A 285,040-nucleotide genomic window follows, 5' to 3' on the forward strand; every position below is an offset into this window, starting at 1 on the left:
ACCTTGGCCGTGGCACCCTGACGGGGAGTCCTGGCAGCCGCAGCGGCCCCCACAGTGGGTGGAGCTCTGACCCCACTTTATTAGTGGGACCCAACCCAGCCAGGGCTCGCCAGGCTCTCCAGGTCTCTCTGTTGCCTGCCTTGGGATTTCTGCCAGTGTTCCACGAGTCACAGCAGATGAGGTGTTCCAGTTATCCACCGCTCTAAGAAATCACCACAAAACACAGTGGCTTAAAGCACCGAGATTTTATTCGCTCTCACGGCTTCTGTGGACAGGAATTTGGGACACACCCAGCTGGAAGGGCCTAGCCTGGGACCTCAGATGGTTGCAGTCAGACATGCCTAGAACTGGAACAGTGGGGCTGAAGCCTCTTTTCTTATAGCCTCTCCTCTTCCCAAAGCCAGAGGAGGAGCCACAGAGGGTTGCTAAGTTGCCTTCATACCAGGGGAGGAAATTTTAAAAAATAAGGACCCACCATCCGTTCTCCCCATCACTTCATAAAAGAATGGATGTGCCGGGTGCAGTGACTCATGGTTGTAATCCCAGCATTTTGGGAGGCCAAGGCAGGAGGATCGCTTGAGCCCAGGAGCTTGAGACCAGCCAGGGCAATATAGAAAGACCCTGTCTCTACCAAAAATTTAAAAAAGTAGCTGGGCATAGTGGCATGCTTCTACAGTCCCGCCTACTTGAGGTGGGAGGATTGCTTGAGCATGGGGGTCAAGTCCTCAGTGAGCTGTGATCATGCCGTCATGCTATTGCACTCCAGACTGGACAACAGAGTGAGATCTTATCACTTTAAAAAAATGGATGTAGTTATACATCTGAGTGCAAAGGTCAGTTATTTACTGACATATTTGCTTTAGAAAAAACTCACCCCACAGATATTGTTCTCCTTTTGTTCCAGACCAGCAAAAACTTGATCCCAGAGGCACATCCCTGGCCCTGGACTCCCCTTTCACAGGGTTGGAGCAGGACTCCAAGGTCAAGGTTACTAAACAGCATGGCCCGACCCCAGGCAGCCCCTGTACACTTCCTCCTGTCTGCAGGACAGAGAGCTCTGGCCCCTCAAGGCCACAGATTTCAATAGAAAACCCATTAAGAGCTGCTTGCCTATCTATGGGGGAGGGAAAATGCTGAGGGCAAGGCGCACACTGGCCGGGAATCTGCCCCCGCGCCCTGCTACCCTGTGAGAACAGAGGCACTTAGTGTCCTCCAGGATTCACTCTTTTGTCTCCCAGGATCCCTCCCCTTAGAGCTTGCCTTCTTAGAGGCCCTCGCTCTGAGTCACTGCCTGGCTCCTCACCGGCTGCAGGAAGCCCGTCCTTTTCCTTGGAGCTGAGCACTTCTTGCCCCTTAATTGAATGACCCCATACTGTGGTTTGTCCCCTCATCTTCCATTTGCAGGAAGCGTTTCTTTTCTGTCTCCTCTTCCAAAAGGTCATTTAAAATCAGATCTCAGCTGTGGGGCACAGGCTTTGAGACTTTTGTTTTGACAGCCTGGAAGCTTCCTTCTTGTTCTGTTCTGTTCCAACTAGGAGAGGTCGCGCCCAGGGGCCTCATGGGTGATGGACAGTTAGAGCCAGCTCCATGGCTCCCGAGAGCCTGGAATTCCATGGGAGGAATGGTGCAAGCTGGTTGTTAAAATGCGGTCGCTTGGCCGGAGTATTTATACCATGGAAATGGGAACCATCCCACGCAGTGGTGGACCCCACTTAGCGAGAGGGGTTCGGCCCCGGCTCGCACTGCAATGTCGGGGAGGCCTTTATGTCAGGTGCCTGGGTCCCGCCACAAACTAATCAAATCGAAGTCCCTGGGAGTGAGGCGGGTGCGCTGGCATTTTAAATTCCCCTGGTGATTTCAATGCACAGCCAAGGTTGAGACCAGGGTGAGGGACTCCTGTGTAGAGATGTTTGCCCCAGGAGACACGATTGGCCTGGGCCCACTGCTCACTGCCCAGAGCAGGGCTAGGGGTTGTCTGGGAGTAGGGGAAGACTTCTCCTTCATTGGAAAAAGCTGGTCTATGTCCCAGACCAGCACCTGATTCCAAGGCCAGTTATTTACCCGGTTATTTAACTGAGCTCTTTATCTTCTTGGTCAATAAAAAGCACCAGGAAAGCTCTGACATCAGGGAGGGGTGGCCAAGCACACCTTTCCTGGGAAGCACAAATACACCGTGTTTATTAAGGTGCTTGGCGACCTGGGGCGAGTCCCCGCCCCACCCGGAGCATCTGTCTCCAGGTGTAAATGCGCATGTTTTGCTGAGAGATGGCAAGGCCTCGCCAGCGCTGCCACCTCAGACTGCCCAGGCTGAAACCATGGCCTTTTTTCTTTTAAACACAGGGACTCAGAAGGGAGGAGCTCAGCCCAGGGCCCCAGGGAGGGGAGCTGGGCCGGGCTGCCACTGAGGTACGGGCTGTAGGTGCCCTGTCTCAGATGGCTCTGCAAAGAAGCTCCGAGACTGGGCCTCCAGGGCCTGAGGGGAAGTGTGAATGGGGGAGGGTGGGGGGCTCCACAGGGGGTGGGGGGCTGGAGGATGGTGCGGAGCAAGCCAGGAACCCACCGTTTCAGGATGTCTTCACTCTTGTTGGCAGCAGGCTCAAAAGCTGAATGGAGCCACCTTCATCATCCTCTTCTAAATGATCTGATTAAAGTGAGGCCTTGCTGGGGAAACTGAGGCCCAGCCACCAACAGCAATCACGATGCTCCTGTAGCTCCCTTCCCCCAGTTTGCTCCCAGAAAGGACTATATTGTCAACAGCCGTAGGCTGACCCTCATTCCCACGTCCAGGCCCTGGCCAAGGCCATTGCTGGAGCCCAATGGCCTTGGTGCTTCTGCTGTGCCCCACCTGGGAGCCGTGCCCCCATCCGTCCTCCCTGCAGCACCCACTGACTTGCCTGGCCCCGGGGCCTGGGCCCTCACTGTTGCAGTGCTTCCCATTCTGTTCCGTTTCATTTGGAATTGTTCTTCTTCTAGTGTTTAGAGTGTTCCTAGAAAGGGACTGTAAGCTCCATCAAAAGAAAGGTCATTTGATATCCTGTCCTGATTACCAATTCAGGCAGCATGGAGAGAAGGGAAGTGAGTGGGACTTGGGCTCAGAGAGTCCTGAGTCCAAATCCTGATCTAGTCCATTAGCAGCCTGAGCCTCTTATTCACCCACAGAGTGGATGATCCCTCCCTGTAGGAGAGGCTGCAAGTTCTTCCCCAGATATCCATTTCCTTGTCTTTCCAGGTACACTCTGCATCCCTTTTTTTTTTTTTTTTTTTTTTATAGACTAGGTCTTGCTCTATTGCCCAGGCTGGAGTGCAGTGGATCAATTTTGGCTCACTGTAGCCTCAAACTCCCAGGCTCAAGGGATCCTCCCACCTCAGCCTCTGGAGTAGCTGGGACTACAGGAGTGTGCCACCACACCCAGCTCATTTTCTTGCTATTTTGTAGAGATGAGGTCTCACTATGTTGCCCAGGCTGGTCTAGAACTTTTGGACTCAAGCAATCTGCCTGCCTCTGCCTCCCAAAGTGCTGGGATTACAGTGTGAGCCACCACACCTGGCCTCCAGGAGCACTTCCCATCCTCCCAACAGCTTCAGTTAGTGTGAGTGAGCTTCAGCCAACTGAAGGCAAGTGGAGCAAGGCATGCAATTCCTGTGTCAAGGATGTTATTATAGAAATAGCTGGGTCCCCTCCAAGCTCTGCCAAGCTTTTCCCAGCTGAAAGCAGGGGAGATTGAGGCCCTCGTGGCTGGTGACCCTGGGATGGAAGGAGCCTGGGTCTCTGTGTGGTCACTGCACAGAGGAGAGCTTCTGCTGGCCAGGGACATCTACCTTGACTGGGTGTGAATGTTGTTGTCAAGCCGGTATACATTTTGGGTCTATTTGTCACAGCAGCTAGAGGTATCTAAACTAATACGCTGCCTCACAGCTTTGTTGGGAAGATGAAACAAAGTATGTGAAAGGCCTGGCACAGTGCCTGGGACACAGAAAGTGGGGCACTTATAGATTTTAGTTTCTTTCTTTTCTAATTAATTGTTCCCTAGCACACAGGTAGACATGGCCTCAGTCCTTTTTTATGACTCTGAATTGAAGGCTTAGCTTTAAATAATATTATTAGTTAATAGAAATGACATGCATCATAGTAAGTATTTTATAATTAGTAGAAGCTTAGACTTTCTCAGGAATCCAGTCTTTAAGGTGCCACTGGCAAAGCTTCACCAATCAAGAGCTTTGGGCTGCAAGCAGCAGAAATTCATTTGAAACTGGCTTAAGCAGGCGGGCATGGTGGCTCATGCCTTTAATCCCAGCCCTTTGGGAGGCTGAGGCGGGCAGATCATTTGAGGCCAGGAGTTTGAGACCAGCCTGGTCAACATGGTAAAACCTTGTTTTTACTAAAAATACAAAAATTAGCCTGGCATGGTGGCGGGCACCTGTAATTCCAGCTACTCAGGAGGGTGAGGCAGAAGAATTGCTTGAACTCAGGACGCAGAGGTTGCAGTGAGCCGAGATTGCACCACTGCACTCCAGCCTGGGTAACAGAATGAGTGAGACTCCATCTCAAAAGCAAAATAAAATGAAACAAAACAACAAATAAAAGATACTGGCTTAAGTAAAACAAACGATTGAATGATAGGTAAATCCACACATAGCAACGGATAGGCTTGTGATGTGTCATCAGGTATGGTTGTATCCCGGCACTTAGATGGAGTTTCCAGAACTCTCTCCCCACCTCTTGGCTCTTGTAGCTTATTCTGCAAAAAGATTCTCATGTGAGGTGGGCAGGATGGTCCCAAGAAGCCGTATAGCCACACCCTCTCATGATAATAATAAAACTGGCTGATGACGGTGGTTTCAGATTTGAAATGAAGTGGGTTTGCCACCACTTCACCCCTAAGCTAGGCTGAACTGCCTGCCAGCCCTGGCACTGCTGGACAAACACAGGCCTCCCTGAAAGCAGGGATGGGGCAGCCCAGACCCAGCCTGGCTCAAAGGGGAGGAAGGCCTGGGAGGGATGGAGCCTCGAGCTCAGACCCTTCTGGAAACACCTGTCAGAGGTGCTTCTTCTCCCTCTGCCCCTCATGTTTGTGTTTCAAAAAGAGATTTCAGTTTCGAGTAACACATTCGGCTGCAGATTGAGCCCTGTCATCAGCAGTTATCAGACAGACTTACTGAAACCTCCAGGTCCTCTTCCTAAAAACCCAAAGCAGAAACACCTGCTTCTTGTCCCTACGGCTAGTTGGATGGAAAACGAGGTCTTGGGGAATAAGCGGAAGGAAGTGGGAATGTTCTGGGCGGGAGCAGTGACGCTTGTGGAGGTCATGAGGGCCGTCCTCAACCTCCCTGTGCTGTGCAGCTCTGGAAGGGGACCTGGGATGGATACAAAGAAGCTGATTTTGCTCAAACTAAGGAAGCGCTTTTTGGAAGTCAGGGCACCCAGCGCTGGAAGGGCTCCTCCGGAGGCACCGAGGGCCCCATCAGGGCCCCATCAGCGGCGGTGAGAGGAGGAGTTGGGAACGTCGGGTGGAATCTGAATCCAAGTTCTGAGTGTGCAGGGCAGGCCAGCCCAACCCCCAAGGCCATGTGCTCATCTGTGCGGAAAGGAGAATGTCGTCCTCACAGGGAGATCAAATGAGGATAATTGGGGTGGTGCTTTGCAAACAGCAACATGCTAAGCAAATATTACCATCCTCAACCCAGGAGACTTCAAGGGCTAAAGGCAACAGGAGCTTCAGGGTCAAGGTGGGGGTGCACCGGCAGGTGGAGTCAGGCTGCCCATGGGGTGCCCATGGGGTGCTGTTGGCCAGAGCTCTGCAGGTCCCTACAAAATGCCAGGGCTGGCCCCTGGCCCCAAAGGGAGCTCACATCCTAGTGTGGAGGGGAACAGAGATTGAACAAGGACGTAATAATGAGTGAGTTGTGTCGTGAGAGAGAAGGCCGGCAGTGCAACAATGGCCCAGGTTTATTTCTTTAAAAAACAACAAAAGGCCGGGTGCGGTGGCTCACGCCTGCAATCCCAGCACTTTGAGAGGCTGAGGCAGGAGACAGAGACCATCCTGGCCAACATGGTGAAATTCCATCTCTACTGAAAATACAAAAAAAAAAAAAATAGCTGGGCGTGGTGCGTGTGCCTGTAGTCCCAGCTACTTGGGAGGCTGAGGCAGGAGAATGGCGTGAAACCGGGAGGTGGAGGTTGCAGTGAGCCGAGATTGTGCCACTGCACTCCAGCCTTAAGTGTGAGTGGATGTGAGGGTGCATGAGTGTATGTGGTGAGTGTGAGTGGGCATGAGTGTGCACAAGTGCATGTGGTGTGAGTGGGTGTGAGTGAGTGTGCATGAGTGTATGTGGTGAGTGTGAGTGGACGTGAGTGTGCATGAGTGTATGTGGTGGGTGTGAGTGTGCATGAGTGTATGTGGTGAGTGTGAGTGGGTGTGAGTGTGCATGAGTGCATGTGGTATGAGTGGATGTGCATGAGCGCATGTGGTGAGTGTGAATGGATGTGCATGAGTGCATGTGGTGAGTGTGAGTGAATGTGCATGAGTGCATGTGGTGTGAGTGAATGTGAGTGTGCATGAGTGCACGTGGCAAGTAAGTGGGTGTGAGTGTGCATGAGGGTATGGTGAGTGTGAGTGGGCGTGAGTGTGCATGAGTGTGTGTGGTGAGTGTGAGTGAATGGGCATGAGTGCATGTGGTGTGAGTGAATGTGAGTGTGCATGAGTGTATGTGGTGAGTGTGAGTGGGCGTGAGTCTGCATGAGTGTATGTGGGTGAGTGTGCATGAGTGTGTGTCGGGGGAGGCTGCAGTACTACATCCAGGCCTCAAGAAGAAGCTGGGGTTTCAGTGGGAAGTGGAGGACTGGAGAGAGAGAGCTGGGGTGAAAAGCCCCAGTTGGAGCCGGCCATCCTGGGGCGCCCCACTTCCACTCTAGCCACCTCCTCTACTGCAAGCTGAGCTCAGGAGCCTGGCAAGAGCAGTGGTAGGGCCAGGAGGTGGGGGACAGGTGCCAAGGCCAAGCTATGCCAAGTGGAGGGACGTCTTTCCCATGGTCTCCAGGGAACCTTCACGTCCCTGTAGTGAGGGCCCTGCAAAGAGGTAGTTGCAGCTCTTACCTGCATGGGGCACCCTGAATTGGAGCCCCACATCCGCCCTCACCCCTCGGCCCTCCCCCCAATTCCCAGCAGTGAGGGAGCCGAGCAAAGCCCAGGGAGCACCCAGGGAGCCCCAGGTGGCCAGCTGCCTGAAGGGGCCTGGCTTGCGCCATGGCTGTGGGCGGGGAGTAGTTTCCTAAAAAAGGAGGGCACTGGGCTGAGGGGTGTGAAGGAACAGCCCTGGGAGTTGGGTGGGGAACAGGGATCAAGGCCAGTGGGGCTTCTCCTGGATACCCCCAGCATCGTTCCCCTGCCCTGCTGCCCTGTGGCTTTGCAGCTGGGAAGACGCAAGACTCACCTGCTCAGTGTCCTCCCTGTGGCTGGAGCGGTTTGCCTTCCCCAGTGCTGGAGGATGGTCACCAGCAGGGGAGGAGGCCACACAGTGGCCGCAGCTTGGAAGGCCCCAGGTTCGAGGGAAAACTGCCCCCATGGTGGGTCTGTGGGCCTCCCAGTCTCAGGAGGGAACCAGGTCGTTCCAGGTCACCACAGGAAGTGTTGGATTCTCCACCCAGCAGGGCCTGCGGTCTTCGTTTTATCAAACTCTCTGGAGGCACAAATCCATGTGGGTGTCCTTCTGGCTGCTCCTATCAGCTGGGCTCTAGGCCAGACCCTCCCTACTTTCCTGGAGACGTCCTAGGGGGAGGCGGTGGGCTATAGAGCCAGGAGCTAGCCAGTAGGGCAGAGGAGGGTTCTAATCCCCCTGCACCCTGGCACTGGGGAGTTAACTTTGGGGGTCTTCACTTCCTTCTCTGAAAATGGGGAGCACAGATACCTCCTTCTAGGGTGGGGATCCAATGGGACCATAAAGAAGGCCTTTGGCCCAGTGCCGGTTTGAGGAATTGCTCAGTAATTGCAGGCATCTGGGGATGTGGGCTGAGGGCTTAAGCCTTGGACTGGGCTGCAGAGGTCTGGATTCTGGTCCCAGCCCCGCCACTAATAAGCTGTGGGGTGGCAGGCAAGCCTTTCAACATCTTGGGGACTGAGTTTTCTCATCTGTGCCCGAGAGGTGCTATGCCAATTCCATGGAGAAGAACCTTTGGGACTGTCCTGGGATAGCAGTTAGGAAGGGCTTCCTGGGTGAACGTGAGGCGTGACCGGGCATCTCTACTCGGCTACCTGCTGGAGGTTTCCAAGGGGCTCCTCACTAGCTCATTGCCCCCAAAAACGTCCTCCTCTTTCATCCCGGACCATCCCCGAAGGGGTAGGTGGTGCCGTCTGTCATGAGGCCCATGGCAGTGCCTTGTGGCTTCCGATGCGTGCCCTGCGGTTTACAGGCAGATCCACAGCTGTTCTTTCTTTGCCTTGCACTTCCTGTGGGCTATGCATGCTGCACCCATTTCACCAAGAGAAGACTGAGGTCCATAGGGCGTGGGTGTGTGCGGGGGTGCGCGCTGCTGAGTGCGGAGCCAGGGCTAGGCTAGGTCTCCGGTATGTGTCCTGTGTCCTGGACAGTTCTGGTGGGCATATGCCGCCCAGGACAGTGGAGAGAGCCTTCTGCCTCTCAAGGTGCCTTGCTCAAATGCTTGATTCCAGGGCCTAAAACAAAGTCCACTGCAGTTTCCACCACCTGCCACCTGATTCGGTGGGGCTCCACCCAAACCAGGAATCACCATATTTCCCAACGAATTGGGATTGGGAAGCAGGGAGAGGTGCCTGTTCCCAGTGGGCGCTGTCCCCTGCCTTCTGCCTCAGGCAGATTTTTCTCAGCTTGACCTTTGCCAGTCCCAGGGGGTGACACCCTTCCCACCCTCCTCCCTCTTCTCCATCCTCTTCAGGGCTCCCTGCAGCCCCAGCCATCTGTGCCTCCCCAGCTACCCAGAGGCCACAGGCAGGACCTCAGGAAAAGGCACCCATCTGTATCCACTACCATCCTCACCGTGGAGGACCCGCCTTCATTCCCACCCCCATTCTTCCCATTGAGGGGCCCATCTTCCACTGACCCGCACCAGTCCTCACATGAGGGGCCTATCTGCATCCATATGCAGGGCCCCAGGACCCCAACGAAGTCAGCCGGACATCACCAGGTGCCACCTCCTCCTCCTTTCCAGCTATGTCCAGCTAACTCGTGGTTCCCATGGCACCAATGGACCATCAGAGAAATGTTCTAGATGGGGGGGTAGGAGGTATCCCCTCAATTCACATCCAAGCCTGTTGAGGGTGTGATGGAGCCCAGGGCCTGTCTCTTGTGGAGGGTGGCTCCCAAACCCGGTGGCGCTTAGAGGCATCAGAAGGGTCCTGTGAAGTTCACGGCTTCTTGGCTGCGCTCAGGTACCAGGCCGCCGTGGATGCGGGGCAGTCATGCCCTGCTCTGGAATGGTTCCCCAGGGGCTCCATGCTGGGCGCCTCCTGGAAAAGTACAAAGCCATTACTTACAGGGCAGCATGATGCCAGCTTTCCTTGCCGTTGTGGTTGGTTGTGCTGCTGCAGCTGCATACATTTCTGAAAATGCCTCCAGTGGTGAGAAATCAAGTGCTTTCTAGTTTTATTTCCCAAATACACAGCCAATTCTCTTTGTAGGTCATGTTGCCAGCCCGCCTGGGTCTGTGCGGCTGGGTGATTTGGTTGGAGAAGAGGCGATATCTCCCATCAGCAGAGGGAAAGGTGGCAACAGGGCTGGGGAACTTGCTGATGTGAAAGCAGGTCCAGCCATTTCCTCACGCTGTCGCCTTTTCTAAGAGTGGCAGGGAGGAGGTGACGGGGTGGGACTGGAAGGTCCTAGCCCTTTTAGTCTTGTGCACACACAGATGCTGGGAAAATACCCAGGCCACCTCTTGCCTCCCTGCAGGCTGCTCCTGTGCCCTGGGCACCATGGCTCAGCATTGGCTGGGAGGAGTTAGAATGTGTGGGCAGCAACTGCCCTGGCCTAAAATGCTGATAACTGAAGGGAGCTCCGCCATGGGCCAGCCACTTGCCTCTGCACAGCAGCAGAAGAGAGCTCAGCCCTGTGACCCCATGCCGGTGCACCTCCCGTTTGCCACCTGTTTGAAGAAGAGTTGGCTAAGGAGGATGTCCTGGAGCCCCCTGGCACCTGCCCTGGGCTCTGGGGGCTAAGAAGGACATGCTGGAGCCCGCTCTGGCCTCTGAGGGCTAAGAAGGATGTGCTGGAGCCTGCTGCAGCTCCCCTGGGCTCAGGGCGCACTCCCTGCGGCTGCCGCAGCAGTGCTGACCGCACTCCTATTGCATACTCAGCTTTACACAGCTGCCCCATTTACCCCTTAGAGGCAGAATTTGGTCTCCTCCCATTTTATGGGCAAGAATACAGTGTTTCCTTCCAAGGTCACCCATCTGGTGTTGGTCAGAGCTGGGGTTCCATCCTGCCTCCACCCCCAGCACTCGACCTTAACATTGTGACGCCTGCTCTTCCTCTGGGCACACCCTGGCCGAGCTTCTCCCAGGGCTGACCCTGCCTCTCAGGACACACTGGGGAAGCCCTTGGCAGAACCTCTGGGATGGAGGAAATAAACTTGAGACTCAGCCTCACTCCTGACCTTCGGGAAGTTGCTCCCCTTCCTCTATAGGAAGGGCATGGAGAGGCTGAAATGGTCTGCAGGTCCCTCCTGCCTTCACTCGAAGCTGTAGGGCCTTTGACTGTTCTGGGACAGGTGGGAGGCCAGTCCTTTGGAGGACGGTTCCTTCAGGCAGCCCCTAAGTTACGGCAACAGCAGTTCTCTAGCCATGCGGACAGCACTGGGTGTTGGCAGAGCCGGTCTGAAAGTCCCCTCTGATTTACTGGCGGCTCCTCGCCTGCGACCCCGAGCCTCACAGGAGGCACAGCCACACCTGGGAGTCAGGGGAGGCGGTGAAGGCCAACGTGAGGACTGTGTCCACACGCCTCCCAGAAGGGAAAGCCCTTTCTCCAGCCTCTGCCTCTATATCAATACAGCATGGAAGAGGGGGCTGTGGAATCTCAGGTGGTTGAGGTCACCTAATTCCAGCCCATCTCTCTGGGTAAGAAATTGAGGCTCAAGGTGGGCTTGCGACTTGCCCAGGGTCGTGTGACATTGGTGGCAGAGCCGTCCAGCAGTCCTGCTGTTTGCACGGGTCTCTGCTGCTCACGTGTATGTCTGAGGCTGGGTCAATCATGGCAACGTGTCTCTGGCCTGGACCTCCTCACCTCCTCCTTGCAGACCCTCTGGTTGGCGCTGATGGTCCTGCCATCCTGACATCCTGCCATCCTGCTACCATGGACTACTACATCGTTGGCCTTGGTGTTTGTTTGTTTGTTTTGAGACAGGGTCTCACTCTGTTGCCCAGGCTGGAGTGCAGTGGCACGACCACAGCTCACTGCAGCCTCAACCTCCTGGGCTCAAGGGATCCTCCTACCTCAACCTCCAGAGTAGCTGAGACTATAGGGGCATGTTACCATGCCTAGCTGATTTTTAAACTGTAGAGATGGAATTCTGCCATGTTGCCCAGGCTGGTCTCGAATTCCTGGACTCAAGCGATCCTCCCACCTGGGTCTCCCAAAGTGCTGGGATTACAGGCATGAGCTACGGCGCCTAGCTGACCTTGGTGTTTCTAGGGCAGCACTTGGCCCCCTCTTGCTTGTTAGTCCTGAGCCCAAGTGGGGTCATGTGTCTGTGTTTCCTTGCAGGCCCTCTGTGGCAGCCCCTTCTCACTCCCTGTCTTGCAGAGGAGGGTCCAGGGCTGTGCTTGGGTCCTCTGAGCCCTGAAGCCAGGCAAGGTAGGGCTCTCAGGGTGGGCCCTGCATCTAGGCTTTGGGGCCAGGTCTCTCTAGAGCCCACCCATCATGGGGTGAGCTGGCCAGTGAGACATCTGGGTCCCCAAAATGAGCTGTCCTCTTTGGTTGGTTCCCATAAAGTACCTTCCTCCACGCTCCCAGCTCTGTGCAGGGTCTTCAGGCTTCACATGCAGCAGAGGGGCCTCCTCGGGGTCCCTCCAGAGGTTGGCCGTGCTGGCCGGGGTGGCCGGGGTGGGGGCACCCTCCTCTGTAGGCTTCCATCCCACTCCCACCCCAAGGTCCGCAGGCAGCATGTCCACACCTACTTAATTCTCTTTTAAATGGAAGGGAAAAAATAGCAAAGAAAAGTCCCAGGTGCTCTAAAAGGCTTTCACAGGCTCCGAGCAATTAGGAGGCTGGGCTGTGGGAAGCTCTGAGTACTGGGAGGTTACTCAGGGAGGCAAAGTCACAGGCAGAATTTTCCATTTCGCCCTCCTCCAATAACAGCATGTCCATGTGAGGGACCCAGGGGAGTTCACACTGCCCTCCCTGATGGTGTCCGGGGGCGTGCAGGCAATGGCCCCTCCCGAAAGGAGAAGCACCGGCACTGCCTGTCCTTGGGAGCCCTTCGGGGCTTCTTTCTAATTCCTTCAGCCCCTACTGTTTGTGCTGCCCCTGCTGGCGAGGCTGGCCCCCAGCGCAGACAAGGCCTCAGAGGTAGCTGCACTCAGGGTGCTGTTGGGGAGCAAGGCACTAGCACTCTACACCTTATCCCAGCCCAGAGTCATAGGCCCTACTACGTGCAAGACCCCAGGGAAGCGCAGGGCTTCAGAGGGACTTAGCATGGTCCCCCTTATGATCCTGGACTTTCATGGGGGGATGGTTAGAAGGAGGCAGAGAGCCCACTCTTGAGGAGTACCTTCCACCAGATGCCCTTTGCCTCTTCCCCAATAGCCTCACAGTGCAGGGTCTCAGCCTGCGGACAGCTCAAGGGACCTGGCGGTGCTGGGCCTGACTGAGAACAACACACGCTACATGGAGCAACATGCACCCCACTCACACCCCCACGAGAACCACCTAGTGCTTGCAGCTGCACCAACCCAGGGTCCTCTGCAGGTGTCCTAACATCCCTGAGCCTCCGCACCCTTGGGGGTCAGAGGGCAGAAGCCTGGGGACCTCCGCAGGCATCTTCACTTCCCTGAGCCTCCTTGTGGGTCGAACAAGGCCAGCCACGTTGACCTCCCTCGGAAGTACCATCTTACCAGGCGTGGCCCCAGAGGCCGGCCTAGCACAGAAGGGGCTGGAAAGGGCCGCCGCTGCCATCACACGCGCACAGCACACACACACATGCACATTAACGACCCTGCCTCAGGGGAGCAGAGGGCTGAGCCGAGGGTCTGCAGGGAAACCTTGGGAGGGGGAGGGAGGAAACTGAGGCATGCACGGGGCCTGGTTCAGCATCTCCAGGTGGAAGGGATGAGGCTGAGGACTGGGGGGGACTGGGTGCAGGGGGTAGGGGGGTGCTGGAGAGAGGGGGTTTCACACTCCTGCCCTCCCCACAGAGGAACTGCTTGGGTAGGCTGAGGCTGTACCACCTCAGGCCTTCCTCTTAGCCTATTCCCGCTTGCCTGTCCCTGTCCCCTGATCTGTCCTAGAGCATCCACCCTCCTCTTGTGTCCAAGCAACTAGAATCAGACCTGAAAGAAGGAGGTTCCGTAAGGCAGTGTTTGAGAAAAGACCAGCCAGGGCTGGCATAGAAGATGCTTTTACCCTAACCCTAGCCCTGACCCTTCCTATGGGGAGCTCAGCCTTTGGCCCTGCCCGCTGGTCCCCTAGGCCACCCTCTTGGGTCCCGGGCCTGGGAGCATGTGCCCTGTGTCCCAGGGAACCCAGGAGTGTCCCTCCCCTGCAGGCCTAGGGGAAGGGCCCTGCACCGAGCATGGGGTGAGGGGCGGCAACAAACCTCTCCAGAGGGAGACCCAGAGCTTCCTCCCTTCAGCCACGTCTCCCATGAGCAAAAGCCCCAGCCCATGGCCACAGCCGGCATTACCCAGAGCCCAGATGCGGAGATTACTTAGCAGGAGCAAACACCGTCAGCCCCGTGGCACATGGCAAACAGGAGGAGTGAGGCCCAGCCTGGGGACTGTGGGCAGAGGCCACCGGAGGATGGCTTCGGTCAGCAGGCCCCAGCAGGCTGGCCACTGCCACTAAAGGTGCCACAAAACAAGGCTGGGAGGAGTAGCCTGGAGCTTTGGTGCCTGGAGTGGTTCATCCTCACACCCACCGGGGGGCAGGGCTCACAGAGGGGGCCGGAGATGGGGAGCCTGGACTGTCCATTTCATGAAACTGGTACTCTCAAAATGCCCACTCCCTTGGCCAAACCGCCACCCCCGGCCCCTGCCTCGCCACATCCTTTCAAGCGGCTTCTTCTTTTTGGCCCAGGGACTTTTGTAAACCAGGTCAACCAAAGGTACTTCTGACTCAACCTTGTATTTCTAATAATACTCAGATTCATGGGCAGTGCTCACCAATGGTGGATTGGCCCCATGCCTACTGCTGAACACGCGAATCACTGCTTTCCATCTGCCTCCAGGCCAGGCCCATCTTGAGCCAGTCATTGGTCTGAAGCATGATCGAGGAGGTTGCCTCATTTCCCCGTTGTTGGGCGGGGAGCTTATTGGCTGTGATGCAGGGCATGCCCGATGCCACAGCATGTACAGAGAGGGACTCCCACTTCCTTCCTCATTCTTGTTGCCAAATCATGGAGCTGAGCTTCAGATCTTAGCTGGATCTTGGCCTGGTTATCCAATTCCTTCTCTGCCTCAGTTTCTCCAAGTAAAAGTGAGAAGGTTGCAGCGGGCACCACTAAGCCCTCTGGGAGCCTTGGGCCCATATCTGGTGAACTCAGGGCCTTTCTGAGGGACACCAAGGCCAGCATCCCCAGCCAGGTTCCATGTGGCCAGTTGGCTAAGCCACGTCCCGACCAGATATAGAGATGCTCACTTTCAGCCTCCACCCTAAACCCAGGTGCCCCCTCCCCAGAGCCGAGAACTGAGATAGCTTGAAGCACCCTGTTGCTCCCTCTTTCTGCAGAGGTGGGCACAGGGAAAAGAGGTGACCCCAAGAAACTGCTTTTGACCTTCGCTAAAATTAGGTTCCAAGCCCCAATGGGCAATTGAAATGAGGATGAAATGAGAAAACAAATTGAGGGCATTGGCGGATGTTAAAAATACGTGACTATATTAATGGAAGCAATGGAAATGAGGACTCCCGTAAGCAAGCAAAGCACATGCAGCTGTCATTATTTCCGATGCAGAATCATGGAGCCCCCAGTTCCTCCAGGTCCCTCATCCTACAGAGACAGGGAACTGAGGCCTGCAGGCAGTGGCGACGCCCAAGGCCTTCACACAGAGCAATACCAGAGCCAGGCCAATCAGGCGGGTACCATCCCTCCCTCCAGGAGCTTCCTCTGGTCTAGGAAGTCAACAGCTGGGGAGGTCCCCTTGGAGCCTGGAGTGCACCCCTTGCTGCTCTCTGAAGGAACTGGGCTCCACGGGGGGCCGGGAGACTCCTCAGGGCCCCACGGGCTGTGAGGAGCTTATACCAAGTAATGACAACAATGAGCTTCTGGCAGTGCCTGGCATACAATAGGTGCCTAATAAACCTCGGTTATTATCTTCATGATTAATATTGATCGGTGGAGTGGAGTGACGTGAGAACAATATTTACAGGAAATTATTTCTCCCCTGCAGACACAGTAGGAAGAGTGATGCCCCGGCTGGCCCGGCTCCGGGAGGCCTCAAACACTGTGGGAGCCAGTGTGTGGGCAAGGCGGGGTCTCTGTGGGGGATTCGCACGCGGCTAGGACGGCCCCTTCCCCCACCCCAGCCTGGAGTGATTAAAGCCGGGCTGGGTCCTGAGCTCTGAGGAGAAACCCCGTGGCTCCGAGAAAACACAAGAAGCACTGGCCCTGCCAGGTGCCCTGGGGAGTCAATTCTCGCTGGCGACAACACAGGAACTCGACTCCACTGTGTTCCCTCCACTGTGACCTGGGGAGAGGGGCTGACGAGCAGAGATGCTGGCAGGACACCTGCCTATGTGTCAATCCCACAGCATAAATGGCGCCCGCTGGATGTCGGACTCCGGGTTGGGCACTGGGGAGAGGCTAGAGAGAGACAGGCCCGGGCCGGGAGTCGCAGCCTGGTGGGAAAGGCGAGCTCAGAGCCATGACCCAAGGCAGAGCAGTGGGACGGGTGGTGTCTGTGCTCCGGTGTCCAGAGAGGGAGGCCACACCAGGAGGGGAGGGCCCGAGGGCTTCTCAGAGGAGGCAGCCCAGGCCTGGCCACCCTGCCCATAAAGTGTGACCCTACCAGTGAGCCTGTGGCATAGGCAGGACAGAGGTCAGTGACCCATTAGGTTCAGAGAGGTCGTGTGGCTTCCACAACACCACATGGGCAGAGCAGGGCTGGAGTAGGAGCGTACCCCCAAGACACGGATGCTATGCCCCACACTCTATCACTCCTCAAACCCACAGTCAGTCCCTGAGGCATGCTGGGTCCACAGCTTCTCTGATCCCCTGGCCTCTCCCCCAACTCAAACCCTGTCCCTTCTCACTGCAATGCCCACCCGAGGCCCCACATGGCCTCCTCGCTTCCACTCTTGTCTCTCTAAGAGCTATAATTCCTCCAGCAGCCCGTGTGCTGCTTCAGAATCCTAAATTGTATTCCTCCTCTGCTTAAACTCTCCAGGGGCTTCCAACACAGCTAAAAACCACTCTTTATAGGGTCTTGCCAGCCGGGTCTGGTGGCCTCTGTCCCTGCACCTTGGTCACTCTCCGGGCTTCTTGTGCTCCCTGAACGCCCTGACTTGCCTCCTTCCAGGCTCTGGCGCGGTCATCCTCTCGGCCAGCAGCGCTCTTTCCTCCGAGCGGCAGAAGTCTGGTTTTTCCTGTGGCTCAGGCCTCAACTTCGTATCACCTCTACAGAGAGGCTCTCCGTGGTAGGAGACAGAGTGCTGGGGTGTGACGTTCGGGGCGATGGTGGGGAACTGGGAGAAATACAGCTGTGAAGAAGAGATGTACGAGAAAGTCTCCTGGGCATGTCCCTACCTACTGAGGCTTCCCCCGTTGTAACGTCTCACGTGACTGTAGCACAATACCGAAACCAAGACACTAGCACTGGTGCGATTCACAGATGTTACCGGTTACACGTGCACTCCTGCGTGTCTGTGTGTGTGGCTCTATGCAATCTGATCGCACACGCAGCCCTGCAGAATCCCCACCAGAATTAAAAGCTGCCCTGCTGTGCCATGCTGGGCCCCTTGGTTTAGTCCTTCACAGCTACACCTGTCCCTTCCTCGCCCAACCCTAATCCCTGGCAAACACGAATCTGTTCCCCATTGCTATGATCACATCATTTCATGAGTGTTACATAAACGGAACCATACATGATGTATCTTCTCAAGCTTGGCCTTTTCTAATCAGCATCCTTCCCTTGCATTTCATCCAAGTTGTTGCGTATTAGTAGTTTGTTTCTTTGTACCGCTGAGCAGTATTCCATGGTATGGATATGACCGAGTTCATTTAATCATTCACCTGTTGAAGAATATTGAATAGTTCCCGGTTTCAGGCTACCACGAATAAAAGAAGCTTAAAAAAAAATCCTATAGGCTACTGTATAGAGAATGGATTAGAATGGAGCAAAAAATGGAAGCAGAGAGAAGTATGCTTTGACCGTGGCCCAGGCGAAAAATGATGGTGGATTGAAGCAGGCTGCTGTTGGAAGAGATGGGAGAAAGGGGCCACATTCAGGTCATGCTTTGGAGGTGGAGTCAATAGGACCAATTGATGCTCCCGAGGAGGTGGGGAAGAGGGAAGAGGTGGATGGGGGTGGGCACAGGAGTTGAGTTGTGGTAGACTTGTAGAAAAGCTTATTTTTTCCCCAGGGGAGAGGCGCTCGAGTTTCGCTTGGGCCCTGGCAAGCCTGAGGCACCTGTCGGTACTCTCAGTACTCTCGTGGAGGTGGTTTTCTGAGAAAAGCCCAGGGCTGAGATACAGATGAGAAAGACTGGAGTCTTAAGATCCAGCAGGGTCGCCTGGGCATCGCCGGCTGAGCCATCAGCAGGAGGAGACAGAGAAGAGCAGGCAGCCAGAGGGGGCCGTGTGGGTGGCTGCAGAGGGAAGAGAAGGAAGTGTCCCTGAAGGAGTGTGTTGTCATCAGCACTGAATGCCCTGGGAGCTCAGGGAAGATAATGACGAAGAAGTGACCATTTGACTTGATGCAGGAAGTCGCTGGTGACCTTGTCCAGATCAGTCTCAGAGGATGCTGGGGAGAGCCTGCTTGAAGGGGTGGAGGAGAAAACCAGGGGGAGGATGTTGGGCAGTAACTAAAGACAATGCTTTTAGAAAGTTCTTCTGGGAAAAGGGGTGGGGGGCTTAAGGGGTGCAGCCCAAGAAGGGGCTTTTGTTTCCCGTGATAGAGACAGCACCCCACCTCTGCGCACCAAAGGAATGATGCCCGAGGGAGAGCAGGACAGAGGAATCTAAGAAGTGGGTGCACTGAGACCTAGAACACAGGTGGGAGCCTGGCCTTGTCAGGGAGCGGGGATGTGGCCTCTGTGGTGACAGGAGGGGAGCAGTAAGCTCAGCCCAGATGCCTGAGGCTGGTAGCCTCAGAGACGCGGCCATAGGAGCACAGCAGGGGTTGCTTTTTACTCCTCAATTACAGGGCAGAATCATCCACTGGTGACGTGCAGGAGGGACGGCAGTGGTAGGTTTGGAGAGGAGGAGGTGTGATATTATTTGTGACACATTTGAGTGGGGAAAAGAACATAGTTGAGAAGGGCAACACTGAGAGCCCATTGATATTGAGCCTTGAAATTTCTGGCCATGTCTTTGGCCTGTGACCATTCAGAGGGTTCTCTGTCTCCAAGAATGTTGATCTTCTCAGGTAGAGACAGAGAGCTTTAACTGGTACTGGGGCCTGGGCCATGGAGTGCGATGAAGAGAGGAAGAGCTGAGGAACCTAAGTGAGTTGGCGATGCAGGGATGATGAGGAGGAGCCAGGGAGTTACAGTGGGTAAAGAGGGAAGTGTAGACATGAAGGTGACTGATAGTGAGGAGGATGAATTGTCAGTAGTTGGGGCTGTAGGTGAGGTTCAAGAATTGATTAGTGGCCCGGCTCACACTTGCAATCCCAGCCCTTTGGGAGGCTGAGGAAGGTGGATCGCTTGAGCCCAGGAGTTTGAGACCAGCAGACCAGTCTGGACATAATAGTGAGACCCCATCTCTATGAAAAAATGCAAAAATTAGTCTGGCATGGTAGCACACAACTGTAGTCACAGCTACTTGGGAGGCTGAGGTGGGAGGATTGCTTGAGCCTGGAAGGAGGAGGTTGCAGTGAGCACAGGTCACACCACTCAGCCTGGGCAACAGAGCAAGACTACAGAGCAAAGTACCCAGGAAGGGCCCTTCCACTACCATACTGATGGATTCTGGAAAAATTACAGCAAACATATTTCTTAATGTATTGCTGAATTCACAAGAGAGTTAAAAAAAAAGTCTCCAAGCAACGTCTTCATGTCCGCTAAAAAGAACTGTAAGATGAAACCTGAATAAAGGATTGTAAGCAAATGAGAAGTGGGGAAATGCCAACTCAGCTCTGAGATTGGGAAGTTAAGCTTTGGGACCACTATAAGATTGAGAAGCTAAACTTGAGGCTTCTACATTATTGTGGTACCTGTGATGGGGCTAAAGGGGTTCAAAGTGGTAGAATTTCCTAGTTCCCCAAAGAAACGAATACAAACCCTCTCTAGAGGACAACATCCCTCATTTAGGCCCACAGGGTTCCTGCACATCAAATGAAACAAACATGAGTTCATAATCACAGATCACTACATGCATAAGGAAAAGGGCCATCATAAATTGTGGAGCAGAAACAGCCACAAACGATTTAGTCTCCCAGAGATGTCAGATATTGAAATCGTCAGATACAAATTTGGAAACAGCTGGATGGAGCAATTAGATAAAATGTTTAATAAAGGGTAGAATCCCAAAGTGGAACAAACAACCAAAGCCTATTTGGTATGATCAAACAGATGAGAAAAAGAGCTAAATGAAACATTTAGGACCAAAAAATATAATCATTGAAATAAAAATTCTATTGGATAAGTTAGATAGAAGATTAAACACAATTGAGGAGAAAATTAATGACTTAATAATATAGCTGAGGAAACTGCCAGAACACAGAATAAAAAAACAAATAGTTAAAAAGTATGAGAAATAAATTAAAAGATATAGAGGACAGGATGAGAAGGTATATAATATACGCTACATGGAGTTATATGAAGAGCAGACAGAGACACTGAGAAATAATGACAAAAATTTTCTGTGTTGATGAAAGACAAAATCTAGAAATTCCTGTAACACAAAATTCTCAAGCAGAAGAAACAAAAAGAAATCCATACTTACTTAATTCTTTGTAAAAACTCAAATCCCCAGTGACAAATAGAATATATATATATAGTGTGTATATATATAAATATTCTATTTATATATATTTATTCTATATATTCATATATATTCATATATGTGTGTGTGTGTGTGTATGTGTGTGTGTGTGTATGTGTGTGTGTGTGTGTGTGTGTATATATATATGATGGCCTGAGACAAAAAGCAGAAAAATCTAGGATGGAATAAAAATCAGGCCAACAGCAAATCCCTCAATAGCAACAATAAAATTATAAAATGATATCTTCAAAATTTCAAGAACAATGTTCAAGTAAAGGTATTTTCAGATAAAGAACAGATGCTCAACTTCATTAGTAATGAAGAAAATTAAAATTGGATCACAGTGAGATACCATTTTACTCCCACTTACATTGGTAAAAGAAGTCTGATAATACCAAATGTTAGGGTGAATATGGGTGCTATGGAAACCTTCGTACACTATTGGTGAAAATATGATACTCAGGGACCTATTGTATTGGCAGTCTGTATATTTTCTTTGGAGAAATGTCTATTCAAATCCTTTGCCCATGTTTTGATTGAGGGTTTTTTTTTTTTTTATGATTGAGTTGTAAGAATCTTTCATATGTTCTGAACAAAAAATCCCTTAGTAGATTCATGCCTGTAACCCCAGCACTTTGTGAGGCCGAGGTGGGTGGATCACAAGGTCAGGAGTTCAAGACCAGCCTGGCCAATAAGGTGAAACCGCATCTCTACTAAAAATACAAAAATCAGCTGGGCATGGGGGCGGGCGCCTGTAGTCCCAGCTGCTTGGGAAGCTGAGGCAGGAGAATTGCTTGAACCTGGGAGGCAGCGGTTGCAATGAGCCGAGATCACGCCACTGCACTCCAGCCTGGGTAACAGAGCAAGACTCCATCTCAAAAAAAAAAAAAAAAAATCTTAGTAGACATAAGATTTGCAAATATTTTCTTTCATTCTGTGGGTTGTCTTTTCTCTTCCTTGATGGTGTCTTTTGAAGCATAAAAAAGGTTCTTGAAAATTTTGATTAAGTTCAGTTTATCTTTTTTTATAAATCATTTGTGATTTTGGTGTCATATCTAAGAAACTATTTACCTATCCAGGGATCGTGAAGATTTATGGCTATGTTTTCTTCTAAAAGTTTTATAGTTTTCACTCGTACATTTAGGTATTTAATCTATTTTGAGTTAATTTTTATTCGTAGTGTGGGATGGGGGTCCAAATTAATTTCTTTTGAACATGGATATCCAGTTGTTCCAGCACCATTTGTTTAAAAAATAAAAACTCTTTCCCTATTGAATTGTCTTGGATCCATTGTCAAGAATCAATTGACCATAATTGTAAGGGTTTATTTCCGGACTCTCAATTCTATTCCATTGGTCTATATGTCTGTGTCTTATGCCAGTACCACATTGCCTTGATTACTGTGGCTTTCTAATAAGTTTGAAATTGGGAAGTGCAGTCCCTCCAATTTTGTTCTTTTTCATGATGTTTTCACTGTTCCAGATCTCTTGGATGTGAATTTTATAGGATTGGCTTATCGATTTCTGCAAAAAAAGAAGATAAGATTTTGATAGGAATTGCATTAAATCTGTAGATAAATTTGGAGAGTACTGTCATCTTAACAAAATTAAGTTGTCTGATCTAGGATTATGGGATATTTTTTCATTTATTTAGATCTTCTCTAATTTTTTTCAACAATGTTTGGTAGCTGTCAGAGTATAATCTTGTACTTCTTTTGTTAACTTTATTCCTAAGCACTTTTTGATGCTATTAGACATTGAATTATTTTCTTGATTTTTTTGGATTGTTCATGGATATTGCACAGAAATATAATTTGTGTTTGTACACTGATCTTGTGTCCTGCAATGTTGCTGAACTTGTTTATTAGTCTTACAATTTTGTTGTTGTTTTTTCTTTGTGGGTTCCTCAAGATTTTCTGTATATAAGACCTTGTTATCTGTGAATAGAGGTAGTTTTTCCATTTGGATTCCTTTTATTTATTTAACTTATTTTAAAAATGTTTTTGGCCAAATTATCGTGGTAAAACCTTTCAGTACAATGTTGAACAGAGGTGGCAAGTGCAGACATCCTTCTCTTGTTCTGGATCACTGGAGGAAACATTCTGTATTTCACTATTAAATATGACATTAGCCATGAATTTTTCATAGATGCCTTTTATGAGATCAAGAAAGTTCCTGTCTCTTCATGCTTTGTTAAGTGTTTTTATCATGAAAAGGTGTTCCATTTTGTCAAATGTTCTTTCTGTGTCTATTGAGATGATGATGTGTTTTTTGTCCTTTATTCTATAATTACAGTGTATTACACTGAGTGACTTTCATATGTTGAACCAACCTTGCATTCCTGAGATAAATACAACTTGGTCATGGTATATAATTCTTTTTATTGTATTTCTGGGTTCTGTTTGTAGTATTTTGTTGATGATTTTTTTGCATCAATATTCATAAGGGATGTTGGTCTGTAGTTTTCTTGTGATATCCTTTTCTGGTTTTGCTATCTGGATAATACTAGGATCTTATTGAATAAATTGGAAAGTATTCATTCTTCTATTTTTTGGAAGAGATTGTGAAAGATTAGCATTCATTCTTCTTTGGTAGTATTTACCAGTGAAGCCATCTGGGCCTGGGTTTTTCTTTGTGGAAAGTTTTAAAATTATTAGTTCAATCAGTTCATTTGTTTTGATTCTACTCAGATTTTCCATTTCTCCATTTGGCTCCATTTGAGTCAGTTTTAATAGTTGTTTATGGATAGTAAGTTCTTAAAGAATTGCTAGAGTAGAGATAATAGAGGAGGTGAGGTAGAAAGAAATGAGCTGTTCCCCAGAGGGTGTGATGCTTAATGTTAAGATTTCAGATGAAATGTTTTTATTAATGACAACAGGGTCAAAGGAAAACATTGCCCTTTTCTTGGCACCATCCTATTCAGCCTTTCCATCTCATCCTGGCTACCATGCTCCCTAATGGCTTCCTGGATCTCTCAGTCTGGGTTAGGTGCATCCCCTGATTGCTTCTCCTGTAAAACACTTGTCATGTTGCATTGCAATGGGATGTTCAATAATCTTCTCCCCTAGAAGCTCTGTGGGAAGAATGGTTTGTTTGCCATGTTTACCAACCTGGCCATGTTACCCAGTGTTTGGCACATCGTAGGGCTTCATCAACACTTGTTGAATTTAATTGACAATGTGGGCCATCATTCTGAGGATTTCCTTTGCCTTTCTTTTATATTCAATCCCCCATTTCCTGAATTCCATGTGTTTCTATTTCTTCATTTGCTAGTTTGCTTTCTCATTTTGAGGAACATATGTTCCAGTAGCTTCTTAAGGGAGGAATATGCAATATAGTCCTTTCACATCTGAACTGTCTCTCTTCTACGTTCACACTGATATTCATTCTAGTTTGGAAAACACCAGCTTCCAGGACTGCTGTTGGAAAGATGGATGTTGTGCTAATTCTTATTTTTTTTTGGATGTAGACTTTCTGTTTTCTTTCTGGAAGCATTTTAAGAACTTCTGTGTCTCAGGTGTTTGGGATTTACTTGATGGAGCACCTTCATGTGCTAGGCCAGCAGTTCTCAACCTTTACCTTACACATATCAGAATCACCTGGAGGGAGGGACGCTGCTGCTGTTCAGGGACCACTGTTTGAGAACCACTGTGCCAGGCCATTAATGGGCCTTCAACCCAGAGTCGTGTCTTTCAGTGCTGGAAGGTTCAGTATAATTATATATTATATATATAATTATATTATGTATTTGTATCTTATACATATATGTATATATGTATATAAATATATATTATATATGTATATAACATATATACATATATAATGTGTATATATAATTATATATGATATAATTATATAATGTTTGTTGGCATCTTGGTTGATTGGTCCTCCTCCTCCTTCTTCTTCTTCTTCTTCTTCTTCTTCTCATTCTTCTCATTCTTCTTCTCCTTCTTCTTCCTCCTCCTCCTTCTTCTTCTTCGTCTTTGTTTTTGTCTTCTTGTTCTACAGGATTTCACTGTCACCCAGGCTAGAGTGCAGTGGCATGATCATAGCTCATTGCAACCTTGAAGTCCCCGGGTCCAAGTGATCTTCCCATCTCACCCTCCTGAGTATCTTGGACTACAGGTGTGCACCACTATGCCAGGCTAACTTTTATTTTTATTTTTAGAGATGGGGTCTTGCTGTGTTTCCCAGGCTGGTCTTGACCTCCTAGCCTCAAGTGATCTTCCTGCCTAGGCCTCCCAAAGTGCTGAGATTACAGGTGTGAGCCACCACACCCAGACTGATTGGTCTTCTAACCTTTCGAAATTCCTATTAACATGCTGAACCTCCTAGAATAATCTTTTCATTTGCTTTTCTCTCCATTTCCCACCGGTCATTTTGTTAATCTTTCATGGAGATTTTAGCTTCCAACTCTTTCTATTGAACTTTGCCTTTGGGTGATCATATTTTTGATTTTCAGCTCTTTCTTGTCTACAGATTTTTAAAACAAGCACTCTGTTCTTACTTCATGATTGCAATATCTTCTCTATTCCTCTGAGGACGCTGATTTGGTTTTTTAAAACTTCTCCTTGCAGAATTTACTCTTCCCACTCCACCTCCAAGTTTCCCCAAGCTGCTGTTTGTCTTTGAGATGAGAGCTTTTCTCAGGTGTCTGGGAGACTTGGCTTGACTCATGTGTAGAGTGAGACACCAGAGGCTGACTGGAAGGCCTGTGTGTGCATGTGTGTGTGCGTGTGTGTGTTGCGTGTGTGCCTGTGTGTATGCATGTGGTGGTGGGAAGGGTGCTTGTTGACTGATCTGTGTCACAGAAGGGTGATTAGGTGGCCAGTTGGCTTTTTGTCTGTGAGAGGTTCCTCAGAATACCTTATCTGCAGTTATTCCTCTTAGGGTGATTCTGTGTCTCTAGTAAAGAATCCTCTCATCTCCTACCAGGGGATATATCTCCAGCTGCTGGGGTTCTAGGAGGGACACCCCGCAACTCCCATGGCACTTGCGTAAACCACTCCCACTTCACCTACCACCTCCTACTGTGCCTGGAGTTCCCAATTCTAGAGCCTTCTCGAGCTCTCCAGATGACAGACCTCCTGCCTCTCCTATGGTGGTGGCAGCAGTGGGGAGAGGGGCACGAGGAAACCCTTGGTGTTTGTGGTTGTCTAGGGAACCTAATGACCCTACATTTGAATTGCCATCCAATCTCCCTGCTCATTTTCTGCCCTTGCCTCTCTGCTGCCTTCTGTGGGACCTGGTGCCTCCAAGTTCACTCTTCTTAACTTCCTTTTCTGTTATTTTAATAGCATTCACTGGAGGAGGAAATAAACAGGTGTGTTTAACTGGATGTTCTCTGGGTGATTTTTCTGTTTTTTTCTTTTGTTTTGTTTTGTTTTTTGAGATGGAGCTTCACTCTTGTTGCCCAAGCTGGAGTGCAGTGGTGCAATCTCGGCTCACTGCAACCTCTGCCTCCCGTGTTCAAGTGATTATCCTGCCTCAGCTTCCCGAGTAGCTGGGATTACAGGGGTGTGCCACCATGCCCGGATAATTTTTTGTATTTTTAGTAGAAACGGGGTTTCACCATGTTAGCCATGGTCTCAGACTCCTGACCTCAGGTGACCCTCCTGGCTCAGCCTCCCAAGTGTTGAGATTACAGGCGTGCCTGTGAGCCACCACGCCCAGCCCCCAGGGTAATTTTTCTGTCCCTGAAGTTGGCATACACCCACCCAGTGTCAGATTGAGCTCTCCCAGCAGGACGGGGCTCCCCAACAGCTGCCTGCCTCTCGCTGCGTGCTCTGATTCCAAGGGGCACACAGTTGCATCTTCAAGCCTCCAGCCTTTCGCTCACACCATTCCCCTTCCCAAAAACACCCTTCCTGGCTAAGACCCAGTGAAGGTGCCGCCTCTTCTGGAGAGCTGCAGGACTCTTCCTGTTCCAGCCCCCAGGCTCCTGCGTTTGTCTCCCGTTTGTCTCCTACTCCTGGAGGGCAGGATGGTATACCAGCTTTAACCCACAGGGGAGGCTGTCCACACTCTGGTTGACTGAGAAGGACTTCCCAGCAGCTCCTCCTTCTAGGAGCCCAGAGGGCCGGGCTGTGCTCTCTTGCGGGTGGTGGGGCCTGCATGTCCTAGAGATTGCCGCCTCAGGTCACATACTCTCCCTGTTTATTTACCTGGGGCTGTCCCCTTCCTTGGAGGCTCTCAAATTTGAATGTTCATGGCAGTCACTATGAACAGGCAGCCCAGGCCCAGCCCAAGAATTCCAGTCAGGGCGGAAGGTCGGGCAGGACTCAGGGCTCTGAGGTGATTCTGGGGTAAGAGGCCCTTAAGCCGGGTCTTCCTTGTCTACAGAGGGCTAGGGAAGAGGCTGTGGGTGCTTGGGCCCCAGGATTAAAGGGGAAGTGGGCCCCCGAGGCGAGTGTGGTGGCTGCTCCCTGGAAATGGGGGTCTCGGGGAGTGAGGCCAGCTTTGGCAGCTGATCCGTCTATGAAGACCCCCTGTCCCCCTGACTGCCTGGAGACCAGGGTGGGCGCTGGGGGAGAACAGGGTGTTGGGAAACCCCCTCAAAGGTCTTTCCTCCAACATGGCCTCCCATGTTCTGCTGGCCTGGGGGAGGAGGAGGGTTGATGGGTGGGGCTGGGTGTGGTTGACTTCTGGCTTGAGACGTTGCTACCAGCGACTTCATGAGACTGACCTACAGCCTTTCATCAGGCACATCTGGAGCCCCACATTCTGAGCATGTTGACACGCTGGGGACATCAGCCTCCCAGCAAGGGGACAGAAGACTGTGATTCCCCCGGAGGCTGGAGAGAGCTGGGCCAACTCAGGACACGGCATTCCTGGCGAACTTGCCCTGAGCTGGGCCTGGTGGGGCAGTTCAGGTCTTCCCAGCACCGTGTCACTAGGGATGGGAGGAAAGGCAGGGTGGCAGAGCTGTGCAGGTCGGTGGCCAGATGGAACAGAGGGCACTCAGTCAAGTCTGAGTTTCAGATAAACACCAAATGAGTTTTTAGTATCTGTCCCCAAAGGGTATGGGCATTCTATATTTTCATCTGCTCGATCTGGCAACCCTGCGTTCAGGACTCTAGCGCTGAGATCTGAATTTCCCCAGCAGGCCTGGCCCAGGGCCGGCTTGCCCAGAGGCAGCTGGAGGGCTCCTACGTTCATCAGCCTTGCTGGGGCTGGGTTCTCAGGTGCTGAGTCACAGGTGCAGGGGGAGGCAACCTCCTGGGCCTCATTTGTCTGAAGCCTGGGAGAATAGGGCTTGGAGAATCAGCTCATCCTGAGGGGAACAGTGAGTTGTTCTGGCAAATGATGGCCATACCCTGGGATACCTGGAATACCCTGGGGTGCCCTGGGATATCCCGGGACACCCGGATACACCGGCTGCTGTTAGTAACGATGTCAGGAGTGCTCTCCGTGTCCCGCCCCTGGGGGGTCCTGGGGAGCAGACACTAGTGTGCTCTCCTCATTGCCAATGGGGACTTGGAGGCCCAGGGAATGTGGCAGGAAGACTGGCTGGAGGGACTCAGAGCCAGGGCCGTCGGAGTCTAAGCCCTGACCAGGAGCCGGGTGGACGGGCTCCTCCCTCTGGTCACAGCTACGGAGTCTAGATCAGGACTCAGTGGACAGTCGCTTGCTGTGTGCATGGCACTGGGTTCAGCCTTCACCCCCAGAAGCTCCCTTACTGTCAACCCACTTTATTGATGAGAAAACCGAGGTCAAGGACGTTAAGTAACTGCTTGAGGGCCCCACACTAGGAAGCAGAAGAACTGGCTTCAAGTCCAGAGCTGTTGGTGCTGAATTCAGTTCTCCCAGAGGTCCTCTGTCCCAGGTGCTCCGGGGACAATGCCGTGTTGGACTGGCAGAGCCCTCTCCTGCGGTGGGGGCAGGACAAGGTTATGAGGTTAAAGAGTCTCACTGGAGAGGGAGCCACGCCCTGCGGAGCCACACTGACCCCTGGGGGCCTGGGAGGCCAGCTGACTGGGAAGGAGGGAGTGTCCTTGGGTACTGAGGCTGGTTCCTGATGTGCAGGGAGCAGGGCCAGGCCGTGCTACCAGGAGGGACAGATGCTTCCTCATGCAGCGCGACATGGCTCACTCCTCAGGGCAAAAAATGGATTCTTGCCTTAGCCAGGTGAGCTTGCTCTGTGGCCACCTCTGCCACAGCCGGTCAAGCTCCCCAGCAGGGAGGTCACACTGGAGCCTGGGTGCACCCCCCAACACCCACACATGGGCCAGAGCCCACATTTCCCTCTTTGAAGCCAGCTCAGCTAGGGCAGAACACCTCTAGCCAAAGCCTGAAACCGCCGGTTCACCCAGAAACAGAATCATCCCCCTAAGAGAGGGACAGAGCTCCCCAAGGGAGGGGCAGAGAGTGCCAAATTGGGGTGGGGGGTGGGGGTCAGAAAACGAGTGTTGGGAGGGGCGGCATGCAGAAGAGAGAGCACATCCAGGCCAACTCTTTCTTCTGCTGGCCCTGGTGTGCAAGGCCTCCTTCCCACAGGCCTTCGGGGGGCGAAAACAGTTGTAGGCAGGGTCGGTGGCCACACCCCCGGCTCTTGCTGCTGGAGTGGTTCTGCCAGCAAAGAAGGACCTTGGGCAGGGGGAGCCCAGCCTGCAGGCCCGCAGACACCAGGAGAAGCCGGGGAGGGCAGGTGTGGGAGCAGCGGCTATCTAGGTATGGTACCTGAAGCTGGGGGTAGGGCCAGAACCAGTTCCCGGGTGCCAGCATCGGGGTCTACATCTGCAGTGTCAACCTGAGAATTTGGGGGTGGAGCAGAGATCAAGGTGGTCCCCACAGTGGACAGGGACACAAGTGGGTCCAAGGCGCGGGTGACCCAGTGGGGAAGCAGCTGGGTGAGATTTGAGCGATGGACGCAGCCAGCACGGCAGGCGCCAGGGGCCTGGGGGAGAAGCAGGCTGAACAGCCCAGGCCTCGGCTCCTTCTGCCTCCTCGCTCCCTGTCCCCAGTGCAGGGCATCTGCTGACCTTGTCCCTGCAGGGTCTGTCCTGACTGGGACTGAGGGGCAACTGCCTGGCGTGTGGCCGTGGCCACAACGGCGGCCTTCTAAGACCCTCCACCGCTGGCCTGGTGGCGCCTCTCATGGGAGGTGTGTTTGCAGCAGCTCAGCACCCAGCATGCTGCCGGGGTAAACAGAGCTCTGCCTTCCGAGGCGAGGTGTCCACAGCTCCGGGCCCACCACAGCTACTGCTTGGGCTATTGTCAGGAAATGAATGTGGTTAAGACTTTCTAATCTGTGAAGTGAAGAATGCTTGCTCCCAGGGGCATGGAGGTGAAAGGCTGCAGGACATGCCTCCCTCACACAGCACCCCCTGACCAGCAGGTGCAGGAAGCACCGGGTCGTGCCTCTCCCTGCCACCCTCCTCTCCTTGCAGGGACCAGTTCTTCCTAGAGTTCTGCTCTTATAATCACGTGCAGCATTTAACCGGGAAGAACCAAGCCACACCGCGTGTTAAGGAGTGACTTGGACTCTGCAGCTGAGGTACATAACGGGCCCAGGTCTGCAGAGGGCTTATGGCAGGCCCAGACCTGCAGGACCCAGAGAGACCGCTGCCTCGACCCTCAGGCTGAGCGCAGGAACTCTCTGCACTATGAGTATGCGGTCACCACCCCTGCCATCTCCCCTACCCTTCTCCCCACCCACCACATTCACTGTCCCCATAGTTGTTACTAATATCTCTGCCATTATGCATTTGTGATGTCCTATATTTGGTGGAGATGGCAATGCCTCCGTACACACACACACACACACACACACACACACACACCCCTTTTAAACCACACCTTATTGGTGTGGCCCCAGAAAAAAGGGCACCAACAACCATGGACACAATACGTCCAGCCCTACATAACATACTGGAACCTTGCTGGCCTGCACTGTGCACAGGGACATTATGGGATGCCCATGGAGAGAGAGGGAAGCAGGGAGCAAAATGAGCCTGCTACCCAGGGAGGATGGGGGCTGTGGTGGCGGCAGTGAGGGTGGGGAGGAAGCACGAGGCAGAGTTCTGCAGCAGACCCTGCCCGTGGCCGCCAGCCCGCACTCCTTTGGGTCTGGCTGCCCCTGCTGCAGTTGCCCCTGCTCCTCCTGAAACTCAGAGTCTCTCTCTGTTCTCTCCCTGCCTCCACACTGAGCTGAGGCCCGCAGACACCCAGCCAAAGCTGCTTCTCCGAGGCCTATGTCGGGTGGGTGCTGCTGGTAGACACAGTGCATGGTATGTGATGGACTCACCAACCCTCAACTGCCCACTGAGGATTCTGGAATATTCTCTCCAGAGTTCAGAGATGGATCTTAGCTGCCTCTGGCCGGGAAAGACAGTGACCCTCTCACTACCTGGGAAGGTCTTCTCTGTGGCCCAGGAACTGCTCTTGTGGAAAAGGGAGACTCCATCTGAGGCGAGGACCACGCCCCACCCCTAACAATTTCTTAATGACACGCGAGTGGGCCATAGTTTGGAGAGGGGAGGGATTTTAGCCTCCGCCGAAAGTGGGGTTGTCTGGGCTGCACTTGCAGCTCTTCTGGCTTCAAAAGCAGAACCTACTGCCCGCTGCGGTGGGAGTCATGTTGCTGGTGAAATGCGGGCTCCCTCCCTCCTTGCTCACCTTTGAACTCCTGGGGGCTCCCCTCCTACAGGCAGAGCTGTTATTTTCTCCAAGACTCTCTCCCAACTCACCCTCTACCAAAATGCCTTTGAGAAAGTCAGGAGGGAACTGAAGGACGGGAGCCTTGTTGAAAAAAAATGCAAGCCCTCCCTCCCCAGTAGGCTCTGGAAGGAGAAGCTTCATCCTAGGGGTAGCAGAACACTGGGGACCCCCTTCCCCTCAAGGTCCTGCCCTCATCAGGGCCCCACTCTGTCCCCACAAGGCTGTGCTCCGCGAGCGATGCCCTGACCTGCAGCTGCCCTGAGCTGGGAGGAGGATAGTAATGACCTTGGCTTCCTTATGAGGGATTCCCACCTCTCCGCCCTCCGACCACCTTCTAGTACTCGGAGGATCTGGTCAGGGTGGTTGTCACAAAAGAGATTTGCAAACTGCAAAGCACACAGGAAATGGGTCATCTGTCCACCATGAGTCTGTAAGATCTGATGGTATTAAATGGAACTAAATTAAATGTATTTGTTCATGCAACAAATATTTGTTCAGTGTCTACTATATATGTGTGCTGGGAGTAACTAAAGCAACCGATCATCTTGATTTGTCTGGCACTGAGAAATTCCCTGGGATGCTAGACTCAACATGCAAGACTTTCAATCTTAAAGCCCCAGGCAAAGTGGGATGGCTGGACACCCTAGGTGAGGCCAGGGTCTCTATCCTCGTAGAGTTCATATGAGAGGAAGAAAGTAACCTTGGCCATTCGCCACTAGACCCCTCTGTCCGCTTCCCCAGAGCTTCCCTTTTATTTTTTTTACTTTTATTTTTTATTTGTTTTGAGACAGAGTCTCACTCTGTTGCCCAGGCTGGAGTGTAGTGGTGCAATCTCTGCTCACTGCAATCTCCGCTTCCCAGGTTCAAGTGATTCTCCTGCCTCAGCCTCCCAAGCAGCTGAGATTACAGGCACGCACCACAACGCCGGGCTAATTTTTGTCTTTTTAGTGGAGATGGGATTTCACCATGTTGGCCAGGCTGGTCTCAAACTCCTGACCTCAAGTGATCCACCCGCCTCAGCCTCCCAAAGTGCTGGGATTACAGGCGTGAGCCACTGCACCTGGCCAAGCCTCCCTTTTAAATATGAGGGGTGAGAGGAAGTTATCCCCAAAAGCTCCTTGGACTTCACCACCCCTGTGGCGTGGGTGGGAGGGATGGTGGGTGTTCCTAATATCAGCACACTGTATTAGCACAAGAAAGAAATAGGACTCAACTTTGGGTTGATCCGTAATTCCTGTTTCTTAAACCACAACAAGCAAACCTGTGTCTGTTGCCATTTGAGCCCAGATGTGCTCTCTCCAAAGTCACATAAACCTGTGACCCAAAGCAAACCCACAGGGCATTGTGTTCCTAGCTAAAATGATTTCAGAAACTGCCCAGTGTAATCAGAGCTCACACTAAATAGCGCATACCTTGTGCAGAGTGAGGTCTCAGAGCCCAGGCGCCTGTGCATGGAAGTATGTAGTGGTGAAGTCTGGGGAATCTTAAGGCCTGTGCACTATTTTCTGTCTGGAGAGCAAAGCAGAACAGCCATCACTAGTGCTGGGGGCTCCTGTGTTCCAGGCCTGTCTGTGTGTATGGGCGGCTGCTTTATAAGATGCCTTCTCAGACCCTGGCAGCAGCGCCCCACAAAGGAGGCATTATGAGCGCCGTCTTGCAGATGAAACAGACTCAGTGTGCTTAAGCCTTTGCCCAAAAGGACAGAGTGGGCGATGAGGGAGCCAGCATTTGAACCGGCTCTTTCTGAGTCCAAACGGCCTTCTCACCTGAGGCTGTCCTTAAATCTTGGAGCCTGGCCCTGACTGGAAAGACCCCTAGAGGGTGATGGAGGAGCCAGGAACTCCCAGAGCCAGCCCCCTCCACCTGCCTCAGTTTACCGATCCCAGGGACACTTGCGGTCAAGATTTATGGGGATGACAAATGTGAGCCTTCAGGGTTGCAGGGCACAGCCACTCTGGGAGGATGACTAATGTTCATATTTTAGAGCACACTTTGACCGTCTGGCACCCAGGGGTGGGGTGAACAGTACTGGGAGGGGTGCCATTAAAACAGTTATTGCTCTATTAAATTTCACTAGGAACAAAGAGCATCCCTCAGCCAGAGAGAACTGCAATTACAGCTGAGCAAATTATTGCCTTTTAAACAATTCTCTATTTCTGCGACGCCCTGGGTAATGTGTTCCCAGGTGGGAAATCACACCCACCGGCTTCTAGTTCCTGGGCTCCCAGCCTTCTCTTCCTGTGATTCTGGTTCTTTTTGCCATTTTCACCATCCCCCAATTGCTTTTATACGTTTTTGTTGATTTTGTAGTAGAGTCTTGAAGAACTGCGCTGCACTGAGAATGCAGGCTTTGGGTTTATGGATCAAGACCTCTAGCATCACAGAAAGCAAATTGGACTAGAATGGGAAGGACTAGAAAGGAGACCTGGGCCTGCTCTGTCCCTACTAAAAATACAAAAATTAGCTAGGCGTGGTGGCGCGCGCCTGTAACTCCAACTAGTGGGGAAGCTGAGGCATAAGAATCGCTTGAACCCGGGACAGGGAGGTTGCAGTGAACCAAGATCACACCACTGCACTCCAGCCTAGGCAACAGAGAAAGACTCTGTCTAAAAAAAAGAAAGAAAGAAAGAAAAAAGAAAGAAAGAATGTCTTAAGAGCCAGGAGCCTTTCAGTTGCCTGTGGAATAAATCAACATAAAAAAGGAATTACAGTCTTGGTTTGCATGATTGGGAGTCCAGGGGCTGGATCCGGGGCCTTAAGTTATGTTTTCTGGGCTGTCTCGAGCTCCTCCATTTCTGAATTCTGCTCATCTCTGCTGTTCTTTGTGTGTCTGCTTCATTCTCTCTGGCTTCAGACACGCTCTAGACTTAGAGGAAAAGACAGCTCCTTCCAGCATGAAGCCAAACCAAGGACAAAAACAACCTTGTCTGTCTTCATTCATCTGCTGTTGTTTAGAACAAAATACCTGAAACTGAGTAATTTCCAAAGAAAAGAAATGTATTTTTCACAGTTCTGGAGGCTGAGAAGTCCAAGGTCGAGGGGCTGCATCTGGCGAGGGCCTTCTTGCTGGTGGGGACTCTGCAGTCCTGAGACGGTGCAGGGCATCACATGGTGAAGGGGCTGAGTGTCCCAGCTCAGGTCTCTCTTCCTCTTCTTATAAAGCCACCAGTTCCCTTTCCATGATAGCCCACTAATCCATTAATCCATGAATGGATTAATCCATTCATGAGGACAGAGCCCTCATGACCCAATCGCTTCTGAAAAGCCCCACCTCTCAATATTCCCACATTGGGGATTAAGTTTCAATGTGAGTTCTAGGAGGCACAAACATTCAAACCATAGCACTCCCTTTCAGCAGACATATGTGAAATCTCATGACAGAATGATCATGCCTGTTAGCTTTTGCTCCCAAGCAAACCTCTACAATTCAGCATCTTTTTTTTCCCCCCTTGAGATGAAGTTTCACTCTGTCACTCAGGCTGGAGTGCAATGACGCCATCTTGGCTCACTGCAACCTCTACTTCCCAGGTTCAAGCAATTATCCTGCCTCAGCTTCCCAAGTAGCTGGGATTCCAGGCACACACCACCACGCCTGGCTAATTTCTGTATTTTTAGTAGAGATGGGGTTTCACTATGTTGGCCAGACTGGTCTTGAACTCCCAACCTCAGGTGATCTGCCTGCCTTAGCCTGCCAAAACGCTGGGATTATAGGCATGAGGCACCGCACCCAGCCAATTCAATGTCTTTTTTTTTTTTGAGACAGAGTCTCGCTCTGTTGCCCAGACTGGAGTGCAGTGGCGAGATCTCGGCTCACTGCAAGCTCTGCCTCCCGGGTTCACGCCATTCTCTTGCCTCAGCCTCCCCAAGCAGCTGGGACTACAGGCACCCACCACCATGCCTGGCTAATTTTTTGTATTTTTAGCAGAGATGGGGTTTCACTGTGTTAGCCAGGATGGTCTCGATCTCCTGACCTCGTGATCCACCCGCCTCGACCTCCCAAAGTGTTAGGATTACAGGTGTCAGCCACCACCGCGTCCGGCCTCACTGTCTTAAAGGTTGTCTGGGGATCAGCTGATCCAGCCTGGGCTCAGCTGGTCTGTCTCTTCAGTCTCTGTATTTAGCTGGACTTTTCTCCCCTCTGAGATTTAGGCCTGATCCCTATGTGTGGACTTTGGGACTCAGACAGAGAGAAAGTGGCTACCTGGAGAAGTATGGAAACCAGTTAGGAGACTAAAGATGTTGAGGCCAGAACTAGTAAAGTGGGGGTGCAGAGAGGGAGTGAATCAAGAGCTATCTGGCAATACAATGGATAAGGCTTGGTTTCTGAGTAGGGATGATGAGGGAAAGTGGAAGAGTCCAGAGTGATGCCCAGGTATACTAGAACAGGTAGTGCTAGCTGCTGTAACAGATGAATTCAACACATCTCAATAGCTCTACACGATAAAAGCCTGTTTCTTGCTCATGCGGTTGTTCAAGTTGGGTGTCTCTGGTGGGGCAGCTCTCCTGGGCAGCTGTTTTCCAAGCAGTGACTCAGGGATCCAGGCTCTTTCCACCTGTTGGAGCTCTATTTCAACACATGGCTCCCCAGGCCATCCTGGAGGTTGTCTCCCATGCAGTCACTAAAAGGAAAAAGCGGTGTGGAGGAATAGGAGGAGAAGGTTTTCATGGGGCTGGCTTAGAAGGGTGATAAATCGCTTCTGCCTAAATGTCTCAGGTTCCATCTTGGTCTCATTGCCAGTCCTACTGTGTGTCCAAGGAGAGGAGATGGCTTTGGTGGTCAGCTAGCAGCCTGTGCCACACTAGGGTTTGGCTTGGAGGAACCAAAGCGGGAAATGTTGAAGAAGAACGAAGGTGGAGGTGATGAGTTCCCAGAGTCTCATCATGAGCGACCTGAGGGATGTCTAAGTGAAGGCATTGGGAGACAGTTGAGGCCGTGGAGGTGCAAAGAGCAGAGGTCAAAAACCCGCAGGGAGGCCCCTATCAAGGCCCTGAATAGGGGCAAGGCAGCTTACAAGGGAGCCTAAGGATGTAAGGCCAGGAAATGTGAACTTGATTCTGAGGACAATGAGGGGAGTCCTGAAGATTTTTGAGCAGAGGAGTGACCTAAGCAGAACCCTCTTAAAGGCATACTCGCCTCTGGAGTCGCCGTGGGAGTGAGACGCTGAGGGGTGGAGGCCTGGGGCCAGGTGAAATCAATGTTCTCTGAGCCCACGACACAGGATGCTGGGTCTTGGCTTTTTAAATCTTGTGCGGAAGCTTTTTCCTTGTCTTGAAGCTATTTTTACTTCTTGATTAAAGCCAAATCCACTGAAAGGATTCTTGCTAAGTGAAAGCTTCAGACATGAGAACTGGGGGAGGGCAGTGTTGGTCTAGACTCCAGTTAATCAAGGTTTTCTCTTCTACACATCTTTACTGTTCCATAAAATATGTGACTGCTGATAGTGCAACCCTCTGTGAGAGCAGAGAAAAAAGGATTTTTAAAAGTCAGGAAATTAATTTTCTTTCTGTCTAATTGATGCCTAACCTGTTTTTTTTCATTCTCTCATTTATCGTATACCTCCTTTATTCTATTCTTGAATTCTGTTTACAAACTCTTTGAAAAGCCATGTTCCCCCTTCCTAAAATCGGACTTCATGTTCTCTCTCATGTGGCCTTGTTTGGGCCTCTCCAAGGCCACCAAAAGGCTCTGCTAGACTTGAGGAAAGTTAGCTTTGAGAAAGTCTGACTCAAAGCCAGCCAATAGTCAGAGGCAAGCCTGCAGCCTGCAGGTATAGCTGGAAGGGCTGGTGAGATGCCGGGACCCACAGGGGATAAAGGCTGTGCTGACCCTAAGTTTTGGAGGATTTGGGAGAAAAAAGACTTGAGCTCCCAACAGTAATGAGATTTCTACAATCAGCTGGGGGGAACTGTAGGCTCAGGATCCACCCTGTCTGGAGATCTCACCCTGTCTGGAGGTCTCTTGGGTTGGAGGTCTTCACTCTTCACTACAACCAGATTCTGAAGCCTGCCAGTTGTCAGATGCCTGCCAGGGTCGGGGGTGGGGGAGGGTCACACCCTTGAATGAATGGGGCCTTGACCTTCCCAGGCCCCCCAACACCACCAGTTCCACAGGCACACGATGCACTCACCTTGGCTGGGGAGCCCATGGCATTGCCCTTGCCAGCCCCTGCCTTCCACCTGCACATTCCTGAGCTTGTCAAAGCGTCCTGCATGGGGCCATATGTGGTGTGGTAAATCGTGGCTTCTCAGACTTAAGGGTCATTTCTCCAGTGGATGGTGTATCTGTTTCCTGTGGCTGCTATGACAAAATGCCATACTTCTGATGGCTTCAAACAGCACACGTTTGTTCTCCTTCAGTTGTGGGGGTCAGAGTCTGAAATCCATTTCATGCAACTCAAATTGTGGTGTCACGGACTCTGGGAAAGAACAGCTTCCTCGCCTTGCCCAGTTTCCGGGCTGCATTCCGGGCGTCTCGTCCTGTGGCTCACGGTTCCTCCCTCTGCCTGGCTCCAAGGCCAGCGGTGGAGCAGCTTCCAATCTCGTGTCTTCACAGCACCCTCTCCCCTCCTTGCCTCCCTCTGCCCCCGTCTTGGAGGAGACTTGCAGCTGTGCTTTGGGCCCATCCTGATGATCCAGGATCATCTCCCCGTCTCAAGATCCTGAATGTACTCCCACCTACAAAGCCCTTTCCTTACACCAGGGAACACTCCCAGGTTCCAGGGATTAGGACGCAGACATCTTTGGGGACCGTTATTCAGCCAACCACAGGTAGACGGGAGTCCTGGGCTGCACAAAGGCCCAACAGTCCGGGAAGTCCAGAGTCCCTCCCTGTGACAAGAACACCCCTCCCTGCCCGCTTCCCCTCTGTGCTTACTCTGCAGGGTCAGCTTGAGGCCAGTCACCTCAGGGACCCCGCTCTGTTCCTCCCAGTCCTTGCAGATCTGAGGCTGGAGGAGCCTTCAAGAGGATGTTCCTTCTCACCGAGGACACTGTGAGGCTCATGGTGGGGGTGGGGGCAGGGTATGCCCAAAGCTTCAGCCCCTCGGTGACAGGTCAGACCTTGAACCCGGGACCCATGCTTTTAGTCTGAGGCTTGGCTCTCCACACTATCACCCCCTGCGACTCCAAGTCCTGACGCAGGGCTTCCTCTAGAGAGGCTCCAACACCTGCTCTGCTCCCACTGCCCCTGGGGCCGCTGCAGGCTTCTGGAGGAGGTGGGCTGCCCTGGTGTTTTGAAGCCTCCCATGCTCGGGGCCCAGTTCTTAGCACCAGCTGACATCTGGTGGCCAGGTTCTGGGGAGCCTTCTGTCTTTGTCAACAGTGTGAGGAAAGAGTCCAGAGTGGCACTGACATACTTAAGGTCAGCTGTGTTTCCTTGGACCAGTGGCCACATCACTGGGCTCCGTGTTCTCACGCACAACACGAGGGCAGACTCTGCATTCCTGCCACGCCAGCCCCACACCCTGCGACCAGCCAGTTCCCAACTGCGTCAAGCATTTGAGCACTCCTGGGGGAGGAAGCATCTTAGTGTAGCCCAGGGGCTAGAAGTGTCCTTGAAGATTCCTGCTTTTTATTGGATACATGGGCAGGCATACTTTCTGCCGTCACTTCAATAAGCTATTCATGTTTGCTTTAACATAAAAATCATGCTTTTCTTCAAGTCTGCAGCAAAGGATGGCCTGGGAAGGGGCCATGTCCATGTGTGGCTTTGTTTGCTTGCATCCTACAGCCACCCAAAGGCACTCATACCCCTATTTGAAAAGCCCACTTTCTCAGATACAGTGTTTTTGTAAAAAAGATCTTCATAACCCCAAAAAGTGAGTCATTAATATGAGGTTTTTAGAAATGATTCCAGGATGACAGTAGAAAAACATGTGTATAGCCAGAGATGGTGGCACGGGCCTACAATCCTAGCACTTCAGAGGCCAAGGCAGGAGGATCATTTGAGGCTAGGAGTTCAAGACCAACCTGAGCAACGCAGTGAGACCATAATTGAATTTTAGAAAAGGAAAAGAGAAAAAGAAGCCCAGGTACAGTGGGATGCCTGTAATCCCAGCACTTCGGGGGACTGAACCCAGGAGTTCGAGACCAGCCTGCCAATATGGTGAAATCCCATCTCTACAAAAATACAAAAATTAGCTGGGCATGATGGTGTGCACCTGTAGTCCCAGCTACTTGAGAGGCTGAGGTGGGACGATCACCTGGGCCAGGGGACGTCAAGGCTGCAGTGAGCTGTGATGGCACCATTGCACTCCAGCCCAGGCCACAGAGTGAGACCCTGCCTCAAAAGAAAAGAAAAAGAAAAAGAAAGAGAAAAACATGTGTATATGTGGTTGTGGGTGGAGGGTCTTTCCTAGGCCCCCCACATCACCACCTGCCTCCACCTGCCGCATCTCAAGCCCTGCCTGGAAGGAGGATGAAGACCCAGACACACAGGCAGGCCCCTTTCTCCACAGAGGTGCTGAGCACCTTAGAATTACCAGGAGGCTGCCCTGGTGTCTGGCCTTGTTCTCCTTTTGCCTTTCTTAAAGGCCTATGAGATTTCTAGAATTTTCCACCTCATGGCTGGCAACTCTACGAGGAGAGCCCCAGGGGCTGCATGCAGGCTCTGAGAGCAGCCAGGTAAGCCCGAGCCTCCCGTGTGCTGGAAACAGCGGCCTCGGAACCCTAACCCTGCTCTGTTCCGAGGGTGGGTTCCTCACCTCCTCTGGAGAGATCCTGCTCAGATTTGCTGTGAATTCCTGGACATTCTGGCTGCCTTAGCTATGAGTGTCCAATGAGTTCCATTTTTAGGGAATCTAATTTAGAGAAGCCCATGTGTGTGACGGTGCTACTATCCTCAGTCCATACTGAGACTCTGCTGACAACTAAACCCCTGTGCAGCTCCTCTCAATAGGCATTTCTTGATGCATTTAAAACATTCAGTTCTGCAAACCCTTGTCAGGTGCCACGTGCTGGGTGCAGGGCTGAGGCTCCTAGAGACCATAGGACAAGGGAAAAATTCCCGACAACCACGACAAGGCAGGGCGCCCTGTCCGGGTGAGGGAGGGGCTGGTTCCCTGGGAGCTGGGGGACCAGGACATCCGTGCACTTCCCTGGAGCCACAGTGTTCCCAAGTTCCCTCCTCTCACAGGGACCTCCGAGTGACACCTGTCATGTGGGCAAGGCTCCAGCCCAGTGGCCTGCACAGCTCGTCTGGGCACCAGGCGCTGCCCGAACACGGCCTCCTCTGAGTCGAGTTATGCCCTTGGCTTTGCCGAGCGACAGCTGCCCTCCGTGGAGTGCCCCTCCCCAGCCCTGCCCTCCACCTGCTCCTGAGGGAATGGGTCTCTGGAAACTTCTTTCTTCGCTGACAGGGAAGGGACTGCCGGCCTCCTTTACCCGGCATCTGAGGGTTGGCTCAGGGCCAGTCCTGGGCTGTATGGACAGACGGGATGCTGTCTTTCCCTCAGATGCCCGCAGCCAGGTGGGGAGGTAAACCCATGACAAACAGTGCGACAGCTTGTCCCTGAGAGCTCACGTATACCAGGAGGGTGCATGGGGGCCCACAGGAGGGGTGAGGGGTGGGGCAGGCCGGGCTGCACAGAGGAGATGTGTTGACTCGCTCCTTCTGCCCGGTGGCACGCTGGCCCGGTCAGGGTTCTCCCCAACCCAGTGCCCGCACCCCAGCCAGGGTTCCATTAGGTTCCAGCTCAGGCCCTTGGAAGCTGTGTGGAGAAGTGGTTCCAGAGTCTCCCTCTGGAGGGAAGGTGGCATCCAGAGGTTTGCCACTGCGAGGATTATAAGGTGACACCCCTGGCTCTAAGATTCCATGAACTAAAAGATCCTCCACTGAAGCAGGCATGCAGAGAGAGGCGCAAACCAAGTGCAGTTGGGAGAAACACTTGGATTTCACAAATCCTGTAATGTGTCGGCGGGGAGGGGGATGCATTTTAGAGTCAGGAGATGTCGGAATTTGCTTTGTGAATGACACAGACCACACCTCAGAGACTGCAGTGCGGTGATTCTCAAAGTGTGGCTCAGGGCCCCCCCTGGGAGCCCCCGAAACCCTTTCAGGAAGTCTGTAGGTCAAAACTATTCCCATAACAATACTAAAATATTACTTGCTTTTTTATTATCATTGTCACACACATGTACAATGGAGTTTTCCAGATGTGTGCACTATTGTAATAGATAAAATGCAGAAGCAGGTGTATAAATCCTCTATGAAGCCAGACATTCAAGATACTTGCAAAAATATAAAATCATGCCATGCTTCTCTCTAAACATCTTTTCTGTTTTGCAAAATATTAGGTTTTTTAAATCAAAAATTATCATGTTAACGTGTAACAGATATTATTATTATTGAGTTAAAATATTTCTAGAATTTTTCAGTTTTGGGTTTTTTTGCAGAGTTTCACCCTTGTCACCCAGGCTGGAGTGCAGTGGCTCAATCTCAGCTCACTGCAGCCTCTGCCTCCCGGGTTCAAGTGATTCTCCTGCCTCAGCCTCCCGGGTATCTGGGATTACAGGCGCTCGCCACTATGCCCAGGTAATTTTTGTATTATTAGTAGAGACGGGGTTTCACCACGTTGGTCAGGCTGGTCTCCAACCACTGACCTCAGGTGATCCACCCTCCTCAGCCTCCCAAAGTGCTGGGATTACAGGTGTGAGCCACCGCGCCTAGCAGTTTTAGTTTTAAACACAGTAAATCAGTCGATACAGCCCTTATGTGTAAACCATGTTTGGAGTCCTCAATACTTTTGAAGACTGAAAGGGGTCTTGAGGCCAAAACGTTTGGGAATGCAGTGTAGTGCTTTCTCTCCGAGCCAGCCCCACCGCGGCCTGAGAGCTGTGAAGCCACACGAGGATGCCCTTGCTGACTCTGAACTCAGATCGGGTTTGAGGCTGGAGGCAGCCTCTGCCCCACCAGGGCCCAGTGGCTGTGGGTAAATCACTGAGTCTCTCTGAACCTCCGTCTTCTCCTCTGTCCAGGGGGGATGATAACAGGACCCATTTCAGACCCACCGAGAGGATCAAAGATGAGGCAGAGTGTCGGGAGAGAGGGGAGCTACGCTTCTGAGCTACATGATCTGTGCAGATAATAACTCTTCATCCCCTCCGTGGGATCTTGAGTTCCTGGGTATCAGGAGTGTGTCACCAAAAGAAGCCCAATGATGACGGAAGCTCTGCGTCAGCGGCAGGCAGGGAGTGCTCTCCCCTCCTCCCCTCCCTCCCCACCTCCTCTGTTTCGTCCTCCCCTCCAGGCTGCTTGCCAGCTGTGCCCTTACCCCAAACCTGGCATAAGCCAAGTGGGAGAGGCTTTCTGACTTTGAAAGGTGGGAGGCGGTGAGGACACAGAGGAGGCTGGGAGTGTTCTTGGCTGGTCCCAGCCTTGCCACTGTTTCTAGCCAGGCAGAGCCAGGCCAGGGCTGTGAGTCCCGGCTGGGAGAAGGGCTTTCCTTCCCGTGGCTCCGGCTTTGGCTGGGTTCACCCTTGCCAGGCCACCCCTCTGGACTCACAGTGTCCTGAGTGCCCAGGTCTGGAAACGCAGGCACAGGGGCATCGGGGCAAGCCTAGAGACTCGCTGGAAGGAGTGCTGGGCTTGCCGCCTGATGCCTGGCTCTGCAGCTGACCAGCCAGGTGACTCTGGGCATGTCCTTTCTTCCCAGGCCTCAGTGTGCTAAGCTGTGACATGAAGGGGTTAGACTCTGATCCAGGATCTGAAGCCTTTCCCCAGGGGCCTCACCCAGGCTGCTAAGGGCTTCTCAATCAGGAAGGTGCCCAGGGACTAAGCCCATGAGAGTGGCCTGGTTTCACCTGGCAGACAGGTGGAGGTTATCAGCCAGGGCTTCAGGGGCCCTGTGTGTGCCAACCCCCTTCCTCAGACCAGCACAGGAGCCTTATATGGCCTGTCCTGCCCAAGACACCCCAATCTGGATCCTGCAAACCCAACATCTCAGGCTGGGTGGGTGTCTGCGTGTGTGCACACATGCGTGCATGGGCCCTGCCTCCATTTACACTGGAAGGACTCCTTGCTGACCTCAGGAAAGGGGCAGAGCGAAAGGCCTGCAGCCAGTTTCTCAGCTCCTGCCCCAGGGCGCAGGCTTGTCCCAGAGACCCCATGGGAGAGGGCAGAAGGGAGGTGCTTCTTGGGCTTAGAGGCTGGGAAGTTCCCGCAGAGCCCTCAGTGCCAGCCCTGCGCTGTGGAGGACCATGTCCTGCAGTCAGTGGGCCGCAAGCAATCTGATCATGCTCCCTGCCAGGAAGGAGGTTTCTTGCACCCCAATAGGTACACAGAGTTCATTTACAGATCACACACAAGTGTTGTGCAAATTATGAAACATTCCACAACTAAAATTTCATATAGATGAGGTCATTGTTCTCAGGGGCTGGCTGTTCACAGGTTCACTACTCCAGGCTGCGAAGGCGCATACTCCCTGTGCGTCTGGAAGTCCAGGTGAGGTGGGAGAGAGTTCCAGGGTAACCCGCCTTCGTCTTCCCACAAATCAGAGTTCAGCACTTGCAGCAAAGCTGGCATGAGGCTGTGATGATCCTGATGTCAAAGGTCTGATGTCAAAGGTCCTTTTCAGGCCAGGCGCAGTGGCTTACACCTGTAATCTCAGCACTTTGGGAGGTCAAAGCCGGAGGATTGCTTGAGCTCAGGAGTTCGAGACCAGCCTGGTCAACATGGTGAAACCCTGTCTTCACCAAAAATATAAAAAACGAGCCGGGCATGGTGGTGCAGGCCTGTGGTCCCAGATACTAGGGAGGCTGAGGTGGGAGGATCGCTTAGGCCCAGGAGGTGGAGGTTGCAGTGAGTCAAGATCACACCACTGCACTACAGCCTGGATGACAGTGAGACCCTATCTCAAAAAAAAAAAAAAAAAAAGGTCCTTTTCAATGGTTCAGGGGACACTGTCAAATGGGGCCAGAGCTGTACTGGGTTGATGGGCTCCAGGAAGGTAGCCCCCACAACACACCCAGACACACACACGCACACACGTGTGAGCACACAGGTACACATGTGCACATACACGTCCACATGCACACAGACACACACACATGCACACACACGAGCACAAACATGTGTACATGTGCACACACGTGTGCATGCACACACACACACATGAGCACACACATACACATGTGCACACACATCCACATGCACACTCAGACACGCATACACATGTACACACACACACGTGCACATACACACATGCACACACAGATACATACACACATGTACACATGCACGCACACAAACACACACACACACTGCTCCCCATTGCTGTGCACTCAGGCACGGGAGGGGCTCGTCGGTCCCTTCTTTTCTCTTTTTCCTTCAGTCTCTGGGCGATTCGTATTTTCCAAAAGGCCTGGTGGCCTCCCCATCTCTTCTATCACTCCTGCACTTGTGGTTGGTTTAAAAAAAAATTCCCAACTTCCTTTTACACTTTCCAGCTGATTTAACTTTCCATGCTCAAGGCCAAATGACACACAAGCCCTCCCTTTTGAGTCACCAGTGACAAGTATCCCGTGGCTTGGTGCATGGCGTTGGCTCTCTTTGCGGAGGTGGGACCTGAGGGAGGCTCTGGGAGGGAGAAGATGGGCTGGGTGGAGGGGACCCAGGGTCTGCTTCTGGAACAAGGAGGGCTCCCCTGCCTGCCCCGCCCTCCCCATGCTGAACGGTGGTGGTCCCTCCTGCCCCTGCTGCAGCTCCCACAGAGCTCGTCTCCCCACCCTACCCCTGCCTGGTCAGAAAAACTCCATTCATCCTCTAGGGTTCTGTGTGGTTGCTCCTGGATGCCCATTAGGATCTCCCAGGTGAGTGGATGCCTGTCCCTCCCTGTTACGAGTGGAATTGTGCCCCCGTCTTGAAGCCTCCAGTACCTCAAAATGTGACTATACTTGGAGATGAAACATTTTAAAAGGTCATGGAAGTAAAATGAGGTAATTTGGATGGGCCCCAGTCCAACAGGACTCGTGTCCTTTAAGAAGAGATTAGGGCAGAGACACACACAGCAGGAAGGCCACGTGAGGATGCAGCCACAACATAGCCACCTCCTGCCAAAGAGCGGCCTCAGAATACACTAGCCCTGCCGACACCTCAGTCCTGGACTTTCAGCCTCCACGACTATGAGAAGGTAAACGTCTGTGGTTTCAGTGTCCAGTCTGTGGGACTTTGTTACGCACCCAAGCGGACTGAGACTCTCCCCTGCGCTCCTGTGCCTCCAGGCCTCCTCCAGCCCAGCGAGCGCCAGGCTGAAAGGTTCTTTCCCTCTTCTCCCTCCCTGCACAGGGACTGGCCTGGAGAAGAATTTGTCTGGACACCTTTGGGGCCTGGCTCTGCAGGTGTTCAGGAAACGCTTGCTGAAGTGAATTAAATTCTTCTTGGCCTAAACACACGTACTTTATACAGCTCTGAGGCTCACAGAAGAAATACACAGTTGGCGTGGGTGCAGTGACTCTGGGGCCACCTAAGGGTACATCAGGCTCCATGGGATCTAACCAGTGACCTGTAGCCACTGACAAGCCCTCTCGAGCTTCCAGTCCGGGCCGCAGCCTTCTCCCCGTGTGCGCATGTACTTGGGCTGCTACGGCTGCCTGGATCTGTTTGCTTGTCAGTCAGTGAAGTTTCCCCAATCTGTTTATATTAGTTATGCTTATCATAATGGCATTGTGTAATTGAGTATACATAAAACGATAAAATATGAATACAAAAGTGATTTCTATGAACACTCATTAAATGTCTTGAAAAGACTCATTAAAGGTGAATGGCTTTACAAAATTGCTGTTGATTAAGCTTGGTGCGACAGCCAGTCTCCAAGATGGCCCCATGCTTCTAATCTCTTGGAGTTCACACCGTGTGTGGCTCTCTCCCACGCTGAATTAAGACCAACTGGGAGACACAGAATACCAAGGGACTGACAATCTGTGTGCTCCAAGGCTGGGTCACAGAAGGCGTTGCAGTCTTTGCTTGGTTCTCTGGGGTCTCTGCTCTGGAGGAAGCTGTCGCACCACGAAGACGGCTCTTTGGAGGGCCACATGGAGAGGAGCTGAAGCCTCCCACCCACAGCTAGCACCAGCCTCGGGAGTGAGGCGGTTTGGAAGCAGCACCTTCAGCACCAGGCAGTGCTCCTGAGGGCAGCTCCTGCTGACACAGTCTGCAATCTCAGGGGAACCTTACAGTCCAGTTGCTCCCACATCCCTGCCCACAGACAACATGAGAGAGCATGAATGAGGGTCGGCGCTGCAAGTGCTGGGGAGGAGTCGTTAGCTGGGCAGCAATAGCCAACCAGCACATCACAGGAAACAGGGGCCTAAGTGGAGTCTGCACCCCGTTGTTTACAAATGTTTTTAAACTCACCTTACATTTTTTTTTTTTTTTTTGAAACAGGGTTCACGGTCGCACAGACTGGAGTGAGTGGCGTGATCTCGGCTCACTGCAACCTCTGCCACCTGGGCTCAAGCCATCCTCCCACCTCAGCCTCCCGAGTAGCTTGGACTACAGGTACATGCCACCACATCTGGCTAATTTTTCTGTATTGTTAGCAGAGACGAGGTTTTGCCATATTGCCCAGGCTGGTCTTGAACTCCTGTGTTCAAGTGATCCACCCGTCTCGGCCTTCCACAGTGGTGTGATGACAGATGTGAGCAACTACACTGGCTTCTCATTCGTTAAGAAGCACAGGCTCCGAGGCAGGGGCCAGGTGTGGTGACAGGCGCCTGTAGTCCCAGTTACTTGGGAGCCTGAGGCAGGAGAATGGCGTGTACCCGGGAGGCGGAGCTTGCAGTGAGCCGAGATCGCACCACTGCACTCCAGCCTGGGTGACAGAGCGAGACTCCGTCTCAAAAAAATAAAAAAGATGTATGTGAATATATAAAAAAATTTTCTCATTGTAACCGAATTTTTGCTAAACAAAACCAATGCCAGTTCTAAAAGTTTGGGAAGAACATTTCTATGGGATTCTCCGAATACCTGTGGACATCTCTTCATGCAGTGACCTGAAGGTTGTGTGTCAATCAAAGATTCAGACATTTGAATGACACTTTAAATGACCAATTAATTAGGCAGCTTCGCACAGAAGGGACCCATGATGAACCCTTTTGTTACTGGAAAGGGGTCCAGATCCAGACCCCAACAGAGGGTTCTTAGATCTCTCGAAAGAAAGCATTAAGTGAAAGCAAGTTTATTGAGACCAAAGGAATATCAGAATGGCTACTCCATAGGCAGAGCTCCCCGATGGGCCCACTTTTATGGTCATTTCCTGATTATATGCTAACCAAGGGGTGGATTATTCATGAGTGTTCCAAGAAAGGGGTAGGCAATTCCCAGAACTGAGGGTTCCTCCCCACTTTAGACCATATAGGGTAACTTCCTGATGTTGCCATGGCATTTGTAAACTGTCATGGTGCTGATGGGAGTGTCTCTTAGCATGCTAATGCATTATCATTATCGTATAATGAGCAGTGAGGACGACCAGAGGTCATTTTCATATTTTCATCGCTGTCTTGATTTTGGTGGGTTTTGGCTGGCTTCTTTACTACGTGCTATTTTATCAGCAAGGTCTTTATGGCCTGTATCTTGTGCCAACTTCCTATCTCATCCTGTGACTAAGAATGCCTCACCTTCATCGGGCATGGTGCCTGTAATCCCAGCACTTTGGGAGGCTGAGGCAGGCGGATCATGAGGTCAAGAGATCAAGACCATCCTGGGCAACATAGTGAAACCCAACACAAAAATTAGCTGGGTATGGTGGCGCTTGCCTGTAATCCCAGCTACTTGGGAGCCTGAGGCAGGAGAACACTTTAACTGGGAGGTGAAGGTTGCAGTGAGCTGAGATCACGCCACTGCACTCCAGCCTGGTAATAGAGAAAGACCTCCGTCTCAAAAAAAAAAAAAAAAAAAAAGATTGCCTGATCTCCTGACCTCCTTGGAATGCAGCCCACTGGCAGTAGGTCTGTCTTATTTTACCCAGCTCCTATTCAAGATGGAGTCACTCTGGTTTGAATGCCTCGGACACTCTGACCTTTTCTAGCTTCAGGTCCCATATTTGGCTTAACGGGGCAAACCTATACCCTTGGTAGCCTGGACAGAAGCAAGTGCTCCCTGCCAAGAGGTGCCCTGCTGCTGCCCCCACCACCCTTTGGCTCAGTGTCTGTTTGAAAAGAACCACGTGCTTTTTCCTTTCTGTTTTCATGAACTGAAGAGGGCTGACCCGGCAGCTCCGCAGCCCCAGCCTGGCAGGTGACAGTGTTAGCATCATAGCCCCAGGTTCTGTCTCTGCTTTTCTTCTTCCCTCCTGTTGGCCCCAGTGGCTCTTCTCCCACAACTCCCTCACCTCCCCGTGGCTGCCACCCCTTCACCCCTCGCCCAGACCTCTTTCTTGCATCCTGTCGCCTGAGGGATGAACTCTTCTTATGTCCCTGACCCTCGCTGCTCCAGTGCCCTCTGCCAAGACTGGTGCCACCCTCCACCCACCCTGGGCCAGGACCGGGTTCGCCCTCCCTCTGCCCGCCCCCGCTTTCTTCCCTTCCAAACAGGGACAGAGTCGCTCAGACCCCCGCCACCCTGTGCCTCTGCTTGTGCTTTCATGCCTGGTCCCAGGCCCTCCTGTCAGGACAGAGGGGCTTTCAGGCATTCAGCAAGCACTTAACACCTGCTGTGTGCAGGGCACTGCCCCCACTCAGGAAGTTCACACCAGCCGAGGAGGCAGCGGGTGGTCAGATCAGCTCACACCTGGTCAGTTGACCACAATCCCAGGGATGCTGTTGGTGCCTAGGAGTGAGTCTCAGGCCACCTGCCTGATGGAGGGTCGTTCAGGTTGGGTCCTGAGAAGGGGCTGGAGCTGGGCAGGAGGAAAGAGGGGCCAGAGCATTTCGGGCAGAGCAGGTGGTGTGTGTGGAAACCTGAACCTGAGTGGGAGCCCTGCCGGACTGGAGGGCGACGTGGGCCCTGCTTTCTCAGAGAGCAGTGGGAGGGGATGAGGCAGGGAGCGGGGAAGAGGCAGGGAGCGGGGAAGAGGCAGGGCATTTGGTTCCTGGGAGCCCTGGGGGGCTTTGGCAGCTTGGAGCAGGGAAGTGCTGGGATCCACTCTTGATCTAAGGGCTGATTTTGACACACAGGGGACCCAGAGAGAAGCTCTCACGCAGGCCGAGGGAGGGCCGCCGCAGTGGCTGTGGAGGCGCAGATGAGGAGAGGATGTTCCTTCGAAGGATGTTTAGGAGACTGGGCCGTGGCGACTTGGTGGTGGACCAGATGGAGGAGCGGGGAGAGGCGGGCCACAGGTGACTCTCGGCTGCAGGCTCGAGGCCTCAGGGGGCCAGTGACGCCAGTTCCTGAATGCCGGGAGCGATGAGCCTGGGAAGGAAGAGAATTGATGAGTTTGGGACATGTTCAGCCTGGGACACCTGAGGACAAGTAGGTGGAGATGCTGCGCTGGGAGGCAGAAGCGGGGTCCAGGCAGAGGCAGAGGGAGGAGGTGGCTCGCCTGCTGGAGGTCACTGAAGTGAGCCATGGCCAGTGGATGGCACCTGACAGACCTGCGTGGGAAGCAATGCTCCGCTGCTGAACTCTAATCTCTGGAGCGAGGGAGGAACTTTGTCCTGTGGCAGGCCTGCCCGGCAGTGTCACTGCATTCTGGGCAGCGGCAGCATCGGGTGAGGGTATGAGGTGGGAAGAGTGGACTCTGGACTCAGCCCTGAGGAATTCTGCATCTGAGGAATGGGTGGAGGGGAAGCCAGCAAAGGGAGCTGAGCAAGAGACCCTGAGATGTGGGGAGGACAAGGCTCTGTCCAGTACCGCAGAAACCGCAGGGGGAGAGCTTCAGGCCAGGGCAAGCGGTCGAGTCAGAGGAGGGTGGAGGAGTGCCCACTGGACTCAAGTCAGAGGAGGGCGGAGGAGCGCCCACTGGACTGGGGTCGGAGGAGGGCGGAGGAGCGCCCACTGGACTCAAGTCGGAGGAGGGCGGAGGAGCGCCCACTGGACTGGGGTCGGAGGAGGGCGGAGGAGCGCCCACTGGACTCAAGTCGGAGGAGGGCGGAGGAGCGCCCACTGGACTCAGGGACACGAGGCCGCTGGGGGCTTTGGGGGAAGCAGCTTTGATCATATGATGGAGGCCACGCCAGAGTGCACCAGGAACAAACAAACCCCGAGGCTTTTCCCATGACAAACTGTCCAAAACAGGAACGGATAGGCCCATCGATGAAAAGGAGCGTGGAATCCTGGGAAGAGCTGACTGTTCTGTGTTTTCAGATGCAGGTGGTGGAGCATGTGGTCGGTTATGATTGGGAATGGCTGTGACACTGTTCGGTTAGGAGAGAAGTTTAGAGGCCAGCAGTTTGCGGTGGGAATGGCAGCGCCTCTGTCATCAGACACCCACGCTGCCTCTTCCTTCCTGCTGACTGTCCTGGCCACTTCCGCCTGTGTCTCACTGGCCAGATCCCAGGCACGTGGCCCCACCCTGCTGCCTGGGCTTCTGTGGCCAAGGAGGAAGAGGAGAAGGGAATTGGTGGGTGACTGGCAGCCTCTGCCACGTTCTGCCTAAATATTAATGAGAAATGCCAGAGTCACAGAGAAAGGAAGATGGTTTTTGGTTTCAGGTTCCTGAGAAGGCAGGCGTAGGGGGAGAGGGAGCTGTCCAAAGCCCAGGCGAGGGGACCAGGCTTTGGGAGGACAGAAATGGCTTCCACGGCTCCTCTCCTGCAGGAGGGATGAGGGAGGAGGGGTTTGAGTCTGTAGATGTGGCCACAGGAAGTCAAAGGCTTTCTCTCTGATGGCTTCTACATCATGAAGACAATCGGGAGCTCTACCGAGAGTGTGAAGTGTACAGAACAGGTCAGAGAATTTCACAGAGTGGAGAAGATATAAAGCCCTCGTTAAACACGATGGGGAATCGAATGGAGAAGGAGGATGTGGGGGTTGCAGGTTAGTTCAAGAGAGAACCCAAGAGCGTGGTTGGCCATGTAGATGTGGGCTTCGAGCAGGCTGGGAATTTGGGGAGTGGAGTCCCAGTAAGGCCAACAAACAGCCTCGTGGGAGCCACTGGGCGGGCAGCTTGGAAGAGGAGGGCAGCTCAGGAGGCGGCTGACTAGAATTGAGAATTGGGAGGTGGTGCATTCCGAGGTAATGTCCACGCTGTCCCTGACTGTGAGCGGAGCTGATGGCTGAGATGGAGGGAGATGATATGGTGGAGAGGAGGAGGTGGAAGACCCAAGAAGCCAGGGCACCGAGTGGGTCATCCACATGGCGCCTGAGTTGTGCAGGATGGGGGCAGGACTTGGGCATAAGCAAGACATAAAACGTCCTGGCAGCTCTGCCCGGCTCAGGGCTGTGAGGAGGCTGCCATGGGAAAGCAGTCGTGAGTTGGGTGTGTGACTCCCAAGCCCTGTGTGGGACACCAGGTGGTCTCCTGCGCCCATCCCTCCCCTCACTGGCCCAGCCTACCCAGGACTTCCATGGGCATCTGCTTCCCCCAGCTCAGAACCTCTGGCTCCACCCTTTGTAAGAGAAACTCCCAAACCCTAGCCTGGCGTTTGAGGACGCCTTTACCTGCAGAGTGCCGCGGCTCAGAGCAAAGACCCGTGATTCAGACTCCCTGGGTTCTATTCTTGTGCCTGCCACTTAATATATGTGGGTCCTTGGCCAAGTTAACAAACATCTTTGTGCCTCAGTTTCCCTCTATAAGATGGTGATAGTAAAGGACGTCTCTCTAGGGATTAACTGAGGTAGCCTACATAAAGTACTCACTGGTGTTAGCTGCTATTTAACTCCTTCTGTCCTCTTCGCACACTGGGCAGGCTACTGACTTCTTGGACCACTCAGAAGCCTTGGACCACTCAGAAGCCTCACCTTTTCTGAATCCTGCCTCGGACAGCTCTGCACGCCTTCCTCTCCTCTCTTCCTCAATACGGAGCACCACGCCTCGGTAAGCTCTGCTATGCAAGCCCAGTGATGAATGGCCTGCCCTTCCCACTCCCACAGCTGGACCCTGATTCAGGACAGCCTTGCCTCCTACCTGAACTCACACAAGACTGGCCTCGCTCATCCATGCCCTCCCGCACTTGTTCTGATTCAGCTCATGCCCCCTAAATAACAGTGGTGGCCTCTAGCCCACCAGGGGTTCCCCACCTCATTCAGAAAAGTGTGGCTGTTTCTTTTCTTTTTAAAATTTTGAGATTAGCCGGGTGCAGTGGCTCATGCCTGTAATCCCAGCACTTTGGAAGGCCGAGGCGGGTAGATCACCTGAGGTCAGGAGTTCAAGACCAGCGTAGCCAACATGGTGAAACCCCATCTCTACTAAAAATACAAAAATTAGCCAGGCACAGTGGCATGCGCCTGTAATCCCAGCTACTTGGGAGACTGAGGCAGGAGAATCACTTGAACCCAGGAGGCGGAGGTTGCAGTGAGCTGAGATCACACCATTGCACTCCAGTCTGGATGACAGAGCAATATTTCATCTCAAAAAGAAAAAAAAGGAAAAAAAATTTGAGATGAAATCTCACTCTGTTGCCCAAGCTGGACTGTAGTAGCATGATTTCGGCTCTCTTCCCTCCCCCCCTCCCTCCCTCCCTCCCTCCCTCCCTCCCTCCCTTCCTTCCTTCCTTCCTTCCTTCCTTCCTTCTTTCCTTCCCTCCCTCCGTCCCTCCCTCCCTCCCTCCCTCCCTCCCTCCCTTCCTTCCTTCTTTCCTTCTAGAAACAGCTGGAACTATAGATGCACACCACTCACCTGGCTAATTTTTAAAAAAATATTTTTGTAGAGACAGGATCTTGCTATATTGCCCAGGCTGGGCAAATACTCCTGGGTTCAAGCGATCCTCCTCTGTTGGTCTCCCAAAATGCCAGGATTACAGGTGTGAGCCATTACAGCTGGCCCAGAGTGTTGTTTTTTGTTTTGTTTTGTTTTGAGACAGAGTCTTGCTCTGTCATCCAGGCTGGAGTGCAGTGGCATGATCTTGGCTCATTGCAACCTCCACCTCCCAGGTTCATGTGATTCTCCTGCCTCAGCCTCCCAAGTAGTTGGGATTATAGGCATGCACCACCACACCTGGCTAATTTTTTGTATTTTTAGTAGAGACAGGGTTTCGCCATGTTGGCCAGGCTGATCTTGAACCTGACCTCATGTGATCCACCCACCTTGGCCTCCCAAAGTGCTAGGATTAGAGGCATGAGCCACCATGCCTGGCCAGCCATGTCTATTTCTTGATGACACTCTAACACCCCTGATGACTGTCCAATACCCTCAATGGCCGTCCAAGATGCACCATGATTGTCCAACACTCTCGATGATTGTCCAGTACTTTCCATAACTTTCCACACCCTCCATGACTGTCCAGTACTCTTCATGACTGTCCAGTACTCTCGATAATTGTCCAGTACATTTTATGACTTTCTAATACTCTCCATGACAGTCCAAAACCCTCCATGACCGTCTAATACATTACACAATTGCCCAGTACCCTCCAGGACTGTCTAACACCCTCAGTGAGTGTCCAATACCCTCACTGACTGTCCAATACCCTCAATGAGCATCGTTTATGGGGAGAGCTGGTGCTGACTGAACGTTTGGAAGGAAGAAATGTGTTTGAAAAATGGAGAAAGGTAGGAGGGGCCTTCCCGGAAAGAAGGAACACTTGGGCACTGGCAGGTGCTGGCAGTTGGAGAGGGCAGGCACAGTGGCCAGTAGCAGGAGGTGAGGCCTGAGACTTTTCGCACTCCCTGGACTGATTTTCCAGCAGGTAGTAGCCTGCCTTGTTCACTGTGGGGTCCTGATGTACCCTTGATGACTATTCAATACCTTCAATGACTGTCCAGTACCCTCGATGAGCATCCAATACCCTCCATGACTGTCCAATACCCTCAATGCATGTTTAGTACTCTCAATGATGGTACAATGCCCTCGATGAGCATCCAATACCCTCTGTGACTGTCCAATACCCTCGATGAGTGTCCAGTATCCTCCATGAGCATCCACTACCTCCATGAGTGTCCAATACCCTCCATGACTGTTCAATAACCTTGATGAGTGTCCAGTACTCTCAATGACTGACCAATACCCTCCATAACTGTCCAATACTCTTCATGACTGTGCAGTACTCTTCATAACTATCCAATACCCTCCATAACTGTCTAATACTCTTCATAACTGTCCAATATTCTTCATGACTATCCAATACCCTCTATAACTGTCCAATACTCTCCATGACTATCCCACACCCTCCATAACTGTCCAATACTCTTCATTACTATCATCCATAACTGTCCAATACTGTCCATACCCTCCATAACTGTCCAATAATCTCCATGACTATCCAATACCTTCCACAACTGTCCAATACTCTTCAGGACTATCCAATACCCTCCATAACTGTCCAATACTCTCCATGACTATCCAATACCCTCCATAACTGTCCAATACTCTCCATGACTATCCCATACCCTCCATAACTGTCCAATACTCTTCCTGACTATCCAATACCCTCCATAGTGGTCCAATACTCTTCATAACTATCCCATACCCTCCATAACTGTCCAATACTCTTCATGACTGTCCAGTGCCTTCAATGGACATTCTAGCTGGCCCATACTCTCAAACGCCGTCCTACAGCACCCTTCCATACATCCTTGTTCATTTCCCCAAGTTCCCCCAAAAGAACAAACCAGCATGGTCCTGCTTTGTCCTGCAGACCCCTGGGAAGGTCTGACCCCACTACAGGCCTCCAGGTCCCTCCAGCCTGTCCAGTCTCTTTCACGGTAACTCCTACCCACCCACGCTGCCCTGTGCATCTCTGCCCCTGTTGGGCAAGGCCCCTAGAGCCTTAAGCTGACGTCTCACCCACGCGGCTCAGCACAGGGCCATCAGCACCTGCTGACACCCTTCCTTCATCAGGCTGCAAGAACAGCGCCAGTGTGCATCTTAGCTGCAGCCCTGGAGAAACTGGGGCAAAGATGAAAGGCTGACTCTTGATCTGGGAAGTGAAAGCCCGGGGCTGTGAGGGTGAGGCCGGGAAAGAGGCCAGCAATGCTGTGCACAGCCACCCTGGCCACCACTCCCAAAGGAGATGCCGTGGCCCCACCTCAGAGAGAAAGGAGGGTGCTGTGTGCTGCAAACCCAGTGTTTCCAAACCCAGTGGTCCATTTCACCCCACAGGGAAGCTAGGTGGCATGTCCTGGAAGGTGACGTTTCAGCCAAGCCCCAAGGTGAGAGTCAACCTGCATGAGAGAAACAGCAGGCAGCCGGGGACCTGAGAGGTGCCCAGGTTTGTGTTCATAGCGTAAGAGTTCCCAGCATGGGGATGGATGAACGCCGGGCTCAGCTGCCTTCCACAAGACAAAGCAGCCACAGGCATGGGCTGGCCCTGTGTGACAGTGAGGAATCCGTGTAGAAAGGCCTGGCCATGGCCTCCTTTCTCTCCTCGGGCTCTCAACGAGCACGCCTGGCTGTGGAGCTTCTTAGAGGCCTGCGAATGGGTCTGGAGGAGGAGCCAGCACCAAAGACACAAGGAAAGACAGTTTCACAGTCACCACTTTGCAGCAAATAGAGCCACAGGCTGCCCCGAGGGCCACCACATAGTCTCTTCCCCCGAACCCCGCCCCACTCAGACCCTGACTGACTTCCCAGTGGGGCCGACACTGCTGGCCCAGCAGCCCTTCTTTGGCCTGCTGGTGTCTTGGGCATTGTGTGTGTGGGGGGGTGTGTCCACCTTCTCCCTCCTTTCCCCTGCCTCAGACCACCACTCACCTTCTGCATCCTTCCACCCAGGGCCCTCTTCACTTTGCTTTCTTTTTGTTTCACATTAGACCCTGAGGGTCAGTGTCCTTTCTGCAAAGGCCGGGATAGCTTGATTTCTAGAACTTCCTAGGTGTAAGGGGAGATAGTTGCATTCTTTCCCGGAAGGTGTGCTCAACCCTGGAGCGGGTTGGATCCTTCTTATGCAGCAAAAAAATAAAGAGAGTGGCCAGGCTCAGTGGTTCATGACTGGAATCCCAGTCCTTTGGGAGGCCAAGGCGTGAGGATCGCTTGAGCCCAGGAGTTTGAGACCAGCCTGGCCAACAAAGTGAGTTTCTGTCTCAACAAAAAATTTAAAAATCAGCTGGGTGTGGTGGCACGCACCTATAGGCCCAGCTATTCAGGAGGCTGAGGTGGGAGGATCCCCTGAGCCCAGGAAGTTGAGGCTGCAGTGAGCTATGATCATGCCACCACACTCCAGCCTGGGTTACTAAGTGAGATCCTGTCTCAAAACAAAAAAACAAAAAAACAAAAAAACAAAAAAAAAAACTTGAAAAAGAAAAGAAAATGAAGAGAAAAAAATCGTAGTTTCCTTATGAAACCAGGTTGCGCATTACTTTCCCACCTCACATCACTGAGAGGTTTGTTGTCTGGGTTCTAACAACAGGCCGGGATCCCGAGGTGAACAGGGCCACGTGCCTGCTCTCAGCTCTGCTTGGTGGCATCTGAGTGAAGACAGGGGTCATGCAGCAGAGGGACATGCTGGCCGCAGGCTGCTTGGGGTCCCTGGTGACTCCCGGTGGCCTCGGTGTGTTGGCTCAGGGTGGCAGTGTGCTTCTCAGGCCCAGCTCCATGACCTAGACTTTAAGGCAAACAGCGGGGCTGCTTCAGCGCTGTGGGTAGGAGGCGCTTGGAGCTATGAGACGCCATCTGAGCCTCCGTTCGGAAAGACCCTGGCCTCCCACCCCTCTGGAGCTGAGACCTGAGGAAGGGTTCTTAATCCAGACCCTCCCTTTCCTGGTGCTCTGGCCCCTCTGCCATCCTGGTGTGGGGAGCTGAGGCCCGTGCATGGGTTTGCTTTGTCGGAGCCTGGGGCAGATGCCAGGGTGAGCACAAAGCCACATTGTGTTCCCTGGCAGGCACTAAGGGACTCACATAGCCAGCTGAGCCCCATCTTGGCTCTCAGGGGCTCTGCACCGGTGGATGCCTCCGCAGGGCCTGAGGTCAGAGCTCCCTGCCCACCTGCTGCCTACGTACCTGGCAGACACCCCCTACTCCAGCAGCCTGGGACCCAGATTCTCCAGGACGACTCCAAGTATAAAAACCCCTTCCATGGTCAGACTCAGACCAGATGTCCTGATTTGGGGTTTGGAAAATAAAGCTACTGAACACATGCCAGCATGTGCCTCAAGACATCTGCAAGGAACAGGTTGCCTGTCACCTTCATCACTGTCCCGACCCAACTGCACAAACCTTCCTAAATGTCTATCCTCCTGATCAAAGCACCTCCACACTGAAACTGCTTCATTCATGCCGGTGTTGAGGGGTGTGAATGAGTTCCCCAGGACACCACAGGAATGAAGCCCATGGCATTAAACTCATCCTGTGAAGCTGGAAACACATTCAGATGAGTAAGTGATTTGCCTGAGATCACCCTGCAGAAGCAGGGGTTTCTAATGGAGGAGGAATGCAAAGTGCTCCGAGAGCAAGGCCCCTCCTGCAGATATAGAAAAGGGCTTCCTGTGGGAGGTTTGACTGGGGGAAGAGGCACTCTCCAGGGCTAGAACAGGAAGGGCTGCCTAGCGGGGCGATGGCAGGTGCAGCTCCGCAGAGGCATGAGGCAGTGGTGCCTGCAGACAAGGAAACAGGCACGCAGGGAAGGAGTCAGCTTCCTTGAATCTTGGAATCAGCTTCAGGAGGAATGCTAAGTCCGAAGCCCTTCTTCTCAGAGATGAGGAAACCCAGCTTCAGAGATTTCTGCAGCCTGGTGAAGGCTCCACAGCTGGCATACTGGGAACCCAAGCCTGCAGGTCCTGACCATGGACGGCCCAGGGATAGCCTCTCAGAAGCACAACCCCAGGCCCCGAGAAGTCACATGATCTGGCTGGCAGAAGTGGCAGCCCCTCTCAGCAGGAAGCCTGTCTCCAGTGCTGAGTCACACGGGCTCTGGCCAGTGGCACGGGGCAGGAGGAAGGTGGCGGCCTGGCTGTGGTGACTGCTAGGACTGCTGCTCCCCAGGCCCTCCAGCCTCCCTGGGTCCGCCCAGCTGCACGCAAGCCAGCGCACTACCCTCCACAGGGCGTGGGGTGTCGGGAGGCCACCAGCCCTCAACCCTCCCTGCCTCTCACATTGCATGTGCAGGCTGGTGGCCAACCCCCTTGAGGGCTGTGAGCGAGGAGGGTCCGAACCGAACCGGAAGTGCAGGGCTTCAGGCTGTGTGCAGGGAGATGGTGCAGGCTGAAGAGGGGTCCTGGGAGGGGCACATTTGCATTTTGAAGGAAGAAAGGTGTTTGAGAAGTGGAAACAGGCAGGAGGGGCCTTCCAGCAGAAGGGAGCGCTTGGGCTAGGGCAGGTGGCCCAGTCTGTGGGCAGCAGAGGGAAGCTGAGGAGGGCGGCCCAGGGGCAGCAGCGGAAGGGGAGGCCCGAGGCTTTTCCCACTCCCATGAGGTCAGGAGGCGGAGATCCCGGAGGCAAACCCTGTGGAGGGGTCCCACCTCCTGCACTCTTCCCCAGCTACAAGGCTCTGAGAGGGCCTCCCTTCCAGAGAGCGGCCTTGTTAGGCAGAGGAGAGCCTGGGAGCTGAATAGAGGGCAGAGAGGCAGGACCCTGGCCTGGGCAGGAAGGGTTGGGCAGTACCGGGCTCCATGAGTGGGGCTGGCCACCGTTAGGGTCTCACTGGCCCCTGTCCTTAGTGGGGCAGTCAAGCCCAGGGCCGCTTTCGGGCAGCCCAGCCTCTGTTAGACCGTGCTGAGATGGCAGGGTAGGGAAAGCACTGGCTTCCATGGGTGGGGACTCCACCAAAGCATTGTGGGGAAGCCATGGTTCTAAACCAATTACTCCTAACTCCTGGGCACACAGCCCTGGCCCCTCTGAGCCGATGTCTCCTCTGGGACCTCATAGAGGGTAACCAGGGCCTCCTGGGAAGGTGATAGAAGTGGCAGCAGTCCTGGAACCCCAACCAGCAAGCAGCCCCCCCGGCCCCCATGGGAGCCCTGCAGCCTGCAGCCGTGCGGAGCCAGAGCCGGTCAGATGCCTGACTGCCTACAAAGCACTCTCAGCTTCGTTTGCTTGCTGGTACCCTGTCCACCCCTCCTGAAGGCAGTGATGGGGACAGCTTCTGCCCAGGATGGCTTCAGGGCACTGGGAAGTGGAGGGGGCGCTGCAGTGTGGGTGGCACCAGCAGTGGGCTGGGCGGAGTCAGGAGGTGGATTCCTGAGTTCTCATCTGGAGCTGCCCCTGGCTCACAGCCTGGCCCGGGATCCATCTTGCCTCCCTCCACAGGTAGCTGACATGGATGGGAAATTCAGTCCCCAGTCCCCTGGAGCCTCCTGTGACCCTCTAGGCCGTGGCATCCAAGAGGTTGAGAGTAACAGTCCAAGCTGGGGACGTTACTGGCACCCTGTCCGAGCTCCACGAAAGTGGGCACAGACAGAACCATTTTCTCCCCACGTGAGGACACCATGCTGCCCAGATCACCCAGCTCAGCCTCGATGATACACCCAGGCCCCAAAAAGCTTTGCCTTGGAAAGAAAACGTAACTTAGGTTACTCCTCTGTTTTACCCTCTAGAAGGGGAGGAGGGCAGGCAGGGACCCTAGATCCTGGGGCTCTGTTCTTTTAATGTAGAAGGGAGAAAAAGCTGATAAATTTGGGGGTGGGGACAATTCATTAGTTCAGCCAGTATTTCTTGAGCATGCTTTCTGTTGCAGCCTGTCCGGGCTTTGCACACAGAGATAAATAAAGGACACAAGCCCCTGCCTGCAGGAGCCCACATTTTGATGAACTCACACTTTTGAAGACAGGCAGATATTCAGCTTGTAACAAGAAGGTGGCACTGGACTATTCCATAAGCACTTACAAGTACACAGAGAGTGCAGGAAAGCCTCCAGCAGTGCCAGGATCGGGGCAGGCCAGTGAGGCTCTCATCTCGTACACCAGAATAGAAAGGGCACACAAACTTGGTCATCAAGAGAAACATTATTTTAGTGCAATGTTTTTTAAACTAAAAATTAATATAAAAACTTGTGATGAACAAAACCTCAAAACTGTAAACAGAGACAAGACTGATTGTTTTATGACTGTGTGTGATTATACAATGGGAACAACAGCTTCCAATCAGCCCATGTTTCCTGGCCAGGTGGCCGTTGAGTCCCCTGAACAGCTTGATGATGACACAGAGGTTGGTGATGCCATGTGAACAGATTGGGAAACTCAGGGCTTTCTATACAGTTGCAGTTTTTGACTGGAGACCCTCTTTTTCCACTTGATTCAAATGTGGGAGGTATTTGGTAAGTGTCTAGAGGGGCGGGTATGAGCCTCCTCCAGCCTGAGCTCTGTCTCATGTGGCCCAGCAAGCACTGGCCTTCAGAAGAGCATCTCAGTGGGTTTCCAAGTGGGAGGAAAGTAGAAGATGTAGGAATACCATTCAGTTGACCCGCCAAGTGGACAGAGAAAAATGATTTTTTTTTTTTTTTTTTTTTTTTTGAGACAGGGTCTCACTCTGTTGCCTAGGCTGGAGTGCAGTAGCATGATCTTGGCTCACTGCAATCTCTGCCTCTTTGGCTTAAGGCATCCTTCTGCCTCAGCCTCCTGAGTAGCTGGGACCACAGGTATGTGCCACCATGTCTGGCTAATTTTTTGTATTTTTGTAGAGATGGGGTTTCACTATGTTACCCAGGCTGGTCTCAAACTCCTGAGCTCAAGTGATCTGCCTGCCTTGGCCTCCCAAAGGTGAGCCACTGCACCTGGCCACAAAAATCTTTTTAACAGTTTTATTGAGATACAATTTACATACTATACAATTCACCCATTTAAGATATACATTTCAATGGTCTTCCGTAGATTCACAGGGTTGTGCACTCATTGCCACAATAAAGTTTAGGATACTTTCATCACCCCCCAAAAGAAGCCACATACATTTAGAGTTACTTTCCATTTCTCTCCAAACGCCGCCTGCGCTTCCTCCTCCAGCCCTAGGTATCACAAATCTACTAGGAAAATAAAATAACTTTTGCATTGGAAGTTGGATCTTTGTAGATCCTAGATCTGTCTTGGCAGTGTTGACACAGGTGTGTGCCAACACGATGGTCCTGCACCTCACTGGGAAAGTCTTAACACACCCACACGGTCAGTTCTTGGTGCTTCTCCTCACACATGCTCTATTTTATTTCAAATACTTTTTCATGGAAATGTTCTAAGATATGGTGAGAATGGCTTCAACAGTCATTTTCCTCCTATTCCTTAATAATACGATCCCCAAGTTTTTGGAACTGCAAAGATCCCAGTTAAAGGATTACACATTTTCTGGCCTTCTTCTTCTTTTTTTTTTTTTGAGACAGAGGCTGGCTCTGTGGCCCAGGTTGGAGTGCAATGGCGCTATCTTGGCTCACTGCAAGCTCCGCCTCCTGGGTTCACGCCATTCTGCCTCAGCCTCCTGAGTAGCTGGGACTACAGGCGCCCGCCACCACACCCGGCTAGTTTTTTGTATTTTTTAGTAGAGACGGGGTTTCACCGTGTTAGCCAGGGTGGTCTCGATCTCCTGACCTCGTGATCCACCCGTCTCGGCCTCCCAAAGTGCTGGGATTACAGGTGTGAGCCACCGCGCCCGGCCTGGCCTTCTTAATAGGCTGTATGATGAAGTTCTGGCTGATGAGTTGTGAGCAGAAGTGTTGTGTTGTGCTTACCACCTCCTTGGAAGGATAGGGACAGCCCTTTTCCCTTTTCTTCTTCCTTCCACCTGGAATAAGGAGGTAAATGCTAGAGGTTTTGCAGCCATTCTGGGTCATCATGTGACTTCGGGAATAAAGACCATGCAGGGCAGAGAAACGAGATAAGAAGACTGGGTCCCCATCACCTGGAACTGCCATTTTATTCCCAGACTGTCTGCCTCCCAGCTACTTAAAAAAAGAAAATTAATCAACTTTACTGAGTTACAGTTCAGAGAAAATAAAATGCACCCATTTTAACAGCTTGATTCAATAAGTTTTGACAAATATTGACACCCACGCAAATGCCATCTCAGTTAAGATGCAGAACACTCCCACGAATCACAGAAGTTTCCTTGTACCCCTGGCAGTCCATCTTGAGTGCTCCTCCCCCACCAAACCTGCCACAGGTAACCACCTATCTGCTTTCTGTCCTATAGATTCATTTTGCCCTGGGCTACTTTTCCAAGAGGAAGAACTAAACGTTCATCTTGCTGAAGCCAATACTTTCCAGGCCTCTATTATTTGCAGCTGATTCTAATGCAAAACTGAATATAGATGTATTACAGCTTCAAATAGAGGCCCCTAAACACAGTGTAATATTTTCTTGATAACTGCAGACCATCGTTAGACACCCTGTGCTTTAGATCGGTTTCCTGGGAAACAGATTTGGAGATGAGATTTGCCAGCAGGAGGTGTAACAGAGAGGGCCTTCAGGGACACACCTGTGTATTAAGTGCGGGGCCACAGGGTGGGGCAGCCCCCACAGAGGGGGCTCTGTGGCCTCAGAGATGACCTGGGCAGGGGCCTGAGCCTTGGTGGGCCCACAATGACCAGTCATCAGAAGTGGGCTATCCCTGGAGACAGGTGAACCTTAGCCTACGGCAGTACCCAGGGAGTGACTCAGCCATGAGCCATCAGCAGCCAACACCCCCAACCGCTGAGGCAGTGGATGTCTTGGCTCTGATGGGAGTTGGGAGGTACATCACTATGACCAGGATACCACGTGTGCTGCTGGTTTCCCCGGGGACTACTTAGATATGTGGGTGCTTCTCACACCTGCCCTGCACCCCTCAGCAGCCATTCCTCAATCTCCTGCATCCCAGGCCCTGGCACCCATGAATATACCATAGGCCTCCAGGGCTCTGCCTGTCCATAGCCCCTGCTCTCTCCATGAATTGTCTGATGGGCACATGCCTGGCGCTCAGTGGGCCCTGAAGCTGTGAGGGCAGCAGAGGCCTGGTCTTGGGGTCAGGGCCAGGAGTGTCAGGAGAGCTCTGTGCCTCCCAAGGCCCTGCTCAGCTTCCTCCAAGTTCTCTGTGTGCTCTTCCTGGATCCCCTCCCGATATCACCGCCATGCCTGAGAGGCGGGGGTTTCAGATCCCTTCTCTCTTCTGTCTCCTGAGCCGTCCCTTGTTGGGGATGAGTGTCTCTGATGGCCGTTTCTGACATCTTTCTACATATGTGACTTTGGTGATGCATCCTCCTGGCCTGGTCCTTCTTCATTCTAAGCTTCACAGTGACTTCTCTGACCCTACTCGAATGACCTGACATGTCACATCCTTCTGAGCCACGGGCATTCTTCTGCCCCAAGAACACCCCACTGCCTCCCATTCCTGCCTTCATTTCCGCATGCCGCCTGACGCTTCTCTGGACCTCAGCCCACCAGCTGTCTATCAACCATCCCCTCTGTCCACACCTACAACTTCCCCTCTACTTGGTTCCAGGACCGTCTTCCCAAAAGCAAATGTTCCTGGAACCTTGACTGTTAGACAGGCTGAACATTACCACAGGGCAGAATCCAGAGTTAACAAGAGATGAAATAAGGGATAAGGGATGCTTTTTAAATGTTACTTTTTAAATGAAAAATATTTTTAAATATAGAGGAGTACAGAGAATAATATATCAGACACATATACATTATTGTTTCCAAAAACACTGTTTTATTATTAAAATTTATTATTATTGTTTCCAAAAACAGTGTTTTTTGGAAACAAACAAAAAAGCAATGATGCAATCTCAGCTCACCACAACCTCTGCCTTCAGGTTCAAGCGATTCTTGTGCCTCAGCCTCCCAAAAAGCTGAGACTACAGGCGTCCACCACACCTGGCTAATTTTTGTATTTTTAGTAGAGACAGGGTTTCACCACATTGGCCAGGCTGGTCTCGAACTCCCGACCTCAGGTGATCCGCTTGCCTCGGCCTCCCAAAGTGCTGGGACGACAGATGTGAGCCACCGCGCCTGGCCTAAATATACATTATATTATGTTGCATATTTTGAATGCACATAAACAGTAACTTACTATATGGGTTCTATTCCTTGCTTTTTAAAATGCAACATCATTTTAGAGATCAATCCATATTGATTCATGTCTAGCTAGTTGGTTTTAACCGCATTTCAGTAGTCTGTAGTAAGAATATCACATGCTGTATTTACTCCTCCCTCTGTTGCTGGACGTTGGGGCTGCTTTCAGTTCTGTCGTACAATGTTGCAATGGCGTCCTTGCATTCTGCAGGGAAGCTCCCTGAGGGTAGGTAACTAGAGGGAGCAGTTGCTGGGCTGAAGGGTACGCACCTCTTCAACTTACCTAGATTTTGCCAAATTGCTCTCCAAAGTGCTTGTCCCAATTTATACTCCTCTCCAGTGTGTGTGGAACCCCCTGCTCCCCACCTCCTCCTCCATCCCTGGCATGGCTGGGTGGGAAATGCCATCTCACTGTGACTATTTTGCCTTTCCTGGTCCTGGATAAAGCTGAGCATCTTTCTTACATTTATTGACCATTGGATTTTTTTCTTCTGTGAAATTTCTCTTTCACTATATAAAAGGGTTTTGCCCTTTAGGCTTCCTCTAATGTCATGTTCTAGCAGTACTTAAGAAAGTGTGGTCCCTGGCGAGGGGCTTTAGGAGGCTGAGGAGGGAATATTACTTGAGGCCAGAAGTTTGAGAGCTCCCTGGGCAACATAGTGAGACCCCATCTCTAATAAAAATTTAAAAGTTAGCCAGTTGTGGTGGCATGCCCATGTAGTCCCAGCTACTCAGAAGCTGAGGTGGGAGGATTGCTTGATCCTGAGAGTTTGAAGTTGCAGTGAGCTATGATAGAGCTGCTGCATTCCAGCTTGGGCAACAGAACCAGACTCTGTCTCCAAAAAAAAAAAAAAAAAAAAAAGTGGCAACTCACAGGCCAGGTAAGGTATGGAGGAAAAAACCTTCCTTAGGCATCTGTAGTCCAGGGTCTGGCTCCCACCGGACATTTATTATCTATATGATTTGAGGTAAATGTCCTCCTCTCTGCTTTTTAAAAAAGCTTATTTATTTTTAAAGTATGCAACTCAGGTTTTCAGTATATTCACAAAGCTGTGCAACCATCACCACTCTAATTCCAGGAAAAAACCCTGTCCCTATTAGTGGTCACTCTCTTCTACCGCCAGCTTCTGGCAGCCACACATTAATTGTTGGTCTGTATGGACTTGCCTATTCTGGGCATTTCATATAGATAAGATCATACAGTATGTGGCCTTTTGTGTCTGGCTTCTTTCAGATCACAAAATGTTTTTGGGGTTCAACATGTTGCAGTATGTAACCGTGTTTCATTTCTTTTTATGGCTGAATAACATTCCATTATACAGATACACATTTTGTTTATCCATTCTTCAATGATGGGTCTTGGGGTTGTTTCCACTTTGTTGGTATTATGAGTAGTCTTGCTATCAGGATGCATATACAAGTTTTTGTGCGGACATAGCTTTTCAGTTTTCTTGGGTACATGCCCAGGTACAGAACTGCAGGGTCATACGGTAGCCTCTATGTTTAACTTTTTAGAGAACTACCACACTGTTTTTCACAGCCAATACACCATTTTGTGTTCCCACAACCAATGTGTGTGGGTTCCAGTCCCCCTACATCCTCACCTCACCTGTTCACCTTTTGAATTCCAGCCACCCTAGCAAAATTATTTTATTGTTGACTTGTAAGAGTTCTGTATATATTCTAGATGTATATATTCCCTTGTCAGATATATAACTTGCAAATATTTTCTCCCATTCTGTGGGCTTTCTTTTCACTTTCCCAATGGTGTCCTTTGAAGCAAAAAAGTTTTTCATTTTGATAAAGTCCAACTTATCAACATTTTCTCTGGTTGCCTGTGCTTTTTAGTGTCATATCTAATAAACTACTGCCTAATACAAGGTCATGAGGATTTATGCTTATGTTTTCTTCTAAGAGTTTTATACTTTTAGCTCTTACATTTAGGTCTGATCCATTTTGAGTTAATTTTTGTATATGGTGTGAGGTAGGGATCCAACTTTAATTTTTTGAATCTGGCCATCCCTTGGAGAATTGCTTGAACCCGGGAGGCAGAAGCTGCAGTGAGCTGAGGTTGCACTATTGCACTCCAGCCTGGGCAACAAGAGTGAAACTCTGTTTCAAAAATAAAATAAAATAAAATAAAATAAAATAAAATAAAATAAAATAAAATAAAATAAAAAATGAATTTGGCCATTCTGTTGTCCCAGCACCATTTGCTGGAAAGACTATTCTTTTTCCCATTGAATTGTCTTGGCATCTTTGCCAAAAATCGACTGAATAATTGAGAGAGTTTATCGCTACATTTTCAATTTTATTCCATTCATCTATATCTCTGTCCTTATGCCAGTATCACACTGTCTTGATTACTGTAGCTTTGTAATAATGATATAGTTTCCCCAGAGGTAAACTAGAAAGCATGTTTTTTGCTTGCCTCAGAGGACTATCTAGGCTAGCAGTTCTCAAAATGTGGTCTCTGGACCAGTAGCATTACCTAGAAACTTGTCAGAAATGCAAATTCCCAGGCAACACTCCAGACTTGATGAATCTGAAACTCTGGGGGTGGGGCCTAGCAATCAGTATTTTAACAAGTCCCTCAGGGGATTCTGATGTACACTAAAGTTTTGCATTCACAGGTCTCTCTGTGTGCTGTCCAATGTGATAGCCACCAGCCACACATGAATATCAAGCACTTGAATTGCAGCTAGTCCAAATTAAGAAATGTTGTAAGTGTAGAACACACACTGAATTTTAAAGACTTAGTAGTATAAAAAAATACAAAATATCTCATTCATAATTTTTAGATTGATTACATGTTGAAGTAATAATATGTATACATACATACATGATTAACATTATGTCCACTCCCCGTTAGTCATGGAGCTATATGTTTCAGGGAGAAATTCACCTACTGTTCCTTGCAGGGCATGTCCTTGACACATGCACCAGGAGCTCTAGTTCCCAGAACAGGAACCATCATCAGGAGCAGAGCTGGAAAGACAGGCAGCCTTTTCCAGTTCAAACTGGTTTGAAGCAGAGGTCAAAGCCACTGCTTGCATTTGGCTTTGGGTTTTGTGTTTTAGTATGAGCATTCTGCAGCCAGCCAGACTCTGAGCTGCTCCCCTCTCTCCACTGACATGGAAAAGATGTCTGGGTATTGTGCAGAGCCCCAGGCTGGGGCTTCTGCCTTCCATGTTGGGGCCTGAGCTGCTGCTGATGTGGTGTCCCAACCTGTACTGGATAACCATGTGTCATGGCCTCAGGCTTGCCTCCACCCCGCTGTGTAAACCAGCAAGGGCACAGAAGTCCAACCCAACTCTGTAGAGCCACTACTGTCACCAGAAAGGGGTCCCAATCCAGACCCTAAGAGCTGGTTCTTGGACCTCGCATGAGAAGGAATTGAGGGTGAGCCCACAGAGTAAAGTGAAAACAAGTTTATTAGGAAAGGAAAGGAATAAAGAATGGCTGCTCCATAGGCAGAGCAGGGGCATGGGTTGCTCAATGGATTATACTTATAGTTATTTCTTGATTATATGCTAAACAAGGGGTGGATTATTCATGAGCTTCTCAGGAAAGGCAAGAGCAACTCCCAGAACTCAGAGCTCTTCTCCCTTATAGACCATATAGGGTAACTTCCTGATATTGCCATGGCATTTGTAAACTGTCATGGCACTAGTGGGAGTGTCTTTTAGCAGGCTAACACATTATAATTAGCATATAATGAGCAGTGAGGATGACCAGAGGTCACTCTTGTTGCCATCTTGGTTTTGGTGGGTTTTGGCCAGCTTCTTTACTGCAACTTGTTTTATTTTTTATTTATTTTTTTCTTTTATATATCCCCTCATTCACAATACAGACCAGGTGCAGGGCCTGGGCTGAGGTGTATATGGGGTAGGTTTACTCTACCTCCTCTTTCTCTATAGCCAGTGTAAGAATACAGCCTGTGGGTAAGTACCAAGAGGCCTACTGCAACCCGTTTTATCAGCAAGGTCTTTGTGAATTGTACCATGTGTCGACCTCCTATCTCATCCGGTGAATGACTAACCGCTGGGGAATGCAGTTCAGCAGGTCTCAGCCGTATTTTATCCAGCCCGTACTCAAGATGGAGTCACTCTGGTTCAAATGCCTCTGACACTACTTGAAGATGTGTAGTGTAGTTCGGGAGCACATTTCACATTTTACAAAGCCATTTCCCATTCCTTGGTGCCTTGGCCTCCCTCCCTTGGGTCATCTGAGAGACAGCCCTCAGGAGGAAAAGGAACTCAGAGATGTTGGGTGTCTTCTCAGGTGATGCCGATAGTGTACGTTGGGCTGGGCCAGCACCAGCGGGCTCTGACTGATGGCTGCAATGGCTTTCTTTATGTGTGTGGGCAGAGCAGTCAGTCAGTGGGAGGATGATGATGAGGGTGAGGACATGACAATGAAGTAACATGCCCATCACTTCTTGAGGAGCTACCTCGCCAGAGGCCCTTTGCACATATTGCCTTTTTTAATCCAAGCGAGACATGATTCCTATGCACATTTTACAGATTAGAAAATTGGGACCCTGGATTGAGGCCTGATCAGGGTTGCTAAAGGGAATGCTTTAAGTTTGCTAATGAGGAGGAGGGAAGAGCCAGTGGGGGAGGAGGAAAGCAGCTGTTTTTTTGGTTTTTTTTGAGACAAGGTCTGGCTCTGTCACACAGGCTGGAGTGCAGTGACATGATCTGGACTCACAGCAACCTCCATCTCCTGGGCTCAAGCCATTCTCCCACCTCAGCCTCCCAAGTAGCTGGGACTACAGGCATGCACCACCAGGCTTGGCTAATTTCTGTAATTTTAGTAGAGATGGGGCTTCACTATGTTGCCCAGGCTTGTCTCGAACTCGGGCTCAAGCGATCTACCTGCCTCGGCCTCCCAAAGTGGTGGGGTTACAGGCGTTGAGTTTTTTTTTTTTTTTTTTTTGGAGAGCATCCAATGTTAGCTCATTTAAGGCTCTCAACCACCCCAAGAGGTGGGTCGTAGGTCAAGCTGTCTACTTTACAGAAGAGCCTGGGAGTCCAGGGTTATCTGACTTGGAGTCCTGTTCATTTTCCTGGGTACCTCCAAAGGCTGGTTGGTGAGTGGACAGTGCAGTTCCGGAGCCCTCCCCTGGCAAGTCCTGCTCTGGCCCATACCCCGCCCTGTTCCCCAGCAGCCACGGTCAGGCAGAGGGGTCAGGGAAGCAGGGCAAGAGGGTAAGGCACTGCTCAAGAAACAAAACCAGGTCCTTAATGCCCTTAGTCCTGCCGGGCAGTGTCCCAGGACCCCAGCCTTGAGATTAGAGAGGTGCAGAGGGCAGACGGAAGGGAAAACAGAAGAAAAAGTACCAGAGCATGCTTCCTGTCTTATGCTTAGACTGCCATGATGAAATACCACAGACTGGGTGGCTTCAACAACAGAGTTATTTCTCAGAGTTTCAGAGGCTGGAAGTTCAAGGTCAAGGTGCTGCTGGCTGATTCCTTTTCTGGTAAGGGCCCGCTTTCTGGCTTGTAGACAGTCACCTTTGTGCTGTGTTCTCGCATGGCCTTTCCTTGATGCATGGAGAGAAAGAAAGATCTCTCCCTCTTCCTTTCTAAGACCACCAATCCTACGACTTACAATTCCTTTAACCTTAAATACCTCCTAAAAGCCCTATCTCCAAATACAGTTACATTAGAGGTTAGGACTACAACAAAGCAATTGGGGTGGTGGTGGTCCACAGCAGGGGACGGGATATTTTCGTTTATCCTGAGCTTGCAAGGAAGAAGGGGAAAGGGCGGGGGTTGGGGAGGCATCGGAACCTGCCTCTGAGTCACACTTCCTGGATGAGCCATGGGCCACAGTATCTGTATCAGGAGTGGTTACAAAACAGCATGCCTCAGGGATAAACAAGATGACCTAATGATCCAATTTTCCCAGCTCTGGTCCATCTACAGATTTGAGGCAGGATCCAGTGATTCTGCTGGCTGACAGGTCACAGTAAATTTCCAACTCTCCCCTTTCCAGGCACAGCTTTGGTTTCCTGCTGCAGCTGCTGCTGGGGAGTTATCCGGGCATTTCCTCCGCCTGTGAGCTGCTGGGGTCAGGGGAAGGGTGGGTGGCCAGAGATGCCGCCTCTACCCTAAGTTAGCATCACCCATGCTATTCCCAGCAGCTACATTTCTCCACTCTGTAATTACAAATGAAACTGGGGAACAGAATCAAAAGAGGACCTAGAAGCAAGCTAGCCTCCACTTCCTCAAACATTCTGGGGCAGGAGTTTGTGAGCTGGAACAATGTTATTTGTAAGATTCTCCCTGGTGGATATATACTCAAGTATTAAAGTGCTACTTGAGTATATATTTCAAAAAAAAAATAGTATTTCTTTCAGAGCCTGTGTGGGCCCAGCACAATGACACTGAATCTGGCTGTTAAACCTGGCTGTTACTGATTCTAATATGTGGCCTTGGACATTTAATTTTTCCAAGTATAGCTCTCCTCATCTGTAAAATATGGAAATAATCTTTAGAATGTTGGAGCCAGTATAAGTAAAGGTACTTCAGAAACAATAAAGTCCAAATCCCAATGACATTTTTTGCAGAAATAGAAAAACCCATCCTAAAATTCATATGGAATCTCAAGGGGCCCTGAATAGCCAAAACAATCTTGACAAAGAACAAAGCTGGAGGACTCACACTTTCTGATTTCAAAACTTACTGCAAAGCTACAGTAATCAAAACAGTGTGGCACTGGAATAAAGCTTGACATATAGATGAATGGAATAGAATAGAGAGCCCAGAAGTAAACCCTTGAATATATGGCCAAATGATTTTTGGCAAGGGTGCCATGACCACTTAATGGCAAAAGGACAGCTTTTTCAACAAAGGGTGCTGGGAAAACTGGATATCTACATGCAAAAGAATGAAGCTGGACCCTTATCTAACACCATATACAAAAATTAACTCAAAATAGATCAAAGACCTAAAAGTAACCTAAAACTATACAATTTTTAGAAGAAAACTTGGAGCAAAATCTCCACAATGTTGGATTTGGCAGTGATTTCTTGGATATGACATTAAAGATACAGACAACAAAGAAAAATAGACAAATTGGATTTCATAAAAATTTTGTGTATCAAAAGGCAAAATCAGGCTGGTGCAGTGTCTCACGCTTGTAATCCTAGCACTTTGGGAGGCTGCGGTGGGCAGATCATTTGAGGTCTGGAGTTCGAGGCCAGCCTGGCCAACATGGTGAAACTCTGTCTCTACCAAAAATACAAAAATTAGCCAGACCTGGTGGCACACGCCTGTGGTTCCAGCTTCTTGGGGGGCTGAGGTAGGAGAATCGCTTGAACCTGGGAGGCCGGAGGTTGCAGTGAGCCAAGATTGTGCAACTGTACTTCAGCCTAGGCGACAGAGCAAGACTCTGTTTAAAAAAAAAAAAAAGGCAAAATCAACACAGTAAGAACTCAACCCATACAATGGAAGAAAATGTTTGAAAATCATATATTTGATAAGAGATTAATATACAGAATATAGAGAGAACTCTCTAACGCTCAACAACAAAAACACGAAAAAAACAATTAAAAAATGGACAAAGGACTTGACTAGACATTTCTCCAAAAACACATGAAAAGATGTTTATATCACTAATCATTTGGGAAATGTCAATTAAAACCACAATGAGACACCAGCTCACACTCACAAGGATGGCTACTATCAAAAACAACAACAAGCACTGGCGGTGAGGATGTGAAGAAACTGGAACCCTGTGCACTATTTGGCGGAATGTAAAATGGTACAGACACTGTGGAAAATATTATTATGATGCTTTTTCAAAAAGTTAAAAATAGAATTACCACATAATCCAGCAATTCCACTTCTGGGTATATACCCAAAAGAACTGAAAATAGGATCTTGAAACGATATTTGCGTACCCATGTTCATCACAGCATTATTCGTAATTGCTAAAATGTGGACACAACCCAGTGATTTCTTGACAAACGGGGAGATAAACAAAATGTGGTATACACACACAAGGGAATATTACTCAGCCTTAAAAAGGAAGGAAATTTGGACGTATACTATATCATAGATGAACCTTGAGGACATTATGCTAAGTGAAATAATCCCGTTGCGAAAAGAAAATACTGCATGATTCCGCTTATATGAAGTATTAGAGAGGTAGCCGTTATTTAATGGGTATAGACTTTCAGTTTTACAAGATGAGTTCTGGAGACGGATGGTACTGCTGGTTGCACATCATGTATTTAATACCACTGAGCTGTTCGTTTTAGAAGGATTAAGATGATAAATGTTATGTTACGTGTATATTATCGTAATAAAAGTTAGAAAAAATTGTCATAAAACTAAGTCAGATATTAAGAACAACCAGAATTACTTCTGTCTTGTTTACAGACATCATATGAAAAACAAATTGTTTACCTAGCATGACACCTGTTACGGGTTGAACTGTTCCCCTCAAAAGATGCTGAACTTCTAACCCTTGGTACCTGTGAATGTGACCTTATTTGGAAAATGGGTCTGTGCAGATGCTCAAGTTAAGATGAGGTCATTAGGGTGTGCCCTAATCCAATAATGACTGTGTCCTTATGAAAAGGGAAAAGAGACAGGTATACAGAGAAGATGTGAATTCACAGGGAGCGCACATGGCCGCCCATGAGCCAAGGAATGCATGAGGTTACCAGAAGCTAAGAGACAGACATGAAACAGACTGCCCCCCACATCTCTCTGAAGGGGCCAGCCTTTCCAACACTTTGATCTTGGACTTCCAGCCTCCAGAGCTGTGAAACAACACATTTCTGTTGTTGAAGCTGCCCAGTTGGAGGTGCTTGTTACATTAGCCCCAGGAAATTATACAACATCTTACCTGACTTTGCTTTCTTCTTCGCTCTAGTTAATTAAATTCAAAACCACATATTGAATAACGGCGGTGTGCTCTCTCTCCATGAAGCTTCAGGGTGGGTAGACAGTCCTCCTCTTGAAGGAACAGGAGGGACGCAAGGGAAGGGACCATCTTGTGTCTCATCTGAGAGAGACACTCCTGGAGTAAGAGGTCTGCGGTTAATGTGTTTCTCTAGACGTTCAGAAACAGAGGAAGCACCTGCGGGCTAAGCCGCTGAGGGCTAGGTGAGAGCTGACTGACCTAAGTTTTGAAGGATGGATGGGTGACAGGTTGGAGGGGTAAGACGGAAAAGTCACAGGGGAGAGGAACAGCATGGGCCAAGTGTGGAGGAACCAATGAGTGGATGGGGTTTCAGAAACGGGCCTTTGTCAGTTTTTGAGCCCTCCCTGAACTTTTCCACCCCAACCCCACCTCCTGCCTGTGTCTGCCATGCACCTCCCGTCCTGTGCCCCTTTGCCCTATGTCTGTGCTTGGGAGAAATGTGCTCAGTTTCTGTGGCAAGGATGTTGCTACGTGTTCATCAAACTGGCTTTGTTTACTTCTGAAACACTCAGGAAGACCACAGCTCCCAGAGCCCCTTGCATCCTGGTGGGGCTGTGTGACTACCTGGCCCATGGATGTGGGTGGAAGTGACGTGTGCGGCCCCAGGCCTGGCTCCTGGACCCTACCGACGACTTCTCACCTGTAACCCCACCGGCCTCCTGCCTGGATACTTCACGGGGAGATACAGTGGCCTTGGTTAAGAAGGAGGCATGGCATCTGCAGGTACCGGGCCGCCTGTATCAGTCGGTGCATTCAGTCCCACCGCCCACATGCCTTCATGTAATCCTCACTGCAGGGCCCACGGGGAGGGGAACTTCCTCCAGGTCTAGCTTTGCCTTTCTGCCTTCAGAACCAAGGAAGAAGGAGGGGTCTAGGCTCAGCCCCCCTTCCCTGCAAGGCCCTGCGCCCGCTCCCCTCAAAGCTGCTCTTGCACGTTGCTCTGGCGGCCTCTGTAGCAGAAGTTCACTCTGTTTTCCGTGGAGGAGGAGTGGAAGGAGGGATTCGAGCTCTCCCCTAGAGACGCCGGAAAGACAGTTTTGTCTCAGGCTCATAGGATTGCCCAGCTCCAGATTTCTGGCTGTTTCTGTGGTTACCTTTCTTCGGGGATGTTTGGGGCGGGAGGTGGGTGTGTGTGTATATTTGCTCTTCTGAAGCCGTTTTTCTGGAGCTCCTGGTGGGGATGGGGGTGCTCTGTCCCTGGTTCCTCTAAGGCCGGTGCAGGGGATGGAGGGTGCCCCCCTCCCCGACAGCCAGGAGGCGCCGACCCTGGGCAGGAGATGCCAGTCCGGCGCCTCTCCTGCGTGGAGCCCGAAGACCACAGATGTCTGGAAGGGAGAAACTCAGGAAGCCCGCCTCTGCTCCCTTCCGTGGTTAGGCGGGGAAACCGAGGCTGAGGCAGCCCAATGGAGTTGCCTAAACGGCCTGGGGAGTCACTGGAGGTAACCAGAGCCGGAGCCAGGTTTCCCACTCCAGGCTCGGGGCTCTCCCCCGAACAGGCGTGGGAAGGGGTGCGAGCTGCACGCGGGGCTGGGGCTGGGGCTGGGGGTGCGGGGCCGAGGCGACTCGGCTCTTCTCCTTCCTAGGCCGCCCGGGCCACTTCCTGCGGGGTGGGGGCGGGGGGCGCGGGCGCAGGACTGGCCCCTCCCGGGCGCCGCCTCTCGGCCTCTCCTATACCCGCAGGCCAGAGGCCAAGGGTTAGGGGAACAGAACCGGTGCCCAGCTCCGCCCCTGTCCCGAAAGCCACTGGGGGCTGGGACCCGGCAGGGCCTGGGTTGGGCCACGAGGGCCGAGGAGCAGCGAGGGGCAGTGGCCGCGAGGGCCGAGCCGGGCGCAGAAGGTCCGGCAGGGGGCGGGGCGGGGGCGGGGCCCGGAGGGGGCGGGGCCGCAGGAAACTTGAGCGCCGGCCTCCCGCCACGCGCCCCGCCCCGGCCCCCGCCTCCGGGTCCCGCCTTCGCGTCCCTTCCTTCCCGGAGCTGGCAGGCGGGCAGCGGCGGCGGCGGGCAGCGGACGGGCGCACTGGCGGGCGCCTCCACCTTGCTCCCTCCCTGGCTGCCGGCTTCCTTTTGTCTTTCTGGGCGGCGATGAGCGCAGGGCCGGCGCAGCAGCTGCGGGCGCACAGAGGCCCGCGCTCGTAGTCACTCCTCCCCGCCTCGGCGCGCTCGTCCCGGGCAGCGGCCCGGGCCGGCTGCGGCCGCCGCCGGCGCCGAACTTGGACTCGGGAAGCCGGCAGACCGCGTCCTGAGCCGGAGCAGGTAGGGAAGGGGCGGGCTGCGGGCTGCTGGCTGCTGGCGTGTGCACTGGGCGTGTGCACCCGGCGTGTGCACCGGCGAGCGCTGCGATCCGGCTCTTTGCGTGTATGTTTGTGCGCGCGCGTGTGTGTCCGGGGGTGCCCGCGTTTCTCTGCGCGGTGGAGTCGTGGGTGACGGCGGACGGTTGTGTGTCTTTCGAATAGCGTCTACTCGTGGGCATCCCTGTGTGCCTTAGGTGTGCACATTTTGGACTGCGTTTGTGGAATTGTGTGTTGGGGCAGTTGCTGGTGGGGAGCGGTGCCTGGCGGGTGTAGTGTGTGAGCAGCTGTGCGCAGAGCGGGGTGGCGGGGTGGGCGTGGGCGGTCCAGCCTCAGGTGCAGAGCCCCCTGCCCCTGCTGGTCGGCGCAATGCGTAGCTTAGGAGCCTCGAGGACAGCTGGGATCCGACGGGGCAAGCGCGGGCCTTGCAGGCAAGCTGGGCCAGCCTCTCAGGGGGACAGGTCCGTGCGGCCCACGTGGGTCGCCTGTGAGCTTCTGCCAAGGGTGGGGGCCCACGCCGAGGCGATCCGCTCGTTCCTCCCAGGGCCATGGGGCGACGAGGAGAGCTTTGGCCTCCCCATGACCCGCACTGCGACCTGGGCCAGACGCGCCACCTTCCCTGGTCGCGGTTTGCTTCTCTTTCAAATGAGGACAGCTCCTCCCTCGGGGGCTGTGGTGACAGGTGAAATGAGAACGCACTGAAGACAGCTCTTGGCCCAATGCCCGGCACACAGTAGGTGCTGTGTTCATTGGATTAGTGTCTCCTGTTTAAAATCTTTTTTTTTTTCCTTTATCGTGGGTGGGGCCTTGCATTTCCCCCGGGCGTGTTTTGTGCCTCTCCCTGGCCCTAACTTAACCACGAAGCACCGACATTCGAGAAAGTTTAGCTGCCAGCTGCGCTGCCTCCTGCCGCACCTCCCGGGTGGCGCCGGCTCCGCGAATGCCCGAGAGCGCCGCGCGGGGCGCCGACCCTGCCGCAGCTCCCAGGCTCCCGCGTGAGTGTGGGGGTCCCTCTCCTGGCCGGGAGACAGCGATTGCGGAGTTGAGAGACCTTTGGTTCAACAAGTGCCTAGTCCGGGAGGATGCAGCTCAGCCCGTGGAGACCAAGAGCCACGGCGTGAAATTGGCGCTTCCTGCACACGCAGTTCTCGGGCTCCCGGGGTATCCTGGCCGCCAAAGGCCACCCCTTTCCTCCCAGCTGACCCCAATTCCACCAGAGGAGGATGTTTGCCAGGACGCCAAGTCCAGCTGCGGGCCTTGGCGTTAGACAACCCCCAGCCCCATCCCCTGCCATCCCTGCTCCCTTGCAGCCAGCCTCATGCCCAGGGCCCACGTAGGAACCCTCCTCCTAGTCCCACACCTTAATTTAAAACGTTTACTTTTGAAACCTGCTATTCGTAAAATTGAACCGCAGTGAACGAGCACCCAGCTCATACCACGAGTCACTCTCTGGAGAGTCCTGGCGGCTCGGCGCTGGCTGGACGCAGCAAAGCCAGCTCTCGGGGCCGGGTGCCCTCGGCCAGAGCGAGCGATATTCTTTCCCTTCATCGCCCTAGTGTCTTTCTCTCTGGGGAAAAAAAAAAAAAATCGCCTTTAACCAAGGGAGCCACAGATCTCGCCAGTGCAGGAGGCAATCAAAATGGAGCGCCAGCATGAGATTGGGCTGAGGAGGGGGCGGCATGGGCGGCCTTTGGTATGGATGCACTTCCCAAGTGTCAGGTGCTACGTGGTGGTGTTCCCAGAGAGGCGGACTGCTTTGCGGGCTCTTAGGAGCCAGGAACAGAAACCTGGTCCGGTTCCTTTGGTTTCCCTCGGCCAGGACTGAAGCCCTGCAATCCTAGCCATGGCAGGCCAGGGGGATGCGATGAGCTCATTTTCTCATTTTTCATCCTGACTTGGTGACAGGAGCACACTTAGAATGCACCCTGTTTTCTGTTTCATGAATTGATTTTATATCCTACAGGAGAAAAGGGCTTTTGGTGTGAATCCTAGTCTTTCCTTGTAATCAGATTCCATACTAATATTAAAAAAAAAAATCAGTCTGGCTTTCTCAGCTCAGAAGACAAACCAAAACCCAGGTTTTTGTTTTGTTTTGTTTTCGTTTTTTTCTAGTTAAAGCCAACCCTTTGTCTCAAGCAAGCCAGTGTTTTGGCCTTAGATCTATTTCTGTTTCACTTTTGAAAGCGCCTGTAATTACTGAGCTCTTGAGGTTTTATTGGATAATGTGGCAAAGGGAAGGCCCTGGGGCCCTGCCTCTCCCTTGTGGTGGGATGTGGTGCCACGGTGCCACGTTCTAGCCTTGCCTGCTCCCTCTGTGTTCCACTTTTATGCTGTTTTTAAGGTGGAACATAAATGTCAATGTGTGATAACAATTTGGGAGACTTTGTCTTTGGAATCCAATAAATGGAAGGACTTTTGACCTGTGGAGAAACCAGAACAAGTCAAAACCCCAGAAGAACAGAGATTTGCCCAAACTCCAGCCAATGACCCATTTTTTTCCAGCAAGCCCTCCTAGAGATAGATTCTAAGTGAAATACAAGAATGTGGACACACTCCATCCCCTTTCTGGCCACAGTACTGTGCAGAATTAGAAGTGCTGTCTATGGAAGGATAAGGACGGGACTTCCCTTGGTGCATGCACCCCAGCCAGGAGCCGTATACTCACCTAGCACCATTTCATCCTGGAGCTGTTTCTCCTGTTGAAGAGCTGGTGCTCACACCCCCTACCTTCAGGGCTCTGCAAGCACAGTTCCAAGGACTGCAGCGCGGGTACAGTGCGTGCCCTGCTGAGTGTGCGTCAGAGCAGTTGTCTCCCGGCGACACTTGTTCTGAGACCCTTTCTGCTACTCTTAGGTGGTAGAGTACCACACTCACTCATGAACCAGTGATAATCCAGGGTACTAACAGGGGGCCCCAGAGTTTATTTGGCACTGAAGATTAAGCTACTTGGCAGCTGAATTTTTATGTAGATTGGGGTTAGGTTTGTACTAAAATTTTGCATTCCAGCAAGCCCTAAACCATGCTTGTTCATTGTGGGATAATGCACTCAATTGATGAGTTGCCAGCCCAGGATTGATGGAGGATTATGTGTATTCTGTTAATTTGTCAGCACCTGATGTCATTGTGCTGGGGGTTGGGGGAGGCATGTTTGGAGTTAGGATGAGCAGACACGTGTAGATTTTCATCATGCTCTACGTTGGGGCTCCCTGCTCTCCTATAGTAGCAGTGGGTTTCTATGTCGTTCTTATGTCCTCAGGTAAAGCTGCACATCTGTGAATGTCATGGAGCTCTTGTTCTTTTCCCGTTAGACTGAGTTTCTAATCTGGGAATGACAGAGGGTGGCTGTTTATGGAGACAGCAGCATGCACTTAGGGGCTCTTTTGGTGCCCATTACCCTGTGGAAAAAAGGTTTCTTCAAATCACTTTCTACAAAGAATAAAAAATGGTTGGAATCCAGTGGTGCAGACTGTAATATGACTTCAGGTAATCAATACAGTTTGACAGGTGGAACATTTCTTAGGTGCTGATGAACGGGATGCAAGTCTCAAGATTTTTTTTTTTAATCATCTGAAAAAGCACAGTAAATCCTTTAAAGAGCCCTACCTTGGCCATGTCGTTTCAAGTAAAACTGAATTTCAGAGGCAAAGCTTCACATCGGAGGCATGACTAACTAGAGAAGTCCTTCCTAGAGACCTCCTCTCTCTTCCTGTTGCTACCCTCCATTGCCAGCAGCAGGGCAGGAAAGATGACTTCTTGGGGCTGTGTGCCTTTACCTTAATAAGCAAGTGCACCCTGAATACTTGCTAATCCTGCAGCTGGGTTTTCGGGGTCTTTGGACCTTTTTGGTACTTGAGGTACTACCCAAGTTGGCAGGAAGCCAGGAGCCTGGGGGTGGAGGTGCCTTAGTCCTACCTGTGGCATGAGACAAGCAGTCTTCTTCAGCAAGGGATGGGTCTCTGACCCTTGGCTAATAAAACTCAGGATTATTAAATATGTACTGCATGGATAAGTTTGCTGTGACCCTGAAAAAAAGAGGAAGGCTTTTGGGTGTTGCGTGGTTCTCCTCTTGGAAGTCTTCCCAGGTTTCGCCTCAGTACTCTCTTGTCCTAGCTTAAATCTTTCCTTGCTCTGTGTCCCCTTAGGCAAGTGATGTCTCCCGTCAGGCAGGCACGATATTAAGTGCATCTCTAGAGGATAGTTCCTTCCACCTGCCCAGGTGCACTGGCTGAACTCACCTGTGCCCACATCTGTGCATTTGCAGGCGATACAGATATACACCTGAGCTGTCCCCCTGAGCTGCAGACCCAACACGGGGTGTGGGCTCTGAGCTATTCCACATCAAAGCAGAGCCGAGGACACATCACCCTCGCTGAAGCTGTGTCTCCTACCTATTATGGTCAACACGTCTCATCTACTCATTTGTTACAGCTAGAAATCTCTGGAGAGTTTTGGAGCTCTTTCCCCATCTTCACTTTGCCGTCTAATCGGGTCAGCCCTCTTTGAGGACTCATACCCACTCTTCCTGTACAGCAGAACCTTATCTACCCTTGGCCCAGAGCATGCTTCCAGTTCCTTCACTCCAGCCATGCCGGTAGCACTTCACGGTTTAAAACACAGATTTCATCATCCCACTCTCTTCTACCTCCCCAACCCTGCCAAGGTTTATTCTCTTACACGGTAAGTGCTTCTGATACCTACTGTGTGCCTTGTGCCAAGCTGGGGTCTGAGAAGGTTGGGCCCAGGCATCCTCCCTACCTGTGCAGAGTTTAAGGTCTTGGGCTGGGGGATGTGTGTGGGGGACCTATCAAATAACACCAAGGGGCTTGAAGTGCTACGGAGGGGAGCTCCTACCCCAGTATAGGGGACACCCTAGAGAAGCACCCTGTAAGCTGACACCTGGGGGAGCTGGGAGGACCGTGGAGGGGTTGGAGTTGGGGCTGGATTGCTTGATGCCTTTCTTCTCTCCCACCCGGACTTCCTTATCTGCTAAACTCCTACTCATTTTTGTTTTAATTAATAGCTTTACCAGGATAGAATTCATCTCTCATAAAGTGTGCCCATTCTAAGTGTACACTTTAAATGATTTTCAGTAAATTTATGGAGTTCACAGCCATCACCACAATCCAGTTCTGGAACATATCCGTCACCCCAGAAAGATCCCTCTTTTGTGGAAATTCCCTGTCCCCATCCTCAAGCCCTCAGTCCTCACAAATTTTCTCTCTGTCTCTAGATTTGCCTTCTCTTTCTACCTGTGTTTTTACCGGTTCGGGCCAAGGGCCGTTTCATTCAGGCCTTCCTGGAGTCTTCCAGTTAGAATCGATCTTTCCCCTAGCATCAGTGGAGTGAGCTGGGTGCTTGACCATCCGCCTGCGAGATGGCAAGCTCTCTTACTGGCCTCTCATGCTTGCACCTGGCACAGCACTGGCACCTAAAGAATACCCAAGGTGTGTTGGCTGGACCAGCTGAAGTTGTGTTCCTCACATTTCTTTTGTATAACTCCTGAGTATCTAGCAGAGTGTTGGGATTAAAAATACAGGGCATGTATTGATGTGTCAGGTGATGTGAGCCCTGCTACATATATACATTAACTTGTTTCATCAAGAACTTTTGAGGCAAATGGCAAAACAAAAACAAAGAAAACAAAAAAACAAAACCCTATTTTCTAAGCCAGGCACGGTGACTCTTGTCTGTAGTTCCAGCTACTTGGGGGTGCTGAGGTGGGAGGATTGCTTGAAACCAGGGATTTGAGCCTAGGCAATATTGTGAGACCCTGCTTCTTAACAATTTTTTTTTTTGTTTTTTGAGATAGAGTCTTGCTCTGTTGCCTGGGCTGGAGTACAGCAGTGTGATCCCAGCTCACTGCAGCCTTGAACTCCTGGGCCCAAGCAATCCCCTGCCACAGTCTCCCGAGTAGCTAGGACTACAAGTACACACCACCGGGCCTGGCTGATTTTTTAATATTTTGTGGAGGTGAGGTCTTGCTATGTTGCCTACACTGGTCTTGAGCTCCTGGGCTCAAATGATCCTCCAGCCTTGGTCTCTCAAAGTGCTGGAATTATAGGTGTGAACCACTGTGCCCAGTCCAAGCCATTTTTCTAAATGAAAAAACTGAGGAGGCCCAGAGCAAATAAGTAGCCCAAGGGCATCAGCAGAAAGTGGAAGCATCAAGAATTAAACGAGGTCACTTTCTCTTCCGCCCTTGTTTTGGTAGTAATGATATGCCCTTTTATGGCCTTGCCTGAGCTGGTGTTCAGATTTTCCTGTACGAGTCTTGTCATCCCTTCCGAAGCCATGGAAGCCCCTTCTAGGGCATGAGTGCTGTGTGACACGTGCTCACACAGTGTTGCCCCAGTACCTGCCTAGTCCACAATCGAACAGGTAGAGATGGTTCAAGCAATGTGTGTGTGCGGAGAGGTCTCCTGGCAAATAGAAGGGGCTGGGGGAGGGTGTTGAATGCAGTGGTACTGCGGACTTGTGTGGCTTGGTGCATTTCAGTTTTTTGAATCCATTTCTGATGCATTTCTCTCCTTGGATCATTTTCATTCTTTGAGGAAGAGAGCAGAGGATGAGATGCCATTTGACAGATGCGCAAACCAAGATGCAGAAATTGTATACCCATTGTACGCCAGGTAGATCACAAATGACCATTCTCTCCTGTGGTTGTAGAGAACTCTCACGGTGGACAGAAACTGTGAAAGAAATTATGGTGGAAAGAACCAAGACATTCCTGGATCAAGGTATTAGACCCTCATTTGCAAAATACCTTGGGGGAAAGATCGGCGACACTGAGGTTTGAATTGTAGTCTTTGCTCTGTTGTTTATTGGCTGGTGATGTTCTCTTAGTCTGTTTGCTTATGTGCAGAAAGAGGTTCTAGGCGCAGCTCAGACATAGACGGGAACGCAGATGTGAGTAGCCAGGTGAGTCTGGCTGGTCACGTGTGGAATAAGTGGTGGTGGTTGCCGTTAACTCTTTAAACATTCTTGGATCTAGTGCCTCCTCTGCCACTGAGTACAGAATTCCTTTTCAAATTCAGGCTTATGAGGCATGTTTTGATCCAGGCTGTCATAGCAAGGGGTTTGATGCTGGAGTCTGTGATTGCTGTGTGTGTGGAGGCTTCCAGAAGGCAGCCAGTGCTGGTTGCTGCTTGGAGTTTGGGGAGTTGCCATTTTGGATTGTCCCAGCCTCATGCCTTCTGAGAAGCATCTCTCAGGTCCCTGATGCACCTATAGAGACCCTGAGCTTGGTGGTGGGGGCTGCATAGAGAGAGCTGTAGGTTGTTCCTCAGGCATAGTGAGGCCCAGAGCTGGTGGTCCCCTCCCTCTGTGAGTATGTGCAGAGCACGGATCGGGTCTGGGAGCGTTCGTGCTGGCAGGCCTGAGGAGGACTGCTGGGCATACTTGCAGAGCCGCGGTTCCATACAGCGGTGTGTATCTACTGCAGTGCTCTTTTTCTCTGGCAGCAAAATGCTCAGCTCTCTGCCTTCTTTCTGTGCGTTTAGCAGACGTTTCCAGAAAGCAGAATTGATGACAGCCCCCACTCCTCCCTTTCACTCCCATTTTTCTATTTGCTGCCCTGTAATCAATTTTTGGAGAGAAGTGAGAACCTCTCAGAATCGATCACCTATGTTGAAAAAAATCATTTTCAACATCATGCAGTTTTCCGTATTTACTGTGTGTGGCTGGAGACACTCCTGGCAGAATGAGTGTGGGATGTGGGAGGTCCAGAAAAGCCCCCAGCTTCAGGGGCTGAGACAGAGCTGTGGGTGGCAGAACTGGTTGTCCCCCTACCCCCCAATTTTTCGGCAGTGGTTGGGGTGTGCTTTATTAGAAACTCTTCAGTCATGCAGTGTGGAGCCCATGCTGGTGACGCAGCTTGGATGCCTGGCAGGGGCTTAGCCTCCAGGGGTGGGACAGGAGATGTGGCTGCCGTGGCTTCTCTGGGTTTCTTCTTCCCAGCCAGTAAAGGTAGACACAGGCTTCTGGCAGCTGCTAAGGCCCTGCTTGCCTTCATGCTGTAATGTTGGCAGGTACAATTCATTCTTATTTCTTCGGGGTTGGTTTTCCCTCTTCATTCTGAAGACATCCAGGGATAAAGAATTGCTGCTTTTATGAGCGTATGTTCTTGGTGATAGGCTGTTACCTTATCTTAAAACAATATGGCCTGGCGGATTATTCTCAGAGCTCATTGTAAGGTGAAAGGTTATGCATTTGAGAATTATTTTCACAGTGTGGGTGGGAGTCGGGGGAGAAGATGTAGAGCACAGGTAAGGAATTCCAGGTTTTGGGGCCAGGGATCCCCAAGCAGTGTAATGGGCTCACTGTGGCCCATAGCTCCTTCTCCCTGTGGTTTGTGCTGGGCCAGTTGCTGGCTCCCCAAAACCATTATCACCATTATCATTATCACTATCATATCCATTATCACTGTCATCATCACCTTTCTCCATCACCACCACTATCACCATCACCATCATCACTGTTATCACCATTCATCATCACCATCATCATCACTATCATATCCATCACCATCACCATCATTATCACTGTCATCATCACCACTCTCCATCCCCATCATCATCATCATCACTGTCATCCCCGTCCCCATCATCATCATCACCATCATCATCGCTGTCACCATCATTATCATTCATCATCCATCATCACTGTCATCATCACCATCATATCAGTCTGTCATCACTTTCATCACCATCACCATCGTCATTGTCATCACCATCACCATCACTGTCATCACCATCACCACCACCACCATCACCATCACCATCACTGTCATCATCACCATCATCATCACTGTCATCATCACCATCACCATCACTGTCATCATCACCATCACCATCACTGTCATCACCATCACCACCACCATCACCAGCACCATCATCATCACTGTCATCATCACCATCACCATCACTGTCATCATCACCATCACCATCACTGTCATCACCATCACCACCACCATCACCAGCACCATCATCACTGTTATCACCATTCATCATCACTATCATCATCATCACCATCACCATTCATCATCACCATCATCACTATCATATCCATCACCATCACCACCATCATTGCTGTCATTATCACCATCACTGTCATCACTGTCATCACCATCATCACTATGATCGTCGTCACCGTCACCACCACCATCATCACCATCACCATCATCACCACTATCATCACCATTCACCACTATCATCGCTGTCATTATCACTATCGTCATCATCACCACCACTACCATCATCACTGTCATTCCCATCCTCATCACGATCCCCATCACTATCACTGTCATCACCATCACCACCATTGCCATCACCATCATCATTACTGTCACCATCACCATTCACCATCACTATCATTGCTGTCATTATCACCATCGTCATCACCACCACCACCACCATCATCATTACTGTCATCTCTATCCCCATGATCATCACCATCACCACCATCGCCATCACTGTCACCAACATCATGGTGCTTCTCAACTTTTGGGCCGCTTTGGACCATGCTTCACATGGCACATTCCTGGTGAGTTAGCTGTTCTTTGGGGGTTTTCTACTGTTGGTCTGGTAATTAGGGTAGTCAGGACAGGATGAGTATAGGCATAGAGAACCCAAGTGGATGATGGTGGAGTGTGATTCTTATGAAAGGATCTCCATGAGAATCACTGATCTAGAAGATTCTGGGAGAATCTCATGTATTCCTTCAGGCCCAGGAGTAAGCCAGTGTTACCTGCTCTGTGGAGCTCTCCTTTGTCCCTCCAGGGAGGACACATTATTCTAGCTGGAGCCTGACTTTACTGCTTGTCCACCTCTCCCAGGGTGGTAGGCCACTTTAGGTAGGACCCTGTGGATTTCTCCTTGGTGACCCCCGCATTCCTGGCACAGAGCCTGGAACACAATGTCTACCCAGATTTGCGACTGAACCACTCTGCAATTCCTTAACTGTAGGATGGCGGCTGCCTTCATTAAAATCTTAACACCTTGCCTGACGGCTGGCTTTGCAGGTCTGAGTAGCGAGGTCAGGGCACTGCTAGTGTTTCCTATGTTTGTCGTCAGTTGGTGAGAGTTTGTTGTATGCATTTGTGAAAACTGTGGGACAGTGGTCTGGAAGCCAACAAGGCTTGACCGTTGGCAGAATGACTCCCGTCCCGTCACTGATGTCTGGCTTTGACTTGGCATGGGGGACATTGCCTCTCCAGATCTCAGTTCCCTTGTTTGACAAATGGGGCTTAGGGTTGAACAGCCTCTAAATCCTCTGTCAGCTCTGCAATTCAGGAAAGATGTTTAAAAATGCATACTTGCAGGCCGGGCGCGGTGGCTCACGCCTGTAATCCCAGCACTTTGGGAGGCCGAGGCGGGTGGTCACGAGGTCAGGAGATCGAGACCATCCTGGTTAATATGGTGAAACCCCATCTCTACTAAAAATACAAAAAAAATTTAGCCGGGCATGATAGCAGGCATCTGTGGTCCCAGCTACTCGGGAAGCTGAGGCAGGAGAATGGCGTGAACCCGGGAGGTGGAGCTTGCAGTGAGCAGAGATTCTACCACTGCACTCCAGCCTGGGGGACAGAGCGAGACTCCATCTAAAAAAAAAAAAAAATACATACTTGCATTATAGGTACATCCAACATAGAGCAAAGAGAGAATTTTCCTAGCTAAATTGACAGCAAAAAAATGAAACCTCTTGGGCTGGGCTCAGTGGCTCACGCCTGTAATTCGAGCACTTAGGGATGCTGAGGCGGGCAAATTATGAGGTCAGGAGTTCAACACCAGCCTGGCCAACATGGTGAAACCCCAGCTCTACTAAAAGTATAAAAATTAGCTGGGCGTGGTGGCAGGCGCCTGTAATCCCAGCTACTCGGGAAGCTGAGGCGGGAGAATTGCTTCAACCCGGGAGGCAGAGGTTGCAGTGAGCTGAGAGATCTGCGCCACTGCACTCCAGCCTGGGTGACAGAGCAAGACTCCGTCTCAGGGAAAAAAAAAAAAGAAAAAAAAAAGAAACCTTTTATAATGTGCAGGCATCTTAGCAACTGCCATCTTAAGAGGCAGTGTTATGATTCCGAAGAAACTGATAACACTGAGGAACGCATTTGTGGAGCACAGATTAGGAGAGATTGGTGTGGGCTGCGGGGGGTGGCAGGAAGATATTAAGGTTGGAAGTTAGGGAGGTGAGCTCTGTGGGTTGGTTTCATGCACCCAGCTCACCGTTCAACCTTTCCTATTAACTTCCTATATTAAGGAGGCTGAGATTAAGAAGACAGGGACTCATGGCGTAAGCGGGAGACAGACACAGAGGTGAGTGACCACAGTGGGATATTCACTGTGGGAGCATTGAAGAAGGTTGTCAGTCAGCTAGGTTCTTAGGCTGTAGATCGGGTGCCTTATTTAGAAACTGTTTACTGTTCCCTTAAGAAGATGCTCTAGCAAGAAAAACCACTGCCAGAGTTGTTGCTTTCCTCATTAGAAGGATGTCTTTATGTTCTTCTCAGGAGGTGATAGTACTGATTACGTAAGAAACTGGTCAGCCAAACTTCTTAACTAATAGTGAATTAGAGAATAGTCAGAAGTAGGGAGTATTATAGACACAAGTAATTGTATTATTTTCAGACAAAAGTATATATAGTAATGTAAACTACTGACCAGATTTTGCTTCAAATTGGTTTTTTTTAATGAATTGCTAAGAATTATTTGAAATTAGCACATTGGCAGTAGGAGAATAGTAGATATTAGATAGATTAGACTAGGATAGTAGGTGGTAGATAGTAGGTATAAAGAGACTGAAAATCAGCTGTTTAAACATTTCTCCCAAATGTGGGGCTGGGAAGCAAGATGAAGAATTACGCACACAGTTTCATTTCATTTATGTTTGGAGGGGGAAGAAAGTCAGAGAAAATAGATGGGAAGGAAATATATCCAAATGTTAACAGTGGTTGTATTCCATGGGATCATGGTCTTTCTTGCTTTTTAATGTTTTGCCACATTCTAAATTTTCACCAGTGGGCATTTATTATTTTTGCAATTAGACAGAAAAAAGGCTCCAGGAGGAACTCCAAATACCCAGCCTTTGTTTACCCTCTTAATTTGCATAGCAGTCTTTCTTGTTATGGTCAGACTGGCTGGAATCCATAATTTCCATACTTGTGATTATTTAAATTAATGGAAATGTAGTGTAATCCCTTATTAAAATGTGTTCGCCGCGTTGAAATTCAACACTGAGCAAATCTGTTACCTAGGACATAAAGAAAAACATTCATTCCACGTGAGGTGGCTCACGCCTGTAATCCCAGCGCTTTGGGAGACTGAGGCAGGCGGATCACCTGAGGTCAGGAGGTCGAGACCAGCCCGGCCAACATGGTGAAACCCCATCTCTACTAAAAATACAAATATTAGCTGGGCATGGTGGCTCACGCCTATAGTCCCAGCTATTCGGGAGGCTGACACATAAGAATTGCTTGAACCCAGGTGGTGGAGGTTGCAGTGACCTGAGATCAGGCCACTGCACTCCAGCCTGGGCAACAGAGTGAGACTTGCTCTCAAAAAAAAAAACAAAAAACAACAACAACAACAACAAAACATCCAGAGTCTTCCAGGAAATTCACCATTTCAATGTGGCATAGTGTAGAGTTTGTTTATTATCTAGAATATGGTTTTTCTTTTTTGTGTTCTTGAACTTGGGCGTTCGCTTTGTTTGTTGACCTGGAAGGAGCCATCTCGGCACTTGCTGTTTGAACTTTGGGTATTTTAATGAAGTGGTTTGATGTCCTGGTACCACCAGACCCTGCTGTTGCTTTTCGCGGCGCTTGCTTTTCCAGGAATAATCTCCTTACTATTTGTCTGTCATTCTAATATGTTTCAGCTCCCTTTTTGAAAATAACTTTTTCTGCTCCCCTTCCCTGCCCATTCTTCATGACCCCCAGAGAATGGGCCTGCTGGTCTCCAGCCCCTGTGAATTGGAAGACTCCTGGCGGTGATCCTTCTTTCTCTTTCTGTGACTCAGACTGTTGACGCTGGGTTGACCATATTTCTTTGCTGGCGGGTAATCAGGGCCACCTCAGCCCTCATGAGGGCCATTCCTGACTTTCAATGGCTTCCCTCCAAAGGCTTCTTAGGCTGTTACTCCCCATTGCTTTTCAGAGGTTTAATCTGTCTGAGTCCCGGATATTGAGTCAGTAGTGGAAAGTTATGAAGATGAGGCCAGCCATCAGAAAAATTGGCTAATATGAAAGATTAATTTCAGGGTACAAAGGAGAGGGATGCTGGGGCCGGGCTGCCTCCCCAGGCAAATCACATCACTGTAAAATCCGAGAAACCAGAGGTTGCCTTTGCTACTCACTCAGTAGCTGCTTGCTGTTTCTTGGATTAGATATTGAAATAATCCCATCTTTATAGTCTACTGTTCGTATTTATGATCTGGAGAAGAAAATGTAATTTTCAGCAAAATTCTATCATGTCTCGTAAATAATTTCAGGATCTTTACCTGTGATACCACATTAAAAAAAATTAGTACAGCTTCAGCGTTCAGAAATTGCTCTTTTCAAACTCTGGGCCCTCGGGTTATTACAAGATTTAACACAGAGGCAGGAAGCCTGCTCGCCTATCACTGGAGACAGGTAGGTTGCTATGGAGACCAGGTGTGTCCCTGCGGTTTCCTGGGTATCTATCCCAGTTGTCCTGGAAAAGAAATCAGCTCACTTTATGTGATATTTCTGCAATAGTGTGTGTGAATTAAGTTTTTCTAAACACAGATCAGATGTTTTTCTTGACTTACAGTGCGATTTCTGACATAATTTTGTCCTTGGTTTTATTTTGCTTAATTACGAATCCTACATAACCCTACCTTTTCCTATCAGAAACACTTCCAAGCATCAAGACCCCCTGTCCAAAACAGCAACGACAACTTCCCCAGCAAAATCTCTTAAAGCTAGAGATGCCTGCTTTGGGGTGGATGATGATTACCCCTTAAAATAATTCAACCTTTTTTTTTTTTTTTTTTTTTTTTTTTTTTTTTGAGACAGGGTCTCAGTCTGCCTCCCAGGCTAGAGTGCAGTGGTGTGATCTCAGCTCACTGCATCCCCCACCTCCCGAGTTCGAGCAATTCTCCTGCCTCAGCCTCCCTGAGTAGCTGGGAGTACAGGGACGCACCACCACGCCTGGCTCATTGTTGTATTTTTAGTAGAGACGGGGTTTCACCAGGTTGGCCAGGCTGGTCTCGAACTCCTAACCTCAGGTGATCCGCCCGCCTTGACCTCCCAAAGTGCTGGGATTACAGGTGTGAACCACCGTGCTCGGCCTCAACAATTATTATATATGGTTTGCCAAATCCTGGCCTGGGCACTGGGGATGCAATATAGAGCAAGACCATTGGAGGCCCTGCCCTGGCGGAGCTTGCGTTAGGGTCGTGATCCTAGACCACGTGAAGCCCATGAGGGTTCCTGGCTCGCATTCACCGTCAGCCACAGCTAAACCTCGGGGCCTGGAACCTCTCTTGTTGTTCCCATGGGACGAGTGGGCATATGCCTTGTTGGATGGACGATAACATCGTCTGTTTTGTTTGATGCGTTATTATTCAGGGGCATTTTTCAGAATGGAGAGCAGTGCCTTATCAGTCTGCTTCTGATAATTTCATACACGAAAAAAATCCTATTTATGCATGTTCTTGGGTCTCTCCCCATTTCTAAAGGCAGTCACTTGGTGGTTGGCTGTAAAAAGCTCTTTGCACTTGCTAGGACTTGTCAAATATTGACAAATCTTTCTCCTTCTATCTAGTTCAGCACCCGCATCCTCGAACTCACTGAAATAGAGTGTCCCACAATGGCAGCCATTGTAGGCCCCAGGTGGGTTCTACTCCCCGACCCCCGCCCCAGACTCCCCAACCCTAGCTCAGAAGTTATGTCTTTGCAGTTATTTCAGGAGCAAAAGGCGGCCACTCTTTTTCTCCCTTCTGTGGGTTTGTGGTCAGCAAGGGTCTACTGCAGTCCCGGTGCTGGACAGCCTGTTTTGCCCATGCTTGTTAACTGATGGGGTCCTCAAGCGGCCTTGTGACAGGCCTGATAAGGCTGCGCACAGGTGTGGGTAGAGTTGGTGATAGCGCTGGACATTGGTGATGTGGAGAAAGTGACAGACCCCAGCCTCCATGTGCAGTCGGTGATTGGCCGGGCGGTCTTGGTTTTCTAGTGGCAAAGGATGCTGTGATCTGAATAAGAAGACAAACCTCAGGCCCCAAGTGCCGTGGGCTTAGGGACTTGAGGGGAGGCGCTTGCAACTCCATTTGGGAGGGTTGCAAATGGAACAGGGCAGCCAAGAGCTGCTGTGTTGAGACTGACCCACTCCCTTACAGTGTAATGGGTAGTGAATAAACCATCCTTTTTAAAGGAAAATGAATGCCTCTCTATGGAGTCTGTTCCTATCCTGCTACCCTCCCTGAAGCTTGAACAGCACCCACCCGTGCCTTCTCCATGCCAGCCCTTGAGTCTGCTGGGACCACTACCATGCTTTTGTGGACACCGCCTTGTAGCGTCTATATCCTCATCTGTGAAATGGGAATCCCACAGCCTGCATTTCGCAGGCTGCTTGTAATAGTTGCCATTAATCCTCCTCTAAGCTCCAAAGTGCTGTATCAGTGTAAGGACCATCATCAACATCATTGTCGTCCTCATCATCAGTCTTTCCACATTCACCTCCTGCTGCCCCGGCACGGGAAGGTCTGAAACTGCAGGTTTCCTTGATGGGTTCCTGGGGCTTCCCTTGTGGACATTTGAGTTCTGAGCCTTCTGCACTTTTCCATCCCCCAGTCTGGAGTCAACCTGTATTTTTCATTTTCCCTCTGCAAGATGTCAGCCTACAGGAGAGGCCTGGAGCCTTGCAGGGGACCTGGGACCATGTTTGCAGCAAGCCCCCGTGCCTGTGGGAGCGTGCAGCCTCCTCCGTCTTTCTGTCTGCCAGGCAGGGGAGTAATTTGCTGTTATGTACTGGGCAGCCTGGGAGCTGGACTCTCAGATGAAAAATGCTTGTTCAAGCACAGGCAGCCAGGCGTGGCTCAAATCAGAGCATCGATTTAGCAAGCAGCTCTACTCAAGCAGCCAGTTGTGTGATCACCTTTTCAGGGGATGATGGGCTGAAGGGCAGGTGGGGTGGGGTGGGCAGACTAATACAGGGACCCTGTGTTTGGTAGCCTCTGTTTAAGCCGAGACCAGGCCTGCAGAGAGAATCCCTGGATAGGGAAAGATGCTGTCACATCAGTGGGTTCCACCTGGCCCCTTGGTGGAGCTCCCATTCATTCATTCACTCACTCATTCATTCACATAGTGTCTACTATGTGCCAGTCTCTGTGCTAAGAGAATGATCCAAGAAGGTCTGAAATCCTCAGGGATTCGTTTCCCACCCGACGTATGCCTTGCTAAATGGAGCAGGTCCTGGGCTGCAGGGGACTGACTCCCTGCCGCAGGTCTGGGTCTTGAATTAAGGGAGAAAGACAATGCTTATCTTCTTCTTGGTGCCATCATTTGAGGAGAGGAGTATTTGCTTCCTGCCAACCCGCCTGCCTGGGAGGCCCTCTTGCTTCTGTAGCCCCCTGACTCCCTCTTGCAGCTCCCAGTCTTGCTTGGGGCTGCGTCCTCCAAGAAGCCTCCTGGGCTAGCTCAGGCAGCCTGCGGAGGCACTGCTGGGCCACTGATGCCTGGGCTCCTGTGGCCTGGCTGTCTGCAGGGCATCAGTCCTGGCCTTTCACTTCCCAGACATGAGTCTTATCTCCCCACTTGGTTGGGGCCTCCCCACGGACATGGACTGATATGGTTTGGATTTGCGTCCCCACCCAAATCTCATGTCCAATTGTAATCTCTAGTGTTGGAGGAGGAGCCTGGTGGGCGGTGAGTGGATCATGGGGGACAGAGTTCCCCTTTGCTGTTCTCATGATAGTGAGTGAGTTCTCACGAGATCTGGTTGTTTGAAAGTGTGAAGCACCTCCCTCTGCTCTCCCTTCTGCTCCAGCCAGGTAGGACGTGCCTGCTGTCCCTTCTGCCGTGATTGTAAGTTTCCCAAGCTCTCCCTAGCCATGCTTCCTGTGCAGCCTGTGGAACCGTGAGCCAATTAAACCTCCTTTCCTTATAAATTATCCAGTCTCAGGTAGTTCTTTATAGCAGTGCAAGAACGGACAGGGACCCTGTGTTTGGGAGCCTCTATTTAAGCAGAGAGCGGGCCTGGATAGAGAATCCCTGGGGAGGGAAAGGTACTCTCACATCAGTGGGCTCCACCTGGCTCCTTGGTGGAGCTCCCATTCATTCATTCATTCATTCATTCACTCACTCATTCATTCACATAGTACCTACTGTATGTGCCAGTCTCTGTGCTAAGAGAATGATCTAGGCACAAGACCTACCCTCTCAGGGCTTCTGTTTCTAGCTGGGAGCAACAACAGTAAACTAAGTAAGTAGATTATGTTGTATAATATAGTAATGCTTAGAAGGTGATGAGACTGTGGAAAACAATAAATTAGTGAGGAGGGTGAGGGTATTGTATGGAGGAGGGTGAGTGTATTAGGCCATTCTCGCATTGTTATAAAGAAATACCTGAGATGGGGTGATTTATAAAGAAAAGAGGTTTAATTGTCTCACGGTTCTTCAGGCTGCACAGGAAGCATGATGCTGGCATCTGCTCAGCTTCTAGGGCGGCCTTGAGAAGCTACAGTAGTGGCAGAAGGCGATGGGGGAGAAGGCACGTCACATGGAGAAAGCAGAAGCAAGAGAGAGAAAAATGCGAGGTGTCACACACTTTTAAACAATCAGATCTTGTGAGAACTCACTTTCTCGAGGACAGAACCAAGGGGATGGTGTGAAACCGTTCATGAGAAATCTACCTACGTGATCCAATCGTCTCCCACCAGGCCTCACCCCCAACACTGGGGATTACAATTCAACCTGAGATGTGGGTGAGACATCCAAGCTATATCAGTGAGAGATGCAATGTTTTCTTTTTTTCAGGGGAAAGTGTTGTTGTTGTTGTTTTAACAAAATATAATTTAGGTACCATATACCATGAAAGTCACCATTTAAAAATGTACAATTCAGTTGCTTTTAGTATACTGGCAAAGTTGAGCACCAGTAGCTTCTAATTTCAGAACATTTTCATCACCCCAGAAAAAAATCTCATAGCCATTAGCAGTCACTCCTCAATCTCCTCGTGCCCTAGGTCCTGGAAACCAATAATTTACTTTTGGTGTCTCTGGATTTGCCACTTCTGGACATTTTATATCAAGGAAATCATGCAATATGAGGCCTTTTGCATCTGGCTTCCTTTACCAAGCACAGTGTTTTCATGCACTGCTGATGCTGCGTGTGTATCCATGCTGCATGCCTTCAGGTAGCCGAATAATATTCCAGCGTATGGATAGACCACACTTGGTTTACCCATTCATCTGTTGATGAACATTTGGACTGTTTTCACTTTTGGCTATTCTGAACAATTCTGTGAGGAACAAGTGTTTTTTGCACAAGTGTACAAGTCTTTTTGTGGACATATGTTTCATTTCTCTTAGGCAAACAGAGAGATGGAATTTTATTTTTCGTTTTTTTTAGAGACAAGGTCTTGCTCTGTTGCCCAGGCTGAAGTGCAGTGGTGCCATCATAGCTCACTGTATCCTGCAACTCTAGGGATTACATGTTCCTCCTGCCTCCGCCTCTCGAGTTGCTGGGACTACAGGCATACCCCATCATTCCTGGATAATTTTTAAACGTTTAGTAGAGATGGGTTCTCACTAGATTGCCCAAATTGGTCTTGAACTCCTGGGCTCAAGTGATCCTCCCACCTTAGCCTTATAAAGTGCTGGGATTAGAGGCATGAACCACTGTGCCCAGCCACAGTTTTAAATAGGATGGTCAGAGAAGGCCTCAGGAGAAGGTGACATCTGAGCAAAGAGTTGAAGAACATAAGGGCAGAAGCCACATGAAAACCCCAGGAGGACAACGGGTGCAAGGGAACAGCGAGTGCAAGGTTGCCTCCACCAAGAGGCTGGAAAATGAAAGGCTTGATTCACCAGCTGCTCCCCCAATCAGGGGGGCCCAGTGAGTTTAGGCCTCACTGGCCCTTTCTGGCTGGGGGGCGGCCTACTGGGAGGGGCTTCCCTTTCTGAATAGAGTCAAAGTCCCAAGACAGAAGATTTTTGGCCCATGCATCTTCTTCCTGCCTGGAAAGCAGATGTGATTCCTGGAGATGGGGCAGCTGTTCTGTGGCCATGAGGTTGAAATCCACGTGCTAAAGACAGTAGAGCAGAAAAAGACTGGGACCTTGATGGCATTCTTGAGCTACCGCCTGAACCTTGGATCTCCTGCACCTGGAACTTTGTTCTGTGACACAAAAAAGACCCTTTCTTATCGAAGCCACTCTCACCTAAGCCACCGCTTGTCAGGTTTTATGTTGTTTGCAGCCAAATGCATTCCCCATTGATGGAATGTCCAGCATTGTCCCCAAGTCCCCCAGATAGAGTCCTGGCTGCTCAGACAGCAGGCAAGCCTGGGAGACACACTGGCCTCTTCTGCTTCCCTGTGCCTCCGTCGTGTTAAGCTGGTCTCTCAGTTGGGCATCAGGATTCAGATATCCCAGGCTGGCCCTGAGGTCCACCATGACTGTGCTGCAGGCTCCACCACTGGCCGCCTCATGGCATGTTTCCAGCACAGCTCCCTGACCTGGCTCCTCCTGCTCCCCAGACGTGCTCCCCGTGGAGTCCCAGCGTGTATGCATGGGGTCGTGGTGCTCCATGCTCTCAACCCTTGCTTTCAGGTTCCCGTCCAGCCTCTCAAGCCGGCTGCTCCCCTTTCTTTGTTGTCCCCTGTGCACCTTGTACCCTAACTTCAGTGTTAGAGCACCTTTCAGAGTGAATGGCGTAAAAAAGCCTTTCTTTCCAATAGACAGAGTGCCCTGGCCAGCAGGGACCAAACATGTTCCCATTCAGCTTGGTTTCACACCGGGTCTGGCCCCAGGCCTGCACCCCAGGCCCTGGCAGGGGGAGCACGTTAGGTGGGATTGCTGAAGGCGGTGGGCGGCTGAGGCAGTTACAGGTGTCAGCCCCAGATGAGGCTCCCCAACCTGTACCCCTTACCCTGCAGCCAGCCCCATGTCTCACAGCCCAGTGGTGTACTACCTTAGTTGAGCACCAACCACGCCTCACTCTAATGAAAATAATAAAAGCTCAAATGACCAGCACTGTCCTACTACTTTATAGGCATGACCTCAGGTAATGAGAATTAGCCCACATCCATTCATTCCACAAATATTTATGGAGTGCCTACTGTATGCCAGGGATTCTTCCAGGCCCTGGGGAGACATCTCAACAACAACAACAACAAAAATCCGCATCCTGTCGGAACTTCCATATACACTTCCACTGGCTACTTCATGGAAACATCTGGAACATCTCATTTTTCTAGCCTTTATTTTTAAATGTGGCACAAGAACATAGTCTAAAGGATGTACTTCACCATGCAAAAGCTCTTGTCATTTCAGAAAAAGGAGAATTAAGTACAATGTACTTCAAGAAAGTCAGTTAAGAATTTGTCCAGTTAATGAGAATTTAAAATGATTGGCTTTCATCTTGCTGTTTTCCAGGGTACCACTATCAAGAACTCACTCATCCTGTTGTTATTAAGGGTAAAATCCAGACATTTCCTTATGTAAAAGCCAATTAAAATAAATTAAATGCAAATACTGTTTCATTGTCATGTCAGTTTTGAGAACCGGATCAATCAGAGGTTGTGGAAATGCCAAAGTTGTTAAGGCTGTGGTTACCATGACAACAGCTCTATTGTGTAAGTGGTCTGTTATTTGGGAATTCTTCCTTAGGTCAGGCTAACAGTGATTTCATTTCTCAAGGAAGGGGGTGGAGCTCTCTGGAGTCAGGTCTCTGGCCAGGAGACCTGGTGAGCAAAAACTGGGGTTCAGCCAGAACTACCAGTTTTGTGACCTTGGGAGACAGTCCCTTCCCCTTTCGCCTCAATTTCCTCACTTTGGGGATAGCCGTGGCACAGCTGTGAGTATATTGTGGCCATTCAGCACTTCTCAAAAGTTGCTGCGTTAATTTTGGGGATTCTTGATTTGCCAGCTGGTTTTCAGCCTATGTTTTGGGGAAATGCAAATGATGGGAAACCACCCCAGTCCTTCCGTGTTGGTTCTAGCAGACCTTTGGAGTTCTTGGATCATCTTGGCTGGTGCCTAGTGAATACCTGCTGGGGGAGGGGGTGTTTGCTTTGCTTTGTTTTGGGGGTGGGGTTGATGGTTTTTACATTTTGTTTGCGATGTTGGGGTTGCTGGGTCTTGTGGTTTTTTTTGAGACAGTCTCGCTCTGGCACCCAGGCTGGAGTGCAGTGGCACGATCTCGGCTCACTGCAACCTCCACCTCTCAGGTTCAAGTGATTCTCTTGCCTCAGCCTCCTGAGTAGCTGGGATTACAGGCCTGTGCCACCATGCCCAGCTTTTTTTTTTTTTTTTTTTTTTTTTTTTTTTGTATTTTTAGTAAACACAGGGTTTCACTATGTTGGCCAGGCTGGTGTCGAACTCCTGACCTCAAGTGATCCACCCGCCTCAACCTCCCAAAGTGTTGGGATTATAGTCGTGAGCCACTGCACGCAGCTGGGTTGCTGTTTTAGTTGTTTTTTGATTTTAGAGAGAGGGTCTTGCTCTGTTGCCCAGGCTGGAGTACACTGGTGCCATCATAGCTCATTGCAGCCTTGGCCTGCTGGGCTCAGGCGATCCTCCTGACATTGTAATTACATTTTTTCAGGGTTTTCAGTTCACAGGCATGCTCTCCCACATCCCCATTTAAGTTTACTTATTTTTCAGCCCCAGCCTCTGAGGCTATCATTATTTTACAGACGAGAACACCGAGACTCAGGGTGATTTGTCCCTAGTCTCAGGGCTCCAAGGCAGCAGTGCCAGCATTGGTGGGGGTCCCCAGTGCCAGGCCGGGGTGACGCTGTTCTTCCGTGTCTTTCTGCTTGTCCCTGCTGCCTGCTTCTGCAGAGGCCTGCTCAGAGCAGGTTTCCAGCCACCTCCCTCGCCATCATCCTGTGGAGCAGGCCCTGCAGGGCGGTTTCCCTACTTCCCGACACCAGGCCCAGAGCTGCCGTGATCTTTCTTTCAGGGCATCCCTGCAGAGGGGACTGCTAATGCAGTCATGGCTTTAAGACAGCACAAGTCACAGCTGCAGGTGCATCGTCTTAAACATCTGCTTTCCTGGCTGGGAGAGGCCCAGGAGCACCTGCTGCAGGTGTCCTTGCACCTCGGTCCTGCTGGTCCCAGGCCCAGCCGTGGCCAATTAGCACCTCTGTTGGGCCCCATGGCCATTTCCTTGCTGCGTGGGAGCCGCTGGCCTTTTTCCACTCTGTGGGGGAAAGTTGTTGGGAAATGAGGAAGCAGTTGGGGATTTAAAAACTCTATGCAGGAAAAACTCTATGCAGGAAATAGGCTGTTGGGTTAACACTTAAGCCACTGAACAGTTGTGGAGTGTTTGCTTGGAATTGAGGCCCAGGAGGTTGCAGAGAGCCATGAGATTCAAGGACGGTGTTTGTCAGGCCTGTCCGACATCCTCTCTGGGCTGGACGCCATCTCAGGGTACTCATGCCTGTTACGTGCTGGGTGAACAAAGGCCTCCCAGATGGAATCAACCCAGAAGGAAGAGGGGTGGGTGGTAAACGTTCCTTAACTTAGCCTTGTTCTCTTAGGGTTTCTTCTCAAAATAAGGGCAGGCGGGAGATCTCCCTGCCTCGGGGTCCCTAGCCGAGGGGCTACAGGCGGATATTACCCAGTCAGCCCCAGCGAGGCGACAGAAGGCGGGAGGTGGCTTCAGTGTGTTTGAAGGAGGCTGGTATCGCAGGTTCTGAAGCAGATGGCAGGAGCCCTGTGGCTGGGCCTGCTTCAGAACCTTGGCTGGCCGCTCCTTGGAGGTGAGGTGGGGTTAGGCAGTGTTGGCTGGAAACTTGTTGGGGGAATTGGCCACCTGGGGTGCGTGCTGGCCTGCCTGCCTTCCGCTTCTGTGCCATGAGCCCCTCGTCCTCAGCTGTGAAGGTAGGTGAGGCTGCCCTGCAGCCGCCAGCAGACTGGGTTAAGGTGGGAATCAAAGGAGAGGAGGTGTTTGGCTGCCTGGAGACCTGCTGAGCCCCTTGCATGAGGAGGGATTTCTGTCCAGCACCCCTGGTCCTCAGGGTCCTCCTCATCACTGTTCATCAGCACAGGGCCAGGTGCGATTGGTCCCTTTGGACAGAATCTGAGAGCGCCCCCTTCTCCCTCCCTGTGCATTTGAAAGTTGGCTGGTGCTCGCTGACAGATGCCGAGGCTCCCGTCTGGCAGCTGGCCATGGCGGCCACTTGTCCTCCACTCTCCCTAGATTTGGCTGAGCTGGGCCCCTGCTGGGCCCACATGCCCTGGCTCTTTGTCTTGCCTGTCCGTTTGGCTCAGCTCTGGGTGTCGGCTCCTCGGGAAGCCCTTCTTCACCCAGCCAGAGTGAACCCCTTCTCCCAGGCGGCCAGAGCATGTTGAGGTGACACTGACTTTCTTCTGTGGGGCCTACATTTTAGAGGGGAGTGCAAGCGCCTCTTCACTGCAGCATTTCTTAAGGAAGTGAGCCTGTGGGGAGGTCTCTGATGCTACTGGGAATCCAGCTTCACCTTCCCCCCAACTCCTGGGATTTGCAGGCACAGCTAAGAGTGGGAGAACTTTGCCTTGTTTGCATTGCTCCAGATCGTGTTAAACAGAATTTCAGAACATGCATTTTGTAGGTAGTAGTTCTGTCTTCCAGAATGTGTAAAGTGACTCTCTAGCTGTTATGCATGGCCTGCAGGAAGGGTCATGTCAGTTACTTCTTTTGAGCCCCCTGCCAAGTGGCTAGCGTGGGGTGGGGGATTAACTCTGGTTCTTTGCTTCCTGGCCCTGTGAGCCCCAGGCAAGTCAGTAACTTCTTGGAGCCTCAGTTTCCTGACATGTAAATCATACTGACCTGGTAAGGCTATTGTGAGGATTATATGAGCTGTTATATACTAAAGTATATTATATCATACTTTATAGAACGTAGTATATATTCAAGTTAACTGTATTTGTGTTAGTTCCTTTATTTTGTTAACATGGGGATCAATTTATTTTTATTTTTATTTTTATTTTAAGACTAGGATGGGAACCAATTTTCCATAGTCATCTGTGGGTATAAGTACTCTTACCTTCAGCCAGGACTTAATTTTGGCCAAGAGCCATTGCTTATTCCAGTAGGGAGTGGAGTTATTTAGAGCCAAACTGTAGGGGACTGAATTCTCTGGGTAGCACTTTCTGCAGACAGTGGTAACGTTGATGACTTACTGCTGCATATGCATTCATAAGTGGGGATTTATGGTTAGCCCCAGATCCATAACTTTTCATTTCCTGACTGATATATCAGAAGCTTCATGTATAATGGTGCTTTAGATTTAGTAAGTGTAAAAGACTTAGTTGAGGTCATTTCTGTCCACAAGCTATTCTTGGTGTAGCTGTTCATGTAACTCAGCTGCGGGAACCTATGTGATGTGGAGGGACCGCCAAGGGGGTCAGTGGCATGTGCCTGTGGCACTTGGTTCTGTGTGTGGTCTCCTTTGTATCCCCAGGAACTCTCTGCAATAGGCAGCTGATGGCCAGGATTTCATTTTACAGAGGAGGACACTGAGGCCCAGAGAGGTTAAGTGACTTGTCCGAGGGTTAACAGCTCCTGGATGACAGGATTTGCATTGGCACTCAGATGCGTCTAACCCCCAGCCTGGAATGGTGCCAGCACAGAGCAGGTGTTCAGTGATGTTTGCTGACCTATGTGATGGTTAATATTACGTGTCAGCTTGACTGAGCTAAGGGATGCCCAGGTAGCTGGTAAAACATAATTTCAAGGTATGTCTGGGAGGGAGTTTCTGGAAGAGATTGGCACACTGAGTAAAGATCTGCCCTCACCAGTGCGGGTGGATATTACCCAATCATCGAGAACCCAGCAAGAACAAAAATGTAGAGAAAGAAAGAATGTGCTCTCTCTGCTTAAGCTGGGACACCCACCTTCTGCTGCTCTTGGACATGGAGCTCCTGGTTCTCAGGCCTCTGGACTTGGACTGGATCAACTCCACTGGCTTTCCTGAGTCTCCAGCTTGCAGACAGAGGGTCATGCGACTCTTCAGGTTCCATAATAACATGAACCAATTCCTCATAATACATTTCTTTCTGTTTATTTCTCTATATTTATTGACTCTGTTTCTCTGAAGAACCCTGACTAATATTTCCCCACCTGAACATTCTCTGCCCCTTTTGTTCAACATGTTGGGGGTTGCTGGGGAAACTAATCAGAATACAGATTCCTGCTGCCCCCCCACCCCCACTCCCTTCCTTCATCAAGGTCACTAGTGGTGAGCCTTTAAATGCCTGAAAGCTGCTCTAGGGGTTCTTCCTAAATTAAATTAAATTTTTAATTGTAATTAGTTTATTTTTTTGAGATGGGATCTTGCCGTATATTGCCCAGGCTAGTCACTCCTGGGCTCAAGTGTCCTCCTGCCTCGGCCTCCCGAAGTGGTAGAATTACAGATGTGAGCTGCCACTCTCGGCCTCTAGGGTTCTTTGCACCTAGAATTTCGAGATTCATTGCTCCAAGCTTCATTGAATCTTTCCTGAAGAGTCTTGTGATAGGCGGGATAACTCCCACCCCCCAGATGTTCACATCCAAGTCCCTGGGACCTGCAGATATGGTGCCTTATGTGGTAAAGGGCTTTGCTATGTGACGAAGATTGAGGACCTTGAGGTGGGGACAGTATCCTGGATTACCAGGGTGTACTCACTGTATTCACATGAGTCCATAAAAGTAAGGAGCCTGTCGCAGCTGCAGTGAGCCCGAGGGAGGTGTGACTCTGGAAGAAGACGCAGAGATGAAACACAGCTGGCTCTGCCGACGGGAAGGGCTTTGAGCCAAAGAGTGTGGTGGCCTGCAGAGGCTGGAAAAGGCAAGGGAACAGATCCACCCTTAGGGCCTCCAGAGGAACCAGCCCTGCTGACACAGTCCCTGCGGGAGACAGAACTGTATGAGAATACGGTTGTGGTGTGTAAGCCACTAGGTTGGTTTGTTGTAGCAGTGACAGAAGCCTTCGTCTTGGCTTTACACTTTTCCTCCAGTGTGATCCCTTCGCCTGCTTCTGACCTGTGGATCCCAGCCCTGCCCAGGCCCAGATCCCGGGCTCCAGGTGGGCCTGGGCTGGGGCTCCCAGCTGCAGGAATGCAAAGTTCATGGTTCTGCAAAGTGCTTTGAGGTGATGCTGGTCACATCAGCTTGGCCTCAGATTTGCTGCTTTTTTTTCTAAAGAAGGGACAGCTCCAGGCCCTGCCTGACTGACCTAGTTGGGGATGTAGGCCGAGGCCATATCAAGCAGGGTAAGGTTCCAAGAATCTGGCTTTAGGATTAGTTGGGCCACGCGGAAGGAGTTCCTGGTCTCGTGACACCTGCACAAATGGTCTGCAACCCTCAAAACACTTCCTGTTATTTAAATCTTGGTCCTTTGATTTTTTTTTTTTTTTCCTTTTAGAGACTCTGCACAATTTTTGTGGCAAGCTAGAGATGCTTTCTTTTTCAGAGCGGCCTTTATGCTGAATTTGGGGCTGTCTGTCGGCGCCACAGGGAGTGGGGGCCGGTGAGTCGTGCTCAGAAGGTCCCAGTCTAGATGCTTCTGACATGGAGAAAAGCAGAATTCCTGACTTTTTGGTGGATGTTTGCAATTCCCAGAATGCTTATTCTTATTGAGTCCTCATAGGAGAGTGGTGAAGGGCAGCGGCTTTGGAGCAAGGACCACATTGCCCCTCCCCACCAAGCCCTGAGTCCTCTCACCTTCCGGGTGTATCAGTCAGCTCTGACTGCTGGAACCCGGGGCCGCATCTGGGTGCTTAAACAACAGGAATTCTTTTTGTTTTACAGTCTTGGAGGCTGACATCTGAGATCAGAGTGGCAGCAGGGTTGGTGACCTCATTTTACCTTCATGACCTCTTCAAAGTCCCTGTGTCCAAATATAGTCACATCTGGAGGTAGTAAGGATTGGGGCTTCCACATAGGGATTTTGTGGGGGACACATCAGTCTGCATTAACTCACGTCCTGCCCACAGCAGGGGCTCTCCAAGTCAGTGTGTCTCCGAGTGCAGACCCCGATCCTCTTCGTGAGAATGCAGGTTCCCAGGCCCACGCCAGGCTTGAGTCAGGGCTTCTGTGTGTGGCCAGGGGGTGTGGCAAGCCCAGCCTGCAGTCAGAGAGCCTTAGCAGGAAGCCTGTTGCTTGTGTCTCCTTTGTAGCCCTGGTCTCTCCCCAGTTCTCTGTGTCTTGCCATCTTGACTTCTTCCTCATCCCGCCTCTCCCTCCGTCTCATGGCCTTCCATCTGCTCTCCCAGCTGCAGGAGCGGTTTCTCTAAGCCTCGCGAGTGACCGCACCCTCGTACTGCATGGGGGCCTTGCCAATGGCCTGCAGAGTTTGGGGCAAGCTCTAGGACAGCCTGGACTCTCCTGCCTGCCCCCAGGTGCCCCCGGCCCAGCTGCAGGGTGCTGGCTGCCTTTTACTCAACACGTCCACCACTCCTGCCTCCTGAGCCCACAGGTGCCCTTCCTGTCACCCGAGCGCCCTCTCCTTCCTCACCTCGCCACCTACACGTCGTCACCCCTCCTCCTGCATTTCCTCCTGTCTCGCCGGGGAGCTCGGAGTTCTGCAGGCACGGGGCTGACTCCTTTCTTCATGTCCCTTGTCCCACAGGGCACCGCTTCTGAACCCCGGAGACACTCAGGAAACCTTGCTGGTGGAACGGATGCAGCAGCGAGGTTTTCCAGGGCAGGAACTCCCTCCTGGGAGCTTTTCCACAGCCAAGTGCTGGCTGGCGGTGGAGCTGTGCTGAAGTCAGCGTGTGCTTCGGGCCCAGCTGCGCTGTGCCTGGGCTCTAGGGATGAGTGTGAGGCTGACTGCACACCCGGCGATCAGGCGCATCCGCCTCTTCCCCCCATGCATCTTTCTCCCTCTCTGGCATGGTGTTTCTAGTCTTTTGTGGATGGGGACGTAAACAAGGTGGTGCCATCGACTGCTTGGTGACATTGGCCAATCCTGTGGTGGCCCCAGCTGGGCTTGCTGCCTGTGTGTGGTGAGGGTGCCCTTCTTGTCACCCGTTGTCATTTACAAGACAGCCCTGTGTCACCTGTTGATTCAGAGGGAGGACTCCTTGTCACCCATTGTCACTTATGAGCCCCGTGTCACCTGTTTTTGCTTCACAGGGAGCACTCCTTGTCACCCATTGTCACTCACGAGCCCTGTGTCACTTGTTGCTTCAGAGGGAGTGCTCCTTGTCACCCGTTGTCATGTGTACTCACTAAGTACACATGAGTGTGTACTTCTCCCTTCCTGCTTTTGGGGATGATGACAGGACAGCGGCTTCAGAGGGGAAGTACCTTGACCTGGCTGAGGTCATGTCCAGAGCCTGACTGCTCTCTCCACCCACCCATGGTCCCGTCGGCTTCTTCCCCCTCCTTCTCCGTCTGATCTGAGCATTTACCATTTCCTTCCATTTAAGCTTCATCTGAGTTGCATCATGATGTTCTCCTTTTTTCAAAGTTCCATCTGCCCACAGGTTTCCATTTTCTCTAGAACTCTCCTCCTTCCTCTCTAGCCCCTGGCCCGCCCCTCTGCGGTTCTCGGGAAGCCCCTCGGTGCCCCCTGCCCCTCATCTAGAATAGCTTCTGCCCAGGGTGGGCAAGGCAGGGTGGGAGGTGGGGGGTAGCCATGCAGGGAAGGGGTGAAGCGGGCCCCTGTACTCCCTAGCCAGGCTGCAGGCTTGGAGGAAAATAAGAGTCAGACGCTTGTTAAAACTGTGAGGACAACTTTATTCGAGGCAAATGCAGTCGGGGTTGACCTTTTCAGCAGGGGCGAGATCAGTTCAACTCCTAATACAGCAAGGAAGGGACAGAGCTGGCAAGTGGAGTGGGCTGGGGGTGGAAAGTGGCTGCGAGAAGACATCACAGGTAGGGATTCTTGCCAAAGGCAGTGGGGACTTTGATGTCAAAGGTGGGGATGAGGACTGATTGGATCTCAAGGGTGGCCAGATGTGAAGGGTGGGGATTCTCACTAAACTGACTAAGCAGGATTCTTGCTGAGACTGGGCCAGGCAGGCTGAAGACAGGAGGCAGAAAGAGGACTCAGAGGAGCCTGAACGAAGTTTGATCTTGGGGTGAGGGGTGCAGGGGGAGGGGTGGGGTGGGTCTTTGTTGGGGCTCTGTGGGAGATTTCAGGGCTCACTGGATGTGCGGGGCACAGTGGGCCCTGCCTGAGCCCCATGATGCCTGGACGCTGTCACCAGGGGCCTGTCCTGTTGAAGATCTCTGCACTTGGTCTTTAATCAGCCTCTTGGGCACTGTAAATTCTAGACAAAGATTCTTCTCTTTTTAAAGTTTACTAATTTCCCTATGATAAAAGTAATGCATTTTCACAGGAGAGATTTGGCAAATTACCAAGGAGTGTGAATCAGGTGGTCACAGTGAATTGTGGACGTTTGTGTCTGTTTTGGGGAACTGGTCTAACTGTTTCTCCATCTGACCCCTGCTGTCTGTTGGAGGTCAAGGAGCCAGCTTGGCCTCACATCCTCCTCCTCTCCGCAAAGTCAGGAGGCCATGCCCTCCAGGGATGGGCGGGCTGCAGCCTCCTGGCACCTCCCGGGGTCCTGCTGGCAGATGCATCTCCACCTGGCCTAAGCTAGCCTCCTGTTGCCCAGCACCTTCTCTTCTCACGTGGGCAGCTGCGTTCCCATGCAAACCTTCCTGGAATTCCTTTGTGCTCTCAGAGCTGGTGTGTTTTAGTGTTCAGCTGTGGCCATTTTGGCTTTGAGTTTGATTTGATTTTTGGAGAAAGTTTTTATTTCTTTACCCAAAGATTCTGTATCTCTTCAGTAAAACTGGAAAACACAGAAGAACAGAGAAAAAAAATTCCCCCATAACTAACCTCCCCACCTCCCTATAACTTCTATTTGCATTCTGAGCTCTACCCCTCCAGACTCATTTCTGCCTCTCCAGAGGTGTGCGTAAAGTCTAGAAACAGGTGAAGAGACCTAATGCCATCAAAAACATCAACCTGTAAAGGAATAAAACAATGTCATCTGTGTCCAGATTTTATGGGTGCTTTGTAGATATGTGTAACAGAAATGTGGGTATGTTTTAGCAAAAATAAGACCATATTTTTGTTTTATTTTGATTGATTGTACTATAAAGGCCAGTAGAGCATTACAGAGCCAGCCCAAGCCCATCTCTCCTCTTCTCCACTCTTTTCTTTCTCTAGTGACCAATGAGCCACTCTGTGGAGGGAAGCGAGGATCATATTTGTGCGTGTTTTATGCTCTTGTCACACATGTGTGTAGCCTTAAACAAAACATTAGTTTTTATGTGTTAGAAATACTCATAAATGGTGGCCCAGGCATGGTGGCTCATACCTGTAATCCCAGCTCTTTGGGAGGCTGAGGCAGGAGGATCGCTTGAGATCCGGAATCCAAGACCAGCCTGGGCAACATAGCAAGACCCTGTTTTTTTTTTTTTTTTTTTAAACAAAACAAAACAAAACAAAACAAAACCAACAACAATTAGGTGGGTGCAGCATCATGTACCTGTGGTCCCAGCTCTTCAGGAGGCTGAGGTGGGAGGCTCTCCTGAGCCCAGGAGTTTGAGGTGATAGTGAGCTGTGGTCACACCACTGTACTCCAGCCTGGATGACAGAGTGAGACCTTGTCTCTAAAAATAAAGAAAAGAAAACAGAAAGAAATATTCATAAATGGTATATATACATCACTTTGTGATTTGTTCTTGACTACTTTGTCAACAATTTTTAAGCTATATCCACATTGATACATAGATGTGGTTCGTGGTCTTCTTTTTCCTCCTTTTTGTTAACTGCTGTATAGCGTTCCATTGATATTTTTTTTTTTTTTTGAGGCAGGGTCTCGCTCTGTTACCCAGGCTGGAGTGCAGTGGCATGATCTCGGCTCACTGCAACCTCCACTTCCCAGGCTCAAGCGATCTTCCCACCTCAGCCTCCCGAGTAGCTAGAACTACAGGTACATGCCACCATGCCTGGCTAATTTTTGTATTTTTTATAGAGTCAGGGTTTTGCCAGGTTGCCCAGACTGGTCTCGAACTCCTGAGTGCAAGTAATCCACCCGCCTTGGCCTCCCAAATTGCTGGGATTACAGGCATGAGCCATGGTGCCTGCCCCCATTGTCTTAATAAGCCATCGTTTCTCTAGTCATATACAGTTAGGTCACTTCCATTTTTCCACTGTTATAAAGAGTGCCTTAATGAAAACTGATCTTCCTTGAGTGCTGTGGAAGGAAGCCTCTAAGATGCCGCCACTGGTCCCCACATCCTGGTCTTCACACCCTTGTGTAATCCCTTCCCTCGGGTGTGGGCTGGACTTAACCGACTTGATTCTAACAAATAGAACACAGCAGGAGGGATGGGACATCGCTTCTGACATCAGGTTATAAAAAGACTGCAGCTGCCAGCTTGGGTGTTCTCTGTTGCCTTCTCGGATCGCCAGCCCTGGAGGGAGCCAGATGCCATGTCTCAAGGCAGTCCTGTGGAGAGGCAGGCCTACATGAAGAGGGACCAAGGCCTGCCAACAACCGTGTGAGTGAGCTTGGAAGCAGGTCTCCACTCGCTCCCCACTCCCAGCTGAGCCTTCAGATGAGACTGCTGCCCTGAAAACAGCCAAGGGGAACCTCATGAGAGACCTTGAATCAGATTCCCAGCCCAGAGAAATTGTGAGATAACGTTTGTTGTTTTAGGCTGCTAACTTTTGGGGGGGTCATTTGTTACACGGCAATAGATAACCAATACGAGCGCACCCTGAGAATTCCTTAGAGATCTAGAATATTTGGCAGTATAATTGCCAGGTGCTATGTTATTCTCACTCAACAGTACTGTTTATTACTAAATTCATCTCCAAGGCGTTTGTGGCAGTTTCACTCCCCTCTACAAGGGTCAGTGAGCTCCTTTTCCTCATACCTCTCCGGCACTTGTGTTGTCAGACTTTAACATCTGAACACTCTGATGGGTGTAAAATAGTATCTCATGATTATTTAAATTTGTACTTCCCTAAGTTCTAGTGAGGTTGGACATATTTTCAGTATATTATTGTCCTTTCTGCTTTCCTCTGCTGTAAATTAATTGCATGTTCGTATCCTCTGCTGTAAATTAATTGCATGTTCGTACCTCTGGTGTAAATGAGTTGTATGTTTGTATCCTCTGCTGTAAATTAATTGCATGTTCATATCCTTTGTCCAGTCTCTTTTTGGGTGGATTATCTTTTTTCAGTGATTTGTAGATTTTCTTTTTCTCATTCTAGAGACTAATCCCTTGTCAGTTTGTGCTATTTTATACTCTGCTTTTTTCAGTTAGCAGTGTATTGAGAATGTTCTTCTATACCAATGTGTACATCATTTTATTGGCATTCCATTGTGGAGATGGGTCATTTATTTATTTAGGTGGACGTGTAGGTTGTTTGCACTTTTGCATCAGTAGGAACGTGACTGTGTCAGTCAGCGGGGCTATACTCTGGTACTAATGACCCTCCAAATCTTAGTGGTTTGCAGCAATAAAGAGTTCTTTGTCCCTCAAGTGACATGACGGTCACCTGTTGATTGTGGCTCTGCTCTATGACATTGTCCCTCAGGGAGCCAGGCTTTCAGGGCAGTCCCATCTGAGACATTGCTGGTCTCATGGCAGAGGGAAAAAAGATGGTAGAACAACATAATTCTATTTCTGTTTTTCTTCTTTAGAGATAGGATATTGCTGTGGCACCCAGGTCGCAGTGCTCTGGTGCTATCATAGCTCACTGCAGCCCCGCAATCATGGGTACAAGTGATCCTCCTGCCTCAACTTCCCAAGTAGCTGAGACTACAGGTGTGCACCACCACACCTGGGTAATTTTTACTTTTTATATTTTTCATAGAGATGGGGGTCTTGTTTCATAGAAAGGCTGGTCTTGAACTCCTGGCCTCAAGTGTTCTTCCCACCACAGCCTCCCAAAGTACTGGGATTACATACAGGTGTGAGCCACTGGACCCGGCAGGAACAATCTACCTCTTAAAGCTTCTGCTCAGACGTGGGAATGCCACGTGCTACGTGTCAGTTCCCCTCACGTTGCATTGGCTGAACAAACCCTGGGACCCAACCAATGTCAGCGGGGTTGGAAGTAGACGCCTCCCACAGGGAGGCCAGGGAGGGAGGATTTAGAGCCAAGACCACTCACCACATGCTGCGATGAACAGTTGCCTCCCACTCCGTTCGTGTCTTTGTGCCTCCTCATGTATTCTTACAAGTAGAATTGCTGCATTAGGAATATGCATGTTTGTAAAGTATTTACTATTTATTATGCCGGCTAGGTTTTAGCTGTCACTGCATTTGCTGTGAATTATAGGAAATTATTCATCCTGATGACCATTTTAAAAGGAAGAACAATGTTATTCGGTAGAAATACCCCCGGCCCCCTGGTTGCCCACCCTGACCAGAACAGCGTATCTAGCTTGGTGGGTTTCAAATTCCTTCCATGTTTTCTTTGCTCCTCACAGCCTCCCTGTGGGGTTGCAGGTGCTTCTCCACTGCTCCACTGACAAGGTGCCTGAGGCTCAGAGAGGCTGACGAATGTGCTCCGGGCTGCACAGCTGGGGATGAGGCGAGACCTTGGCCCTGCTCTGTTCTGGGCTCTTTCTCCTCCACTCTGGCCTTTGGAGGCTGTGGCTAAGATCTTCCCGCAGCCCCTTCCTTCCCACCCTTCCCTCCCTGCTCTTGTGGCCCGCTTTTCACTGTGCTCGGTGGCTGGTTTCTCAGTCCCCAAGGAGGTACAGGCTGGTCCTGAAGAAGGGTCTCTGTCCGTGTTCCCGGCAGCACCTCCGAGCCTGCCCTCTGAGGATGGGTCAGCCATGGCTGTGCCGGCTTAGTCTGTATTTAGGTATCACTGACTATCATTGGACTTGGGGAGGGGATTTACTATTTTTAGAGCAAGTCAGGGGAGCTCCATAAATCCTGTTAGTCAACAGAACTGCAGAGAGGTGGCTGTTTATGAAGGAGGGTGACTTTTTTAGAAGCGGCGCATTTAGAAGACCACATATTGTATCATTCTGTGTACATGAGCTGTGCAGAATAGGCAGTTCTAAAGAGACAGAAAATAGCTTCATGATTGCAGGGAGTGGAGAGGAGGGATGGGGAGCGACTCCTAAGGGGCACAGGGTTTCTTCTGGAGGGAATGAAAGTGTTCTGGAATTAGTGGTGATGGTTGTAGGACCTGGTGAATAAACCGAAAACCACTGAATCGTACCCCTTAAAAACACCCCAAGCAAACTGACAAATTACTGGGAGGCAACACAAGACAATGGGGTGTGAACTTTGGATCAGGGAGGCCTGGATATCAGCTGTATGGTGTTCAAATAGATTGCGTAACCTCTTTGATTCTCAGTCTTCCCATCTGTAGAGTAGGGATCGTTGCTACTTCGTAGGGTTGGCATGAGACTCAGTGAGATGAAGTTTGTGGGTCACTTGGCTGGGGCAGGTGTCACGGAGCGGGAGCTGTGATTGTTCAGCCACCTACTCTGTGCCCAGTGCTGTGTTGGCGACCAGGTATGTATGAAGTCAATAAGCCACAGTCCTGAGTTACAGGGCAGACCCCACGTGCACCTGGAGTCAGCCTCTCAGGACCCCTCGACACCACGTGCATGGAGGGTGCGGGTCGGAGAGCTCACCCCCATGGATTTCGTAGAGCTTTGAGGTGTATCCACAAAGTGTCCAGGAAAGGTGGTGTCGTCTCCACTTAATAGAGGAGAAGGCAGAGATGGAGGCAGCCAGAAGCATGGTGCAGTGGTGGAGTTTGCTCATTAATTTGATAATCGCATGGAATGCAAGCTAATGTTTATTGAGTACTTACTGCATGCCCACTCCTGTAACTAAGTGCTTACTCCTGTTATCTCATTGAATTCTCAAAGCAGCTCTGTGGCACTGAGGTGGCTGGAGATGGAGGGATGTGTGGCTGCCATGTGTTTGCCAGGAAGCAGCGGGATGGGAGTGAGGGCACAGACAGACACACATGCCAGGACTTGGGTGCACAAAGCTGAGGAACGGGTGCCCAGCATTCATTATACTCATCTCTCTGTTTTATATATATTTGAAAAAAAATATTTTTTGTGATAGGGTCTTGCTGTGTCACCCAGATTGGAGGGCAGTGGTACGATCTTGGCTCACTGCAACCTCCACCTCCCGGGTTCAAGTGACTCTCCTGCCTCAGCCTCTGGAGTAGCTGGGATTACAGGTAGGCGCCACCATGCCCACCTATTTTTTTTTTCGAAACAGAGTCTTGCTCCATTACCCAGGCTGGAGTGCAGTGGTGTGATCTCGTCTCACTGCAACCTCCGCCTCCTGGGTTTAAGCAGTTCTGTGCCTCAGCCTCCCCAGTAGCTGCGATTACAGGTGTGTGCCACCACGCCCGGCCAATTTTTGTATTTTTAGTAGAGACGGGGTTTCACGTGCCTGGCTGATTTTTTGTATTTTTAGTAGACACAGAGTTTCACTATGTTGGCCAGGCTGGTCTTCGACTCCTGACCTCAAGTGATCTGCCCGCTTTGGCCTCCCAAAGTGCTGGATTACAGGCATGAGCCACTGCGCCCAGCCATATTTGAACTTTTTTACAGTAAAAAGTTTAAAAACCAACAATCCTATGAGGTAGGTCCTCTTATTTGTGCTTTACAGATGGGGAAATTGAGGCACAGAGCGTGCAAGATTACCCAGCAAGATTCGGAGATAACTCGCCACGCTCATACCCAGCAGGATGTAGCAACAGGGCTGGCGAAACAGAGGCCCTGGGCTCCTGGGCCTCCTGGGGTTCCTGCGCGTTGAGGCCTGAGTCCCTGCATGCGCCCAGCGGAGTCAGCACTCTCCCTCTGGTCCTACTGGGCATCACAGGTGTGTATGTGAGGGGTTGGGGGAGGGGATTCTTGGTTAGTCTGGGCTTCATGACATTGGGATGGAATTATTTCATTTGGTTTTCTTGATCTGGTCAAATCTGTGGTCCTGTGACATCACCTTGCTTCTCGTAGTGCGAGCCTTGAAAACTTGGACTCAATGGTGGGGTGTGCCTGCACCGCCTTCCCCGCATCCCTGCCTGGGCTCCTCCCCACAACAAAGCGGAAGGAAGACATAGACCCAAGGGTGCACTTCAGCCCCTCAACCAGCTGTGTGGCTTTGGAGAAGCAGCTTAACCTCTCTGATCCCAGTTTCCTTTCTTGAACAGGAAAGATATTAATGCTTCCTTCATTGATTACTGGAGCTTCTTGGTGTGTAGGGTCTAGGCTGCTCTCTAACCATGTAAGACGTAGCCACGGTATTGTAGGGCCTGTTGCTAAGAACTGTGCCACTATCTTGATAAACATGTTTTCCAGGGACTGGTGGTGGAATGTTCTAGTTATTAATGTGCCTTTAATGTTGGATGACTCAGAATATCCCTCAGATAGTAGAAGAGGCAGCTTTGAGAAGTCCTCTGTAGGAAGGCACAGGAACATCCCCGGGTGGGGGGCTGTCATACCTGTTGGCACCATGGGGATGCAGGCTCAGAGGGGACTGAACTTTCCAGGGCCACGCAGTCTGTAATTGGCACAGCTGGGACGCAACCCCAAGCTTGCTGCTCTCAAAGCTTTGCTTTCAAACTCTCACTTCAGATGCTAAGGCTTCCTTTCAGATTGAGTCTTATCCCTAAGCACTGTTGGAGAAGAAAGTCTCCAGGCTACGGGGCCCCGCAGTTCCCCCATATCCCTGCCCTTCCAGCCAGCCCACGCCTGGGGCCTCTCCTCCCCTGTTCCTGAATCGCTGTGCTGTTACTGCCCTCTGGGTAAGACAACGCTCTTATAATCGTACCTCATGCCGAGTTCATGAAATTAATTTTCAGACTCCTCTTCTTTGGGTTAAATTATTTCACTTTTTCCCTTCCTCATAGAACATCTGTTATAAGTTCTACGTACTATATTGGATGTGTAATAAAATCAGAATAAATTACATGTGATGGCCACTGAACTAACCTCCCTTCATGTGTCCGGAGGCAGGTTTTCAGTGGAGTTGTGCTTTAAATTGGCCGTCCTGGGCAATTTTTCTTAAAGCCTAGGTTGGCTACTCAAGGGTCTAGATTTATAATAGAAACTGTGGACTGGGGTGCAGTGGCTCACGCCTGTAATCCTAGCACTTTTGGAGGCTGAGGTGGGTGGATCACTTGAGCCCGGGAGTACAAGACCAGCCTGGGCAACAGGGTGAAACCCCATCTCTACAAAAAATACAAAAACTAGCCAGGCATGGTGGTGCGTGCCTGTATTTGGGAGGCTGAAGTGGGAGGATCACCTGAGCCCAGGAGGTCGAGGCTGCAGTGAGTCGTCATCACAGCCTGGGCAACAGGGCAAGACCTTATCTTTTTTTTTTTTTTTTGAGACGGAGTCTTGCTCTGTCACCAAGGCTGGAGTGCTGTGGCCGGATCTCAGCTCACTGCAAGCTCCGCCTCCCGGGTTCACGCCATTCTCCTGCCTCAGCCTCCCAAGTAGCTGGGACTACAGGCACCCGCCACCTTGCCCGGCTAGTTTTTTGTATTTTTTTAGTAGAGACGGGGTTTCACCGTGTGAGCCAGGATGGTCTCGCTCTCTTGACCTTGTGATCCGCCCGTCTCGGCCTCCCAAAGTGCTGGGATTACAGGCTTGAGCCACCGCGCCCGGCCACAAGACCTTATCTTAAAAGCAACAACGATAACAACAACAAGAAATTGTGGCACAAATGTATGCATGGAGGTGCCGAGGGCCTTCTCTATAGTTAGGCTCAGCAATGACCAATGAGTGGGCTCTTTAGGGTAAGAGACTGGGGTCTTTAAGCAGAAACTCTCCCCTCAACACAGGAAAGCTGCTGAAGGACTTCAGAAACCTAAACACGAGCCGTGGGCTTTTCTAAAGTGGGGAGGGGATTCCCTCCTGCCTAAGTTATGTTGCAAGGCTGCCTGAGAGAGGCTGGGAGGGGGCAGGAGAGCGGGCGTTGGCTGGGTCCAGCGCTTCCCAAGAGATGTGACTGTCTTAAAAGTAATACCTTCCTGATTACCATGGGAGAAATTCAGATGTTTTCAAAAGATCTACAAGTTTGGGGTTGAAGAAGTTCTTTATTTCAAAGTTTCTCTGGGCTGGGCGTGCTGGCTCACATCTGTAATCCCAGCACTTTAGGAGGCTAAAGTGGGAGGATCACTTGAGGATTGCTTTGAGGCCAACCTGGGCAACATAGTGAGACTCTGTCTCTAGATAAAGTTAAAAAAAAAAAATTAACCAGATGTGGTGGTGTGCTCCTGTAGTCCCAGCTACTTGGGAGGCTAAGTTGGAAGGATCACTTGAGCCCAGGAGGTGGAGGCTGCAGTGAGCTCTGACTGTGCCACTGCACTCCAGCCCGGTGACAGAGTAAGACCCTGTCTCTGAAATAAATAAAAATAAAAAAAAATAAAGCTTTGCTCCCCGTTTCATTTAGATGGAGAGTTTGTGAGATTTGCGACAGATTTTTCCTTGCCGAGTGGTTATCATTAACCTGTTGAATGAGCAACAGGCCGAGGTGGGGACCCTGCCTTGCACGCCTCCAGGGGCACACTGTATTCTTTGCGGCAGTGTCCCTGGAATGCCACAGCCCTGCCTTCTGTGTGAGGCCAGCCAGTCTGGGTCCTGGGATACAGCCACATGTGCAGTCCATGCCTCCGGCACGCAGCCTGAAGGGGGAGGCGTGCAGAAACAACGGAGCTCCAAGGAGGACTGACCAGCCCAGCCTGGGGGAGGGTGGGAGGGGCCTGCCAGGGAAGGGGGGCTCATGGTGGACTTTGCAGGATACCAGACTTTTGGCAGGGGAGGAAACTGGGGTGAAAGCATTCCAGGCCTAGGGAACAGCATGTGCAGAGGTGCTGGCTGGAGGAACCCTGTGTGTTTGCACTGTGCACTGAGCTCCCTCTCATGACTCTCATTCTTTCTCGTTGAGTTTTGTTTTGTCACCCAGCCGGACTTCTGGGCAAAGAGAGGCACAATCTGTTCCCGGCTGGGCCGGCCGCCCTCCAGTAGCTATGCAGGATGTTCTGGCCGGCCTCTGAGAGGGCTGGAGACCAAAGCTATGGCCTGTGGGTGGCAGTTGGTACCTCTCCCCGCTGCATTCCCCTGGCCCCTTTTTGGACAGGATGATGCTCCCCGGGGCCTGGCTTTGGAGATGGCCAGCCCTGGGTTTGAAGCTTCTGTCTTCTGTGTGGGATATCAGTGCCCCACCGACTGTTGCAAGTTTTAAACTCGATGTGCCTATGGATGTGTGTATAGAGTCGGGGTCCTCCCCCAGCTCGAGGTCCTGTGTGTTTCCGAGTGGGCCTGCAGCTCGGATGTGCAGTGGGTGTGCACTGGCAAGGAGTGCGCTGTGACAATATTAAAATAACTTCCATGGTGGTTGGTGAACAGCCCCATTCCCCCTCTCCCAGGACCCTGGACCTCTAGCACACCATGGAGGCCTGCCTTGTCCCCGTAAAACACACCACATTCAAATTACTTACCTCCTCTTCCCCTGCCACTCTTCTGAGAAGGCTGATCTCAATCCTCGGAGTAGCGACTCTCTTCTAGGAGCAAGATGATACTAATTCTCACTAGCATGTCATGGACTGATAGCACGATATCGCCCTCCAGGACTCCCCGGTGGGAGGTGAGTGTTTGCAGGCAGGTGAGCCAGCCTAGTTTGCCCACAGACTTTCATGCAAGTGATTCCTGCTGTTCCCTGGGTCTTCCTTTCTTTTGCTTCTGAACTTGGAGGTTACTTGAAGTCTGGAGGATTTTTAGGGTGGGCATGGCTTCAGGTGGGACCTCTGCTGTATGGGTTTGCAAGCTGCCACTGCTTTGATTGCAGACACTGGACTGACCGTGGCCAATGCCAAGTCCAAGAGATAAGGCTGGAACCAGGCTAAATTTTAAGACTGGAAACAAAACCCATGCTTGCGAAGGGACTTTTAGATCAGTAGCAGATGGCATAGAAAGTCTTTCTGCTGTTCTCTTGTGCTGGGCGTGGCTCAGGGCCGAGGGGAGACAGGAGAGATGAGGGCAGAAAGAGAAGAGGGGGCAGGCCGCAGGGCTGAACACATGGCCCATGGCTGTGCTCTTCCCAAGCAAGCAGTTCTGGAGTGAGGCTCGGGCCTCCATGCCTCCTGGGAGGCTCCACCTCTCGGGGTATAGAGAACATTAGCTTCAGACCCAGCAGGGGCACCGGCGGCTGTGTGGTGCATCCTGCACAGAGCTGTTGCTTCTAACTGGGTTATTGAGCTGTTGAAGGAGCAGGGATGAAGACTTCCTTATTAAAAACTAAACAAAACATGAAAAAGCCAGAACAAGCCAAGCAGACGGTTGAGGACTGCAGTGAACTCATTAACCCTGCGGCTTTGATCTCAAAGACTCCGCCACTCCTGGCTCAGAGGACCCTGGGGACGTGGTCTTTGATGCTTGCTGTCCCCATAGGCATCACCTCAACCAGCGTCTGTGTGGGGTGTGCAGCGGCCCTGAGCCAAGGATTAATTATGTAACAAGCCCAGATCCCAGCCCTGCCTGAGCAGGCCATGTGCCAGCAAGGGGGGCCCCGAAGTGCCACTAGGTGCCTTGGGATTAGCATAAGGCCCATTTATCCAGGAAGGCAGAACCAGTGCACATCTGTTAAGCGCATGTACTGAGCGGTGATTCTCTAGTTGTATAGTGATTGTCTTTATGGAACTCCAGAATAGCTTCTTAGATATCACTCTTCAGGCCCTGAAATGGAGCCCTGTGCAAAGAAATGAAGAAAAGCTATCGGGGCATCTGCAGCCACTATTATACCATCTGGCAGCTCAGAAATATTTTATAATCAAATGAGTAAGATGGGCGTCCCACACTCCACAGTACTCTGCTCCCCCTTCCCTTCCTCCCAGGACTCGCTCTGTCTCTGTCTCTTTCTCTGTGTCTGTCGGTCCGTTTGTCGTCTCTGTGTGTCTGTTTCTCTCTCTCTCTTTCTGTGTGTGCCTCTCTCTGTGCCTGTCTTTCAGTCTCTTTCTGCCTCTCTCTATGTGTCTGTCTCTGTCTCTCTCTTTCTGTGTGTGTCTCTCTCTGTTTCTGTCTATCTTGCTCTCTCTCTTTCAATCTCTCTATCTCTGTGCCTGCCTCTCTGTCTCTTTCTCTCTGTCTCTCTGTATGTGGCTCTCTCTGTATTTGGGACAGACTAGAGGAAACTTTTTCCCAGGAGTGAAGCTACTGGACTCTGCCTTTTTGCCACTTGCTAGCTGGGTGACCTTGGGCGGCTCTCAAGTTCTCTTATCCTGGGTTTCTTCATTTGTAAAATGGAAGCACTACTTCACAGTGCTGTTGTGTGGACCTAGATGAGATGAATGTGTCCTACTATGGTACTGTTTACTATTTGTCTTAGAAAAACTTTTTTTTTTTTTTTTTAAGACAGGGTCTCACTGTCACCCAGGCTGGAGCAGTGGTACAATCTTGGCCCACTGCAACCTTGACTTCCCAGGCCCAAGCGGTCCTCCCACCTCAGCCTCCCAAGAAGCTGGGACCACAGGCGCGAGCCACCACACCCAGCTAATTTTTGTAGAGACAGGGTCTTGCTATGCTGCCTGGGCTGGTCTTGACCTCTTGGGCTTAAGCGATCCTCCCACTTCAGCCTCCCAAAGTGCTGGGATTATAGACATAAGCCACTGCGCACATCCAGAAAAACTTTTTAAAATTTTGTGTTTTAGCTTTTTCTGAATATAAATGTGATACATGCATGTTTACTCTAGAACAGAAAATACAAAGAAACTAGAAAACAATTACTATTTATGACGCCCGTCCCCCACCACAAAAAGGGCAAGGACTGCGAACATTTTGCCGCATTTTGGAAGATTTCCTAAGTCGCACAAGCACACAGATGGTCTGTTGATCCAAACCAGGAAGAATAATTGTGGGAATAAATGGAAGTGTGAGTGTGTGGGTGTGTCTGAGTGTGTGCCCCGGGGGTGTGTCTGTGTGTATGTGAGAGAGAGAGTCAGGCTGTGTGTGTGTGTGTGTGTGTGTGTGTGTGTATGCAAACACGTACGTGTAATGCCTTGGGGTCCTCAGACCCCCCTTGGTCCATCGGGCTGGCGGCCTCCCAGAAGGACACTAGCCCGGCTGTACTCGTGTCCTTTGAGAGGGAGTGAGGGGGAGAAAGTTGGGGAGCAGTGACTGCTGATGTGGGGGTTGTGGGGGCCCTGGGGAGCCTCCTGGTGTTCTGTCTCAAGAGGCTCTGGGGATATGGTGGGAGAAGCCCTCGTGCCAGAATTGGGAGGGGACGGAATGGGACTGACCCCATCACAGCCCACGTGCTTCATTCAGGGCTTGGCTGTGGAGTCTCCGGAGAGGCGCTCCCTCGTCCTCAAATGTTAACTTTGTCTGGCCCCGGTCCACTCTGTGGCTTTTTTCCTCTGAATTGGGAGGCAGTTCTGTCTTGTAGAGACGTTTAACCCGCTAGGTCTCCTTGCAGGCGTTTGTGTCGTGAGCCAGTCAGGGTGTAAATGGTCCATTAAAAGTGCTGTCCGGTTGGCATAACCGGTCTACCAGGCTGAGACCCACAGACGCAGGACTGGCATTTATTTGTGGGTATGATGTGCAGGGAGAGTGTTTCCGGTAGCAGGCGTTGGCATCAGCAAACAGAATGAAATGTACTGTGTTTTCACTATGATAGTGTAGAAATGAGACTGCGAGAGCGGCTCACTTCTCTCCCCTTCCTTCTCCATGTCTTTGTGCTCCTCCACCTCTCCCTCCCCAACGCAGACAGGCACGGACTCGCTCCCCCTACCTTCCTCCTTCTCTCTCCTTCTAATTGGGATCGGGAGCACCCTTGAGGATGTTAGATTTTAGACATTTGTTCCTCTTGTCACCCCCACCACCCCACCCACCCACCCAGATTAGTTTCTAAGGGATTTATATTTGCTTGCAGAGTGGTGCAAACTGTTTTCATCCTCAGAGGAGCAGAGTGCTCATAGAGGAGTTTGGCATTACTGGGATTCACTTTCAGAAGTCTCTAGAGCGCCCCACACGCCCCCGCAGGTGCTGGAGTTCAACCCGACACACAGGCTGGCCTCGGTGAGAGGGAGTGTCCGCCTCCCTGGCGTCTGTGACCCGTACCGTGGGCGCCTGTTCTTTAGAACAACTTGCTCCTTCTGTCGTTGTCTTGGTCACCCAGCCCCGGGCCCACCCTTTTCTGAGCACATCGTCCACACCAGGCAGAGCCCTGTCTCAGAGTCTCACGGGGAGCGGGGCCTTCAGGGAAGGCCCATGAGCTGGGGCCGACCTGGCTCACAGCAATTTCATGATGGTATAAAATGTGCCCCCCAGCACCTGATAATGGTCGCTATGCGCAAGTTCCAGCCCCAGGTGTGGACCACGGTGGGGCAAAGGTGGGGGTGGGGAGGAGGAAAGAGGTTTAAAATGGCCACACCCACCACTTCTTCGGAAGTGCCTCCTGCCACCCTGGGGTCCAAGGAGCTGATCTGTGGGTGTCTGTCCCCAGCACCCACCCTGCTCTTCCTTCAGACCCAGCTCCGGCTGTCCAGGCCTTTCTGGCGCTGTTCCTCACAGGCTTAAACACCTCCGGCGGCAGCCTTTCCCATGGCACTGTCTGCGGGGCAGGGCTGGGCATTTTCTGAAGCCTCCTGTGTTTCGCTGGTATCCAGTATGAAGCCTGGCACAGAACCGTGGGCCAAATTGGTTTCATGTTTAGCTCCCCAAACCCTTTGTTTCCGTGTCCTCATTAATTCAGACAAGGTTGGGTTTAGCAAACGGTGTCTCCAACATAAGAAAATGCAGCGTGGGAATGGGGGAGGGGAGGAGTGCTGTAGAAGGGCCATTTCAGAAGCCCTGGTTTACAGGAGAAAGATTGGTATCTTGATAAGTCGCTCTTAAGCTTGCACTTGTTCATGCTTTAATGCAGTGATTAGATACCTACTGTCAGCCTAGCATGGTGGGGTTATAAAAGCAAGATCAAGTTCAAGGGGGCAGGGTTTTAGGGGCCCTGAGACAGACTTCTTAATCACTTATTTTGTACACATCAGAGCAGTAACATTGTGTTTCTTTAAAAACACTAGGGGCCAGCCCGAGCACAGTGGCTCATACCTGTAATCCCAGCACTTTGGGGAGGCCAAGGCAGGCAGATCACCTAAGGTCAGGACTTCAAGGCCAGCCTGCCAACATGGTGAAACCCCATCTTTACTAAAACTACAAAAATTAGCTGGGCATGGTGGTACACACCTGTAATCCCAGCTACTCGGGAGGCTGAGGCAGGAGAATCACTTGAACCCGAGAGGTGGAGGTTGCAGTGAGCCGAGATCGTGCCACTGCACTCCAGCCTGGGTGCCAGAGTAAGACTCCATTTCAAAAAAAAAAAAAAAACAACTCTGGACCAGCTGTGGTGGCTCACACCTGTAATCCTAGCGCTTTGGGAGACCAAGGTAGGGGGATCACTTGAGCCCAGGAGTATTTGCCCAGCCTGGGTAACATAGCAAGATCCTGTCTCTACAAATATATATATATATATATTCTACAAATATATATATATATATTCTACAAATATATATATATATATTCTACAAATATATATATATATATTCTACAAATATATATATGTGCTACAAATATATATATGCTACAAATATATATATATGCTACAAATATATATATATGCTACAAATATATATATATATATATGCTACAAATATATATATATATTTAATTAGCCAGGCAGGGTGGTGTGCATCTACAGTCCCAGCTACTTGGGAGGCTGAGGTGGGAGGAGCGCTTGTGCCCAGGAGTTTGAGGCTGCAATGAGCTCTGATCCTGCCACTGCACTCCATCCTGAGCGACAGAGTGAGAGTCTGTTTCAAGAAACAAAACAAAATTCTGGATTCTGGCCTTCTCCTGGGAAATCCGGATTTGTCTGGTATGATGTTCCTTGAACCCATTTAGTCCAGCAGCCCGGCTTTCCGAAAGTATGTCTGCCTCTCACGGTGTCCAGTAGCTTTAACCAAAGAGCTCAGTAAAGGGCCTGTCTGAATTTCTATCACATTCAGGATGAATTTCAGCGTTTTATTAGCTTGCGATTAAAGCAGCCAGGCATTTGAGCCTGACGGTCTTACTGTTTTTATGTTGTTCCTTTTGCACATTTCCTGCTTGTTTATCTTTGTGGCATGGGGGCATTTTCTTGGCTGCAGTGACAATGCTGGCCACAGCAGTGCAGCATTTCCGAATTTCTTGCCTTTATTAACAGGCAGTAATGGAATCTGAATCTTCAAAAAGAAAATTTACATACTTTTTCTCTACCATAAAAGTCATCCATACTTATTAGAACGTCTCAAACATACTAAGTGGTAAGAAGGAGACAAAAAATAATATTTTGTCACCCCTGCCCAGGTAACCACTCTTCTATTTGAGTGCTTGTAAGAAGCCTGCTTTTCCAGTATTATCTGACCTGGCAGGGAGTTGGGTAATTGAAAAAGCTTATTAAAAATGGGATCATAAAAATGATATAGACATATTGAACATTTTGTTTTGACATAAAACATTTCATTTTCATATAAAACATGCATTTATTCCCCCATCTCTTGATATAGGGCCAAGACCTCTCTTGGATTATGGGTCCACTGGCTTCTGTCCTGATATATCTTTTTTGCATTATCCACACTGTTAATGCATTTTCTGAGATTCTCAATTTCTGTTTCTGTCAAGTAAAGTAGGAACTAGCACCAAATCCTGCCAATTTCATACACCGCTGATATTATACAGTTATTTCGTTCATGCCTAATTGAACAGCCATCTTCCTCCAAACATTCAACTCTGTTAAAACCAACCCCTTTTAATTCCCATTCCGAGGGTTTGCATAAAATTTAATTAACTTAGGTAATTACATAAGTACTACTGGTATAAGCAGGTTTGGAAGCAAACATAACTGAGTCTTGGTGGGCTCAGAGTGCATCTGCCCAAAGGGTCCTGCGTGCTGTATGCACCCAAAAGGGGACAGAGCATGCCCCGTAGTCCAGGGGCAATCAGGGGAAGCAGCTAATGAAGTCTACTTTCTTCTGGCCTTTTAAAAATCTATGTCTTTTTTTTTTTTTTTTTTTTTTGAGGCAGGGTCTCGCTGTGTTGCCCAGGCTGGAGTGCAGTGGCATGATCATGGCTCACTGCTTCCTGGGCTCAAGCAATCCTCCCACCTTGGCCTCCTGAGTAGGTGGGACTATAGGTGCATGCCACTGTGCCTGGCTAATTTTTGAATGTTTTGTAGAGACGGGATCTCGCCATATTGCCCTGGCTAGTCTTGAACTCCTGGGCTCAAGCGATCCATCTGCCTCAGCTTCCCCAGTGCTGGTGAGCCACCACACCCGGCCAAAATTTAAAACATTTGTGCCTCAAATAATACTGTCAAGAAAGTGAAGAGACAGCTCACAGAATAGGAGAAAATATTTACAAATTGTATAGATTCTAGGCTTGCGTCTAGGATAAATAAAGAACTCTTACAACTCAATAATGAAAGACAACCCAATGAAAAAATGGGCAAAGGACTTGAATAGACATTTCTCCAAAGATATGCAAGTGGCCACGAAGCACATGACAAGATGCTCAACATCATTAGTCATTAGGGAAATGCACGTGAAAACCACAGCGAGATACCCACTAAAACTGCTAGAATCAAAAAGTCCTATAAACTCCAGCATAGACGAGGAAGGGGAGAAGGTGGAACCCTCATATGCTGTTGGTAGGACAAAAATGGTACAGCCTCTTCAGAAAACAGCCTGGCAGTTCCTCAAAAGCTTAAATCTAGAGTTACCATATGACCTAGCAGTTGCCCTCCTAGGCATATAAGAATGAAAGAGAAATGAAAACTTAACACATAAATGTTTACAGCAGCATTATTCTTAGCAGCCAGAAAGTGAAAATGACCAAAATGTCCATCAGCTGATGAATGGATAAACAAAAAGTGGTCTATGCATACAATGGAATATCACTGAGCAGTGAAAGGAATGAAGTATAGATTCATGCTATAACATGGACCAACCTTGAAAAGATACGCTAAGTGAATGAAGCCAGACACAAAAGACCACATTTAATACGATTCCATCTATGTGAAATGTCCAGAATGGGCAAATCTGTAGAGACAGAAAGCAGCCTAGTAGTTGCCTGGGGCTGGGACTGGGAGGCTGAGGGGAAATGGGGAGTGGTGGTGAATGGGTATATAGTTTCTTTTGGGGAAGACAAAAATGTTCTGGTCAGGTGCCGTGGCACATGCCAATAATCCTAGCACTTTGGAAGGCCGAATCAGGAGGATTGCTTGAGCTTGGGAGTTCCAGATCAGACTGGGCAATGTGGCGAGACCCCCATCTCTACTAAAAATAAAAAAATTAACCAGGTGTGGTGGTGTATGCCTGTGGTCCCAGCTACTTGGGAGGCTGAGGTGGGAGGATCATTTGAGCCCAGGAGGTTGAGGCTGCAGTGAGCCATGATCGTGCCACTGCACTCCAGCCTGGGCAACAGAGCAAGACCCTGTCTCAAATATAAAATAAACAAACAAATAAAGGGTAAAATTCTCCCTATCTTAAAAAGGGGGCAGTAGTTCTTTATAAAATTGATTGTGGTGATGAGCGATGGTTGCACAGTTGTATCACCATTCAATTCCTTCCCTCCTTCCTTCCTTTCTTCCTTCCCTCCCTCCCTCCCTCCATTCTTTCTTTTCTTTTTTTTCTTTTCTTTCTTTTTTTTTTTTTTGACGGAGTCTCACTCTTGCCCAGGCTGGAGTGCAGTGGCACGATCATGGCTCACTGCAACCTCCACCTCCCGGGTTCAAGAGATTCTCATGCCTTAGCCTCCCAAGTAGCTGGGATTACAGGTGCATGCCACCACACCTGGCTAATTTTTGTATTTTTAGTAGAGATGGAGTTTTGCCTTATTGGCCAGGCTGGTCTCAAACTCCTGACCTCAAGTGATCCATCCGCCTCAGCCTCCCAAAGTACTGGGATTACACAACCAACCATTGAATTTAAATATGTGAATTGTATGGTTTGTGAACCACAAGTGTTGCTGCCTATCCATATAGCTCCCACCCACCTTCCCTCTCCCCATCTCACTGTTCTGGTAAGGGAGGTTCTTGCTTTCCTTTCAGCCTGTTTGGGACCTTCCTTCCTTTTTCCCTTCCCCATCCCTTGTAGCCCCTTCTCAGGAGAGAGAAGACACCTTGATTCCCACCCACGCTCTGCTGAAACTTTTCCATTCTAGTCTTAAATCTCTCTTTCTTAAGAGCTGATTTCCCAGTAGGGTTTATGTTTGGATCTAAATTAATCCTCCTGGAAGCAGTTGACTTCTTCCTCCAGCAGCTGTGCCATCCGCAGAGGCCGTGCGTGCTGGGGCAAGATCCAGGCCTGTCCCTTCCTCTACAGTCCCCTGGGTACGTCTGGGATCTGGTTGCTTGGTTGGGCCATGCTTAGCTCTCCTCCTCATGGGTGTCTCAATGGCAGGGTGTTAGGAGAGCCGCAGTAGCCAGCTCAGGCCCTCCCAGGGAGAGCTGGGGAGGGAGCTGAGGGCCTGGTGCCCCCCAGCAGGAGGGACCTTTGGAGTCTTTCTCAGCTCTGCCGAGGCCTTTGGAGCACACAGAGATCACTCCAGCCCTCTGCCCTCTCTGTAGCAGAATGAAAAGACTCTTCTAGACTTTCTGGCCAACTAGTAAGCTCTTTAAAGGTGGGTACCATTCCTGACATTAGAAAAAATTCAGAGCCGTTTGGATACGGAATGCTTTTTGACATGCACTGGTCACTGAACGAGAAGACTCTTCATGAAAATGATGCTTTGTCAGCTCTGTAGAGAAAGGTGGTTGGAATTTTGGTTGACCAGGTTAGGGTAAGGGAAGAATGAATCCCCAGTGTCCTGAGCTGGCAGGCAGTCATGCCAATGCGGTTCTCATCTCTGCTGTGGATTTGCCAGGAGACTCCGAAAAAGGCCGCTATGCCTTTCTGCGCCTCAGTTTCCTCGTCTGTCAAATGGGCAATGTTTTCAGTGTGCTGAGCACAGGTTTGTCTGAGAACCAGCTGAGGCCTGTGTAAGTGTGCAAGTGTGTTGCACACGGGACCTACTATCATTCTTTTTTAAAAAAAATTTTTTTAAATTATTATACTTTAAGTTCTAGGGTACATGTGCACAACATGCAGGTTTGTTACATACGTATACATGTGCCATGTTGGTGTGCTGCACCCATTAACTCGTCATTTACATTAGGTATATCTCCTAATGCTATTCCTCCCCCTCCCCCCTCCCCACAATGGGCCCCAGTGTGTGATGTTCCCCTTCCTGTGTCCAAGTGATCTCATTGTTCAACTCCCACCTATGAGTGAGAACATGCGGTGTTTGGTTTTCTGTTCTTATGATAGTTTGCTGAGAATGATGGTTTCCAGCTATTATTCTTTGTGATATTAATACCAAGGACATTAAACACGAGAACAAGCACAGTCTCAGAAGGAAAGCCCATCCTCTAAATGAGTGCCGGTAGTGCAGAGAAGCCCCCAGTGCCGTCCTTCTCTTTCTGCCGAGCTCCTGTACCAGTGCTGTCGTGGGGGGCCCTGTCTGCAGGCGTGGGGATACTGGTTTAAGGCCAGTGGCCCCTGACAACTGGTTTGTCTTTTAGAGAAGACAGGACTGAAATGGTCAGCTTTTCACGCAGGGCCAGACTCTGGGCAGGTTTCTTTTAAAATTTTTTTTATTTTTTTGAGACAGGATCTTGCTCTGTCACCCAGGCTGGAGTTCAGTGACATGATCAGGGCTCACTGCAGCCTCGACTTCTCAGGCTCAAGCAATCCTCCTGCCTCAGCCTCACAGGCATATGCCACTATGCCCGGCTAATTTTTTCGAGTTTTAGTAGACGAGCTCTCACTATGTTGCCCAGATGGGTCTTGAACTCTTGGACTCAAGCAATCTTCCCACCTCAGCCTCCCAAAGTTCTGAGATTACAGGTGTGAGCCACCACACCTGGTCTCAAATAAAATTTTACTGGAACAGCTACACTCATTTGCTTTATGTCATTGTGTCCGGCTGCTCTCATGCAGCAGGCAGAGATCTGCTGACCCCTGGTCTAGAATGTGGAATGCTGGATACCTAGGTTGAGGGACTTGTTTTATGCTAAGTACCCATACTTGGATCTTTTTTACTGTGGTTTTGTGATGTGATCTGTTATCTCCTCCGGGCTTGCATTTCTCCAGTGGCAAGGCCCTCACTCCTCCCGCGGCGATGCATTCCAGCAGTCGAATTATGTAGTTCTACTGCTTAATCCTTCCTTAACTTGTTCTTCCTGAAGCCTCAACTCACTCATCTTCTCAACCCCTCAGGCCCAGCACAAGTCCTCTCTGTCTTCGCCAGGTGCAGCCCTTCAGCCATATAATCCTACGTCTCCTCTTTCTTCATTCCACAAATACGTTCTAAGGTCCTCCTGCATTTCAGGCACTTCAGAGGACCTTCTGGAAGCTTCTCAGGGCCTGCTTTCTTCCCTGTACTGTAAGGAGACACTTTGCTCAGCTGTTCACTTGAACAGAGTCTTCAGTCTCTTCTAGCGAATTCTGGGCTGAAACCAATGTCAATTTGGCCAAATTAAGGCCACAGTCATGGTCAGCCACCTTCCAGGTTGACTTGCCAGGGTGTCCTGGAGTTGGTTTTTTACAGAGGCAGGGCTCCCAGGGCTTATTGCACAGCCATGGCCGAGGTGTCGGGACTCAAATCCCGGACCCTTGGCTGTGCTTCTCACATTCTTTCCATTGTCCGATGTGCTGAGGCAGAGACAGGAATTTTAACTGCTCAAAAACTACTGTTTACGTATTTTACTTTTACTTCTTTCTGGATTCTTGCATAGGCTTCAAGGAGGGAGGATATGGATGGGAGCTTATTGTACACGTGCCCTGGGTTTTCCAAGTGTATCTGATCTTACATACACAGCCCTACGTGCTGGCCTGGTGTTCGAACTTAATGATGCGACGTTTGCTTTGCAAGTTGTGGTCCCCTTCTCATAGATCCTTCAATTCAACAAGCCCCCGAGCACCCACCATGCACCAGGCACTGTGTTAGGTGCTGTGGAGACGAAGATGAGGAGGATGATGGCCTGTGCCCAGGCAGGGCACAGACTAGCAGGACAGGAAGCAAAGTGGGCACATGCACCGTGTGTTTAAAGCCCGAGGGAACAGCTGGCAGGATCCTCCTGGGGCCAGGTGGTGGCAGCAGCAAAGATAAGAGACATTTGAATTGGGCTTTGAAGGGTGCATAAGAGTTTGCCGGAAGCCACACCACCGATCACTCAAAAGTAGGTGGGTTGTGAATCTTCAGCATTCTGGAAAATGTAAAATGTCGTTCAGTGGGCAGCAGTAAAGAGGGTTTAGTTTTCCTGGAGACACTGCTGCAACTTTGTGGGCTTATGCAGGTACACCCAGAGAGTGGCTGGGAAAATCAATAACCGTGTCACCTCCTCCGTTCTTGCTCACTGCCCAGGGCTCAAGGAGATTGGGGAGCAGTTTACAAAGGCATTTGAAGATGAGGCACCACAGAGATGGACACATTCTTTTTTTCTAAATAGATACAGAGTAACCTGGTGAAGGTTTCTTTTGGGTCTGAGTAAGGGATGCACAGGACATTGTGATGAGGGTCTCAGAAACTGGTACCTACTTTCCTCTTATTTGGCACCGGGAGCCCCTGCCGGAGGACATGTTCTAGTGACAGCCTTGGGCTCAGACTTGGAGAGTGCATTCTCTTCCCGGCAACACTAGTCACAGCTCAGTAACTTACCCCGGGGATCGCACAGAGTGGGTGGATGGTATTGATTTGTGGGTCTTTTGGCAAAACACACTCGTTACTAACTGGCGAGGGAACCACCAGTTCATTTATTCATTTGCTCTTCTGAGTCCAGCAACAACCCTATGAGACAGGCATTATCTCTGTTTTCTGTTTAAACTGATGCCCAGCAAGGCAGGGCAATTTGCCTAAGGCCACGCAGCTCCTAGGCCACTAACCCTCCCACTCGCCTGGAAGAGAAGACAGGCGGGCCTGTAGTGAATCACGAGCGCAGCGTGAGAGTGCTAAAGGTCACAGGACGCCTCTCGGTGCCAAGGGAGTCCATAGTGGAGACCCCTTTTGCCTGAGGAATTGGGGAATTGGTTTTGAACTGGGACTTGAAGGCTAGACTGGGGTAAGAGCAAGAGGAGAAGCTTGAGGGAGGACGGTGTGTGCCAGGAGGACAGTGGGATTCAGAGGGTGGTGGGGGGCACACCCACTGTCCCCTTCCATCCTGCAGCCACTCCCTGACGTGGCATTTCCTTGAATGACAGGTGAGGAGCCTGAGGCATGGGAAGATTAAGTAACTGGTCCTAGGTATAAGGTGGCATTTGAACCCAGGTCTATCTGGCTCCATTGCCAGGGCCCGTGCCCCACACACCACACCACCTGGTGCTTGGCCAACAGGAAATCATGTCCCCCAGTGTGTAAGTCAGGGAGGCAGAGGTGCTGAGATGCTCTTACCTGTGGGCTCCTGGGCCCAGCCATGCTCTTGGTGTTCCCTCAGGCCCTGGCCTCCCCCTCCCTCCAGGTGGACCCCTGCCGGGGCCCCTGTCCGTTCTCCCACAGACTCCTCCCTGTGGGGCCACCCATCTCCAAATCCCAGCTGCATATCCACATCAGTAGAATGTTTTAAAATAGTGATGGTAGCCTGGGCAACATAGCAAGACCCCATCACCTCAAAAAATGCAAAATTAGCTGGGCGTGGTGGCACATGCCTGTAGTCCCAGCTATTTGGGAGGCTGAGGTAGGAGGATCACCTGAGCCCAGGAGGTAGAGGCTGCAGTGAGCTATGATTACACCACTGCACTCCAGCCTGGGTGACAGAGCGAGACTCAGTGTCTAAAGAAAAGATGGCGATGCTGTCCAAGCATGGCGTAGGAGCCTTCTGTTCCTCCTCAGGGCCAGTGCTCTCCTTTCGAGGAACAGCCTCCTTTTAGTAAAGGTGAAGCTGGCTGAGGTGGGATGCGAGAGGCATGCAGTACCCACCAAGCTAGGCCAGCCAGTAGCAGGTGACGGCCAGATGGCCAGGTTATCAACCCCTGACCCAGCCCAGGCTGTCAGCTCTCTCAGGTTTTGCTCTTTCTGCCGCGTGCTTTCTCCCGTTCTTCTGCACTGTTATCTTTCCTCTTCATCTGAGGCCATGTCTTTACCTTGTGTGGTGCTGATGTGGGCCAGGGAAGCTGCGGCAGGGGCCCAGGAACCACCCCAGGGGGATGCGGGGGGAGTGGACCCTGTGGGGCTCGTCCGTGGCAGAATTCTGCTCTGACTGGCTTTAGATGGTCACCTGTGACAGCGTTTCCTCCAAGGAGTGTATTAGGAAGAGCAGAAATGCCTCCTGCATCTTTATTAGATCCCTCCAAATGGAAATCCAGCAGAAAGCCGATGTTCTTGTAAATATCACGACCTCCCTCCCCACAAGGTGTTTGTAGAACAGTTGTTTACTTGCTTTGTTTTCCCCGCCTGCAGTTTACAGAAGAAAATCAAGAAAGCGTGTTTTTCCTCCCTACATAATCCCATCCCCACCCTGTGACAACAACAAAACTTCCTCCTGTTAGGAAGCAGCAGTGACTTCTTTAGGCAGAAAAAAAAAAAAAAAGAAAAGTGTGCTGTGCCAAAAAGCAGGAGCAGCTGGGAAGGGAGAGGGAGGGGGCCACGCCTGGCTTACCCCCAGGTCACCTTTTACCCAGGGGTCCCCTGAGGAAAACAAGCTGTGACCTTGAGCCGGCACCAGCTCCAGGCAGAAACCCTGGCCCTTTCACGCGTCCAACACAGCCCCATGCTGTATAGCAGCCCTGGTGGAAGGCGCCTGTCTCCTGTGCCTGGAGGAACTGCTGGAAGAAGAAGAAGGCTCGGCGCCAGCTTCTGGCTAAAATCGTGGCCGACGGCTGGATGATTCTGGCCCCACTTGAATAAACAGGATAGATGTGCAGTATTAGCAGGTGGTCAGGCCCTATTTTGTGATAGAAAGGATGAGGAGGGGAACAAGCACGAATCAGTAGTGTTGCCATCTCAACTGCTTCTTCCTTTTTTGTTAATGGAGTTGGAGTCTCACTATGTTGTCCAGACGGAAGTGGGGCAGGGAAGTGCTGGGAGGAGAAGGGCGGGTCCCCGGCGAGGGCTCCACCCCCAGGCCCATGCCCATGGCCCTAGGTGAGGACAGGCACTCCTGCCTTTACACCAAATGCTGCATTTCCCAAGACCACCCTGGCCCACCACACCCCCATCCTGTGCCTATAAAAGCCGCGAGACCCTAGCAGGCACACACAGAAGCCACTGGACATTGAGAGGAACACGTGGGTGGAAGAAGACACACATGGCCGGATGCTGAGAGGACGTCAAGGGGAGCACGCCCTGGGGAAGAGCACATGATAGACACCGGCACGCTGGCAGGTCACTGACCAGCAGAACGACGTGGAGTTTGGCCAGGGTGGTCGGAGAAGAGTCGGGAAAACCATCTCCCTTGTGGCTCCCCCATCTGCTGGGGGAGCTCAATAAAACCTTGCACTCATTCTCGGAGCCCACGTGTGATCCGACTCTTCTGGTGCACCAAGGCAAGAACCAGGGGTACAGAAAATCCTCTGTCCTTGTGATAAGGCAGGGGTCTAATTGAGCTGATTAACACAAGCTGCCTACGGACCTTTCCCGTTTCACAGCCACATTTTCCTGCTGTTTTCTGAAATTCCTGGTGGCCGCTCCCTTGGTGTCCATGGGTATCTGGTGTGTGCCTATGGTTGCTGCAGGCTGGCCCGGCGAGGGTGAGGTGGGCGGCGGCTGGCAGGGGCTAGTGGCTCCACGGCACCTGGTTCCTGTCACCTCTGTTTTCCCTTCCAGCCCCTGCAGGCAGGAGAATCCAACTCAGAGATGAAGAAGTTGAGATGTCTTTGTTCCCAGAGGAAAATCCCGGCCTCATGGCCTCAGTGAGAGCACAGGATTAGAGGCAGAGCTGGTCCAGAGGGCACATTTTTTCCACCCTCTGTCCCTTGGGGACCCCACTTCCCAGGTGGCCTGGAGGATGAAGTTGGGGCTTTGGCCTCAGTGAGGGCCTGGAACTCTTTAGATCCCTGGGCCGGAGGAAGGAAGGGTCGTCCCTGCGTCAGGACTAAGCTCTGGTGGCCTTCCAGGTCTACTCAGTGACTGGCAATCCCACCTCCAAATGCAGGCAGACCACACTCCCTGAAGGGCGGCGGCAAGGCCAGGCCAGCACCTCTCTACTGTGAGGAAGGGGCCTTACCCAGATCCCCGCGTCCCCCGCAGTGGTGGCGGTTTTATTGAAGTATTTGTGATAAGTGAAGGCACAACGAGTGCCCTTTTCAGAGCAGGCTGCGTCTCCCCTCAGCTTACACACTCCGAACCTGCCTCTTGCCTCCTTCCGCAGCGCCACCAGGTCCACAGCGCCCGCCAGGTCCACAGCGCCCGCCAGGTTTGATGTGGGCTGAGCCGTACCGTCACTCATTTATTCATTCATTCTTCACTGTGTGGGGTGTCGGGCCCCAGCACGGGCTCCTGGCCCAGCAGGCATTGGACCCTGGGAAGAGCTTTGCTGGAGGAAGCGTGGTGCCAAGGACCCATGTCCTCACTTCCCCCTGAGTAGACAGTGTCGGGTGACTCTGCTGCAGCCTCCAGGGGCTGGCAAGGGAGAGGTGTGCCACCAGGGAAGGGAATTCCAGACAGCAGGCACCAAGAGCCTCATCCAAGAGAAAGAGAAGTTCCCTAGACTCCCAGGCAGGGTGAGCCGAAGGACCTTGGAGAGTCCCTGAGGTCCCGTTTCATAGGAGACTTCTCTCACAAAGTGAATCAGCTCAAATACGGAAGATGGAGAAATGGAAAACAGAAACAGAACAGAACCTCCACTTGCTGGGTGGACGTTAACTGAATCCTTTTTTTTTTTTTTTTTTATTGAGGTGGAATCTCGCTCTGTCACCCAGGCTGGAGTGCAGTGGCGCGATCTCTGTTCACTGTAACCTCCACCTTCTGGGTTCAAGCAATTCTCATTCCTCAGCCTCCCGAGTAGCTGGGATTCCAGGCACTGGCTACCACACTTGGAAAAATTTTTGTATTTTTCGTAGAGATGGGATTTCACCATGCTGGCCAGGCTGCTCTGAAACTCCTGACCTCAGGTGATCTGCCCACCTGGGCCTCCCAAAGTGCTGGGATTACAGGCATGAGCTACCCTTGCCACCCGGCCTTAACTGAATCTTATCACACATTCCTTTGGAAAACGAATCCCCTGTGACAGGAAACCAGCCATTTTCCTGGTGAGACCTGAGCCCTCTACCCATTCCACCTTAGTTAACCTGGGACTCTCCTCTCCTCTCTTTTCTCTCCTCTCCTTTCTCTCCTCTCCCTCCTGTCTGGCCTGCTTGCTCCGTCCTCCCCGGCTTTCTGTCTCTCTCCTCACTGCGTGCCTTTGGACATTCTGAATATGCTTTTGTTTGCCTGTCCAGCAGTGTTCTCTCCACGGTCTCCTCCTGGGTATCTGGTGTGTGCCTTGCATTTTCTGCGGGCTGGGATCCGTGGGAATGACGTAGCCGGACACGGGTCCTGAGCCTGTTGGCTGGGGGAACTCCTTTTCTGTCACACTAGATGAGACAGGTGAGACTGCCCTGGAAAGCCCAGTGTGTCTGGCCTCCCCAGTGCTGGCCGGTGGCCAGTGTGGTTTTCCAGACGAGTCCGTGGGCTCCCAGTGGGTGTTTGGGCTCATGGGGAGAGCTCAGGCAATGGTTGTAGAGGCGTGGTGGGGGGATGGGTGGATCCCAGAGAGAGAGAGAGAGAGAGCAGGCTGGTTCCACTTTGGCCTCATCGTCTAATGAGGAGAGTGCACAGATCAGTCATGCTTTGTTTTGCTCTGTCTCTGGAATTTTAATCAGTTGCCCTAATTGCCTTCAAATTATTGGAAGGGAAAAATGCCAGCGGAGGGTCCTGACAGATCCCAGCTGTCTAGTTGAGGACTTATCTTCTCATTGTTCTTGTGAAACCAGTCAGGTTTAGGGACTTGAGGTGGATGATTCATTAATTCTTTTAAACTGATTTCCTCAGCCATGTACATATGTGTGAAAGCCCTTCTTATGTTGTCAGTATTGCCCTAATACATCAGAGGGCTTCTCATAAGGCGACCGTTATCTTTTGATAATCACATAAATAACATTTCCATAGTTCTCGAAAGCTTGCCAGATGCTTTCATGTACATTAGCTAACGTCTTAATTTTTTTTTTTTTTAGATAGGGTCTCACTCTGTCAACCAGGCTGGAGTGCAGTGGCATGATCTCGGCTCACTGCAACCTCTGCCTCCCAGGTTCAAGCGATTTTCCTGCTTCAGCCTCCTGAGTAGCTGGGATTACAGGTGCCTGCCACCACGCCTGCCTAATTTTTGTATTTTTAGTAGAGACAGTGTTTCACCATGTTGGCCTCAAACTCCTGACCTCAAGTGATCCACCTGCCTTGGCCTCCCAAATTGCTGGGATTACAGGCATGAGCCGCTATGCGTGACTGACATTAGCTAATTTAATTCTTACAATAATCTTATGAATTGAGATTCTCATCTCTCTTTTAAAATGAGGAAACTGAGGCTCAGAGAGGTTAAGTCATGTGCCCAGGATCACATAGCTAGTAAGCGATGGGCAGGGCTGTGGAGCTGGTTCACTTGTCTCTGCTGCCATTGCATTCAGTTTGCTCTGCCAGCAAGTCTGTTGAGCATCTGCTGTGTGCCAGCCTCATGGAGGCAAACGGAGCTTCGGAACCCAGGTGTCGAGAATGAGCTGTTGGCATTCAGTCCTGGAGTGGCAGCCTGGGGGGCGGGGGCAGAAGTGTGGGGGGCAGCAGTCCAGGGAGGGCCACATGACAGCAAGCAGAGCCTCGAATGCCTGAGTCCTGGCTCCAGAGAGAGGCCAGCCTGAGCTCTGTCCTGTGGATAGACCCCCGGGAATGCAGGGGGCCAGGCTGAGCAAGAGGAGGAGAGAACAGGGAAGGAGCGTGTCTGCTTCGTTCCTTCGGGAAAGGAAAGGTGAGCCGGGCGAAGGGGAAGGCCTCCACGGTGTTTGTTGTCACATTCTGCCACTTGGCAGCCTCGCTGGGGACATATCAGCCCCAGGCTGCTTATCTGCAGGTCGGGATTCCATTTCTGCTGCTTTGGGAGAGAAGGGAGGGCAGCCCTGAGGCATCCCAAATGCGAGTTTGTTCACAGAGGGGCTCTCCTGGCACCTTCCCCAGCCCAGTCGCTGAGGAGGGAAGCCGGAAGCCCCTGCGTCAGGTAGGAGTGCTGAGTCATGAGACTGGGTTGAATGGTGGCTTTTGCACAGCTGTGGCCTGTGTTAGAGAGGATGAGTTTGGACCATTCCTGAGCGGAGAGGGACCTCAGAGGACAGTAGGACTGGGGAATCCCTGGCCCAGAGAGGGAAAGTGGTTTTCCCAGAGTCACACAGCGAGGCGCACCTTTGATGGTTCTCTCAGTGGCTCACGCCTGTAATCTCAGCACTTTGGGAGGCCAAGGTGGGAGGATCACTTGAGCGTAGGAGGTCAAGACTGCAGTGAACCATGATCATACCACTGCATTCCAGCCTGGCCGACAGAGCAAGACCTTGTCTCAAACAAAATAAATAAATAGAAATAAAAAATAAAGCCCATTCTCACTCTAACCCATACTGTATCTGATTTTTTTTCAGGTAGGCTTGAGATGGGAGGGTTGTTATTTTTTGTAAGTGCATTAGGGGGCAGAGTGGTGGGAGACTGAGTCCCCTGGAGCCCTTCTGAGTCCACTGCCACACCATGGCAAGAAGAATATTTCTGACTCGGAGAGCTCCACAGTGTGACAGGTGGGCAGAGGTTTACTGTCCAGCACCCCCATTTCTGCTGCTCTGATGACTTGGGTCAACTGAAGAACCTTGGGGCTTTCTTGGCTGTTTGTAGGAGCTTCCAGAAAGAATCTTTTGGGATGCTTCTGACACAGTCCTGAGTATACCTTCTACATGTGGCATTTCAGGTCTGGAGAGTCACGTGGTGCAGCTGTATTTCTGGAAAGTGTGTGACCCGAAGCCGCCTCCTATCAGAACCACTGGGGAGCTAAAGTGCAGATTCCTGGGTCATCCCAGAGCTGCTGAAGCCGAATCTTTAGGGTGGGGCCGGGAATCTGCATTTTAAACAAGCTTCATAGGTGGCTCTGAGGTCAGTCACAGTTTGGGCACAGCAAGGCTGGGGAGCCAGGCTCATTTCGGATCTCCAGGCCTCGTGTGGGCTGCGTGACCTTGGATGAGTCATTTCCCATCTCTGAGCCTTGGTTCTCTGGTTGTTAAGTGGCAATCTCGCCCCTTCTGTTTTAGGGACTGTAGGGGTTGCCTGCTTCTGGTAAGCGTTTAGGGCCCTGAGCCGACTCAGCTGGTGCTCAGGCAGGCCTTTACTGTGCCTGGTGATTCAGGGTGCGTGGCTGGGTGGTGGGGTGGGACACACAGGGAAGGGCACTGGTCCCAGCATGGTGGGGCAGGCCACCTGGAGGAGGGGTGGACCATGGGAGTGGGTTATATTAGGGCCTCCAGGCCTCAGTTTGGGAGGAGCTTGCAGTGACCTTGGAGAGGGTAGTGACCTTGTCCTGCCCTGCCTGGGTGCACAGGCTCCCCGCACACAGGCAGCGAAGGTCCTGGAGAGCACCCAGAGCAGGGTGCCTGCCTGGGGTTGAGTTTGGGAGCTGGGCCCAGAGCCCCCACTTCTGCCTGGTAGCCGGGGGTCCCTCCAGGAACCTGAGGTGTGTTTTCTTGAGCAGTAAGGACTGGACAGAGCCCTGAGGACCGAGAGGTGAGGGCGATGCCCCTCTACTCCTTCCCCCAACCTCCTGGGAACGACTGCCGATGGTGGGGAAGGGAGGGGCCCCAAGGCCGGTGATGTGGAATGCGATGGCCAGGGAGACAGAGGCTGGAGGCTGTGTGGGGCACGAGGAGGCCTATCGGGTAAGTCCCGGGGGAGACTCCTCACTGCTTCCCTTGGGCTGGTTTCCATGGAGCTTCCCTCCCAGGCCCTGACTGCCTCCTTTCCTAAGGGCCCGCCCCCCCCCCCTTTTTTTTTTTTTTTTAATTTGGAGATAGTGTCTCACTCTGTCACCCAGGCCGGAGCGCAGTGGTGCTATCATGGCTCACTGTAGCCTCGACCTCCCCCGGCTCAGGTGATCCTCCCACCTCAGCCTTCCAAGTAGCTACAGGTGTGCACCTCCACACCAGACGAATTTTTGTGTATTTTGTAAAGATGAGTTTCACCATGTTGCCCAGGCTGGTCTTAAACTCCTGGGCTCAAACAATCCTCCTGCCTCGACCTCCCAGAGTGCTGGGATTATAGGTGTGAGTCACTGCACCTGGCCGTCCCTCCCCTCTCAGGACCAAGCCCCTCCTCCTCAAGTCCTGTCCACTGTGGAGCCTTCTGCAATGTGGGCTTGTGCATCTCTGTGATGTCACCCGGGTGCCACCAGGTGTGCGTGTCCTGATGCCTCTGTCCACCCCTGAAAATCTCCCAGAGTTCCAGGTGCTTGGAGGAAGGGAGTCATGCACCCCTCCCCCAATCTTTACATGAGAGGGTGTCCACACCATCCGCCCTGAGTTCTGAACTTTGCCGCCTCATGTACGGAAGAAGAAATGGAGGCCTCTAGGGAGGTCTAGGCCTCCGACCCTGACCTTGCCCCTCTTGGATGGTATTGGGTGGCATTTCAGGACAGCTGGGATCTTGGTCATCCAGTAGGTGCCCTCACTGTGCACCTGCCTCCAGGTGGTGGGGTGGTACTTGCAAGAGCCTGAGCCCCTCCTCTGCAGCATGTTCTTGGAAATAAATACACCGTGTGTCATGGAGGTGGACAGACGAGGTGCCAGCTGTCTGTGCAGGAGTTGGAGGTAGAGAGGGTCGAAGGCTTGGGGAGGGACAGGTGGGTCTCCCATGGATGGCGTTTCTTGGAGGCTGCAGCCAGGAGCCATCGTCTCTCTTCCCACCTAACCTTGGGTTGTTTCCCTTCAGCCCTGCATTGTGATGTCCCGCCCAACCCCCAACCACACACCTCCCTCCCCCTTAGCTGCTTCAAAGCCTAAGATAGGGCAACAGCTAACAGGAGCTTGGTGGCCCCGCCCACCCTCCTTCAGGCTCCCTACACCCACCTGTGTGGGCCTTCCTGTGTTCACTTCAGTGATGAGGCTTGGAGAAGAGGGTGTGAGGGGTGCAGGTGGCCCTCTGGACCAGACTCAGGCCTGCTGCATTCTGGGTTGAGGTCCTCTTGCTCCCTTTCTGTGAGCAAGCCTCGCCTGCTGGGTGCTGAGCCCACACCGCATGTCCTCGGCCTCCCATGGCTATACATGATATAGACCAGGGATGCACGCCTCGTGAGGTGGCACTCACTCCCCCAGAAACGCTGAGTACTCTTTCCTCGAGCTCAGTGCTGTTCGTCCACATTTTCCCTGCAGCACGCCTCCCGCAGCATTGTCAATGTTTATTCGCAGTCGCCACTGCCTCCCTCCTGGACCGCCTGTTCCCCAGGCCCTGTCTGGTGGTGGCCGGCCTTGGGGAGCCGGCCGCTCAGCACAGCACCGGGCACCGGGGCTCAAGGTCAGTGGGTGTGTGTTTGGGTCCGTTAAGGAGCAAAGTCTCATAATTTCTTTTCTTTTATTATTATTATTATTATTTGAGACAGTTCTCGCTCTGTCGCCCACGCTGGAGTGCAGTGGTGTGATCTCGGCTCACTGCAACCTCTCCCTCCCGGGTTCAAGCAATTCTTGTGCCTCAGCCTCCTGAGTATCTGGGACTACAAGCACCCGCCACCACATCCAGCTAATTTTTGTATTTTTAGTAGAGACGGGGTTTCACCGTGTTGGCCATGCTGGTCTCAAACTCCTGACCTCAGGTGATCCACTTGCCTTGGTCTCTGAATGTGCTGAGATTACAGGCATGAGCCACCATGCCCAGTTGCTTAATTTGTTTTAAATAAAGATCTGGTTCTCCCAGATGAGGTTCACAGACAACTGTTCCAAGAGCACATCTGTCTGGCTTCAGGACACTCACCCATACCAAGCTCACAGTGCTGGCCATGATCCGACTCCCGCCCCGCAGCTCAAGCTTGGTCTGGAGACCTTCTCTGGTGCCTGCCCTGGCTCCCAGCCCCGGGTTTCCTGCACTGTGCGCTTCCACTCCCGTCTTCTCCACTAGGAGCTCTGTGGTGTGGGCTTCCTGCACCTTCACCTCTGGGCCTCCCACCACAGCACGGTGCAGGCACCAACTATTTCACTGCTAGATCCAAGGATGCTGGGGCCGGGGGCAGCTCTGAGTATGTCTTATACAGTGACCTTGTTTGAGGGGGCTGTGTAGGCCCAGGATTTTCCTGGGGTGGGGGATGCCAGGTCCCTCGATGTGTTAGGACGAGGACGTTGGCTCTGCGAGGAGGCTGCCTGAGATCCTACAGTGAGGCTGGCCCTGCCCTTGCTCGCCCAGCTGATCTGACACCTTCCAGATGGCCCGACAGAGACAAGGAGGAGCATCTGGTGGAGGACCTGGATGTGACCCCTGAGACATGTTGGGGAGTCGGAGGGAGATTATTCTGTCTGGAGATTTCCCATTGCTTTTCCAGTTTATTGTCATCTGCTTGGGACTTGAGGGTAACTTTGTCTCTCAAAATAGGCTGAGAATTTTTACAGTTAGATATTTAATATATGGATGATGAGCAGATGGTAGTGTGGTTTTAAGGGGGGATTTTGTTGTTGTTGTTGTTTTGAGATAGAGTCTTGCTCTGTCACCCAGGCTAGAGTGCAAGCTCGATCATAGCTCACTGCAACCTCAAACTCCCAAGCTCAAGTGATCCTCCCACCTCACCATCCTGAATAGCTGGGACTAGAGGTCTGCACCACCACGCATGGCTAATTTTTTGTGGAGATGGGATGTTGCCATGTTGCCCAGACTGGTCTTAAACTCCTGGGCTCAACTAAAATTTTAATCTCCAATTCATACATTTCAGAAAGTATAATAATATGTAAAGCAAAATCATAATAGCAGCAACAATCACTGTCATCCCACGAGTTGGTTTAGATGTAAATTTTACGCTTCCTAGCAAAGATGTAAATTTTAGGCTTCCTAGCAAAAATTTGTCGAAAGTGCCAGAAAAGCCCTTGTCGCATATCACAGTCCCATGACCCACACTCACATGGAAAGCCTTGGAACTGATGTCAGTGAGAGCCCTGTGCTGGAGTGGAGGGTGACAGAGCTTCGGAGATGAGCAGCCTCTACTGCTGAGCAGTCCCTGGGGCCATGCCCCGGCCCTGGATCCCCAGGCAGTGTGGGGTGTTCAGGATTCCTCATGTGACCCGTACCCTGCCTGCCCTGGGACTGTGTTCCTGTGTGCTTGCATGTGTGTATGTGCGTGTGTGCCCATATGCATGCATAGGTGTGTGCAGATGTGTGTATAGGTGTGTGCATGTGTGTATATACGTGTGTAGGGGTGTATGTGTGTACATGTGCATTGTAGATGTGTGTGCACATGGTGACATCAGTTCCAAGGCTTTCCATGTGTGTCCATACACATGTGTAGGTGTGTGCCTGTGTGTGCACATATGCATGTGTAGGTGTGCATGTGCAGTGTGTGTAGGTTTGTGCATGTGTGTGCATGCATGTGTGTAGGTGTGTGCAGGTGTGTGTGTGTGTCAGCACACGTGTGTCTGCATTCACTAGGCCAGAGCTCCTTGAGGGCAGGGTGGTTCCCAACTCTCTGTTTCCCCAGCTCCCAGCCCTGACCTGGCTTTTAATGACACAGTAAGTCAAACCCACTTTGGGAGGCTTCTGACTCCCCCAGACACACTGAGCACTCTTTCCTCGAGCTCAGTGCAGTTCGTCCACATTTTCCCAGCAGCACGCCTCCTGCAGCGTTGTCAATATTTATTCACGGTCACTGCTGCCTCCCTCCTGGACCGCCCATTCCCCAGGCCCTGTCTGGTGGTGACCGCCCTTGGGGAGCCGGCCTCTCAGCACAGCGCCGGGCACCGGGGCTCAAGGTCAGTGGGTGTGTGTTTGGGCTTGAACTGATGTGTGTGTTTACTGAGCTTTCTCCGCAGCCTGCTCCGGCAGCTCCAAAATGGCATTTCAGGAATTGAATTACCGACATTTCAGTACTTGCAGAATCCAGGAATAGATTATTTGATTGTATCTGTTGGAAGTCATTGCCGTAACTGGCTTCGCTTTCTTCGCGAACATCTAAACCGAGTGGGGGGAGACCGCGGGGGAGTGCTGTGGTGACTTGATTTTCCCAAAAGCGCATCTCCCAAGCTGGCGGCAGCCGATGGCATCGCCCCGTGACTGGGGGAAGCCTGAGGACTCACGGTCGCCTCAGGCCGGCCACCTTCGCGCTGGAACCTGCCCATCACATCGACAAGCCCTCTCAGGCCGAAAACCCTGTGCCGGGGTGGCTGCCGCAACACAAGGATTCCCCTCCAGCTCTGTGGTGGGGGGAGCAGAGGGCCATTGAGTCCTGCCGTGTGAGTCACATAACGCCTGTGACCTGATTTCTGTGCCCTGATCTTGCCTCTTAGCGGTTGTTGACCTCAGGGCTCACATATCCCTTGTAAGGGGTTGTGACGGCTTCCGCAGCCATGTGGCTAGTTAGATTTTCCTCCAGCCCTTGAGGAATTCTCTTGGGATTTTCCCTGGCCTCGCGCATCTGCAGAATCTATAGAGGCCCTACAGGAATGTCTGCCTCCGAGTCCATAGTACTTGCAGGCCTGGGAGGCTGGATCAAGGTGGATGTTGACACTTGGTGGGGCTGGAGCCCTGACTTCCTGGCTGCCTCATAGCTCAGGCCCGTTTGACAGCATTCGCGAGCACCTGTCCCAGGCAAGAGCAAGTTCAACAGCAGCAAGGGCTCCAGGCAGAGGGGGGTGGGCTCTGATAGGGCTCAGGGGCAGCCTAAATGTAGCAGAGAACTGAGAGGGGATCCCTGAGGCCTTCTTGGAGGAGGTGGTAGTGAAGCCAGCTAACGTTGTCCATTGGAAACTGCCCTTATTAATCAAATAATAATGAATATGCTGTGTTTGGATCCACTAGGGAAAGCTGAAATTGAGCTCAAAGGAGGCATAGATTCAACCAGGCCTGAATTGGTTGCGCATTAAGAAGTTTAGCTTGTAATTTTGAAAAAGGAAAAGGCTCTGGCCTCATTAGGCTACCCCCAGTGTGTCCTTGAGACCTCCTTACTCCTTGAAATGTGCTTCTTAACGTTTTGGAAAAAACAACTTTCCCCTTCTATACTTAGCCCTTATCTCAATGTGCAGGCGCCTACCTGGCCCACTTATCTTCAAGAAATGTGCTGGGTTAGGCCTCAGGAGTGGCAGGCACACAGATACTGTATTTGGCCTTGGCCTTCTGCCCAAGTGGAGTCTCCGCATTCCTTTGTATGCCTGGGGATGCCTGGCTAATCTGTGCACCCTCTTTCCACTCTCCTTCCTGCATTTCTCCTTCCCTTCAGTAGTGGCTCCCTTCCCATTCCCCAAATCGCCTCTGCTTTTATCTTCTTCCAGTCGAATTCCCATCAGTCGTGGAGCAGGTGGGACGCCTGTGTATGTTGCGGGGGCACAGAGAAGCAGCCTGTGCTCGCCCATGCCTGCCTGCAGGTGCATGCTTGGGACTTGGCAGTGGGGAAGACTTTGGGGTTAGGATTTCCAGGCTGGCTTGACACTGGCCTGTTTTGTTCCAACCCATACAAGCCCTAAACCCTCATGTGGAGATCCTGCTGGCTGTCTGGGGAACACTAGTTGGATGCAGGTAGGAAGAGGCTCCAAGGAGCAGAGGAGGGGCTGGCCAAGAGCCAGCTGCTTTGTCTGACCCCAAGAGCAGGGTCCAACACGTGGGAACTGAGCAGTGACTGTAAGCTGGGCCTCAGGCAAGGCTGCCCATGATGCCAGGGCACATAGGGCAGACTCCAGATGATGGGGCCACTGCTGGGCCTTTTGTAGGGCACAGGAGCCTGCCAGGGGTTTCGGAGCCACCCATACAGGTGTACCAGCTGTTGAAAAATCCCAAAGATGTGGCGCCCTGCTCCTGGGGGTCTTGGGGGCTCTCAGGTAGCAACAGCGTTCTGGGAGGACTTGGGCTCAAATTCTAACTTTTCCACCAGCTTTTGGCTGTCCTTCATCCCTGTGGGACTCAGTTTCCTCATCTTCAAGCTAAGGGGGCCCATCTAAGGTTGTCACAGAATTGGATGTGTGACGGGGCAGCCCCCTTCACCTGTGGGATCCGAGGCAGAGCTGGCACCTCCAGGCTGCAGGGTCCAGTGACCTGGCATGGAGCTAGCAAACAGAGGAGGCCAGTGGGCAGGTGGGTGTTACCAGGGCCTGGGGCGGCAGAGGTGGAACCCTGGGGCCAGGCAGGGTGGGTTTGGGGTGGCATGTGGTTTGTGTGGCCCTCATGGGGGCCCCGCTTAAGTCATAAGAGTGTATGGAACACCCACTCCATGCCTTTTGTCATTTGTGGTTTGCGTTAGTGGGTCTGGCTGGCCGCTGGGGTTGGAGGGGAATGCCAGTGGGACTATACATCATCTCCTTGGAGGTGACTGTGCCCCCAGAACCGAGTGGACAAGCCAGGCTTCTGTCCACACCTGCCCCCTGTCTTTGACCCTTTTCTGGCTCTCCTCCAAGAAGAGCTTTTCCTCAATCATCCACCCTGTTCACCTTGTGCTTCTCTGTGTCCTCTGAAAGCAGAGTTTCACCTGGGCTTTGAGGCCCCAGGTGCAGGCCCAGGGGATGGGGTGGGGTGGGGTGGTCTCTGACTGGATAGCCCCACCTGGGAAGGAAGCCCCCAGTGTGGCCCTGCCTTGACTGTGACCTGGGGGTCCTGCAGAGCCCTGTGTCCTGTTGCAGTGAGGGGTCAGTCAGTGGGAAGAGTGGACGATTTGGAGACACCATGTCTGTCTTCCTGATACCAGTCCACACTGTTGCCTTTGTTCGCAGGGTAGCCTTCCCCTTGCTTTCCATTCCAGACTCCTCCTCCTGAGATTCCCCATTCACCGCCTAGAGGAGGCCACCTGAGTGTCAGCCAGGCGCTGGACCTGGGCCTGCCCGGAAACGTCCCTGGGCCTGGTGTGCTCCAGGAATCTCACTGCCATGGAGGACAGGGAGGGATGTGGGTCCTTCGGGAGGTCTGGCTTTGTCTGGGAGGTTTTCTGCTGCTCACTGGCTTCGGTCAGGGCTTGGGTCTGTGCAGGAGCCTTAAGCCAGCGGGCCCAGCTTCCTCCTTCAGGCCCGCCGGCACCTCGGATGTTTCTCTCCTTCTTAGAGGGTGTTTCACATCCTTTCTTTTGTTTGCCCTGATTATTTTTGCAGATGAAGGAATACACACAATGGTCGTCTTTGTCTTATTTGAAAGCCAAACATGTTGCTTACACGTTGGGTACGCAGTGAATATGTATCAGTCCAGCGCTTTTCACCATCTGGCCCGGTTTTAGTGTTGCTCTATTTCTGGTCATTCCTCAACTGGGGCTAAAGATCAGAAAAATCACATCTCTAGGTCCTGAGCCATGGCGGGGAAGCTGGATGGTGCCCTGGGCTGTGCGTCTAAGGTAGGGGAGGAGGGACATCGGTGGGAGAAGCCTCATGGGGGCCTCACAGGTGTGTATGGAACACCCACTCCATGCCTTCTGTCAATGACAAAGCACCTATTATGTCCCGGATACTGTGCCCAGCGCAGTGGACACATTGACGGGTGAGGCATAATCCCCGCCAGGAGCTCCCAGTGGGATCGGGGAGGCAGATAGGCGAGCATATGACTGTGACACAGTGGGGCAAGTGGCGTCACCAAGGCAGGGCCCAGCCGCAGCCTTCCCGTAACAGCTGAGATCAGCCTGGAGAGCTCTTCCTCCCCGCCTGCCCAGAGGGTGGCGTGGGTCCCAACGCTCTCTGTCAGCCACGGCCAGAGCACACCTGTGCTGCTCCTCAGAAGGGCGTCACCTGTGGAGACAGTGACAGCCGCTCCTGTTCCCTGCCCCAAGGACAGGATCTGGAGCCTGTGGGTGTGTAAGGAGCCAACTCCCTGGCCCAAAAAACTGTGGGCAGTTCTGGAGAAGGTGGCCAGGCTCTGGGTCCCGGGACTATGGCCCCCTCCTGCCTCTAAAGCCCCTCCTCTGGCCTCCATGACTTCAGCCCCTCCCGCCCTCAGAGGGAGGGATCAGCCCTACAAGGGACCTGAGAGAGCGAGCCTCACACACAGGCACTGCCTGGCTCTCCTCCAAGCTGGCCTGAGCCCTGGGTAGCGTTCTGAGGCTCAGCCACACGGCTGTGCAGGGCGGGTGAGAGCGACAGCCTGAGAGCTGCGACCCAGGGCTGGGGTCTTCCTGGAGCAGCACGAGGGATGAGTTGGGTTTCTGTAACTACATGGGCCAAAAAGAGGGAGAGGATGCTCTGGGAAGGAGAGTGGCTTTGGGCCGGCATTTGGGCCAGTGGGACTCGGAGGCGAGGGAGGTGGTAAGATCCCTTGCTTGGGATGAGAGGCAGATGGGGAAACTGAGGCTTGGAGCAGAGGGAGGGGCAGGGCCTGGACCCCCAGCAAGTCCCAGTTCATGATGGCATGCTGCTTCTCCATGAGTGAGACATGAGGGGGTCACAGAGGCCCGGAAGCATCGGCATCATCAGATCATCCAACTCGATAATAGAAAAATTAAAATTTAAAGTCATTGAAAGTGATGACTGACAGAAATGTTCCTAGAAACTGGAGATTGGGTGCTGAGCAGATCTCAGGATAGATGACATCAGACACATTGTCCCCTGGGCTGAAGTTTTGTTTTGTTTTGTTTTTTAAAGTTTCAGAATTCTAAGGAAAGAATGAAAGGCTTCTCTATTCTTGAGATGCTGGGGTCCCTCAGCCTCCACCGTCCAGCCTCAAGCAGCTGCCCCCTCTCACCTGGTCCTCAGCCTTCTGGAACCAGACAGGTCCCCCACAGCGGCCCAGCCCACACCACCAGCACCACCCCCAGAGGTTTATGCCATCTTCATGCAGTGGGAGACTCAGCCCCCACACTGGAACCTGTCCACTTTAGCCCCAAGGATCTTATCGAGGTCAAATCTTTGGAACTCTGGGCCCTTTGAAACTTCTGGGCGAGACAACCCGGCCATCACAGGGGCTCCTGCGGGGTTGACTTTATGATGCATTTGGGTCATGAGGTCTGGTTTTTTTGTTTTTTTTTTTTGAGACGGAGTCTTGCTCAGTCGCCTAGGCTGGAGTGCAATGACGTGATCTGGGCTCACTGCAAGCTCTGCCTCCCAGGTTCACGCCATTCTCCTGCCTCAGCCTCCCAAGTAGCTGGGACTGCAGGCGCCCGCCGCCACGCCCGGCTAATTTTTTGCATTTTTAGTAGAGACAGGGTTTCACTGTGTTAGCCAGGATGGTCTCCATCTCCTGACCTCGTGATCCACCCGCCTCGGCCTCCCAAAGTGCTGGGATTACAGATGTGGGCCACCGCGCCTGGCCATGAGATCTGTTTTTATCCCTTGGGCCTCTAGGAAAGTCCGTCCTGGCCAAGTCCTCAGTCCCCTCGTCTCATGGCTGACTGGCCCTGGAGCTCGGGTGGCCTGGCCCGGCCCACCTGCTTCCCCACAGGCAGCGGCTGTGGCTTCTGCTGCCAGAAGTGCTCCAGGTGCTGCAGGCTCCTTCCTTCAGGGCATTCTAAGTCCCCTGTCTCGAATCCCCAGTCTCAGCTGAGTCCTCCTGGAGGTCAGTGGGACAGAACACCAGAGCCCTGGGGACAACGGGCTGCATGAAACACTTATTTTAATTATAAGAGTTACGTAAGAACATATCCACTGTCAAAATACAGGGCAAAAAAAAAAGTCGCTGATGGTCGCCTTCTCACGCTGTCACACAGTGGTGTGCAGCCTTCTGGTCTGTCTTTTGGTTGTTGTGTAGCAGTATTGGCACCTGCGTTACAAGATTTCATGTTGACCATTCTTGTTTTTGCTGTGGTCTTTAAGGATTACAGTGACAGCCGTTCCTCTTCAGGATGCAAAGAGACCGAGCCAGCCCTCAGGGAGCTGACGGTCCAGCAGGGTACAGGGCAAGAGGTGCGGTGGAGGGCAAGGGGGCCCATGTGGGGGACAGGGCAAGAAGTGCGGTGGAGCCAGACCTTGCCCTCCAGAAATACAGGGAGACAGACACAGGTGTATTTAATTCAAATACAGCATGTGGTTCTGAGAAGGCTTCTTGGAAAGGGCCTGGGATTGAGTTGGCACCAGCAGGGGGGACTCAGAGCGGAGGCAGCAGTTCCACCCCATGGCATAGAGGAGGCACCCTAATCACTGCCTTTCAGCCGCAGCCCTGCCTGACATCATCTTTTTTGTTGATTGTTGTTGGCTGATGTTGGCTGTGGACATGTCCTCCACCAGAGTGGAGGACTCCCTGGGACCAGACCACTTGTCCTTATTCACCCAGAGAATAGGTGCCTTAAAATACTGACTGGACAGAAGGAGGAAGAGACGGGTCGTGGGCCATGTCACGGAAGAATTCCCTGGGCCAGCCTCGGAGGAGTAGGCCTTGGCAGGCAGCTGGGAGCCTGGAGGGGAGTTGAAGACCTCTCCCACAGTCAGCTGTCTTTAGGGAAGAAATACTAGAAAGTCACAGAAAAGAGGTGGGAAAGGGGAGGAAAGCATTTCTACTCACAGTCCTGTCGGGAGAGGTAACATTTTGGAGTACAGCGTGCCCTGCCCCAGCAGGCCCTGGCTGGATGCATATTCCTATAGATATAGTTCTGTAAGTGAGATCATTCCTTATCTACTATTTTACAACCTGTTTTTGTTTTTTGTTTTTTTTTCCATTTAGCAACACTTTGTTCTTCCCTAGAATTCACCAGGCAGGACAGGGCTGACGAAGGAGCCTTTGCCGCCTGAACACTCAGTGACCCCTCCTGGGACTTGGGGCTTTCCTGGGGCCCTCAGCTGTGGAGCAACAGCTCCCTGTGCATCAGAGCCATGGGGGAGGGGGGCCAGGGGGCACAGGTATGACCACCACTCCCATTTCATGTCCTTTAGGAAGCTCGAAGGAAAGCGGTTAGCCAAGAACACAAATTACGGTGATGTTGTTTGCAGTGTGGTGTGTTGAGATAACATAAACTCTGAAGTCAGAATTGACATCGATTTGAGCCCCAGATCATCCTCTTAGCAGCTGTGTGACCTGGGACAGGGTGCTTAACTTCCAGACTTAGTTTCCTCACTATACAACAGGGACAGGGATCATGCCTTTCTCTGAGAGTTGGAGGAAGAAGTGAAACCAAGCGCAGCCCTGTGATAGCCCCTTACGCGTGGAGGCACTCAGCAGGTGCTGGCTCCCATACTGCCTGAAGGAATTGACTGACACACTCTCAAATTCGTGAAATAATTCAAAAGAGTAGCTGCGGAGACAATAAATTATATTAGCTGATGTGGTTTGGATGCGTGTCCCCTCCAAGTCCATGTTGAAATGTGGTCCCCAGCGTTGCAGGAGGGGCCTGGTGGGAGGTGATTGGATCGGGGGAGGGGGCAGATTCCTTATGAATGGCTTGGGCCATCCCCTTGGTGATGAGTGAGAAATGTGGTCGATTAAAAGAGTGTGTCACCTCCCTATTATTTTGTTCTCGCTCTTGCCATGTGACATGTTGGCTCCCCATCGCCTCCCACCATGATCGTAAGCTCCACCAGAAGCAGATGCTGGCACCGCCCTTCCGGTACAGGCTGCAGAACTGTGAGCCAATTAAGACGCTTTTCTTTATAAATTCCCCAGTCTCAGGTATTCCTTTGTAGTAATGCAAACAGACTAACACGTTAGCCATAGCCATTTATTAACATAATTTTAAAAGATCTCAGTCTTGTGCTGAAATTGTTATGTTGGTGGTTACACATTTATCAAAACTTAGTGACCTGTACACCTACAAAGGATGAATTTTATTGTGTGTAAAGTACACCTTAATAAACTTGACTTTACAAAAAAAAAAATTCTTTTTTTTTTTCTGAGACTGAAGAAATCCTCCCGCCTCGGCCTTCCAAGTAGCTGGGATTACAAGTGTGCATCACCACACCTGGTTAATTTTTATATTTTTAGTAGAGACGGGGTTTTACCATGTTAGCCAGCCTGGTCTTGAACTCCTGACCTCAAGTGATCTGCCCATCTCGGCCTCCCAAAGTGTTGGGATAACAGGTGTGAGCCACTGTGCCCAGCCTTTATATCTCTTGACTATCACAAAATGCTTATTTTATTTGTTTGCCATAAACTGAATATTTTTACATACTGTATTGTAACCTGTTTAATATAATAATTAATCAGATATGTTGTCCCATGTTATTAAAATCATCCCTTTTGGCCCAAACTTGAAGGCAGCACTCTGTCCCTGGGTGTGCACCCTAACTTCTTTAACGAACACCCTGCTGTTCAGTGCTGAGGCTGCATCCCTCTAGAAAGCGCTGTTGAGAGGTGTGAGGAGGCTGCCACGCAGGTCGTACCACCCCGAATGGCAGGTAGAAGGCAGCTGAGCGGAGCCCCAGCAAACACACCCTTGCCCCCGAGCCAGGCCCCCGACTGTACTTTTCCATTGCTTTATACCAGCAGCACTTTACCTGGACAGGTGTCTGGACAGTGCTTGCCAATGTAACTGGCATTCTGCCAGCTTCTCAACTCTGTGGACACCGGTGGACACTGGTGCAGTCATCAACTCTCACTCACCGTGGGCACCTGCTGTGCCCACCTACTGCCATCTGAGTGTCACGACCACACCCCCATCCCCATCCTTTCACGCACTGTCTGCCCGCACACACTCTTCCACCCTCTGTGGACAGGGCCCCTGCCACCTCTGAAGCCCCCTGCTGTCTCTTGGCAGCCCCCTCCTCCCCCCGTGTCCTGCCCACCTCCCCGCACTGGCACCTCCTGAGCAGTCCTGGCTAAGCATCCACTCTGAGGGCAGCCCCTGGCCGGGCACCGAGATACAAAGTGTTATGAGGGTGTTCTGTTGAGGAACTGAGTCCAGTGTGGACAGAGAACACAGAAACATAAAGGGACATCCAGAATCACTGCAGGGTGGCGAGCCACCGAAGGGGGCCAGGCACGGGAGAGGGCATTCAAGGGTGGCAAGCCACCGAGGGGACAGGGCAGGCATGGTGAGGGCATTTCAGGGAGTGCAAGGAAGGAGGGTTGGAGGCGGCGAAGATGCTGGTTGAGGGCACGGATGAGGTAGGGAGGCGTTTTGACTTTGGACTGAAGGTCTTAACTGACCAAGGTGGTAATTTCTAGCCCTGTGACCTCAAGACAGGCTGGACATTGGAGGACGGGATGACACTGGCTCTTCTAGGGTAACTTGTCTGGGTTTAAGGTTCTTGATGGGGTTTAGGACATGGTGGGAACCTAAGGATGGTGCCAGCATCTGAATTCTCTGCCATCTTCCAGAGTCAGGACTCTGCAGCTACCTTGCCCAAGAAAAAGTAGAGAAAGGTGGTTTCATGTTTTCGGTTTTTTTTTTTTGTTTTTTTTTTTTTTTTTTGACTGCTTTGAAGGGAAGTGTGGGACTCATTTGCACATACAGTTAACATTTTCAAGGCTTGTGCAGGGCCAGAGAGATTTGGTTGCAGCTGTTAGTTTTACTTCCTGTCCCGATAAAGGAGGGTACTTGCCTTAGCCCTCGCCTGCTGCCATAACAAAGCTCCAGGGACTGGGCCGCCTAAACGCAGACACATACTCAGCTCTGGAGGCGGGAGGTCTAGATCAGGGCATCCACATGGTCAGGTTCTGAGGAGAGCTCTTCCTACTTTGCAGGTGGCTTTTTTCTCTGGGTCCTCCTGTGGAATGAGAGCAAGCTCTAGTCACTCCTCTTACAAGGACACTAATACCATCATGGGACCTCACTCTCCTGACCTCACTGCAACCTAATTACTTTCCAAAGGCCCCACCTCCTACCACCATCACCTTTGGGGTTAGGGCGTCTGTGTACACATTTGAGGAGAGGGCACGGCCATTCAATCCATGGCCACACTGCATGTTTTGGGGAGGGACTGGAGAGAGGCTGCTCTTTGCTGGGCACCTGAGCCGGTTATAGGTGTTAAATCCTCATGGTAGAAAATGTGGAAAATACAGAAACAATTATAATGCATAATCCTACAATTCAGAGATCATCACAGCAGACATATGGGTCCATTTCTTCTCGTCAGTATTCATTTACAGCAAGGCGGACAGACCCATGCTGTAATTGAGTCTTGCTATGTATTTGTTTCAGGTCCCGCTTTTTCTTTCCACTTAAGACCATATCATTCATTTCCTGTGTCATTAAAAATATTTGTGGTCGGGTGCAGTGGCTCATACCTGTAATCCCAGCACTTTGTGAGGCCAAGACAAGCAGATCACCTGAGGTCAGGAGTTCGGGACCAGTCTGGCCAACATGGTGAAACCCCATCTTTACTAAAAATATAAAAATTTGTCCACCTGGGCCAGTGCGTGATTCCGAAGATTACATTTGAAGTCCAGCCTGGCAGCTTTCCAAAAACCTGTGCCTCCCTCTTTCTGCTTGTAAATATCCCTCATGACTGGTTTCCCAGAAAGATTGTGAGGATGAGCGAGGTGTTGCTTGTGGAAGTTACTTTGGAGGGAAAGTGTTTGTGACCCCAGGAGGCACCACCCATGCCTTCTGGGAGTGGCCCATGGGGCTCCTGAGGGTGGATGGACGTGGAAGGGGACAGGCCTGGCTCCTTTTCTTGGTTGGCTGGGCTGGGCTATGGGCAGGAGCTATGGCTGTGGCTGACCCTTCTGCAATGGGAGCTGAGCCGTGGTACAGTTAGATGGCTCCGCAGACGGTCCGATGGCCCAGCCTCCAAGGCCTTGAGTGATGGGATGACCGTGACCACTGGATGTCTCTCAATAGGCTTTGCCTTAACCATGCCAGCAATTCCACCATCTGCTTTTTAAGCCCTGGTATGTACATCAGATTGGCTAAGGATGCAAAATTGGAATGCTATTAAATTCCAGAGGCTGTGGTCACTTGAAAAGATGAGCTGAAAATAAGATAAAATTTCACAGGGTTAAAGGCAGGCTTTGCACTGTGGTTTAAGTTTAGAGTCGTCCATTCATGACAGTGTAGGTTTGGGAGAAAATAAGATTGGAGAGGCTTGAGTGCACCCTCGGAACTCGTGGCTCTTTCTTAGTCTGTCCACGCTGGCTGTACTGCAGCCCCCCTCAGCTGGAATCAGGAGTGGCCCAACCATGGGTACTTTGGACAAAGCTCCCCCAAGTCAGGCATGCCCTCTTGTTAGGGAGGGTGAACTCCCTGACCCGAGTCCACCTGGAGGTCCAGGCAGGAATTAGAACCACCTCAGAAAAGCTCTATACAGATTGAATGGCACGAGTACCTGCGGCTCAGAGCTGCAGACCAAGCGTGTTGTGCAATTGTCGGGCGGCTTTTCCCTCGGCCACAGTAGATTTACAATTAAGAAAAACAAATCCAGCTCTCAGTCAGGAGTGTGCAAGGTTCGCTTGGTCTGGAGACAGCAGCTTCTGTGTTCTGGGTAGTGAGGAAGTGGATGGGCAGGTTGGCAAATAAGCCACATGTGTGTTCTGTGGGCTCAGCCCCCGTCGTAGTGGGCACACCGGGGCCCACGAGATCCGGGGACTATTTATGGAGGGTGTGCTGGGGCAGGGGCGTGGGTGGGTGTGTGCTGCTTGTGTTGTTGAATTGGGATTTTCCCAGCCAGATCAGTCTGCTCGGACAAGCCTTCTGGCTCTGGGCCAAAGGCCTCCACAGCTGTGACCCGTTCAGGCCTAGAAAGCTGGGGGTGCTAACTGCCACCACCCGATGGCCTCCATGGTGTGTCCACAGAGGGCCACCTTTCTGCAGGGCTGGGCTACTCCTGACTGGGTGTAGGAGCTTCTTGTAAAGTCCGTAGCAGGGTTGCTCCCTACAACCCACCCCTCCCCATTTTCTCTCTCTCTGCATGACTATTATTCACTCTTCAATTCTCTGTTTAGATGTCACTTCCTCTGGGAAGCCTTCCCAGATTCCAGATGGGGCTGGAGGCCCTTCTGCAGACTCCCCTGGCATCCTGCACTCACTCACCTATGGCACATGTCATTGGCCACGAAGTCTCCTGGGCACTTATCACACTGCGGGTTCCTTGAAAACAGGAATTGCTCTTGTTCTCTGTTGCATCTGTGACACTTAGGACGGTGCCTGGCACATAGAAGGAGTCCAATTAAGAATGTTTTGAATGAGTGAAAGAGTGCCTAAATGAGACTTCTATTCCAGCGTGAAGACCAGCCCACCACCCTGATGAGAAAGTTCGAGTGTGGGATCCGCTGGGGATCTTGATGGCCTGGGTCCTCTGGATGTGCAGGACGGAGGCAGCCCCTGAGTTCTCATGGGGGCTGGTGGGCAGAGTGGGGCCCCAGGATGCCTGATGGCCCGGTCTGAGGTGTCCAGGTGCCCCTGAGGTGCTCACTACCCGGCAGATGCATGTATCTGTGAAATACTGGATAGGCCCTTAGTCTAACCAAGGAGGCATCTGAGCTCCTTAAAGGATTCCGCAAGGATGTCATGTTGTGCTTTGAACAGTAGAGACGCGGGTCTGCTGAGCCCCATCTGAAGTTCTGCGCAGGGATCTTGAGGCTTCCTTTCCGCTGTGTGGCTCCAGCAAGTCTCCTCCCGCCTCAGGTCTGGGTTTCCAGGCATCAAGTGACAGAATGGATGTGATGCTTCTTCTGGACTGTAATGTGCACTGCGTGGAGATGTTTGTGTGCTGTGTAGACTGGGCACTGTCACATCAGGCAGGATTACAGGGACAGTGTGTGTCAGCCTGTCTTCTGGGCAGCTTGGGGTATCCTCCCTTTATATCACCTCCTGCCCAGGTTCTCTGTGCCACCGGAACATAATGTCATTTGGGATCCCTGATGGGACATTTTGAACTTTGGTTCACAGTAAAGATTGGTCCTGTGTGATCTTAAAGTCAATATGGCTTAAAAACAAATGGCTGTCAGGGAATTGTAAATCAAAGCAAACACCGATGAGAATGGCCCAAATCCGGGACACTCAGCACCAAACGCGAGGGAGGACGTGAAGCCACAGGAACCTTCACTCACTGCTGGTGGGAACGCAAAACAGTATAGCCACCTTGGAAGACAGTTTGACAGATCCTTAGAAAGCTAAACACACTTTTACCCTGTGATCTAACAATCGTGCTCCTTGATATTTACCCAGAGGAGTTAAAAAAACTTATGTCCACACAAAAACCTGCACATGGGTGTTTATAGCAGCTTTATTCATAATTATTCATAACAGCCGGAACTTGGAGGCAGCGAAGGTGTCCTTCAGTGGGTGAATGGATAAATTAGCTGTGGTGCATCCAGACAATGGAATATTATTCCACAGCACTAAGAAGAAATGAGTTAGCAAGCCATGAAAAGATATGGGGGAACTCATCTGCATATGAGTAGGTGAGAGAAGCCAATCTGAAAAGGCTATGCCTATGGAGGATTGCAATTCTGTGATATCCTGGGAAAGGGAAAGCTATGGAGATAATAAAAAGATCAGTGGTTCCTAGGGGTTGGGAGGGAGGGAGGAACAGGCAGAACACAGGACATTTTTCAGGCAGTGAAACTGCTCTATAGGATCCTGTAGTGGTGGAGCCATGTCATTGCACAGTTGTCAAACCCATAGAATATACAGCACCAGCAGTGAGTCCTGCTGTCACCTGCGAACTTAGGTGATAATGACGTGTGAAGAGGCAAGGCGGGTTCATCAGTTGTAACAAACAGCCACCCTGGTAGTAGGGAGGGCAGGAGGTATGTAGAGAACTCTGTGCTTTTCACGCAGTTTTGCTGTGAACTAAACAGTTCTAAAAAATAAAGTTCATTAATTAAAAAAAAAAAAAAAAAAAAAAGGAAATGGCCACATGCAAAGCGCTGCGTGGAGAGCCACGCATCCCAAGCAAGTCAGCTAGAGTAAAGGCAGGAACAAACGAGAAGCCGTGTGCACCACCCCCTCCCTGCTCCCATGCGGGACCCAGTGGAGACCTCCTGGGCCAGCTGCAGCTGCTGAGTGTGGGAGTGTCCTCTCCACAGCAAACCAGCCATGAAGGCTGCACACCTTCCTGTTTCTGCCCAGCCACACCACAGGGCACTCAGCCCTTTTCCTGAGCACTCGAAGCTGCGTTTCCTCGAGCTCCTTCCTGTTTAAGAACAGGAGAGGAGTGGTGGCTCACTTGTGTGCCACTTTCCAGGGCAGGGGTGTACAGGACACCCTGCAGCACCTTTGACTCCTCTGGGAATGAGGCGTGGTTTAATCCGCACACCCCTTACCACTGCAACTAGTCAAAAGATGAATCTGGCCGGGCCGCGGTGGCTCATGCCTGTCATCCCAGCACTTTGGGAGGCTGAGGCAGGAGGATCACTTGAGCACAGGAGTTCCTGACCAGCCTGGGCAATGCGGTAAGACCTTGTCTCTACAAAAAGTAAACAAAATTAGCCTGGCATGGTGTCGTGTGCCTGTGGTCCCAGCTACTCAGGAGGCTGAAGTAGGGATCACTTGAGCCCAAGAGGTCGAGGCTGCAGTGAGCCAAGATCGTGCCACTATGCTCCAGCCTGGGTGACAGACTGAGACTCACCCCCCTTTTTTTTGAGACGGCATCTTGCTCTGTCGCCCAGGCTGGAGTGCAGTGGCGCTATCTCGGCTCACTGCAACCTCCACCTCCCAAGTTCAAGCAATTCTCGTGCCTCAGCCTGCAAAGTAGCTGGGATTATGGGCACCCACCACCACACCCTGCTAATTTTTGTATTTTTAGTAAAGACTGGGTTTCACTATGTTGGCCAGGCTGGTCTCAAACTCCTGGCCTCAAGTGATCTGCCCACTTCGGCCTGCCAAAGTGCTGGGATTACAAGTATGAGCCACCACACCAAGACCTGAGTGAGACCCTTTCTGGAAAAAAAAAAAAGGTAAATCTAAGGGGTGACCAATAGGGGAATATATTTGTCGAGTCTCCTCATCTCAGCACTGTTGACATTTGGAGCAGCATAATTATTTGGTGTGTGCGGGGAATGGGGGGCTGTCCTGTGCATTGTGGGGTGTTTAGCAGTATCCTTGGCCCTACCCGTAAGATGCTAGTAGGCGAGTCCCCTGGACTCCCCAATTGTAATAACCAAAAATGTCTCCAGACATTGCCAAATGTCCCCGGGAAAATCACTCAGGTTGAAGTCACTAAATTATATGCGTATACATATAATTACACATGCATACACACATGTACACACACACACACACACACACCCCTTTTGCTGGTGGCTCTGGATTGGCAAGCTTGCTCCATTCCAAGAATCAGCATCCTAATACTTGCCCCACCCTTTAAAATAAACTTCCCAATCCTAGGCAGACAACAGAACAACCCCAGACCTCCGCCCTCAGGGTGGGGACAAGGTTGGGGAGGTGGCAGCCTGGCCGGAAGGTCATTTCTTTCTTCAGTCATATCAGATAAGCCGCTTCCCCTCTCTAGGAGTGGGATGGGGGCTGCCAGTGGTGTTCTTGCAAAATTCCCCTTGTGGGAGCAGAGGGGCGGAGGGAGAGAACCCCTCCGCACATCCCCATGCGATGAGTGTCTGGAGGGAAGGGTTTTGGGCACCTACCTGGGGGAGAGAGGGGAGCCCAGGCTACCATCTCTGGTGTCCCCTTGCTCACACTCACTACTGTCCTCCAGCAACTGCCATGCTTGCTTGGTGCCAGGTGCCGTGCTGGGCACTGGGGCAAGGCCCCCTCCCCCGTGGGGCTACAGATGCTAATCTGCAAATCCCAGAAAAGTGGAATCTCAGTGGCAGAGTGGGATGAAGGGGAGGTGCTCAGTGCTATGAAAGCCAGTGGCCGGGAGTTTCAGGGGCTTCCCTAGGGAGGGACCCTGAGCTGGGATCTGAAGGAGGAGCAGTTCACTGGGGAGTTAGGGAGTGTTCTAGGCAGAGCAAACAGCGCAGTGGCAGCCGGGGCTGGCACTTTTAAAGAAAAGCCTCAAGACTTCTCTTTCTGATTGTAAAGTGAGCTGAGCAGACTGAAATCAAAGATGGGAAAATAAAGATAGAGGCGACAGGTCGGGTGCAGTGGCTTATGCCTGTAATCCTAACACTTTGGGAGGCTGAGGCGGGCGGATCACGAGGTCGAGAGCAAGACCAGCCTGGCCAACATGGTGAAACCCCGTCTCTCCTAAAAATACAAAAATTAGCTGGGCATGGTGGCGCGCACCTATAATCCCAGCTACTCGTGAGGTTGAGGCAGGAGAATCGATTGAACCTGGCAGGCGAAGGTTGCAGTGAGCCGAGATCACGCCACTGCACTGCAGCCTAGCGATAGAGCAAGACTCCATCTCAAAAAAAAAAAAAAAAAAAAAGATAGAGGTGACAGGAAGACCCCACTGTGAGTGGCCACTGCTGAATGCACATGTGCGTGAGCAGCTGTGCGGTGGGTGGTTCTTGCTGTCTTCCCATCAGCCCCTCCCAGACCCTGGGCCTGGAGAGACTGAGAATCTGACCTAAGGTTGCCCAGGGGTGTGAGGCTGGCCTGTTGTGCTTACATCCCTGGGGGACTCTAGGACCCCAGTGCTTCCTACTGGTGACTTCAGCTCCCGGTCACTTGTCAGGAATGCAGTGTCCAGGGCTGAACCCCCGGAGGCTGTGTGGGACAGGGCCCAGGAATCTGCATTCTCGCAAGCACCTGCTCCAGGCTTGCTTCCCTGGCGGGGAGGCTTCGTGATCCAAGTTCCTCGGGTGCAGACACTTGCTGCTTCTCTCCGAGGCCGGGCTGGGCTCTGATTTTTTCCTCCAATGTGCTGGGCTGATTTCACTTGCGGATGCAGGATGAGAAGCTGTAGAGGAGATCAAGGCGAGCTGTCTACATGGGTGATGGCAGAATCTGGTGTTTGCTTGGCTGAGTGGTGTCACTAATAGGATTTGCCGAACCTTTTGGATGTTTGTGGCGCGACGGCTGCTGTGGGAACCCAGAGGCTGCTCATTTGTGGGGAATGAATAATTTATTTCTGTTTTCAGATGACTTATTCCTTCACCATAGACACTGCAGCCGAGCTCCCGCGTGTTCTGTAGGCTCCTGATTAAGTGGTTTCAGCAGGAGAATTTGGCTTAATCCCCCACTGCCCTGGATGCCTGGTTCCAGGCTGCTGATTCGTCGGCCTCGTGTCAGGGGTGTCCAGAGCCTCTCCACTCTGGGGGCTTTTCCTCCTGCTCTGCCTGTTTGGGAAGCCTGGCCACTGGTTGTGGGTTTTAGAGTGGTCTGGCAATTAGGATATTAATGTCGATAACACAGCAGGACTTGCATGCAACAAGCTGAGCCACATAACGTCACAGTCGCTCTTGAACGTCTCAGACTTTCACATGGGCCAGCCGCTCCCCAACCTAGGTTGCTCCCTCACCTCCTCAGGGCCTCCCTGATGTCAGTTTCAATACATGCCTTCCATCCTGCCCGGGCCACCATGTTGATCCTGTGGGTCCATTGCTCAAGAGCCCACCATGGCTCCCTGTTGCCAAATGCAGCCTGAATTCAGTATTCAAAGCCCTCCGTGAATGGGCTTGGTCCTTCCTCCCCGGCCTCTCTTGCATGGCTCCATGCTCTGAGCTGCCTACTCACTGATTCATTCATTTAATGTTTATTCTTTTGTTGTTTCAGCACTGAGTGGGTCTGTGAAATCATTTACGTGTTTATTGAGAGTCTGCCCGGGCAGGGCAGGGGCTTTTTATTGAGAGTCTGCCAGGGCAGGGCCGGGGCTTTGATGTGGGGAGCAAGACCCTGCCCCAGGTTACAGGTAGGCCCTCCCAGGTGGCCCAGGGCTCTGGGAGTGAGGGGGCGGGGGAGGGCTGTGTGGAGAGATGGCAGCGTGGGAGAGTCTCAGGATTCTTGGCATCTTTAATCTGCCCACTGGGTGAGATTGAGGCCTCAGGTGGGTGTCAGGGGCTTCGAATGCCAAACCACAAAGGTCTGCAGGCTGGGGGAGCTGCAAGAGGTTGTTGTCAGTGACGAGGGCATTGGAGCATGGTGGAGGAGACCACATTGCAGATGGCCAGCTGGAGCACCGCCCCCCACCCCCCGCCAGTCCCGCTGCCTGGACCCCTTCCGCCTCTCCACGCACCCACCTCAGGCCCCACCCTCCCCCGGCACTGCCTTGCACAGCATTGCTTAATTTCACTGCAATGACTCACTGGGGCTGCTTTCCTCACTCCCTTATTGCTCTTTGGGTGAGGTTTGGTCTCTGTCCTCGCTAGAAGGCAGAGCGCAGTGCCCAGGGAGTGGCCAGTGGGAGAAGCGGGGCTTGCAGGCCAGGCGGGCCCAAGTGTGGTTCCTGGTGCAGTGCTGGTGGCCGTGTCGCCCGGGGCAAGTGGCTCGGAGCCTGTTTCCTATCTGCAGATGGGGGGATGGTCTGTACCTGTCCAGCACCCATGAGGAGCAGGTGGGACAGGGTGTGACCATCAAGGGCTCCTGAGGGGGACCTGTAAATGCCACATTCAGCCTTCTGCATTAAGGACCATAAGTCCAAAGAGTGGCCCTGTGTGAATCCACCTCCTTGTGCCAGCCTCACGGCCTCCTTAGAAAGGGCATGGAGGAGCGGTGGGATGTCCACGGTACTATGGAGGAAGCAGTCCCGCAGAGGAAGCAGTCCTGGAGGAGGGGTGACTGGCCCAGGGCCACGCGGTGGTGCATTGGAGTCTGGCTCCAGCCTGCTGTGGGGCACATCCACGTGGAGAGGCGCTTGGTGTATCCCCCACCCTGTCACCCCCACAGCATTCCTGGTGCTCTGGGTACCTGCTGTTTCTGAGCCATCCAGGTGGGCATAGGGACAACCTCTCCAGGGACAGTGTGGCCCCATGCTGGTAAGCAGGCGATACTGACCCTGGTTCCAAACTATGTTCCTGTCAGTCCTTCATCTTGCTCTTCTGGTATCATTATGAACACAACTTTAGGAAGTTTAACAGTGGTACTCCGAGAGGCTTGGGCCCCGACTCATGTGACACTGACCAACAGCTGAAAGGTGACTTGTGGTCTGAACACCTGCAAGGCACACTTCTTCCGATGCCTGAATCTTTGCATCTCTGCCCAGCAAATGACAGCACCTGGACTGGTAGCTGGCCATACCTGGCCCTGGGAGCATAAGTAAGACCATGCTTCTCAGGGCCTGTTTGCTCAACTGCACAATGGAAGGGTTGGGCAAGATAGATGTTTTTTTTTTTTCTTTCTTTCTTCTCTCCTTCTTTGCAGTTGACCATTTTTCTTGCCAGTGAAATCACAGGTGGAGGTCTATGTGTTTGGCAGGTGAATGGCCACGCAGGGGTGGAGGGAGGCCTGGATGCTTTTCTTCCCTGCACTCGCAGGACCCCCATGGGACCCTTGGCCCCCAGAGGACAATCGGAGGCTTCTGGCCTAGGGTTCTAAGGTCTCCTGAGTAGGTCAGAGGCTCATTGTCTGGCTGAGAGAGAGCAGACAGTCGGCGTGTCTGAGGGCAGGAGGCTCCCCAAATAGAAAGGGCTGGATTGGGAGCAGATTTATTCTTCCCGCCTCCCTGGGGCCATCGGCATTTCCCTTATGACTGCCTCACTGTTCCTGATATTGGCAAAGGTTTGTTTTATCTTCCTCCTTCCAGAACAGGAGGTGCCTCAGCAGCTCTGACGCTGCCTGAGAAGAAGGTCAGTGAAGAAGGTCAGTGGCGTCTGGGAGCCATGGTGAGGGTGGCAGTGACCGGGCTCGGGAGGTTCCAGAATTCTGTTAGTGAGCATCGAGCTATTTTATTTTCCTTCGTGCTTATGGAAGGTCATGAGTGAACAAACAAGTTTCAGTCTCAAGACAACACGGCATGTTTAGAGGCGACCTGCCCCCACCCCACCCCTGTCGCTGGGAGAGGACTGCAGGTCTCACGGCTTCCCTTCTGCCTCTACGGCCCCCAGGTCCAGGGACTCCTCCGATTTCTGTCCTGCTGCCTGGTGTTTTTGTAGCACTGTCTGGTTTTCAAAGTTCTCCAACAACAATTGTGCTTAAAATAAAATATAAACTCCATCCCCATTTCCCAAGCCCCACTCCCCGCTGACCTCGTCTGTTACTGGGAAGCCCTGTCTTTGTCACTAGCAGCAGCTGTGGGTACCTCGTCGGTGTTTAGGAGTCCAGGTTGCTGCAGCATCTTGGTGTGTACTGTGGACCCGCTGTGTGTGTGCCCCCAGATTACTGTGCTGAGACCCTCACTCCAAGTACGATGTTCTTACCTCCCAACTTACCTTTGGGAGGTAATTCAGTCATTAGTGCCCTTATAGGAAGAGGATGTGAGCCAGACCTGCCTCTGCTGTCTACCAGGCAAGTATATAACAAGAAGGTGAGGTAGGAGGTGGGACTCGACTCCAGAGGCAGGACTCAGACACCGGACCAAATTGCAGAGTAGCTAAAACAGGGCCAGGGTAGACACAGCCTTCCCTAAGACGTGCCCACCAGTGTGCCATGTCAGTTTGCCACTGCCATGGCAATACTCGGAAGTTACTGCTCCTTTCCATGGCAATCATCTGATGACCTGGAAATTACCACCCTTTTCCTAGAAATTTCTGCATAATCCATCCCCTAATTTGCATGTAATTAAAAGTGGAAATAAATCTGCAGTGCTGCCTCCAAGCTGCTGCTCTGGGCACACTGCCTGTGGGGTAGCCCTGCCCCGCAGGGAACAGTTCTTCTGCTGCCGCTGTCCACGGCTGCTTCAGTAAAAGTTGCTAACACCACCAGCTCACCCTTGAATTATTTCCTGGGTGAAGCCAAGAACCCTCCTGGGCTAAGTACCATTTTGGGGCTCACTTGCCCTGCATGATCAGGAGCCATCTGTATACCAAGAAGAGAGCCCTCCCCAGAATCCGACTGTGCTGACACCTTGATCTTGGACTTCCAGCCCCCAGAACTGTGAGAGGTAAATGTCTGTCATTGAAGCCACCCAGTCTATGGTAATTTGTTAGAGCAGCCTGGACGAAGACACAGTATGTAAGTAAGCATTTGTGTCTGGCTTCTTCACTCAACCCTGCGGTTGTGAGATGCATCTGTTGTGTGGGGCATTGAGGTTCATTCTCATTGCTTTATGGGGCTCTGTGGTGACTATACTCCAGTTTCTTTGCCCATGGGATATACATGGATGCTTGGATAGTTTCCAGGGTGGGGCTGGGACAAGTTATGCAGCTCTGAGTGTTCCTGCACATGCTTTTGGTGGACACGTGTCCTTCTTTCTGTTGGACATACATGAAGGAGGTGAACTGCTGCTTCACGGGGCACATGTGTGGACACCTTTCGTATATATGCCAGTGTTTCAAAGTGGTCACAGACAGTAGATTCCTTTTATTACATGGCAAAAGCTCAAATGCCCTGGTACTGGGAGTGGCAGCAGGAGCCTACAGTAAGACATTGCACATTCTCTGGAAGTCAGGGATCCCTGCCAGCCGGTGCCCGGTGCCCCGGAAACCAGGGGTTTGGTGCTGGGCACTAGTCATGACCACTCGTGGCTCAGGTGTTGGGTGCTGTTTCCAGACCTTCACCTGCGTGAAGCTTGCAACCTGGATGGTCTCATGTGGACGTCTTGGCTTCCACCCTGTGCTCTGGGTCTGGTCTCAGACCACAGCCCACCCTGGTGGTCTCTGCAGCACACGTAGGCTCCTCTGTAACTCAGTTTCTTGAATTGAACAATGGAAGAAAATGCCTCTATGAAGAGAGGTCACTGTGCAAAAGTCTGTGTGACAGCGTTCTTGGAGCAACTGTGCTTATCACCTGGGGGCCACAGTGGAATTAGTCATCTGAAAACCACAGTCACCTCTGAAATAGCCATAATCCAAAACCATCCATCCTTGACTTCAGACCCCATTATAATTTTTTCTCCCTAAGGGACTTTGCTTTGTAATTATGTTGGATTTCAGAATATATTAAAATAATTTGTCATCTCTTGAGCACACATTTGCCTGCTGTGAGCAAGCAGGAGAGGCCATTTCCGATTTTCTGCAGGTCCCAGTGAGCACGTGAAGCCTGCGCCTGGGCAAGAGGTTGGGTACTGGGAGGAAGAAGCTTTTCCAGCACCTTTTCCCAAAGACCAGCCAGCGAGGGAAATGGGCACCGAACCTCCCCCCTACTCCGGGACTGGGCCAAGACGGAGGGACTGACCCCAGAAACGGCCCCGGAACCATAACCTGCTTACACTGTGACTGTAATGCCCAGGGTGGCAGCCTGGGCTGTTTCTGGAGTTGAGCTGAGAGTTCCTCCAGTGGAAACTCCTTACAGAACATGAATATTCCTGAGGGCCTGGGGTCCGGCACCACCTTCAGTGGACTGGATCACCTTCTTGAAGGCAGAGAGATCTTAAGAGCTTATGTGTGACTGCCCACCCGATGCCCAGCACTTATTGGCGTGAACCCCAGTGGGCCATGGCCTTCTCAAAGGTGGGGACCCTGTCCCTGTCCCTAGCACACATGGTGGGCACTCGGCCTGGGTTTGCAGTGCCTGCTGGGGAGTTCTCCGCGGCAGTTTTATAGCTCAGCTTCAGCACCTTCCTTGGGGCCCAGTCCTGGATTTGAGGCTTCTGGGGGGTTTGCGGTCAGCTGAGTTGGTACCTGTCCAGCCCTTCGTCTCTGTAAGGGGTGACAAGCACTAAGACCTGTTATGTCCCCTGGCTTGCAAGGCCTGAAAGCTCTACACTCTGTCCCCTTGCTCTTGTGACTCTGCTCTTTGCTCTCCTGTCTGCTGGCATAGAGGAGTAGGAGGATATTGACTTAGATTCCTTTTTATGTATTTATTTTTTTAAAAAATCAGCTTTGTGGAAATGTAATTCACACACCCTACCATTTACCCATTTAAAGTATACAATGTAAAGTATACAATTTAGTGATTTTTAGTATATTCTCATGTATGTGCAACTATCACCACAGTCGACTTCAGAGTGCTTTCATCACTCCACAAGGAAATCTGTGCTCTTTACCGGCTAACCCCTCTTTCCCCATCCCCTCTTCCGCCAGCCCCAAGAAACTACGAATCTCCTTTCTGTCTCTGTCCTGGACATTTTATATAGATGGAATCATACCACATTTGTCCTTTTGTGTCTGGCGTCTTTCAGTATATTTTTGGGGTTTTGTTGTTGTTTCTTAAGATATGGTCTCAATCTATCTCTCGGGTGGGAGTGCAGTGGCATGACGATAGCTCACTGCAGCCTTGAACTCCTGGGCTCAAGTGATCCTTCTGCCTCAGCCTCCTGAGTAGCTGGGACTACACACATGCACCACCATGCCTAGTTTATTTAGTTAGTAGCGATGAGGTCTCACTATGTTGCCCAAGCTGGTCTCGCAGTGCTGGGCTCAAGCGATCCTCCCACCTTGGCCTCCCTTAGGGCTGGGGTTGCAGGTGTGAGCCACCACACCTGGCCAAGAATTGGTATTCCTTAACTGTTTATAGAATTCAGTAGTGAAGCTATTTGGCCAGGGCTTTTCTTTGTGGATAGTGTTTTGATTACTAATTCAATCTCTTCACTTGTTCTAAGTCTTTCAAATTGTCTCTTTCTTGAGACGGTTCTGGTAGTTCATGTCTTTCTGCTTGGCTTAGATTTTGCAGGCCTCTCCCTGCTCTTTCAGTCACAGTTGACGTTTATTGAGTTCTTTCTATGTAGCAAGCATTTGTTGTGCATTAGCTCATTTAATCTTTACAAAAACTTGATGAACTAGGTAGTACTATTGTCATCTCCATTTTACAAAAGGGGAAGTGGATGCAGGGAGAGGTGAGATAACAGGTCAAGGTCACGCTGCTAGGAAATAGGAAATAGTTCAGCCAGGTCTTGATTCCAGACAGTCCAGCCATGCAGCCTCTGGCCTTGCCGCCTCCCGCAGCCTTTCTCCAGAGACTCCGAGAGGGGCCTAAGGCCTGACATGAACAAAGGGCTGGGGGAGGTAGGGTGGGAAGGGCCCCAGGAAAAGTGTGTGTAAAGGGCTCTGACTCCCAGTTGGGGAGTTCGGATGTCCCCTCGGAGCTTTCGTCTTCTAACCTCCTGTCTCCCAAGCGCTCAGCCAAAGGGCAGCACAGAGCACCCTACCCTAGGGTGCGGCACCCCAGCTGGCAGGAATTTGGAGAAGTAGATCTGTGCCCAGCAGGTCTGTATGAATCACCCAGGCCTCTGCATTTTGCTTTTCTAGAGGAAGAGGCATGGCAATTTGTAAGACAATCACTAGACGGAAATCGGGAGCAACCAGACATAACTCAACATAATTATTTCTGCATAATGACTTCTGCTACTTGATTCTGTCTCGAGCAATGACTGTAATCTCTATCTGTCACTGGGAAGCTGGTGGCCAGGGAGCCCCTGTGGCTTAGAGATAGAGCCAGGAGGAAATTTGCAATTCGAGTTAATGGAGTGTTCCCAAGCAGCCTGGGAGCCAGTGCCTTCGAGGTCTCTGGAATAGCAGACCCCCCCTCCTGCTAGGAAGCCTGGTGTCAGAGTTGGCTGGGCCTCCTCTGCGGAGTCCAACCCACCCACTTTGTGGCAGATGGGGAAATTGGAAATGGCAGAGGTCACAGGATGTGCCTAAGGCACAGGCCAACCTGGAACCAGCACTTCCTCTCCACCCTCCCACCATCCAGCATTTCCCCGTCAGCTGGCCTGGCTGTCGGTGGGACAGAGGGAAGATACCTCTGTGGAGCCGGTCACTGAGAGTGCTGGCCAGGCAGGTCTGCCCCCAGGAGGCTGGAGACAGTGGGGACTTTGCAGCCAGATAGTGAGGGACCTCAGTGTGGTGACTGGGTGTGCTTGCTGAGCGTGCAGGCAGATTTGCGCTCACCTGCTCCAGCCGGGGGCATGCAGAGGCCCCTCCTACCCCAGGAGGGTGCTTACTCACTGCATTCCATGGCCTCTAAAAAGTCCCCGTTAGGCCGGGCATGGTGGCTCACACCTGTAATCCCAGTACTTAGGGAGGCCAAGGCAGGCAGATGGCTTGAGCCCAGGAATTTGAGACCAGCCTGGAAAATGTAGTAAGATTTCATCTCTACTAAAAATGAAAAAAAAAAAAAAAATAGATTGGGGTGCACCTGTAGTCCCAGTTACTTGGGAGGCTGAGGCTGGAGGATTGCTTGAGCCTGGGAGGTCGAGGCTGCAGTGAGCTTTGATTGTACCCTCCAGCCTGGGTGACAACCCTGTGTCCCAAAAAACAAATAAATGGGAAAAAAACCTTTTAATTAACCAGAGCCTCTGAAAAGAACAGAGCATGGGTTTGGGGATTTGTGTTTTGGGTGCCCCACCCCCCACTTAGCCGAGTGTGACCTGGGCTGGTGTCCTGGAGTCTTTCCTTCTCCATAAACGGTTGAGAATGAGCTCTCTGCCGTGGCTGGTTGGAGGAGGGTGATGAAATGAGGAACTGGTACATTCTGCTGCTGGCTCCATTACTGGATTTCTCCTCATGGAGAGCCCTTGACCCTGTCCAGGTCTTGATTTCTCTGAGTGTCAGAGCAGAGCGCACGGAGCTGTTGGATAAATTGGCTGAGATCATCAATTTGAAAATGCCATGGGAAAATACGGGGCAAGGCGGAGAGCACAGAGGAGCTTTAGGGCAGTGAGCCCGCGCTATGTGATGCTGTAACGATGGGCACGCATTGGTACACGTTTGTCAAAGCCCACGGAGTGGCCCACACCAAGAGTGAACCCTAACGTGAGCTGTGGACCTAGGAGGTGATGATGGTCAATGCAGGTCCCTCAGTTGTAACAAATGACTCACTCTGGCAGGGGATGTGGATGGTGGAAAAGGCTGTGGCCGGCAGTGGTGCAAAGGGTATACGGGAACTTTCTGCTCAATTTTTTGGGAAGACCTAAAAATTAAAATCTTTTATTTTATTTTATTTTTTTGAGACAACATTTCACTCTGTCACCCAAGCTGGAGTGCAGTGGTGCGATCTCGGCTCACTGCAACCTCTGCCTTCCAGGCCCAGTGATCTTCCAACCTCAGCCTCCCATGTAGCTGGGACTACAGGCATGCACCACCACATGCACTAATGTTTTGCATTTTTAGTAGAGATGGCATTTCGTGATGTTGCCCAGGGTGGTCTCGAACTCCTGGAGTCAAGCAGTCCACCTGCCTCAGCTTCCTAGAGTGCTGGGATTACAGGCGTGAACCATGGGGTCCAGCCTAAAATCTATCTTTAAAACACACACACACACACACACACACACCCCTATCTTAAAAGCATAGTGACCTTGCAGTGAGAATTTCTGGTGGGAAGATGCATGACTTTGCCAGGTCTTGAATTCTAGCAGTGAGTTTACATTCCATAATTGGCCTACAAAACTCTATATTTGGGAAATGGTAGAAATTTAACTCTGAGCAAGATACACCCTCTTTCCAATCACATGTGATGCATCTTGGGGGCATTCATTTGTCAACCATTACTTATTGAGCGCCTGCTGTGTCCAGGCTCTGCATGCACAGACATGAAACGGACGATTTCCTGACCTTGTGGAGCTCACAGTCAGTGGGGTGGGTTGGTGGGAGGTGGAAGGAGGGGAGAGGTGCAGTGCCCCCATCACACAGGAGTGAGGGGAGCCCCGCTGGCACACAGCACTGTGCTGAGGCTGGGTGTTCTAGGGTGAACAAGCCACTTGGTCTAGTGGGTGTTTGTAAAGCGGGATCATTGCTATGAGGGAGAGAACCTTGTATTGGGAGAAAGTAATTAGGGAGTGTGCGGTAGATACGGAAGAGAAATGGGCTGTCAGGTGAAACGACTGTCGGGATTCCATCCTGGCTCTGCCCCTTAGAAGACACATGATCTTGCAGGTAATTAGCTCCTGTAAGCCTCCATTTTTCCCCATCTCCCAGGGCTGCTGTGTGGATTACATTGGATAATGAGTACAAATGCATAGACAGCCTTTAGCAAGGAACCTGGTTGTATGGAGCTGTCGGCCTCCACACTGGTAATACACATAGGTACCAGAGGCTGCAGGTTCACAGAGGAGGGGTCACCAATCCGTGCCTGGGGAGCAGGGAGAGAAGAGGGAGGTGGACCTGTCCTGAGTTCATGCTACATGAAGGGTGCCTGGAACGCTTGTGCCAGAGCTGGCGGTGAGGGTTGAGGGTGGGAGTGGCTGGGCACCTGGACACTGGCAGTGCAAATTTTCCCTCTCAGTCTCTGGGTGGTTTTGTGAGCTTCTGGCTGAATGTCAGGTGACGCATCCTGACCTTTCCCTGAGCACCTAGTGTGTGCCCTGCGCAGGGCCTAGGAGGCATGCTGGGGGCAATATGGGCCTCAAGGAGGAGGTTGGGTGACAAGGGGCCAACCCAGGTATGCCAGTCAAGAAACCGTGGAGGCTGGAGGGATCCTGAAGAGGGCAGGGCACAGCAGTGGGTGCCAGGCCTGGGTGTGCATGATTCCACTGAACCCTCATAACGGCCCTGGGTGCAGGGTACAGAGTGCTGGGTGAGGACGGAGGCTGTGCATCTGTGATGGCCCCAAGTGACAATGCTGTTGGGATTCGAATGAGTCTGTAGACCACAGAGGTCCCGGCCACGCTTAGTTTCCATGCCAGTTTTGTAGTAACTGGCGACCTCACTCGAAGGGTGGCCAGCATCTCACCTGGGGCTTCTGTCAGTGTTGTCGTAGGCTTCCCTCCTGCTGGGGTACAGTGGCCTTGAGCATGTGCCCCTGCCCACGGCGGCTGGCGGAGGCCGGGAGCCAGGGGTTTCTGTATTTGGCATGGCACTTGCAAAAGCTGTGATCCCCCAGCAGGCACCACAGAAGCAACCAGAGGGAGGGGCACGGGCTCCAGGCCAGGTCATCACAGCCCACGTGACCTGTCGCTCTTCTCTTCCAGGGGCATGGTCTAGCGGCCCGGTCAGGACGCGGAGACACTCCCCGGAGGTTCTGACCCACTCCCTCTCGGACTCCGCCTGGTCTCTGGTAAGTCACTCCCAGAGGCCGACTGGTCCGTGGCCGGTGAGGACTGAGGATGGAAGTGGGTGACTCCTGCTGTGCCGTGGGGTCCTGCCTATTTGTGGGGACTGGACCCAGCTCAGCAGAAAGAGCAGGGAAGACTGAGCGTGGGGGGCAGCCCACCTAGCACCCCTAAGACAGGTCAGGAAACTGCGGCTCAGAGATGCAGAGAACCACCCCCACGCCCCGAGGCCCCACAGCCATCTCGGCTCTCGCCCTAAACTGGCCAGGTCTTTCTGGGCAAATCGCGTGAACTTCGGTGCTTCTGTTTGGGGATTTGTGGGGGAATGAGGGGCCCAGAACTTTGAGAAGGACGTGTGGATGAGGGCAAAGTAGGGCACTGTCATAGTGTCTGGGTGTCATGACCCTGGTCGTCCTGCCAGCTCCCAAGACAGGAAGTCCCGACTGACCGTGTCCCGGGGCTGCCCTCAGGTCTGGAGAGCCTGCCAGCCATGCCGTGGGGCTGCTCTCCATCGTTGAGGGTTTGGTTTTGTTTGCAAGCGACGAACCAGGTGTGCGATGCTGGAGAGTGTGTGATTCTCGCTGTGCCTCTTCACAGCCCCTTCCAATCTCGTGCATAGGAAGGTTGATAAAAATGCCCTCTCAAGGGTCAATGCAAGATCAGACCTGGAGTGAAGTGTCCCCATGGTATCTGGTCTGGCAGAACCTGGCTGCCCACAGCTCCTCCTCTCTCTCCCTCCTCCCTGTCGTGGTCTTATGACTATTATGGTGACTCTTGTCACTCAACACCCTGCCCCACCTGCTCCTGCGTACTGCGAGCATCAGTTGGGGCCATGGATGTGGCAAGGCTTGGCTGTCATAGGCTCCCGGGGGGACACCTGGGGGAGGGACGTTTGGGGACAGAGCCCCATCTGGCCATGCCCAGCCCATGAGAGGCCTCATCACCGACCTGTATCTGGTGAGTTTGGCAGGGTCCTGTATAAGGATTGAAGTCCTCCAAGTCCTCATACAAAGTCGCTTTCCAAAAGTCTGGAATTTTCTTGGCCCTAGATGCGGGAGATGCTCTTTATAATTTTCCTCTTCCCACTCAGAAGGAACCACCTTTAAATGCTCAGCCAGGCTAAAATTTGGACCCGAAACCTGTTAAAGCGTCACTATCTTAATTTCAGTGGTCGTGAGGGGGTTCTGGGCTGTGTGAGGGGTGGAGGGCAGGTGCCAGTGGCGGGTTCCATCTGTGGCACTGGTAGATGTGAGTCCCTCAGTCGGTCAGGCCCAGGGCCCAGGGCCCAGGGCAGAGCCCAGGCATGGCTGCTTTCCCGCTGGGCACCAAGGCACTCACGTGGTGTTTCCAGGACAAAGTGAGCTCCCCACCCTCTGCCCGTCCCCTGCCCCGCCCTCAGATCTGCATCCCATGTGTGGGGTGGGTTTTCCTGCCTTCCTCTTCCTGAGGGAGGGGATTTCTCCTTCCGCCTTCTCCTTGCCAGAGTGGCTGCTGGGTTGGGAGGAGACTTCCAGGCTGGGCCCTCAGCCTCAGGGTGCCGGTTAGCCGGTTAGCTGGTGGTTAGCTGAGAAAAAAGTATTTTTCTCAGAAGAAAATAGACACAACCGCATGCGAAGGGGCCGCTTCCACCCATTCATTCTCCATCCACCAGCCTTACTGAAGCTGGAAAGTGGGGGAACATCTGGGTCCGTGCTACCTGGATGTCACCTGCATACAAGTGTCCTGGCCCGAGGCTACTGTCAGCACAGGTGCACAGGGGAGGCGCCTGGCCCGGCAGGTCGTGTTGAGGCTGATACCCGTGTCAAGAAGCGGGAGCAGGTGAAGGGATCAGAAGGGGGTGGAGGAGGTGGTCCGAGGTGGTCCCAGGTGTCCATTCCCATCCCCAGACCCCTGGGGCATTTCAGTGCACGCACAGCAAATAATATCTCTGCACCACCACCATGAGTTGAGGGACTCTGGGGTCAGAAGGCACTTTCCAGCACATTCACACCGTTGGCCGTGGATGCTGTGGGTCAGGTGATGGGCAGTGGAAGGGCCTTCCGCTTCTCTCTGCCCTGGTCCTCGGTCGTGTACAGCAGACTGTTCCCTGGGCAGTGGAGAAGCAGCACCTGCATACTAAGGCTCAAGTCTCAGCCTCCCCTACCAGCCTCCCTCTCCATGTCCCCAGACACTCACGCGTTCCTTCCCTTGAGGTGGGTTCATGGAGCACGCACCCTGTGCCAGACAAGCTTCCAGGCTCTGGGCTTCTGATGGAGAATGGGCCAGAGTAAACCTGGCCCCAAGGACTTTGAGCTCCACTCAAAGGGAGACAGACAGTGAACTCAATAAAACAGAAATGAGAGAAAGGATCAAGCTGGAAAGGGGATAAAGAATGAGTGTCAGTTTTGGATAGAGTGCTTGGGGAAGGCCTTCCTGAGATGGGAGCTGACCGAAGGCCTGCAGGAGGCCAGGGACGGGCGTGCTTCTAGCTAAGGAGCAGCTGGTGCAAAGGGCCTGTGGCAGATGTACACCCGTGGCAAGGAGGGGGCGAGCAGGTGTCTCAACCAGGTCGTGGTGGGTCACACCTGAGGGCAGGACGCTGGCAACCCCGACCACTGAGGAAGACAGGTGTGAGCAGCATCTCAGCGCAGCCAGAGTCCCACTATACAGCAGCCCTCTGTGTCCCTTAAATAAGGACGCCTCCTCCCAGGCTTAAGAGATCATTGTTGCTCATAGTCATTTGTGTAGCCAACAGTTCTTCTGGAAGAAGTTAGATGAACAGGGCCATGGAGATTTGGGACCAGAAGAGCAGAACCCCAGGCTTGCCTCCCCTCCAGTGCTGGCCAGGCTGTGGATCCCAGGCGGGCGTCTCAGAGAGCCATCTGAGCGGCCTTTCTGGAAGTGCCCTCCTAGGCGGACACTGGTCATGAGGCAAGGCAGCGGGGAAGGGACAGTCCTCCTGTGTTGTACGTTGAGGGTTATATTTAGGGTGACTTGGGATGAGTTGGCAGTATCACTTCCTGTGGTCGTCCCCTCCAGCCCTCAGCCACGGAGAGCAGATCCTGTCTGACAAGCATTGTGGGCAGACACGTGCCTGCACACACGTACACACACACACAGACACACAGACACACACATTGTAGGCAGGCACAACCTAGCATTCTCATCTGCCTTGGAATCAGTGGAGGGCTGGGGACATTGTCCTGGCCCTTCGGCAGAACCACCAGGTGCCTAGTCGGGGAATCCTGGCCGTCAGCGTCCCCAGAGCATTTGCTCCGTGTCGGGCTCTGTGTGAGGGGCTGTATCTAGATCCCACAGGAGCAAGACCAGCCTAGGCTCCCCATCTGGTTGGGAGATGCCAGGCGGAGGTGGAAGGAAGGGCGGCTGACCTGCCCGCTAGTCTGCTCAGCCACATGGGTAGCCAGAGCCGAGGCTGCACAAGGACACTCCCCTGACCTTGCTGCCTGTTGGCCCTGGGTCTCCAGGCCGGGTCCGAGCCAGCCAGGCTCCTCCCCACCCATGTCACTGTGGAGTCCACAGTGATCTTTTCTCCCCTTCCCAAGGCATCCAGCACCACCCCAGGAACAGGGCCTGGTGTTTCTGGGACAGCCCCGATTACATATTTTCTCTCAGTTACCCCCTAGAATATTCTTGGACTTCTCAGACCCCATGTGCAAATTTTTAGCTTAGAAGTAATCGCTGGGATCATAGACGATGTTTAGCAAATATCTGTTCTTTTGGATGTTCCTCGGCCCCCAGAGGGTCTCTGGGAAACTGGCTCTTTTGCTGAGGCTAGAGACTATCTGGGTTAGAATGTGTCTGATGGGCCTGTCGGAGGATGCACAGACAGTGCCCCGGGGGCTGCAGATCCACTGTTCCGAGGCCGGATCTGCAGAGGATTTGGAGGTTGTCTGGAAGGAGCCCCTAGATCAGCCGGACCTTCTCTCTCCCTCCCTCTTTGACTTCCTTCCTGCCTCTTGTCAAACAATTACTGTGTACTTCCTGTGTTCCAGGCACTGTGCTAATAATTGGTTATGGGATTATTCCTAGCCACACCCTGGGTAAATGGAACCCAGCTCTCTGTCCTTGGGAAAGGGTCAGGAGAGAACTGGGACCCAGCCGGGAAGCTGGAGGCTTGAAGCTGCTGGTCCATGTTGGAATGCTGCCTCCCTCTGCCATCCAGCACACAAGCCCAGCGCCAGGCTCAGAGTAGGAACTGAACCTTTGTTGTTGTTGTTGTTTTTTGAGACAGTCTCGCTCTGTCACGCAGGCTGGAGTGCACTGGTGCAATCTTGGCTCACTGCAACCTTCCGCCTCCCGGGTTCAAGCGATTCTCTGCCTCAGCCTCCCGAGTAGCTGGGAGTACAAGCGCCCACGACGACACCTGGCTAATTTTTGTATTTTGAGTAGAGACGGGGTTTCACCATCTTGGCCAGGCTGGTCTTGAACTCCTGACCTCAGGTGATCCGTCCACCTCTGCCCCCCAAAGTGCTGGGATTACAGGCATGAGCCACTGCGCCCGGCCAGGAACTGAACCTTGGTAGGAGAAGGAAAAAGAAGGAGTTCCTGTCTTGCCTTCCTGACCAGACTGGAAGCACTCTGAGGGCGTTTTACCCTTCGGTGTCTCCCCAGTGCTTAGCACTGTGGCCTGAACCTAAGAGGTGTTCCGTGAGTGCGTGTTGATTACATTGTGTGTGTATGGGTGAGTGCATTGCCACAACTCTCCCTGCAGAATCTGTGGCCTCTGGTGCTGTGATTTAAAGACTAAAGACAGCAAAGAGTGGCTTTTATGAGCTGCCTCCACTCCTGATTATAAACACAGTGTCTATGAGTCAGATGCCTGGGTGATCATGGATAAGTCACTTGCCAACAGTTAACTCCAGACTGTAGCTGCTGGGGCCACCGAGGGCAGCTGGAACATCACCTTTCCTGTGCCTAGTGTTTCAGCTGGGCTGATGCCATTTTATTAAGAATGACTTACTGTTTTTATTGCTTCCCAGAGGTATTAAACATGAATCAAATAATACATGTGACGATTCACTGGAGGTTCCCTTCCAAATTTAAAAGAGAATTAAAGAAAAAGTTTTTGACGGGTGCGCTGGTGTGGACACCAGGCAGGCACCTGGGAGCCCTCCCACCTTAAGCTTAGCTGTGGGCAGCAAGGCAGAGGGTGGACCTTGCCCTGCAGACAGAGCCATGCAGACTGCGCAAAACCCCAGGGAGGACACGTGTCTCACAAACACCTCTTCAGTCTAACATTTACAATGGTATTTCTTACAAATGGTTTCCACCCAAGATACATTACAATGTGGCCAAACCCCATTCATTTGGGACACATGAATTCAACATTTGGAAATAGTTCCTTTGGGGCTCATGAACTGAGAGTTTAGTCATTTCTCAAGCAGGGACCTGGCAGAAATGTAGCTTTTTACCATCTACTAAGACAGGAGCGAGGCAGCTGGGTCTGCCGAACAAGGTCCAGGGAGAGGGACACCAGTCCTGGCTCAGTGAGCAGCTCCTCAGGTGCTCTGGAAGCCTCCTCTGGGGAGGGACTCGAAGAAGTTTTCTATTTATGTATTTGTTTTTCTTTATTTTTAAATTTTTTTCTCGAGGATGTATTTTAGAGCTAGCTCATACCTCAGGGGCCACACTGTCCAACCGCATATTGAACCCTGATGAGGAAAGAGAGCCGTCCGGGTGTGTGACTTAGCCGCCACCACCCAGGCCTCCAGCTCCGTTCTGCAGTTGAAAATGATGCCCTCAGCCGGGCGCGGTGGCTCAAGCCTGTAATCCCAGCACTTTGGGAGGCTGAGGCGGGTGGATCACGAGGTCAGGAGATCGAGACCATCCTGGCTAACATGGTGAAACCCCGTCTCTACTAAAAATACAAAAAACTAGCCGGGCGTGGTGGCAGGCGCCTGTAGTCCCAGCTACTCGGAGGCTGAGGCGGGAGAATGGCGTGAACCCGGGAGGCGGAGCTTGCAGTGAGCTGAGATCGGGCCACTGCACTCCAGCCTGGGTGACAGTGAGACTCCGTCTCAAAAAAAAAAAAAAAAAAAAAAAAAAGAAAATGATGCCCTCATAACAAAGAGTTATTTGTGTGTGTGTGACGGAGTCTTGCTGTCACCCAGGCTGGAGTGCAGTGGCGTGACCTTGTCTCGCTGCAACCTCTTCCTCCCGGGTTCAAGTGATTCTCCTGCCTCAGCCTCCCGAGTAGCTGGGATTACAGGTGCCCACCATCATGCCCAGCTAATTTTTGTATTTTTAGTAGTGACGGAGTTTCACCATGTTGGCCAGGCTGGTCTTGAACTCCTGACCTCAGGTGATCCGCACACCTTAGCCTCCCAAAGTGCTGGGATTACAGGCATAAGCCACCGAGTCCGGCCAACAAAGAGTTCTTATCCGTTCATTACAAATGCCCACTCTTTCCAGTCCTTACCTGATCAAGAATTCAGAGGTGGCCGGGCGCAGTGGCTCACGCCTGTAATCCCAGCACTTTGGGAGGCCGAGATGGGCGGATCACGAGGTCAGGAGATCGAGACCATCCTGACTAACACGGTGAAACCCCGTCTCTACTAAAAATACAAAAATTAGCTGGGCGCGGTGGCGGGCGTCTGTAGTCCCAGCCACACGGGAGGCTGAGGCAGGAGAATGGCGTGAACCCCGAAGGCGGAGCTTGCAGTGAGTGGAGATTGCGCCACCGCACTCCAGCCTGGGCGACAGAGCGAGACTCCGTCTCAAAAAAAAAAAAAAAAAAAAAAAAAAAAAAAAAGAATTCAGAGGCAATTTTTCAGGTATTTTTTTGATTCGGACTTTACAAATTTGAACTACCATTCAAGTAATTGGTCTGAATTCCTAGGTTTTGATGGTATTTTTCTCTTCCTTCTCCTGGCTGCCTCTCCTCCCCACACTCTGCATTTGTTAATCTACCCATTTGTTCCATATTCTGTTTGTTCTTTATTGCTATATACATTGCTCCATAATGTCGTCTATCATTTGTCCATTTATTACCCATGAAGGTACATGGAGAGGTACCAGCCCAGAGGTTTGTAGCAGGGACAACTTACTTGCTGGTGGTTGTCTCCCCAAAAGTTTGGACCTGCGTGTCATTGACACCTGCATACTTTGAAAGCACCCCAGGATGAAATCTGGGACTGGAACGACCTCCCACTTCAGCCAGACTCTGGCCTCCTCCCCAGCTATGTCCCCCCGAGCCCTTTTCCAGCCATGCCCTTTTGCCTCCCAGCACACTGTGGATTCCTCCTGGCATGCCCTTCACCCTGTCTTTGCTGGGTGAGTGTTTTCCCAGCCCCGCAGAGCTTACGTATCAGCCCCAGTGCTCCGGGTAAGTCTGGGACTATCTCCTACATTGTCTGCCAAATCCTGCAGAAAGCCCAGCCTGTGCTGGTCAGCAGGATGCTGCGTTCCCTGTTAAACAGACCCAAAGCAGTCAGCAGCCACAGACCTCCCCGGAGATGAGAGAAGGGACCTCATGCCCTGAGGCAGCCCCGACCTCACTCCCACGCCCAGCAGGCGCTGAGCAGCCCCCAGATCCTGGGCCCCTTTGCTGTCCCAGGGCTGGGCCATTCTTGCATCTTGGACTGATTGGGCTCTGCCCTGCTGTGGCATGCTGAGCTTCTTCTGTCCTTTTTCTTTATTTTCTCTTTGAAGAACAGGAGTTGGAATTTCGCTCACCCTGCCCCAGTTGGATGTGTCTGGGCCACTATGATCCCAGGCTCTCTGCCCGCCTGGGTCTCGGGACCAGGTTTTAATGCCGCTGCTTGGGGTATGCCGAGCAAGAAGGGCCTGCCAGGCAGTGCAGAGATTCCACCGAGCCCAGGCCGCAGCCCCCACCTCCCGCCAGGCTGTGCTCAGTGTCAGGAATCGGCTCCCAAGGTTGCCGTCTTTCTTGTAAAGCTGCTCCAATACCCCAGGCATCTGACTGGTGCTTTCCAATTGGCACTCCTTTTTATAAATTCCATTTCCCTTTATCCTCACAACTACTCAGTAGCACCTGCAGGCAGGGACCCTTATTCCCATTTTACAGTCAAGGAAAATGAGGCCCAGAGAAGTTGAGACAGCCAGGACCCTATGGCTGGAGACAAGGCAGGCTGGGCAGAGCCCCCAGTGGGGCCCCTGGGTCTGCGGGCTGCTTCCAGCTGCACCCCTCATATATACACCCCCATCCTGGCTGCAGGCCCCCAAAGCTGGCATTCTGGTGCCATTTTACAGAGGAGCAAACAGGCTGGGTCTGGAGCGTTGACACTGGCAACTCCAGCCCAGCCTGGCCTGACTCCAGGATGTGGCTCCGGGACCCTGGAAGAGCTGCCTATCCCTCCACGGCCCCTCCAGGGTGTGCTGGGTGCGGGCTGCTGGCCGGGCAGGCTCAGGCACTCGACAGCAGACTTGGCCCTGTAGTCTCAGTGTTGCCCCTGCTAGGGTGAGACGTGGTTCCCTGGGGAACAGCTGTTGCTCGCCTCCTGGCCCGGAACATCAGGGTGGAATTTGCAGACAGGATTCTGCCATCTGACGCGTGGATCTTCCCACCCAGGCATGGGTCAGTGCTTGAGTCATTCTGCAGCTGGCACAAAGAGCCAGGAAGAATGCGCTCCAAGACGCCTGGGGGCTGGCATACCAAATCACCAGGCGTCATCAGCACAGCCAAGCCAGGGTGGGGGCCTCGGGCAGGGAGCAGCGCCCCGCCAGCTCTGGCTGACTGCACGAAGGGTCACATCTAGAGGGACTGACGAAGGAGCGTCTAAAGCCTCAGGATCTCCAGCCTGCTGTGCCCTCTTACATTTTCTCCCACAGAGCAGTTAGCTTGCGGTGTGCACCAAGTCCCTGCGAATGGGAGGTTGGGCGATTCACGTAGTTGTTTCAACTTTTGAGCTTTTATTATGTGATTGAACCGTAATAGAATTATTCTCAGTGTTCTATGGAGCGTTGCCAGGTAGTGGGGAGGTGGGCACGCTAAGCCTCTACTGTTTCTCCCCTTCACTCCTCCTTGTTGTCATCACCGTGCGTTCTCCCACAGTCATGCTCCGCACTAATTCCTTCAGTCATTCCTTCCAGCATTACTGAAACTGGAAGAGTCCTTTGTGGCGTGTGGGGACTCCTCGTCGTGCGGGGCTTGAGTGCCACAGGACTCAGTGCTTGCTGCCCGAATGCCCTGGCACACACTGTTTCCTTTGTCTGTCCCACCTGGAGAACTCCTGGAACCTTTAAGCCCTGGCTCAGCCCTCAGCTCTGTCCCATCCCAGCTGACCTCTGTGCCCTGCACCCGAGCTCCTGGGCCCACATTAAGTCTCTTAATGCCCATCACCGCTGTTTCATGGGCGTGTGTGGGGGGAGCCACTTCAAGGAGCCCCAGGAAGGGTCCCTGTGTCTCATCCATCCATGTGTGCCTACACCCAGCATGGAACGGGACTCGGGAACCACTGAGGTGTGGGTGAGGGAACCAGTTCAGAGACCCCACCCCCTGCATCCTGGTGTTTCTGGGATCTGTCACTGAAAGCCCCAAATTCGCCTTCAAAGCGAGATGCTGGGTGGGGGCAGAGGAAGTCCCAGGCTCTGTGGCCAGTACTCCACACCCAGATTCCCACCAGGCTCGCTCCAGCTTGGCCCTCACACAGCTCTGCTCCCCGCCTGGCATCCGGCACCCTCCACCACTATAGAAACATGGAACTGTCACAGGGACAGTCGTACGTGGGTCGGGGGTTGCTTTCAGAAAGTCTGTGGCCTCATTTTGGTCTTGCCTTTGAGCTTCCTTTTCCTGCTGAGTTAGGGTTCTGGATGGAATGGGAGCATTCTCTTGGGCGTTTCCGTTTTCCTGTCTCTCCGTGCTCTCCCCAGAGGCTCATGTATGTCTGCTTCACACACCTCCCTTTCTCTGCTGTGGAGGCAGCTCAAAGAGCTCCTCCCCAAAGACTCAAGCTGGAGTGATGTTGGCTCTGTGATGATGCCGCACAGGTCCAGGGAATGATCTTGCTGAACAGTAACAGGAAGTCCCCCATCCTGTCCCCCACCCCCCTGGCTGAGGACCATAGAACTGGGATGTGTTCACCTGGGAAGGAGTTTGGCACCAGTTTGATGAATGGAACCCCCAAGTCTGGCATGCCCCCAAAGCTCTACTGTGCTACAGCTGTTTCCATGCCAGAAAATGGAGATTTCCAGAATACCAAGTCTGAATGTGCCGTCTGGAGCTTCAAATCTGAGCAGAGCACTTGACCATCCTAACCGCTGACCTTCCTCCAGCCATTCCTAAAACTGGAAGAGTCACAGAATGTTAGAGCAAGAGGGATCCTAGGAAAAGAACCACTCACTCATTCCTTTGTTCATTTGCTCAGGCACTATGGTAGGCCCTTGGAATACACAACCATTCATTCAAACATATTGACTGAATTGTGTGCCAAGCCCTGTTTTGGGCCCTGTGGGGGTACAGTGGTGAACAAAAGGAGGCAGACAGTCAAGAGATTTTGTAAATATAGTGCCAGGTGGCAGGAAATGCTGGGAAAGGGGTCAGGGTGAGGGACCAGAGGGTGAGGGTGGATGCTCTTTGAGGTGGGGCCTTAGAGGAGGGGATGACTGTTGAGCAAGGTCATGAACTTGGAGGGAGTGAGCCTGGCAGACACTGAGGGGAAGGAAGAGCAGACAGGTGGAGGGAACTGCAGGTGCGAAGGCCCTGAGGCTGGAACACGCTGAGCAGCTTCTCCAACTGGGACAAATGAAGGATTCTCCTTCCTCCAGGAGCTCCCAGTCTAATGAAGGAAAAAGACAAGTAAGTGATGTGTCCAAAGCTGAGTTCATACTAGAAAAATGCTCTTGGAATTCAAAGGGAAGAGCAGTTGTAGGGACTGGGAAAGGCATGCCTGAGGAGTGGCCTTTGCATTGGGCTTTGGTGAATGAGTAGGGGTTGGCTGGGTGGCTGAGGCGAGTGTGCCACACGGGTGAACTTATATCTGCAGAGGCACAAGGAGTGCAGGGACAGCCACCCACACATTCCTCTTCCTGTCACAGTAGCAGTTTCTGCAAGGGAAAGTACATCTCTTGGGGATTCCCTTTTCATTTCTCCACCTCTTCCTTCTCGCCAGCTTAATTTAGGGCATTTCAGCCTTGAGAGGGTGGAAAAGAAGGAGGGATGGGTGGAGGGAGGGGATTTCTATGCCCTGCTGGGTCTCTCTCTCTCTCTCTTCTTGTATGTTATGTTTTTCTTATAAGGCTTTGAGGAATTGTGAGGAGTTTAAGAGGCTGGGGATGGGTAAGAAGTCATGAAGGTTTCAGTTGGATTTCTCAACAACAGGTCATTGGCCTGGAGCCCATCCAGTGGGCAAAACACCGTGATGCAACAGCTTTCAGGAAGGCCTCCAGAAACGAGCTGTAGGTCAGTGGGTTGGGTTTAGGTGCAGGCACACCCTGGAACTGTCACTCTAGAGGTGTTACTAACCTCCTCTTTCCCTGGATCTGACTCAGCAGGGTTGGCTGTTCCAGCTCCAAAGAGAAGGAGGAACCTCTTCCTTCTGCAACCCCTCCCCACCAGCCTCATTCCTTAACTAGGGTCAGACCTGGGGTCCTCATTGCAGCTGGCCTCTGGCAGCGTTCTCAGGCTAGCCCTCCACTGAGAAGAGAACCGTGTGGGACTCACAGGTAATTGTGAAATACAAACACCATGATCTTTCATTCAAGGGCACTAACGAGTGAATAAATAAAGGATACCACAGGAGGCTAATGAGCTTGAAGAGTCCCTGTTTGGTGGTCCCAGATCCAGGGTCCCTGGTATCACCCAGTGAATGCTACTTCTACCCAGCACTGCCCATGGGAAATATAGTAGGAGACACATACCTATGTGATTGTAACTTTTTCTATAGCCACACTGAGAAGTAAAAAAGATGAAATTTAAAACTTGTTTGATTTAACCCATTAGATCCCAAATGGTATCATTTACCATTTCACATGTAATCAAGAAAGAAAAAGGATTAATGAGATATTTTATGTTATTTTTTCCCACATGAAGTCGTCAAAATCCAGCGTGTATTTTACACTAGGGGCATATATATGAGTTCAGACTGGCGACCGTTTATGTGCTCATTAGCCACGTGTGGCTGGTGGTGACCGTAGTGGACAAAGCAGCGATAGCTTATAGGTGGAGAGGCGGAGGCACCTCAGAGGGGCGGGATCTCCGCTCAGACCCTGGGAGCCTGTTCAACAGCGCCCTCTAGTGTCGGCCCAGCCGCACTTCAGCCTGGATGGTCCCAGATGCATCGGCTCCTGCCTGCACCTGGGTCCTGGCAGCCGGCACAGCCTCCCCGCAATCACCCAGGGGCAGAACTGGCCCCTCGTTGGAGAACTACCGGGAAGCGAAGGCTGCAGGCAACTTGACTCACTTGCTTATTTGGAGGAAAGAAAGACACAGGCCCGAGTTGCTTTGAAAAATGCAGTCAGCCCTAGGAGAGGGGCTTAGCTGCAGGAGCTGTGTGGGTCCAGCGGTCACTGAGAGAAAGAACTGGGATGGGTGCTAGATAAGAAAGAGCACAGACCTGCTTGCCTTCCACCCGCCCCTTCTGCCTTCCACCTTCCTGTTCCACCCCAGACAGAATAAGCTCTCATCTCAAATGGGCTGAGCCCTCTGATTCCTTGAAATTCACAACGAGCGCCTCTCCAGTCTCTTCCTGAGACTGTTTTTTTTTTTTTTTTTTTTTTTTTTAAGTTCCTGAGACTGCTTTTTTTTTTTTTTTTTTTTTTTTTTTTAAAGACAGAGTCTTGCTCTGTCGCCCAGGCTGGAGTGCAGTGGCACGATCTCGGCTCACTGCAACCTCTACCTTCTGGGTTCAAGCAATTCTCCTGCCTCAGCCTCCCGAGTAGCTGGGACTACCAGGTACATGCCACCACGCCCAACTAATTTTTTATATTTTTAGTAGAGACAGGGTTTCACCATGTTGCTCAGGCTGGTCTTGAACTCCTGAGCTCTGGCAATCCACTGTCTTGGCCTCCTGAAGTGCTGGGATGACAGGTGTGAGCCACGGCACCCAGGCCAGCCTGGGTCTTTCATAAGCTTTTGGTGTTCCCCACCTCTCTGATTGCCTTCCCTCAAAGCATCTCAGAGTCTGGTTGGCCTGGCAAGCTTCGGAGATCTGACTGATGAAAGCATCTCGGAGCGATGGGATGAGATGCCAAGCAATGCCGTCAGCCGGCACTGAGGTGGGAGTAACAGGATAGTCAAGCCATCGGTTCCCAGGAGCCTCACTGAGCAGTTGCTAGAATTATGCCACTAAACAGGCTTTAATGTACAAGCAGTACTGACTCTGGGTTAACTATTCCTCACAGGGCTCCTCAGCTACATGTTTACATTTCTTTCCTTGTTCCTCTTCTTCTTCTTTTTTTTTTTTTTTTTTTTTTTTTTTACAATTTAGCAGATTAAGAACAATAACAGGGTAACTGAGAACCAAAGCGGTGGCTCTAAGTGACGCATTAACTCCCTCTCCCGTGTTTCCATCACCGTGAATTAAAACATCATCTCTGATGCCCTCAGACAACTGTTACTAGTTTGATCCGAGCGCTGCTTGAATATGAATCTTTTTAAGTCAAGCAGGAGATGGCTCTGCTCTCAGATACACTGCCCTCCCCTGGGTCCCCCATTCCTTACCCCACCATCCTCCTCGGAGATGAAAGTAAGACTTCCTGAGAAATAAAGGCTGGGTTTGCCTAATTACTGGAGCCAGGTGGCCGTTTCTGCCGGGAAACGTGAGTGGTGGCTTTCTGTCTCTGCAGAAAGGCTAGATTTTTCTCAGTCGTCTTACTAGACAGCCAAGCACCAATAAGGTTGGCTCCTTTGCTTAATGAATGACAGAGGGGTCACAGTGGCATGCAGCACGCCCCCGTCCCCCGCTTCTAGTGAGGCAGCCTGCGTCGGGCCCGACAGCCTCCAGGAGAGAGCTAACATGAGGTCCTTCAGATGACATGTTTCATCTGGGCCCTTGTTAATAAGCACACGCTGGCCATCCCAGTGAGTGACTGGGAGCGTGTGTGTGGCCGTCACCTTCATTTGGCATTCAGGGACTCCATTTACCAGTTTCATAAAAGTTCCAGTGGGGAGGCCATCTTGCGAAGCTGTCCTGGTGAGCAAGTCTAAGGGTGAGGAGAGCGCTGGACACCAGCCGGCAGCACCCTGGGCGGCCTCTGCGGCTGCTTGTGGTCTTGGCACGGTCTTGGCACAGAAAGGGCCCAGGGGAGGTTACAGGACAACAGGAAGGAGGTGGGCTCTCCACTCAGACCTCCTGGGTCCACAGCCCACCACTCCACCAAAGCCTCGGTCCCTTGTCCCTAAGGTGGAGCTAGGAGTGACCTAGCCAGGAGTGACCCCACTTTGCAGCTCCTAGAATCTTCACTGCGTCCTCCCCTGGATGTGGCCTATGGGGACCGGGCCTCCTGTAGCCTTTGAAATCCTCCTTGTCATTCAGTTGTGATTCCAAATGCCATTGTTCTAGGCAAGCCGCCAAGTGCCCCGGGAATGAGTGACTCCTCTGGAGCACCATTTTATTCACTTTTTATGCCCCATCCTGGGCACACCTACACCATAACTCAAGCCCCTCAGGGAGCTGGTGACTGGGGACCGACATCCCAGCACTCAGCCCAGGATTCGGCACTCAGAGGGCCCGACAGCCTGGAATACACCGAGCACCTAGCCGGGCACCAGGCCCCAAGGACAGGCTGAAGTTTCCACTTCCCTGGAGAAAGATCCTCCAGTCCCCTGCTGGGGGGCTGATCCCGGCTGGCTACCCGCTTGCTCAGGGTGGGGAGGTAGACTGGAGAGGCCGGACTTCCCTCAACTCATTCATCTTCTGTGGGTTCCTCACCAGCCTTCCTCTGGGCCTGTTGTTCTCCTGTCCAGCGTCTTTCCAGAGAAGATTCCTCCCCCGCCCCGCCTGGGAGATGGGGCTGGGGTAGGGGTGGTTACCTGACTGCTGAGGCGCAGGACAGGGCTCTGTGTTGGTCACGGGTGGCTAATTGCTGTAAGAAGCAAGTGCCAATCTCTGGCCCGATGAAGTGGTGTCTCCTGATGTGTGGCAGTGGGATGTCACCGCAGGAGACGAAGGCTCTATTCCACGCAGTCACGCAAGGACTTAAGTTTCTTCTTTTTAGTGGCTCTTTCGTCTCACAGCCTTTCTCAGCCGGATTCCAGGAGGGAATCAAGGACTCACAGCGAAGGCATCATGGCGTGCAGGGAATAACTTTCCTCCTGCACACCTGGAACGAAGCCAGTTATGCACCATCTTTAGGCGCATGACTGGTTGGGGAAATGGGCACGCCAGTCATTGACTGTGGCTGTGGTTCAGATGAGAAAGTGTGGTTGAGAAATGCTTTAGGGTCTGTGCCCTCTGGGGCCTCCAAGTCCTGCCCTGGATATTCTGCTTCCAGGTATCCAGCAAGAAAGGGCAGGCAAGGGCACGTGGAGCAAGGGCTGCCCTGAGAGTTATGGAGGCCCAGGCCAGAAGTGTGGTCATCATCACTCTGTCCACATCCCATTGGCCAGAGTGTAGTCACATGGTGCCACCTGGCTGCAAGGGAGGCTGGGAAATGTAGTCCAGCTGTGTGCCCTGGAAGAAAAGGCAACAGGGTAAGAGGAGCACATGGTCTCAGCACAGGCAGTATTCTTGCACATTCCTTCAGACTCTGCCTCCCACACCTCCTGAGACTCTGGGGACCCCCTATCCCTGACCCTTCTGGAATGTTGGGGCCCTAGTTGCCCTGTTTCTCTTCCCTGGCCCCCCTCCCTGCTCAGCTATTTGCCATCTCCCTGCCCACTTCCCGCTGATGTGTGTTGGGGCTTGGGGACATAGATACTGCCTTGTGGATGTGATCAAGGTCATAGGCACAGCCTTTCTTTTCTTTTTCTTGTTCTCCTTGTTGGGGTGGGGATTTTTTCAAAAGGAAGGGGCAAAGGTATTGTACTATTTTGGGGTCCCTACACTCTTCTGCCTCCACATTCTTCTGTTGTGTTTATGCTGCTAGACCTAGAAACTTAGGATGAGCAGGTCTTGGCATCAGACTTTGCTTGTGTCAGCAGAATCCTTTCTTTAAAAGAGAATGGATGCAGAAACAGATCAGAGGGTTGCTGCTCCGGTCAGTGCTGGGCCCGGAGGCCCAGAGTCCTTCCTCCTCCCCTGCCCATCCTGTGGACTCCCAAAGCCTTAGGAAGGTCCCTTGGGCTCCTGGGACACAGCTCAGAGGTTCCTGGCTGGTGTCACTCCTCTCTGTGAGGCTTGAATTCTCTCCCTTGCATTCCGAAAGTGGGTCACACTGGGATACCAGCTTTGTCCAAACCTCCCTGCCTCTGAAGTTAGCCAAACCTTAAAGCAGGTGCTTGTGCATGTGTGTATACACAGCAACTGCAACCACAGCAAGAGTGTCCATTCACCCAACACAGACACCCTCCCTGTGCCAGGCCCAGCTGCATCACCTGGGAGAGGATGAAGGGTAGGAAACACTCCCAGAGGAGGTGCTGAGTGAGGCAGGAGGCCGCAGGCGCACATGTCTGCCCGCTGACACATGCAGGAAGGTGCTGGGAATGCAGGGAGCTTCTCCCCAGCAGACCATGGTGCACTCCGCCTGTTATCTACTAACAGTGTGCTCACTGGGTTTGGCACTGCCCCTAATCTGGTACCTCCCTTTCTATACACATCTGTGATTTCAGGCAGATAAGTGTTATGGGTTTGGCAGTCCAATGGGATCGGTAAGAACAGAAATCACAGATCCATTCTGGGATAAATTGCTCCCTTCGTTCTGAGCAGTGATTTTATTTTCATTGAGGTGAGTGGATTCTTAAGGCAGTGATCCTCAGCTCCCAGGGCCTACAACTTCACAGAAGGTGGCTCATTTTGATAATGAAAAATGCAGGGGTGCAAATCAGGTAGAAAGGGCCTGCCATTAGCCAACAATGTGTCCATCACCACATCACCCTTGCCCAGGCCAGCCTCCCCTCTGCTGCCCATGCAAGGCCTGGGGAGGGCAGCCAGACCGCCTGGTCTGAGCCCTGGCTTTTCCTCTCAGAGGCTCTGGGGCTCTCCCAGGGTTGGTTTACTTGTGGTGAAGCATGACTAATAGGTAAAGTGTCTGACAAAATGGGCCCCACAGGCCAGGGGTGCTGCTTCTGACTGTCCCTGCTGAGAGCAGGTCAGGCGCCTGGCATCACTCCTGCCCCATAGACACCGATAACACACGTTTGTCAGCCGCAGGTCAGTTCCCCAAGGGTGGCTGCTGTGCTGCTGTAACACAGGACTGCACACTGGGCACTTACGCTGCAGAACTCTGTTTTCTCATGGTCTGGAGGCCAGAAGTCCAAGGTATTGGCAGGGTTGGGTGTTGGCAGGGTTGGTTCCTTCAGAGGCCTCTCTCCTGGGATTGCAGATGGCCGCCATCTCGCTGTGTCTTCACACGGTTTCCCCTGTGTGTCTCTGTCCTCATCTCCTCTTCTTATAAGGACACCAGTCATACTGGATTAGGGCCCACCCTGGTGACCTCATTTTAACTTAATGACCTCTTTAAAGACTCTGTCTCCAAGTACAGTCCCATTCTGAGGGACCTGGGGTTAGGACTTCAACATGGGAATTTGGGGGAGGCACAGTTGAGGCCATAGCAGCAGCTGTCTCATTCTGCTCACAGCTGGTTCTCTCTGGCCACATGCCGGAGAGGAGTACGATGCCATCCCCTTAAACCACACACGGACACGCTGCCGGGAGGAACATAATCACGTTTCAGCTGAAAGGAGTGAGGAGTGAGGACAAGCAGGTGCAGAATGAAGCCTCCTCATGCACTGGTCCATTCTGCACGTACGCTGCTGCTATTACAGCATCAGACAGGAGGCTGAACTAGAGATGCCTTAGACAAACCCTGTTTTCCCCTCCAGATGCTGGCTGCAAGAATGCCACAAGTTAAGAGGAGTGTGGACAATAGAAAGCCTTGAGAGCAGCTGAGCTGATGAAGGGATGGGAAAACGGTCGCCCTTTTGAAGCCTAGGAATGACCAAGCGGAGGTGTGCAGGGTTTGTGGGTGCCCCATCTTGAGTCTCAGTGCTCTGGGGGACATAGCGCAGAGCAGGACAGCCCTGTGGGTCAACCCCTGCCTGGTTCTGCAGACTCAGAGACGTCTGGCCCTGGGCTGGGTGTGGCCCTCACGCTGCCTGGGAGCCTCAGACAACCTGCTGTAGCTGCTTGTCTAGAGGTTTTGCCACTCACTGGCCTGACTGCGGGAGCTGGAGGGGCTGAGAGGTCATTCCCCGCTCCACAGCTTAGCTCAACCTCCCAGGTGCCCCACCCCCATCCCTCCCTTCCCAGAGAACCAGTTATTCCTCGTCCTCATAAGCGCTCCTAGGACACTTGCCAAGTTCTATCGGTTTGGGGGTTCTCTGGGGCAGCCACCCCCAGATCCTTGCCCCGCCTATGAGCCACCTCCCCTCTCCTCCTCACTGCTGTGCTCCCCGTGTGGTGTCGACCCCCGAGGCAGGGACCGTATGAGTTTTGTTCACAGTCTGCACTCCCTCTGACACACAGGAGGTTCTGGAAAAGCCTCTGCATGGTGAAGGAGCCACATGCGGTTTGGCTGGGTGCCCCAGGCCTCCTCTTCATCATCACGACCACCCTGCCTTCCGTTATTCAGGGGGGAGTCCAGAGCTCCAGGAAGTTGACCACCTCCCCAAGGCCCCCCGAGCATGGATGGGTGGCGCTGGCTCTAAGTCCACACTCAGTGCTTTCCCCTGCGCCCTGGAGCCTGGCTCGGTGCCACCGGGACTCGTTTGTGGAAGTAACACGTGAACACCTAGTGAGCTCCATGGGCTGTGCACGTGTGCGTCTTTGCCAACTCAATGGCCCCACACAGCAACCCGAGGGCCAGGGCAGAAAGCACAGGAGAAGCCACCACGGGTGCTGCAGGGCCTCCGGCCAGGCATCATCCTCCACCTGTCCTTCTGCTCTCCATCTGTGGCTTCTCCCGCAGGTGCCACGCAAGGCTGGTCCTTCACAATGGCCCAGGCCCTCAACTCAGTGGTCAGGAGGGTTCCCACCACGTTGGGGCACAGCAGCAGTCAAGGTTCCCTCAGGTCCTCAGGCTACCTTTGCAAATAGGTCCTCGCAAAGACCCTATTTCACATTCACAGATACTGGGCGTTAAGACTTCAGCATCTTTTAGCGGGGACATGATTCAACCCATGCATCATGGATTGAATTGGAATTGGCCTAGGAATTGGAACTGCCCCAGTGAGCTATGCCCTGGGCACTGTGCAGTTCTGGGGGACACAGCACTGACAGCCGGAGGGGGGCTCTCTGGACACAGAGCTGTCTGGGATCCGCTGAGGCAACACGGGAAGGACTCCAGAGCTCACCTGGGTGAAACCCGAGAGCCGTCAGTGACAGCAGAATCCAGAGGGAGCCTACATCTCCAGGCCAGGTCTGGAGCTCTTCCAACAGGATAGCAGTCTTGTCAGGCACTCTGGGAGGCCGAAGTGGGAGGATCACTTTGAGGTCAGGAGTTTGAGCAGCCTGGGCAACATAGCAAGATCCCTATCTCTACAAACAAACCAAAAACCTCAGTAGCATCTTGGTTGTTTTTTCTCTTCTGTCAGATATTTTGGTAATAGTGATCTTTTGATTTTACATTCCCTTTTTTTTTTTTTTCATGTAGAAGTCTCTATGGCCATTTCGTCTTGTGAATTAATTGAGTTTCCAAAGTGAACTAGCTGCATGTTAGAACCAGGACTTTTTTGAGCCCTTTGAAGCATGCTGGCAGGCGTCATCCCCAAGTCCCAGGGTGGGTCACATTCCTGGATGGTGGAGCCAGGGGGTGCAGGGGTCCCCCATCTGCACATTGTTCTAGGTCTGATGTGATTGCTCAACTCCTCCACGAAACAGGGGCCATGTTTGTCCTCGTCTGGGGCAAACTGCAGTTGGAGAGGCTGGCCTCCTGTGGCTGTACATCCAGAGCTGGGCTTAACTGGCCAGGAGGAGAAAAGGGTCCTTCTCTCTTAATAAAAGTCCCCAGGGGCTGGGCATGGTGGCTCACACCTATAATCCCAGCACATGGGGAGGCTGAGGTAAGTGGATCACCTGAGGTCAGGAGTTCAAGACCAGCCTGGCCAACATGGTGAAACCCTAATCTCTACTACAAATACAAAAATTAGCTGGGCATGGTGGTACGTGCCTGTAATCCCAGCTACTCAGGAGACTGAGGCACAAGAATCGCTTAAACCCAGGAGGCGGAGGTTGCAGTGAGCCAACATTGCGCCACTGTACTCCAGTCTGGGCGACAAGAGTGAAACTCCCTCTCAAAAAAAAAGAAGTCCCCAGGGCCCATGTCCACCCAGCCGTCTCTCCTCCCCGGCCAATGTTATCCTTTCCTCACAAGCCCTTCCAGAGCACAAACACACAAGCACGTATGTTTGTCTTCTTTTTTCATAAATGGTAACAAGCTCTGCATCTCTGCATACTGTTGTGTAGCTTCTCTTTCCACATAGAAATACACCTTGAAGATTATTTCTTATGAGTACATAAGATGGGCACCTGAGTAGTTTGCTGTTACTGACCCCATAGGCAATGGCCGCCTGCACAGATTATTTGCACTGGTGGGAGTGTCATCAGATGTTTCTGGAAGTGGGATGGCTGGGTCAAAGTGAATGTATGTTAGTAATTTTGAAAGATAAAGTCATAAAGATAAGTAAAAACGCCTGGCATCTTGGCTCACGGCTGTAGTCCCAACACATTGGGAGGTCAAGGCGGGAGGACTGCTTGAAGCCAGGAGCTTGAGAGCCGCCTGGGCAAAATAGTGAGGCCCCATTTCTACAAAAAAAAAAAAAATTAACTGGGTGTGGTGGTGTGTGCCTGTAGTCTCAGCTGCTCAGGAGGCTGAGGTGGGAGGATCGCTTGAGCACTAGAGGTCAAGGCTTCAGTGAGCCATGATCACACACTGCAGCCGGGGTGACAGTGAGAGCCTGTCTCAATAAATAAATAAATAAATAGATAATAAATTAATTGATTGATTGATATAGAGAAGATAAGTAAAAACAAAAACATGTATGTACTATAAAACCTGGGATGGGCCGGGCGTGGTGGCTCACACCTGTAATCCTAGCACTTTGGGAGGCCGAGGCAGGTGAATTACTTGAGGTCAGGAGTTTGAGACCAGCCTGGCCAACATAGTGTGAAACCCTGTCTCTACTAAAAATACAAAAATAAATAAATAAATAAATAGCCAGGCGTGGTGGTGCACGCCTATAATCCTAGCTACTTGGGAGGCTGAGTTGGGAGGATTGCTTGAACCCAGGAGGTGGAGGTTGCAGAGAGCCAAGGTCACGCCACTGCACACTCCAGCCTGGGCAACAGAGCGAGACTCCGTCTCAAAAAAATAACCTGGGATGGAGGCAGAGAAGAAAGGAAGTGGTGGGCAGTGTGGGTGGTCTGCCTTACCTTTCATAATGGAGAACTGGTGCCTACTGTTTGGAATTCACAAACATAGACTTCAAAATGGTTACCACTGGGGCTAGAGTAGGAGACATCTTCTTATTTCTCATTCTTCCATGCCCTGTATATATGTTAACTGTGAATGTAAGAAAGTAACATGAGGCGGTGCAGTGGCAGCCGTGTTAATGCTGGTTAATCAATCTTGCATTCAAGCCTCGTGGAGAACCGCCCTGGGGGATGGTTTCCAGCAGAGCAGTTCCCGGTTCCCACAGGTGCCTCATTTTTGCCTGGTTCCATTCAGAGCATCATTTACTGCCTAGAGCTAATTCCAGATCCTCCTCCCACCCAGGGCAGTTTATCAAAGGCAAAATAAAGAGGGTAGGCTGGGGACAGTGGCTCACACCTGTAATCTTAGCACCTTGGGAGGTTGAGGCAGGTGGATCACCTGAGGTCAGGAGTTCGAGACCAGCATGGCCAACATGGTGAAACCCCGTCTCTACTAAAAATACAAAAAAATTAGCTGGGCGTGGTGGTGTGTGCCTTTAATCCCAGCTACTCAGGAGGCTGAGGCAGGAGAATCGCTTGAACCCAGGAGGCAGAGGTTACAGTGAGCTGTGATCCTGCTACTGCACTGCAGCCTGGGCGACAAGAGCGAAACTCTGTCTCAAAACAAATAAACAAAGAGGGTTGGGGGGTGACTCCCTGAAAGTTTCTAGACGCCTATTCTAAAGGTAAAAACATAATGTGATGCCTGAAAGAGGGAAGAACTGCTCCAAAGAGTCTGGGATGCGGCTGAGGTGGCCACTTTGCCTGGAGCTGAGGAGGGGGATGAAAGTAAGAACTGATTTTTAATCTTCGCCTCTTGTACAACCCCTGGTGGGCACCGGATGATGCCCTGTTCCACTGATGTTAAGTTGTATTTTTTCCCCACATTTCCACATTCTCCAATATGGAGAATATGTCCCGCAGTGTGAGGGTGGGCTGTCGTGATTTAATTAGGGTCTCTTGGCCCTCTTGGTGGTCCATAAAATAGTGGCATGCCTTCCGATGGGGGACCCGGGAGTTGCTGAATCGCAGTGCCTGCACAGCGATGGCCTTATGTGGTCTCTCCGGCCCATGGCTCAGCCCTGCTCCGTGGCCGTGCGTGGCGTCCCCGGCTAACCTCCTGTCTTGCAGGTGTAGTCGCCGCCGCCAGCCGCCATGGGCAAGCAGAACAGCAAGCTGCGGCCCGAGGTGCTGCAGGACCTGCGGGAGAACACGGAGTTCACCGACCACGAGCTGCAGGAGTGGTACAAGGGCTTCCTCAAGGACTGCCCCACCGGCCACCTGACCGTGGACGAGTTCAAGAAGATCTACGCCAACTTCTTCCCCTACGGCGACGCTTCCAAGTTCGCCGAGCACGTCTTCCGCACCTTCGACACCAACGGCGACGGCACCATCGACTTCCGGGAGTTCATCATTGCGCTGAGCGTGACCTCGCGGGGCAAGCTGGAGCAGAAGCTCAAGTGGGCCTTCAGCATGTACGACCTGGACGGCAACGGCTACATCAGCCGCAGCGAGATGCTGGAGATCGTGCAGGTACCGGCGCCCGAGGCCCCGGGTCTCACCGCGGGCCCAGGTCCCCTCCCAGCTCCCAGCTCCCAGCCCAGGGCTTTTTTTTTTTTTTGGAGACGGTATCTCGCTCTGTCGCCCAGGCTGGAGTGCAATGGCGCGATCTCGGCTCACTACAAGCTCCGCCTCCCGGGTTGGAGAGATTCTCCTGTCTCACCCTTCCATGTAGCTGGGATTACAAGTATATGCCACCGCAGCCAGCTAATGTTTGTATTTTTAGTAGAGACAAGGTTTCACCATGTTGGCCAGGCTAGTCTCGAACTCCTGACCTCAGGTGATCTGCCTTCAGCCTCCCAAAGTACTGGGATTACAGGCATGGGCCACCGTGCCTGGCCAAGAATTATATTATTGTTACTTGCAAGAGGTACCTGCCAAGACCTGGGGAAAGCCCTGGATTTGAGAATGCAACAGATAGCTTGTGATGTCCCCAGGAATGCACAGTCATCCAGTAAAACTGAAGCATTAACGATCACAAGAATCAGCCCAGCATGGGAAAGATGTCACTTCAGGAGGCGTCTCTCTGCCTTCATGCAGCTCTAGCAGGCAAGGCCATGTTTCAGAAGGAAACCAAGTTTTGTTCACTTGGCCAGGTACCTAGGTGTGCGAGAGACAATAGAGAGTAGAGCTGCCCCTCCCTGGCATTCCCCTGAGTGCCTCCCTGAGCCCAGGAGCATCCAGTTCTAGAACTCCTCACGGCCAGGCCTGTAATCCCAACACTTTGGGAGGCTGAGGCTGGAGAATCGCTTGAGCCCAGGAGGTTGAGACCAGCCTGGGCAATATAGTGAGACTCTATCTCTATATAAAATTAAAAGAGTAGCAGGGCATAGTGGCATGCACCCGTAGTCCCAGCTACTTGAGAGGCTGAGGTGGGAGGATTGCTTGAGCCCAGGAGTCCGAGGTCACAGTGAGCTATGATTGTACTGCTGCACTCCAGCCTGGGTGACAGTGAGACCCTTCCTCCAAAAAGACCAGAAATAAAACAAGAAAAAAATGGAACTCTTCAGAAGGGGGGCGTGCCATGGTGGGGAACTTCAGGGGTGGGCCTCCAGTAGCGGGTATCAAATCGGTGAGCTCCTGCACCAGTGGCCGCCTCAGGAGTGAGCGACCCATTTCCCACGTAGATGGTTTTCACACCGTCAGAGTAAATTAACTTGGGCTCGGGGAACTCTGATTCCGTCGCCACTTTCTGGCTCTTAGCTTCACACAGTGGCAGAAGTAAGAATTCTGCTTCCCACGAATCACCCACCATGTCCTGTGTGTTAACCCTTACCCTTTGCAAATAGGTGTGCCTGTCACTGGCCGCATAAAGGCTTGGTCAGAACTTTGAGGCCCTGGTAGAACTGTTCCGAGCAGCGAGGAGCAGCCACTTCTGTCCAAACGGGACAGCCCCCAAACCCAGTCCCCAAACCCTGAAAGGCTTCCCCCAGCGCCATCGATGGCTCCCTGGCCGGCTGTGTGTTTCTCATGGGACACTTGGTTGCTCCCTCCTTCTCAAAATGAGAAAATGGTCTCTTGTCTTAGGAATGAGTTTATCAAGCCTCCTTCACACGGAGTGCTCAGAAAATCCCACAGCAGTGCTGCCCCTCCCCACGCATGTCACTCTGCTTGGTGGCCACTCGCCCGTCCCATCACTGTCTCCCATGTACACCCACCAGCAGCACAGGGGCACGTGCCCCAGGCTGGGTCACTCAGGCAGAGACACGCAGAGAGACCAGCAGCCAGGCTGAGCCCTCGGCTGGCAGTGCTGTAAAGAGGCCATGGAGGCTCCAGTGCTGCCGGTTCCTGTCCTGTCGGGGCTGGTGATGGGGCTTTCCCTGTGAGTTTGAGGGGCTCAGTCTCTTTTAAACTGAGGGGTAACAGCCACGCAGTAAAATGCACACAGCTCAGTGGGCGGCGTGGTGAATTTCACGTATCTGTGACCACCACTCTCCCTCAGCATTCCCAGCCCCCGACAGTGACACTTAGGCACCTTCCTGGCACTACCTCCCCCACCACCTGGGCAGAGATACCAGCACCCTCCCCCTCCCAGTAGAGCCCTTCTGTCAGCTCTGCTCTTGGACGTCACACAGACACCCGTGAGGTTCACTAGGGAACATTCTCCCCACGGGGGAGGGGTCCCGAAGACCACCGGGAGCCCCTAACCTCTCCCAGCCTCGTCGTGGCCTGGGCAGAATCCCACACTTGCTGCGCCCGCCCGAGCTCCTGGGCCTCTGAGCACACTGTCATTGTCCCCATTCGCAGGCCATCTACAAGATGGTGTCGTCTGTGATGAAGATGCCGGAGGACGAGTCCACCCCAGAGAAGCGCACGGACAAGATCTTCAGGCAGATGGACACCAACAACGATGGTAGGGCCGGGGTGGGGGCGGGGCTGCGTGTGTATGCCACGGTGGTGGCAAAACGCATCTGGGGCGCCCCCTCCCCTCTGCAGCTTCTTGGTCTCCTGAGGGCCACCCCTGCCCCCGACCTGCCTGGCACCTGCCATGCCCAGGAAAGAGCAGGATGCAGTCAGGGACACCCGTCCTGCGTCCTGGTCCCTCTGTGACAAGGCTTTGTGATGCTGGGCATGTTGTGGCCCCTCTGAGCCACCATCTCCCCACTCGTAGAACAGGGCATACCTGTATTCTCGTGGGTACAATGTTTAGGGGCAGGGAGGCAAGCATGCTGGCAGCCCTGAACCTGGAGGGGTTGGGATCAAAGGATCCCAGATGGTGGGGTCCTGGGGTGCTGGCCATGCTTCTCTTACTGCCATTCTGGGAGAGGAAGCTGCCCAGATGGCCCCAGTGTCCAAGGGGAATTGTCAGGATGAACGCAGCCGCCTTGTCCACCTACGGCAGCTCTGTGGGGACTCAGTCCACTGCAGAAGGGCAAGTCTCAAGATGGTGGGTGGCAGCAGCGGTGACGAGGCTGTGCCTCGAGTGCCCTCCTCTGCACTGGCTGTGAAGTCGGGGTGGCTGTGGGATCTTCCCGTTCTGCTCTTCTTGCCGGCTTTGTCAACAGCAGCCACAGCACCAGGTTTGTTTTGCTTTTGAACAATGAAGAAACACAACCTTAAGAAGAGAAAATACTCCCTGGGTTGTGCTGGGGATTAAAAGATAAGCTAATGCCCAAGAAGCTGCTGTGCGAAGTCTGGAGTGCAGCCCTTGGGTGAGTTAAGCACGACCCCAGCAGGAGATGGGGTGTAGGGGAGCTGTAGGCAGCAAACAGCATTCCAGGCAGTGAGGTCACTGTTTCAAAACATCTGCACACAGAAAACAAGCCTGTCTGGTGCCCGGCATTGCCCTTCGGGCTGATGGGAAGTGTGTTTTCCACCTTCCAGCCTAGCAGGGCACCTGCTGCCACTCTCCCAAGGCTGTCCACTCCTCGTGAGGATGGTGAATCCAGTCCTATGGGGTTGTGAGGTTTAGCGAGATGATGCCTTAAAGCTCTTAGCAGGGCTCACACTCCACAAATAGTGGCTGTTGTTCCCGACTTCACAGTGTCCCTGGGGAAGCCACTCACGGTTACTCGCTGCCTGAACCTGCCACCTGGCTTGGCCCTGCCCACCTCTTCAGAGGGCATCTTCTAGGTTGATTGCGAATTTGGATGGCATGGTCGTTGCTAATGTCCGCGCTTTGATGGAGCACTTCCTCCTGTGCGCCCAGCGGACCCGTCTGTCCCTGGAGCTTGGGGCAAGGAGGGAAGAGTGATACCGGGAAGGTGGGGCTGCAGTCAGGGGCCAGAGCCAGTTCAGGGGGTGGTCCTCAGCCCTCAAGGCTCCTCCAGGGACTGCTCAGGAGTGGTGGGGCCCTGGAGTTTGCCCCAACTTCCCTGGCTACCCCGGAAGGCGCACGGCTGCTCCAGGCCTCTGGGCTGGGCTGATGGGTTTCTCCAGGGCACAAGTATCATTAAAGCCGCCCTCTCCTCAGCTTGTCAGGCCGCACATGTGGGACAGGCTGTGCTCAGCAACCCTCTCACCTGCCCTGCCCTCCACCAGGAGGAGCCAGTGGAGCCTTCAGAAGCTCCCGGCATCTCTGCAGGCCTCAGAGTCGTCCTGAGGCAGCTCTGGCTCTCCCGACTGGAGGTCCATCTGGGCTGGTCCGCTCTTTCTTGGCCTGGGACAGGAGGGCCTGGGGTCAGGGACGGGAAGTGGGGAGGCTGGGGCCATGGACTCTGAGGCCCCACACCTAGCCGAGGAGATGACCACACAGCTGGCTGCCCTGAGTGGTCAGAGGTGGAGTGTGAGAGGTGACCATGGTCCTCACCAATCTTCAGGCTGGCAGCCGCTGTCTCCATTGGCAGAGGGTCCTGGGGACTGTCTGCTGAGGGCCTGGCTGTCCCTCCCTCTCCCTACGCACCCCTTAGCCTGGGCATTGTTTGGGCTCCCTTGGAGCCAGCAGGCTGCCCAGGCCCCAGAGGCATCAAGTTCGTGCCCTGGAAGAAGCCAGCCTGCCCGAGCCTGGGCCAGGGTCCCATGAGGACAGGTGTCCCTGTCTGCCAGTGGCCTGGAGGGGCTGAATTCCCAGCAGGGCCCTACTGGGCAGGGGTGTCCTCCATCTTGGTGCTGGGCTGAGTCCTCAAATGCATCCTCCCAGGTGCCCTTGAGAAGGGTGTTCCCATTATCCTGCCTTCGAGACGAAGATCCTGAGACCTGGAAATGTCGGTGGCTTGCCATGCGCCAGAGCCAAGAGCCCCTCCTGCACACCTTCCCCTGTGCTGGGCCTAGCTGCATGCGTCTGTGTCGCCTGCACAGACATTTTGCAGAGTGTCCTAGTGATTCCAGCTGACAGCACAGACCCTCAGACAGACACACGGAGGGGCTGCCCCAGGACCCAGGCTGCCGGGACACAGCCAACCTCAAACCTCATCCTTCCCCACCAGCCGGAGCCAGAGGCTCCCCCTCCTGCCCTCCTGCCCTCCTGCCCTCCTGCCCTCCTGCCCTCCTGCCCTTGAGGCCGTGTCGGAATGGGCAGAATCCTCATAGCCTATCTTGCTTGTGGTGAGCGGATGGTCAGGAAACCTCCCGCACCCAGCTCGGCCCGCCAGCCTTATGGAGCCCCGCCCTGGGCCACCAGCCTCCAGAGGCCACTCCGCCCAGCGTGGAGTCACCGAGTCTGTGTCCTGGGAGAGGGAATGTGTTGTCACCAGCATTGGATGCGGAGGATGAGGGGGCAGCTGATTCCTTAGCATGACCAATCTTTTTCTAGGTTTTCCTCTCACTGCATGGCCAACAGTCCAGAGCATGAGTTCGGTACCCCAAGCCTGAGCAGCAGGTCTACACGGATGCCAGGGAGGACCCATTGGGTTAGAGGCAAATGCTTCATTTTTCTGCACAATGTACATGTTCCTTAATAAGCAAAGTGTGGGGTGATTTCGAAAAGGATTTAAATGGCCCTCGTCAGCCATGTCCTGCTGAGCTGCTGGGTAAGCCTTTGAGGTGCCTGATGTATTGTAGGGAGCAGGGAAAGGAAAAAGGATTTTTTTCAGAAATGCCTGTAAAGTGAATGGAGACTAGACACCGTGCAGCTTCAAGAAGGCTCAGGACTTTGAACAAAGGGGGCATCCCTGACCTGAGAGCTGTCCCCATCCTCTCTGGAAGCTTAAAGAACAGTGAGCACTGGCTAATCCTGATGTCTCTCGTGCCCTGCAGGCAAACTGTCCTTGGAAGAATTCATCAAAGGTGCCAAGAGCGACCCCTCCATCGTCCGCCTGCTGCAGTGCGACCCCAGCAGTGCCAGTCAGTTCTGAGCGAGCGGCCCCTGGACAGTTGCAGAGAAACACAGGCTTGTTGTGCCGTTTAAGCTTTGCTTGCAAGAGTGGATGCCCCGCAATCGTTCCTGCTCTCCCGGGCCCCAGGCCTGGGGCATGCGTCGCACCTGCCCGGCCCGGCGGCTGCGCCTCCCTCCTCCGCCTGACCAATGCGACATTCCTCCCCTCACACCCGGCCCGGTCCCTTCCAGGGCAACTCCCAGGGATGTGATGACATGCAGGGTTCAAGTGTTCTTGGTTCCAGGCACCTCCCGGCTCATGGGGAGCCCAGAGGTCCACGCCGAGGAGACCAGGCAGGACCTCCCGAGGCTGCGCCCCGGCCGGCCGTGCATTTTGTGATCCCAAGTGACTCTGTGGGGAGGGTGGGGCGAGGTGTCAGGAGGGTAGACGGGGAGCCCCTCCCGTGCATGGCTGCCCTCCCGTTCATTTTCTCCACCACAGCCGCTTGCACGTATAGATACTGTGGTCCCCTTTCTTTTAATATATAAATTATGTATGGTGAAGTGGAGTGTAATGTGTAGGTCCCGTATTTAATGCCTCTGACTGCCTTTGAAGCGCAGCCCCCTGTGGCCCGCGGCCCCCTGAGCCTGGCTGTTGTGTGGTATTTATGCTCTTTGTCTGCCTGTTTCTAAGGAAATGCATGTGTGCCCTGAGCCGTGATGATCCTCCTGTCCGTGTCGCAAGCACAGGCATTTGTGTCTGGTCTGTCCTCCCTGTTGATTGGTCTGGCATTTCCGGTATTAAAATGATACAATAAATGGCATTTTCTGAGTTTTGTGTCTACCCACGGGAGCCCCCATTCCTCAGGCCGTGGCCCCTGCACGCTTCAGCCAAGGTGGGTCTGCTGCGTGCTGCCACTGTTGGTAAACCCGGCCCCTCCTGTGTCCCTCCAGCTGTCCCTGCGTCTATCAATCTTGCACAGCCTGTTCTTCAATATCTGCCTAATGCCAAGAAACATTTGTGGAAATAAACGATGACTGTTCTTGGCAGATCTGACTGTCAGGATTCTGCCTACCCCCAGCCCTTCCCTTTCCTTCTCCTTCCACGGTTTCAGGTCATAGGAAAACCACATTCCAAGAGAGGATGGCCATGGCCAAGGGCGCGGTCAGGCTGGCCCCAGAGGTGGCAGGCCTGGTTCTCCATCCAGCCTTCGCTGCTGCTGTCAGTGCTTCTGGTCCCAGCAGCACAAGGCCCAGCTGAAGAAGTGGGGGTTGGTCTCACCTGCTGAGGGGTCCAAAGACAGCATCGCTGGGGATCCCCAGGCATCAACTTGGTTTTTTTCTTTTCTTTTTTTTTTTTTAAGAGAGAGGGTTTCTCTATGTTGCCCAGGCTGGCCTCAACCTCCTGGGCTCCAGCAATCCTTTCGCATCAGCCTCCTGAGTCACTGGGGCCTCGGGTGAACAGCACTGTGCCTGGCTAATCACAGTCAGCCTTTCACCTCAGACTTTCTCCCTGGGGTGCCCACAACTGCTGTCATGGTTCTAGGCAGTACAGCTGACATGCGAGCATCAAGAAGCAGGGAGGGAAGTCTCTGTCCTCCCACTGAGGGACAGGAAAACCCTCCAGAATCCGCCCACCAACCCGTCCCCACCAGCCCCACATCTCAAGGCTGAAACCGTGGCCCGCGTTCACAAGATGACCTTGTGATGGCCACAGCTGGCTTAGGCTGGTCAAGATGGCCCTTGGCCAAGGAGGCACCCGCCTTCCCCAGAGGGCATAGGGGTTGGGAAGGGGTGAGTGGAATGGAGGTTCTGTTACCAGGACGAGTACCACAGCGTCTGCCCACCTGCCATCAGCTCACTGTGCCTCAGTGTCTTCACTGTAGGGGATGGGGGGAGCTGGGCGGCTCAATGTCACGTGTGCAAAGCGCATGGCTTGGAGCCTGCCTCCCAGCAGGCCTTCAGCAACAGCAGCTATTTTGTTGATTTTAGTCATTTTAATATTTTTTAAGACTCCATGTCTCTTTTAATAGAAATGGTGAGTCTGTTTGCCAAGTGCCTTCTGAGTCAATGGCACTGCTAGAGCTATTTCATAGTAAAACTCCCCACGCACCCAGAGCCGCCAAGCCTTGATGGGGGAACCAGGTGAGGTGCAGAAACGGAGGCCAGGTGCCCTGGGCAGACCTAGCTTGCTATGAAAAGGCAAGACGGTGCCTTTGGCAACACAGCCTCACCTGGAAGAATAGCCAGTGAAGGGCTTGAATTTTATAAATATTTAACTGGGACTGGCAAAGGTTAAATCAAGAGTGCTTGTTGTGGGGAGGGCTCACTTATGATGGGGACAGAGTCCAACGGACAGATGGGAATGACCACTACATTAGTCAGGGTTCTCCAGGACAGAACTGATAGGAGACATGCACGGATGGCAGGGGTGGGTGGGTGTGTGGATGGATGGATGGATGGATAGATGGATGGATGAGTGGGTGAGGGGATGGGTGGGTGAATGGATGGGTGGGTGGATGCATGGATGGGTGGATGGATGGATGGGTGGATGGATGGATGGATGGATGGGTGGGTGAATGGATGGGTGGGTGGATGGATGGATGGGTGGGTGGATGGATGGGTGGATGCATGGATGGGTGGATGGATGGATGGGTGGATGGATGGATGGATGGATGGATGGGTGGGTGGATGGATGGATGGGTGGGTGGATGGATGGATGGGTGGGTGGATGGATGGGTGGATGCATGGATGGGTGGATGGATGGATGGGTGGATGGATGGATGGGTGGATGGATGGATGGATGGATGGATGGGTGGGTGAATGGATGGGTGGGTGGATGGATGGATGGGTGGGTGGATGGATGGGTGGATGCATGGATGGGTGGATGGATGGATGGGTGGATGGGTTGCTGAATGGGTGGGTCAGTGGGTGGGTGAATGGTTGGGGGGTAGATGGATGGCTGGGTGGATGGGTGAGTGGATGGATGGATGGGTGGATGGGTTGCTGAATGGGTGGGTCAGTGGGTGGGTGGCTGGGTGAATGGTTGGGGGGTAGATGGATGGCTGGGTGGATGGGTGGGTGAATGGATGGGTGGGCGGGTGGATGGCTGGGTGGGTAAGTGGACGGGTGGGTGGGTGGGTGGATAGATGGATGGATGGATGGATGGATGGATGGATGGATGGATGGATGGATGGATGGGTGGGTGAGTGGATGGATGGATGGGTGAGTGGATGGATGGATGGGTGAATGGGTATGTGAATGGATGGTTAGATAGATGGATTTATCATAAGGAATTGGCTTATGTGATTATGGAGGCTGAGAGGTCCCAAGGAAACAAGCAGCCCTGTCCCCCGTAGACAGAGGTCAGCAAGCTGGGGACCCAGGAGAGCTAATGGTGTAGTTCCAGTCTGAATCTTAAGGGAGGAGGAGGTCAATGTCCCAGCGCAAGACTGAGGCAAAGAACAAATTCTCAGCCTTTTGTCCTATTCGGGCCTTCAGCTGAGTGGATGAGGCCCCCCACATTGGGGAGGGCAATCTGCTTTACCCCACCTGGTTCCCCCATTGGTCACCAGTTCCAATGTCAAACTCATCCAAAAGCATCCTCACAGGCACACCCAGAATAATCGGTTTGCCCAAATGTCTGGGTACCCCATGGCCCAGTCATGTTGACACATAAAATTAACCATTATAACCACCTCTGCTCAGATGTGGAGGAGGTAGATATGGGGGTCCTAGTGGACCCTACCCTACAAGGAGCTTACAGAAGCCAGTATGATTTGTTTGGGAGTCCAGTGCTCTCTGGGAAGTCAGGGAATTGAACCCCAAAGATGTCCCTGTGCCAAGAAGCCCAGCCTATCAGAGGGGGAAAGAACCCAGAAGTGAACCCAGAACTGTCGACCATGCCACCCAGCCAGCTGGAGGCCTCTTCAGTCTCTTCCTTTGTCCGGGATCAGGCTGTTTCGCGGGGGTCGTTAGAAAGTGTCTCCACCTGTCCCTCTCTGGTAATTTGCAATACTGGCCCTGGGCCTGCTTCCTCTTCCTCCAACCCCATCCTTCTGCAAGCTTCTCTCTTGTCCTGCCTTCTCCTTGCCTCAGGGGATCCCAGACCCTTTGCCATCCTGCACGGGCACTCCAAGTTGTTAAAGTTCCTTGAGAGTTGTATATAAGTGCCCCTTATCCTATAGACAGAAGATCTAATCATGTACCTGCCTAAGCAAGGCTTATGTGTGTGGACTCAACAGAAACTCTGGAAAATGCCTCTGGTGGCTCCATGGTCCCATCCATCAGCTGTCCTGACACTCACTGCATGTTGTCCCATGCTCACTGAGTAAACACAGCATAATGGGAACAACTCCTGAGACAGGAAAATGTTTAGACTCTAAGGAAGGAAGCCCTGGGGTGTGGAGGGGAGGGTGGCAGTACGGGGTGTTAGTCCCAAGACAGTTCATCTGGTCAGGCCACGATTAACCCCTAGTAGGGCAAGACTGTCACCTCCCTTACTCTGAACCTTAGGCCTTAATTAATACGGCCCTGGGCATTTTCTGCTTGGGTAGACTGGCCTCCTGTGTGGGAACCACCATTGAGCTAACAAAACATTAGCTCCCATTCATCAAGGGTTTCCTCGGGCAGACACTGTTTAAAACTTTAAATATCTAATTTAAACCTCCCATCAACCCGGCAATGTGGTATCACTACCACATGATACAGATTTATCATGCTGGTTTAAGAGAAGTTAAGTAACCAGTCCTAAATCCTTAGCAAGAAGTGGCAGAATCAGGAATTGAAAGAAGGATCAGCTCCAAAATCTGAGGTGCATCTTCCCCCAATTACAGAAAGGTCTTCCAGTAGCTGGGCTGGAGCCGCGTCCATGTTTCCTTGCCAGCCCTCTGCGGCCTCCTTCAGGGCCCCTGGTGTCTAGGGAAACGAAGGAGCTTCTCCCTGGGTCCCTGAACAAGACTTAAACGCACTGCATTTGTGGCACCCAGACCTGACTCCCTCCCCGCCCCGTGCCTGGTCACGCCCTAATGGAGAAGGGGACGCACCTCCCCACCACTGCCTGGGGCACTGGACTCCGAATGGAACCCTCCCCTCCCTGCCGTGCTTAGGAAGGTACATGATTAGATCTTCTATCTGCCTCTTGAGATTGGGGTGCGCCTGAGCAGGGACCCTAACGGGGGTCCAGTTAGGATCACAGCCCCCCAAGAGAAGACAGAGCCCACCGGACCTTCAGGCTTCTGAGAGGGAGATGGTGGGCCCAGAAAAAGGTATTTAGAAAAGCATGAGTTTGTTGGGCTCATCCGTGATGCGACCTTCCCTAGCCGCCTTGCCCTGGGCTGAGCGCCACTGAATCAAGCCCAGACGCCCCGGGGAGCTGCTAGCCAGCGGGAGCCTCGGCCGTCGGGGATCAAACTCCGGCTTGAGGCGGCCTGGCGGCCCTGAAAGGAACAAGAGGAAAACGGAACTGTGGGGCAGGGGCGGGGCTCGGCTCGAGAGGCGAGTGGTCCCGTGCTAGTCCCACCTGTCGCCAGCCACCCAGCCCTGCCGCTCTGACCCCGCCACGGCAGCGCAGTGGCCTGGTGCCCGCTGGTCCTGGGCTCCGGCTCCGGGTGGGCAGCGATGCATCCCGGCCCAGGGTGGGGCGGCGTAGGGCAGGGCCGGGCCTGGGGCGAAGGCCAGTTTCCTTTAATCTGGGCACGCCCTCTCCTTGGCTTGGGGCTCCCTTTCTGCGGCCTGGGAAGAGGTCTCAGAGGAGACCGGGTGATGCTGGAGACACGGTGGCGATGGAGCACTGCGGGCCCGGGACCCAGAGGGCAGCTGTTTATCCGGCGAACACCTCCCCAGGACCAGCGTGGAGCATGGCACAGCAGGGCGCTGCCGGGGCGCAGGGGCACTGGGGACGGGTACAGCCTGGCTGGGGCAGGAGGCCGCGGAGGGTGGGAGGGAGCTCGGGAGGGGGGGTGGCTGAGGCCAGCGCGGGTGGGGCGGCAGCCCCTGGAGGGCAGAGTGGGGCTCCCCGGAGCCTCAGCTCCTCCGGCTCTTCCCAGCCGCCTGTGGGACTCCACCGTGGTGCCCCGATCTGAAAGGCAGTTCACGGGAAGGCAGACCCTGGCCCGCCCTGCCACCTGCCCACGGCCTATTCCAGCGGTGGCCAGACCCTGGGGGCTAGAAACCGGGCTCATCCACTACATGTGTGTGCTCTGTGTGCAAGTGTCTTGTGGGGTGTGTGTGTGTCTGGGGCATGTGGTCATAGTGTGCGCTGTGGATGTGTGTGGCGTATTTGGGTGTGTGGTGGAGTGTGGGACATGGTGTAACTGTGTGTGTGTGATGTGTTTGTGTGTGTCACAGTGTGTGGGGGATGGTGTAACTGTGTGTGTGTGATGTGTTTGTGTCATGGTGTGTGGGGGATGATGTGACTGTGTGTGTGTGGTGTGTGTGTGGTGGTGTGTGGGGGATGGTGTGACTGTGTGTGTGTGTGATGTGTTTGTGTGTATCACAGTGTGTGGGGGATGGTGTAACTGTGTGTGTGTGATGTGTTTGTGTCATGGTGTGTGGGGGATGATGTGACTGTGTGTGTGTGTGGTGTGTGTTTGGTGGTGTGTGGGGGATGATGTGACTGTGTGTGTGTGTGGTGTGTGTGTGGTGGTGTGTGGGGGATGGTGTGACTGTGTGTGTGTGTGGTGTGTGTGTGGTGGTGTGTGGGGGATGGTGTGACTGTGTGTGTGTGTGGTGTGTGTGTGGTGGTGTGTGGGGGATGGTGTGACTGTGTGTGTGTGGTGTGTGTGTGGTGGTGTGTGGGGGATGGTGTGACTGTGTGTGTGTGTGGTGTGTGTGTGGTGGTGTGTGGGGGATGGTGTGACTGTGTGTGTGTGTGGTGTGTGTGTGGTGGTGTGTGGGGGATGGTGTGACTGTGTGTGTGTGGTGTGTGTGTGGTGGTGTGTGGGGGATGGTGTGACTGTGTGTGTGTGTGGTGTGTGTGTGTGTGGTGTGTGTGTCATGGTGTGTGGGGGATGGTGTGACTGTGTGTGATGGATGTGTGTGGTGTGTTTGCGTGTGTGGTGGTGTGTGGGGATGGTGTAACTGTGTGTGTGTGAGATGTGTTTGTGTGTATCACAGTGTGTGGGGGATGGTGTAACTGTGTGTGTGTGTGATGTGTTTGTGTGTATCACAGTGTGTGGGGGATGGTGTAACTGTGTGATGTGTTTGTGTCATGGTGTGTGGGGGATGGTGTAACTGTGTGTGTGATGTGTTTGTGTGTGTCACGGTGTGTGTGGGATGGTGTAACTGTATGTGTGTGTGATGTGTTTGTGTGTATCACAGTGTGTGGGGGATGGTGTAACTGTGTGTGTGTGATGTGTTTGTGTCATGGTGTGTGGGGGATGGTGTAACTGTGTGTGTGTGATGTGTTTGTGTCATGGTGTGTGGGGGATGGTGTAACTGTGTGTGTGTGTGATGTGTTTGTGTGTGTCACGGTGTGTGGGGGATGGTGTAACTGTATGTGTGTGTGATGTGTTTGTGTGTATCACAGTGTGTGGGGGATGGTGTAACTGTGTGTGTGTGATGTGTTTGTGTCATGGTGTGTGGGGGATGGTGTAACTGTGTGTGTGATGTGTTTGTGTGTGTCACGGTGTGTGGGGGATGGTGTGACTGTGTGTGTGTGATGGATGTGTGGTGTTTGTGTGTGTCATGGTGTGTGGGGGATGGTGTGACTGTGTGTGTGTGATGTGTTTGTGTGTGGTGGTGTGTGGGGATGGTGTGACTGTGTGTGTGATGGATGTGTGTGTGTGGTGTGTTTGCGTGTGTGGGGGTGTGTGGGGATGGTGTGACTGTGTGTGTGATGGATGTGTGTGATGTGTGTGTCACGGTGTGTGGGGCATGGTGTAACTGTGCTGTGGATGTGTGTGGTGGTGCGTACTGTGCTGTGTTTGTGTGGCATTGCGTGTGCTGTGGTGGACCCGGGTCCACAGGTGGGTGGCTTCTGGGGTGCCACATGAGGCTGTCCAGTGGCAGCCCTGGCAGCTCATTCCAGGAGGGTCAGGTGGGGTGCCTGGCTCCGCAGCCTGAGAGGCTGGGCCTGGGCTCTGGGCACCCTGCTCCCCTTCCTGGCCCACCTGGGCCCACAGTGGCCTCCCTTCCCGCTGAGCTTCCCTGCACCAGGCCTGTCCTAGGCCTCCATGTCCCCTCCTCCAGAGGTCGCCTTCGGTGACCTCATCAAATTACTCTGGTCGTCTCCATCCTGGAGCCTGTGAGGCTGCTCAGGAATGAGTGGGGATGAATGAATGAAGGGAGGGTCAGCAGGTGGCTCTGCCCCATCTTCATGTGAAGGGGTGGCCTGTCCCTCCACACCTGTGGGTGTTTCTCGTTAGGTGGAACGAGAGACTTGAGAAAAGAAATGAGACACAGACAAAGTATAGAGAAAGAAAAAGTGGGCCCAGGGGACCGGCGCTCAGCTTACAGAGGACCCACGCCGGCACCGGTCTCTGAGTTCCCTTAGTATTTATTGATAATTATCTTTACTATCTTAAAGATAAGGGAGTGGCAGGACAATAGGATCATTGTAGGGAGGAAATCAGCAGTAAGACATATGAACAGAAATCTCTGTGACATGAATAAGTTTAAAGGAAAACGCTGTGCCTTGAGATGTATATGCAAACATCTCCATAAACCTTTTAGCAGCATTGTTTCAGCCTATCACATGGGGAGAAACTTTGGACAATACCTAGCTTTCCTAGGCAGAGGTCCCTGTGACCTTTGGCCTGACCTTTGGCCGTGTACGTGTCCCTGGGTAGTTGAAATTAAGAGAATGGTGATGACTTTTAACCAGCACAAGCTGCCTTCAGGCACTTGTTTAACAAAGACGCATCCTGTACAGCCCAAAATCCATTAAACCTTGAGTCACCAGAGCACGTGTCTCTTGCAAGGACAAGGTTGGGGGTAGGGTCACAGATTAACAGCATCTCAAATACAGAACAAAATGGAGTCTCTTATGTCTACTTCTTTCTATATAGACACAGTAACAGGCTGATCTCTCTTTCTTTTCCCCACATTCACGCAGCTGGAACTATGCAGTGTGTGCCCTGGAGACACACTGAGACCCAGGCCAAGTCCCAGCTCCACCTCGAATGAGCCGCCTGGCACTGGACAAGCGCTGTGTCTTCACCCGTAAACCATGTGGTCAGGGAACCAGGGGCAGAGGGAGGGGCTGCAGGGCCTTAGGGGGAAGGCAAGGGTCCTCAGGGGCAGGACCTGACCCCCAGGTTCCTGGGGACCTCTGGAGGTGGGGGCCCCAGGACTAGGGTCAGGCACCCCGGCAGGGATGGCAGAGCATGGAGCTGTGTGTTCGAGTGTCTTGTGGGGTGTGTGTGTGGCTGGGGCATGTGGTCTTAGTGTGCGCTGTGGATGCGTGCGGTGTGTTTGCGTATGTGGTGGTGTGTGAGGGATGGTGTAACTGTGTGTGTGTGTGATGGATGTGTATGGTGTGTTTGCGTGTGTGGTGGTGTGTGAGGGATGGTGTAACTGTGTGTGTGTGTGTGATGGATGTGTATGGTGTGTTTGCATGTGTGGTGGTGTGTGGCGGATGAGGAGGGCAGCACAGGTAGCCTCAGCTGGGCTCTGCCTCTGGCTCAGGGACAGGTGCCAGGCACCAGACCCACAGGAGGGGTGGTGGGGGTGGGTGAAGATCTGCCCTCCACCCACTCAGCCTATCATGGGGGGTGGTCAGGGGAGGCCAGGTGGGGTCACCAGTCGCTGTTGGGCATAGGGGAGCATTGGGAACACCTCAGAGGGGATTGGGGCCACTTCAGGGACAGGCAGGGGGACAGCCAGGACCAAGGCTGCAGGGCCCCACTAGCTGTTCACAGGGTTGGTTCTACAACATGGGGCAGGGGTGCGGGGCTGGGCTGGGAGCTTCACCTGGGGGGCTTCAGGAAGCGTTCTGAGGGTGAGGGGAGTGGTCTGGCCAGGGACTAGGCTGCCTGGTGCCCCTTCCTCAAAGCCCCCAGGACCCTGGTGTGGCTGAGTCGCCCCCTGTGACAGGTGAGCTGTCAATGTTCGCCCAGTGGTCAAATGATTTGACCACCTTTTCCTAGCCCCGACTGCGCTGTCACTGCGGGGTTCTGCTGCCCCCTGGTGTCCACAGCCGGGAGGGCCGTCCAGGGCTTGGGTGTGCTGGTCCCAGGTGGGCCTGCTTTGGAGAAAAGCTTTCTGTCCTGGGTGGCATTTGATGACAGAGGAGGATGCTGAGGCCCAGAGGAGCCCCTGACTTGTGGTGGGCCAAACGGCACACAAAAGCTGAGGCCAGGCTCCCGGTATCCAGGACCAGAGGCCTTATTGCCAGACAGGAATGCCGGATACAATACAGGGCACCCAGTTACACTTGAATTTCAGATCAACGAGAAGGAATTTTGCAGCTGACATATCTCCCATGCAGTATCTTATATTTGTGCTAAATCTGGCAACCCTCCTTGAGAAGCCAGGGAGTGCAGCCTGCACAGGTCTGGGGTGGGTGAGAAGCTGCAAGGGCCAGGCCTCCTGACAGGCACCCCCAGGGCCAGGTGTATGATCCTCCTGGCGGAGCCACCCAGGCCCAGACTGACCCTCGTCCACCAGGGCACCAGGCCTCCTCCCGTGCAGAGCTGCCCCCGAGCTGGCCCCACCTGGAGACCCCCTCCCTAGCTCACAAGCTCATGGGCCTGAGCTCCACAAGTCACCTGACTGAGCTCCACCTAGGTAACCCCCGGCCAGCGGCAGAGCACGCCTGGTCACAGCCCTCTCCAGCCTGGAGTCAGTGCTGCGCATGGATAAAATTCACCTAACTCCCAACAGCAGCAAGAATTCCGGAGGCGCTTCCACTGCGTGCCCTGCATTTGGGCCGTCACCAATCCTCCCTTGTAGCAGCCCTGCCAGGGGCAGCACCAGCTCAACCCCCACTCAGGAGGCAGCGGCCGTGGGGACCCCGGTGCCTAGTGAGGCGTGCGGCCTGGGTCTGGCTAGTGCCTAGTGAGGTGTGGGGTCCGGGTCCAGCTGCGTCTGTCCAGCTCCAGCCGAAGCCAAAGCCACAGCAGGAATGCAGGGCCAGGTGCCACCCTCTGTGGTATTCCAGAGCCATGGGTGCTCGGGGCTGCCTCTGCCACCCTGGCAGGGAGTAGGATTGGCAGAGAGCAAGGGCCGGGAGCACGTCGTCCTTGGTGAGAAAAGGATGCTTCATTCTAGTCATGGTCATTGTTCAGCAAGAACCCAGGAGCAGAACCTGGCTGGGGAGGCAGGGCTCCCAGGCCCTCCTCCTAACTCACGGACTCGCCTCAGACGAGTCACTTGGCCTCTCTGGGCTTCATCCCATCTGTGAAAAACAAGAGCTGGGAGAACTCAGCAAAACCTTTTCTTCACATGACATCCTACCTTGAAACCTGATGGGTGAGACTGGGTGAAGCAGGAGAGGGCGGAGCCCCCCCACTCGCCCCCCTCACCCCCAGGCACTGAGGCTTCTCGGGACTCCCTGGTAGGGACAGAACCCGATTTGAAACGGGTTGAGTCTTGCCTTCAGGGGCAGTTCTCCAGCCAGACCCAGCATGGGGGAGGGCCCATGTCAAAGAGGGTACAGGGTGACAGCCAGAAAACCCCTACAGCGAGGGGCTAGCCAGCCACTTCAAGTCACTTAGGAAAATCTGGTAAGGAGGGAACCTGCAAAGAGATGTGTGGTCCCAGTCGAAGAGGTCACTGTTGGGGGTGTGAGGAGCACATGACTTCACACGACAAGCCGAAGGAAGCCTGGGTAGGGGCAGGCCCCACTCACAAGAAGGTGGAAAGTGGGTGTCAGCCACGGCTGGAGAGGGTTGCAGGGGGCACACGTGGTTTGCTCTGCCCACAGGCTTCTGGCCTGCCTTTGGTTGCTGCAGGCTGTCTGTGAGGGGCAGTGCCTGGCCCTGACCCTGTCGGGGAGGGAGGGGTTGACCACCTGCTGATGTGCCAGGAATGTTCCCATCCTTGGCTTCTGATGCGTCTGCTGCCTTCATCGGCCTCATGAGCTGGGTTGGCATGATCCAGCCCTCCTGGACCCTGCAAAGGTGAGGACCAGGTCGTGAGCAACTCTACCATGACCCCCTGAGCCAGTCCACTGCCCAAGCCACCCTCCAGATGCTTAACAGCATGTTCCCCGGGTAGGGACACACTGAATGAAGCTGGAGTCATCTGACCTGGCTTGAATGTTGCCTCGCCATCTGCATGACTTGAGTTCATCTCTGAGCTTATGTCTTCACATGGGAAGCCTATTTAACAATCCTCGTAAAGTCAGTAATACATACCCATTTCAAAAGCGCAGTGTGGAGCCAGTCCCCACTCTCCGCCCAGGCCTCTGATTCTTCTGCCTAGAGGCAGCCTCTGTTACTCGCCTCTCACAAGCTCTTCCAGAAATATTCCGTGCATATGTATGTATGTACGCACAGTTTGTTGGGGTTTGATTTTGCTTTTTACACACATAATAGCATACAACACAGTGCCCCTTGCTCTGCTATTCTCACTGAATCTAGCTTGGAGCTTGTTCCTTATCAGTACTGATGAATCTGCCGCATTCCTTAACCACTGTGTATCCCGTTCCATGGACAATTTCATCAGTACCTTCTTGTATACAAGAAATTGTTTACAAATGATGCCACAATGAATAACCTTAGAAGAGTATTTCATCAGAGAAATTCTTATAACTGCTGGGTCAAAGACAATGTGGTTTTTTTTTTTTTTTTTTTTTTTTTTGAGACGGAGTCTCACTATCGCCCAGGCTGGAGTGCAGAGGCACAATCTCTGTTCACTGCCAGCTCCAACCTCCTGGGTTCATGCCATTCTCCTGCCTCAGCCTCCCGAGTAGCTGGGACTACAGGCACCTGCCACCACGCCTGGCTAATTTTGTTTTTGTATTTTTAGTAGAGGTTTCACCTGTCAGGATGGTCTTGATCTCCTGACCTTGTGATCTGCCCGCCTCGGCCTCCCAAAGTGCTGGGATTACAGGCGTGAGCCACTGCACCTGGCCTATAATGTGGATTATTGATATTGTCAAGTTCCCTCCAAAGAGACTGTTCCTCTAATTTACTTTCCTGCCCAGTGCATGAGCACACCTGCTCACCCTGCGAGCTGGGGAATTCTTGTCTTTGCCAATCTGATAGGTGAGAAATAGATTCTCATAGTTTTGTCTCCTTTGGTTGACAAATGTCATGTTCAAAAAGTTTACCGTCGGCTGGGCATGGTGGCTTATGCCTATAATCCCTGCATTTTGGGAGGCGCAGACGGGTGGATCACTTGAGACCAGGAGTTCAAGACCAGCCTGGCCAACATGGCGAAACCCTGTCTCTACTACAAATAAAAAATTAGCCCAGTGTGGTGGCATGCACCTGTAGTCCTGGCTACTCAGGGGGCTGAGGGAGAAGAATCATTTGAACCCCGGAGGCAGAGGTTGCAGTGAGCTGAGATGGTGCGACTGCACTCCAGCCTGGGCGAGAGTGAGACTCCGCCTCAATAAAAAAAAAAAAACTGTACTGAGAGCCAGGTTTATGTCTTGCCCCCTTTCTATTAGTTACTTTATTGATTTGTTAGAGTTTTTAATATGAAGAAAATTAGCCCTTTTCATGGGTATTGTAGCCGTGTGTGTCCCTTAATTTGTTTCCAGTAGGTTTATGGTCTGTTACGTTTAAAACTTTCATCTATCTGGAATGTATTTTGGAGTAGGAGCTGGGGATACTTTTGTGTCTTCCAACCCCAGAGTCTGGGGAAAGTGGTCAGGGGGCAATAATCAGTATTTTTAAGAAATGCCCCAAGTGATTTCAATGTACTCTGGCTGCCTTTACCTTTGCCCAATAGCTCAGTTCCCCTGAATCCCCTCTGGTGGGGGCTGGCATGCCAGGAGGAAATTCACAAGTGGTCTTGGCGGAGTTGTATTCACTTCAAGTCACAAGTCTAGAAAGGTCCAGTATCTGTGCACGACCAGACAGCACCATTTTAATAATGAAGTGGAAATACCAGATGCAAGTAGGACTTAAGCCTCCTGGAGGACAGTGCCCAGTGTTGACACAGCCCCAGCTACCGTCTGGCTGTCCTCATTCTCTGGTCTCTCCTGCCAAATTTGCCTGCCTGCTCCCATGTACAAGGGCCAAGGAAGATCACTTGATCAAGCCTGGCCACATCATTTCACAGACCCAAGTCCGGCTTTGTTGGGGCCTGGTAAGTGGCTGCACCAAGCTGTGGTCAGGAGCGTGGCTTCAGGGGCCACTCACGTGTAGCACGTGATTACCTGGGGCTGTTTCTGTCCCCACTGGCACTACTGACAGTTGTTGGATGCATTTCACCTAACTGGCTGAAAGAGCATTGTTTCCAAAGCCTTAGTCCACTTTGAATGGAATACCCCTCTTTTCAGTCTAAGCTCAGCACTGCCACTGAGCGACCTCGGGAATTTCTTCCTTTTTAAGATGGAAGACCTAATGTACCAAGTCTAGGCTTGATGTCTAGCTCCAATTTCTTGGCACACAGTACACACTCAGTGCCGACTGTTGTATTTTTAACATAGTGGGTCCCGGATCCCAGGGAACTGCCCTTGCTGGGAAAGCTCAGAGTTACCCAAACACACCAGCATCCTACTTCTCGGGCTCCTGGAAGGCAGGGCTGTGGACTACAGCACTCCTTCCCGCCTTCCCCCTCCAGTCAGAACCAACCTCTGTGGCTCCTGAAAAATCTTCCATGTTTTGGTAACTCGGGCCCAGGAAGACCAGAGTTGGTGATAAGCCAAGTCCTGGGCTAACTTGGCAGCCACACGAGGTAACTACAGCCACAGGAGGGCTCCTGACTTCTCCGGACTCAGGGCTCAGGGGAAGGTGGTGCTTTTGAGAAAGGCAGGAAGTCACTCTCTTCAGCTTTGGTAAATGTGTAACAACATCAGCTTGGCCTTCCACCCTGGGAGGAGCCACAGCCTTCCTCCCTACACATTTGCTCTCTTCCTATTCCCCTCATGAGGCTGGTGGGGACTCCAGGATGCTCCCACTGCCTGGTGGCTCTGACGTGTCCTTCCCTCCTCCTGCAGCTCCAGCGTTACCCATAAGACATCGCCACAGTGGGGGTTACAGAGCATGAGAGCCTGCCATGTTTTGGGGGAGAGCGGGGGTACACGTTGAGTAAAAGAACACACAAGGCCAGTGGTCATGGTCAGACAAGACAGTGAAGATACACAACATGGTGGGGACTTGCTGTTGCTGAATTTATTAAAATAAGCTGACTGCCAAATGTTGTGCTATACACATTCCTAAGCTCTTACGGGCGTGAAGGTGGGAGGCGACATGGATGGTCTCTGCAGGCCAGGTCTATCAGACTTAAGTAGGTCCCACCACCAGGGCCTCTGCACACGGAGTTCACGGCCAACTCTGGACATGTGGGGTGGGCTGAGCAGATGTGCACCATCCACACCAGAGGACGGGACTTCCGTCTCACCTGTCCTCCTACCTGTGTGTGTGTGGACCCATTGTTCTCTGAGAATCAGAACGAGCTATACGGGACTCATGAACTGTCTGGAATGAACACACTGTAAAAACGTCCCAATGCCTAATTATTTCAAGATACTTTATTTTAAAAACAGGTCACAACACTAAACTTTTGGCCCATTCTGCCATTGTACAAGCTACAAACGCTTGTTCAGCAGCTGAGGGGCACTCTTGAGTAGCGTGTCTGAGGAGTGAATAAAAATCCATATAAAACAAATATTCAAATAGTTTCCATAGGAACACAGATAAGTGTGACCCATATCCTAGCCTTCCATATGGCTGCATCGCGCCGACCCTACTCTTACAAAGACATTTCAAAACTAGCGGTAATTAAGTTACATGGTCCCCCCAAATCCCTTAATTCAAGCTAAACTTGCAGTTAACAGCTACCAGAGTGATATCTACACATTAATACCAGCTGAAGCACAGGCTGCTGGGTGGCGTTTCATCCCACTCTCCCAGGCACAAGACACAGGCAGGGTGCTGGCGTCCTGTTCCTCTACTTCGGGTGGGAAGTCGGGGTTCTGGAATTGCTGCATGAGTTGCCTGAGAGAGGAAAAGTGGAATATTAAAAACCCTGCCTCACACTCCTAACTGGGCATGACAGTATTTACTTCCCATCAGGAAACAATTCAATGTATTTTTTTTTTCTGAGACAAGGTCTTTCTCTGGTACGCAGGCTGGAATACAATGGTGCTGTCATAGCTCACTGCAGCCTCAACCTCCCACGCTCAAGCAATCCTCTCACCATAGCCTCCCAAGTAGCTGGGACTACAGGCGCCCACTACCATGGCCAACTAAATTTTTAATTCTTTGTAGAGACAGGGTCTCGAACTCCTGGGCTCAAGTGATCCTCCTGCCTCGGCCTCCCAAAGTGTTGTGATTTCAAGTGTAAGCCACCACACCCGGCCAATTCAACATATTTCTAAAGCAAGTGTTTCTTCAGTCACCTTTTTGGTAATAAGGAAACCACAAGACACAGGGCACAAACTTAAATATATTCCAGTTACACAGAAATATCCTCATCAGTCTTTTCTAAAACTTTTCTTAGGAAAAATATCCATTTGTATTTAATCTTAGGCAAGACAATTTCTTATTCGTCTAAACAAGAAGCACATATTCAAGAAGGTGCCTATTCTTGGCAGCACCATCAACATGCATGGCTTACTTACCACGCAGGCCCTGACATCACATAGTAGATCGTCGGCCTCTGGAAGCCATTGAATGTAGAGGCAGCAGCAACAGTGTAGGCGCCCATGTTTTCAAAGAGCATCCAATCACCCACATGCATTTCGGGCAGGTCACAGCGCTCAACAATCCGATCAAGGCCATCACATGTTGGTCCCCATATGCTGGATGAATAATACTTCTCATCTGGTTTAGGTCTCTATACAAAGAGACAGAGAGAGAGGAAATACTACTTAATTATACTTGTTGTGACCAGTCCTCTTCATTGTTTTATACAGTATGCTCAGAAATTACCTTTTGCAGAAGGGGCTTTACATGTGCGTGATCATACAGTATGCAATTAAATGATCCATAGACGCCATCATTCACATAATACATAAAGGTCTGTTCACTCGACTCATCCTCATCTAGAAAGGCAGATCAACAATCTTAATGACTTTTTGCATCAGCTTTCAGTTATACATGAAGTGATTTGTCCTTTACACATACCATCAGAGCCAGTCTGTTCCTTTAATACAATTTTCTTGGCGATGATATTAACCGCAAGTGTGAAAGCTGATGCAACATAGTATCTGCCGGGCTCAGCTATGATTCTCACTCCAGAGTCTGCCGGAAAATATTTGTCCAGCGCTGGGTTGATTACGTTGGTGATCTAAGAGAGCGAAACAGGAAAGAAAGAGCAGCCTTCATTGTAGAGAATTCACACGGGGAAGTAACATCACAGGGCCTTGTGACATGACATCATGAGACCAGACCTCAGCAGGCAAGTTTATCATTAAGTAACAAAAGCAAAACAACATCAACATCTCCCTGCAAACCAGGCTGCACATCCCAGGTGGCTCATTTTCATTCCCCTCCAGGCGCCCTATCTCCTTTAGGATGTTATGGGTACGATTTTATCAAAGAACAGTACACAACAAATTACTACCTAGGAAGGCATCAAGACGTCAAAACATTCTTATTTAACAAATACATGCCAACAGGATAAATATCCTATTCTGCCTACGTCATGATTTTAACAAACCACGTGGATATATTTTATAAATTCAAGCACCAATATAATGGCTTAACTTCCTAAGTGACTAAACATTTCAAATATTTTCAGGAGAGGAAGCACAGGTCGAGCAAAGCACATTTGGGGTGATGATGTGCCGCCGTTAGCATATTCCCTAGGAAGCCCACAACGACATGTTTTTTCTTTTTTTGGAGACAGGGTCTCACTCTGTAGCCCAGGCTGAGAGCAGTGGCATGATCATGGCTCACTGCAGCCTCAACCTCCTGGGCTCAAGTGATCCTCCCACCTCAGCCTTCCAAGTAGCTGGGATTACAGGTGTCCACCACCACACCTGGCTAATTTTAAATTTTTTTGTAGAGATGGGGTCTCACTGTGTTGCCCAGACTGGTCTCAAACTCCTGGGGCTCAAGTGATCCTACCACCTCGGCCTCCCCAAGTGCTGGATTACAGGTGTGAGCCATGATTTCCAATGTAACTAATTATCCAAGACTTCTGGGAAAGCTGACTCACACTTTAGAAAACCAAATGATACCAAGTGCAATGTTAGACAGCACAAAGAAATCACTCAAAGTATCACACCAAGACACTTCAGCCCATTTTGGTACTAGTTTAGACACTTAAATTTTGAAATATTCCAAAAAGGAATTTATTAAAACAGCTACTGCGTATTAGTTTTGTTCTAAATTACCTCTTCAAATTTAAGCTTCACATCCTCAGATCCAGGAAAGCCACCGCCAATATCAAGGAGATACATGCTGAAACCAACCTCAGCCTAGAATCAAGAAAATCAGTCAGTCAGATCCACAGCTAATAAACAACAAAAACGTATGCAGCAGGGGCTGAAACCCATGTAACACAGGACCAACTGCCAGAAAAAGTTAGCTCTAGAATTAAGACTACTTATTGTGAGTTGTGCCCCGCCCTTCGCTAACAGGGTCACGTATACTCACCCCCATGTCAAAAACACAGCGGGCATCAGAGATTGCCTGCACGAAGGTCTCAGGATCGGTACAGCCGCTTCCTACGTGGAAGCTGGGGTAAAATAAAGAGACAAGACACTGTGTCTTAGTATTTCTTAAAACAATAGCAAACACTAGGAGAAAGCCTGTAAACCTCAAACTGTTTAATGACCTTCAGCTATCCCACCAAGATCTCACCTGACACCAACGACATCGATATTCAGCTCTTTTGCCCGTTCCAAAAGGAGCCTGCTATTTCTGAGCGTGGCACCGAATTTAACACTGAGACGACAGACTGCTTTGGAATCATCAGTGGCAATCCGCAAAACCAACCTACAAGCAAGGAAAGTGCAGCAAATGTCTCATGATAGATGTTCACTTACAGCCACGATTAAAATAAAAACAATCCTGTTCTAAACACTGTCGCTGATATATTCTGTAGTTTGAGTCCCAGGCTTCATGACTCAAGGAGGGTTTCAACTTTCTGCTAAAGTACAGAAATATAATCATCAGAAAATTAAGTTTGTTTGATAAGAATCCACGTATCTTATGCCCCTGATCTTGCCCTCAGATGGGGGAATAACTCACTTTGCTTTTGGATGTGCTCTGGTAACTTTCATCAACTCAACTTCACTATCAAAAGTCATCATCTGGACTCCATTATTAGCAGCATACTTAATTTGAGATACTTGTTTACAAGGATTTGCATAGATAATCCTCTCTGGAGGCACCCCCAGACTCTGCACCAACTGTATTTCAGTCTGAAAAAGAAGAGTGGTGTCATGCTGTCCATATGTGGCTTCACAGGTGGAATAAACAGAAAAGCACAGGAAGTTGTGATGTGCCCCGCCCCACCCCCACCCACCTGCCTTTAGTGAGCATTTATTGCCCAAAAAACACAACTTGTATCTGCCCTGTGGGGAATACCAGGACCATTTTATACAACTGCTTTTGAGTCCTGCTGCTATTGCTTACCTTGCTAGCACAGTCAAATCCTGTCCCGACAGCAGCAAGGGTCTTCACGATGGCTTTGCTATCATTACATTTGACTGCATAAAAGGGGGTGACACGAGGGAGAGCTTTTAACCACCTCAGATGTTTCTTTAGAATGTCTCCCAGGTCTGCCACATAGAAGGCATCCTTATCATCCTGAAATAAAAGTGGTCACAGGTGACTCACTAGCAGTCTCACCACACACCACACCAACAGCCAGCGACCTTCTTTCCCATTGGTCACAATGGATTCTGCTCTTCTGAGTCTAGCCACTGATATGAATATCACCATTATCACTATTAATTTACCACCAGTGAATTAATTTCTACATTCCGTAACAAGACACAGAAGCCTCACTGCTCTTCCTTAGACCTTGCCAAAGTTTTCCACTTGCCTGGCAATCTCAGCTGCACTGCCAACATGGGTCTCATATACTTACAGAAAAAGAAACTTCATTAATTTTTTGGTCCAGAATGTCCTTGGCAGTAAAACCTTCATCGAGGAAGTGGCAGTCAAATTCTTCATTACCAAAGTTGTTCATGATTTCTTGATGTTCCTCTGAAATGCAACAAAATGCAAATAGAGTGGAGAAATTCACTCAGAAGCCTTAGCAATATAATTCTTAAGATTAACCTGCAACACAACTGTAAACTGAATACTCACATGGAAAACTAAGAGATGGAATTGAAAGAAATATTTCCAGCTTCTCACAAAGGCAACTCTCCAGGAATTCCAAATTCCTCTGCGTGTGCCCTTGGAGCAACAGTGACAATCTGTGAAATAAAACAGGGAATTTGCTGTCTACCTTAGGAACACATCAAGTTGAAGATGGGGCACTGGCCGAGCACACGCAGAGCTAATCATACCCTGGATATAAACCACTCACTGGCCTGGTGATCCCAATTATTACTAGGTATAAGGCACATGATTCCATAAACCTTGGCAGTATAAGGACACCACAAATTCAATACCAGGTTTTTCCAAGGCAGCACACTAAGCATTTCAAATGTTTGTAACAAAAAAATGTAGAATGCAAGTTTCAGAAGCTTATCTGCACTTAGTTCACTGATATGGAAAAAGTTTATAATGGTCTGCTTTATTTCAGAGCAGTTTCAGTTCTTTAGAAACTTAAAATAGCATTATAGACCTTTTTTTTTTTTTTTTTTTTTTTTTTTGAGACAGAGTCTCACGCTGTCACCCAGGCTGGAGTACAGTGGTGCAATCTTCGCTCACTGCAACCTTTGCCTCCCAGGTTGAAGCGATTCTCCTGCCTCAGCCTCCCAAGTAGCCAGGATTACAGGCGCCTGCCACCACGCCCCACAAATTTTTCTGTTTTTAGTAGAGACAGGGTTTCACCACGTTGTCCAGGCTGGTCTTGAACTCCTAACCTCACCTGATCCACCCACCTGGGTCTTCCAAAGTGATGAGATTACATTATAGCCTTTATATACAGCCATACAAACATCTTGCTATTTCCTACTTCCACTAAGTCTTAGAATGATTTTTACTGACCAACAGGCATCATGGAAATGTCTGGAGCATTTGAGATTTTACAAGTTAATTTTCAGGTATTAGCTGGGTATATACTTCTTAAAAACTGTAATCCTCAAGTCAGCTTATCACATTGTATTACAGTTGCTGTTACCTAATTAGAATTCAGTTTTTTTTAAATTTTTAAATTAAAAAAATTGTTTTTTGAGACGGAGTTTTGCTCTTGTTGCCCAGGCTGGAGTTCAATGGTGTGATCCCGGCTCACCTCAACCTCCGCCTCCCAGGTTCAAGCGATTCTCCTGCCTCAGTCTCCCGAGTAGGTAGGATTACCGGCATGTGCCACCACACCCGGGGCTCAGCTAATTTTGTATTTTTAGTAGAAACGGGGTTTCTCCATGTTAGTCAGGCTGGTCTCAAACTCCCGACCTCAGGTGATCTGCCTGCCTCAGCCTCCCAAAGTGTTGAGATTACAGGCGTGAGCCACCGCGCCCGGCTAGAGCTCAGTATTCTGAAACCAGCGTTGCCTACCAAGTTTAGCAATTCCGGAATGCCAACTGTCCTTACAGGCACTCTCATATTTGCTTAGCTATGAGAATAATTTGGGGCTAACTTCGCCAATAAGAAAAATAAGCAAGAACATCACGCTAGTAACAATAAAAGTCACTGTATTTTGCTCTCATCAAACGTGACACACTGGCGAACCAGTTTTCTTAAAATTATTTATTTTAACCTTTAAAAATTTCTGCAGGTAGAGCTTTCTTCTTTTCCACTGTGCAACCCACTTCAGTGCCAGCAGCCTACAGGCACAGAGGCCAGGCAATGGTTCGGGGACACAGTTTGCTCTGGCATGGGGTACTATGACAGGCCCAGGGGGACGGGCCTGTCATAAATCCAAACCCATGCATGGAATTTGCTTTAAAGCTCTATCTATTGTGACTACTCGGCAGTGTCAACCTCGGAAGTTGCCTAAATCACCCCTCGGAGAAGGCAAGAGAGTAACAACGCTAGCAAAACCATTTTTGTTATAGAAATGGTTATATATTTTTGTTTATATAAAGAATATTTACAATTTAATAATAAATAGGCTCACGCAGACACGGACGGGGTCATTTAAGGCCTTGTTACATATTTTTAAGGCAATGTTCAGGCCTAAACTTGGAAAGTTTCGATTTCTTTTTAAAATGTCAACACTTTTTTGCTTTTTCTGTATCTTTTAAAGCGTTACTTAAGTAACTTACTTGAATATATTTAACTGAAGAGCTCCTTTTGGTCTTTCTGTAACAGCTATTTAAAATGGCGAATCAATTAGCACAAGACGGTAATGTTAGAAGAGAGAGCGGCTAATTCAAACAAACTTTTAAAAAATTTTCACAAATCAATTAAAGTCTGCCCAATTTTATGTTTAAACAAAGTCAGCCAACACATTCTTTGTCCTCCCCAGACATTCCTGAGAGGTTCTGCCTTCTACACTTGCACCAATTATTTCGGCTTCGCAAACAGCACAATCAGCCTTTTCTGAAAACCTTAGGGCTAGCTCCCCTGTGTACGTCCGTCCATCTGAGCCAAGCTTTTCCGAGATCACCGAGTCATTCAGAGTCCTTAAATAGACACCTCTAAGTCATGGCTGGCCGAGCAGCTAATATCACAGCTACTACGACAAGACTATCTTAGCTCTACCCACACTCGCAGGTTTCCAAATTGGTGTCATGTGCTCTGTAGACACAGCGAAAATAAAAACTGGAAGGAAACTGAAGGCGCCAAGGCCGGGGCCCCGCTCGTCTGTACCGAGGCGAGTCCGGGCTCTGCGCCCCTGCACCTGCTGCGCGCCTGCCAGGGCCTCCCCAACGGCTCCCCGGCCCGCGCGCGGCCGCCAACGGGTTGGGAAAGGAGGACGGCGCGGAGACGCAGGGTCCCTGGAAGGGTCTCCGCCAGGCCCCTCCAGCCCCGAGCTGTGAAGACGGGGGCAGGACGCGGCGCCCCAGTCACCCCTATCCAGCCGCGGGAGATCCCCGGGCCCGGAGGAAGCGGCACCCCAAGGTCGTGGCCCGCTCGGCGACCACGTGTCTCCGCAGGCCGGCGAGGCGCGCCGCACACGTGCCCGGGGCCCGCCGCGGCTCCCGCCCTCGCTCCCTCCCTTCCTCCGCAGCCGGGCGGTCCCTCACCTCAGAGCGCCCGGGCGCCGCGGGCCAGCCCCATGGGGAAGTGCAGACGCCGGAGCCTGAGCCGCAGCCGCAGGAGCGCTCGGCCGCCCCCGCCGCGCCCGTCAGCGCCTGGCTCCCGCCCGCCGGAGACGCCGGCCCGAGGTGGCGCCGGAGCTGCTGGCACAGGGGCGGCGGGCGGCGGCGGCGGCGGCTACAGGAGGGACTGACAAAGCCCCACGGCGCGCCGCTCCCTACTTATAGCGCCGGCGGGTCGCCATGGAGACGCACCAGCTCAAACCAGCCACGATCGGTTCCGGCCGGGACGCCGCCGGGGGAGGGGCGGGGGCTCGGCGGTGGCCAACCCAGGCCCGCGCGGAGCTGGTGGGGCGCTGGCGGGCCGACGTCAGCGGAGCCGAGCGCCGCCCGCCCCACGCGTGGCCCCCACCCCCGGCCTCGCGCCCCGCCCTCCCCACCCTGCGGCGGCCTCGCCCCGCCCCGCCCTGCGGCGGTCCGCCGGCCTGGAACTGGTCCGCGCACGCGCACGACGCCGCAGGCGCCGGCCCGCGGCCGCTGAATGGCGGAGACTGTCTCTGCACAGCTGTGCTTTCACCTGGCCTTCAGTGCCTCGTGCCCGAGAGCGGAAAAGGGAAATCGCGAGGGGAGCACCGGTGTGCTGGCCACGTGGGCCCCGCCGGGCCGACTCTGGACCCTGCTGCCGTCCGCCGCTCCAGTGCAAGGGACCTGGAAGTGATCCCGGTGCCGCTCCGCTCCCACCAGCTAGGGAGCAGAGGCGCGGGAGGGAAGGGGCGTCCCGGGGGTCGCCAGCACGCTGGGGGCAGGGCTGGCAGCCGCCCCCACGCCCCCGCGCTGGAAGCCTCGTCTTTGTAACATCCGGTGTCCTGTGACTAGATAGGTCCTGTCCTGCGGAGGTGGTTTCCCCTGTGAAGCCAGAGATTCCCCCAGGAGCGTGAGGGGAGCCGGGTCCTGAACCCCCAAGCCGCCCACTACCCTCTACTTTACCGGATGGAATTCATCAGTAACTAGGTATCTTTAAGGGCGGCTCCCTGGCGCGCTCTGAGAGTTACGGAAGTCCCAAAATGCTTTGACCGAAAACGTCTGTGAATACATAAGGCAAAGGCAAAAAGCCGCGTGGGAAATTCGAGTCCCTAGGAGCGCCCGGGGAATGCCTCTGGAGGTGGACTGCCACTCACCCCAGGCCACGCTGGAATGCCCCCACCAGGCAGGCACTGGACTTGAATTGGGGACACTTTTTTTTTTTTTTTTTTTCATTTTTACCATTTTGGTCAATCCAGACAGGTTATGTCTCTCCCTAGGGTGGGGATTTCGACAGACCGGAGTGTGGCCGATGAAGAGTTAAAGAGAGGAGAGGGTAGATCTAGATCTAGCCGTGAGTAGGTAGGGGTGGGGTTGCAGGAGCTCAGAGCACTGGCCCAGCCCTGCCCCCATCTTGCTGTGTTCTCTTGGACAAGTTACTTCCCTTCTCTGGGCCTCAGATAACCCAAGAATCCTTACATAGATATCTTTATACCCACAAAGCCCTGTGAGGTTTTTGAAAAACTTCCTTAGTATCCAAAGCCAGGTCTGAGGCACAGTCAGTGAATACCTGTTTAATGAATGCATGCATAAATGAATGAATGGATGATCCAGCTCTTCCTGGAGCAGGCGCGACTTGCACAGAAACAAAAAGAGGGCAAACGCGAGCCGTAAGCAGAAGTGAGTCTTCTTCCTATGTGAAGGGATGTGGGGGTGGTCCGCCCCTATCAACTTTATCTTTACAGAGTCCTTGAGCACCCGCCCGGACTAGAGGGGTGGGGGTGGCTCCACCCTTAACAAGCTTAATTCTTGATGAGATTAACCATCAGAACCCATGAGAGAACGTTATAACTCCAGCGCTGAATGGGACATTTTTGATTCTGTGGTGATGCGGACTTTGTGCTTCTCTGTGAGGAAACACTTTGTTCCAACGACGCAATTTTCCTCACACTCCGGAAGTGTCCTGCACTGGCAGAATTGCCCACCTTCCTGGCACACCTACCAACCAGTCATTCCCAACACTGCCCAGTATGCAGCCTCCCGGCAGAGGGCCTGGATGTCTTGGCAGGTAGAGTTCCCCTAGCAGCCTGGGGTGGCCAGATAGAAACATTAACTGGAACTGGAGCACCGGTGTGCTGGCCACGTGGGCCCTGCCGGGCGACTCCGGTCCCTGCTGCCCCCAACGCTCCAGTGCAAGGGACCTGGAAGTGATCCCGGTGCCGCTCCAGTTCCAGATCCAGGGATCCGGGAGGGCTCCGACTGGTGCACACACAAGCCACTCACACTGCTGTCGCCCACATACCTTCCTCTCCTGCTAGCCCACCCCCGAGCCCAAACTCATGCCCACATGCTGGGAAGGTGAGGCCTTGCCTGGACAGCCCGGCAGGGAAAATAGAAGGAGGGAAGGAGTCCCGCTGCTTCCCCGGAGTTCTGCTCTCCCTCAGAGGCCCTGGGCAGCAGGACTGTGGACAGCAAGGCCTGAGTCGTGAGACCCAACCACTCAACTGGATTCCAGAAGCTCAGGTGGTGGTGACTAAACCTGGCCTTAATCAAAATGCATGACTTTATTGTCTTTCAATGTATTTTCAGTAAACTTCATCCTCTCCATTACTATTTCTTTTCTTTGGAAAAAAGCAACAGATCCTTGTAAAAATGCGTGATGCCATGCACTTAGGAATCACCCTCATGTGGAGATGAGATTTCTTTATTATATTTATTTTTCTGAGAGTCTCACTCTGTCGCCCAGGCTGGAGTCCAGTGGCGTGATCTCCGCTCACTGCAACCTCTGCCTACTGGGCTCAAGTGATTCTCATGCCTCAGCCTCCTGAGTAGCTGGGATTACAGGCATGTACCACCATGCCCAGCTAATTTTTGTATTTTTAGTAGAGATGGGGTTTCACCATGTTGGCTACGCTGATCTCAAACTCCTAACCTCAAGTGATCTGCCCACCTCGGCCTCCTAAAGTGCTGGGATGACAGGCATGAGCCACCGCACCTGGCTGGAGATGAAACTTCTGTGTGTGGTGCTAAAAGAGTAAATAAAAACATCAGACACTACACTGGACATGCTACTAAGAGCTTAGTCATCTCACCTAAGTTCTCGGACCAACTCCCATTTTCTTAGGATTCCTTGGGACCCCTCACAACCCCCCGGCCCCGCCCCGCTCATTGTGAAAGCTTGGACATGACTTCGCCTCTCTGAGTGCCAGGCTACCCTTCTGTAAATGGATGGTTGGACTGGATGAAAGCTCAGGTTCTTGCCTTCTAATGTTCTAAGAATCTAACTTATTTCATAGAGTTCTGTATAAATCCACTGACCCAAGTTTTCTGAACCAAAAACAAAAACATGTCTGATGAAGGAGGTATCTTTTCCTCTTCTTTGCTAACTTACATGAAAAGGCTTATAAAGGTATATAGTGATTGCAGACTTAAGCAGTCACCCTTATCATTATTAATTTTTTTTTGAGACAAGAGTCTTGCTGTGTTGCCCAGGCTGGAGTACAGTGGCACGATCTTGGCTCACTGCAAACTCCGCCACCTAGGTTCAAGCAATATTCCTGCCTCAGCCTCCTGAGTAGCTGGGAATCCAGGTGCCCACCACCACATCCAGCTGATTTTTGTGTTTTTAGTAGAGATTAGGGTTTCACCATGTTGGCCAGGCTGGTCTTGAACTCCTGACCTCAAGTGATCAGCCTGCCTTGGCCTCCCAAAGTGCTGGGATTACAGGCATGAGCCACCGCGCCTGGCCTCACCCTTATGGAAAAGAATTAGGTCACATAGAAGACAATAACCAGCAAGCATTTGCGTATCCACTTACTCAATATTGGAAAGTTTGACATTGAGAGCTTTCTGGAAAATGGGTTTGGGCTCTGCTTACATGTCCGTGATTCTGCTCTACTTCACCAGACTTCTTCCAGGAGCACAGAACAGTGGACTGTGGAGTAAGGCTCATGACCTCCAGTCCCATGAGGACTTTGGGAGGTTAGCATCTGCCCTGGCAAGGATGCCATAACTCAGGACACCTGGGTAATGGGGAGCAGTCACAGATGCTCTAGTCCTATCTGGATGTTTGGCCAAAAACAGTTTTCCTTAGCTCAATCACTCAGCAGTCCTTTAACCCTGCCCTTTGAATGGTATTAGGTGTTTCCAAAAAACCCAATCCACCTTCCAAGGTGGAAAGTGTGCCATCTCTGCCCATAATCCAAATGGCGTGCCTGAGGCATAGAAAGCAGCTTTCAGGGAGGCCCTCCTTCCTCTGAGCAATGGTGGCATCATCAGAGAAGTGGAGCTCCTCCAAAAGAATCTGTTGGAAGCAGAGGACGCCCATGTGTAAGTGGAAGTCCCAGGATGTTTGTTTTATCAAGTGTTACATCATGGCCCTACCTTGCCCCAGCCCTGGTGTGGCTCACTGGGAAGCTGCTGGGACAGGAGCCAAATAGGAGGAACTGGGCCAGGGCTTTCGGGAGCCCAGAAGTGCCCTGGGGCAGGTTAGTGGGCACACACAGTTGCAGAGAAGGGGGGGCCCTTGTCTGGAGGCTGAGAGTTTGGAAGAGTTCTTTTTTATTTATTTATTTTGAGACGCAGTCTTACTGTCACCCAGGCTGGAGGGCAGTAGCGCGATCTCAGCTCACTGCAACCTCCGCCTCCTGGGTTCAAATGATTCTCGTGCCTCAGCCTCCTGAGTAGCTGGGACTACAGGTGTGCACCACCACTCCTGGCTAATTTTTTGTATTTTTAGTAGAGATGGGTTTTTGCCATGTTGGCCAGGCTGGTCTCAAATTCCCCACCTCAAATGATCCGCCCTCCTCAGCCTCCCAAAGTGTTGGGATTACAGGTGTGAGCTGCCGTGCCTGGCCTGGAAGAGTTCATTTTCATGGGGAAAGTGATGTCTATAATTATTTTGCTTCCCACGGCCTTGTCTTTTTCGGTGGGCAGAAGTCAGAGTCCTGTTAAGCCCGTACAGTGTCAGCATTCAGACATGCCATCTGACATGTGGACGGAAGCTTTGCCATCTGCCTACTTGGCTTGTCTGTTTCAAGCCCTTCGCTGGTGGCCCTTGGTCCACAGAGTCAAGTCCAAACACCTTAGCCTGGCACCCAGGGCCCTCTGAGGCCTGCCCTACCCTGCCCTGCCTCCCAGCCTCTTCTGCCACTCTAGCTCCCTGAGCCACTGATGTTCCACGGACCCTGCGCCTGCCAGCATAACGTGGGTCACGTGATGTGGGCACCTTTGTTTCCTGCCTTCCCCTCCCCGCAACTCTCCCTTTGAAATCAGGACCGTGATTTTCTTCTCTCCATAGGTTCAGTTTCTAGCCCGATTCCTGGCATACAAAGTCATTCAATATTGTCAAGTTGAAACTGGGTTTCGTAGCACCTGTGGGCTATTAGGGGAAAAAAGAAAGAAAGTGAGGCTATGCTGAACCATCGTCCTTTGTGGTTGCTGTACGAGTGATTAGCTCAGGAGAATTGCTCCCCGTGTGCTATCTAAAATTAGAGGAACAAAAGACCCTGGGTGTTCTGCCTTTGGTCAGGTGTTTGTTGATTCATTCCATACGTGTCTGCTTCCTCCTATGTGCAAGTGGCAGGTAGGACAAGGGAGGACCTTCGATGGCTGGGCTGGGTTCCTGGGGACCAGCAGGGAATTGATAAGAACCAAGAGAAGCCTCACTTTTACCCAGTGCCTAAGGAAACTGCCTCTTTTATTTTCTAAGTTCCTGGTGACTCCCTCTGACCCAACAGGCCGCAGCGCCTCTGCTGGGCTTTGCCACTGCCCCATTTTTGCTAGAGCCTCACCCTGGTGGGGCCCCACCTCTGGGAAGCCCCAGCGCCTGCAAGATTTTTTCCTCTCGTGACAGGGAGCAGCATGCAGAGGGCCCTTGCACAACCTGGGTCTTCTGGAAGGTGAGTGCTCTGCCCGGGGGCAGTGTGAGCTCTGCATCCCTGCCGAGTCAGAGGCGGGACCATCCAAAGGGCCTGTGGCTGGGGTCTGCCACACCGAGCCTTGCAGGCCTTCCAAGGGGTGGGGTGCCCTGAGGGCAGTGCTCCCTGTCTCTGTTCCAACAGCTGTGAGCACTTGCTCTGTGCCAGCGCCCCTGCCAGGTGCCAGGGAGAAGGAGGGGAGGCCAAGGAGGTCCCTGTGCTTCAGGAGCTCATGGTCCAGAGGGGAGGCTGCCCCAGGCTTGTGTTTTCTAGGTTCTGGTCCCTGAGACAGTGGTCACACAGACAAAGGAGATGGACGCAGCTGAGGGAGCAGGGGTCTGGGCTTGGAAAGGCTCATCCAGGGCTCGAGTTAGGGAGGGGCCTGCAGCACCCAGGGCAAGAATAAGACCTGTGGGCACCGAGGGAGGCTCCTGCCTATGAGCCCAGCTTTCCTCTGTGAGAGGACTGAGGGCTGTGAAGGGGAGAGCAGAGGAGGGGTCACTGGGGAGCAGCATCTCACCCCCAGGGGCTGCTACTTTGTCCAGCTCTGGCCTCCATCAGTCCATCCAAATCCTGGCTGACAGCAGGGCCCCACCAATGTAGAGGGCAGGTCGGCCTCCACATATGGGCACAGAATGTTTTGCTTTGGCATTCCATGCCCTGTATGGCTCAGGGCCCAGGCAGGCAGTTCAGCAGAGGGAATTTAGCAAGGGAACTAGTTCCAGAGATGACATATCTTACAGCTGCAGGAAGCCACTATCACTCAGAGGACTGGGGACGAACGGGGATGAGGGTCCTCAGCAGCATGGCAGCCATCTGTGGGCTGTCCAGTGGAACTGGCACCACAGAGAGACCCACCAACCACCAAGGGGAAGCAGCTAGTGCTGGGGAGGCTGGGAAGCCAAGAGAGAGGGAGGGAGACAGAGAGAAGGGACAGGAGCCAGCTCTCCCGTCCGCCCATCCTCCTGGCTCCCACCAGCGCTTCCCAGTCGGAAGCCTGTTGGCAAGAGACCCTGGTCAGTGTAATTTTCCGAGGCCAGCCCGGTCCACTCCACCAGAGAAACAGCAGAGCCGCAGTGGGAGTGGGGAATGGGTCTGAGAGCGGGCGGGTAAGGGCAGGCTCAGCCCGTTCCGGAAGGCCCGTCAGTCTTCCTCCTGCCTTCTTGTAGGACAGTTTCTAACCGGAGTTCTGGTAAGCACTGGTGACATTTCACATTGGCTTAAGCAATAAGGAAGAGCAATCATCTCACATAGCAACATGGCTCGGGGAAGGGAGTCTCCAGTTTCATGTATTCGGAGCCTCAAGAACAACGTTGAAGACCTGGATTCTTTTCCTGTTTTTGCAGTTCCATGCCCAGGTGTTGGCCCAGCTCTCCTCATGGTTCCAAGAAGGCTGCCCCAGGAAGGCTTGTGGACAGAGGGAGAAGCATCTCTTCCTTTAAGTCTCTTTTTATCTAAGAAACCAGTTTGACCAGCATCCTTCCCCTCGGCTCCCTGGGAGGAATGCATGGATCCCTTCGCCTTCCCCCATCCCTCCATGGTTGACTAAACCCACTAGGATCCACTCTTTCGTGTGGAAATGGGTTCAGGCCTCCCATGAACAGCATGAAGATGCCCTCTGTTATGGGTTACATTATGTCCCCTGCCCCCGAGACAGTATGTTGAGTCCTAACCCTAGTATTGCAGAATGTGAATTTATTAGGATATAGGGTCTTTATGGAGGTCATTAAGTTAAATGAGGGCATTAGGGTGGGCTGGTGTCCTGATATAAAGGGGAAATTTGGGGCTGGGTGTAGTGGCTTACACCTATAATCCCAGTGCTTTGGGAGACCAAGGCAGGAGGATTGCTTGAGGGCAGGAGTTCGAGATACCGGGGAGACCCAGTATCTATAAAAAAAAAATCAAAAACAAAAAAATTAGTGTGTGGTGCATGCCTGTAGTCCCAGCTACTCAGGAGGCTGAGGTGGGAGGATGGCTTGAGTCCAGGAATTTGAGGCTGCAGTGAGCCATGAAAAGGTGGGGGACGATGGAGACCCACAGGGAAAACATCTTGTGAACGTGGCAGAGGTAAGGGTGACACCTCTACACACTGAGGAACTTCAAAGGCGGCCAGCAAGCCACTGGGAGCTCGGGGAAGGCACAGCGAAGATGCTCATCTGCTCACTGCCCTCAGAGGGAAGCCAGCCCACCAACCCCTTGATCTCAGACCTCTGCCCCCCGGAACTGTGAGATGATAGATTTCTGTTGTTTAAGCCCCAGTTTGTGGTGCTTTGTTACAGCAGCCCTAGGGAACCATCCACTATCAGAACAAAAGCAGGGCTGGACTGCTAGAAGAAAGGAGAGAACTGCAGAGGATACCCGCCTTGGGGCTGAACCTGAGATCACTCCAGGGCTCCCTGGGTTGTTTTGAAGAATGGAGATGGATTTGTGCAGGGCTCACTGTAGAAGCTCAGTACAACATGTGACGCTTATAAGGCTGCAATCCACAGAGCTCAGTCCCCAAGGAGCGCTGCATCCACAGACATTCCAAACAGAAATTCCCATTTCCCTTGGCTTCTTTCTCAAACATGGAAGGAGGGACTTCTCAGTGCATCATTAAAGAACCCTCTCCTTGGCCAGGCATGGTGGTTCATGCCTGTAATCCCAGCACTTTGGGAGGCCGAGGCAGGAGGGTTGCTTGAGGCCAGGAGTTCAAGACCAGTCTGGGCAACATAATCGAGATACTGCCTCTACAAAAAATTAAAACATTCTTTAATGTTGGTCTGTGAGATTTTGGTGCACCCACCACCCGAACAGTATACGCTGAATCCAATTTGTAGCTTTTATCCATCACCCCCTTCCCACCCTTTCCCCGAAGTCAACTGTGTCATTCTTATGCGTTTGCATCCTCATAGCTTAGCTCCCACTTAAGAGTGAGAACATACAGTGTTTGGTTTTCCATTCCTGAGTTACTTCACTTAGAATAATAGTCTCCAATTCCATCTAGGTTGCTGTGAATGTCATTAATTCATTCCTTTTTACGGCTGAGTAGTATTCCATCATATATATATATATATATATATATATATATATATATATATATATATCACAATTTCTTTATCCACTCGTTGATTGATGGGCATTTGGGCTAGTTCCATATTTTTGCAACTGCAAATTGCGCTGCTATAAACATGTGTGTTCAAGTATCTTTTTTGTGTAATGATTTCTTTTCCTCTGAGTAGATACCTAGTAGCTGGATCAAATGGCAGGATCACACTTGTAGTTCTTTAAAGAACCTCCACAGTGTTTTCTGTAGTGGTTATAGTAGTTTACATTCCCACCGCAGTGTAGAAATGTTCCCTGTTCACCATACCCACACCAACATCTTTTTTAAAAAATTTTTTGATTGTGGCCATTCTTGCAGGAGTATGGAAATAAAGAAAAAAGTGGATTTTGGCCTGGGTGGGTGAGGAAGAATACAGAATAACAGAAATAGAAAATGTCACGTAACATCTAAACAAACAAACAAAAACCCAGGAAGAAGAATAAAAGCTGAAATTAAAGGGATAGAAGAATAGATAAATAAATCCAAAAGCTGGTTCTTTGGAAAGACCAGTAAAATAGATAAATCCCTTGAAAGCCTAATTAAGGGAAAAATAAGATAGCAAGAGTACAAAATAAGGGAAAGGAAAATAAATGGCAAACCAATAGATAGAAGATAAAATTAGTTTGAGACTTATATAAATAAACTCATGGTAAGAGGTGTGAAAACAAGCAGAAAAGGATGATTTTTCAGCTAAATATAAATTATCAAAATTGACCCCAGAAGTAGAAACTTTGACTATTCCAATTCCTATAGAAGATGCTGGAAAAGTCATTAAAGGGTTAGCATTGAAAAGGATTCCAGAACCAGATGGTTACAGAGTTAACCTTTAAAGAAGAGAGGAGGCTGGGTGTGGTGGCTCACGCCTGTAATCCCAGTACTTTGGGAGGCCAAGGCGGGTGGATCACAAGGTCAGGAGTTCGAGACCAGCCTGGCCAACATGTTGAAACCCCATGTCTACTAAAAAGACAAAAATTAGCCAGGCGTGATGGTGCACGCCTGTAATCCCAGCTGCTCAGGAGGCTGAGGCAGAAGAATCACTTGAATCCTGGAGGCAGAGGTTACAATGAGCCAAGATTGTGCCACTTCACTCCAGCCTGGTGACAGAGCAAGACTCTGTCTCAAGGGATAGATGACATAATTTGTATATATTTTTTAAAAAAATTTTTTTTTAAGTTGGAAACAAAACCCCCCTCCTCTCTGTTTCCTGCCTGTGAAAATCTTGGGAGCTGCTTCCTTCCATCCATAGGTCTTTTTCTGCCTTCTGCAGGAAACTGTCTCCCTGTGCCCCTTCAAGCAGCCTTTCTCTGCTGGGCCACTTACTCCGGCAGGATACACTTCCCACATGTCTCTCTTGCCCTCATTCCACAGAGCAGGTGTCCTTGGGGCAGGCGGTCTTTTCCATTCTGGTTGTGCTTGGGGGTTTGGAGGGCGAGAGGCAGGGCAGGCAATGCCTTGTTGAGGGAAGGGGACAGGATGATGGTTGGGAAGAGACAAAGTGTTCAAAACAATTTGGTGGATCAGTGAGCTAAGGCTTTACTTGGAAATTTCAGGGTCTGAATAAATGTTTTCCCTGACAGTCCAGGGAGGCAGCGACTGCACAGTTACTTGTAAATGTCTTCAAAAATCAGCAGACACCCTACATTTCAGAGGTCTCCTCCTAGCCATTGTCTCTCCCAGGGCTGAACCCCACAATGCTCTTGGGGGTTGGGGCTTCCTGTCAGGCCTGTGACAGGCCAGGGTCTGCAGCAGGACAGACGTCCTAGGAAGAGCCCAAGTAGGAGCTGAGAATGGAAGAGTGAGGACCAACTGGACGGAAAGAAGAGCTGTGAAATGAACTGTGTTTTCTGAAGAGCTGCAGCGAGGTCTGCTCAGGACCCTGGAGAAGTGAAATCTCCCTTCGTCTAGGCAGGCTTGTGACTTGTTTGAAACCTCTAGAATGTGGCAAAAGTCACCTGAGACCACATCATAAAAGGCGGCGCAGCTTCTACCTTGTTAGCTGGAATGCAGTCACCTTGTAAGATGTCAGGCCTTCTTGAGGCCTCATGGGAGGCCCACCCACAGGTGTCTGGTTCAGCCGAACTGAGGTCTCAGTTGACAGCCAGCACCAACCATCAGACATGTGAGTGAGGACACCTCCAGATAACTCCAGCCACAAGCATCGAGTCCCTCACTGCTGGCCACCAAATCTTCCCAGCCGAGGTCCCAGACATCAACCGGCAGACAAACCAGTACCTACTGTCACTGACCCCCAGAATCCAGCAGACATGTAAAAGATGGTTGTTAACCCCACTAAGTTTTGGAGTAATTTGTTATGCAGCCATGCAATGGAAAGCAGCAGCTACAATATTCTTATAATGAAATACTTAGCCAGGACCCTCATATCCCAGCAAGAAGTTCTCTCTGGAAGAGCCCAGCTTTGGGGTTGGATAGATCTGGGTTTTAATATGTCAAGAGGGCAGGCCCTGGAGACAGAGCACATGGATTTGAATCCCAGCCTGTCATCGGCAGGTTAATTAATTTCCCTGAATCTCAGTTTCTTCATCCCTAAATGGAGAAAATAATAGAAGCCACCTCAAAGGGAATTAAATGAGATTATTTATGCATAGCACCAAGGCTGTGTCTACTGTATTTGATCCCTGGAACAGTTAATTTTTCTTGACATCCCTTCCTTGGTATATGTATTAGTCAGGGTTCTCTAGAGGGACAGAACTAATAGGACATCTATATACATAGATATATATATAGATATATATAAAGGGGAGTTTATTAAGTATTAACTTACACAATCACAAAGTCCCACAATAGGTTGTCTGCTGGCTAAGGAGCAAGGAGAGCCAGTTCAAGTCCCAAAACGGAACTTGGAGTCCGATGTTCGAGGCCAGGAAGCATCCAACACAGGAGAAAGATGTAGGCTGGGAGGCTAAGCCAATCTCTCTTTTTCACATTTTTCTGCCTGTCTTATATTCTCTGGCAGCTGATTAGATGGTGCCCACCAGATTAAGGATGGGTCTGCCTTCCCCAGCCCACTGACTCAAATGTTATTATCTTTTGGCAAATCCTCACAGACACACCCAGGATCAATACTTTCAATTCAATCAAGTTGACAGTATTAACCATCACAATACGATAGGATTATTTTCTGTAATAACCTACATAAAAAAAAGCAGTCATTATTTTCCTGTTTTGTTCTTTAGGTGTAAAACAAACAAGAATTTTAAAAGAAGAAACTTCAATTTTAAAGATTATTGAAACTAAGTTAAACATTTCATGTATAAATGAAAACTATACATTTTGTTTGCATGTATCAAACAAAAATATTCCATCTTGCAGTTAACATTTCCACTGTTTAAATTTTCAACACCAAAACTCCATGTTTAATGATGGAATTTAACTGCTTAAACGCTGCATCTTTGCCTTCACAATCACAGCGATACTGTTTCTTTCAAATGTCGTGGGAGTTGGAGATATGTCTTGCTCCTGTGCTGGGCGCAAAGGTGAGGTGGTCAATTGTTGGTCTGGGACTTTCAGTGCTGAATTCAGAAAAGTCCTGGGTGAACTGGGACAAGTTGGCCCGCCAGCTGAAGGACTGAAAAGAAAGCTCTGGACACTTTCCCAATGAACACGTAGCCAGGTCTTTGTGAATCAGAGGCCAGCCGTGGAACCAGGAGTTCTCTGAATTAATTTAGGTGCAGAATATGTTTATGAAAGGACAACTAATAAAAACCTGAAGTTCACATATGTATTATTAAAACACCATCGTAACTTCAGCAATTGTTTAGAACAAAGGGATCTTTTTCAGGGAGGAGTATTTTATCAGTGCCACTGTTTAGAATTGATGGGCATGATGATAATAACAAGCAGAGCAACTTTTAGTCAGTTTTATTATTGTTTTAACATGATCTACAGACAATACATGTCCTTATTGCCTGCACCTGGGGCAGAGAGCACCCCTGGACCCACCCTTCCTAAACCACCACACCTGGCCTGGAACGCGCACCTGGTAAGGGTATATGTTAGCTCTCATTGCAGCTAACAGCTAAGGAGTCTTGGCTAAGTCTTTTCACATCTCTGAGGCTGGATCTAACGGTTATTTTGTAGGGTTGTTGGATATAGGATTTTGTAGGGTCATGGTTGTAAGACTATCAGTTAAACTATAAAGAACCTAGTGCAAGCCTTGACGTTGGTAGGGGCTCAGTAACTGCACTGTCCCTCCCCTTCCCCGCTACCTGGCTTCCGCATCGACACAGTGCTGCTTCCCTCACCTGAAGACGTCATGCTTAGATCTTCGATGATTGAAATTTGTCTCATCTTGGCTGGGCGTGGTGTCTCACACCTGTAATCCAGCACTTTGGGAGGTTGAGGTAGGTGGATCATGAGGTCAGGAGATCGAGACCATCGTGGCTAACACAGTGAAACCCCATCTCTACTAAACAAAAACAAAAAAAATTAGCCAGGTGTGGTGCCTGTAGTCCCAGCTACTCAGGAGGCTGAGGCAGGAGAATCGCTTGAACCCGGGAGGTGGAGGTTGCAGTGAGCCGAGATGGTGCCAATGCACTCCAGCCTGGGCGGCAGAGCGAGACTCCATTGCAAAAAAAAAAGAAAAGAAATTTGTCTCATCTCAAATCATGAAGCCCCAGTAACCGCACTGCTTCTGGCTTTCCTGGGAGCTCGTTACCTTGGCCATATCTAGTCTTGTCTGGTCTCTGCTCCTTTGACAAGGTGGACCGTTAGCATTTAGGTGTGCGTGCTGTCCTGTCACCTCATGAGATTGCATGGTTCATGGATGACAATGTTTTCTCACCGTGCCCACACAGAAACCAAGCTCATGGAAATACACAGAGACCACACACACACAGTCTCCAGTAAGGTCCTGATTTCAGATATTTGGCATCCCATTCTATGCAGACTCTCGGTGCTGACTTAAAGGAGACATGGGGTCCTACGTGACATTTCAGTGGTGAGAAGATCCTGGTTTGCCTGGTATAGTCAGCCCTGATATAATGATCAGTTATGCTGTTCTGTACTTAACTTTTAATCAACAAGCACATTATTTTGTTAACTTAAAACATATTTAAAATGTTATTGGATGGAAGAAACATCATCTTTATCTTCAAAATAACATTATTAAGCACCTCTTACAATACTTCGGAGTGATTGTTGATGTTGTATTTGCTATAGTGAAATTTATCAAGAGAGTGAGGAAATATATGTTCAGATTTTCTTCATCCTCTTTAGGTATATTTGCACATACTTTAATGTGGTTACTACTTTTGTCTTCCCCACAAGACTGCACTCAAGACGTGGAGTTTTGGGAGGTGGCTTCTGTGTCTCCTCTTTCTTTGCTGTGTGAGCTGCAGGGTGGGTCTTCAGTAAACGTCCATCGAAAGAAAGATGTCAAAAACCTAATGTCCATTTGAGGTGCAGAAGGAAGGAGTTTTTTTTTCCTTCTTACAGTCAAATATATGATATAAAATTCCTGTACGCTTTGTCTTTGTCTTTTGTTTTGTTTTCTTGACAGAGCCTCACTCTCCTGACCAGGATGGTGTGCAGTGGCGCCAACTCGGCTCACTGCAAACTCCACCTCTTGGGTTCAAGCAATTCTCCTGCCTCAGCCTCCCGAGTAGCTGGGACTATAGGCACGTGCTACCATGCCCAGCTAATTTTTGTATTTTTAGTAGAGATGGGGTTTCAGCATGTTGTCCAGGCTGGTCTTGAACTCCTGACCTCAAGTGATCTGCCCTCTTCGGCCTCCCAAAGTGCTGGGATTCCAGGTGTGAGTCACTGTGCCCAGCCCCCTTTGTGTCTTTTGAAATTCAGTGGGTCCATTCATTCGTCTATTCGTTGGACAAATATTCATTAAGGTCTTGATGTAGCAGACTCTTTCTTGATACTTGGACACTGTAAATTTAGGTTCACATCTTGAATTTCTGGCTGAGTTTGATCATTGTGAATGATCATAGAGTTTCCAGTTGTTTTCTCTTTTCTGACCACACCACAAAGGCTGCTTGGACCTATCTCATGCCGAACTATACCAGAGAGCCGCTGTTTCCTCCTCCTCCTCCTCCCCTTCCGAGAACACCTGTGCCTTCCAGTCTTAGAATATGTCTACCCTCAGGCTCAAGTGATTGGATGTGTAGATAAAACCAGACGGGTCAGATTCCCTCAGACTGGATTGTGGTCTGAGGGCGCTCCAGGCACTGGAGCTAACGTGGGAGGCTGGGGATGGAAACCAGTCATTGGAGTCAGCCACCATGAACGGAGTGCGGGCTGATGCGGGAGCCACACAAGCCCCTATGCACAGAGAAGAATGACATCCACAGCCGAGACAGTAGCAATGAGGGCACATGGGAAGGAGAGGGCGCTACCTGGCCCTGCAGAGTCCACTTCCCGCCCAGTCAGGGCAGAACTGCCTCCCTCAGCTTTCACACGATTTCCCCAACTTCTGAGAAGTATCTTCCTTTACTTAATTGAGGTCAATTTGGTTCCTGGAAACCAAACATTCCCCAAGAATAACTAGAAACCTTTTTTTTCTGGAAGAATAGGATTTGATTTGTAATAATCTGCTCATAATTGGCTTTCCAGGACCAAAGATACATGCCAACTGCAAAGTAAGAGCCTGCTCACAATCCTCATGTGAATCTTCCATGTGTCCCGCCGAGCAGGTTTATTCTAGAACTCATGCCGGGCAGAACCGCTTTAATTCCGTGGTGCCGTCACCAGTTCTGCCCCTGCCGGTCTTAGGATGAGACGGCGCACAGTGTCCTGAGGTCCAGATTTTCGGATGAGATCTGGAGAAAGCATCTGTTTCTGTGGCTTCTCTCTGTCCTTCAGGCCTGTGTAGCACCTGGAGAAGAGACGAAGATCCTCAATCCATTCAGTCCAGCTGTCAGGCTCTCAGCCCGTGCTCATGGCAGTCTGGCCTTGCCGACTGGTTCCCCAGGCTGTATTTGATACTCTCTCTCCCATCATCAGCGCTCGCTCTCTGGACCCACGCGTTGATTCTGCAATCATAGAAGGCTTCTGGATATTCGCTGTCCAATATGGCGGCCATGAGCCACGCGTAGTTCTTGAGCACTGGAAATGTGGTCAGGGTGACTAAGAAACTGAATTAATTGTATTTCTTTTCTTTTCTTTTTTTTTTCTTTTTTCTTTTTTTTTTTTTTTGGTGAGATGGAGTTTCGCTCTTGTTGCCCAGGCTGGAGTGCAATGGCACGATCTTGGCTCACTGCAACCTCCGCCTCCTGAGCTCAAGCAATTCTCTGCTTCAGCCTCCTGAGTAGCTGGGATTATAGACATGAGTCAGCACGCCCAGCTAACTTTTGTATTTTTAGTGGAGATGGGGTTTCATCATGTTGGCCAGGCTGGTCTTGAACTCCTGATCTCAGGTGATCCACCCACCTCGGCCTCCCAAAGTGTTGGGATTGCAGGCGTGAGCCACCGCGCCCAGCCTATTAATTGTATTTCATTTTACTTTGTGCAAACCTAAATAGCCATGCCTGGCTGGTGGCTCTCATATGGGGCACTACAGTTGTAGGTCAAAGCCTCAAACATCAACATTAAATGTACAAATGGCAACCAACGTACCCAACGGCACGTGCATTTTTAACACAACCTGAACTCATTAGGACTGTGGTCCCCTTTCAACCTGGCCCTTTACTAACTGTTCTCAGGGCAGGAATCTGGTCCAGGACAGGATATTTCTTGAAAGTCTGCTAACACAGTGCGACAGAAGCAAGTGGGGGTGTCCCCCTAAGCCATGAACTGTGCATCCTCAGCTTTAACCTCCCTTTGGAAGAAATCACCCCTGTAGCCATCTGGTGAGGTGTCAGTCATTGCCAGAGTCTGAGGGCCACCCAATGACATAATTTTAACTTTAAACAACTTTTTCATGCTGCTGGACAAAGGCTATTCTTCCTATTCATAAAAGCAAGCCCCTGATGGTACTAAATCGGCTCTCATCTACCCTTAGTTTTTGCAAAGCACACGCTGACCTGTATGAAGACTCCAGAAAGATGCTGAGCGTGTGCATTTGAAGCAAAGGGAGGTATGTGTGACCTGTGGACAACTCCCGGTGACATTACTGAGCATGGCTCGCAGAGAGCGGACTTGTGGCCCACTGACTCGAAGGTGGAGATGGCCGCTCACGACTTAATTGCACACAGCACACGGGCACTTGTACGTAGGCAATGAAAGCGATCATGTTGTGATCTGCAGTCCGGCCAAGGGCAGCAGCACATGTGTGCACTGTGGCTCCACGGGGACAGGCAGAGCAGCTTGCTGGGTGGCGGAGGACCTGGTGCCCAGCCCCAGCTCTAGACATAGGGGTTGTGTGACTTTAGCTGAGTTGTCTCCCTATCTGAACCGTACTTTTCCCATCTATAAAATGGGAAGTCAGGACAACTGATCAGAGGAGCTGTAAGTGTCCTTAAGACGCTGACCTTCTCCAGATGTAAAGGTGAGGCACTGGGAAGAGAAGAGATCCGCCCAGGGAGGGGCGTGGCCATGCTGCGCAGGAGCTCTCGCCTCCAGATTGCAAGCGCAGCTGTACTTTTGGCACTTTGCAAGTGCCAGCTTCATGACCATCTTCATGAAGGAGTAAACCAGTAACAGACGAGCTAGGTGCCAGCAAGCTTGGCCAGCGAGAGTCTTTCTCCTCTGAAAAGAGTTCAGGTTTTGAGGCAGATAAACTTGGGTTCAAATCGCAGCTTCTCCACTGGACAGTTGCATGACTTTGGACAAAGCAAACTTTTCTGTGCCTCAGTTTCTTCATGTATAAAATGGGGATAATTGTACCTGTTCTATTGGTTGCTACTTCTTTGCTTCTTTCACTTCTCCTTTTAACTAATATAAAATAATAACAACAATAGTAATAGGCCGGGGCTGGGTGCAGAGGCTCACGCCTATTATCCCAGCACTTTGGGAGGCCGAGGTGGGCAGACTGCTTGAGCCCAGGAATTCAAGATCAGCCTTGGCAACGTGATGAAAACCTGTCTCTGCCAAAAATACGAAAATTAGTTAGTCTCATGACCTGGTATCAACATAAGTAAATAATAAATAAATATTTAAACAAATAATAGGCTGGGTATGGTGGCTCACACCTATCATCTCAGCACTTTGGGAGGCCAAAGCAGGAGGATTGCTTGAGCCCAGGAGTTCAAGACCAGACTGGGCAACATAGTAAGTCCCTGTCTCTACAAAATTTTTTTTTAAAAAAAATAGCTAGGCATGGTGGCATGCACCTGTAGTCCTGCCTACTCGGGAGACTGAGGTGGGAGCAGTTTGAAGTTTGAAGCTGCAACGAGCAATGATTCTGCCGCTGCACTCCAGCCTGGGTGACAGAATGAGACCTTGCCTCTTAATAAAAACATTATTCAGCAGAACTGATATTCAGATGTTAGGGCCATGCCAGTTATTTAAATATCAAAATAATTCTGCAGCCCACCATATCCCGTGAGACCCTCGCTGCTTCCCTCCCTCCCTCCCTATAATTCAGTAACTAAAGGACTGCTCCCTGCTTCTCAGGGAGCCTCTGGGGCTCAGCATTGGTCAGTGTCTGTGTGGTACCAGTTATTAATTTTTCTTTAATTAATAGACTTTTTTTTTGGAGCATTTTTAGGTTTCAGAAAAATGGAGCAGAACATTCAGAGTATATACTCTCCTACCCCAATGTCCTCACTGTTAACACCTTGATTAGTATAGTACATTTGTTACAATGGATGAGCCAATATTGAAATACCAATACATTATTATTACTAAAGTCCATAGTTTACATTAGAGTTCACTTTCTGCCTCATACAATTGTTAACTATTTTTTGTTTTACTTTTTTTTTTTTTTTTTTTTGGGAGACAGGGTCTTACTCTGTCGCTCAGACTGGGGTGCGTTGGTGCCATCTTGGCTCACTGCAGCCTCAACCTCCCAGACTCAAGTGATCTTCCTACCTCAGCCTCCTGAGTAGCTGGGACCAGAGGTTCACACCACCAGGCCCAGCTACTTTATTTGTTTTTTGAGTTTTAGTAGAGACCGAGTTTTGCCATGTTGCCCAGGCTGGTGTTGAACTTCTGGGCTCAAGCGATGCCTCTACCTTAGCTGTCTTTAGTATTGCCCTGTTGTCGATGATGGCCCACGCTGCCTGAGTGGCTGAGTGCCGACTTCCACTGTGGTAGGTGGTTTCCCACTCTCTCATTGAATCCCCATGTTTTATTTTATTTTATTTTGACATGATCATTAAACAGCATCCTATGTTTTATTTTAATAGTAAGAGAATATGAACATTCTGTTTGGCTGACCAGTCTGTTGCCCTGGAATGGACAGTCTTAGATTAACGTAAGAATCACCTAGGGAGCTTTTTAAAATGTGCCAATGCTCAGGCTCACCCAGACGAAGAAAACAGAAACGCTTTGGGGGCTGGAACCCAGATGCTACTCCTACAGCCCTCGAGGTGACCCGAACCTGCTGCCTGGGATGAAGGCTGTGAGACCCAGGCCTAGGCTCCAGCGGCATCCTGGGGTCTTGGTAGAAACACAGAATCTCAGGCCATATGCCAGAACTTCCGAGCTAGAACCTGAGTTTTGTTTTTTGTTTGTTAGTTTTTTGAGACTGGGTCTGGCTCTCTCACCCAGGCTGGAGTACAGTGGTGTGATCTCAGCTCTCTGCAACCTCCACCTCTTAGGCTCAAGTGATTCTCTTACCTCAGCTTCCTGAGTAGCTGGGACTACAGGCATGAGCCACCACACCTGGCTCATTTTTGTATTTTTTGTAGAGATGGGATTTTGCTATGGTGCCCAGGCTGGTCTTGAACTCCTGACCTCAAGTGATCTGCCTGCGTTGGCCTCCCAAAGTGCTGGGATTACAGGCGTGAGCCACTGCACCTGGCAGAACCTGATTTTTGATAAAGGCCCGTATGATCTGTGTGCGCAAGGGTGCTGGGGAAGCACGGCCCTGAAGCAGCATCCTCGGCTTAGAGGTTATAGGCTCCCATGGGAACATGATGTGTGACACCCTGTGAACTCTTCCCAGGATTTCTAGGCCTTCCCAAGCCTCAGAGCCCACTGGCATGACAGGCAAAGGGCCCTCACTCTAGACCTGTATGTTTTGACCAGAATTGATAATTGACCAGGATTTACGTGAAAAAAAATATGTATGTGCTGTAATATCATCCTCGTATCCCACTATGTGTATAGGTACACAGAATATTTTACTTTGATTTTATTCGACTCCTTGTGAGTTCACCACCATGCTTGGATGGGGAAGGGTACTATTCTGAGGTGGTAGTGGGTTTAAGCATTTGCATACTCTATCATTAATTTTATCATAAATAAAACAGTAATAAAGCCCTGGAAGAACATGTACCCCAAAGCCATCTGCCTACGCGTTCTGTGTTACTTAGTTATTTGGCATTTACCTAGTGCGTTCCAATTTACAGAATGCTGGCCTATGTGTATCTTCTTTAACCCTTGTAACAGCTTTGTGAATCAAGAGCTGTTTCAGGCCGGACACCGTGGTACATGCCTGCAGTCCCAACAGTTCGGGAGGCTGAGGCAAGAGGATTGCTCGAGTCCAGCCTGGCCACATAATGAGACTCTGTCTCTACAACAAGTAAAAATCAGCCGGGCATGGTGGCATGTGCCTGTAGTCTCAGCTATTCAGGAGGCTGAGATGAGAGGATTGCTTCACCCCAGGAGGTTGAGGCTGCAATGAACTATGATCACACCGCTGCACTCCAGCCTGGGCAACATCGAGACCCTGTCAAAAAAAAAAAAAAAGAACTGTTTCAAAGACAAAGACAAGGAGACGAAAGCTCAAGGAGGCTTTATACGTCTATTGAAACAGCGAGGCAGGAATCCAGGCCTTCTAGTGCTAAGCGATGGCAAATACACTTCTCTAGATCCAAAACCAAAGGGCAAGCATGGGTGATGCTCACTGAATGGCTGCAGGTTGAACAAACTGAGGGGAGTGAAAAGTCGCGCTCTGGTTCCTTGCCTCCTAAGTTCTGGGAAGTTCTTGCAATGGCTTTAGCAGAAATGACCAGCCACTAAGACATTTTCTGCCTCCGATGGCACCCAACAGTGACTCCTTTCAAGTATGTTGGCCAACTTGCAGACTGGACTCCGTGTGCTGGGCATTGTGAAGGGGTTCGCTGCACCCCTCCCTACCCCATTCCTCTAGGCCAGGGGCGAGAGTGGGCCCCACAGGCTGAGGGTCATGATGTTCAAGACTCTGGTGCCACAGGAGGCTGCTCAAGGGCCCCAAGGCTTCTTTTACCCTCACCACCAACCCTGGCCCCCAAGATGGCTTCGGCTCGTGCTGCAGTCGTAGGAGAGAGAACCCACAGCATGGGTCTCCTAGAGATATCCGGGCGAGCATAGCTCTTAGGGCCAGGAAGACCCGTGTGAGAGGTGGGGTAAGAGCACGTAAGGTCGGCCGGGCGCGGTGGCTCAAGCCTGTAATCCCAGCACTTTGGGAGGCCGAGACGGGCGGATCACGAGGTCAGGAGATCGAGACCATCCTGGCTAACGCGGTGAAACCCCGTCTCTACTAAAAAAAACACAAAAAACTAGCCGGGCGAGGTGGCGGGCGCCTGTAGTCCCAGCTACTCGGGAGGCTGAGGCAGGCGAATGGCGCAAACCCGGGAGGCGGAGCTTGCAGTGAGCTGAGATCCGGCCACTGCCCTCCAGCCTGGGTGACAGCGCGAGACTCCGTCTCAAAAAAAAAAAAAAAAAAAAAAAAGAGCACGTAAGGTCTTTGGTGCCCTCGCTAGTCTAGACACATCTGTGCCCACAGGCTGCTGAGGTGGCATGAAGCAAGGATCCTGTTTGGATTCTAGGACCATCGTTTTCAATTATTCTTCATGACAAGCGTGTCCTGTTTCAGACACACGAGCTGACTTGGTTTTGTGGGCTATTTGGGGCCACCAGTTGCCTTTCATCACAGTGTTGCTGGGGTAAAATACACCTCACATTTCAAATGACTGGCTTGCAAGCAACATCTTAGAATACAGCCCACCTTTCTTAGTTCTAGAAGTGGGGTGCTGTGGGGTGCCCCAGGGGAGGGGAGGGAAAAACAGCAGAGGGGCTGCCACAGCTGCAGTAACTCTGCCTGTCTCTGGGAAGCAGTGGGACGGGCACCACTTACAACCAGTGGATGTTAGCACCGTGGCCGATAGCTGGTGGAGGAGCCCGCCCCTGTTCACTTCTGTTGCTGGCCGAGCCCCACTTCGCTGAGAATGTCTGTGTCGTTAACCAGAAGGAACACTGGGCAGGAGGGGCGGGTCTTATCCAGTACTGTGTCCCCACCTTGCCTGGTGCAGGGCACGCCTCACATGCCAGGATGGACAATGTGTGTGAGTGAAGTCAAATACACATAACATAACATTTACCGTTTTATTTTATTTTATTTTTGAGACAGAGTCTCGCTATGTTACCCAGGCTGGAGTGCAGTGGTGCCATCTCAGCTCTTTGCAGCCTCCACCTCCCAGGTTCAAGCAATTCTTCTTCCTCAGCCTCCTGAGCAGCTGGGGCTACAGGAGCATGCCACCATGCCCAGCTAATTTTTTTATTTTTAGTAGAGTAGCATGGTGGCTCACATCTGTAATCCCAGCACTTTGGGAGGCTGAGGGAGGTGGATCACCTGAGGTCAGGAGTTTGAGACCAGCCTGACCAACATGGAGAAACCTTGTCTCTACTAAAAATACAAAATTAGCTGGGCGTGGTGGCAGGCGCCTGTAATCCCAGCTACTCAGGAGGCTGAAGCAGGAGAATCGCTTGAACCTGGGAGGCGGAGGTTGCGGTGAGCAGAGATCGAGCCATTGCACTCCAGCCTGGGCAACAAGAGTGAAACTCCGTCTCAACATAAATAAATAAATAAAATGTACCATTCAGTGGCATTCAGTACATTCACAGTGTCCTGCAACCAGCACCACTGTTGACTTCCAGAATGTTTTCATCACCCTGAAAGGAAACCTCATAACCATTAAGCAGCCTGGTGGTTGTAATAAGGAGCACTCACTTTTTAAAATTATTATTAATTTTTTGTTTAAGACAGTGTCTTGCCCTGTCACCCAGGCTGGAGTACAGTGGCTCGATCATAGCTCACAGCAGCCTCTAACTCCTGGGCTCAAGCGATCCTCCCACCTCAGCCTCCTGGAGTAGCTGGGACTACAGGCGTGCACCACCACACCCAGCTAATTTTTTTAAGTTTTTTGTAAGACAGTCTCACGATGCTGCTCCGGCTGGTCTTGAACTCCTGAGTTCAAGCAATCCTCCCACCTCAACCTCCCAAAGTGCTGGAATTTCAGGCGTAAGCCATCGTGTCAGGCCATAAATGTTATTTTCTAAAATGAGAAGAAACAGCTTTGCCTTCAAGAATGAGCCCACCGCTCTGTTCACTCCCATCGCTGCAGAGGGGAGGCTCGGCCCTGTCGGATGTGCTTTACTGTATTTGGGGCCATTTTTGTAATGTGGCTTGTATTCAGTCCTTCACATTGGATTCTACGGGTCTCATACACACAGGTGTACGCACATACACAAACACACCATCCTCATTCTTTTACAGCTGCCCTCTGTGATGGTCTTGAAACTTCTAGGAGGACCCATGGCAGTGAAGAAGTCCAATTTCCATTTGTGGAGGGATTCCATGCTCCATTGTGGGGCATCCTCGAGGTTGTCTAGATGCATGGACTTGGCAAATATTTATGCAATTCTGCTGCCGTTTAAATAAGAAAGCCCCGTCTGGGAAGGCAGACAGCCCAAGAAAGGGGGGGACAGGCCCTCAGGGCCAGACTTGGGTGGAATTGGCTAAGGCCAGGCCCAGCAATTCCAGCTGGTCAGGGTCCGAGGGACTGGCTCAGACCAACCCAGATCAGGAGGCTGAGAGGACAGCAGACCGATGGGGTGAGGGGACCCAAGACCAGGGGAGGCCTTGTACACTCTGGAGCACCAGGCTGGTGGCCAGCCCCTGGCTCCTGGTGGCAGGGTCATCTGCCCGGCAGAAGTACCAGGGAGTCTGCATTGGTAGTGGCACATACCTTTCCCCCTTGTCCAGGGCAAGGTCACCTGGAGAGGTGGCTGGACAGGCCACCTCTGGGCAAAGTTAGTACCGGGACATGCTTTCCCTGTCGTGCCCACAGTCCAGTGAGGGGAAAGAAAGGGCTGAGGGCTTGTGGGGCAGGCAGTGTCCCAGACAACCAGTCTAAGAGGCCTGGTGGCCGGGCTGGCGCCAACACCCCCAGCTAATGTCATTTCAGGGCTGAGCTGCAGGCAGTGTTTGGGGTCCTGTGCTCCAGGCCCCAGTGCTAGGGGCTCATTCTTAGGGCCCGAGAGGAGGAGCGGCTGGAGGAGCATGAAAGACCACAGGAGCCTGCAGGTGAGCTGGCGTCGCAGAACCTGTTCAAACCGAAATGTGCTTGTGCTGCCCTTCCCATTTTTAAAGAGAGAATCCAACAGGAAAACGTGTTGATTCTTTCAGATTCACCATGCCCGAGAAACACCATTCATTCAGGCCATGGGGCTGCATGCGAGTTCTCGCCCCTCTCTCAGTGGCACTGGGAAGGGACACTTCATTCCCCAAGGCTGCGCTTGCAATTCTAACGCTGTCAGGGGCAGAAGAGAATCCTGGGAGGCCCAGGCTTGCAGGCTAGGAGGCAGAGAGCACCTTGAGTCCAACACTCCACTTTAGCAGGATCTGAAAGAGACAAGCATGACATCCCGCAGCAGGGTGACCCCAGCTAATCCTCTGTCTCTCCAAGCTGTCACATAGCAGGAGCAGCTGTAGCGACTGCTCTTGGGTGCTGTCATGACCTGGGTGAAGGAGAGCGGCAGTCCAAGCCAGGATTTTGGAAAAAGCAATAGAGGAAAGAACTGGATGACGCTGGTGCTCCTCCGTCAGCTCTGCTAGGACAGAATGCGGGCAGCTGACGGGACAGGAATGGCAGAGCAGACGCAGACCCTGATGGAGCCCTTGCCGCATGCGAGGCTCTGTGCTGTGGGCTTTTGTGTTCATTAACTCATTTGCTCCTTGCCACAGCGCCTTTTACTAATGAGGAAACTGAGGCAGGGAGAGGTTGGGACTTGCTCAAGATTAACCAAAGGAGCTTTGCTGCTGGTGGTGAGGCCACTGAGTAAGACAAGGAGAGTCATCAGCAAGGGGTCTCTCAGGGGCAACTGTGCCCCATTCTGGAACCGCGCACACTCTCCTAGGAGAGTCGCCTATTAATCCATGCACCCAACTACAGAAACTATTAGCTCAGCCTGGCTCACAGTTAAAATGGAAGCCCTTCACTCACTCACCAGTGTCCTCTGGAAATGCCATTGTGGCATTAATAAACCTTCCTGCAACCCAACTGGGCACCAGGTGTCAGCTGGCTGAGTGACAAGAGCATCAGCTTCGAGCCAGAACATGGTTGGAATCCCAGTTCTCCTGTGTGACCCTGAAATATGCCACTTCACTTTCAGAGCCTCCATTTTCCTCATCTGTAAAATGGGGATAACGACAGTCACTCATAGGGTTGTCTTAAGAATGTATTTCGAGGAGACAGCACAGGCTAAAAAAAAGTCACGAGCGCTGCGCTCAGCACGCAGCAGATGCTTGGTTGAGTCTTAGTATGAGGGAAGCGAGAGTTTTCCGAGCGAGAGCATTGAGGAGCAGAAGCATTCTGACCTGAGAAATGGGTTTGCAGACTTTCCTCAGCTCATATGAAGATAGGCCAGTACCAGGGTGAAACCTATGAGTCAGCCCCAATAATTCCCCATAACGCCTGTAAGCCGTACAACATGTATTTAACACAGGCGCTGCAATCGATTGAGGTCTCGCTGTCAATCACATCCTGGGGTGGGTTGGGGAAACCAGCAGGGCGGCCCCCGTGGGGCCAAGCCAGGCCTGAGACAGTCGGCTTGCGGTCTTGTTCAGACTTAGCTACTAACTGCTTTGGGGCCTTCGGCAAATTACTTAACTTCTCAATGTCTCACTCCCCTTATCTGTAAAATGGGGATAATAATATTTACCTACCTCATGGGGCTTGTTGCAAGAATTAATTAAAGTTTATGAAATGCTTTGAGATTCCCAGATAAAAGGCCCTGCAAAAGTACAAAGGATTATTATCATAAGCCAGTAGGCTATAAAACATAATTTCACAGGAAAAGGCAAAATTTTAATTTCTGTACAAGCAGAAACAAAGGCAGATATAGTCATAGAAAGTTTTTTTTAAGTCTAGAAGATAATTTATATAATTTTTAAAAATTGTAACATGTTTTCTCCTTGCCAATAATCAATGCAGCTTGATAATTACAGATTTCAGGGGTAGGCCAGCAAAGGATCATAATGTGTCTCCTTGTGCCGGGCCTGGGTTAGGGACTTTCCTTGAGTTTGCCCTTGGAGTCCCACAGCAGCCCTGGGAGGCGAGTATCAGCACCCCAGCGTCATGTGAGGGGAGAGGAAGGCCAGCCCTAGAACCTTGGAGGAGCTCTAGAGCTTTCCAGCTCTGAGGAAAGCTTGGTGACCTTCTAATTCCCCTTGGCAGAGCATCTTTAAGCAGATTTGAGTTGTAATCACAGGGGTAACCTAGAGAGAGGCTGGATCAGGCTGTTTGAAGGGAAAAATGAGCCACTATCCATATTCTAGTTCATGCTCGAACACCTGTCTCCCCAAGAAAGCCCCCTTCCCCATCTCTAGGCTTCTTTCTTTATAAGAAAAAGGGAAAGATCGTCTCCATCTCCCTGTGAACTATATAGGGAGACTCAATTACCTTCTGTTAAAAATATTAACAGACAATAAATAGATAGATAGAACTTTAAAGATGAGAAGCCCTTTATATGGGAAGTTTTGTATGGCTGGTCCCTTTCATCTCCCCTGGAAGCCTTTCCACAGGTTTAATAGGTGCCAGGGATGGGTAGTGCAAGCCCATACCTTTAGGATGGTTCTAAGGGGGACAGAGAGGCAGCGTGAATGACCACGGGCTTGGGATTGAAGGCCTGGGTTGATTTACTCTGGGATTTGGGGTGGACGCTAGAACTGAGATCCTGGGCAATGCATGCAAAGCACCTGATACTGGGGGAAAAATGATTTTTATTTATATATATTTTTTTGAGAATAAGTCCTGCTTTGTCTCCCAGGCTGGAGTGCAGTAGCACCATTGCAGCTCACTGCAACCTCCTCCTTCCAGGCTCAAGCCATCCTCCTACCCCAGCCTCTCGAGTAGCTGGGACCCCAGGTGCATGCCACCATGCCCAGCTAATTTTTTTGTATTTTTAGTAGAGACAGGGTTTCCACGTGTTGGCCAGGCTGGTTTCGAACTCCTGAGCTCAAGTGATCCTCCAGCCTTGCTCTCCCAAAGTGCTGGGATTACAGGCGTGAGCCACTGTTCTTGGCCCAAAAAAATGATTTTTATTATTCTTTTGTATATTAGATGCACAGAGAAATGGAAGAATATAGGGTGGGCAGAATAGTCTATAATTTCCCAGCTTGTCTGACAAATTTTAAAAGTACATTTAAACTAGAAAATTATAACATGAAATGAATGGGGCACCAATGGGTAAGAAAAAGATGTCTTTGTCTGGCTCGTTCTGGGATCCGTGTATCTGGGGAGAGCCTCCTGCTCTACTGGGGACGTGCAGAGGCAAACCTGAAAGTGGGGTCCTCAGAGAGCAGATGCCTGAAGCAGGAGCGGGGGTCCCAGCCCACCCGAGTTGCTTCCTCTGAGCTACAGAAGCTAAACAGCCAGTAGCCCCAGTCACTTTTCTCCATGTGGAAGACCTTGGTTCAGATCTCAGTTTTGCCACTCGCTGTCTGTGACTGCAGGATTTTTAAAATTTCTCTTCTTATCTGGAAAACAAGAACCCTTCCCCTCAGGGTGTCCTGAGGACTCATGGGTCAGTGCTTAGCCAGCCTCCCAGGTGTGGAAATCCCCAGCCCCGGGAGGACCTGCCTCACCCCTGCTTGGGGCCAGCATTTTGCTGTGTGCTTTTTCTGTCTTATTTCATGAATTCCTCACTGTGATCTAGGAGATAAAATGTCAAGATCTTAATTTGACCTTCAACTTTGAAGAAATACTTTTCTACTAAATTCCCTTTTTATGAAAAAAGAGAGAAAGATAAAATCTGTAACAGGATGGAATACATCGATGCAATCTGTCCCTCCATATTTCAAGTACTCTGAGCAATCTCTGCCAGGATCTGTGCAGGAAACACGAGCTTTGCAAACACCTGGCAGTAAGAGCCCTGAGCGGCTCCGACGTCTCCCACCAGTGCCGGCATTCCTGGGCAGGTGACGAAGAGCCAGGGAGGGACAAACAGCCTGGAGACCAGGTCAGCGGGGTTGTGAGCCCATCCAAATACGGGCACCCAGAGTTGGCGCCATGCTCCACACCCACAACCTCTGAAGGGACGGACTCCCCGGAGCTGCTGACACAGATGTACCAGAGAGAGGGAACCCATGTTCCTCGAATCCAGGAATTTGAGGATTAAAATAACCAAATTTGAGCATTGGAAAGGGAGTGATTTAACATTTTTAATTTTTTATTTTTGGAGAGATGGGGTCTCACCATGTCGCCCAGGCTGGTCTTGAACTCCTGAGCACAGGTGGTCTCCCTCCTGGACTTCCCCAAGCGATGGGATTACAGATGTGAGCCACCGCCACCGGGCTTTTGAGGTGGTATCATTTTACAGAAGAGAAAAATGGACTCGGAGAGGCCTACGTGCTTTCTTAAGAGGGTACCGAAGCAGCGACCTGGCTTGCTCCCTGGGCCTGGCTGCTCAAGGTCCTTTCGTGCATTTCCCACTGGCTCTGCTTTTAACGGCCTCCCTGACCCTCAGTTTTTTCTTCTGCAAAACCAGTGTTGACCAGAAGCCGAAGTGATCATAAACATAGAAATCCCGGCTGAGGAGCCTCTCAGGAGGCCAGAGAGGAGGATCCCTCAACTGAGGGAGAAGGACAGGCAGCCGCCTGGTGGGGTCTGTATTGGGAAGAAGGGGTTTCCCAGGAGAGTCCATGATCTTTCTTCCACCTCCCTGCTGGAAGCTCTCAGTCTGTTCCCCGGGCTGAATTAGCTTGGGCCCAGCTCTGAGCCGAGGGAGGCCCTATTCAGGACAAGGAGCCATGTCGGGAGGCCGCACCTGCTTGCTTCCCATGTGCTGGCCTTCGGCTGACTGCTCTTCCACCTATTTAGGACGCAGCTGCGTCCTAAATACGCACGTCAGAAGGAACAGGGGCTGCCGTTTAGAGCTCTGTTGCGTGCAGGAAGCGCGCCTGTCCCACTGTCATGCAACCTTTCCCAGTCCTGCAATGACATCTGTAGAATGGGGTCCCTGTTCCACAGAGGGGGACCCAGAGGCTCACGACGGTTGGGCGGCTCACCCAAGGCCACGCAGCAAGGCCTTGGCGGTCTCCCGGCTCCACACTCATGGTCTCCCCACACCCACTCTCGGCAGCCTCTCTGGGGAGTGCCTGGAGGTTCCGTCACCTCTGTGTGGGGGCTGGGGGTCCAGCTGGAACTGTGTGCTGGCCACCGGACACTTGTCTGTGAAGGGGGCTGATGGACCTAAGGGCTGCTCAGGGCATTTCTAGCTCTCATTTTCAGGGCTGGCCACGGGGGTCTGTGTGAGGTCCCCGGGGAACCCTGCCCCCTGCCCAGGGTGGGGAGGGCTGCACAGATGTGACCCAGCCAGCAGCCTTGGAAAGACCTGTCCTCCCCGTGGACCTGGAGACCAGGGTTCATCCGAGCACAGTGGTAGGAGGCCTGGGCTGGCCCTGAGGCCTCTCAGACCCCAGGCGCGCTGGGCAGTGGACAGGATGAGCCTCAGTGGGCCTCAGGGTGCTCACTGCTGCAAGGAGAGGGCTGTGGGTGCTTGATTTCAGAGACAAAGTCTCTGCATTTGGGCATGAAAGAGACCTCTGAGATCTCCGGTGCTACCGCTGGTTTGCTTTGGAAGAACATTTTCTTGCTTAAAAGGCAACCCCATGTCCGAACACGCCTGTCCCTTCATGCTGGTATTCACGGTTCTGGAAGAAGCTGAGGGTCACAGATCTGGTGCTCAGTTAACAGAGTTACACCCAGCTTGTGCGGGTCTAACAGGCCACGCCAGAGGGGAAGCTGCCGGGGCCTCCCAGGGTCCCTTCCTGAAGGAATTGTACTCACATTTAGCTTTCTGGGCTTTGGCCTCGCCACACTGACTGAGCCACAGTTAATAATTCCACAGCATCTGTGAGCCCAAGGACTCGCTTAATCCTCCTGAGACCTTGTGAGGTGACGGTTGTTAACCCTGTTTCCTCAGGTGAGGGGGATGCTGAGTGACCAGCCCTGGACGCACTGGGCAATGGTAGGGCTGGAGGTTGGGTCTGGCTTGACTGGCCCCGAGGCCCATGCTCTTGCCTTGAGCCCAGGCACCTGTCAGAGCATTGCGGCCTCTGGCTCTTTCCAAGTGGGCGAGACAGGCTTTGAATGAACTGAATTATGCCAGCTGTTGAAGGACTTGGTAGAGGTTAGACTCTCATACCCTGGGAAGCCCCTCCTCCTGAAGGGAGAAGCGCAGACTCAGTACTGTTAGCTGCCATTTGCAAGCCCTACTGTGTGGGGGCACCACCCACGTGATTTCATCGACTGCTCACTGTGCAAGTGGGATCGGCACTCTTCATACCTTGTGGTGGGGACGCTGAGGCTCTGAGAGATGAAATGGCCTTTGTGAGTGACACAGCCTGGATTCAAAGCCCGGGAGACACAACCTCAAAATAGGCTGTGATACTGCGAATTAGTCACTAAGAATTATAATTTAAGGCTCAGCGCGGTGGCTCACGCCTGTAATCCCAGCACTTTGGGAGGTCGAAGTGGGTGGATCATCTGAGGTCAGGAGTTCGAGACCAGCCTGGCAAACCCGTCGCTACTAAAAGTACTAAAAAGGCGGAGGCTGCAGTGAGCTGCTGTCATGCCACTGCACTCCAGCCTGGGCAGCAGAGTGAAACTCCCACTCAAAAAAAAAAAAAAAAATTGTAGTTTTTAAATCTCCCTCTTATCACTACAGGGTGGGAAAGAGACAGGCGCTGGCCAGAGGAGGGAAATCTTCTTTGACAAAGGACATTTCTGAATTGAAGCTATTGGTACCATGTTTTGTTCAGACCCAAAAAAGAGAAGTTGTTGGTCTAGCCTAGTAGTTCTCAACTCAGGGGATCTGTCAATGTCTGAGGATCTTTTTGGTTGTCACAGGGTGGGGAGAAGGTGTGTGCTCCTGGCCTGGTGGGTGGAGGCCAGGGCGGCTGCCACACGTCTCATAAGGTGAGGACAGGCCTCACAGCAAGGAACACGATGTCAACAGTGCTGAACAGCGCACCTCCATCTCCCTCAGATGTCTTTGCTGGTATTTCCTGTTCCCCTGGTGCCGCCTACACAAATTTCATTCATTAATTCACTCATTCATTCCTTCATCCATTCATCTCTTCAATACGTATCAATAACTTCTGTGTGGTACACAATTGGCCCAGGTCACACCTTAAGGAGCTCACATTTGGAGAGTGGGGAGGAGAGAAAGAAAAGCAAGCAAAGGATGGGTGCCTGAGCCCAGCAGCACAGGGGCAGACAGGACGCGTGGTTCAGCCTGGGGACAGGGAAGGCTTCCTGGGTGAGTTGACACTGCCTCTGGGACTAGAAGAATGCGTAGATCCCACAGAAAAGAGGTCGTAATGTGCAAACGTTCAGAAGAGGGAGAGGGCCTCCCCTCGGAGCCTGTTCTCTTCCTGCCAGGTTGTGGCCTGGAACAGGCTCCTTCCCACACTCAGTTTTCAAGGGAAGGGCAGAGGCCACCTGTTCTTAAAGCTTTCCAGAGGTCTCCATTGGCAGTGGAGCCAGGACAGTTATAGGGGAGGTGTCTCTTTCATCTCCCCAGGAGGGTCGGCCCTGTTGGGAACACCCCGTGATGCTAATTATTCAACTGGGCTTCTCCTCTGAGAAGCCGCTCTCCTCTGAACTTCAAACATCTTGACCAGTACTAATTGAGCAGCAAAGCATCCAGGAGATTAGATCTGCCCCAAACCAATTAGTTTAACTCTGGAGAAGTTTACCAAACAGTCTTCTGTGATCAAAGACTCCTTTTTTTTTTTTGCAGAGGGTGTGATGTTCCACCGTCTGTCTTCTTTTGCCATGGATGGACAGACAGCAGAGGAGAAGTGTGTCCTGCCTCTGCAGGTGGTCCTGGTGTCATGGGGTTAAAAGATGGCATTTTCAACTTTCTCACAATGGCTGTGCAGGACCCCCTGTTGTTTCTGTGACTTGGTGCAGAGATAAGAAAGGTCTTGGGGCTTTGAGGGAGGTGGTGCCTGAGACCCACCCCCCGCCAGGCACTGAGAGACAGAATCCCAAGGCCCGGGTTCCACGGGTTCCACGGGTTCCACAGGTTCCACGGAAGGAAGGATGGCAAGCCTCGTCACGGCCAGGTCAGTTGCGTGATGGCCGTCGTTTGAGTCACTCACCATTTTCCAAGTGGCCTTACCAGTGCCGGGTGCTGGGGATGTCACAGCTGAGGGAGAGGCCACCTGGGTCCTCCAGGAGCTGGTGTCCAGTGCTTGGGAGGCACAGTAGGACACGTAGTCATGGTGCAGTGTGGCCATGGCCCTGTGTGCCACCGAGGGGCCCTGAGCCTGCATCCTCTCCCTCTTCTGAACGTTTGTACATCATATGACTTTTTTGTGGGATCTATTCGTCCTTCTAGTCTCAATGGCAGTGTCAACCCACCCAGGAAGCCTTCCCTATCTCCAGGCTGAACCAGGTGTCCTGTCTACCTGACGCTGGGGCACCCGTCCTTCGTTTGCTTTTCTTTCTCCCCTCTCCTCTCCCCAGAGGTGAGCTTCTTAAAGTGGGACCTGGGCCTGTTGTCTGTGTATCTCCCCACAGAAGAGGTCCGATAAATATCAAACAGATGGAGGAATGAAGGAATGGAATTGTGCGGGCAGCATCGGGGAAACAGGAAGTAATGGCCGAGCTGTGTGAGGGAGATGCAGGTACCTCCCTCAGCTGAGGCTTTGTGGTGACTGTGTCTGCTGGCACTGCTCTAGAATATTCTCCCTCTAGAACAATGCTGACAGGCATACAATCAAGTAGATGGATATTCCCTCCCCACCATGAAAGACTCATTTCATGGGAACAAGTCCGCACAGCAGCGTGTGGGTGTGTGCCCCACACACCAACCCCACCAAAACCCACAGCGTGCATGCCCCTGTCTCCCCGCCAGCCAGCGACCGGGCGTGCTCAGCCCCACTTCCTCATGAGAGCTGGTGACCCCGCCGCCCTTCTGGCTTTGTAATGGCAGAAACACGAGGACCAGAGAGGGGAGCAGAGAAGGTAAATGTTTGTCGACGTGAGTACAGGCGCTCCTACCGCAAGAGAGGAACACTAGCTACTGTTATTTAAAGGGCGTAAACTTTACACCTGTGGAATATTCTCCTGGAAGTTTCAATTCAGAAAATAACTAGACATTTTTTATGAACAGAAAAATGGAGGTTGCCTTCCCCTTGAGGTGGTAGAAATGCATTTCTCTGGTTCCGGACAAGATGAATTTAGAGCCAACAGCAATAGTCACACAAATGGCTTCAGGCAAGGTCTTGGCCGCCTCTTAGTTAAAGTTGCTATTTGAAGTTTTCTGTAAGAACAATCACGATTTATCAGTTCTGGAGCCCCTGACCCCACTCAGTTCGGCCTCAACAGACATGCTCATTTGAAAACACACATCAGGTGCCATTTTGCTTCAGGATGGCCAAATGCCCCACAAATTAGCTCTGTCATGTATCGTGATCCCTTTTAGCATAAAGGGATCCCACATCCGTCAACTCCTGTGCAGGTTATCGGGGAACAGAGAGAACGAGATAAACATGAACGTGAAGCAGTGCTGTTGAAACCCACGCATCACCTTGTGTGGTCAATGAATGAGCGTTGGCACACTTTTCAATAATCATAATGTTTACAAGCACTTGCTAAGTACCAGACACTGTGCTAAGTACCAGACACTGTGCTAAGTACCTGACACTGTGCTAAGTACCAGACACTGTGCTAAGTACCTGACACTGTGCTAAGTACCAGACACTGTGCTAAGTACCTGACACTGTGCTAAGTACCAGCCACTGTGCTAAGTACCTGAGGTACCTCACTCAGCATACGCTTAGGAGGTGTGTGTTACGGTCACCAGCTAACAAATGAGAAAATGAAATGAAGTGTTCATTGGCCGGGGCCCTGACAGAACTTATAAGCCCAGAACTGAGATGGGGCCCCAGTGGCCCACATACCCAAGTGGTGCCATGCGTGGTACAGAGCAGACTATAGAGGCATCCGCATTATTATTTTATTTGTATTATTATTTTGAAATGGGGTCTCACTCTGTCACTCAAGCTGAAGTGCAGTAGTGTGATCATAGCTCACTGAAACCTTTAACTCCTGGACTCAAACAATACTCCCGCCTCAGCCTCCTGAAGAGTTGAGACTATAGGTGCATGCTATCATGCCTGACTAGTTTTTTTTCTTTTCTTTTCTTTTCTTTTCTTTTCTCTTCTCTCTTTTCTTCTTTTCTCTCCCTCCCTCCCTCCCTTCCTTCCTTCCTTCCTTTCTCTTTCTCTCTCTTTCCTTCCCTCCTTTCTTCCTTTTTTCTTCCCACCTTCCTTCCTTTCTCTTCTCTTCTCCTTTCTTTCTCTTTCCTTCTCTCTTTCTTTCCTCTTTCTCTCTTTGGTAGAGACAGGGTCTCACTGTGTTGCCCAGGCTAGTCTTCTGGCCTCTAGTAATCCTCCATGCCTGGCTAATTTATTTCCTTTCTGTCCCTTCCTTCCTTTCTTTCCTTCTTTCTTTGGTTTGTTCTTTCTTGAGACAAGGTCTCACTCTGTTGCCCAGGCTGGTCTCCTGGCCTCTAGTGATCCTCCCACCTTGGCCTCCCGAAGTGCTGGGATTTTCAGCAGGAACCCCCACACCAGGCCTGCATCTGCATTGGTACTGCTGTTATTCAGCACCAGAAAAGATCTGTGCCTCTTTGAGGAGGGACACATCAGAGGCACATGGCCCTTCACTCTCCAGGGGTCACAGGGGAATCTTGACCACCCGGGCATGGGAATCAGGTTGTCAATCATTAGCCCGAATAGGAAGAGGGCCAAGGGCTCCTGGGCACAACACGCTCATCACATGCAGTCTTCCCCAGCTCACGGAAGACCTGTGGCCTGAGCTGTTGACTTGCCTGACCCTTATTGCTCCGATGCTTTTGTGCACAGGTGAGCTCCTCCCTTTCCTTCCAACCCCTGTCCTGTCCCCACAAAGCTCTTCTGAGTTCCCACAATGAAATGCTTGCTCCTGCCTGCTTCCCCTCCCCCACTGCCAACTCAGGCATCTCAGGCCTGGTTGTGCACCTGCTAGCCTGGGAGGGTTGTGGCAAGGCCTTTGTCTTCCTCCTTTTGAAGATTCCAGTTCCTTGGCCAGTCCCAGAGTGGAGCTGAGTGCTGGGGCTGACTTCCTGAATCCCTGGGCTTGGATCCCAGCTCCCTACCCTCACCCGCCACTTACACAGTGCCTGACTTTGGAGAGTGGCTGAGCCTTTTAAGGTCTCTGCCTGGCCAGGTGCGGTGTCTCATGCCCATAACCCCGGAAATTGCAGAGGCAGAGGTGGAAGGATCGCTTGAGCTCAGGAGTTTGAGACCAGCCTAGGCAACATGGGGAGACCCTGTCTTTACAAAATATTAAATGAAAATTAGCTGGTCACAGTGGTGCATGCCTGTAGTCCAAGCCACTCAGCAGGCTGAGGTGGGAGGATCTCTTGAGCCCGGAAGGTTGAGGCTGCAATAAGCTGTGACTGTGCCACTGCACTCCAGCCTGGGTGACAGAGCAAGACCCTGTCACAAAAAAACAAAACAAAACAAAACAAGTCTCTACCTCCCCATCTGCAGAAAGGGACCCAGACCCAGAAAAGCCCATCCCTCATGGAGCTGTGTGCTCTAAATGAACTAGGTTCTGGCACACAGCAGGTGACCAACAAATGGGAGCTGTTGTTTTTATTCAGTGTTCATGGAATGGAGAAAGGAAGGAAGGAAGGATTTGATGTCTCTGTGGCTAAGAATCTGTGTCTGCACCCACATTTTAGCTAAACCTCTCTGGCTTCATGGGATAGAAACTTATTCAAAGAACTGAATGAACGTCGTGACTTAAATGAGGCAGGTGTGAAAAAGTAACCACCATTGTTCAAGGTCCCACCATGAAGAGGTGGAGTTTCTTCCATCCCTTGCATCTGGAGTGGCTGCCTCACTTGCTTTGACCATTAAATGCGGCAGAGGTGACCCTGACTTCCATGCTTAGACCTTACGAGGGTTTGCAGCTTCTGCCATTAGGCTGAGAACTCTTCTACCACCATGAACATGAGTCTGAGCTAGCCTGTTGGAGGATAAGAGACCACATAGACGCAGGCCCCAGACAGGCGAACGATGCCAAGCCTAGAGCAGCCAAGTTCAGCTCAGCCCAGAAGGATGACGGTACTGAGCCCGGCTCACGTCGCTAACACACAGAATCATGAGTGAACATGATAGCTGTCGGAAGCCACTAAGTTTTGGGAGTATTTGTAACCTACCAATAGATAACTGGGGCACAGGGCAAGCTCATAGGAACAAAGCCCAGTCGTGGAATTGAAGCTGGGGGCTGGGTAGCTGGCAGGGGTACGGCAGCCAGTCTCTCAGTCTCTGTCCGGGAATGCATGGTGGCTGTCACAGCACCACTGCCCCCTCTCTTGGGCCACTCTCAGCAATCTTGCTGCCTTAGCCCTAACTCCACGTGGCTGTTCAGCGTACGAGCTCACCGTTACCAAATGACTGGTCCTTGGGTCTCCTTGACTCACACGCACCCTGAAGCCAGTTGGCCCAGCCCAGCTGCTGTGATGAGCTACCTGACACCGGTGGGCACTTTGGGCAGGAGGCATTATGGGGAATGAAGCTCTCCAGGAAAGGGCTTGTGCCAGGGCAGGCAGTGGAACATGGCATTCCATCACTCATATGAAGGAGGATGTAAGGATAGGAAAACCCAAAGTGCCTTTCTTACTCACACACTCAACACCACACTTCTGACACCAGATGTGTGAGGTTTTTTTCCCCACACACTAAGCAATTCTTCAGCAGACCCCAGCTGGGTGTTCTATAATGCCACTCAGTGCTGACACTGTCGCCTGGAGGTAGCGTCGGATCCCACAGGTGAAGGGCTCAGTCCCACAAGGCTGTCCTTGCTTCAGATGCCAATCACAATCCCTGGTCTATGACTTGTGTTCCTGACTGGCTGGCTGTACATCGGGGGTTCCACAGTCCCCCTCCTCAGGTTTTATTAATTTGCTAGGATGGCTCACAGATCTCAGGGAAATGTTCACATTTACCGGTTTAGTATAAAGGATGTCACAGGTGGTGCAGACACACACAGGTGAGCAGCCAGAGGGAAGGGATGTGTGAGGCACACCTGTGGGAAGAGGTGTGGAGCTTCCATGCCCTCTGCGGGCACATCCCCTGCCCTTTAACGCCCCCGATGTGTTCAGCAATCCTGAGGCTCTCCAAGCCCCAGAGTTCTGGGGTTTTCATGGCAGTTTCCACATAGGCATGATTGATTATTAACCCAGTTTCCAGCTCCTCTCTTTCTCTGGTGAAGGTGGAGTGGAGCTGAAAGCTCCAAGCCTCTCATCAGGGGTTGGGATTTCCGGTGACCATCCACCTGGCCAGGAGTCCACTAAGAGTCACTTCATTAGAGAGAAAAAAAAAAAAAGTTCCTACTACCCAGGAAATTCCAAGGGATTTAAGAGCTCTTTGTCAGGCACCAGGATCAAAGACCGAATATTTTAACCAAAGATTCTCCGAGCACCCCTATCTACAAAGGTTTTAGGAGCTCTGTCTCAAAAACCGGGGCAGAGACCAAATGTTAGAACAAAGGATTCTCCTAGCACACCTCTCTCAAGAAATTACAAGGTTTTTAGGAGCTCTGTGCCAGGGACTGGGGGCAGAGATCAACATTTATTGATAATAATATTTTTTATTATCTCACAGAGGACACGGTGAGGTTTTCACATGATAAGATTTTCCTATCTCTGAAGACGTAAAACAGGAATAATTTCACTTGCTAGCTCTGAGTCACATTAAGCACATGCTGATAAGCATGTGTCTCCCAGTCCCCACTTGCAAGGTATGGGAGGAATATGCCTCCGTGCTGGATCTTTATCGACACACGTGGCAGATCTCACAGGATTGCCCCGGGTCTGGGCCAAACACACACAGACCCACTCTTCCCTTTGGTTCATTTTCCTTTTAGGAGTGGTATTTATTTTCTTTTCCTATTTCCGCCATCCCTTCATACACCTTCCCGCTTCCACATACAGCAGCTTCCCCAGGATATCCACACTAACAGCCCCATATATATGTTTCTTTGCTCATATAATAATATACAAAAATATATATGGTTTTCATCATATTGTTTACCAAAGTCAGATCACACCTTATGCAGTTTTTTTGCATCTTAGTTTTCTCAATGAAGTCAATAATCATAGCTCAAATTCATTCTTTTAAATGGCTACATAATTAAATCTAAGGTGAGAATTACAAATTATTCAACCCTCTCCTTGATAGGTATGCACTTTGTTCCCACAGTTTTCCAGGGCTGCAATCCTTGAATATCAAGCCTTACGTACAGATGCTTTTGTGTCTATGTGTTCGATTCCCAGGAAAGGGATTATTGCAGATCTGAAGGGTTATTGTTCTAACAGATATTGCCAGATTGATTCTCAATACTCTTAAGCAAGCTGTAACCAGTAAATGGGTACTCATTTCCCCATACCCCAAGAGCAAAAGATGTTCTTGCTGTTTTTAAATTTTGGTAGTTTTACAGTTGTAAAAAGTCATCTGGGCCAGGCTTGGTGGCTCATGCCTGCAATCCCAGCACTTTGGGAGGCTGAGGTGGGTGGATCACCTGAGGTCAGGAGCTCAAGACCAGCCTGATCAACATGGTGAAACCCTGTCTCTACTAAAAGTACAAAACTTAGTTGGGTGTGGCAGCCTGCACCTGCAGTCCCAGCTACGCGGGAGGCTGAGGCACAAGAATCTCTTGAACCTAGATGGCGGAGTTGCAGTGAGCCAAGGTTGGGCCACTGCACTCCAGCCTGGGTGACAGAGCGAGATTCGGCCTCAGAAAAAAAAAAGAAAAATCTGACCACTGTTTTAAATTGCAGAGAATCTTTAGAGATTTTTGTTAGTCGTTTGGGTTTGCCCTCTGGTAAATTGCTTCTCTAGATCCTTGGTCCATTTTTTAACTGGGTGATTGTCTCTTACTAATTTGTAAGAGCTCTTTGCATACGAGACATGAAGCCACTGTCTGGCCCCTGAGTTGCGAGTATTTGTAACTGGCACCTTGTTTGTTGTATCTTTTGCTATAAATAATTTTAAATGGCTTAATATCAACAAATATGTCTGTCTTTAAAAAAAAAAAAAAAAAATTCTGAATTAAGAGTTTTCCCTACCATGAAATTATTAAGTAACCGCCTTTAAAAACAGAAAAAAGGAAATAAATCTTTACTGTCTTGCTGTTGATGTCTTCATCAAAATCCATCATTTTATACACTGTAAGACTGAGGACCAAGTAATTTATCTTTTCCCTTTAGTAAAAAGACCATCTTTTTCATGTGTTAGAATCTGAAGCATACTAGGATCTATTTCTGCTTTCTGCTTGGTTCTAGATCTAGCTTTCTATTCCTATGCCAACAGTCTATTTCTTTGACTAGAGTAGCTTTCGGGCATGTCCTGATCTGAAAATGCAAATTCCCCCAATGATTCTATGTCAAAAGGTTTTATTTCTTAGGAATTAATTTTCCCAAATAAGCTTTATGATAATTTTATCCAATTCTCTGCCTCTTAAAAAATACTCAGCTAGGTATTGTGGTTCACACTTGTGAACCTCCCAGCACTTTGGGAGGCTGAGGTGGGAGGATCACTTGAGGCCAGGAGTTTGAGACCAACCTGAGCAACAGAGTGAGAACCCCATCTCTATAAAATGTATACATAAAAGAAAAAAACAAAAAATGTATAATATATAACATATAAAGTATATAATATATAAATAAAAAAGTACTCCATCAGAATTCTATTTGAAGTTGCATTAACTTTATACATTAATTCTAGGAGGAGTACTTTAAGTTAAACATATGCATTCCCATCCAAGCTTTCTCTTCATTCAGTCTGCTTTACACCATCCAATTAGAGTTTATATAGGACATTTTTCTTTCTTGTTACATTTTATTTCTGAACACTTCATAGCTTTGGTTGCTATTGTAAATACATTCTTTTCCATTTTAGTTGCTTATGACTAGAATAGAGAGAAGTTGTCAGTATTTGTATAATTTGTATAATTATCTAGTATCTAGCAATGTCACCAATACTCATTGATAATTTCTAGTTACTTTTACGAATCTCTTGAGTTTTCTAAGCGCATAGTCACATCATCAACACAAATAGACAGATTTATTTCTTGTTTTCCAGGGTCCCAGATGGTTTCATAGGCTTTTGATGTTATTTCATTTGCTGGAACCACGACAATATTCAATAATAATAATGGTGATATTATCATCCTTGTACAGTTCCTGATTTAAATGAACTTGGTTCTAGAGATTCACTCTTTAGAAAAATATCCTCTGTTAGTTCTTGGTGAATGCTTTATATTTCCAATTTGTTTCCATAATCTATTATTTAGAGGTTTTTTAAAAAAAGATGCTACATTTTGTCAAATGTCTTTTAGGCTCAATTGGAGTGTGTGTGTGTGTGCGCGCGCGTGCCCACATGTATGTGTGTGATTTTTCAAAAATAGTTTTCCCTTTGTTTTTCAAGAAGATACTTTTATGCTTGTAAATGTACACATGCATACAGTCTGTCACTCATTCTTTCTGATTTTAATTCATGTCTGTGGTTTTTCAAAGACAAAAACCAAGCAAAAGGCTTTTTGCAAATGATGGAATACTGTATTATTGAAAATACTATATTTTCAAAGACTAGCATCATGGTAAGAGAATCATGAAGTAAGTTAAAGTGAAAAAAACCCCTCAATATACAAAACCATGTATAGCATGACCCTAGTCTTTTAAACAAGAAATACTCATCTATACATGAAAAACCACAGAAAGGAAATACTGTATATAATGTTGATAGAAATTTGGGTGATTTTTATATTATTACTCATAGTTTTTGTATTTTGAAAATTTTTCCTATGAACTTGCCATGCTGCTATAATCAGGAGAAAAAGCATATTTACATTTTGGAATGCCAGTAATAAGAATCTTGAGTCTCCTTTTAGATGCAAAAAGTGCCCAGGGTTCTCCCAGCACAGCCTGCTTGGAGTTCAGTGGAGGGTTGAGCCTCATAGGCTTTGCACGGCTTGAGGGCAGGACTCAGGATTCAACCGTGGGGCCCGTTACAGGGACCAGCATTACAGTATTTTATTTAATCTGAAGTTCCCGTGCTTTCCAACACCTGCTGCTCCTCCCACCCAGGACAATGCCACCTAACAATGCTGCTGGAGCCTAGCCAGCACTGGCGGAGCAAAGTCTGAAGTGGAGGCTAGGAAACCAACCCAGCCCTGCCTCTGTTCTGTTCCTGCTGTGTGACCCTGGGCAAGTCACTTGGCCTCTCTGGGCCTCAAACCCCTTGGTCACAAAATGGGGGGAATCATGCCTGGCCTTCTTCACACATTTGGTTTTGTGGATCAAAATCTAAAAGCAGCCATATAGGTGGGGCTGCTTGAGAAACCACCGAATGTAGTGCAAACCAGGGGAATTTTCTCACCATACAGAGAGAGCTCTCTGCCGTCCTCCGAACAACTCGATTGCAAAACAATTCTTATTTAATTGGATTCGTCTGCATAGGTCAAATAATAATAATTACTGAGAGTGGTAATCATATCAAGGACAGCTCACCATGCTTCTATTACATAACTCAAGTTTCTCCCCAACGCCCCAGTTCAAAAGCCTCTCCCATTCGCCTGCTCGTGACTCAGGATCACCATCAATCCTGTGCTTGCAGAAAGGCCCTCAGCTCCTTCTCCCATGAGGCGAACAAACAGCCACGATGTTATCCTTGACCTGGTGTTTTCACACCCAGCCACAAAGTAAATATGAACAAATTGCTCAACCTTGAAATGCATCGTCAGTGATCCACATGCAGGTATGCCATCAGATTAAGGGCTTTGAAAGGTCAAGGGGAGAATGATGCTATGGGATTACCTGTTCTTTCAGCTGAAATACATTGAAAGCAACCACCTCCACCTGAGGCAGCCCTGGAGGTCTCTGTCTGCCACGCCCCCCCGTGCCTGGCTTCCCTCTCTGCGCCTGTTCCTGGAGTCAGTTCTTTTCTCCAGCTCCCCGGGGAGAGTTAGCAGGGAGCCCATGCCCCTCATCTCATTCCAGTTTCCTGGCTGGCCTCACTCCCGGGGCCCCTTGCCCACTTTGGTAAGCAGATCACTGATTAGGCACGGAGCTGTGGGGGCACAAACAGTTCATACCCTGGCTGTGCAGCTGCACCAGACACAGGGCATCCTCAGGAGCTGCCTCCAGTTTCATCTGCCGAGGTTTCTCACCTCCAATTCCACCCGCAGAGGCTTCTCACCTCCAATTCCACCCTCAGAGGCTTCTCACCTCCAATTCCACCCTCAGAGGCTTCTCACCTTTGGTTCCACCTGCCGAGGCTTCTCACCTCCAGTTCCACCTGCCGAGGCCTCTCACCTTCATTTCTTCCACCGAGGCCTCCCACCTCCAATTCAACCCATAGAGGCTTCTCACCTCCGGTTTCACCTGCCAAGGCTTCTCACCTCCAATTCCACCCACTGATGCTTCTCACCTCCAGTTCCACCTGCCTAGGTTTCTCACCTCCAATTCTATCCACCAAGGCTTCTCACCTCCATTTCCACCTGCCGAGGCCTCTCACCACCACTTCCATTCGTGGAGGCTTCTCATCTCCACTTCCACCTGCCAAGACTTCTCACCTGCTAGAACCAGCAATGACTCTCAGAGGGGCCTCTAGAGCTGCCTTCACATTTCAGGAGAAAAATGACTGCTTACAACTTTTAAGAGAAATTAACCAAGCCACCATCGCAGGAGAAAGGCTTGGTCACTCATCTATTTTGGTCTGCTGAGCTGGAACTCAGGGCCCTTTTCATTCTGGACATTCATGCCCTGTAGTTTGAGAAAATTTTCTTAAATAATTTCTTTGTTTATTTCCTCTCTTGTTTTCTCCTCTTTCTGGAATGCTCTTTAAAAAAAAAAAAAAAAATTGGGCCTCCTAGTGGGACCTTCCATTTCTTGTCTTTTTCCTTCTATGCCTTCACTTTACCTTTTTGCTCTACTCCCTAAAATTCTTCAACTCGATGTTCTAGTCCTTCTGCTGACTGTTTCATTTCTGCTGTCAAGTTTTTAATTCTCAAGAACTGTTTTCTGTTTTCTGAATGTTCCTTTTCTATACCATCTGTTTCTTGTTTCATGGGTGAAATTAGTGTTCCTTTCAGAACCCAATAAGAATGATTCCCTGTGTCCCCCGCCCCCACATAGACTGTTTCCTCAGCTTACCTGTTTGTTTGAGTCTCTGTAGTTCAGAATCTGAGATTCTCAGTTGTCTGAACCTATGAAAGTGTGAGTGTGAAAATGGCAATTGGAAGTCCGGAACACGTCGCACAGGCAGGGCTGCCAGGGGGTCTTCCCGGGCCATTTGTATTGAATATGCCCAACCTTGTCTGTATCTTTAGGCCTTTGTTTTGGAGCTGGTGGGGTTGCAAAAAGCATCTTGGTGTGAAGATGTTTTTTTGTGTTTTTTAAAAATCCTGTTTTAAAACCTGGTCACAGGTTCTCAAATGCCTTCAATAAACATCTGAGAGCAGTTTCACACAGAACAGAATCAGTTTTTGAAAATCAGATTTCTATGGTGCCTGCTCTAAGAAAGTCAGATGCACCCAGAATGCAGGACCAGCACCAGTCTGTGCAACTGCACCTGCTCTGGAATTTCTGGAAGGTGAGGGAATTCACCCTGGCAGCATCCAGGCAGGGAACCAGCCTCACTTTGCATCAATCAGCAGTGACTGTGACATATCCAGTGTGGATCTGGGTAAGCCATAGGGAACTGGCTGTCTCAGCCAACGAAGATTTCCTGGATGGCCTCCGTGACGGCCTCTAGCAGGACGGTGTGGGCAGGATTTCAGAGGGTTCACAGCTCTCTTCCAGGGAGCGTGCATGCATTCAGGGTCTGGATCCATTTCACAACATGTCCGATTTCTTCTATTCTGACTGATCTTGTTTCTATCCACTGGGAAACTTCTGATTACTTCTGTCTTGTGCGACCCAGTGTCTCAGAAACAACACACTGATGTTCCCTTGAGTCTCTTGGGTCACTGAGTCATGGTTCTCACTGTTTGCAACTCCTATCGGAAAGTTCTACATGTTGCCTGCAGGCTTTGGAAGGCACCACCCCAAGGCACCACCCAAACAAAACGTTTAATTTAAAACTCAGTCCCCAGGAGACGAGAGTAGTGTTGTCATTACTTATCCCTTCGGAAGCATTCCAGCTCTGAGCCTCTGGGGATTCATAAGGCCAGCAAAGCCCCCAGTCAAACATTTAGGGCGTTGCATCCTGGGTCAGCACAGTTGGAAGCTGGCCGTGGAGTAAAGAGAAGAGTGGGTGAAATCTCCAATAATGCACAGGATGCTGGGTTTCCAAAGGAAGAGGGATATTTATTTATTTATTTATTATTCTTACTTTTGTTTTTTTTTTTTTGAGATGGCGTCTCGCTCTGTCGCTCAGACTGAAGTACAGTGGCGCAATGTCGGCTCACTGCAACCTCTACCTCCTGGGTTCAAGCGATTCTCCTGCCTCAGTCTCCCGAGTAGCTGGGATTACAGGCGTGCACCACCACACCTGGCTGATTTTTTGTATTTTTAGTAGAGATGGGGTTTTACCATGTTGGCCAGGCTGGTCTTGAATTCCTGACTTCAGGTGATCTGTCCACCTTGGCCTCCTGAAGTGCTGGGATTACAGGCATGAGCCACCGAGCCCAGCTGAGAGAGGAATTTTTATTCCCAGGATCTGTCATAAGATTTGCCGTGTCATAGAGCAGCCAGCCTCAAGTGTACTCACAGGCGGAATTCAGTGTTATCTAGATCCAGAACAAGGAAGTTGCCTTGTTCCACAAACATTAATAGAAGTCCTGGAATTATGCTCCAGAGGCGCAGAGCTGGCTGAGTCTGGGTCACTGCCTCAGATGAGTTCACAGTGTCCTGAAGGAAACAAGGAAACGCCGCATCGGCTTGCTGGGGCCAGGAGCAGTGGGTTACCTGAGATTGGCATGGTGTCAGAAGGGACGGGGGAGCCCCAGGAGGCAGTTGTCTTCCCCCAACATCCAGGCCAGACTTGGAGCTCAGTGCTCAGAGGTTCTTGGCCCCACTCTGTAAGAGAGACATGGACGACAAGGAGCAAGTTAAGAGAAGCAGCTGGAGGCTAAAGGGCTTGTCCCCATATCCTGCATGTTCCCTCAGGGAACTATAGTTGTTTTGCTGGAAGGAAAAGGCTGGGAGTGGCAAGAGTGAAAGGGAGAACATTGCTGAAAGAAATTAAAGAAGACCTAAATAAAGAGGAAGACACCCCATGTTTATGGATTGGAAGACTTAATTGTTAAGATGGCAATACTTCCTAAATTGATCTACAAATTCATTGTACTCTCTATCAGAATCAGGATGGCCCTTTTACAGAAATTGACCAAACTGATTCTGAAATTCATATGGAAATTCAAGAACCTCAAAATAACCAACACAATATTGGTAAAGAAGAGCAAAGTTGGAGGACTCACAGTTCCCTATTTTAAAACCTACTACAAAGTGACTATAATCAAGACAGTATGGTACTGGCTTACATATAAGCATATAGATCAATGGCATAGAATTGAGAATCCAGAAATAAACTCATATATGTATGAACAATTGATTTTCAACAAGGCTGCCAAGACAACTTAATGGGGGAAAGAACAGACTTTAAGAAATGGTGCTGAGGCAAAAGAATGAAGTTGAACCCCTACCTCACACCATATTTTAAAAATTCAAAAAGAGATCAAAGATTTTTAAATGTTAGAGCTAAAACTATAAAACTCTTAGAAGAAAACTTAGGTATAAATCTATGTGATCTTAGATTAAGTGATAGTTTACATTTAAGATGTAATACTGGCCAGGCATGATGGCTCACATCTGTAATCCCAGCACTTTGGGATGCAAAGGTGGGTGGATTGCCTGAGGTTAGGTGTTTGAGACCAGCCTGGCCAACATGGTGAAACCTGTCTCTACTAAAAATACAAAAATTAGCCAGGCGTGGTGGTGAACCTTTGTAATCCCAGCTACTGAGGAGGCTGAGGCAGGAAACAGGTGTGGGTCACTGCACTTGGCCAAAAATGCCATTGTTAAAAACACAGGTTCACACAAAAATGTGTGCACAAACATCCACAGCAGCATTATTCATAATAGCCAAGATGTGAAAGCAACTCAAATGTCCATCAACTGATTAATGGATTAAAAAATGTGGTCAATCAATCCAGTGGAATATTATTTGGCAGTAAAAAGGAATGAAGTACTGATACTTGCTACAACATGGATGAACCTTGAAAATATTATGCTGAGCAAAAGAAGCCAGACACAAAAGGCCACATGTTGTGTGACTCCATTTGTATGAAATATCCAGAATAGGCAAATCTATAGGCCAGGAGGTAGGTCACTGGTTGCCGGGAGCCAGAGTGGAGGTAGGGGTGAGAAGTTTCTTTTGAGGGCGATGAAAATATCTGGAATTAGATTGTGGTGATGGTTGCACAGCCTTGTGATTATGTTCTGAAGCCATGGACCTGTACCCATTAAGAGCACTTTTATGGTATATAAATTCTATCTCAATTGACAAGGAGAGTGAGAGGGAGAAGCAGCAGCACTGGCTTTGCGTTGAAACACCTGGAGGACTGGCAGGCAGATGAGGAACCTGTGGCTCTGTAGGCTCCATCAAAGCTCCTGGGTATGGAAAATCCTTCCTTAGAATAAGGAGATGCTGGCTCAGCACAGTGGCTCATGCCAGTAATCCCAGCACTTTGGGAGGCCAAGGCAGGTGGATAGCCTGAGGTCAGGAGTTCAAGACCAGCCTGGCCAACATAGTGAAGCCCTGTCTCTACTAAAAATACACAAAATTAGCTGGGCGTGATGGTGGGCACGTATAATCCCAGCTACTTGCAAGGCCGAGGCAGGAGAATTGCTTGAACCCAGGAGGCAGAGGTCTCAGTGAACTGAGATTGTGCCATTGCACTCCAGCCTGGGCGACAAGAGTGAAGCTCCGTCTCAAAAAAAAAAAAAAAAAAAAAAAAAAAAAAAAAAAAAAAGGCTGCTATGAGACAGCACTGGCTACTTCCAGTGGCGTGAGTTCCACATTGCTGGGAGTATTTAACAAAGTAGAGGTTGTGCCACTGCCCAGGAGAGCTACTGGAGAGATTGTTCACTCACAGGGTTTGGAAGGCAGGATTGACTAGATGACTATGAGTCATTTCTGACCCTAAAACCCTGTAATTTTACAATGGGTTCAGAGACCCACTCATGAGTGTATAGTAGGTGCTCAGTCAAGGATTTGCTGACCCAGATGATCATGAATGATCCTCCTAGGCCTAAGTCTTGTGCCACCTCCCAGGTGCCAAGCCCTTCAACCACAAGGAAGCAGGTGTCTCATCCCTGGCAACAACTCTGTTGATTAGGAGGCAAGCCTGCCTCTCCCTGGGCTGACATTTCCATACCCAAACATCAACAACCAAATATGAGAACTGGCCCTTGGAGAGCCTGGCCCTGCGTGGGAACCACCAGTCACGGTTCCAGGAGCCTCAGTGCTTCTCGCCCTGGGCCCTGTACCACCTCTCCCCGGAAGCCTCTGCATCAGCAGCCCCTACCCTTTGCATGCCTCACTGACTGGCTATTTACACAACTTGGGCAATGACGCTGGGGCCAGGCTCATTCCAGGGTGGCAGCTTTCTGCACGCCACATCCTGGAGCGAGGGGAACCCCCAGAGAGGATGGTTACTCAACAGCATCTGTAAACCATCCCACTGATTCACCCATAAGCCATCCAGGGAGCCAGCGAGGCTGAGCCAGCTTTGCTTTTGCAGAATGAGGGACTGTACTGTGGACTCGAGCTGTCTCTAGAACACACACAAATCACATATGAGGCCCTTAGAGCTGGCTATAACCCAAAGTAAATGAGTCCAACTTCTAACAGAGTGCAGCCTGCCACGGTGAGAGTCATGGAGACCGACCCTTGGCACACTAAAGTGTGGACCGAGGACAGTGCCTGTGGACTGAGGCCAGTGCCATCTAAGAGTCACCCTCCCTTCCATACATGTGTACCTTACCACCACGCGACATGCTCCCACTCAGCAATGACCTAGCAAGGAAACTGAGGCTCACAGAGGTGAAGTGTCTGCTCTAAGTTCGTGAATACCAACTTAGAATTGGTGGAGCTGGGAACAGAACCCAGGTCTTCGGACCTGACGTTGGCCGCATGGGTGGGCCCCACAGTCAGGACAAGAGGGGTGGGGGCTCTGCAGAAGGATGGGGCTGCAGGTGGACAATCGGGGCCTTTTCTAGGCGTGGGCCATGGAAGTCCAGCTGCTGGATCGAAATCCCATGAGCTGAGCCTGCCCCTATGGATCACAGGTCAGAGACATGTCTTCAGAAGCCAGTTGGGGAAGCCAGGGCTGGGGCAGGCCAGGACCAATCCACACCAGAGGCACAACAGCAGTTCCCAGGGAAGAACTCTCAAGGGCAAGGGCCAGCCAGGCTAGGGTAAAATCCCGCCAGGGTCGCACCCACTTAGCTGCTGGGGACGGGGCCCAACTGGTCACAGAGCCTTTCAGGTGGGACCGGCTGAGGGGTAGGCCACAGGAGAGAGCTGCCTCCCTACCGGGGAGCCCAGCACTGGCGCTCCCTGCTTGTCCCACATCTGTGTCATCAGTCGCCGTGGTTAACAAGGCTCCCCGTGCCTGCCATGTGCCAGTCACTGAAAGGCAAGAGGGATGAGATTTGCCCATTGTCCTCCAGATGGGTTTCTTCTGGGTGCAGAGTTAGACAACGTCTGCCTCCCCTCCATGGGTGGGGATATTCCCTCCCTGCTCCTTTCCTTTCTTCCTTCCCTTCCTTCCTTCCTCCCTCCCTCCCTTCCTCCTTCCTTCCTTCCTTCCCTTCCTCCATCCCTCCTTCCCTCGCTTCCTCCCTCCTTCCTCCCTTCCTTCTTTCCTTCCTTCTGTCCTTTAGAGTATTATCCTTTTGCATGTCTTGACCACAATTTCTGTCTGTTGATGGACATTTGGGTTGTTTCTAGTTGGGGCTACTGCAAATAAAACTTCTGGGAACATCAGTGTACCAGTCTTTGCATGGACATAAGCTTTCATATCTTGGTAAACACTTGGGAGTGGAATGTGGCTGGGTTATAGGCCAGGTGTAGATTGGACCTGACCGTTCTCCAGAGTGGTTGTACCTTTCCACATCCGCCAGCAGCGGATGAGGGCTCCAGTTGCTCTCCGTCCTCGCCTACACTTGATATACTTGGCCCTTTGAAGTTGCGCGTGCTTCTGTTTCAGTCACTCCCTGCACACTCTGAGGAACCCGTCTTACCCTGTGCTGCACATGAAGATGCTGAGTCTTCGTTTGCTCATCCTGCATGAGCTACCCGGGATCTCTGCACTCCCAGACCCTCCAGCTCCTGCTCACAGCCCACTCCTCAGTGCTTTGCCCTTTCTTATACCTGATCTTCTCATTGACTCTTCCCCCTCTGCCCGTAAACTCAGCCCATTCTAAATAAGCCCTCCCTGGGCCGCACTTCTGCAGCAGTCTCCAGCGATGGCTCTGCTGCCAGATCTGATGAGCAGACGCCGTGTGCCTCAGCCCCATCCTGCAGGCACGCCTGCCTCCCGACTCTCTCTTCCATGCTGCTTCCATGGTGTGGCTCTCCCCTTCCCATCCCGCCCCCCTTTTTGATGGGGTGCCATTGACTGCCCTCTGTTCCTCTCACTGTCAAGGTTCCTCTTGAGTGACCCACTCGCTCCCCGGCTGTCACCTCCACCTTCACAACCCAAACCCCCATTTCCAGCCACAGCTGAACTTTGCACATCAGCCTCCTGGAAAGTCCTGACAGCAGGTCCCTGGGAGCTTTGCTTTCAGCCCTTCAGCCTGGGGGTCCATCCTACATGTTCCCTCCCCACACTCGTATACTGCAAATCGAACCGGGGGACTGGTCGAGAGTCCTGCTCCCACCTCCATCTGCTCCCACCCCAGTCCTGCCAATTTTACTTTCTGAATCTTACCCGACCTCCCAGCCCACCCAACCCTGGTCCCCACGCTGTGAAATGAACTTTCTTTTTTGTTTTTTCTTTTTTTGAGACGAAGTCTTGCTCTTGTCGCCCAGGCTGGAGTGCAATGGCGTCACTGGAACCTCCGCCTCCCAGGCTCACTGGAACCTCTGCCTCCCAGGTTCAAGCGATTCTCCTGCCTCAGCCTCCCGAACAGCTGGGATTATAGGCACCTGCCACCACGCTGAGCTAATTTTTGTATTTTTTTTTTTTTTTTTTTAGTAGAGACGGAGTTTCATCATGTTGGCCAGGCTGGTCTTGAACTCCTGACCTCAGGCAATCCACCTGCCTCAGCCTCCCAAACTGCTGGGATTACAGGCATGAGCCCGGCAAAATGAATTTTCTAAAGCATGAGTCTGACCGCAAACCTTTCTGTCACCTGTTTGAGTCTCCTGGGGCTGTTTCTCAGCCTCCAGGTAAATGCCAGCTACACAGGCTGGCCTTACTACCACCTGCTACCTGCCACCTGCCACCCACCCAGCTTTGTCACCTGCCACCTCTGGCGTCACACGGCACCCTGAGTCCAGAACTTCTCAGGCCGTGTGCAAGTGCCAGGGACCTCCGCTCTGAAATGCCCCTCCCGCTTCTATGCTTGCCTGCCCTGAACTTGGCTTCCGACCACGCAGACACCCTCCCTCTCGGAAGACCCCTCTTTTGAGCTCATCTCCAAAAGAGATGTTATGTGTCCCCCTCACATTGAACCAGAAGCACGTGCAAGGCTGGGCCTCCCTTGCCCTCAGTTTTGATTTCCCAGCCCGGCAGAGAGTAAGTCCTCATTAAGATTGCTGTGAAACCTGCCCCACTTCGGCCAGCGAGTGTGGGAGTGTCCAGAGTCAATCAGTTTGCCTCACACACACCATGATTTTATTTAACTGTTTTATTGTGGAAATGTTAAACATACACAAAGTAAACAGTAAACACAAACAAAGATCAAATAGTATAATGAACCCCCATGCTCCCCACCCAGCTTTAATAACCTTCACCCTTTGCCACTTTTGTTTCCTCCTTCCCACCAATAATCCGTCAGCCGGTGATCCTTAACTCATTTAGCATGTTTATAATTCAAAGATTATGCTGTTTCTTTCTCTTCTCCACGCTGCCATGTATCATTGAAAAGAGCATTGGCAGTAGCTTTGACCATTAGTAAATGAAAAGAACAGGGCTGGGTGTGGTAGCTCACACCTGTAATCCCCGCACTTTGGGAAGCTGAGGCAGGAGGATCACTTGAACCCGGAAGTTCGAGATCAGCCAGGGCAATGTAGTGAGACCTTGTCTCTACTAAATAATAAATAAATAAATAAATAAATAAAAAGAATAGTCAAACATTATGAAAGCAATTGCACTATTTTATAATTAATTTCTTATTCTGCATCAAGCATGTGGAACTGAGGACTTCATAAGCATTATCTTAAGACACTGCGAGAAGCAGGTGTCATTATTATTCCCATTTTAGAGCAGCTAAAACTGAGGCTCAGATGCTAGGAAATGTGTCAGAGTCTCTGCCAGTAGGTGGCAGAGCTATTTAACTGCACAGCCTGCAGATGTCATTTAACCAGTGACAGTGTGAGACTCACCCTGGACCCCTGGCGCTGGTCAGAGCAGCCGGTGGACACCGAGCACCCTAGGTCACCTTACCTTGGGAGTCAGTGAGGCTGCACACACCACATTCCCTGCAATGATCCTGCTAAGAACAGGAGCCCAAGGTGCCAGCCGGCCGCGGCAAGACAGGGCCCGCCAAGTGTTTGGAAGAGGCGGCAGCGATGAGTCACCGTGCACCACGGGCCGGGCCGGGGCGTTGTCTGGGTGGGTGACAGGCAGCCCGGTGTGTGGGCTGTGATGTAACAGGCCTGCTGCAGCTGCTGGGCGGCAGGAGACTCACTCTCCTCTGTCATGGCTTTGAATCGCCTCTGCTGCGGGAGGGGCATGGGGACAGCACAGCTCCTCCTCCAGCCCACAGCCAAGACAGCTGGCCAGGCCCGGAGGCCCACCAGCCTCTCCTTGACCTCCGCGCACAGCCACCCACCCTTCATCTTCACCTTGGACCTAACGGGGATGCGGGGAACTGCAGAGGATGCTCCTGGCACAGAGCTTGGTGTAGAGAGAGAAGGAAATTCAAGGCAGACCCAGGACCCCAGTGCCTGAGGAAGGGCAAATGCAGCAGGAGTTGCTTCTTTTGACCTAAGAAAGAGAAGGAGGTAAAATGAGAAAGTGATCCTTCGTTGAGTACCTATGGGGTCGAGGGTACAGTGTTAAGTCTCATGATAGCCCGGTAAGATGGGCCTCATTCATTCATTCATCCATTCATTCAAATATTTCTAAGCACTTCTGGCCAGGTGTGGTGGCTCATGAGTGTAATCGCAGCATTTTGGGAGGCTGAGGCGGGAGGATCACTTGAGGTCAGGAGTTTGGGACCAGTCTGGCCAACATGGTGAAACCTTGTCTCTACTAAAAACACAAAACTTAACTGGGTGTGGTGGCGCACGCTTGTAATCCCAGCTATTCAAGAGGCTGAGGCAGGAGAATCGCTTGAATTTGGGAAGTGGAGGTTGCAGTGAGCTGAGATCGTGCCACTGCATTCCAACCTGGGCAACCAAGCGAGACGCCATCTCAAAAAAATAAAAAGAAAGAAAGAAACAAAAAGCCCAAATATTTCTGGGCACTTCCTTGGTCCCTCCACTGTTATTATCCTTGTTTTACAGGTAAGGAAACTGAGGCTCAAACAGACCATTTGACTCCCCCAAGTAAGGCTGGATCTAGCTCTTACAGTTGATTTGTGTGAAATCAGAAGGTACACCTCTGGGAAGATGCAGTCCCGACCAGGGCACACAACTTAGCAAGTGGGGAGTCCTTGGCCAGACATCCCTAGCAGTGTGTTCCTGACCAATGACTGGCAGATGGTACCACCTGGGCCCTTGGGGTCCTAACCAAGCACTCTCTCTCCCAGGCCATACACACTCCCTCTACCAGCAAAGGTCTCACAGGGTGAGGTCACCTTCGGGAGGTCTTTGGCAAACTGTATGAACTAAAATGGAAGTTTCTTGTTTTCAAAGGAGGCTGGAAGAGCTCTTAGGAAACGGTGAGTGAGCCAAGAGCCCAGGAGAATTGTGAACTGCAGCCAATGGCCTGATCAAACTCAGTGGATGGAACCAAACTCAGTGGTAGGAGGTTGGTCCTGCACTGTGCGGGGGAGCGCTGGGTGGGCAGCACTCAAGGTGGAAGCCACTGCGCCAGTCGGCCGCGCGAGTCCTGGTTTCTAGTACTTGAAATGTTTTGTGGAAAACGGTAGCGGTTGTTCTAGGTACTGGCGTACCCTGCTAAGGGCAGATTTTAAAGTTTCCAGCAAGAGCAGTTGAGAATTGAAAGAGTCTGCCTTACATGTAGTGAGGTATTCAAGCAAGGGCTGGCTAGCCACCTGTTCAGGCCAAGTTAGTCTGGATTGCATAGTTTCTAGGGGACTTTCCAGGGATAATACTCAGGATGCTGATTTGTTTGACAAACTCATTTAGGTTACTGCATTAAGCCACTCTATTAGCATCCTGTAACATGCAAAGGAAATCACCGTATTCAGTTCTTAAGTGCGTCCAGGAGCCCAGAGAGCCAGCCAGCCCCTGAAGAAGGAAGTGAAGGATGGAGTGAGGCAGGTCTGCAGGCTCAAGGAAGAAGCCAGTGCTCCTGGGAGTTGTCACCCCACTCCAGCTGGTTTGCATAGGAGCCACAGGCAGTTCCTTGGCCCTGGCCCAGCTTCCAGCCACTTCTGGCCACCCCATGGCTCTAGGCAGTGGGCACAGAGTCTGGAGCGGAAGTGGAAGGGCAGTCAGCCAGTCTGTGACTGGAGAGTACCAGCTCATCTGCACTGGTCGTTACAATAGAGTCACGCTTCCACACCAGTTGGCAGAGCTGCTGCTGCCCAGCCTCCAAGATTCTGCAAATAGAAGAGGCCTGGGACCAAGGGTCTCTCTGATACTGGCCCGACAATCAGCAGGCTCATCACTGTAAGCAAAAGCCCCTCAAGGGGGCCGAACACCCGTGCAGAGGTACACCTGTGTACGCAGATGGACGGCCTTCTTTCTGGCCACCCAGTCTCCCTTGGCCTGGGCCGATGTGGAGGACACAGGTGAAGTGTAGGGAGAATGTGGCAGGGCCCAGTGTGCAGCCAGGCCTAGGTGGGGGCTCTGGCCGCCCTGTGTAGGACCACTATGGGGACCTTGGGTGCATCGCGCCCCCATCAGCACATGTGAACAGTAGCCTCGCAAGTGCAGGGCTGGCATGAGGGTGCTCAGCTGCTGGGTTCCAATCCTGGTGGTACAGCCTCGGCCATATCACTTAACTTCAGTGTGCCTCAGTTTCCACAGCTGTAATGTGGAGTGGCACTTCTTTCAGGGTTGCTGTGAACCTTAAATGAGATAGTTCCTGCGATGAGCTCTGGAGCGCCAAGCACAGCGCTCAATAAAAGTTAATTATTATTATTTGGCACGGGACCTGTTAGCTATTAGATGCTCAATTAACTTTCCTCTCCTTCCCAGCCCTGGGGACTCACGAGCCCGGGAGGGAGCCAGGCCTGTATGGTGAGCACCTCATTAGTCACAGCCCTGAGTGGAGACTCCAAACCTCTGGGCGGAGACTCTTCCCTCCCTCCAGGGCAGCAACGTATCCGTCTCCAAGTCCCCACAGACCTGGCCGAGCCCCAGCCCCAACAAGTCAATGCCTCCTTCCTTCCTCCCAGCTCTGCTGTTGTGTCTGTGACAAACACACACAGACGCCAGGGAGCACCTCCCCACCTTGGCTCCCTTTCTCCTGTGGGTGCCTCCTGGTCCCTCCTCCCCTGCCCGAGGTCCGAAGGTGGGAATCTCCGAGGCTCTTCTTTATCAGGTGGAAGATGCCTCAGGGTGAGGGCTGAGTTGCACAGGACAGGCAAGGCCCCCGTTCACTTTCCTGCCCACCCTCCCACTTCTGTGTGGTCCCCTGGTCTTCCAGGACTGGAGGCTGCAGGTTGGGCATGGCCAGCACGGGATGCATCCAGGCCAATGGGGAGGTGGGACCGGAGGCCCTTGGGACTTCAGGCTGTCTCTGACTCTCTCACTGGAGTCTGGGTGGGAAATTGGAAGTTAGGACGGGCACAGGCTCTATTTTTGCCCCACTTGAAGGGTTGCCTGGGAGGGTGGGCGGTGGGGCATGCCTCCCAACAAAACAGCCGAGACCCTGCCCTCGAAGGAACAGCTGCTGGTGGCTGGTACCTACCAGGCAGGGAGCCCCAGCTGTACCATTAGGGGCTTTGACACCGCCAGGAGGAGGTGGGAGGAACACTTGTACCCTCCATGGGCACAGCTGGCCTACAAGCTGTAGACAAGAAAATCCACGAGACCCCGGGCCTGCCCTCCACCCCTGATGGCCCTGGGGCTCCTCTCTGCTCTGCAGGAAGAGGACTGGGCAGAACTAGGGCAGGGGCAGGGCCTCTGATTCTGGTTTCTGTGTCTTGCCACAGGGAAGGATTTGGCTCCTCCAGCCACAGGTGAGTTCCTTCGGCTCCCCCCAGTACACCTGCCCTGGTCCGCCTCCTCCCACCCCCACCACGTGGTGGAAGTGGACGCCCGTGCTGGACTCCTCAGGCACCTGCCCTGGCAGCCAGCCTCCTTCCCTCCACTGGGCCTGTGGACACGATCACGCAGAAGCTTCTCCCCAGCTCTGACCCTTCCTCCACCGGCCTTTCCTCCCCCTGCTGCTGCCCAGCCTCCTCCCTCAGTGGCAGTGGCACCGAGCCATCCGGTGGATCTTGCTCAGATCTTGCCCCACTCTGCCCAACTCACTCCGCGGCCCATGTCAGCCCCTTGCCTCCACCACCCCCTTAATTATTGATGTCCCCAGAGATAAGCCCAGGCACTCTCGGGGTATCAAATGCCACCTGGACACAGTGACACCAAGTATGGCTCTTTCCAGACCACTCCATACCCTGCCCAAGCTCTCGACCCATGAATCCATGTATCGTCATTCAGTGAACGGCCCATGCCTCACCTGCAGCTACACCGGGAGGGGCCACAGCACTGCCTTTTCAAGCCCCCTTCAGGGACTTGTGCTTGCACTCTGGGACCCTCAGGCCCTCTGCCGCCACGTTCCCCTCCACCCCAACACCTGCCGGGCCTCTGAGTCCTGTCGTCCACCAATCACTCCAGGATTCAGCCTCCTTTCTCTCTGCCCTAGTTCAGACTTCTCCCTTTCATGCCTGTCCTGGGTTCAGCCCCTCGCAGCCTACAGAAGAATCTCAAATGTGCAGAACCACCTTTCAAGTCTGGCTTCTGTGTCTTCTTGCCACAGGGAAGGATTTGGCTCCTCCAGCCACAGTTCATGGCAAAGGTCCAGTTCCTCGGCAGGCCTCAGCCCCAGCAGCCCAGCCCGGCCTCCATGCCATCTCCCCCTCCTCCTTTAAGTCCTAAATGCCTGCCTGTCAACACCCCCTCTGGGCACAGGCCGCACTCTCTGCCTGGGATGCCCTTCCTGCCTGGGCAGCCTGCCTGGAGAGCACCTCTTCACGCCTCAAATCCCCACCTCCTACAGCTCTGCAAGACCAGTGGGTCACTGTCTCCTGTGCGCCCACTGTCCTCAGGATTCTCTCCACCGAGACACGTGGAGTCTCGGCACTAGAGTCTCTTCCCACACTGTTCCAGGGCTGTTTGAGGTGGCAGCGTGTCTGCCCCTGCTCCGTGTCCCCCAGCCCTGGGCATGACCCAGCACACAGGTCAACTGTGATGGATAACCTAGAGTCTCAGCTGCAGACAGAATGGGGGTCCAGAGAGGGAACCAGGGGCTCAGGCAGCAGGCAGAATTCCACCCCTCACAATGAGGAGCCTGAGAACTTGGGCAAGCCCGCCCAGGGCAGCCGTTAGTGTTCAGGTTAATTAGTGAACTCTGTCAAGCACTTTGAACATGAAACGTGCTACATAAATGCTAAGTATTATTATTAAAAAGTAAGAAGTTCTCTAATATACCAGACTGGAGAGCCCCAGACTAGTCTAAATAAAATGAAAGAATACAGAAAATGAAGCAATTAAAAGGAATTATTTTGGGAGTTGCAAAAAGATGAAAGTACCGAATGGCTGCATTTTGTGCTGGCTTTTGTGAGCGCCTCCCCTGCCTGTCCTCTGCCTCGGCTGCCTCTGTCTGAGATCTGGTTCCCATGGTGGCAGGGGAACCATGAGGTGGTCGGTGTTAGGGCCAGGGCTCTAGGGGTCTGGGAAGAGCCAGGGAACCAAGGGACAGAGAACGTGCGATTGGAAGGGGCTGGTCTAGAGAAACTGCTGGGCTTGGAGGTTGACGGGCTGGTTGGAGCCTCTACACCAGTTGTGTGGCCGCCCCTCAGAGTCTCATTTTCCCCACATGTAAAACTGAAGGGCAGATGCAGGTCTACACTTTGCACAACTTGCCAGAGAATTCCAAACACAGGCAGTGGAAGGCGGTGGAAAGAGGTGGTGTCAGGCCTCCGTCCTTATGAGCTAGGTGACCCCACCTAGGACAGGTGCTCCCTCCAAGCCTCAGTTTCTTCATGTGCCAAATGGGGCTACTATCGTGCCCCTCACATAATTGCTGTGGCTAAGAGATAACAATGAGTTCCAGAAGCACAGGGAGACACAACGGCTGGAGATATCCTTCAAGCGTGAATGCTACTACCATTTCGGATTTCTCTTTTCCCTTTCTAGAGCTCTCTCGGAGACAAAGACCAGGGTTCAAACCCCAGGCCTCCCTTACAGGCTCTCCCAACTACTTGTAAAGAGTGAGATAAAATCTCCCACCACAGGGCTGGGCGCGGTGGCACGCGCCTGTAATCCCAGCCCTTTGGGAGACCAAGGCAGGTGGATGAGGCCAGGACTTTGAGACCAGCCTGGGCAACATGGTGAAACCCTGTCTCTACTGAAAATACAATAATTAGCTGGGCATGGTGGTGCACGCCTGTGATCCCAGCTACTCGGGAGGCTGAGGCAGGAGAATTGCTTGAACCCAGGAGACAGAGGCTGCAGAGAGCCGAGATCGCGCCACTGCACTCCAGCATGGACAACAGAGTGAGACTCTGTCTCAAAAAAAACAAAACAAAAACAAAAACAACAACAACAAAACAACTCCCACCCCAGAGCTCTGCTGCCCAAGGGGTAGCAAGAAGCTTCGAAGTGAGTGATGTGGGGAAATCAATTTGCCTCCGGACTCTGGGCCTTGGTGGGCTCGTCTATAAAATGGGGGCTTTGGACCAGACTCTGTTCGGGTCCACCCAGATCCTAACCTCATCTGTAGTTTGCCTCGATCTCTAGCTCAGAAGGCCAGAGTCCCGGGGTGGCTGGGCCCATATTGACCTCCCCTTTCTGGCCAGTGTAGGTTTTCACAAGTGTTTCCAGAACACGGATCCCAGGTTGGTCGCTGGAGCCTCTGTTGCTGCAGAAGGTGGCTTTCTCCCAGGAGTGCTCACGGGGCACCCCTGGAGCCTCCAACAGTCAGTTGAGGTGGGACTGGGGATCACACAGGGAGGGGCTACCAGGACGGGAGCGCCGAACTCCTCCAGCAGTTGCTCTCTGACCGGCTCCTGGTAACCTGCGCCTCAGCCTGGACTCTGCCTTGGGCCTTTTCACGAGGGCCCTGTGGGGCTGTGGCCTCCTGCCTGGATCCCACCTGAGAGGTGCCCGGGTTTCTCTTGCCTGTCCTCCCTGGAGGTGGACTGTGGGCTGGGCCTGGGCTTTGCTCCTCCTTACGGAGGGGGCTCAGGTTGGAGCGCTCAAGGTCGTCACTGTCCCTCCCATTAGCCCCCGCTGGGAGGCAGGCCAGCAGGAGTCCTCTTACTGAACAAAAGGGGAAACTGAGGTTCAGTGAGGCGACTGATTAGTCCTTGGACTTCTGAGGTGGACCCTTCCCCTTGGAGAGCACCTGCCCCCAGCCCACTCCAGGTCTGAGGCTCCCGGCCGCCCACCCCTGCAGGGTGCCTGTGGCTGTGGGCCTCTCGGGAGGCCAGGGGGGCTGCTTGTGGGTAAAACTTCCAGGCTGGGCCCCTGGGCTCACTAGGACACTGTAGAACAGCTGCCACCCACAGCCACGAAGCCAGGCAAAAGTGAGAGGACTGTGCACGGTCTCACTGGCCTGGCCGCTCCATCACAAGCTTTGCCTGTACCTGGGCAAGCCTGTCAAGGGACACACAGGTCACCTCCTCAGCCCCCAGTGGGTCCCCTTTTTATGGGGAAGAAAAATGGGCAGAATTTCTAAGGAGTAGATTTCACTGGGGGAGTTTAAGGGGTACTCCGTGAATGAGACTCTTCCACAGAACTTCTGGTTTGAATTATCACATTTAGATCCAAGAGCTCAAGGAAACTGAGGCTGTGTGGCCATGAGGGATCACCTACTCTAGTAATTCCAAAGCCAGGAATGGGGCAGTCATGAAAATACAGATTCTGAGCCCTGCCATGGGCCCCTGAGTGAGAATCTCTAAGGTTAGGACAAAGGAACCTGGCCTTGTAACGGAAGTCCCACAAGGGCCAGGCACGGTGGCTCACATCTGTCATCCCAGCACTTTGGGAGGTTGAGGTGGGTGGATCACCTGAGCTCAAGAGTTTGAGACCAGCCTGGCCAACATAGTGAAACCCCATCTCTACTTAAAAAAAAAAAAATCAGCCAGGTGTGGTGGCCGGTGCTTGTAATCCCAGCTACTCAGGAGGCTGAGGCAGGAGAATTGCTTGAACCTGGGAGGCGGAGGTTGCAGTGAGCCGAGATCAAGCCACTGCACTCCAGCCTGGGCGACAGAGTGAGACTCTGCCTCAAAAAGAAAAGAAAAGAAAAGAAAAAAAAAAACAAAGTTCCCGAAGGGGGCCTGTCAGGTCACTGGTTCCTGAGGACTGCTCATTTAATCTGAGGCCTGCGCCTTATAGAGCAGCCCCGTAACCCAGGCAGAGCACAGAGCTGAAGTCCCATAGCCTGCACAGAACACAGAGCTGATGTCCAGCATGGCTTCTGTTACCAGCATGCTATGATTTCTGCACCTGCATCCCACCTGCCACACTCCCCTGCACTCAGGGGATCCATGGCATTGCCAGGGCTGGCCCACAGGCCCATCCTGACTCCAGAGGTAAGAAGCACCATGAAATTCCATAGTCCGTAGACATTTACTGGCGACCCGCTGTGTGCCGTGGGCCCTGCCTATGGCCAGGGAGTCAGCGGAGGCTTCTCTTAGAGAAGTAGCCCCAGAAGGATCTTGCTAAGTGGGCAGAACTTTACTGCTGCTGTGATCTGGATGTTCTGGGAATAGTGAGGTAGAGCTGTGGACAGGGAGAAACGCTTCTAAATGTCCTCTATTAGTGAGAGTCTTGTTTGGTTACTGCATGTAGCAATTACTCGTATTTGTTGAATACAAGAAAGAATGAACAAAGCTGGAAGGGTAAGTTGGGGGCAGGTCATGGGAGGTTGTGAAACACCAAGCCAAAGCGCTTGAACTTCATTCCTTGCAGACAATGAAGAGCTCTGGGGGATGGGTTGAACCAACCTCGTCTGTGCTTTCCGAAGATCACACTGGCGGTTGCAGTGTGGTGCACAACGGCGTGTGCTGAGTGGAATGAGTGATACAGGCTCCCCGACCCTGTGGGAACCCTGTGGCTTCCAGGGGCCCAGGAACCAACCTCAAGGTTCTCACCAGCAGGGGCTGAGAGGCCAGCACCATTGGCTTCAACTTGGTGGAGCACAGGGCTGACACACAAGGGTCTCCAGGACCCAGGGACTGCCTGGGAAAGGGCGTCTTTCACCGCTGCACCTGTTCCCAGCTGCACCTGTTCCCAGCTGAAGGCAGCTTGAGGAGCTTGTCCCCAGCTCAGCCTTGCTGGAGCCTCCGGGGGCCCCACTGTCACTGGGCCCCAGAAAACCTGGGCCAAGACTTCCATTTCAAACAGCCATCGAGCAAGTGCAGTCAAATAAACGCCCTCACACCAGCCAGTGGGAGCGCAGAGTGGTAAAGTCCTTCTAGAAAGGAATCAGTGTTTACATGCTTTCACCCAGGAAACTTCTAGAAAGGAATTAGTGTTACATGCTTTCACCCAGGAAACTTGGTTTTTAAGACATCAATCTAATGAAATAATCAGATATAGATTTAGGGATAAAGATGTTCATATAGGCATTGTTTATGATAATGAGGAACTAGGAAACCATCCAAATGTTTAACAATAGCACAATGGCTAAGTAAGTTGTATTCTTCAATACAATGCAATGTTAAGCACTTACAAAGCTGGGTTTTAAGCAGTATTTAACGTTATGGGAAAAGCTTTAGGATAATTTTTTTTTTCTTTTTGAGATAGAGTCTCATTCTATCCCCCAGGCTGGAGTGCAGTGGCATGATCTCTGCTCATTGCAACCTCCACCTCCCAGGCTCAAGCGATCCTCCCACCTCAGCCTCCTGAATAGCTGGTACTACAGGCATGCACCACCACACCCAGCTAATTTTTGTATTTTATTTGTAGACATAGGGTTTTGCCATGTTGTCCAGGCTGGTCTCAAACTCCTGAAAGAAAGAGATGGTCTAAATAGACTTGTAACATGTAAGGAAAAAAAAACTGTATTAATAATTTTATAACTCCCCACAAAGAAAAGTCTAGGCCCAGATAGCTTCACTGGTATATTCTGGCAAACATTAATGAAGAAATAAAACCAATACTTCACAAACTCTTTCAGAAAATGGTAGAGAAAGAATCACTTACCAACTCATTCTATGAAGTCAGTATTACCCTGATACCAAAACCAGACAAGGGTATTACAAGAAAATAAAATTACAGAATATCTCTTATGACTATAGATGCAAAAGTCCTCCATGAAATGCTAACAAACTCAATCCAACAACATGTAAAAGAATTACACATCATGACCAATTGGGATTTATCCCAGGAATGCAAGAAAATCAATTAATATAATACACCATATAGAATAAAGAACAAAAACCACATGGTCATTCCGATAGATGCAGGAAAATGCATTTGACAAAATTGAATGCCCATTCATTACAAAAACTCCTAAAAAATTAGTAATAGAAGGAAACTTCCTCAACTTAAAAAAAAAAGCTTTACTGAAAACCTCTAACTAGCACCATTTTTCACAGTAAAAGACTGAGTGCTTTCTCCCTAAGATTGGTAACAAGGCAAGGATATTAACTCTCACCACCTCTATTCATCATTTTACTGGAAGTTCTGGCCAGTACAAACAGGCAAGTAAAAGAAAATGAATAGGATTGGAAAGAAAGAAGTCAAACTGCCTTAATTAGCAGATAACATAATTTTGTATGTAGAAAATCGTAAAGAATACCCACACATGTACACAAGCATGCATACACACAAACTACTAGAAGTAGTAAACAGGTTTAACGAGGTCATGGATTATAGATCAATATACAAAAATCAGGCTGGGCAAGGTGGCTCACGCCTGTAATCCCAGCACTTTGGAGGCAGAGGCAAGTGAATTGCTTGAGCTCAGGAGTTTGAGACCAGGCTGGGCAACATGGTGAAACCCCGTCTCTACAAAAAATACAAAAATTAACCAGGCATGGTGGCATACGCCTGTGGTACCAGCTAGTCAGGAGACTGAGGTGGGAGAATTGCTTGAGCCTGGGAAAGTGGAAGTTACAGTGAGCCAAGATCATGCCACTGCACTCCATTCTGGGCAACAGAATGAGGCCCTATATCAAACAAACAAACAAAACCAAAACCCAAAATTAATTAACAAGCCAACCATAAAATAAGAAAGCAATTTAACTCACAATGGCATCAAAAGAACAAAACACTTAGGAATAAATTAAACATAGAAGCACGATACTTGTCCACCAAACACTATAAAACATCCTTGAGAGAAACTAAAGATTTAAATAAGTGAGGAGATATTCCATGTTCATGGATTGGAAGACTCAATGTGGTTATAATGGCAGTTCTCCTCAAAGTGATCTGTAGATACATTGTGATCATTATCAAAATCTCAGCAGGCATTTTTGCAGAAATTGACAAGCTAATTCTATAATGTATATGAAAATGCAAAAGACCCAGAATAGCCGAAACAATTTTGGAAAAGAAGAAAAGAGTAGGATAATTCACACTTTCTAACTTCAAAATTTATTGTAAACCTGTTGTAATAAAGACAGTGAAGTACTGGCATAAAGATATATATGCGTATGTGTATATGTATACACATACAAAAATATATACATAATATTATACATATACAGAACTGGATTAAGAATCCAGAAATAAAAGCTTACATTTATGGTTGCTTTTCAACAGAAGTACTGAGGCTATTCAATGGAGAAAAAGAATAGCTTTTTAACAAATGATGCTGGAATAATTGTATATCCACATGCCAAAAGAAGCATTCAGATCCTTACCTCACACCTTATAAAGAAATTAACTTACAATAGATCCTGGACCTAAGTGCAAGACCTTAAACTACAAAACTTTTAGGAAGAACATAGAATACAATCTTTATGACCTTGAGTTAGGCAGAGTTCTCAGATACCAAAAGTGCAAGTGGTAAAAGGAAAAAATTGATAAATTGGACTTCATCAAGATGAAAATCTTTTATGCTTCAAAAGACACCATCAGGAAAATGGAAAGACAAGCCATAGACTGGTAGAAAATTTTTATAAAACATATACCTGATAAAGGACTTCTCCCCAGAATATGTGAAGCACTCTTACAACTCAATAAGAAGACACACAACCCAATTTTTAAAATAGACAAAATATTTGAATAGGCATTTTACCAAAAAATACAAATAAATGGCTAATACACGTATGATCAAAACCATTAGTCATCAGGGAAATGCATCTTAAAACAACAGTGAGATACCACCTCACACTGACTAGCATGTCCATAATTAAAATCGTACAGAAACCTCGAAAAAAATGGTATGTCGGTTTTTTAAAAACTTAAGTGTAATTTTTCCATACAACCCAGGAATTCCCCGCCCCCGCCCCCCTGGGAAGCTACCCAATGGAAATGAAAAGATCTGGCCATACAAAAAGTTGTACACAGATTGTTACAGCAGTATTATTCATAATAGCCAAAAAATTCAAATATTCATCAACTGATGAGTATATAAACAAAATGTGGTATATAGAGATGTATCCCAGAATTGTATTCGAGAAGAAAAAGGAACAAACTGATACATGTGACAACATGGATGAACCTCGACAAACACCGTAGTGAGTGAAATATGCCAGACACAGAAGACTTCGAGTGATATGAAACGTCCGGAAAGGCCAAAGCTCTAGAGACAGTAAGCAGGTCAGTGGCTGCCTGGGGCTTACGGGAACAGGGATGGACTGCCAGTGGGCAAGAGGGATGTTTTTGGGGTGATGAAAATGTTCTAAAACTGGATTGTGGTGATGGTTGCATAACTGTAAATTTGCCAAAAATCATTAAATTATGCACTTAAAACAAGTGCATTTTTCACTAGATGTAAATCATACTTCATTAATGCTACTAAAACTGTATTCATCCTGCTCTAGAATTGATGGTCTCAGATGGTGAATAAAGGTGAATAAATAGGGACACTTAAATTGGAAGCCTTTCTTACAACGTTGATGGTTGTTTGTTTGTTTCCCTAAGTTTTCTTCTCCACTGAAATGCCACACCAATGCTTGGATTTATAAGGTGGCCTAGACCAATGTGTGGGTTTTTTCTTTTCTTTTTTAAAACTGCCCTTGAGAAAATAAATGGTAATGGAGAGAACTACTTAACAAGGTTCTGGTTTCTCTTGCAACACAGTAGCTAAGCTTGTCTGCCTTTATGTGCATTTGTGTAGGAATCAGCTTGATAGACGGTATCTTTCCCCATCGTGGACAATATTAGCACCTGCAGAGAAATGACACCTTGATCTTGGTTTCAAGCCCATCTCCCATCAGTCCTAGGCCCTGTTCAGCCTCACAGGGGTGCTGGTTTATGCATGCTGCAGCAGTGGGCATAATGAATAATTTACCCAGTGGACAAAAGGTGTATACCAAGTGAATTTAAATAATTGGTGTGGGTTGACTAGAAGCTAAGAAGTGAGCTTTTAAAGAGAGATACTGAAGATTGAAAGTTTTGTTTGTTTTTTAAACCTATTGATTGCAGATAATGAAAAGCTTCATATGTGCTCTCCTTTCAAATAGTTGTACCTAAAACTGTTTTTCCCACTCTCCTACCTTGTCCCCTGTTCAAATAGAAATGGGGATTGATTTACATCTCACTCCTGAATACACATAAAATTTGTACAAAAATATCTTCTATAAAAATGATCTGTAATCTGTAGACTTAATACCTGGAAGATGTCTTGATATGTAAAATTCTATCCTTTGGATTGTGAGTTTTTTATTTTCTCCAGATAAATCTGATCTTTAAAGTTCAAAACAAAACACCCCCTATTTATCAAATATGTG

General features: G+C 51.2%; 2 protein-coding genes and 2 non-coding genes across 11 annotated transcripts; 1 reads left to right on the top strand and 3 right to left on the bottom strand.

Moving 5' to 3' along the window:
• Positions 1-67,744: 67,744 nt before the first annotated feature.
• LOC119627436 (small nucleolar RNA SNORA51) lies at positions 67,745-67,877 on the bottom strand. Its single transcript, XR_005243630.2, has one exon. It is a non-coding gene; the product is annotated as a small nucleolar RNA SNORA51 (small nucleolar RNA).
• A 6,941-nt stretch (positions 67,878-74,818) lies between these two features.
• On the top strand, positions 74,819-196,724 carry HPCAL1 (hippocalcin like 1). Of its 8 annotated transcripts, none has more exons than XM_007971501.3 (5): positions 74,819-75,111; positions 167,104-167,189; positions 189,780-190,181; positions 192,456-192,561; positions 195,843-196,724. In XM_007971501.3, exons 3-5 carry the CDS (start codon positions 189,804-189,806, stop codon positions 195,938-195,940), a joined length of 582 nt encoding a protein of 193 aa, XP_007969692.1. In that variant the 5' UTR covers positions 74,819-75,111; positions 167,104-167,189; positions 189,780-189,803; the 3' UTR covers positions 195,941-196,724. The 8 variants fall into 8 exon arrangements, with proteins under 8 accessions (XP_007969692.1, XP_072878884.1, XP_072878879.1 ...); XM_073022783.1 differs by lacking the exon at positions 74,819-75,111 and adding an exon at positions 96,158-96,176; XM_073022778.1 differs by lacking the exon at positions 74,819-75,111 and adding an exon at positions 98,191-98,209.
• A 14,743-nt stretch (positions 196,725-211,467) lies between these two features.
• ODC1 (ornithine decarboxylase 1) lies at positions 211,468-216,337 on the bottom strand. The gene is made up of 11 exons (XM_007971497.3): positions 216,228-216,337; positions 216,004-216,122; positions 215,547-215,720; positions 215,160-215,332; positions 214,770-214,904; positions 214,563-214,644; positions 214,301-214,384; positions 213,087-213,249; positions 212,892-213,004; positions 212,582-212,796; positions 211,468-211,955 (listed from the first exon to the last, which is right to left on the bottom strand). Exons 2-11 carry the CDS (start codon positions 216,103-216,105, stop codon positions 211,811-211,813), a joined length of 1,386 nt encoding a protein of 461 aa, XP_007969688.1. The 5' UTR covers positions 216,106-216,122; positions 216,228-216,337; the 3' UTR covers positions 211,468-211,810.
• Positions 216,338-217,822: 1,485 nt separating this feature from the next.
• Positions 217,823-217,958, bottom strand: LOC119627433 (small nucleolar RNA SNORA42/SNORA80 family). The gene has a single exon (XR_005243627.1). It is a non-coding gene; the product is annotated as a small nucleolar RNA SNORA42/SNORA80 family (small nucleolar RNA).
• Positions 217,959-285,040: the final 67,082 nt, after the last annotated feature.

Source organism: Chlorocebus sabaeus, chromosome 14 (genome assembly GCF_047675955.1).
Source record: "Chlorocebus sabaeus isolate Y175 chromosome 14, mChlSab1.0.hap1, whole genome shotgun sequence".
NCBI lineage: Eukaryota > Metazoa > Chordata > Mammalia > Primates > Cercopithecidae > Chlorocebus > Chlorocebus sabaeus.

Excerpts from the sequence above, each read along its gene's own strand:
- ODC1 (XM_007971497.3), bottom strand. The coding sequence starts at position 216,105 with ATGAACAACTTTGGTAATGAAGAATTTGACTGCCACTTCCTCGATGAA. Across the intron at positions 214,905-215,159 it reads AGAGCACATCCAAAAGCAAA|GTTGGTTTTGCGGATTGCCA; the intron begins GTGAGTTATTCC and ends CCTTGCTTGTAG. Across the intron at positions 213,005-213,086 it reads GGAACAGACTGGCTCTGATG|ATGAGGATGAGTCGAGTGAA; the intron begins GTATGTGTAAAG and ends CTGCCTTTCTAG.
- HPCAL1 (XM_007971501.3), top strand. The coding sequence starts at position 189,804 with ATGGGCAAGCAGAACAGCAAGCTGCGGCCCGAGGTGCTGCAGGACCTG. Across the intron at positions 190,182-192,455 it reads AGATGCTGGAGATCGTGCAG|GCCATCTACAAGATGGTGTC; the intron begins GTACCGGCGCCC and ends CCCCATTCGCAG. Across the intron at positions 192,562-195,842 it reads GATGGACACCAACAACGATG|GCAAACTGTCCTTGGAAGAA; the intron begins GTAGGGCCGGGG and ends CGTGCCCTGCAG.